The sequence below is a fragment of the Crocodylus siamensis genome, chromosome 5 (assembly GCF_052110815.1).
Source record: "Crocodylus siamensis isolate JL-2025a chromosome 5, ASM5211081v1, whole genome shotgun sequence".
NCBI classification, from domain to species: domain Eukaryota; kingdom Metazoa; phylum Chordata; order Crocodylia; family Crocodylidae; genus Crocodylus; species Crocodylus siamensis.
This window is the reverse complement of record NC_143399.1, coordinates 29092374-29340574: the sequence shown is the minus strand read 5'-3', so window position 1 is coordinate 29340574 and position 248201 is coordinate 29092374. Positions and strand designations below refer to the sequence as shown.

The window sequence follows — 248201 nt, the reverse complement described above, 5'->3', positions numbered from 1 at the left end:
GCTTCCCTACCTCAATATTACATTTCTGTGCCTTTTATACTTTTTTGGCAACAACTTTCCAGAAATTTCTTCAATTGAATAAGTTATAATAAAAAATAAAAATTGTTAAAAGCTACAAGATTTCATGTCATATTATAAAATTCTTATTTAGCTCAAAGATCAGACAGAAAGAAAATTTGTTCTTGTTATTCTTTCTCTTCCATGTTAGTCCTTTGTAGCCAAATAAAACTTGATGTCATTCATTAAAAAGTACTCAAGAAGGAACAAAAAACAAACCCGAACTCTAGAGGGGATAAAGCCAGGAAAGAGGGTGGATGAATGCTAAACACTAGCTTTGGAGAATCACAATTACAAGCAAGTAATTTACCACTTTTCCAATGGTAAGTGCATTAGCATATATCCCTTCAGCATGAGATTAAACAGTGAGATCAATCAGATGCTCAAGACATTCATAGTTTCCATAAAGGGGAAAAAACCTGAAAACATAGAACTACAGGATGTTATTGTAAAAGAAGGGCAATGAGAGAAGCACTAAGAAGGGGACATGACAGCTGTACACTAGTTATGAATAATACAGATGTAATACACTGTGCACAGGAAGGTCACTCCAGCCTCATATAAAATAAAAAGCTTCCTTTGAAAAAACACCAAGCTGAGATGCATCAAGACCCCTGGGTTCAAACAAAGTTTTATGAGGAGAGTTAGAGTGCACCCAGCCTGTAAAAGAGGCTGACAACGATGGCAGACTATCCCATGATACAGTGTCTAAGCAATAGTATCTCATAATAGTACATAATAAGGATACACTAGATTTTATGAGCTGGTTACCATTGACAACAGGTGACTAAATAGCTTTTCATACGACCATTAGATGATGGACGTTGCTGGAGGATGGCAAGGGAGAGCCAGTGAGAGCATCATTTGACGTGTTTCATCTACAGAGATTCACCTAATTGCATGCATCAAAGGAAAAGCAATGCATAACTTTTTTCCTTTTTAGATAAAATCAGGTGGGCCTTTTCCTGTTTCACAGAGCAGGTTCTTTGCATAGGCATGCAGAGAAGGGATTGCAAATTAGATGTGACATAATCGAAATAGAATTCCAGGTCCATCATCAGGAAGGAGTTGGACATCTAGCAAATCCTGTTCTTTTAAAAAATGGTGCAGGGTTGATCTATCAGATTTTTATTTTCACTTAAGATGCTTGTGAGACTTGCATGCCACAATAAGAAAATGGAAGGCCACAGCATATGAATTGGGCTGTAGGTGAAGCATGCTTTCTTCCTAGACTTCTAGCAATTGGGTGGAAGCAATTTTCCAAACCTAACCACCCATTCAGGACTGGAAGCAGCAAGCAAAATGGCCATATTCAAGAGAAAATGTAGAAAGTCATTATACAGGTTTGCATATAGAAAGGTTTCTGAGAGACGCTTGCTCAGACCTGCCCAAGGAAATCTGAATCTCCTCTGGTGTCACAAGCATAAACCTTGCCCATTGTTTATGAGCACAAGGCACACTGAGGAAAAACATCTCTGAAAGTTCCTCCTGCCGTCCCATTTCTAAATCATGATAGAAGAATAATTCATCCATTGGCAGCAGCATGCCATTCATGAAGTACTAAGTAGCCACATGAACTGCAAACCCTGCCTTTTTGTGCAAACATGCTGCTATGGAGTCTTCAATTTACATGGTCACACAACAGAGTATCATATGTTTGAGGGAAATGTACGTCTCATTTTGCCAATAGCTGAGATGTATCCAGAACACAGGTATACTATTGCTTCATTGTGCTGTTAAAAAGCAGGCATAAAAGCAGGGGCAAGAGGAATATTAGTTTAGCACCATTATAGTTTCCATTTTTTAAGGTCTTGCCTTTACTTCTTGACTTGCTATATTTTATGCAACTAGATTAAGTCTGGTAATATGGCTGGTAGACTTATTTCTGATTAATGTGCTTGTTTCCTGTTCCATTTTTCCCCCACTTGATGCCTATTTCACCACATAACTCTCTGAAGTAGTTACTATAGATGGTTGACAATCTCTGCCTTCAGTGGCCACAGTTGTGGTGGAGGTCATACTGCCTTCTGCTGCCTGTTTTTCCCCAGAGTTTTTATGTAGTTATGGTAAACAAATCAAGATGTAATCATGACAATTCTTTTTTCTACCCTACAAAAAAACTACAGAAGCAAGAATCAGATTTAGAAAATTTAGGGCAGTAAACTATACATGCGAATCCCTTAGTGCTAGTTGATCACACATCTGTTCTATTCTGACCTTTTCTAAGGGGAGGGTCCAATTTGCTGTTTCTAGCTTTCAGAAACTTGCTGCTTGCTGCATTTTTATTCCCAGCCTAATTAGAGGTTCTGTGATTTAACCTCAAGCTCTAGCGAGAGATATACTGTACCCAGAGATGACTGCAGCACACCATAGAAAATCTGTGGGATTAACCTTTTCATCATCAAACAACTTGGAGTCCTGTGTCCTTTCCACATCACCTTGTGGTATCCCACTGAAATTCTCACGAGTCTGTCTACTATCATGCTTCAGAGTTGAGCACACTAGTTGAAGATCATGGAAAGGCAGGGGACATTATATATTTTTTTTAGTTCAGAAAGTTAGAAGCCATATTTTGAATGAGTGCAAAAATGATACCCGATAATGCCATCTCAGAGGAAGGATGGTTGTGTTCAGACTGATAACCTGGATTGCAGGAGATTCAGGTTGAGTTTCCTACCCCACTGCAGATTCAAGCAAGCTGCATAGACCCAGGTCATCAAAGCACACACCAATATTGCTTAGAAAGACATTTTTACTTGAAGGGTTAATTTAAACAGCACCTTGTGAGCAAAATAATCTTTTGAGCCTTATGCATTGTGTTGAATGAGTATACTGGTACCCAGTGAAAGAGGACCTCTTAAATCAGAACCAAAACAGATCCACACATCCAGAGATGTTCACTGGCAAACACCTAAAAGTAAGAAAGAACCTAGCTCATCCTATAAGGAAAATGATTTACCTCTTGGAAAAGGATACCTCATTAGCAGGTAAAGAGAAAGGAGTCCTCTAGAAATGAAGGGAGAGATGAGAAAAAGCAGTACAGGAATTAAGTATCTTAATGTACAAACATGATTCCTTATTCACATTAACCAAGTGAAATCCCCATCTCTCATGAAAGAATAATAGAGGGGACCAACCTAACTGTTCTATCCTCTAATCATGCTGAATGCAAACCTAGACAGGAGGAGAGTTAGAAAAATTCCTATCAGCAGTCCAAACTGCTGCGGAGGAGGTTGGCCCCATTACATTACTACTGAAGTCATTTTAAGAAAAGACTCAACAGCCACATTACAAGTCTGGACAACGATCTGTTCTCAGAAACCTGGTGCATCCTTCATAGACAATAAAATGAGGGTAAAAGCTAAGTAGCCTACAGGAGACTCCAAAACTTTTTCATAGGTAGTGCAAGAGTGATGTTATAGCTGTGACTGTTCAGAAATTATAGGTCTCCATTCATCCGAGACTCTTGGGTCTTGTGTTGCTCATGTAATGAGACAGGGATATTTACTTTTACTTTGTATGGCTAAAGCAGTGTAAGAGCTTCTGACTTTCTCTTTAGTTTAAGAGAACAATGCTTCTTGAGCTCTTTGAGATCGTTTGCTTGCTTGCTTGTTTTTATGGCAGTGACATCATAGGGAAAGTAGTTATTGCTCCTTGAGGGTTATTTCTTCCCCAGATTTGGACAAAACAACACTAGGGCTTCTTGATTTATGTAGAAAGAAGACACCACCCTAGGCAAAAAGCCTGGAGTCAGCAGAAGCAGTATTTTGTCTTCAAAGAGTTACATAGAAGGTTCTGAAATGATTAATGCTCTTAACTCACATTTTTCTCGCAGATGTGATTTGAGGCAAGAAGATCCAGAAAAATGAAAAAAGGAGAGGGTACAAAGTGAGAAATGATGTTCATTCCAAAGAGAGAGTCCATAAAAGAAGAAAATGTTTTGGGGAATAAGACCCACATTTTCAAATCTGGGGGTGCCTATACATGTGCTCCAACTTGTTCTGATTAGAATGTGTCGGAGCAGACACAATTAATTGATTGGATGAAACCTGCTGGGCAGGTCTAATTAAAATGTTCCGGTGTGCTGCAGCATCTCCCATATTCAGTGTCCCGCATTTCAAAATGGTGGCAGGGACACTTTAATTAAAGCTCGAATGAGCTTTAGTTAAACTACCTCCACCACCATTTTGAAACACAGGACACTGAATACACGAGACGCTGCAGCTTTTTTTGACAGCTGCTCTAATTAAAATGCCTCCCCACCATGGCACCTGGATGCCTAATTAAAGACACACAAAATAGATATCTAGGCACCAAACTTTAAGTCCATGGAAACTGTGGACTCCTAAAGAGCTCTAAAGAAAAATATCAGCTAATAGAACAGGTATCTAACATTAAAGGTTAAATTTAAAGATATTTAGCCTAAATTTTAAATAGTATTTAAAAAATAAACGGAACATGTAGCACTGTCAGCACAAACTTCTCACATCTTTCATAGAACTCCCAATGACTGAAGTTGGGGGTGTCAAATCCATTGGGCCCTCTGGGCCAGATAAGTGGCACAGGCCAGATGATTGGTGTGGGACTGGCCACAAAGGCTGCATCAGGCCCACAGACCTGCCCCCTCCACCCTGCCATGTTGGCTCCAGCACCTGCAGCACCCACTCTGGCTGGTCCTGGACTGTCATGTGTGGTGCCCACTCTGGGGTGGGCACTGTGTGCTCCACAGGTCCTAGACTGGCTGAAGTACCGCAGCGCAGCCACAGACCAGCCAGAGCAGGTGCTGGATGCGGCATGCAGGGGACCCACAGATCCCCCACTCCTGCATGTCAGATCCAGTGCCTACAACACCTGCTCCAATTAGTCTGGGACTGGGCCATTTCCAGTGTGGTCCAGCACCCATGCTACACATGGTGACTGTCCTGGACCGCCCACTGGATCTGGCATTCAGCAGGGGGCAGGCAGGAGCTCACGCTGGCCATGTGTGGGTGCCACACATGGGGCCAGTCCGTCGTGGCATGTGGGTCAACTTGAGACCCAGGGCCACCACTAGCAGCTGTATGATGTGGCTCCACAGGCCATATCTTTGACCTCTGACTTAAATAGTTATGGGCACAGAGAAAATGTAATGGACTGTACATTGATGAGATTTTTCTTACATTGCTGTTTTCCCTGCTTTTCTATTTCCTAGGCTTCTGCCATACCCTTGGAACTAGTCAGTAAGAATCCCAGCTGTATAAACACTCAAGGTATGGACAAGTGATCATATTACATAGATTTAATATGAAGTGGGAATTACTGGAGAAGAGTTGATACAAGGCAAGTTTCCTATCAATAGCCTCAAACTGCTGGAGGGGAAGTTGGCCCCAGTATGCTACTACTCAAGTCATTGTAAGAAAAGACTCAATAGCCACATTATAAGTGTGGACAATGAATTGTTCTCAGAAACCTGGTGCATTCTTTACAGACAATAAAAGTATAAGTAAAATCTAAGAAGTAGCCAACAGGAAACTTAGAGACTTCTGTACAGGACTTGCCGTGCAGTACAGGAAAGCTAAACCAGAACAATTTACCCCTGACCAAAGGAGAGCTGAATTCTTCCAGTTTACCTTTCACCTGCCCCAACAGAAGCGAAGGCAGCAGGCGGCTAACAGGCATTGGGTACTTCACAACAGGTCTCTGCCCCTTTTAACTCTCTGCAAATTTGACCATTCTTTCATGTCCTAAATTTGGATGAATGAAGTTGTTATGGAAGGGGAGATTGCTTGAGATTTTAGGAAGGGACAATGTAGATTAAGTGGAGAAGTATGTAAGTGCCTTCTTCTGGCTATTTGATCAATTATTTCTCACATTTTAAATAAAAAGTGCAACCTGACAGGTATGAGAGTGTGGCTGGGAGGTCTACTAAACTAAGACCAGTTCAGATTCTAATTTTTGGTTACATAGACCCTATTGGAAAATGAAACAATATATGCAAAAACTGGATTTCTTAATACATTAAGTGTCTGTCAGATATTTTAAGGCAGCGGTCAACAACATGCAGCCCACAGGACAGATCTGGCCCATGGAGTTGGAGGGCCTTGCCTATTCATACATTACAGCCAGGCAGCTTCCTGCTTCACCTGCACCACTGCTGTTTCTCCCTGCCCTCCTGGCTCTGGTTCAACAGGGTCTAGGTGGTTTCAGAAGCATGTCAAGCGGCAGGGGGCTTTGCCTGTGCCCATGCACCAGGGCCAGGGATGGGGCTAGGCACCTAGGAGCTGCACCAGTACTGCTGTTGCTTCCCCAGCCTGGCTGTGGTAGGGGTGCAGCTTTCACCCTGCAGAGCTGTGCTGGGCTCAGGCATCTGCAAATTTCATCTGTGTTGCCACTGCTTTCCCCCACTCCTAGCAAGGGTGTAGCTTCCAGCTAGTGGGGAGCTGCACTAGGGCTGGGAAACTTCCAGTTGTGCTTGTGCCACAGCCCAGGGGCAGGGGAAGGGAGCGGGAAAAAAAGATGGCAGCGTGAATGCAGTTTACAGACACCTGGTCCTCATGGTGCCCTGCCCACAACGGAGCTGGGAGAAGTGGCAGCAGCACTGGCACAGGAAAAGGCTCTCCCCACCCAGCATGCTGCCAAAGCCACTCAGTCTGCATTGGACTGATGCTGGGTTGTTCCAGACCACTGCTTGTAAAAGGTTGCTGGCCTGTCTTAGGGCATATTCCTAGATCTCATGGCAAGTCCTACAGAGATAAAACCTGTCCCTGTCCTCAGTTAGAGGACTCAACTATTATATCTAGGACAGGCAACAGATCAGAACAGAAAACGCTAGTTTGCCCCTAAATTGAAGGAAGGTAAGACAAAGAAAAGCCCAAGGCCTAGGAAGCTGGGTCTAAAGTCCATGGAAGAACTCAAGTCACTATTAGTAAAGACCTGCGTATGAACATAATATATGTGGCACTTGTTTGGGCTTCAATCAGTTTTTATTCAACCAACAGTACTTTTTAACATGATGCATGGCAGGTGCAGCAGTTTAGTGTCCTATATCCAAAAGGACAGGGATGGCAGGGCGGTATGCTACGTTTTATTCAGGTATAAGCCTCTTCTTTTCCTAACACTCTTCACCTAACATTCCTCCATCTGAAAAGGAAGCAACATAAACAGCGGAGCCATTTTATTCCCATTCATTCACCAGACTGCCACTTTCTGGATTTAAATTTATTTATACTTTTAATAACACTGAATCTGGGGGTGGCTTTAAGAGGCTTTTTGAACTTTTTAAAAAACAGTGAGGAAAGGTACAGGCATGTGAGGGGGGTACTTTTTAAGCATTTCTAACAGAAGTACATAGGAAGAGTTTTTAAGTAGTAAGAAAGTTTTACTAATATCCTTCCCTTCAATTATTTTTTTTTTCTTTGCCAAATCCATATAGAAACTTTTTTTTAATGACATTTGATACAGATAATAAAAATAGGAGATTGCTCTCTGGGAAAAAGGGTGATTTCATGCTTTGCCTTCCAAATGATTGGTCCTCTTCTCTGTTGGAAGTAAGAGGCTTGGAGAAAGAGTAAACACAGTGAAAATGTTAAAATAATAATTTGTATACAGTCACTTATCTCTTTGCTTGAACTTCATCAGTATTCATTACATACTGTCGTCACACACACAGCTACACATTGTCTTTCACCCTGAATTGAATTACAAAACTGAGCTTTAACCCTTTTGCTCCCCACCCACCACAGCAGTATTCAACTTAAGCCATATGTGTTCTAAAAACAAAGAATACCAAACCCTACTGCTGACCTTCAACCCATGACCACTTTAAATTGTATTAAATACTAAATAAAGGAGGAAGGCCCCAAGTGCTTCATTGTGCCAAGACTCAACAAATATTTATCAAGATACCATTTTTAGGGCTAAAAGGAACCATTATGGCCATCTAGTCGTGCAGAACAGTCCGTAACGTTTCCCATCAGCTTCTGTATCAGTCTCCATTTGAGTGGGTTAGAGCAGTTCTCAACTAGAGATCCACAGCTCCCTGGGAGGCTGCGAGCAGGGGGTGTTTTTTTGGGGTTTTTTTTTTTTTGGGGGGGGGGGGTCTGCCTAGCCCAGCCTGGTGGGGGGAGGAGCCACCTTAGCCCCCCACGGCTAAGGTGAGTCCCTAGAAAGGGGTGGGGGCAGGCCTGCCCCACCTGGCCCCACAAACTCTATCTTGCAGGTGGTGCTGCAAGTGGGCAAGGCTCTGTGCTGCTGCTCAATTGAGTGGGGTCCCAGGTCTCCCCACCAAACCTCACCTGCTGCACCCGGGGCTATGCAGGCAGGACTGGGGAGCTGGGCAGCTGCTGTGGCTCAAGTGGGCTGTGGAGTTTTATAGCATGCTAGAGGGGCCTCAGGAAGTAAAAGGCTGAGAATCTCCGAGTTAAAGCAAAGGAATCCCTATACCAAGTTTAGCAATATGTGGTATTCTGAAGACTTATGGTACATTTCTGTTCTTTGTTCCCCTTAAGAAAAAAGTAATTTTTCTAAATTTTTTAATCTTGATGATATGGGGTAATGTTTGAAAACAAAGCCATGTCCAGGAAACACCATTTTAACCGAGCAGACAAATATCCAGACCAAATTACAAGATCGTGCAATACTTACAAACGGTGTCCAAGTATGTAATTAGAGTCATTTAGGTAGGAGCAGTTCACACATTTAAGAGCAAAGAAATACAACTGCTTGAATTAGAAAAAATCCCAAGCCTAGTAAAGTTATTTTAAGAAATACATATTTTTTGTGCTACTTTCAATTACTACAATGTATAGTTCATTCCTCATGTAATCATTTTTATAAAAGGAATAAATGTAAATAATTAATGCAGCAAACTGAAGAAAATTAATATCCAGGGTAAGTATTATGAACATCTAGAAAATAGACAGAGAATGTTTACCATAGTTTTTCATTTTCATGGGGATACAGTCTTATTATGACAAGGTGGAAGGTCTTGAAGTCTTCATTTTAAGCCACAGGTGTTCTTTATAGAGATTTTTTTAAATAAAGAGTATTATTAGTCCTTTAAATTAGCTCTTATTGCAAGTTACCACATCTGTGCTATGTGGTAATGAAGCCAGGGGGAGGTCATAGCAGGGGACTTACACTTGAAGAAAACATCTGGACATTACTTTGAGATTCACTAGCAGCTTCTTGTATTTTATTAAGCTGTAAGGAAATTATACTAAATTCATATACAAGATTCAGTCAGCTTAATAATAATATTGAAATGAAAATACAAGAACTAGAAAAACCTAACACTGAACATATAGCCACCTTCCCCAATTCCAATTTGATACTATATATTACCCATATAATGGCAACATCAATTTTAAGAGGTTCCTTTGAAAATGAATATTTGGGTATATTATGGTTATTTTTTTTATAAGAGAAGTCAACATTTATTAGAGATATACGCTTGTTTGTTTGCAATAATTATTTCAGTTACTAAATACTTCATTTTAGAAAAACCTGCCTGTCAATTAGAGGAAGTACTCATACCCTTCTACAAGGCATGCAATTTCCTGATCTCAACTTTACATTGGCAGATCTAAGCAAAGATAGATGACTTTGTAAGCAGCAGTTGCACTTGTCCGTTTCAATGATGGATTATATGTATATTTAGGAATTAAGTTAGAGGTATGCTCATTAATTCAAATGGTATATTTAACCTTTAATAGACTTCTCAGCTGAAAGCAGCACTAGTCTTAAAGGACTTTGACACAGCATATGACAGTTGTTTCTCAACAAACAATGCTGACAGGAACTCCCCAATTAAGAAATCAAAAGTTAACAGTCAGCAGGGTCAGATGACCAACTATTCAAATATGCGAGACAGCTGCTTTGTAGAGCAGCTAGGCTGGGAGTATTTATAGGGTTGTGTTTACAGTACTCATTTCAAAGTCTTGAATTGAGGGTACCACTGTCTGGAGTGCCAACTGGGTAGTTGCTCATCTGAAGATACTTTTGCAGATACCAATATTGCATTTCTTTTAGATACAGGTTTTTATACCATAGTCATCACCTTAGTTTCAAAGTATCTTCTAGTAGCACAATGAACAGCCTGACTAACATCTGCCATGTGTTTGACTTTCTCATCATCTTTTCTGGAGGAGATGTAAGTGTATTTCAGTTAATTGCTTAAATGTCAATCTGTTTCATTCTTAAAAGTCTGATTTTTATTACAGTTTTTTTTCCATTGACACTTTCAGTTTAACATACAACCTATAAAAAACGTAATAAGTTTTCAGTAAAAGAACCCAATGAAATAATAGTGGCCTATACATTTTGCCTTGTCGTAGCAGTCAGAATAAGGCAAACCAAAAACCCATTTCAGATCCACCATAATGTAAACCCACTCAGCAACAAAATCTGCAAGTAAAGTTCATTTTATTATAGATTGAGTCTGTTTTAAAAACAAAACAAAAAACCCCATTTAATGTGAATGTTACATAACAAATATTAAGACAGGACACCAGACTTTTTTCCCCCTTCCCACTGGGAGTTTTATTTTATAGCATTTGCATCAGGTAATCAACTGAAGCACTTCAACAACAGAAAGCTGGCAGCATAGTAAAGAAAATGAAGTGATTATCTCTCAAACAGATGTAACAAAATGGTTTAAATTTGGGATAATATTGCACAAATGAATCAATATATGGATAAAAAGAGAGAGAGGATAAAGAGTGGGAGTGAGCATCTTCAACATGGATTGTTAGGAAAAAAGGCACTATTTAGCTGTGTGTGTATCTAAAAATAAAAAGCATGAGGCACAATCCATGTTTCTCAAAGTTACATTCGATACTTCTGTAGAAATGCTCACAAACCTAACTCTCTTAATACAGAAGCTACAGCAAATTGCTGATCTAGGTATCAGACAGGACAAGTGTCTAAACAGATTTATAATTATGCACTATAAAAATCTTCACAAAGAGGACCCATTTTATAAATAGTACTGCAAAATTTCAGCTGCATGGGCTTAAAGTAAAGGATACATCCAGACAACTGATAATCCATTACAGTTTCTCCAAGTCTGATCTCCAGTAGTCATAAAATATGCTCCACTTTTAAAGAGCTAAATTGGCAGTGCACTCAAAATAGGCTTTTCAGCTGGCTGCCTAAGCAGCGTAGTTTAGACAGCATCACACATGCATCTCTTCTCATTGCATGTCTTTCTCTATACCAGGTGAAATAGATGCAAAAGTATAAACAGCAATTGGACCTCTCCTGATGTAAATAGAATTATTTTAAGATTATAAACAGGCAGAAGTATATTACTGGAAAGCAGAGGTAGCTAAACATTTTCAGACATGTTAAATAGCTGGAAAAGGCATTTCAGACTCTACAATGAACTGCTTCCTCTTTGCTACATTCTAAAACCATAAAATTTCACTCCTGTTTCAAATCCCTTAATTTATGTTCAATATATAATTAATAAACAGAGTCTATTAACAGAAATTTAGGTATTATACACAACATACTTTCCAGTTCTTAACATTCTGACTCAAATACTGTCCATAAACACAAAGGGTAAAATCCTGCCACTATTGCAGTCGATGGCAAAATGTCCATTGACTTCAATGGTTCTAGTATTTCAGCATACATTATTTTCATGGCAAATCTCTTCTAATTATAGACACTCTGTGCAGAGATTCAGTGATTTTCCCAAATAATATCTGCAGGCAGAAAGCTACAAAAATGTACTCTACTGACCACACAATCTGCAACAGCAAAATACTGCATGTCACTAAATTTCATTGAATTCATTACAAGAGAGTGGAAGACAAATTTTCACGTATGTTGTAAATTTGTTTAATGCAAACAATTTGGAGAACTTTAGTATCTGAACTGAAGATTAGTAAAGCAGGTTATTAAAAATCTGTAAAGCTATTCATCCTTAATGCTCTACTTATGGGGAAACAGAAATTTGATACCTGGGAATACAAAAGTCCCTAATATGCTCAGAGTTGAATCCATTATTATATCAGGCACAGAAGTAGCCATAATCTGAATTTAGCCTCCATCCCATGCATAATATTTCCAGAGCACCAGCTAAAATAAATACATTTCCACATTAAAATTACAGACATTAAGTGACTATATCCAAAGACTTTCATATTCCTATATCAGCAGTACCAATTTTGTCAGTTCACAGCCAGTAAAGTACAAGAAGTGACATGATCTGGAAAAAAAAAAAAGCATTCTTCCCCATGATATTAATCAATGAATGATAATGTTCTCCTTTGTAACTGAAAGATTTTGTTCTAGGTTTGCAAATCATTTTGAAGGGCCCTGTTTTCAATTATTTTCCAAAACTTTTACATTTTTGCAGAAGAGAAACAGAACTTCAAAAACAACACTGCTAACAGACACTTTGGCTCTAATGAAGTGAATGGCTACAACGTTACATATAATTTTCTTGTCAGCTTAGGTCATTTGAATCCTTATTTTTATAGCACATTGGGTACAGTGTTTTCCTCTGAAGAATATTTTATGCTTTTGTTCAAAGCCATGACTCTGAAAATTTCAGAAAAGGATCAAGTAAGGTGTTTTTGACCAGACTGAAAAGGATACAGTTACTAGGGTCAACATGAACTCTGTCCTGTCATTTAGTAAGAAATCTTATTGGATTATATATACATATGGAAATATACATTTTATTTCCAAATGTTACCACTTTTTAGTGTAAAGCTTCAATAGTTTTTCCTTATGTATGATCCTACTATCCTCAATTCTTCTCATCCAGCCAGACAACTAGCTATAAGAACCACAGATCAAGTAACATTCTGTTCCAAATGAAACCTGTGCATCCTTGAGGGCGCATATACATGAGATACTTCACTGTGCAGCAGACTAATTTGCTGCACAGTAAAGCATCACCATCTACACTTGCATGGCAATTAGGGTGCAGTAGACTAATTTACTGCACTGCCAGATAGCCCAGCGAGATACACGTGGTATCCAGCAGTGCAGTAAATTACTGTTTAAACACACGTGTAGATGGTGACCTTAGGATTAATTTACTCTAGCTCAGTTTGAGCCAAAGTATAGTCAGTCGCATTAACTGCATGTGTAGACACACTCAATAATAGCAGATAAGAAATAGGATTTTTCAGTCTACGTCAGGTTCATGCCACACATGCTAAACAATCAGAAAGCTAAATTCATGATTATCTAATTGAGAAAAATGTAACTATTAGGGAGAACTTCAGTTTTAAAACTGAAAGTGGAAGATTTACAGAAGATTAAAGCATATTAAAAAGGTGGGTTTTTTTAAATGTACTTGATAGCATCTCATTAATTCTTTTAGTAACTGGATCACTGTATCTGTGGCATCAAACATCCATTTTACAGTTTTCATTACTAGAACAAACTGGTCAAAGAAACGCCATCTCAGTAAATTTATGCTATTGCCTTAAGCAATACATTTCTTTAATAATTTAAATCATATCATTGATTTCACCTTGTCCCCTCTCTGTACCCTTTCAAAATCAAATTCATTGAAACTCATTTTAAGAAAAGGCAGGTGGTAAAATGTACAACTACTTTGATTTAAAAAAGTATTTTTCTATATATTTTTTTGTATTTATCCACTGCAGTTTGATAAAACACAGTGACCCTGGTACCCAGAAATCTGTTCCCTAATCTCAATCTACTTAATCTACCATGTTTTTCACATTGCTAATAATGGCAACTCATGTAAATTTACAATTGTGAAATAAGGCAGTTACATAAATATATTTATGTCAAGTTCACTGTATCTCTCTCAACCAGGCTGCACATTTGATTTCCTTTTTCCTCTTTCTACATAAAAGGATGAGGACTAACTTTATACACAGAGAATTCCTGACAATGTGCTGTGTATTAAAGTTATAGAGGTCACTGAAGTGCATTTCAGCAATGTCCAACAGTTAACTCAAACAGGAAGTAGAACAGTAGATGTGATGTTTTACTTCACATGTAACAAAACTGGTGCAAAAACACTTTAAACTAGTTACTTGTAACCTTTTGGTCCAAATACATAAAATATGCAATATTTACAGCATATTACTCCTTTCTGTAAATGCAATGCTTTAAAACACATTATAAAGCACCTTAGTAAAAATATTCTACAGGTAAAAGTATAGAAGAAGTAGGAAAACCCTAACCATACCACAGCTCACCAATGGAGTCATAATATGGATTCACCAATATCTCAGTTTACAGTTATTACAAAGAATCCATGGAGCAATTTGATACCCAATTTACTATTTCTTATACCAATGTGTAAGCATTAACTAAAACTGCAGGCAATGCCAACTTTCTCAACAGTTTTCCCAACCTCAGTTGGCACTGGAGGGGAGGAAGTAAATGAGAAACATTGCTCTGATTCTCTATCTTTTTACAATATTAATATGGAATTGATTTTTTTAAACACTAATGATCAGTTATAACTTTTTTTTAATAAAACCACATATATAAATATGGCAAATCCAGCAGCAGTAGCTTTTCTTAGCAGAACATGATTAACCATTCCAATGAATATCATGTGACATGATTCACAAAAACAAAGCACAGATGTCAACCAGTTATTAACACTATCCATGTTTGTATATAACCAAGATCTCCAGGTTGAAGCTGGGAAACAAATTATTTCTTCTTCATAGAAGTTTAAACAAAAAATAAATTGCTCTGAGAATCGAAACCAGCATAAACAGAAGCATTTTTTGTTTATATTTTCAACTAGGGCTGCTGTGTGGTTAATCGCTATAAATGAAAGTGTAGGGTTCTTAAGACAGCGGGTAATACCTCCCACTGAAAATTAGTTAGATAAAAGTACTGAAGCTTAGGCTTCTGGATTACCAACATACTTAGTCAGCATCCAGCTCCCCTGATGCGATCCACAGCCCAATTTCCTCAAGACTAGTGAAAATGTCTCAGAGGTCTACCAGCAATCTAGTTTCCAGGGCTGAGAACTAAGATGATGTGACCAAAGTTTTAGTCCATTAATTTAGTAGTATACCTCGTTCTTAGTTTGATTTAGGGTAAATCTTTTCATAGAAAAAGTTTTGTGCCAGAATATACAATTCACCATCTTTTTCCCGAACTGCATGTGCTCTGACGTACTGAAATTGCTCCAGTGCAAATTCATAAAATTCGTTTTCCATTTTCCAAATTTCAGACTGCTGCAACTTGGCAATGGTTTCTTTTGTGGGGAGCTTTTTCTCTGTTGTTTTTCTAAGATGAGACTTCTTTCCTACATGTAAAATGAAAGCAATTAGAATTTCACTCCCCCTCCAGTTCAAGTAATTCCAGAAGTGCAGCAATACAGACTCAACTATTTGTTTGCACAATTTTCTTCAGTTAGCATACTGATAACTTGTACCAAAGGTGACAGAACTTAATCCAGAATTTAATAATGTAACCACATAAAATAAAATAAAATACGATTACCTTGATTATTACATTTTAAGAATAACCTTAAGGAAGGAATTAAAACAAAACCTATTTTCTCATTTTGGTTTGATCCTCATTTATCTCTCCCACCTATTTTCTCACCTGAGTCTTGAATGCTGATCCATACAAGCAAGCATCTGCATCTGCAAAGACTGTCACTGACTTAATGAGGGCTGAATTCTTTGTTAAAAAGGTTGACTATGCAGAGCACTGTCAACTAGGGCTGTGCAAAGCTTCTCTTGCTGATTGCATTTGGCAGAGATTCAACCTGATTCAGCAGCCAAATCTCCAAATCCAAATAGAATCAGGAGACCCTTTAATTGCTCTGAATCAATCGGGAGAGATTGGACGATTCGGACACAGACGCAGCTTTAAATGTTTTTTTCTACATACCTCAAGGTACCACGTGGCTTGTGAATGCTGAGATAGTGGGGCAGATGGAGCATTCCACAGGAGCGCAGGACGATCCCTAGCACACTTGGTGGCAGACCCAGAAGTGGACCAGAAGCACACAAGACTGGTGCCTCATGGGACTGAGTGGCACCTGGGTTCCCCCTGTGGCCAATCACTGAGCTGGGGGAGCACGGGGAGGGGTGAGGTGCGGGGGGTGTCCCCTGTGCGCTTGGTGGCAGACCTGGAAGTGGACCAGAAGTACTTCCAGTCCACTTCTGGGCCTGCCACCAAGCATGCAGGGGACTCCCCTGCACTCCTGTGGGATGCTCCATCTGCCCCAGCATCTCAGCCGTTTACGAGCCTGGTACATCGAGGTATGTAGAAAAAACATTTAAAGCTGTGTCTATGGCCGAATCACCGATTCCCTAAATCAGCATTGAATCTTCAGATTTGGATTTGGCTGAATCGAATTGGGACAGTGATCTGAATCAATGGATTGAACCACTGTCCCTGAAATCAGGCCGAATCTGAATTGAATACGGCCCATACTGTCAGCCTCAGTGGGACCAATCTATCAGTACTGACCAGCTTACAAGCTCAGGGTTCTACACTGGGGGTGGGATAATATCTTTTGATTAACCTGATAAAAGCCTATTCCACTTTTCATGTGCGCATAAGCAGCAGTAAGTTTGCCAAGTTATTGTGGTATAGCTGAAAAACAAATGCTCCACTGCTGCCTGTATGCAATTTGTGTTGCGAGTAAAGATTTTTGGCCTGCTTAGTAAAACTGATAGAAAAGATCTTCTCTGAGAAGCATTTCTGCCACAGGCTCAGAAGGGGTCATTGTGGTCTGAAAAGTTCATGTGAAAAAATAAAGGAGACTGGAGTAAATAATACAGTGAAAACAGCAGATTCCAATACCTGTCCGGTACAATTCTGTAGCACCCCTAAAGAACCGGGGCAAAGCTGCCTCCAACAACATAATAAAGTCTTCAAGCTCTTCAGTAACTCCCACTAGGAAGTATTCATTAATCAGGTTGTACTTGGCTTGCTCCAAAGCCCATCTGCTTCCCGGATTCCTAAAATGATACAAAGCAATTACAGCAAGGTTCTGATGTTAGCCAAGAATTCTGGATTGCTAGATGTGGATTTCTTCACATTATCGTTGCAAAGTCAGGGCAGGATTGCACTTTAGACACACCCGTCTCTAATATCTTTTACTTTTTCTCCCAAGCTGTTTTCACCTATACTTGTGTGAACAAGAAAAGCTAGAGGTCAAGCTTCATGACTCTACAAAGCTGCTCGCATTTTTTTTTAAACTAATAATGTGAGGGTTCAATGTTTTTTGCAAGTTGATTCCCAATACCAGATTGGGGTAGACAGGACCAGGTCATATTATATAGAGAGCATATTGGAGCAGAAGCTCCCAGGAGGTTTTCTGCTTTGCCTTTACAGAAAAGTCTGTTAAATTAGGACACCATAGACTTGATAACAGTCCCTTTTTCTTTGCTTAAGAGATGTTTTCACTGATATCATCAAGTAGTATTAAAAGAATTTGAATGAAATTGTTTCACAGAAGTTTTTTTTATTTTCTAACCTAAATTTCTGGGAGAAGACTTCCTTGAAATCTCTCTCTCTCTGTAAAGACACATTTGCTTAATCCATATTTTAAGTTACTGAGTTTGTTTTGCTTTCTAATAAATAGAGTTCATCGTTTGGCACAGGGTTTATCAAAACAACAGCTAAATTTAAGGTAAAATTTCTTTTTCTATCCATAAATTCAATCAGCTTGACAAGAACGCTTTCATTCAGGCAGATACACACTGTTAGCAATACTGGCCTGATTTAACAAGAAATTATCAAGATAGTGAATCAATAAAAGTGGGGTTTATAATTGAGGCAATGCTCATCAATTATAGCATTGCTGGTATACCTCTATTACATCCTTTAAACAAGCTACAGGGTGAAGTAATGCCAGGGTTTTTTTTTTCTTTTAAGTCAAATGCTTTTGGAAGGTAATCCACAAATTGCATATTAGTTAACTGCCAGGTACTAGACTTTGCCTGGACAGTCAGACCTGTTAAATACAGATTATAGTGATAATACACTTGATTAGCAACTGAAGCTAACTTTATCTCCCTACCAGCATTCTGAGCTGTGGCCACAGAAGAATGGAATCTGAAGCCAAAGTTTCTCTGGAGCACAGTCTGAGCCTCCAGCTGCTACACATTCATCAAAAGTCTGGAACAAAGACAAAGTTGAGCAATGAGCTATAAATCTCAGTCTTGTATATCAAACATCTTAACAGGGTTTATTGCTAAATGTATTGGGAAGAAAGAAACAGGGTTAGAGACACATGCATTTTTTTTCCTCAAGCTCTGCATTCACAATACCTTCTCACCAAGAAAGTCTGTTTTAATTGAAAAAGCATTTGGGTAATATTGAATCTGATTGAAAATAACTGACAAGCTTAAAGCTCTAACTTGAACCTTTTACAAGAAATCAAATTCTGTCACAAGTAAACGAGGATACAGGTCACTATTGCAGTTTTTCCTTTATAAAAACACTTTAGACCCAAAAACTGCACTAACACTACTCTAAGACAGACTGGAATTTGGATCTAAGTGTAAAACACTGCATGTAATTAATAAAGGATACAATTACTATTTTGCTACAATACTGCATTTAATCCATTTCATTTCAAATTTTGTGTTTAGCTTAAAATATGATGGCTTCCAATATGGAAGTAAGTTATTTCTAAATTTATTCTGACTAAAAAGCTAATAAACACCATTCTACATGTATGGACATCTACAGTGAAGTCTACAGGGTGATATTATTGATTACAAAAAGTTGTTAACACTGAAAGGAAATTAATGTTACAAGTATGCTACCCATTCAGTACCTAGAAACAAAATATTTTTGACATCCCCAAAATGCAATGTGGTAGGTTTCTTTTTTTAATCCTGTAAAAGTATATACTTATGAAGACAGCCTTTGACAACACTTTGTGCAGTTAAAAGCAGGCTTCTGTAAAAAATTCAAACCAACAAAATGAGAAAAAAGGACAATAAATATGAGAGCTATTTTGAGAAAAAGTAGGGAAGGTAAGTTATTTCAGTGTTACAGTGAGAAATTCACTGAGCTCAGATGGGGATGTTAGGTGGCCCTGAACGAGTTTGTTTTGGAGTATTCATTTTCCCTGAATTTCACTACACAAAAGCTTATGTTATTAGTTATCCCGAAGTAAAAATGAAGCTTTTGCAACGAAAACAAAACATATTCACTAGCATTCAAAATTCAGCACCAATAACAAACTCCAAGCAAGTCATGGATTTTTTTTTAAACACAGAACAGCATTCATTAACTATACCAGGGTCAGAATAGTATGATCAGCATATTAAATTTCTATAAAAAACAAGTATGCTTAGTTAAAGCTTAAAGCTTTCCCTCCTTTCTCAAGAGAGCTACCATCTATTTACGTAGTGCTGATCAGCACAACTAAATTGTAACTTGTTCTGTCATAACCCATGCAGATGTATCAATGTTGCACGAGTGGGAATCTGTCAACTGATATGACTTCTTCTGCTGTAGGTAGAGATCATTTATAAAGGGAGCCAAATAATTTCCTAAATAAAACAAAATGAAGGCATCACCTTCCCCTTCCTTCCTCAACACACATCTCACTTGTTATATCCAGAGAGACTAACATAAGAAACCATTGTATTTCTGTTCCTGTAGCCAAAATATCCACTACTCTGGGAGGTTCAACAAAAGGGTAATAGTTCTTCCTTTTTCATATGGTAAAAAAAGTCACTCCAAGTAAATGTATAGTGTAAATTATCTGAACCTCTCCTATAATTTCCATTAATTCTGATGTAACAACAGTAAAACAATTTTTTATGAAAAATATTTTTCATTTTAGAAAGTGGTAAATGGAGAAGCCAATCCACATATGAGGGCGATGTGTAACCAGTTTTGCTATATTTTTGCTCTAATAATTTAACTTGGAAATAAGATATAATATATTTATCAAATTGCAGTTCTGTTTAGCAGTAAGAGATAAAGCTAATGATTATGGCTTAGTCAACTGTTGAAGTTTCTGATTTGTATGTTCCAAACAAATTAACTGGCACCCCCTTTAGGCAAAGTTTTCTCCGAATGATTTCAAAAGACTGCAGGAACTGCAGTACAGTCTGATTTATTGCAAATAATGATAGAAAAACTTGAACTTGAACCAGTTTCACCAAATGTGAAATACAAAGTTCTCATGAAACAGTTCAAATCTACATGGCAATAATCATAATCTAAAAGCAAATTTCTTTTTGTTAGCTGTAGTGACATGATGAAAATAAGAGCTCAAATGTCAGAACATAGAATTGTTAATGCATTAAGAAGGTTTAAATTGGAATAAATTAGAACTTCCTCCAGCAAGCACAGCATATTCAGAAATGGCATTTTGGGGTTGAGTTTCAACATATAGGTTCTCAATAACTGCATACCAAATAGTCTCAGATTACAAAAAACAGGATTTATTGAATTTCTTTTCTTTTAACACTCTTGATCCTATAAACTCAGCATGGATTTGGAGTCAAGTTAGGCAATATTCATTTTGCATGTATTCGTCAGCAAAAAGTTCCAGAGGCCAAGTTATGCTTTCATGCAAAGAAACAGAGTAGGTTATATATAGGCAACCTACTATATTTTTGCTAACATCTTACTGATACTATACATCCTTGAATCTAAAGCTGATACATCCCCTCACCCTTTGCTTTCAAGTATCATTGTGCTTGAAAATTTTCCTATTGGCATGCAGTACAGCCAGGCGAGCCGTGTAGGAATGCAATGCCAGTAGATGGTGCCAAAACCCTAACAACAGAGGCGGAGCAATTTCTAACTAAGCAAGGAAGGAGCAGCAACCTCTTCCAGATTAGCATTCTTGTTTTTCATTGCAACTTTGAAAGTTGGTCAGATTTGCTTCGTAATAAAAACATCCTCATTTTTCTTCTTTTTTGAATAATGCCAATGGTCTATTTTAGTGGTCGCCAAACTTTTTGGCAGGTGTGCCACACAATAACTCTGGACTGTCTGCAAGTACTACTATGTTCCCCTGCCCAATCTGCTGCTCTGCTTCCTTCCTCGTGTTCCCTGTCTGATCTGCTGCTTTGCTTTTTGCTCCCTGCCCTATCTGTTACTGTGCTCCCAGTTCCCTTCCAGATCTGCTGTGTGGCACACGGAGGCTGCCCATGCTATCTCTGATACTGCCACAGATTGACCAACCCTCGTCTGGAACCAGCTTCCAAGGGAAGTGGTGCTGGCTCCTAGCCTAGGGGTCTTTAAGAAGAGGCTTGATGCCTACCTGGCTGGAGTCATTTGAGCCCAGTTTTTCTCCTGCCCAGGCAGGGGGTCAGACTTGAAGATCTACAAGGTCTCTTCTATGATTCTATGACTCTATGTGATATACCTTTTCTTTATTATGCTTAATTTTCAGTTTCTCGCAGTATTAGCAAGAAGCTATGCTTACTGGGTTCCAAACATGGCAGAAAATCTTTGTCCCTTTAAAAAGTTTGTCCATTTGGCATGTTAAAATGAAAAACACATCAACCGAGCTTTGGTTCTGCAAACAAGCTTTTTATAAAACTTGTATTTTAGGTCAAAGTTTACCTCTCTAAAAACTGTGGACTCTGCAAACATAATGTATTAACTTCCCTTATAAATTTAAGTAGGGTCCAAAGCTACATATTCCAACAATGTATCTATTATAGATGCATAACTGCACCCTTGAATAAACAAGTTATGGAAGGTCAAGGAAGAGGAGTTTTGATTACTTGATTACATAGGAGCAACTCCACAAATACTTTGGAATATTTTTGTTTTAAATAGAAATATTAAGTTGATCAAAACATATTTAAAATTGTTTTTAGATCATATTCAGCATGAAAAAAATATGGAAGTAGAGCATAAGGATTTTTTTTTATTATTATTATTTTTTACCTTTTTATCCCCCTGTTTTCGCCTTCGTAGCCCTGGTCTGTAATCATCTCCAAAGCGCAGAAAGTAGTAATAAGAAACTAGTCGTTCTATAGGATCTCTTATGACATTGATGTAAATTGGTTTCTTTTTAACACCAAATCTGAAATAGGGGGGAAAAAGTTAATGGCACACCTAAGTTTATCCTTCAGTGCCTCAAAAATTACTTCTAAATGAACAAATGAATTCAATTTTTTTACTAGTACAAGTGAAACTGTATACATGCATTGGATGTTGGAGACAGGAAATTTGATCTTTTACTGCCTGGGAGTTAATGCTTCACATGATTACTACATTCTATTGTTTGAAAGAACCAAGTACTGTTTAAAAAAAAACAACTGAAGGCTGCAAAGGGTTTTGATAAAAAACCCTCTCTTCCTTGCTGCAGTTACAGTGGATTCCAGAAATGTTAACACTTCCCTCTCTTTTGCCCCCCAAAATGACACACTAGTTGAGTCAAAAACTGCTTTGAGCTTTCTGTTGTTTAAACAACTCATCCCTAGCTGTTGAGCTAGCAATATTAAAGTGTCCTTAATACATTCAGCCACTGCATATATGGTGCTAAACTAAAGGTACAGAAAATGTCTCTACAAACATCTTGGCTTAAAAAAACTCAGATCAGTAACCACATTTCAGTACTACAGAAGTCCACAGCAAATTCAATGTTGCAGTCCTGTCTCCTCCTGCTGCCGCCTTTTCTAACTGAGCTATGCAGTGAAGCAGGTGGCATTTCTGGCACAACCCCAACGAACTGTAAGAAAGATGGGACTAAGAGTCTGTCTGTAGTCCTGGTTGATTTAATATGGCTTTGAATATTGAGCATGGGTGGCTGAGAGATTTTTTTTTATAGTGGGTGCCTTTTTTCAGTGTGTACACAATTTCAGGAAATTAATTCAACTGTGTGCAAATTAAAAAAAAACGATCAGAAGTAATGAACTGTTAAGTCCAAGTGACTGACAAGAAAGGCTCCACTGACCAGAACCAGCTGTATATAATTGCCATCCTAAAATGGAAGATCTGGGACTGCCTGCAGGGTAAATTTCCTCATTTTTCTCTTCCTTTTGCAGACTTAGCAGCTGTATTTTAGTTGGGGGGGGGGCGGGGAGAGGAAATAAAGGAAGAAACAAGCAAAAAATAGAATAAAAAAAATTCTAATGTTTTGGGAAGCAGAAGGTACATCAAATATCATGAGCAACTGTAGCACCCTCAAGTGAAACTGAAGACTGGAAAATGTTTGCTTATATTTACATGCAATGGTAACTGCTAGAGCATTTAATATCAATGATGGATTATTTTCTCTAGCTAAACCAGAGAAACCTTAGCAGAGCCCAATTTAAGATGCTCCTCAGTTAGGATGAAAAAAAATATTTTGTAAAGTTTTAATTGAAACTTGGTGTTTATAGAGGACTAACCATAAGCTCTTGGGTTGAAAGGATGAGACAGAAATGAAGAAAAGAAGGTGGGAAACAGGAAATAAGAATAATAAATCAAGCAAAAAGTATTATTCTGAAGCCAGACTAGTTACACAGATATGGACAACATGCGATTTGAGAGGGGAAAGCAGCTATGTGGTCACACTTGGATTGCAACTCCCTATCACTTAACAGAATGGTCCTCCATCACAATTGTATCAATCCAGGGGCAGCACCAGCTTCTTTCGGGTTGGGAGACTGACGTGGGCTAATCAGAAAATTGGGGGGGGGGGGGCGGGGGGTGCACAGACAAAGGCAGGACATGGGCCTCGTGTGTTTTGTGTGTTGTGCCTCTATGGCTTTAGCCCCTCCAAGCCCCACCCCCCAGCAGTGCCCCTGTACCAATTATACCAAGAGGCACCAAAATATTTAATATTAAATGATAAGGAGATGTTTCCCCATCCAACTGGCAAAAAGAGAATAGCATTATGATGGAAAATAGTTATTAAGGAATGAGGGATGGTGGCACCAGAATGGAAAAAAAAATCCAAGCATTTTTATTCTTATTATTACTGGTAGTAGTATTACAGGGTCAGTGGCATTCTGATTTCTACTCTCGATCATCATAAAAAAACTTGGATTGACCCCTTTTCCTGTGGTTCAGTTTCAGCATCGCACAAGAGGCATTTAAAAAATATTTTGGTGAATCAAAGTTTGAGGTCAGTGTTTAATAAGCAGCTGTAATCTTTTCTGAAATATTGTATGCTTCACAACGACCAAAATGCCAAAGCATAATACCTCACAGCTTCTTTAAAAGTACAGGTCTTCTGCCAAGAGCAACCACAGCACTCAATATATTATTTTAATAATGAAAATCACAAGTATGAGAAAGCAAGCTGTTGTGGGGGGAAAAAAAATCATTTAGGTGAAAGGGTAACAAACAGTAAACACAAGGATAATGCAGCCCTGGAGGGAAATACGCATATGAATGAAATTTGTGAAATTGCTTAGATGCCTTTTTAGAGGTAAAATAATTATTTTAGTTTTATAAGTTCTAGTACCTACAAAATATTTGCAGTTTTACGCCATGAATAATGTATAATATAATATCTACTTACTTGTTCATGAGACTGTTATTCCATTAGGGGGGTTCAATTCAGACAGTTTAATATAGTACTTTAACTTTTACAAAAAAGATTGAAAGGATAAAGATGCAATTCAATGCACTGTTCTTCCATGTGTTTTAATTAAAAAACACAATTAAAATTGTTCTTTCTTGTATCTTTTTGCAATCTTGAATTGTGTATTTCTTGAAATGTCCAATGGTAATTTCCAGCTGCTGGAATAGCTGTCAGCACTTCCTATTAGATAAGCTATATCAGGATTTTATTGTGCATCCATTTTATCTTATTTTTAAAATAAAAGATATATGTACAAGTAGTAATGTATGCGAGGGTAGGCATTACTGAAAGCCATAACCAATTAGAAAACAGGCGGCAGAAATGCAGATAATAAAGTAAGGCATTTTATTTTAATCCATGGACCTAAGGTCCATGCTGAACAATAAGAAAAGCCCACAGTAGTTACCGCATTACCCGAATCCAAGAAGACTGAATTTAAGATGAACCCCCCACAATTAGATTCCATACATGGAACATTGTAAGTCTGTTATAATTTGTCATGTTTAGAATTAATTACTGGAGAGCCATCTTAAATTAGTCTTCCCTCGTACCCCTGCAGTGAGGAAAACAGCAGCAGGGGCAGCAAGCAGCAGGGAAAGCAGCAGTAATGAGGGGGGAGGAGGTAAACAGCCTTAACCCTGCCCCTTATGTCCCTCCCCTCCACTTGCTCTGGTGTCTGCCCCCCAGCCACTTCGCCCCTATGCCCTCTTGCCACTTAGCCCTTCCTCTGCATCTTTACCCCTCCCACTTGTTCCCTCCCTAGTGCCTGCCACCCCCTTCACCCTCCTCCTCCACCACTGCTTACCATGCAGTAGCCCCAGCTCTGGCCCTGGCCAGAAGCAATGGCAGTGGCAGTGGCAGCTCCAGCTCTGGTCCCAGACTCATAGCAGCTCTCCTGTACTATCCCCTGCCACCATGCCATCTCCCCTGTACTGCCTCCCTCCTTCACTGCAGTCTTTCCTTTGTGCCACACCACACAGTCTGTTTATGCGCCCTCCCTGCCACATCATGTGGTTGTCCCCTGTGTTTTCTATCCCACAATGCATGAGCCACCTCAAGTCACCTTGGCCCCAGCCGGGCAGTAGTGACAACTCAGGCCCTGGCCTTGGCACTCAAATCCAATACAAGGTTTGATTTCCCTATTTAATAAGGGGGGAGGGGAAAGCTTCATCTTGCATTTGAGTAAATATGGTGCTGCTGTTCATGCAACACAGCACACAATGATGTTGTAGATCAGGGCTCTGTTTTAAGTTTGAGCCTTAGGTTAGTCTTATGAAAAGCAGACTTGCCAGATCATGGAAATGTATTGAAAGTCTAAGGACCAGGAGAGTGCATTTTGCAAGGTCTTAGATAACTGTCTGAGGGGAGGACTAGAGGAACAAAAGGGTCAGGGAACATGGGCATATGCCTGCACTACTGAAGTCGCTGGCAATTTTGTTCCTCATTTCAGTCAGGGCAGAATTCAGTTCTAGAAGAGAAACTCTCTAAAACATACTGTTTTCATGTATGGGAGGGTTTTTTTTAAGTGGCCTCAACACTTATCACAAGAGTGAAGGCTTTAAAACTACAAATCATGGCGTATTAAGAAACAAATTGAAAAAAAAGATATGGTGAAAGTATGAGAGTAAAGGATACATCACTGCAAAGTAATGGAGCTAGACACTAGTTGTGTGTTGCTATTTATTAGATGCCATGTTTTTGGAACCAGACCACTTTGAAACCTCTCCGCTGCTAAAGTGCATCATCACAAGTTTTCAGAAGAAAAAGCTGGAATTCCCAGAAAGATGCTCTCCTGTCACCCAAACATGGACTAATATTTCAGACTTGTGAAGACTGTCACAAAACAAGAGTCAATTCTTTGTAGAAATGTAACAAAATTGTATTAAAAACCAAAGACAATACTGCTCAACATTTGGAGGCAATTCAGTGTCTGAAATTTTAAAAATGTACAAATGTCAGATTTTGATCACTAGAGGGCAGTAAGATCCAAGATGGATCAAAAGAATTTACTTAGGGTATGGCAGGCTACACAACTATTCTGTCTGAAGAAGTGGAGCACTTATCAGGTTCAAGATGCTTTCCTAAAAATGTTGTACATGTGCTCTCTATCCTGAGTAAGGAAGCTAAACCATGGCCATTTAGCAGCTGTTTCATTCCAGTGTGAGCTGTATCAGTTTAGCTTTGTTTACTTTAGGATAGGACTACACAACACAGTTACAATGCATGAGCTGACAGGCACCACAAAGAGTAATCACTCTTCATTTAAAAGAGATATAATTGTTGAGTTTGCCCACAGTTAAAGTCACTACACAACCAAAAAACCAAAAAACAATACAAATAATTGATTTTTGAAGGAAGTACGTTAGCCATTTTATATTTTTAAGAATACAAAAATTACAGACCATTGTAAACTAGCAAATCCTTGGGTAACTTACTTTGCAAAATCCAAATAAGATATATGTCCATGATAAAACCCTGGTTTCATTTCCTTCCAGGAAGTTACATTCTTCACAAATCGCACCTTGAAAAGTAGACAGCAGTAAATATTCCAATACTACTTTGTATGGCTGAAGTTTAGCCTAAATTTGCTCTCTTTTCAATACATATCCACATAAAGCATTGTGATACAAATCTCTCAGTATGAATGCCAACAAACATGCGACTAACTGAAAAGTACAATTTACAATGGCTAAGTCATTTTAGACGTTAATGCATTTAAGAATCAAAAACTAATCAAAAAGAGAACAAAAGTAATCAGAAGGACAATTCCAAGACGGAAACATCTAAAATATGAGTAATAAAAATAACGTTTTTGGATGGCTTCACGGATGTACTGTTTGGAGAAAATAAAGAGTTCCTTCAACAAGAAATGATGCTTGATGGATCTGATGAATCTACATTCAGTTCCTTAAATAGTCTTAAAGAGTATATCAAATTTACCATAACTAAAAGATATATATGTATTCTTTTTCCAACAGTATGGAATAAAACACTGATTTTGTATGTTCTTCTTTATTGGAACATAACCATCCAAACTGATGGTCCACTTATGCAAAAGGAGCTTTTTAATATTTTGGGAGAACAGCAAACCAGTATTGCAACACTACATTCAATATAAGCTGTGGCTATGTACTTTTCTGGAGCTTACTTATGGGTAAAATTCTTTCAAGCCTAAAGGTTTAACATAATCTAAATCTAAATCATGGTAAGGCATGGAAGTACCCCTTAGACAACAGCTAGTCAAGTCCCAAGCAGATCTTGACAAAACTTTACAAGGGCTACAAAGAGACCTTACATTCCAAAGATTCAGTAAAAAAATAAGAATAAGAACTCACACATTTCACAATATGATCAAATCAACAAAAGCAGTTAAGCAAATCAAGTTGAGGGAACTGTCAGATGTAACAAGCTATTTGTGCATCTTGGGTAGCAGTAGCCACTGCCAATCTTGTACCTTCTCTAAGCCGGCACCTGGGGCTAGTGCTGTACTTGCTCTAGTTATGCACTACAAGGAACTGCATGATACTGTACTACTGAAGGTGCTCAATGAACCGCACTGGTATTGAATTTGTTGTCGGTACAACTCAAAATGTGGATTCACACAGACACGATTTGGAATCTGGTAACTCAGGGACATCTCCATGCATTGTCCAGATGAAACCATACCTTGAAAATGTACTCCTGGGCTAGGGACAGACATTCAAAAAGACCAAGCCTGAATTGATTCAATCTTTGCAGGTTAGTCTAACCTGCAGAGACTGAACCGATTTGCAAGTGGATGGACATTCACTTTTCACTTCAGAAATGCAGGCACATGACTGAACTGGCTCAGGCCAGAAGCCTGGGGGTGCTAGAGCAGCCCTCCCTTCCTTTCCACTGGGAAGCTGAGCTGGTGGTGGGAAGGGGAGGGGGCACGGCCAGGCCCCAGCAGGCCTGGGTATAACTGAGGAGGGGTTTAAACCTCCACCTTGGCCTGCAGGGTTTGGAGGGAGAAGGCAGAGGGAGCGTGGCCAGACAGGGGCATGGCTAGACTCCCATGGCAAGGGAGGAGGAGGAGGAGGATTGCCATTTCCATTGTCGCAGCTCCCTGACAGCCGGGAGCAATCTGAACATACAGCTCCACTACCCTGCCGCAGAGGAAGGACTCTTCTCCCTCCTCCTCCTCCCTCTCCCCTGCTGGGGGGTGGGGATGGGGACTCTGTGCAGTGCTGCCCAGCCTCAGGTGGGGAATCTTCCCCCTCCCCCGCTGTCGCCATGGGGTGGGGAGGGGGCTGTGTGGTGCTTCCCAACCTGGGTGCAGGGAGTGGTTGTCACTGAGCCACAGCTGTTAGAAAGGGCCTCGCCCCTGCAGCCTGGGCTCAGCCCTGGCCATGGCAGCTACATGATGAGGCCAGCTCAGTGACAGGGAAGCTAATCCCTGTCAGTGAGAGCTGCCTGGCCTGGTGTGCATGGGTGGCAGCTGGCCAGTCAGCGGGCTAACCCAGGCTGGCTCAGAGGTGCCTCAGGGACTCGTGTCCATAGCAAGCCCCCATGGCAGGCAGCTGCCGGTGCCTCTGGGCCAGTCTGGGTAGCCTGCAGCCTGGCCAGATGCTACCCATGTGCGCCAGGCCAGCATCGCAGAGCTGCAGCCAGCCCCACTGTGCGGCTGCTTTGGCTGCGGCTGATCAGGGTCAACCTGGGCTGTGGGGGCAGGGCCCTTTCCAGTGAACATGGATCAGTGACAGCCAAAATCTAAATCTTGGCCTCAGATTAATACCATCAGGAAAATATGCCTCAAGGTGCTGTAACACTACCAGTAATGTTATATTCAATTTATACAGGTTCACCGGGAAAAAAAATCCAAAGAACTGCAAATTCGGGATCTGATTTTTGAAGTCAGGAATGTGCATTTGAGAGATCAATTGAGACAAACAATTTAGATAACCACATCTTTATGAAAATCAGATAACTGTACATGTGACAAGTCCTTATGTATTTTTCAGGCACTTGCTCATGTACTTATTACTTCGAATGTGAGTGCAATCTGCAATCACATACAATTGATTTGTAAACCAATGCCTTGGCTTCTACAAAATATATCCTGGATTTTTAAAAAAGGGATTTAAAACAGGGACAAACTTTGCTTTTTGAATTTTGCAATACCCAGGAAGACAAGAAATAGAAATGAACCAAAAACCTGATGAATAGCAAATCATACCAAATACTCTGGTAGTGTAAGGATGATGCTGTAGCCATGATGGTCTCATAAAATACTTTGTAATATACCTGTCTTTGGAATTTACATTGTACGCTGATATTTCCTAAACAAAGTTTATGTTACTTTCCATTTTAAAAATTGCTTCATTTTGAGTTATATAAATGTGGTGAGCTGAAAACCAAAACAAACATAGGCAGATGATATATTATATAAGCATTTACCACTGCTATGCCAATGATGGTCAGTTTTAATTTGCCATGTCCCTCCTATTCTAGTCTAGCCAGAAGCAAATTTATCACAAGGCCTAGGGACAGAAGTTATACATAAACCAGTTTCAGTGATCAGAAACTGGTTTAAACCTGTAACAGAACAGAAGTTCAGTGCACATAAACTACTTTCAAAATGGCCCAAACTGGTTTAAGCTAAACCTGGTTGAATGTAGTATCAGACTTAACTGGTTTAGGTCAAACTGGTTTATGAAACTTCTGTCTCAGACCCCTTCCTGGTTCAAGTTAAATCAGAGTCCCCCAGCATGCTTTGCAGCCCTGGGCTGGGCTGTGCTATCTGCCTCTGGTCCCAAGCCGGAACAGCAAAGTCTGACTTATTGGCCCTCTCAAGCAAACACTGGTTGGGGTTTGGGGCCAGAGAGGTGGGGGGCTTAACTTTCCCTTCCCCTGAGTACTGAGCTGCCCTACCCTGATAAACTTACTGCTGGCTTTGACTGTGGACTACAAATCCCAGAGGCACCTGGAAGCAGACACAGGAAGTGATGAGCAACCATGCAGAGTCCTGTTTCTGTGACCGTGGACTGCACATCCCAGAGACCTCGGGGGCAGCAAGAAAAGGAAGCAAGCACACAACCCATGCTGGCTATGTGCCAGAGAGCCATGCTCTAGTGCTCCCCAGCTTCTGGCTTGAGCCACTGCAGGCCTGTGGCTGCATTTCCTGAATCAAAAGTGGATGTCTGTTCATTTGCTTATTGGTTCAATCTTTGCAGCTTAGACAAACCTGCAAAGACTGAATCAATTCAGCCTTGGGCTTTTTGACTGTCTGTACTTAGCCAAGTAGTCTAGTAACAATTAAACCTGTTAAAGAATAAAGTGCTAACTCTCTTCCAAAGCATATTTAATTCTAATTATAAAATGTATTTAATATGGCTTCTATATCATGACACCTAATTCCATCAAGTCCTCAGTTTGTTTTCAACAGCATCTATGTCTTCTTCATGTTTGTTTCCCCCTCTTTAAACACTCAAAATGCCACTCTCTCTTGAATACTGCTGACCAAAAAATAAGGTATAAAATGTAATCAAAAGCAGTGAGGAGGCCAACAAAAAAAATACCATTTCAAATGCAGCTTACCTGATCTTGTAATGACATAACAGGATTATTTTTGGTTGTATTGATATGCAGAACATGGTACTTGTTCCTTGCACAGAGGTCATATGCTATATTTGTGAAGGACGTGCTTGCAGTTTTAGGTACTCTGTTGTAAATGATCACCACATCATCTTCTTCATCGAGAGTTGCATCTGGCCGAGGGCCATCTATTGTATGACGTTGCTCAATTTCTCTAACTTCATGTCTCGCAATAGCCCTTTCTGTGAAAAATACAACACATTAAGCTCTGAATAATGTAGCAGATTGAATTTTACAGTAACGCTGTCCTTAGAATTGAAGTGGCAACACAGTAACAACATTTGTTTATGATAAAGAACCCACCATATACTAATTAGTTTTAGCATTTTGGGTTAAAACTTTTACCATTTAGTTTAAGATACCTAATCATGCTCAGATAGAATATATTGACTGAGAGCTGATCCACACTTCAAGGATAAAGATTATAACATTAGAAGAAACTACCCTCTTCTCTTTAAAGAAGTACCTAATATGTTTTATCCAGATGGTAATACACAAATTCTGCAGGGCTGTCGGATAACACACATGATATTAGGTAAAAGGAATAGCTAGCTCAGATATTAGAGTCTAGAATATGAATTTTCCAAAACAGCAAAATCATCAACCATATATGGTTGAGTCAATTAACTGTGAAGAGGCACTGAAATTTAGATAAAACTGATGTTGTGCTTATTCCAATTAAAAAACTCCCAAGTGAAAAAATATTACAATGAGCAGCTTTGCAAAAATCCAATTAGATTTATTAATTTCAACTATGATAAGAACAGAGACAGGAGAAGGTTATGCACAATTAAAAATTAAGGTGAAAAGTGATCCTGAATACAAAATATATATCAAACACAAGACAGAAAAAGAATTTAAAAAAACCCAAATCCTGTTAAAGGCATGCATTAGAGAAGGGGGTAAACTATTAATAAAGGGCAATATTCTAGGAGATGGTTCCCTATTAAAAACATAAAAACCCTTTTGGGAAAAAAAAATGCAGATTTTTCTGGCACGAATGTATCTTCTCCTACTGCATAACAAACATTTCATGACAATGTAGGCAAGCCAGACAACTTTTTCCCAGCCACTATGTAAAACCAGAATCAGAATCTGATTCTGATAAGAACTTTAACTGTACATTTTATAATCCAATGTGGTAACAATAATGCTTGACCCTTCAGGTAGTTGAAGGCTGCTATTAAATCCCCGCTCAATCTTCTCTTCTCCAGATTAAATATGATCAGCTCCCTCAGCCTCTCCTCATAAGTCATGTGACTTAGCTCCTGCCCCACTTTTGATGCCCTCTGCTGGACTCTCTCGAATTTATCCACATCCTTTCTGTAGTGGGGGCCCAATACTGGACACAGTACTCCAGATGCAGCCTCACCAGTGCTAAATAGAATAAATAATCACTTCCCTTGATCTGCTGATAACACTTCTACCAATGCAGCCCAGTATGCCATTAGCCTTCCTGGCAACAAGGGCACACTGTGGGCTCATATTCAGCTTATTGTCCACTGTAACCCCTAGGTCCTTTTCTGCAGAGCTGCTGCTGAGATAATCAGTCCCCAGCCTGTACTGGTGCATGGGATTGTTCCGTCCTAAATTCAGGACTTTGCACTGTCCTTATTGAACCTCATAATATTTCTTTTGATCTAATCCTTCAATTTGTCTAGGTCTCTCTCAATCCTAACCCTACCCTCCAGCATATCCCCTAGCTTGGTGTCACCTACAAACATGCTGAGGGTGTACTCTATACCATCTTCCAGGTCATGGATGAAAATATTGAACAAAGCTAGCCCTAGGACTGACCCCTGGGGCACTCCACTTGATACTGGCTGCCACCCAGACATCGAGACATTGACTATTACCCTTTGAGCTTGATGATCCAGCCAGTTGTCTAGCCACCTTACAGTCCATTCATGTAACCTGTACTTCTTCATCTTGCCTGAGAGAATGTTGTGGGAAACCATATCAAAAGCCTTGTTAAAATCAAGGTAAATCTCATCCACTGCTATTTCCTCATCCACAGAGCCAGTCGTCTTCTCATAGAAGGCAATCAGGTTGGTCAGGCATGACTTGCCTTCAGTGAATCCATGCCAACTGTCCCTAATCACCTTCTTTCCTCAGCTCATGCCCATTTTTTCCATTTCCAGGCACTTATGGAAACAGCACTTGGGGAGTAGGGAGCTCCCAGCTCTCCAGCTACCACTTCCATGTTCACGGGGGATGCAGCTGGGATGCTCCCTACTCCTCAGCTTCAGGGCTACCCCTCACCCACACTGGCAGCTGGGGTTTAAGGAATTTTATGCCCCATTCCCAGAATTGTGAGATCTGCCAAGCATGTGTAGTATGGCAGAACATGTGATTTGGGGAATGGGGCATAAAATTCTTCAGATCCCAATTGTGCAACTGCCTTAACCTCTCCCGGCAGCCTCAATGTGACCAAATGAATGAGTCTGTTTCTAATTTGGCGAAGCAGTTTTAATCTCATTTGTGACTGAAGTCACCTTGTTTTGACTTTAAAATTACCTTATTTGCAAAACGGATGAAGGAAACCTTGTCTTTCTCCTAGTTTACAAATATGAGGAACAGGTCAGCTGCTGGAGATTTAAAACAGCGATATGAGAACATATCACTAGTATGAACCTCATAGGCCACCGAGTCCAATCCTTGTGCCTTCTCCTTATGCCAATGAGAATTCATGGAAAGTTTCTCTGTTCCTTTTTCCTAGCTCATATATGCATGCAATTTTCCAAAAGATATAGGCAGGTGTTGCTGGACCATCAAATATGTGATTGTTATGAAGGATATATGACAGCTGGGATATTTACATTAACCCTTCTCTTATCCCATTATTTCCCTACCCACCTCTTCTTCCCTGAGTCTGTCTTCAATATGTCTTTCTCTTCTGCTCCTACTAGCTCAATCTCTTCTTTATTCTGTTACTTAATCTCTACACTGTAGTCCAAACATAAATAATTTTAAAACATTCAGAACTATCTCGCTGTGCACACTACTTGCCTATAAAATCATATATTACAGTTCTCAGGCATTACCATAAAATTTCCATCCTACTCTGTTACAATTTGCCAAGTCTTGTTTTAGATTACAAACTCTTTAAGATAGCAACCGTTCTTTTCATGTGCTCATAAAACACGATTCATTCATATCCTCAATCCTCACTGCAGTCAATAAGCATCCCCACACTATCATTAAGCAAAAAAATGAAGTAAAAACATATATATCCTCTTCCATAATAAGCTGAGTCCTGAACAAAGTACTTCTGACAGTACTACAGCCAGTGAGTTATGGACATGTAGCACCTGACTGGATGAACTAACTTGGGTGCTGGAAAAAATGTAATGACATTAGCACAGTATTCTGTCTATACTGATACAGCCTTCTTCTTAGTAGGATAATTAGTCCATGCAGAGTAGCATATTAATACACCTATACTATTTCTGGCATTTAATTGAGTTCCTTTACAGGTAGCTCATTTTTTGCTGCATTCCCCCTCCCCCCGCTTTCTTTCCTCGTTGTCCCTCTTCTCCCTCATCACCCCACTGACAAACTTCTTAATCATTGTTGAAAGTGAGTAGCAACAACTTTGCATGTCATTACTCTGAAGATGCCCACAAAAGTAGGACAGCTGATAGTTCCTTCCTATGTCTGCCAGTATCAGAAAAGATGTGGCACTACTAAACATGGTACAACAGCCATACACAGACACAATGATCCACCCTACTTCACACGTCCAGAACATTATGGAAGTAGAACACCATCTCAGAAGACATTGATGAAACAGAAGTCATCAACAAACTCTACACAACTGCACATGAATATGAGCAGGGTTTGCATTGCCAATGCAAAGAACTTCAATAAGTTTTGAGTGTCCTGAAAGGAGATAGGATATAGGTAGTAATCTCCACAGGAGATAAAATCTTTAAAGCAGAGGTTCCCAAACTTTTTCTTACTGTGTACCCCCTCTAGATTTACTAGCTGTCCGTGTACCCCTACCAGCATGTTTTATATTTTAACCCCTTAAATGCCAACTACTATTATAATGAAAATTAAATATGCCATTACACAACTTCTCCTGAATACCCCCCAGAGATGCCTTGCATACCTCCAGGGAGTATGCATACCACAGTTTGAGAACCCCTGCTTTAAGGACTTGGAAAGAAAAAAAAACCAAACAAACCCAAACACTTTTGAAGAAACAGGAAGAGGGTTAAAAGGAGGTAAACTCAAGCTGTCAGGCTTGCACAATGCTGCAAGTAATTCTAGTCTACAAGTTTGAAAAACCAACCAGGATATTCAACCTTGAGCGAGCCAAAGACGAAGATAACTAGATCAGTGAAGTCATTTTTGAAACAGAAACATAATGATAAGCATGAGGTACAAAGCCAGCATTCATGATTAGACATGGCTGGGAGAAACATCTGAAGAATAGTGTGGAGGTACAGTCCTAAAGGTGCTACGTAGCCACTAAGAATGCGAGAACAAAAGAAGAAATTAGAATAAGGGGTCTTCCCAGAGAAGGACTAAATACTTCTGCCAGTGTTATTTTAGAAAGAAATGAGAAGTTTAGAGTAAACAGCCAGAGGGCAGGGATGTATGCATAGTTTTTATACTATTTTGTTTCCTCTAACCCACACATTTCTACTTCATAAGTGCCTCTTATTGCTATATAAGCAGTGTAGGGCTGTGCAAAATGGTTGTGTTTCAATTCAGTTTCAGATTTGGCCATTTTGGGGGACAGTAATTCATTTAGGTGTTTCGGATCACTGTCCTGTTTTGTTTCGGCCAAATCTGTTTTGAATGGGCTGCAAGGGAAGCTTCACACAGCCCTACTCAGCCAGGCGGGGCTTGGGACCAGGAGCTGCAGAGCCCCAGTGAGGAGCAGGATGGGGCCATGGGTGACTCATCTGGGGGAGGGCTGCTGCCCTCCCTGCAGGAGAAGAGACCCCTATGCAGATCTTTGATTCCTGTCACGCCGGGTCGCAGGGCAGGGAAGCGGTGCAGAGCAGCCAGCAAGCCTGGTGGTCCCTGCTGCGCGATCTGGCTCCACAGGTAGCAGTGATTCAGCGCTGCATTGGGTGGAGAGGAGACCCCAGCGTGGATCTCTGCTTCCTGCGGAGCCAAGTCAGAAAATGCCAGCTTTTAGTTCTCATTCTTTTTAACTACAGAAAACTACAGTTTTTACTTGAATCTAAGACAAGGTTTCTGCCCACCAATCAGGAAGACCCTCAATCTTAGATTTGTGTATGAAGTGTATTTTGGGGGGCGGGGAGGGGGGGGAGGAAGGGGTTAGGTGGTTGCTGCAGGTTGGACTCTGGCCCTGAGCCTGGGTTTGGGCCAAAGTCAGACCCACAGTGGCCTCCTGCCCTTCCCCCCTCTCCCCACTATTTGCCCTCTGTAGCTTCTGTTCTCCCCTTGGCCCTATCTCCCCATTCCCTGTCAGATGAAGCTTGGCTCCGGCTTGGGCAGATTCCCTCCCAGGCGTGGAGTACAGGGAACCTCCATCCCCTGCTTGGCCAATCAGCAGCAGTGCCTTCATCTCCACCCTCCAGCTCATAAGAAAGTCTCTCAAATGACAGTCCTAAAACTCAATTGTGGTTAAAAGGACTTGTTTACACAGAAACTGGACTGGTTTAACTCATCAACGCAATTTATTTCTTTTTCAGCTGTGATAAATTCTGCAGACCAAAATAATTCCCCTTGGAACATGTCCACTGTCCCATTGCCTTCATTTAAAAAACTTGGCTCTGTAATTAATACTGTTAACTAAAGAGATGCAAGCCAGATATTAAACCAGAACAAAGACTGTCTTCATACAATTTTGAACTAGTTAATCTAAAATGTTACAATCATATCTATGGTAAAACAAATACAACTTTGACTACAGGTCTTGCTCATGATTACTTAATACATAGCTATGTTGATACACAAGAAATATATTTCCAGCTCCCGTTCTTTGATGTGCCAGCTCTTAACATTAAATAGAATAAAAAGCAGTGAAACCTTTGTGTCATTAAAACAAATAGGTATGATTCAGTTCATAAAAGAAACAGATCAATTCAGTCCCTTTTAAGAGAAGAACTGCACTTTAAACCTATTATGGAAGCCTGCAGCCTCAACCTTACATTCATTTTCCTTTTCCGAACTATAATGGAAAAATTATTCCCTATCTTTAGTGAAAAGATCTGTGTGTCTTATGTGCAACACCTCATTTGATTCAATAGGAATCTGAGCACAAAATAGGTCAGATATGTAGCATAGAATGAACAAAAGATTTTTTTGTCCTTCCCCAGCAGAATGGACTAACTGCTGGAATCTGGAACTTAAAACACACCATTGATGAAAGACATCAGAACTACATGAAGCTAAGAAGATAAGTCTCCTTGGTCTAAAAAACCATTTAAAAGAATTTAATAAAAAAATTAACTATTGAATCTAAATTGCAATTTTCTTTAGAAATGCATAACATTCCTCCCATGTTGAAAAAAAACCTTTTCAGTCATGGAAGACTAAGTTTACAATAACTGTTTATTTCTAACTGCTAAATACATACAAAGTATTATGACATCACACTAACTTTAAGCCGTTAACACACACACCATTGACAGCACTAGAACTAAATATTACAAAAAAATCTTACATTTCTCCTTTTACAGCATTTTTCACATTAAAAGCTCAAAAGGGACAACTTACATTTATTTTTGTTGTGCACCTCTTCCTGCCTTAATAGTTTCACAATGTTTCAGAGTAAAATTAAGACTTAAGGAGACTCCCTTTCTCTTTGAACCTATTAAAATTAACTGATGAAGTGAACTGAATAAAAGCAAAAGTACTTAAATGCCTCATCCTTTTTTCCACCTTGTCCCTCTCCCCCCAGGTCTAATTGTTTGTCTGAGAATATTGCTTAAGTTCCCTTTTTGTATGTTTTGTTCATTCTCTTCAGTCTTTCCCCTTCTTGCTCTTCTCATGTACAACACCTAGGACTTCCTCTCAACTTGTGCTCCTGCAGTTAAGGAAAGAACCAAACTGCTGAAAAGAATCCAATTCAAGAGCTCCCTGGGCTGTGGAAGGAGGAAGATACGTCTAGCTGAATTTAGTATCAGACTTAACTGATTTGGATCAAACCTGTTTATGGAACTTCTGTCCCATACCCCTTTCTGGTTCAAGTTAAATCAGAGTACCGCAGCATCCCAGCATGCTTTGCAGCCCTGGGCTGGGCTTTGCTGTCTGCTCCAAAGAGCAGGGCTGGCCCTGCCCCTCTGCTCCCTAGCTGGGGCAGTGAGGTTGGCTCACTGGCCCCTTCAGGCAAACCTGGCTGGGGTCTGGAGCCAGGGAGGGGGTGGGCATTAAACTTCCCTTCCCTTCCCTCCAGTACACAGCTGTCCTGTCCTGCTAAACTTACTGCTGGCTGCAACTGTGGACTACAAATCCCAGAGACACCTGGAAGCAGGAAGTGATGAGCAACTTTGAAAGTCCTGCTGCTGTAATTATGAACTGCAGATCCCAAAGACCCCTGGGGCAGCAGGAAAAGGAAGCAAACACACAGCCCATGCTGGCTATGTGCCAGAGAGCCATGCTGTAGTGTCCCTCAGCTTCTGACCTGAGCCACTGCAGGCATGTGGCTGCATTTCCTGAATCAAAAGTGGATGTCTGTTCATTTGCTTATTGGTTCAATCTTTGCAGCTTAGACTACCCTGCAAAGACTGAATCAATTCAGCCTTGTTCTTTTTGACTGCCTGTACTTAGTTTAAAGATCTACAGAAAGCAAAATTAGAGTGGTTAGATAAGGAATCTGACCAGCTGAGGCTGGGCCTCAGCTTTGTTTCCACTCTGCTATTTAGCAAATTAAGCAAGCAGCTGGTAGCCTGAAGCAGGAAGCAACTCTCAAGCTGTTTCCCTGCCCGAGAGCTACATTAAGCCTGACTGGCTCAAATAACTCATCAGAAGCAGATCTGAGGCTCAGATTCCATTCACCCTCTGGAGAAGGATAGGAAATGAGCAACAGCTTATAAACCAAGTATTTTCCATATTCACATGACAAAGGTAATGTCCTGATGTGCTTTTCAAGTTACATATACTATAACAGTTTTCATCTACCACTGAAATGCAGACTCTTCTGGGGTGAAATGTTGCAGCTGTTTAAGAGCATGTAGCAACACAGATCGATGGCTCATGGTAGAATAATAATAATAGGTTAACTCAATGGAGCTATGATAAATGCATACCAATGGACAGTCTGCTCCTCTACATCCAAATGAAACCATAGGGAAAATGCAGACACGCATAATGCTGAACAGGGGTTTGTCTGGAATAACACTGTTAAAAACCTTACTTTTACAAGCTATAGGGCTTTTAATGCATACAACTGATTGTAACTTTAAATTTTATGACTTATCCAAATGATAGCAAATCATTAGTTCAATGCCTATTATAAAAACATACTGAGGAACTTACAACAATGTAGAAGGATGAAATCATCATTAGTAACTTCTCTGTTCAGCAGAGGTCTGCTGGTCTAGTCTCAATTTTAGCTTGTGCATCTGACATGAGTAACTTGCTATGTGCATGCTGAATAACTTTAGAAACTCAAGGATCTAAGCTAGAGACTACTGTACATTTTGGGGAAGCCTAAATACATTTCTTCCTCTTTTCTTCAGTGCTATCACACAAGACATGCTGATCTATATGGTTTACAGGCACTGGTGTATGTTCACACCACTGTATGGCTTACAGGCACTTCAAAAGGCAAATTTAGATGAAGCAGCAAGAGTCGTATTAAAATGATGAAAAGTACTATCTCCCCATGGAGACAGATGTCTCCTGTGCACTTCTATAGTACTCAACACAGGACAGATACATTTATTAGATTTATATGCTACCCCTCCCCCCAAAAAGAATAAGGGTTTATTATAAAAGACAAAAAAAAACTTATAAAAGCACAATAAAATACTCAAAACAGACAGTAATTACACCCACCCTAAAACACTTTTGGATTCAAAAATAGTTCATCCCTTGCCACCCCACCCACCATTGATTGCACTGCTGCCTCTGACAAACCCTGATTTTTCATGAGTTGGAGATGGGCTGTCCAACTGGCAACCCAGGGAACATGTTTAGTCTGCAAGGGGTTAAACTGTGGTCCCCAGGCTCCCACTTGGCTACTGCTCCCTCTATCACCCTGCTCCAGCAGCAGTCTAGGACCCTGGGCTTCCCCCACTGGTTTCTGCTGCTTGTGCCTGCTCAAAGGGGTGGTATGGTGCGGCACAGCCAATGGTGCACTGTAGTGGGGGAGCTAACAGCAGGTGAGATGAAAAGGAGGCCATTCGCATGCACTCAGTGCAGTGGCATGTGTTGGGGGGAGGGAGGGGCACCTGCATGCATGGTGGATCATGCAGTAGTGGCCCAGTGGCCCGTGATCTGACTCACACAGCATGTGGCTCCTGGCCACTTAGAAGTTGAACAGTCATGAGTTAGAGATGCTTCAAAACTGCATTTTAACAGATCAGTCTTAAAAGCAATGTTTATACTGTCTGTTTCTTCTTGGATGAACATTGGTACATATAAACATAGACATTACTCTTAAAACAAGATTAAAGATGCTGAAGTGGAAATGGTGGTCTCTTTCTTCAGATCTTACTGCTCTTAAGAATCAACTAGTTATATGAAATACTCTACTGCCTTATGCTGTTAATTCACACCACATTCAGGTGCTTTTAACCCCAGAGGTCATTTCCCCCCACTTCCCTTGGCTTATGATTATGAAGATATAGAAGCTTCCTATAAGGCTCAGTTCTGGAGGCACTATGCGGAGTTAACAAAAAAAAGTCAGAGACAGATAGATGTACATAAAAAAGTGAACCCCCAACTTGTTGTTTTGGAAGGAAAGACTTAACTTGGATATAGTTCAAATCTAACCTTTCATCCAGAATTTCTGTCTCAAATTACTATTTGAAGTTTAGCTCCAAGTACTAACATATAAAAGGGAAGTTACAAGCATTTATCCCTCTCTGGGCATGACTGAGTCAATGTGTGATTAGTATATTTCCATTATTTCAGTTCTAACTTTTTATTACCATGTGCTTCTGAGACTGCTTTTGTTTTGGGACTTTTTAGAATGATTTACATAATGCCTGAGAACCAACTCAGGTGTCTCAAAGTATCTACTGGACTTGCTAACTGACTGGGTCTGTTTTTGGATCTGTGGCCTTCCTAAACCAAAAGCTGCCTGGAGCTGTATGTTTAATCCTGAAAAACATTATTACCTATAAGCAATCAGGGCTTATGGTAGAGGTGATATCTTTTATTAGACCAACAAGATTTTTCCAAAAAAATGTCTTTAATTGCAAGCTTTCAGGCGCGAACACCCTTCATCAGGCATCAGAGAAAAGACTGTAGAAGTTCTCCTGGGGATAAATGAAAGTTCGTATTTCATAGGATTTCAGAGAGGAGTTGGAGATGGAAAACTCCTCTGGGGAGGCAGTTCTTAGCTGGTAAGGAGTCTCTCACAGCTTTCTCTCTAAGCTGTGTGACATGCACAGTCACGCAGGCATGCCTGGCAGTGCGGTATGAGCGCACCTGCGCAGCTGCTCATGCCACACAGCTTAGAGGCAACGCTGGTTTCTCAGCAATCCTGTGAGGCTCTGTGATGATAAACATTACCTTAGACAAAGTTGGTCTAATAAAAAGTGTTACCTCTACCACGAGCCCCGATTGCTTTTTCCTCTAAATCAATATGGCTACAACCTGGATACCTGACTCACTATTACCTATATATATTCACAGTGTATGAAAATAGAAAATGATTAGAACAGAATCTCTGTTTTTCTGGAAATGCAGCCTTTTTTTCAGTGATCCTGAATATCTGAACAGACAGTGATGAGGTAAGTCTTGGAAGCTTTTGTAATTATCTAATGCAGAGGATGCTGCAGGCACTCCCTCATCGAGGAATAAGATACGAGTTGGCAGGCTCTGCTCTGTGACAGGATGCTTGTCCTCCTGTATCTCTCCTGGGTGTTACACCATGCTCATATACTACCCGAGACAATCTTCAGGAGAAAACACAGGAAAGATGGTCCTAAGTCTAAGAGGAAGCATACAGAAGCACAGTTTAATGTGCATGTATGTCCCAAGTCAGCCTAGTTGGGCTGTGAATGACTCTTCTATGGGAAAAGGACTGGAGATAATGGAGAAGCATACTATAAGTGCCTATTCCTAGAAAACCTAGATCTACTAAATAGTTGTCAATTTCCCACGTGACCCATACGGATAATATGAATGAATCTTCTAAGAACAGACAGGTGATGCCTCCTCCCTACAGTCTTGGTCAGATGAAAAGCAGTCTTGATCCAGTTGAGAAGTTACTGTATTAGGAGACTTGATGGATCTAGAACATGTTGAAATTAGTGTCAAAGCAGTACTCCAGCTCCTCACAGATCTTCAGCCAGGGGGAGCTAGAGCCTGGGGCCAGCACCTGTGCGGGCTCCAGCAGTATAAAAGCCTGCCCTGGTGAGCAGCTTAGGACTACTTACCCTCGCCCTGACAGTTGGTATCTGGGGACACTACCCCTTGTGACAGCTGGACTGCTGCAGTAGCCCTGACCTAGAGTGGTCTTTATACCCTCTACCCACTGCAGCAGTCTGGCAGTGGGGGCTGCTGCCTGGTTGTGACCTGCTGCCACCTGCAACAGCATCTGCCCCCTTGAACCTACAGCCCCATGGCTGCACACACGCCAGACCTGGACGGGGACCACAGAGCAGCCTGAGCTGTGGTATGGACACTGTAGCAGAGCTGCCTATACCTCTGGACCAGCTGCCAATGGGCCGTGGCTGTACAGTCGGCCTTTGTGTGGCACTGCTGTCACGTCTTCTGGTGCCATTGCTCTGCCATCTGCACAAGTACTGCCTGAAAGATGTGCTTGTTGTGGTGGCCCATTTTGCACTGTTGAAGCATGTCCTCCTGGCCCCAAATGGTCAGCCACTTTGTCTGCCCTTCAGCTGGGTCCCCAGTGCCGGTCCTAGGCAGGCTCCTCTGCCTGGGTCCTGCCACTTGCCTCACTAGCTGGGATCCTGGTGTTCCCCGATAAAAAATTGCAAATTCTCTGATAACCACCCCGCAATTCTCCCATTAAAATACCCAAAATCCATGTTCTTCCATGATTAAAATGAAACACCACACATACATATATATACACATACGGGGGGAGAGAGAGAGAGAGAGAGCAGATGGGCAATGTTTTATTGATATATTTACAATTTTAAAGCAACTTGGAAGCTTCCCAGTGCCTCTATCATCACAATAAAACACATTCTAAATATCTATACACTGTGGTGTTTGCTTTTGTTTTTTTTATCATAGAAAAATCAGAGCTGTCTCTGCTCCCTTTGTTCACCAAGATGTGGGGACAGCTGCAGTTGGACTGGTGCTGAGCAGCACTGACATGCCAGTGCCCTGCCCATGCCCTTGCCCCTCACTCCCAACCCACAGTCCACCCAATGCCCCTCACTCCTGACCTGCAGCCCCTGCTTACCCCACATGCTCCCGCCTGGCAGCAGCTCTGCCCCAGCACCAGGACATCAGTCCAGCTGCCTCTGTCCTACCCACTTTGTGGCTCTGGGCAGTGCAAGCCCTTGCTGTTCTGCTCTCTGCGCCCATGCCCAGGCTGTAGCAATCCCCATGCTGTTCCTGGGAAGCCCTCAACTGAGGTTTACGGACTGGGCTGGGCAAGCCACATTCCCTTCTATGCTGTCCTCCCCCTGCACAGCCTGCTGTAGGGGGGCAGAGGGACTCCAAGCTGTACCTGGAGCACTCCCCGAACTCTCTCTCACGCATACACCACTGCTGTCATCCCTGGCCCATCACATATACCCATAGGCCCCCCTGGCACCACCCCTCCTCCCCGCAGCCCATCATACCCCACAAGTGGTTCCTGGGACCAGGAGCCTCCTCCCTCTCCCCACCCTCCCAGCCAGAACTACATGTCCCAGCACCAGCATGGGCACAGGGCAGGGCTGTAGTGCAGCAGTTGGCCCTGCAGCTGTGGCTCCCACTAGCAGGTCCTGTCCCTTTTGGTGACTTTTAAGGCGCTGGTTGACCAACCCCATGGCGCTGGTTGACCAACCCCATGGCAGGCAGTTTTAAAAGGTTTTAAAGTTTTAGCTTTTTAACAACCGCAAAGACCACCAAGCACTGGACAACAAATTGAACTTCCAGAACCTCCTTCTTCTGTTGATGTTGGAACATGCGGCCGCTGGCACTGACAGCGGCCCTCCAAGACTGCAGCGTGAGCCGTGACAATGGACATCAAATAGTCTCTTCTGATGGCTAGGCATGCAGGGTGTGAGATCTGTGGGGCGGGATGCGGGTTTGTGAAGGGATGGGTGTGATGGGGTGTAGCGGTGGGTGTGAGGCTTGTGTGGGGTTCGCACCTGGATTGTGGGGGGCTTCCAGCTTACTGGAAATAGAGCCTGGGGCCCAGCTAACTGAGCCACTGTTGCCAGCTATGCCCCAATTCTGTTTCCTCCAGCACACTGAGGCAGCATACTGGAGCAGCAGGGTCATGTGGCAGGCACAGAGACACTCTGGCCAGGTACTAGAGCATCTCTTTGGAGTACCCAGCTTCCAGCTGCTTCAGAAGTGCACCCTGTGTCGCTTTATTTTGATGTTTTCTTTTGATAGCAGGATTCCCCAGTATCAAACTTGGAGTCTTTGCTGCATATTTGCAGCATGGGGGACATTTTTTCATTCGTGGCACACCTCCTGCAGCATCTCAAACTGCTTTGAGACACCACAACAGACACATGCTCACACATGTGGATGCAGCCAAGGTGATCTTAGCTCCTTCCTATCCTTAAAAAAAAGTTTTCTCTAAATTTTCCAAAAGGTTTTTTCTAATTTCTCTTAATAGAGAAAAGAACATGATAGCTACATGGTGTCTGAAGCCAAAGTCATTTTGGAGGACAGAGCTGGAAGCTGAGCCAGAACTCACTAAAGCACTTTTGGATCAAAACTATGTATGTCTGGGATTGATGGTGGGTCGAGGGGAGAGACTTGAATCTGAAAATAATTCAGAATGCACATAATATATTTCCTGATTGTAAGTTACGTGGGAACACGCTAGAGAAATTAAGCACCTCTCAAGGAGTCTTATGAGAAAAGAAAGCCCACAGTCATAAGCACTCTAGTTTCATAGACATTAGGGCTGGAAGGGACCTCGGGAGATCATTGAGTCCAGCCCCCTGCCCAAAGGGCAGGAAGTCAGCTGGGGTCATAGGATCCCAGCAAGATAAGCATCCAATTTACTCTTGAAGGTGTTCAATGTAGGTGCTTGAACCACCTCCGCTGGCAGACTGTTCCAGACCTTGGGGGCTCGGACAGTAAAGAAATTCTTCCTTATGTCCAGCCTGAAACGGTCTTGCAGGAGTTTGTGACCATTCGACCTAGTCATCCCTTGGGGTGCTCTGGTGAACAAACGTTCCCCCAGATCCTGGTGGTCACCCCTGATAAACTTATAGGTGGCCATCAGATCACCCCTGAGCCTACGCTTTTCCAGGCTAAAGAGTCCCATGGCTCTCAGCCTGTCATTGTAAGATCTGTTTTCCTGACCTCTGATAATGCGCGTGGCTCTCCTCTGGACTCTCTCAAGCTTCTCCACATCCTTTTTGAATTGTGGAGCCCAAAACTGGACGCAGTACTCCAGCTGCGGCCTCACCAAGGCCGAGTACAAGGGGAGAATGACGTCCCAAGATTTGCTCGAGAAACATCTATGGATGCAAGCCAGCATTTTGGTCGCTTTACTAGCCACAGCATCGCATTGCAGCCTCATGTTCATCTTGTGGTCAATGATGACCCCCAAGTCTCTTTCTTCTGTAGTGCTATCCAATGTAGCACTGCCGAGCCTATAAGGAAGCTGCAGGTTTTTCCTCCCAAGGTGGAGAACCTTGCATTTTTCGGTGTTAAATACCATCAGGTTCTCCTCTGCCCATTTGCTGAGCTTGTCCAGGTCAGCCTGGATCACCCGCCTATCTTCTGGCGTGGATGCTTTGCCCCAAAGTTTGGTGTCATCAGCGAACTTGGCCAGTCCACTCCTAACTCCAATGTCCACATCATTAATGAAGATGTTGAACAGTATGGGTCCAAGGACAGAGCCTTGAGGGACCCCACTGGTCACAGGGCACCACGATGAGTGACTGCCATCAATTACAACCCTCTGGGTCCAACCACGGAGTCAGTTTCCCAGCCAGCGGATCGTGGTGGAGCCAAGGCCACAACTGGCCAGTCTGGCCAAGAGGTGATCATGGGATACCAGATCAAAGGCTTTTTTGAAGTCAAGATATATGACATCAATCTCTTCTCCCTTGTCCAGGTGATAGGTCACCTGGTCATAGAAGGAAATGAGATTGGTCAAACAAGACCTACCCGCAACAAACCCGTGCTGGCTGTCCCTTAGAATGTTAGCCTGGGCCAGCCCATCAAGGATGGCCTCCTTAATAAACTTTTCTAAGAACTTCCCCAGGATAGAAGTCAGGCTAATGGGCCTGTAGTTAGCCGGATCCACTCTCCTCCCTTCCTTGAAGATCGGCACCATTGGCCTTCTTCCAGTCTTCGGGCACTACACCACAGCACCAGGAGTTTTCAAAGATCCGTGCCAGGGGCTGGGCTATGACAGTCACCAGCTCCTTGAGTACCCTGGGGTGCAGGTTGTCAGGGCCGGCTGACTTGAAGGTATCCAGCTTCTCAAGGTGTTCCTTCACGAGGTCAGCATGGAGGGTAGGGGATCCCCATCTCCCGGATCTCCCTGTGCCATAGCAGGCATGGGCATCCCGTGTGACTGATGAAAGACGGATGCAAAGTACCTATTTAATAGGTTGGCTTTTTCCTGGCCGTCAGTTGCCCCATCTGGTTTAGCAGGGGTCCAACATTGCCCTTGCTTTTCCTCCGGCTCCCCACATATCTGAAAAAGGACTTTTTGTTGTCCTTGATGCTTGAAGCTAGTTGGCGTTCGATTGCCTTTTAGTTGCCTTTTAGCTTTGTCACTTTATTTACTGGTGAAATTTCACAAAAACAACATAGTTACTGCGTGTATCTACACACAATTAGGGCAATGTGATAAACTCCAGCCCTCCTGGGCACAACATTTCCATGTCTGCAGCCTGCTGAGGTTGGGCAAAAGTGGGGCATTGAGTTGGTACTGCAGCATGTTGAGCTGACCATCCTGGGCTGGCAGAGGACCCAGGTGGCAGCGTTGGGCAGTGGAGGCTGGCTGGGGCATGAGGGTGTTATAGTGTGGGGCTAGGCAGCAGGCAGGCCCTATCATAGGCGATGCGTAGGGGGAGCACATGCCCACCCTGAGATTGGACCTCATCGGCCAGGGAGTGGGGTGCGCCAGCCAGTGTTCCCCCGAGAAGCGCCAGTGCTTCCGGGATCAGTGATCAGCCGCTGGAAGACACCCCGCCATGGTTGGTGATAGGCTGCTGGTGCCCCTCCAGAGTCAGGAGGCATCATTGTCCCTGTACTGTAGCAGCTTCATGCCCCAGCCAGCCCCTCCCACAGCCTATGCATGTGTTTCAGCACATATAATTATTCTGCCATAGGTCAGTACTATCCCCAACAGTACTAACCTACAGTGGAGTTAATTAATTTACTGTGCCCTAATATGGGTACACGTGCAGACTGTGACGCTTTACTGCGAAGTTAATTAGTCAGCTCTGCAGTAAAGTACAAATGTAGATGCATCCACTGAAACTTAAACAGCCTTCTGAAATGGGAACTAAATTACATTACTCAATTAATAATCATTCATATGACTGGAAAGCAACTGAGGTTAGTGATATAAATATCCACATGTTTTTACTTCCCTAATATGTCACTTAGAAAGGTTGCACATGAATTTAATGTTACTAAGAAACATGGAGTTTCTTTAATATAACCTCATCTCAAAACAAAGCAAGTGATTTGCTTTCTCCCACTTTTAAATAATTATATACACAAGCTGGAATAACTTGACTCAGCTGTGCATCGGTATACCTGATAGAAAGTTTAGGTAATATAACTTTTAAATAGAAAGGCTTACATTTACAGATGAAACCAGTCATCTCACATGTCTACTTAAAAAGTTTAATTCATCTTCCCCAAATAGTAAGTTGGCAAACTACTTAAGATGCAATTGCATTCTTAGATAAAAATGACCATATTCTCGGTTCACATGGAGAATTCCATAGTCATAGTTCATACATTTAGAAGTATACGCTAGGAAAAAAATACAACAAAAGAAATCCCCATGCATGCTTGCATCTGAAAACTACAACACACTAGTAATCCACTTAGGCTGCTTGCAGATGTTAAAACAACCCTCCAAAAATGGCGCTTTACTTTAAACTTGGTGCACTCCTGTACCAAGCCCAGCACATGCCCGTAAGAGGCATCACTCTAGTTGGACGTGGTTTGCCCAAAGTTGGTATAGAGCAAGCGCTTCAGTGGGGCTTTTTTGGTGCTTTTATCTATAGCTGATTTCCTCAGCTATTAAATAAAAAAAGCCAAAAATCCCTGCTGAAATGCCCAATCTATACTAACACTGTGGAGCTGGATCAAAATAACACATACTTCTTCTGGTAAAGCACGGGTTTTTCCCCTTTTCTTTTTTTTAACATCTGCAAGCAGCCTTAATGCCAGGTTAAGTTTTTCCATTGTAGGAATTCAAGGGTAAAAAAAAAATGACAAAGCACTTTTATTATTATTTTCTCCTATAAATAGTAGCAGCCTAGCTAACAACATCCAAGATATTTACTTTCTTTAATACTGGATAAAGCATCTTTAAAAGAGGGGGGAAGAGAAACACTGATGACAGTCTATACAAAACAAAATTATTTTCACACTCCAATAGTTGCACCTGGTACTGCGTGTTACTGGTAGGCGGAAAAAGCCACGCACACAGGGAACAGCTAGGAATCAACTCCAGCTGGCATTGAGATCATTAACTAAAATCTAATGCAGCAGCTGCCTGAAAATTAGAACTAGTGATGCTGAAAACCTGCTACTGTTTTATTAGTGTTTGATACTATCATTTAATTTCAAGATGGCATTTGTGTTGAAGCGTTATTTAGAACAAAGATGTAAAGCTAAACCAAACACTGTATAAATATGCACATATAAACATGTTATTAAAACAGCTAAAGGTCTGGCTTAAACTGGAAAATACTGACCTAAGCCTCAATTCTCTTGCTATTCTGCATATGCATTAAACTCATAAACTCATGTGAGCATCAGTTTCTACACTGCCCATTTTTCTACAGGCACTTGATTTGTGAGTTGCAATTTTAATAAAAAATGTAATTCAAGATTTGGTCAACTTGCATTTCCTGAGAAAGCATGAATGTTATACTAGAACACATGCTGGATTTCTATGTGGTTGTCCTATGATCTCCTATGAAACAAAGTTTGAAAGACAAAAATCAAGTTTTATGCCAAATTTTTCATTACTGTTAATTTCTATTATAACACATATTTTGTTGTTTTCCCCATACAATATCAGCCAACATGATAGTCATAAGAATCAAGCACATCATTATGTTAGCATGCTTTTAGGAACAAGATCACCAAAGTGCAAAACACTAAATCAGTAGGTCCTACGTAGTAGCTATTTCATACAAGTTTTTAGAGTATGATTTTTAAAAAATTATTAGCAATACTTAAGAATCCAAGAGTTTAAATTACCTGTGCAAAATCCTTAAAATAATTAGGAACTGTAAAAAGATTACATACAGTACTTACCATGGAAACACACTTATTTGTACTAAGCCTTTCAACAAAACCCTGTGGAAAGAAATGTAAGGAATACAGCCTATGGATAGGTTTTCTTTGGGTTGTTTTTTTTTGGGGGGGGGGGGGAAGGGGGTTGTTCCCTGAAAGAGTTAAATACTCAGAAATAAAGGTTTATATTAAAAATACACTCTCAATTTTAAATACAGTGCCATATCTGTGATGATATTATATTGTAGTTATCACTCATTACAAATTTAGAAAAGGAAATCATCACAGAAATGTTTTAGGAAACATAAGAATAGAAAAATTTACAATTTCAGCATAAATGAGCTACCAAAGGGCTCTGAGATTTCTCCTACTCTTAGCATTGACGTCACAGTATCACTGCTTTCAGAATACGTAAAAATACAAGGTTAGGAACGAACACTGAAGCAAACCAAACAGGCAACTGAGTACCCTCCATCTATTATTGGGGGGAAGGTTGTTTTTATATAAAAAGAAACTAAATCTTGCACAGTGATAGCTAAAAAGAGACGAAGCTAATTATGGACAGAGAAAGACTGAGGCTCCTGGTATGCCTCATACTTTTCATGTTTGATTGTTATGATGTTCTTAGAATACAAGAGCTACAAGGAGAAATTGTTTCAAGACAGGGATTTATTCTCTATACACTAAAATGGGGTTTATTATTTAACAACAGGGCCTGCTCCTACTTGTTATTGTGCCTTCATCTTGTAAAACAGATTTTAGGCATTAGCAAGAAAAGTTAATGGAACTGTTTTATATACGGATAAAGTTGTCACAAGTGTTCCAGTATACAAATGTGCCTGTCAGTCCCTCAAGCAAAATCCAATTTCAAAGAATGAAAGAAAGCAAGATCAATACAGATCGCCTGACTCCATTTAGTAAGAAAGGCTGGAGACAGTTAGATTTTATATGAGCTTTCACCAGACATGCAATCATTTACTTTTTCCAGGAGAGTACCAAACAAACATAAAAGGGAAAGGGCTCATTAAAATTTGTTTTTAAAGTCACTTAAGAAACTATATGCAAAGACAATACTATAAATCACCAATCACATCTTACTAAACTACTTGCAAAGATATATACTATTATCTTGACATGTTATGCTTCCACCATTGATAGTCTTCTAGAGAATGATAAAATGAGAGACTGTCATCCTTGGTTAAATTAATTTAGTATGGAAAAAAATATTGCCAATTTGTCCCAATATGAATGGCAAACAATGATAGAAACAGCACCTCCTGCTGATTCAGCACAGCAGCTGACATGATAGGATAAAAGATCAAAAGACTTTATTATTAGAAATCTTAGGAACTTATGCTTACAATGGTAAGCTGATGACAGTAGTTCCATCTCTGGTACCAGTATACAGGATATGCCACTGGCATAATTAAAAACACTGACTATAGAGCAGCTAAGTATTAGTTATGATAGATGCTATTACAAATAGATGTTATTTCTGGCCACAATGTAATTATAGTAACTTGCGTAACAGTGCTACGAAAAACATAAAAGTGACAGTCCATAAGCTGGAGCAGCATCACTTGTTGGAAGCATCGTAATGGAATTTAAAATAATTCCACTTGCAAAATGGATATCCTATGTGCCCTAGTGTAATTTTCTCTCCAGAAACTGGTTACATTTTCATGGCTCTTCATGATTTAGTTTTCAGAACCTGAGTTTTAATGATAGCCTGTCTCCACCTCACCCTCTACCCCCCATTTACTTTATGCCCAAATCGTGAATAATCTAGCACTGCTTATTTTCACACAATGCCTGATAATGTTGCTTTATAACCAAAGATCCACCAATTTCTGTAGCTTAAATAGCACTTGTTCTTTTTCTCATTCTGCTTAGTCCAGGTTCTTTTATTAATATTCTGAGTCTTTTCTATATAAAAAAAATAAATGTTTTCTACCTTCATTCACTTTGCCACAACTTCCATTAAGCATCCTGAACTGTCATTCAGGAGATGTTAGTGTGCACAAGTTATAAAACTGAGCATAACAAGTTAGCTGCACTGGTGCAACTGGTGATCCTTAAAAACTTACCTAGTACTTGCCTGGAGAGTCAGAAAAGAATTTCACAGAAAAAAAGTGTGGATTTTTTTTCTTCTCCCTCATTACTTCAGGTTGCAGTTCTCATCTAGAATCACCAGAGTGTATTTTAACAGTCTGCAGTAGCAAAGCATTTGCAATGCCTTTGTTTTGTCTCCTCTTTATCTATGGCAAACTGTATGTACAGAGGGTTCTTCATGGTCATGATGTCCACGAGGGACCAAAATTAATGCTCTTGTACAGCCAGGGTTGCCAACTCTGACTTAAGCTATTCTTGGAGATTTTCTTTTTTCTTAAAATATCCTATTAAAATCTTCCAGATTGCTTTCAGTAGTCATCGGGAGTTTGATGCTGATTCCAGTAGACTCTTGACCAATCTGGAAGGGTTGGCAATTCTATGTACACCCTTTGGACAAATGTTGCCTATGAACGCAGGGGGCTGCACTCAAAAAACAGCTAGCTGACAGAAGCAGGCTGAGTCTAAACACTGATAAAAATCAAACTTAAACAGAAGAAAGCCTATACTGAGTATCTTAACTATTTGGTAGGGTGTAACATGCTTTCAAACAGGTATAAAATGAGGCAGGGAATTAGGTGTGCGGGTAAGACGGAGCTGTACAGAGAAGTATTCCTACTGGTAACAGTGAGCCAGATGCTTATCTAGAGCTCCTGGGAGTTCATTCAGCTTTGTGCTGGATTAAAGTTTAATTAAACAGTCTTCACCTACATTAAATAATTCTTATGATCCAAAATCAGTCTTTTCCAACATTAAAAAATATTTTTAAAAGTCACAATTATTATTATTACTATTTTTAACAGAAACCCTAGCAGGGCCAGCAGTCTGATAATAGATTGGGGCTGTTGCTGCATGAGGTATGGCAGTTCGTCTGAGGCCCAGTTCTCATTGCTTCTTACACGAACAAGAATAACAAGAGGGGCAGTGTCTGTGTCCACCAATCTATTCTGATCAGTTCATGCAGTAAAACTGAGTGGCTGAGGGAGCTGCGGTCTCAGGCTGGTTTACAAGGTAACTCAGGACCAGAGACCTGAAAGTTAAAAAGTGGAAATAACTGGCAGACAAAAATGAACTGAAAATATCAAATGTAAATTAATAGAAAAATCTCAATTTTTCTAAATTGTGGAACAGCCAAAAAGCTCATCTAATTTCACAATCCTTCTTTTTAGCACATAGCAAACTGCACAACAGATATAAATACAACTGAATGGCAATGGTCAAAAAAAAAAAAAAATCATACTCGCTCACATTACCTTTTTCAAACATTAAGATTTTAATTGGTCAGATTGTATATTATAGAAGTAAAATCATCCATCTCCAACAATTGTATGAAATCTAATATGAACTCATTTCCAATATATCTTGGATCCTCAACCTTCTGTAAGGGAATAATCCTCTTCCTGCCATTTATACAAAAAGCTATTTGTATTGATAACACTGAGCCACTTAGGAACATATTTTATATTTTGATTGCAATTCACATGCAGGACACTGAATAAGGATGTAAGTAATGTATTGCCAAGGCTATTTGTCAGGAAATAGAGGTGTTCAGGGAAGGTATGTAACAATACATTTTTTTTTAAAGTAATGCCCAGTGACATGTGAGTCCCAAAGCTACAGAAAAATTCGTAGCCTTTTTGGTTATGCAAGCCCTGGGGAACTGCAGATGCTGGTTTTATAATAAGCCCCATGCATCAGCATCATCCTAAAAAGGCACATACACAATACTTCCATCTTCATGCCAAAGTGTCAGAGATGCTTACAAACAGAATTCATCTACCATGAGCTCCTTGTCTTCCGTTTTCATATGTTAACTAACTAACTACCTAACTCCCAAGTTCTTTATGGTCAAAGTCTCTAGGAACTGCTGACTTTATTGCATGTATGATTTAAATTTTGTTTTTTGTGAAATTATGACTTCTAATGTTCAGATAGTCTTATCCCCAAAACTGCCTTTATTAAACAAACATTAAACATGTGCCACGTTTTGTATATTGGCAACACAGCTGAACTGCTCATTTTCATAGAATCACAGAATCAGTGAGTGGGAAGGGACCTAGACAGATCATCGAGTCCGACCCCCCGCCATGGGCAGGAAGGAGCACTGGGGGTGGGAGGGGTCATAAGACCCCAGCCAGGTGCCTACCCAGTCTCCTCTTGAAGATTTCCAGGGAAGGTGAGAGCACCACCTCTCTGGGGAGCCTGTTCCAGGCTCTGGCCACCCTTACAGTGAAGTAGCTCTTCCTAGTATCTAACCTAAACCTATCCTCCCTCACCTTGTTCCTGGGGACTCCAAGGGGGGCCCTGGTGAACACACTTTCCCCGAGTCCCTGCTGGTGGCCCCTGATAAGGTTGTAGGCAGCCACAAGATCCCCCCTCAGTCTCCTCTTGCGGAGACTGAAGAGATTCAGGTCCCTCAGCCTCTCCTCACAGGGCTGGCCACGGAGGCCCTCGACCATACGAGTGGCCTCCTCTGGACCCTCTCCAGAGTCTCCATGTCCTTCTTGAAGTGCGGCGTCCAGAACTGGACACAGTACTCCAGCTGCGGCCTGACCAGCGCCACATAGAGGGGGAGCAAGACCTCTCTGGACCTGTTAGTGATGCCCCTGTGGATGTACGATAGGGTGCGGCTGGCTCTGCCTATTGCTTCGTCGCATTGGCGACTCATATTCATCCTGCAGTCAATCCTGACTCCATGATCCCTCTCTGCCTCTGTGCTGCTGAGAGGGTCAGCCCCTAACCTACAACCATAATACTGGTCCCCTCTCCCCAGGTGCAGCACCCTGCACTTGTCCTTGTTGAACTGCATCCTGTTCAGATCTGCCCACTTCTCCAACCTATCCAGGTCTGCCTGGATGCGGTCCCTGCCTGCCGGTGTATTCACTTTACCCCACAGCTTGGTGTCATCAGTGAACTTGAACAGGGTGCTCTCCACACCCTCGTCCAGGTCGCTAATGAAGATGTTGAACAGCACTGGCCCAAGGACCGAGCCCTGGGGGACTCCGCTGCCCGCACCCTCCCAGGTCAACATCGACCCATCCACCACCACCTTCTGGGTGCACCCCTGGAGCCAGTTTGCCACCCATGTGACTGTGCATTCATCAATGCCGCAGTCCCTCAGCTTGCCCACCAGAATTGGGTGGGACACTGTGTCGAAGGCCTTCCGGAAGTCCAAGAAGATGACATCGACTTCTTCCTTCACATCTAAGCTCTTTGTTACCTGGTCATAGAAAAAGACCAGGTTAGTCAGGCAGGATCGGCCTTGCACAAACCCATGCTGGTTACTCCTCAACATCACTTTCCCTGCAGGGCTCTCACAAATGTGGCCCTTGATAATTTTTTCAAAGACCTTCCCCAGGATAGCAGGGAGGCTGACTGGCCTGTAGTTGCCCGGCTCTTCCTTCCTCCCCTTCTTGAAAATAGGGACCACATTGGCCCTTTTCCAGTCCTCAGGGACTTGGCCCCAGCACCAGGAGTCCTTGAACAGCCGTGCCAATGGCTCCACAATGACACCAGCCAATTCCCTCAGCGCCCGCGGATGAAGGTCAAGCGGGTCCGCCGACTTGCATACATCTAAGCCCTCCAGGTGGTCCTTAACTATGTCTGAACTAACAGTCGGGGGACTCGCATCCTTCCTGGGGCTCTCTATGCTATCACCCGAGAGCACCCCATTGTCAGCAGACAGGAACACAGAGACAAAGAACTTGTTGGAGAGATCTGCCTTCTCTCGTGCATCCGCCACCAACTGCCCTGCCCTGCCTCGTAGGGGTCCAATGTTACCCCGAGACTTCTTCTTGCTACCTATATACTTGAAAAAGGACTTTTTGTTACCTTAATCCCAGAAGCTAATCTAAGATCCAGTGCTGCTTTAGCCTCCCTCACCACATCCGTACAAGCTTGGGTCAGGGAGGTGTACTCCTCCTTTGTCCCTGCCCCCTGCTTCTACCGCCAGTATGCTTTTTTCCTTTGCACTCAGGTCAGCCTGTATATCCACGCTCAGCCCCAAAGGTTTCTTGGACCCATTACCTGCCTTTCTGCACAGTGGAATTGCATCCTGCTACACCCCAAGGACAGCCTCCTTGAGGAAGGACCACCTTTCCTGGACCCCCATACTAGCTACCCCCTGGGCTCCGAGTGCCTCCCTGACTACTGACCTGAGCACATCGAAGTTGGCTTTCCTAAAGTCAAGAATTTGCGCTGTGCTAGTTACCCTCCCCACCTTCCTCTGAATAGCAAACTGGATCATTTCATGATCACTGTCCCCTAGCCTCCCTTGTACTAGCACATCCCCCACCAGGTTGTCCCCAGAGGCTAACACCAGATCCAGTATGGAGTTTTCCCTAGTGGGGACAAGTACCTCCTACATGTGCCCCTTGCTGCTGCCTGCAGGGGAAGTGTGGCCAGAGCAGCGGGAAGCTCAGAGCGGCAGGCAGCTTTCTGCACCCCCCACTGTGCCCTGCTGTACCAGGTTCCATATGCTGCTCTGCAGAAGCGGCGGTGAGGGCAGGGGCAGAAGGGCTGGGGGGCAGGGGCACAAGCAGGGCATCCTGCCATGGACCCCCTGCCTTCGTTTTGTTTTTCTAGCATGCCGGCACTCCAGCACCTTCCAAGGTAGGCATTGTGGGTTTTTTGGCATTCCAGCCAAAAAATGTTGCCTACCCCTGTGCTCTACATAAACTGCCTCTACCACCAATCTTTGCTACATCTTCCTAAAATAACAATTGATATCATATTATTTTTCAACTTCAGGAAGCCAATAGGAAAGTGACTTATTTCATCCAGAGCACCACTTACACATTTTCATAGATCTTCTCCCATCTAATTTGTGTCATAGTTTCAATTTAGAATGAAGGGAATATGGTGGAGTGAGACAGAGTGGGCTCTTCAGCTCACACCAACTCTGGATGAGAATTCTGGTACCACTTTCAAGTACCACCATCTTAATGTGAAATTAGATCAACATTCCATCAACGGAGATCCACCTTGAAGTGTTTCCTATGCACTTCCAATTCAGGGCCAGCTAGGCGGATAAGGGGTCTCATAAACAGGGTGCTGATGTTATACTTAGGTGTACACGCATCTGTTAAGTTCTTTAAGATATCCTTTCTCTTGCATTCACTGAACATTGTAGTCAGAAGTGTAAACTAAAGCACAGCAGTTCCAAGTAGCACAATGAGAAATCAGTTCTTCTCCCAACTGCAGAACTGTCACACTCTTACCATCTGAATTTTACTAGGATTCCAGTCACCATATATGCCATTTAATACAGCAACTTTGGGAACCCAAGTGTAGAGAGATGCAGTCAGCTGTATTAGTCTGAAGTCAAGTATAAGTCAGGTAGGCAAGTGTAGACAGAGACAACTGGAAAAGACTTAAAATGTCTTTAAATGGTTCAAGTGCTTAAAATGGTGGCGGCAACTCATGGTCCAGTATACTCTTTAAATAAGTATAATTTAAGTAGGGCCTTTCATTCCTGCCACAAAAAGCTGTCAACACCTTGTTGGAGTTGAGCCACTAAAAGCAAAAAATTATCCAACAATTTTTCTAGTCAAGACAATCTGTCAAAATTGAAAAGACTTCTGGTGGTTATTCTGAAGAAGCACATTACTTTAAACCTTTTGCCTAGGTTTTGCACTCCTTTTTCACTGGATAATAAAAATAGACAATTCACTTTTTGGTTCTAGTGCAGTAACACAATGACAATAATGGAGTTGACAACTACAGGGACAAAAATATTTTCACTGAGCATAAAAGAAACAGTAAAATATTTCTATTTAAATTAAGATTTAGGTAACATATCTCAACAAAGCCTTAATCTAGTCCAGTGGTTTTCAACCTTTTTTCATTTGCAGACCCCTACAAAAAGTCAAATGAAGGTGCAGACAGAACCCTTTGAAAATTTCACATGAAGAGGCAGAACCTGCTGATTTGTAAGTGTGGGTATTCACATACTTTTGACTGATCACAGCCATCTTTCATGGACCACTTAGACATAGTCTGTGGACCCTCTGGGGTCCAAGGACCATAGGTTGAAAGCCACTGATCCAGGCCTAGAACAATGTCCATTGTTAATGTGTACTTTATCTGAGGATCTCAAAACATTTTAAAACATTTTATGAATTGAGCTTCCCAAGTTACACATTATGTTATCATCAGTTTATAGAAGAGGCACAAAGGTAAAACAACTTGCCTGATGTCACAAAGAAAATCTCTAGTCTAGCCAGGAAGAGAATCTAAACTCCTCCTTTGATGGCATCTGCACTTGACAGTTTTTCCTACATCATTCATATATTGCCTAGGGAGTTAAAACTATTTGTCTGGAGGTTGACTGAACTGTGAACATTTCATTTGGCTCTGTATCTGATGCTACTTAAAAGATAACAAAACATGAGCACTTCAGTAGTTCTCCTACAATCGAAAATAATTTTCCTTATTTGAGAGGTAATGTTCCTAAAGCAAGCTAACATTTTAATATTATTTTTATATAGAGGAATTTATATGTGAAGTGAAGTCTGTATTTCAAAATACTGACCCTGAATCCAGGACTCTTCTATTAAATAAATAAACAAATAAATAAAATAAAACTAAAAAGTTGCCATGGTTTTGTAACACTTATGATTCTTCCATCTGCTTCAGAGAAAATAAGTTTTATTATAAGTTTTATTTTAACATTGCTTCTGCAATTTGGGAAAGGCAGGAAGCGTTATTTCGCTGCTGTTGTGGAGGAAAAAATGATTCAGTATCAAAACACAACAAAAGTATCTTCTTACATCAGAGAAAGGATGTAATGAGACTGTGCTTGGACTAGGAATGGTGTAATTGACAGAAGTTTAATGGGCTTGTCTAGTCCTAACACAGCAATGGGAGTCAGACTAGCTGTCTCTGCACATCTGTCGTGCATATAAGTATTTGAGAACAATCATTACTTTCAGCACAGATACCAACTCATTCAGATGCATATTCATCAAACATGCGGTTGTAATCCAATGTCTTTTATTTTACAAAAGGACATGCTCCCACATGGGCTGCACATATGAACAAGCTTTGTCTTCTGAATTCAAATGGTTACTGCTTCCCTCTTTTCCTTGACCTCTTCCCTATCAAGTTTATGACTGCATAAAATGAAACTACAGCATATTATGTAGCAAAAGAGCAAAATTTTAGATTATATTAAACATAAAATTGAATTCAAGCTCTGGTGTTCAATTCTTGGCTGCTGCATGGATTATCTCAATAAAAGGGAATCTGGCACTGGTATAAAAGGATGTTTATTGTATATAGTGGCAACAAGTATTTAGGTGTGGTACTGTAGTGTGATCACCACTAGAGGGAGCATACGGTCATCCTCTGAGATTTTGGGTCCATTGTGGGAAAAAAACAGTATTCTGGTGCATTTAAAATATAATACAACTGTATTTTTTAAATCCTTTACAAATTGAGAATATAACTAAAAAGCATTTTCAAATGAGTTTCAGTATTCTGATCATCACCGAGTTCAATGGTAACAGAAACTACACCCAATGGTAGTTCTCTGGACATCTGCCCTAACTAAAAGGTATGAACTTGTGGCACTTAAACAGAAATTAAATTTGCAATAAACTTTTTTTTTTTAAATAAAAAATCATTAACTAATTCTCCTTTGTTTTACCTCCTCGTGTTTAGTTTTCTGGGCTTTTTCCTCCTCCAATTCATTCAGTTAAGCTGTTTAATGTTTGGCTAGCACTATTACTAGGTAAATTCTTCATCCACTTGATATGCTTTCCCCACCATTTCTTCACTGCAGTTCAGAACACAACAAATCAGTTATAGAAGACCTGATATTAAATGAATACTAAATTCATTTAGCATGTAGTGGCATCTGCATGCTTTGTCTAAGCTTCACTCAGTATTACAACCATCATAAATCCTCAGTGAAGCCTGGGCAAAGCAAATCCTTTTCTATCATGCTGCATACATATAGAAAGAGCCATCTTAAAGTACCAAAGCTGTATAGAAAAACACCTTGCAGATACTACAAGAACTTTTGTTTAGCCATCGTGTGTTAATCTTAACAATTATAAATCTGTCTTTTGTCAGATTTACTATCGAGAATATGTTCAGTGTTGGGCTCTGAACAAACAGTATGCAAAGAGAAGTAACTTAAGATTAAATAAACAAAGATACGTTATCAAAAAGGCACTTTATTTAATCTCTTTAAATTAATGCAAAAATATAGGTAGACCGTGCCCATTAAAATTTGCATATGCAAATAAAATATGGAAGTGTTCAGGCTAACTGAACACTTTTGTAGGACAGTGGGACAAAGCTTATATTAGTGGTAAAACCCTGGCAATGTCAAAAGCCCCCCAAAAGGATCAGGGGCTAGCTGTGGTAGGTACTGCATAAATACACAGGAGGATCCTGTCTCTGTCTCAGAGATATTATACAGTAATCTAATTAAAGATGCAACAATGACATTTAACAGAAGCACATGGCAAGGAGGAAAGACAAGATATGGCCAGGTGATCGTGTGGCTGTATAAATCAATAGGTACTATATACTCTAACACCAGCATTTCCTTTTTGGACACCATGATCAATATCCAGAATGGTAAAATACAAACCACCATATACAAGAAACCCACGGACCAACATACATATCTACACAGAACCAGAAATCACCTTAAACACATCAAAAAAGCTGTAATTTACAGCCAAGCACTCCGATACCACCTAAATAGCACCAAGAATACATCACCTCACAAATCTCAAAAGGGCTTTCACCCAACAAGCACACTCCTCCACAGAGATAGACTGTATTTTGAAAGAGCCACCTAGGTACCATGCAAAGATTTACTGCAATACAAAAAGAAAATCCCTATGAATCGCACGCCATTAGTTATGACATACCACCCTCCCCCAGAACCTACATGGACAATCCGCAAACAATTGCAGCCCATACTAGAAGATGACCCAATTCTTAAAGAGATCTTTCCAGAACCACCCATCCTAGCCTTTAAACAAACAGTGAACCAGAAGCAAACTCCCAATGACCCAAACCACACCGAATGGATCCAGACCATGCCAAGACAAGAAATGCAAACACATCTCCACCATTCCCACAATAACCACACCCACCATCTGAGGGAAGAAGGGGGGACAAACAGGGCACCAGAGATGGCTCCCAGGCAGTCTGCACCATGGGGATGCTGCTACCTGAGCTGATACTGTAGCAGCAGGAGCAACCATAGTCGCAGCCACAGTAGCTACCAAATCTGCTGTGCAGATACTTGGGGCAGGTAAGACTTCCCTTCCCCTCACAGCACACCTCTTCAAATGGTGGTTGGTACACCTCCTTCCTAGCCCTGCCTCTGGCCAGCCCAACTAAATGCTCACTAAGCCTCTGCTCCCATTGTTTAGCTTCCGTGCATGGACCCTGAAATTTACATACACACCAAAAAAAAAATCACGTGGCCCCAAAAGCTTTCACTTAAAATATCACCAGCGAATATTGTGAGACTTACAATATAGTCATGAGTTGGCAACACCTAACTAAAAATCTTCCCCTGGGTAGTCTTTAACCTAGTCATCATTACTTGGGTAATCTCTTATGATGCCTACAAGGTAAGTGGATCTTGAGAAGAGATATCAGTGGTTGTATGTTTCTATTTCCACTTGCTTCTGAACTAACAACAACAATATTAGTTTTAGCTTTAATTTTTTTATAACTAGGAGGCTGCACTGTATCTTTAATGCTGAAACAAGAGAAATAAAGCACTATTTTAGTTAATTAGTAGAGACTGGATTTTTTGCCGTTTGAAAGTTGTCCCTGAAATGGATTAGTCACTCACTCTGCTTAGAAATTAAATGAAGTCCTCATTAAAAAAATAATTAGTATGTACAATGATCACTTAAAAGTCTCTCTCTCATAATTGGGCATTTCTATCAGTCTGCAATCTGGACCGCACTGTAAAACATTATTATACATGAACAGATGGAAATCATAAAATGATATTTAGCTACAGATTTCCTGTCACATACTTTTGCACACATACTTTTGCACACAAAGAGGGGACATTCTCAACATTTTAAATTAACCAAAATCAAAATACTCAAATAATGCTAGCAGAAAGCAATACATTAGAGATGCCTGAGTACATGTTACTGAGCTAAAAACAAGCTGCTACCTGACACAAGTATGGTTTTAAATGAAAAAACAAATTGCTTGCAATTAAGGGTTAAGAGTCTTCTTGTGTTCCAGTCCTTCAATCAAATCCAAGCTGCAAAACCATCACAGTTAGTAAGTACACAGACATAGTCTATAGGGTTCATATACAGGTTCAGAATTCCCTCCTGCTGGATCACATTACTGAATCATGACTTAGAAGAAGGGTACTAGATAACTAATGTCCTATCTTCTTTAAATTATTAAGTTCACTTGACTTTGTTCCTTCTAAAAACTCCCAATGGAAACAACAGGAAGTCAACAGTTTCTTATTGCACTATAGTACAGAAGCTATTAACAAACAATTGACACTTCAACTTAGACTGTCTACAATTTAAGAGCAAGTGTAAAACTCTTACAGTCAACATAGCTATTTTTGAAGCAGACTTCTAGGCTAAATTCATTGGGAATTATGACTATTTCTGGGCTTTTTTAATCATCTCTTAAACATTTTCAAGTATGATAAAAGATATCAAGACAAGAAAGCTACATTAAAATCACTGAGTTTAAAACAATAGGAACTAACCACCTCTCAAAAACTTATCATATAATATTCAGTTAATTGTTTTGAATTGAGTTATTTGTTATGAAGTCACCCATGGCTCTGAGTAATTACAATTCACTGAAATAAAAATAAATAAAAGCTGCCTTAACCATTAACAGGCTTTTAAAAATATTTGGAAATACTTCAGTATTTTTTAAACATGAAAATTCTATTCAAAATGTAGGCATTAAGGGCCACACACATTGGTAAAATATGCTGTAGAGGATGATTTTTAATTTGAAATTCTTGCATTTTATTGAAAATTATAAAATTAACTATGAGGCCAGAATAACCCCCTGCCAATGTTATTTCTTCCCACACTGCTCTTGCAGATCTACTCTGACCTGATGCAGGGGCAGGCAAATATTTTGGCTGGAGCACCACTTAACGAGTTTTGGTGAGCTGTCGAGGGCCGCAAGGGTAGCCCTGCCCCTTGACAGGTGCCCTGCTACCAGTTGCCATCTTGGGACCAAATTCCCATGTCTAACCCCAGATCTTTGCCACCAGAAGTCCCTCCCTTTGCCCCGGAAGTACTCCTTTTGTGATGGAGGGTGCTGCCATCTTGAAACTAGAAAAAAACACCAAATCATATACTAAAAGAACCAAAAAACCTACTATAATTTATAGGGTGCGAGTGTGTGTGGGTGCTTGAGGGAATGGTGGTGGGTGGGGGCTATAGAAGGGGTTGGGTGTGTTTCGGTGTATGGTGGGGGGTGGGAGAGGGTGGGTGCATGTGTATGTGTATGGGGGGGGTCCTCAGAGTCCCTGGAGTGTGCCGGTCCCTGGAGCTGCACGTGGTGGCAGCAAGCGAGGGCAGCCCCACCCGACCCCATAGCCAGCAACTCCCCATGCTCCAATCCTAGACCTCGGCCACATGTGGTGGCAGTGTGCACGGCAAGTACCACTGTGCAATGAAGCCGTTGGTGCAGGTCATGAGGAAAGCAGGCCATTGGTCCAGCTCCACAGCACGGAGCTCCCTGCTGTTCCCCATGGCCTGCGCATAGTAGTGAGCAGGACAGGTTGCCAGCTTCATCACACATGGTTCTCCCCAGAGGCACGTGGCTTGGGCGGACTACATGCAAACTTCATGCGATGGAGCCAGACAGGCCCCTTGCCCAGGCTCCATGTTCCTGCTGCCCCACCCTGGGTCCCCACCGGCCTTGCAGCACCAGCACAAGTTCCATAATCTCACCTGCCACCTTCCCCACTGCCACTGGTGCCCCTCCCCTGCTGCTTCCCTACTTGCCCTCCTGTATGCCTGCTCACCCATTGTTGCCACTGTCTTCCACCCAGTGCCACTGCTCTCCTTGCCTGCCTGCTGCTCTGGCTCCACCTCACCCCACCCCAGCCAACACCACATGGTTCCCGGCTGCATGGTGGGGACCATAAAGTATGGCATGGTACCAACCCAGCCCAGTCCTGGCTCCACGGTGTGGGCCCATTGTGGCAGGTCCCCCCCACCCCATCCAATTTTATATGAGTTTCTATATGAGGGAGGACTGGGGAACAGCTAAAGCGTGGCCAGGCCAGAAACCATAGTTTTCCAGTTGGGGGCTGGGGGTACAGGGGGCTGGGGTGAGGCTGGGCAGGTCTTGCTGCTCCACCACTGAGTCCTGCTGCTGTTCCCCATGGACTGCACGCACGTAGCAGCGAGTGGAACTGGGATGCCGGCTCCATCGTGCACGACTCTCCCCAGAGACATGTAGCTTGGGTGGACCACATATGAACTTCACACGATGGAGCCAGACAGACCTCATGCCCAGGCTCAGCACTCCTGACCTCATGTCTGCTGCATGGCACCTTTAGGTAGTCAAACCTATTTTTTACCTCTTCATTCATAATAAGAAACAACTCATTACTATGTCTTTCTAGTGAACTGCAAAAAGTTTATCATCACAGTGCTTTAATTATTCTAAATTAAAAACAACAATACTTTTCATTTAAACTATTTGCTACAGAATGATCTTAAAGTACTTCAGATCTTCATTACCTCAGCTTGCCAACCCTGTGAATTCAGGGAGCTAAAATATGCCATACACTTCTAAATTTAAATAACCATGGGCAAACCCCTCCCAAAATATTAATCCATGTAACACCTTTCATAAACAGAATTGTTGAACCTCACAGAGACCAAGAAGTGCTACCTACATAAAGGTTTATTTGTTCATAACCTAAGCTATATACATTCAGCATTTAATAAAGTAAAATAAAAGTGCTAGATGATATTGATGAAGACCAAGAATAGTTTATATGCTTAAAAAATCTGACCTCACAGTGCTGTTGACTATCAGGTTTTCCCTAGTAATCTTGTCACCAAGGAACCTCTAGAACTTTGCATGCAAAAACTCATTCTACTATGTACCTCTGCATCCAGTTAATGAGACAAATCATCTAAAATTAGAACATTGATTTCAGTTTATTTGTGCAAAATAATTTCGTTACCACTCCCAGAGAGAATATGAATTCTGGACTTCATAGGAACTTACTACTAGACCAAACTTTAGGATTGGAATATGAAAGAAAAGTAAAACAAACCAAACAAAAAAAGCCTGAAATAGAAGTTGCCTGTCTATCCTTTGAATTAGAAAATACACAGTGAATGAAAAAATAAAAATGGGAAACAACCCTAGAGGCCACTGTAATACTCTAACGAATAACCAGCTGCATTGCTACCACATGAAAGCAGGGAAGTCCTTCAAGGTCTGAATGGGTGCACTGGAGTTACTGAGACATTACTAAATCCATCAAAAACAGTAGCTCTGGAAGTTTTCAAAGCTTTTAGGAAGCTTTAATACATGTGAATTAACTCAGAGGCCTGAAAATCCCATCTCTTGACCATCAGCATTATGCAATCACTTGCCCCAGTCTTTTTTCTGTAGCTATTTTGTCAAAGAATAAGGACAAATGCTCACTTGAAAAGCGTAGGGAATTTGGGGAGAACAGAAAGATTGCTATATAGCTTTCTGTATACACAAGGACTATCCTTTTCAATTTGGGGACCTCACATAACATTAGGTCTTATGGGATTTTGTTTTAGCATTTTGCAGCTCATACATAATACCAAATAGACTCAGAAGGCTAGTATGCTGTCTGAAATTGTTAACCACAACTCCCCCCCATCGCTGCTACCAGTTTTCTTCATTATAAATGCACCTGTTGCTGTAAAAAGCAATCAGATAACCTTTTGCTTAAACACTAGTAAAGACTAGGAAAAAAAAAGAGCATAAGCATATACAAGTACTGTTCTCTCCGAAGAATAAGCACAAGGGCTAGGGCAATATACAAAAAAGGAAATAGAACTGATGTGTCCTCTACTTGCACTATCCTGGTATTTGTGCTGGCAAGACAAGCAGCTGCTGGGAATTCCATCCAAGCTTGCAAATCCCTAAATTAAAAAGGAAGCAATTCATCTTCCACTTCCCCCCATCTAGAAGCTAAATTCATGGGAGCTTCGCATTTGCCCCCGCTGCAGCATCTGAGAATCTTGCCATTTGTGTTTACTTGCCTTGGGTTCAATAATCCTGCCATCAAATGAAATAGAGCAGAACGTCCCAAATTTTGGTATGTGTACCCTTGGGGGTATGGAAGGTCTCTCTGGGGGATACATGGGAGAAATTGTGTAATGGTGGATTTAATTTTAATTATAAAAATAATAGGCATTTTAATGAGTTAAAATATGCTGGTAGGAGTACACAGTCAGCTAGTAAATCTGAAATGGGGTATGCAAAAAGTATGGGACTCTCTGAAATAGAAAGATTGTTTTTCCAACTATGTGAGTTGGTCTAATAAAAGATACCGGTTTTACCCAAAGAACCTTGTCTGCCTATATCCTTAGACCAACATGACTCCAACCTATACCCCTGGAAAGATACAGTATCTTATGAGTTAGATCTTTCCTCCTTTTCTCAGTGCTTTATTCTGAACACACGAATTCCAATTAACATACCAACCTGCAATTCTCCAAACCAGTTTTGTAACTTCACAACAACAGACCCCCTCTAGTGGCACCAGAATTTCTGTGAAAAGGAAGGGCTGCAGCACTGCAACTCCCAGGGCCCTACTTACCTCCACTTTCACATGGACCCCTGCTAAACCAGATGGGACAACTGACGCCCAGGAAAAAGCCAACCTTTTAAATGGGTACTTTGCATCAGTCTTTCATCAGTCCCATGGGACACCCATGCCCACTACGGGACAGGGAGGTCCGGGTGAGGGAGATCCCCTGCCTTCCATCAATTCTGACCTTGTGAAGGAACACCTTGAGAGGCTGGATACCTTCTAGATACAATCTACACCCCAGGGTACTCAAGGAGCTGGCAAGCATCATAGCCCAGCCTGTGCCATGGATCTTTGAGAACTCCTGGCGCTCTGGTGAAGTGCCTGAAGACTGGAAGAAGGCCAGCGTGGTGCCCATCTTCAAGAAAGGGAGGAAAGTGGAGCTGGCAAACTATAGGCCCATCAACCTGACTTCTATCCCGGGGAAGGTCTTAGAAAAGTTTATTAAAGAGGCCATTCTTAATGGACTGGCCGACGCCAACATCCTGAGGGATAGCCAGCACAGGTTTGTTGCGGGTCGGTCTTGCTTGACCAACCTCATTTCCTTTTATGACCAGGTGACCTATCACCTGGATAAGGGAGAAGAGATTGATGTCTTATACCCTGATTTCAAAAAAGCCTTCAATCTGGTATTCCATGATCACCTCTTGGCGAAATTGGCCAACTATGGCCTTGGGTCCACCACAATCAGCTGGCTGGGGAATTGGCTCTGTGGTCAGACCGAGAGAGTGGTAACTGACGGAAGTCAATCGTCATGGTGTCCTGTGACTAGCGAGGTCCCCCAAGGCTCTGTCCTTGGATCCATATTGTTCAACAGCTTTATTAATGATGTGGACATTGGAGTCAGAAGCGGACTGGCCAAGTTCGCTGATAACACCAAGCTTTGGGGCAAAGCATGCATACCTGAAGACAGGAGAGCGATTCAGACTGATCTGGACAGGCTCAGCAAATGGGCAGATGAGAACCTGATGGTGTTTAACACTGAAAAATGCAAGGTTCTCCACCTTGGGAGGAAAAACCTGCAGCACACTTATAGGCTCGGCAGCGCTATGCTGGCTAGCACTACTGATGAAAGAGACTTGGGGGTCATCATTGACCACAAGATGAACATGAACTTTCAATGCAATGCTGCGGCTAGTAAAGCGAGCAAAATGCTGGCTTGCATCCATAGATGCTTCTGAAGCAAATCTCAGGACGTCATTTTCCCCTTGTACTCAGCCTTGGTGGGGCCACAGCTGGAGCTGCACAGCTGCATCCAGTTTTGGGACCCACAATTCAAAAAGGATGTGGAGAAGCTTGAGAGAGTGCAGAGAAAAGCCACGTGCATGATCAGAGGTCAGAAAAACAGACCTTATGATGAGAGGCTGAGAGCCATGGGATTCCTCAGCCTGGAAAAGCACAGGCTCAGGGGTGATCTGGTGGCCACCTATAAGTTTATCAGGGGTGACCACCAGTATCTGGGGAAATGTTTGTTCATCAGAGTGCCCCAAGGGATGATGAGGTCGAATGGTTATAAACTACTGCAAGACCGTTTCAGGCTGGACATAAGGAAGAATTTCTTTATTATCCGAGCCCCCAAGGGCTGGAATAGTCTGCCAGCGGAGGTGGTTCAAGCATGTACACTGAACACCTTCAAGAGGAATTTGGATGCTTATCTTGCTGGGATCCTATAACCCCAGCTGACTTCCTGCCCCTAGGGCTAGGGGCTGGACTCAATCTTCTGAGGTCCCTTCCAGCCCTAATGTCTATGTGGGCATCTCAACGCAATCCTGCACCTCCCTCCCCTCACGATCTACTTCAGCCTCCACAAACTTTTCTCCTCCATCTCTTCCCTGTCGTTGAACTTTTTTCAAATTCTCCCTTCAAGCTCCTGAATGCTGCTTCCCCCAAATCCTCACCCTGCTTGCTTTCAAGCTGTTATTACATGAACAGTTTCCTCTTCACATTTAAACAAAACAAACAAACAGCCCAAACTTGCGAAAGCATTAACATCATCATGCAGAGAGAGTTTTTGCATCCTCCTATCTGAGAAATCTGCCAAACTTGTCTGTAGTTTAAGATAAGGATACCCGCAGTAAAGCTATGTGGAGCCAAAACAGGCCAGAAAAATATACCCAGGTACCAGCATTTTTACTGATTAGCAGAGCAGCTGTACTTAACTAAGGCCCTAGATAACATGAAAATTCTTCTCTGCATCCAATTCATGCTTCCACCACAAGTTTTAATTCTAGGAAGTTTCAACTGTTATTTACTTTTTGCTTGAAAAAATTAAAATGAGGGCTTCCTGTAGCACCTGAAGCTCACAGGCTGCATGTGGGTGGTCAACAGACATCAAATAGGACATCTTTTTTAAAGCTCTCTCATGGACACTTCATGAACAGAGATAAGCACTATATTGTGAAACAAAACTTTACACTTCTACTTGTTTGTTTTCAGCTGTGCAGTTGGTTATACTATACTGTTGTAGACTTGTCTCCCAATGCAAATTAGCCATATGCAGCTTGCTATCTGTGCATTTCACAAAAAATTCAATTAAAAAGAATGCCAACCCCCCTGCATTTTTATGCAGCACAACATAGTGATACACTAAGCATGTTCAGAGCTAACATGCAAACTAAATATACCTAAGGCCCCTTATTATTTCCCCACTCAGTCATTTTGAGGAGAATAAAACAGAGTGAACTTTTGACACTGAAAAATAAAAACCACAAAAAATTAAAATGAAAGGAATTTTTCAGGTTGTAGGCATGTAATGCTCAGTTGGCATTGCTGGTGTGTAATTATGCAGTACAGATATAGCACATTTATGCAAATAAACTTGTTATGCTAAGTGATCAATGTGTTCATCCTTGAACTGCACAGACCCAATGGAATAACTAATGATACCAAAAAATCAGAATGTCTCTTACACAGAGGAATCTTTTCCAGTTATGAAACCAAACTGAAGAGCTATTGATACGTATCTGAATGAATGAATCAAACACAACCAGCCTTCTAATGCATCCCCCTCTCCAAAACAGAGTTCGTAGTCATTATATTGGAAATAGAGCTATTATTCATTATTTGAGAAGTACCAATGACGTGCTCACTTCAGCATTGTATTTGAAATTAAAATAAGACTCCTCTGCTAATGAATTTAAAAGATGTACATTAGTGACCCCTGACATTCTCTTTCACTTAAAGGAATAAAGGACTTTTGTACATGCCTATTCCTAATACCTCCAAAACGGTCTCCCTTTTATACATAATCATGGTACTGACGAGATGATACTCTAACATATCATACATAACATAGCTGTAAGACTGTCAAGCTTTCCATTAAATATTCAGCAACCTTGTTTACAGCGCTGATAACATTTTAAATAAAAATGCTTTTATACTTGTAATTAAAGGCATCAACCATCCTGGATGTTCTGGGCCAGCCCTAAATCTCAGAGTTGTACACTGCTCTCACCAAGGGCTCCCTGAATGGGACACAACCCCAAAATGTGAAAACCTGGGCCCACAATGATATTGAGAAACATCCTGATCCAGACTGTAATTAGAATAATATATAATTGCAGACCCTGAAAATTCAGGGCTGCTAACAACGATTTGTGGAGCATCCAGAAAGATTTTGCTCCTTTGAAGTGGGTTGCTTTACTTTTAGCAAGTCTTCTACGTGAGTACAGTTGTATATATTAATGTGGTTTTTCTGACATTCTATGAGAAGCCAACAGAGGTCAATACAAAGTTAATCAGTTCACTCAGACCCAAGCATTAGAAAATAATCTAACAATAAATTAAAAGCACTAAAGTCCTTTCTGTGTTCTCCCTTCCTTCCATTCTCCTTTCCCCTGTCCCTTTCACTTCAAATATCTAACTGTTAGCACTGGCAGGATGCCTCTACGCCAGTCTATGCTCATACACTCCTTTTATGCTTTTGACATTCACCTGAGCGAAACGTTTCCTTAATGACTAAACTGCTGCCGCTACGCGGCCCCTATCACCCGATATCTCTACCTATACCTCCATCATCATTGCCTTTTACTAGATAATGGTTCTGAGGAGTAAAAAAAAATGTTAACATATTTTGCTAATGGTATCTAGCTCTGGGGGACATCCCAGTGGGTTGTGCCGAGAAGCATTTGTGATCTTCCTGTGTATTTGTGTGTACATATGTCCCAAGGCACTATGCCTTCGCTCAAAGAAGGTCCAAACCTACCATACCTCACTGATTAGCTAAGTATGGATAGTCAAAAAGCCTGAATTGATTTGGTCTTTGCAGGTTAGTCTAAACTGCAGAGATTAAATTGAAACAGAAATGAACGAATATTTACTTCTGTTTCAGAAAATGCAGGTACCTGCAGTGGCTCAGGCCAGAAGCTGTGGGGGGATGGGTGCTAGAGCATGGCTCTCTGGCATGTAGCCAGCTTGGGCTATGTGGTTGCTTCCTCATCCTGCTGCCCTCAAGATCTTTGGGATTTGCAGTCCAAAATTACAGTAGCAGGACTCTCAAGGTTGCTCATCACTTCCTCTTCCTGCTTCTAGGTGCCTCTGAGATTTGTAGTCCACAGTTGCAGCCAGCAGTAAGTTTAGCAGCTTAGGACAGCTCTGTATTCTGGGGAAGGGGAGTTTAACCCCCCTTCCCTAGTCCCAGACACCAGCTGGGGTTTGCCGGGGGGGGGGGGGGGCAGTGTGCCAGCAGAAGGGAGGGCCAGCCTTGCTCTCTGGAGCAGACAGCATAGCCCAGCCCAGGGCTGCAAAGCATGCTGGGGGACTCTGATTTAACTTGAACCAGGACGGGATTTGGGGCAGAAGTTTCATAAACTGTTTTGACCCAAATCAGTTAAGTCTGATACTATATTCAACCAGGATTATCTTAAACCAGTTTCAGCCATTTTGAAACTGGCTTCTGTTCTGTTACACATTTAAAGCAGTTTCTGATCACTTCAACTGGTTTATGTGCAACTTCTGTCCCTGGCCACTATGGGTAGTCATATGATTCACTAGCCATATACAGAACTTTGAGGGATGTTTGCTACTTCTGCAGTTTTTACTTAACCAAGTGTTCTGTGTCAAAGGTCTTCTATGAGGGTTTCCCAAAGAGAAGAAAAATCAAAACCATTTATTAAGAAATTAAGAGAAGCCTGTGTGAACATTTGAGAAAGTTATGCCTGCTAATGCAGCATGTGCAAGTTAGCCAAATGCACTGTCTCCTTATCATTTTCATAAAAAGTATGACCAGGGAAAGGTGGACTGGTGTACTAAGTGCCTATTATACCTGTGTTAAGATCTATACAGTATTCAAAGGAGACATAGAAAAGGAGACATTTGAGTTCTGGCTTTGAAGTCGTTATCCGTTTTACAATAGGTAACTGTGACCGGTGGAGATTAATGTTTCCTAGCCAAAGTTAACAAGGAACATCAGTAGCATTAAGTAGGAACTGAAGCCAGGTTTCAAGTCCTTGTCCAATATCCTATTTCATTATACAAACTACCTTCTAGTCCCCATTTTTTTTCTTCTTTCCTTCCAGTGTTATGTTACATACACTAATTTCTCAGTTTTAATAGGCTCCCTAGACCAGCGTTTCTCAATCTGTGGGTCGCAACCCAAAAGATGATCGAATATATGAAAGTATTGTGAACAAACTTTAAAAATGGATCAATACACTTTAAAAATGGAATCTTCTCTAAAGGAGAAAACTGTGGGAAACCATGGTTTTCCCTTGCAGCCTGTGAGGGGCTGCTTGGGGCTCCCCATCCTCCACACAGTCCCTCTGCCCCACACACTGCAGGGCTAGGGCCTGGAACCACGGGGCAGTGGGTCAGGAGTGAAGGGCACTGGGTTGGGACTGATTATTAAATGTTTACAAATGGGTCTTGGTACAAAAAAGGTTGAGAACTACTGCCAAAGACCTTCCTTCTCTCTTCATTTACCTGCCCCTACATTATTTTAATTGATCACCAACTTGCCCCTGCCCCCCACTCCAGTCCACCATATCTTCTCTTTTCCCTGTATTTCACTTCTCAGATCTGTTTTACAAGTTTTGATTTCTAATTTCAGGGCAAGAGACCTCCATTCAATTGCATTAAAACAACAGATACTTCTCAGCCTCACCTGGAAATTCTCCTGCTCCCCCCAAAATTCTGGGAAGGCCAGCTTCCTTGGGGCTGTGATAACAGGGTGCACTCACTTGCTATCACTCTCTTTGATTAAACCAGGAAGCAGGCATCACACACCTAAATTGTTGTGGAGTGTCTTGCACCATTTCCCAAGTTTGTTTTACTGATATGGCACATGTAGTCTCCATGTAAAGGTGTTATCAAGCAGAACTCAGCCTTATTATTCTTGGAAATTTATACACACCTTTTCATGCTGTGACACGCCAGAGATCCAGTGCACTGGAGCAGACTCGATTAATCGAGCCTTCTCTGCTCATAAGCTGACATACCCGGTGCCACTTTGCATACATTTGTATAAATGGTGAAATGCAAGTTAGTGCTGGGAAAATGGTGGCAGCGCGCTTTTGAACTAAAACACCTTTGATGCATTTTAGTTCAAAAGTGCGCTCCCGCCATTTTCTCATCCCTGGCACACATTTTGCTGTTTATACTAATGTATGCAGTGCAGCATCAGGAGCTTTCAAAAGCACATCCCATCCAGTCAGCCAAGTGCACCCTGCCCATGAGTCTCCTGGCCAGTCTCCAGTAAGAATCCAGTAAGGTGACATATGTGAACAGGCAGATAGGAAACTGTACTTAAAGTCTGCTTCTGTTTTTCCTGGATATCAAGGAACGCTGGGGTCCTCCAGATGGTAAACTAGGTAAAGACTGGATTCTTGGATTTAAGATGCAGGGTATGAACAAGTTATTGTCTCATATATCCTTTTGTTTATTCTCATATTTCTGCTCTATCTGAACATATGGTTACCAGTTTCATATGCTTATTATAAATCCTTTTTGCTCTTGTATTTTCAATATTACTATATTTACGTGAATTATAAGACTAGATGCACCCTCCTTTCCCCCCATAAGCATGGGGATAGGAGGAGGGTTCCTCATCTTATATCCGCACATGAAGTGGATGGGGGGAGCAGGAGGCTGCTGTGGCTCTGACTCTGGCCTTGAACCTGAGTCAGGGCCAGAGTCAAACCCACAGCAGCCTCCTGCTCCCCTCCCATCCTCTTCCTGCCCCCTTACTGTCAGGCATAGTGGGCTTGGGTCTCTCCTGGGCTCAGAAAACATGGAAATTCCTTCCCCTGCCTAGCCAATAAGCAATGCCAACACTGTTGCATCAGCATCATTGACAACGCTGTGTAGCCAGACAAGGGCTGAGCTTCCACGTGGTGTTCCCAGGGACAGAGCAGTGTGGGCAGCGTCTGACCACAGGGGGTGGAGGGAATAGATGTAGAAACCGGGGAGAGGTTGGGGAAAAGGCAGAGACTGGAGAGTTGTGGGGGCGAATGGGGGGCAGAGGCTGTGGGGAGTTGAGGCTGAGGAGGTGCAGGTGGCTGGGAATGAGGGAGGGGGGAAAGAAGATTGCAAGGGGAAGGAATGGGTTGGGCAGAGGGAAAGGGGGCCACTTGACTCCTCTCACCACTGGTTTTCCTGGATGTAGCAGCAGGGGAGGAGGCTGGGATTCAAGACAACCCTCCAATACATCATCTTATGTTCAAGTAAATATTGTAACTGTGACTCCACAGCATGTGACCGTACAGGCTGGCCCCTTCTAGGGAAAGGGGGATCCATTTTTTTCCTAAGTGCACAATCAGACATGGGGGTGATCCTCCTAGCTGGCCAAATCCCCTCCGCTATGGGCTGGCCAAGCCCGAGTGAGACAAGCCAAGGAGCTGGCCTCCGACACATCTCAGCTTGTTCTCAGTGGTCAAGCAGCAGACAGCAGAGAGGGAGTTTGGGGCAGAAGAACACCCCCCAAAGTCATGAAAACAACCCAGAAGCATGCGTCACAAAGGCACCCAGGCTGTGTCTGGGATCAGGGCATGTCACAGATGGCATAACTGTCTGAGTTAGGAAGAGGCAATAAAGAACAATTACGTTCAGAATAATTTGAGTCTTATTCAAGACAGGGATTATGCCTCCAACTGCTGTTCTGCCTGGACCAAAACAGAGCCAACAAAGCTTCTATCTGTGCTTCTCTTTCAAACTATACTGTGTGAGCAACACCTGCAAAGGCAACTGCTGCTTACACCTCCCCTGGAAAGCAGGGCTTAGATCGGGGTGGGCAATTATTTCAGGTGAAGGGCCACTTACTGAGTTTTGGCAAACCATCGAGGGCCACATGACAGGCAGCCAGGGGCAGATAAATATTAATTCTCTAAATTTTTTAGGGGCCCTGTAGGCTGGATAGAATGGCCTGTTGGGCCACATTTTGCCCACGCCTGGCTTAGATACTTGGGTCTATCACTAATGTCAGTACACCGTTCAATTTTGATTTCAGTTTGAAATAGTCTCTGCCAAGTTAAAAGTACCTTCCTCTGGCAACATACTGAAAAGCTAAAAGTTTTGACTTCTTAAACTGTTAATTTATTCGCACATCTTTAAGAGCTGCATCATGGCACACCTTGTTCAGTGGAACGAACATAGAACACGATGACAGAAGGCACCAGATAAAAGAACATCTTCATTATATGTTGCTGCACTTCAGGTTTGTTTTGTTTTTTTTAAAAACAAAATACAATTTAAACTTTTTCTAAAAACAAGAACTTAGTCAACTGTATATAAATAGTGTAAATATTGTTCTGTTTGCTACACTCCCTGCCTTGGACATTTTTTGTTGTTGAACTTAACAGGATTCTTTAAAATTTGAATGCTTTCATTTCCTATTTCCAATGGGCATAGGAAAGAGACACAAAATTGAAGTTTTCTGAATTCTACCTCATAGATCAATAATGTACTGTGTTATTAATGTGGAAAAAGTGGATAATCTTTAAAGACACAAAAACATTGTTCCACGTGGAGAAAATATAACAGTCACCTGAATAAAGCCATGAAAAGAATCCTTACATCTTGCAAGTCTCAAGATTAGCAGTGCACCTATATTCCTCTTCCAGGTAAAGAACTGTAAGACTTGTCACACAAGTGCATACTTTCTTGTGCTCTCCTGTTACCATTTTGGAAACAAACAGTTTGTACAGCAATCTATAGTTTAAGCTAGCTGTTACATTTGTATATTAGATACATGTACACACTAAAAATTAAATTTAAGGCCTGCCCTTTTCCAAATGAGCTTGATTAACATTATGTAAATACATTCCCATTTTGATCATGACCAAGCAGAAAATGTTCATTAAGATGCACACATAACATTCTTAAAAAAATGTCAGTCCACATTTTTGCAAATTATTCATTAGGAGTCAGACATTATATTAATGTAATTAAATTTCAACAGTAATAAATACATAGAAATCTGAAACTTAATGCTGGATGGAACAATGAGATCATCAACATTTTAAGACCACCTTTAATATACTGAAACATAAAGCTTCATGGCTGGTGATGGTTTGATTTAGATTTTCTGAAATGGTGTGGTTATAATTTTTGGCCGTCTCCCAGTAATGTTGTTAATTTAATCAAAGTTTGTAAAAGAGAGAGATCTTCTGATAAGAAGTGCTGCATAAGTAGAAAAGAAAAAGGAGTATTATGATTGTATATCACTATTCACGGTAAAACAGACTACATTTAGGTTTTGTGTTTCCTCTGAAGTCTAAACATCAACAGTAAAAGGAAAGCCTGAAGCTTTTGTGAAAAGCCTGAAGAATTTTAAAAATCTGTGGTTTTCTGCAATTTTAAATAACTAAGGGGATTTTTTAGTTTGAAGATATCTTGTCAAAGGGCAGAGGTTTCAGGACTACATGAAAATCAACACAGCAAAGTTAAGATAGACCTGTCAAGCCTGATGTTTTTTTCTGTTGACAACACCATAGGTAAGTTTAGGAAATACATTTATAATGTGAACTTAATCTACACTTAAATTTTTAAAAGGGCTCAGTGGTGATGGCGTTTCTTGCAATTTCATTGTGCTCAGTGCATAGACTCCACTCTCCTGGCCTCCCCAACTGGTAGGTCTAAAAACTAAACTGAATATTGAAGTCAACTTGAATTCAAGAAAAACCACAACTTAAAAATAAACCATGCTAATAAACTGAAAAACCACCAAACAACATTTTCATACACCCAATGTGTGTAGATACCCCACATTTAAAAAAATAGCGCTAATTTCTTTAGAAAGCAAGCCTTTATTACAGCACAATGCATGAGTCTTGATTAAAGACTGACTTTTCTGATCAAAATTGAACTTCAAAACTATAGATGCAAAGCTTATTCTCTGGTGGTGTCTGGCCACCTGTAAGACATTTTCTCTTGACGGGAAGCTTCAGAAAGAAGACAATTCCTTTTAATATTAGATATATACATGTTTAGAACGTGTTTCAATTACGTTTAAAAGTTTTAGTTCTTGCAAAGTATTAACAAAAACAAATCTAAACCAATGCATAGATCAATACTTCATTTTGTCATTATTCTAAATATGTTACAATTGTGGATATTCTCTGACCAATTTGAAAGAAAAATGTTTGTTTCTGAAAACAACAGCTCTAAAAATTAAATCTCTGAAAGGCATGAATATGAAATGATTTCCCAACAACCTCCTCCTGCCAATAACCCCCGGGAAAGGAGAAAACTAAAATAAGGGAGGAAAGGAAGAAGAGTTGGGACATTCTCCTAGCACATGCTTCCCTCAAACAGATGAAGTGACAGATAAGGGAACAAGAGAACTCCATGGCCACTTGGGTAATTTCCGGTATAACATGGACTACAGGACTTCCATGAATTAATCCCTATTTAAATGACAGCACTTAGAAGAGAGAGAGAGATATCGAAACTTGATTCAAATATTTCCAGTGAGGCAGAATGTTCCACAGTATGTTGTTCCAATGGTCAAGTAATCTCACTCTCAATTAATTACTCTCTTTCTCTCAAAAAACAAAAGCATCTTATTTCATTTCTGAGTTTATCCAGCTTCCAGCCTTGGAATCTTGTCATGCCTTTCTCTTCAAGGCTAAAGAGCTCTCTAATATCACATTTCTGTTCTCCATGTAAGCACTTACAAACTCTGAATCAACTTAGCCCTTAAACTTCTTACGAGGCTAGACTGAGTTATTTTCACCCTTGCTTGCTACATGTTTTCCATTCATTTAAATCATTCTATGACCCCTCTCCAATTTTTAAACTTCTTTCTTGAGTTACAGACATCCAACCCAGACATAATATTCCAGTAGAGGAATGGGTAGAAGGTATGACTTATAAATACCATGAAACTCAAGACAGAAAACAACCTCTTAGATCACGGACACAACCTCAGCAACAACCTTCATGGTGCAACTTGCCCTGCCCTGCCCTGCCTTCTGTCCTACAACTTTGAGGGCATTTACAGACATGCTGTGGGAGTGTGCGCGATGGGGGCACTTTAAAGAGTGTGGATCCGAGAACTGCTGTCTTCAAAGCGCTTGGAGGGTCACGTCTATCAGCATCCCCGCACTGAAAAATGGCACTGGGGGTGCATTAACTAAAGCTTGTTAAACAAGCTTTAGTTAAGGTGCCTTCACCATCATTTTCCAGCACAGTGATATTGATATATATGATGCTGGAGTCTGCTAGAGCGCGGTAATTACCACACTCCAGCAAACTCGATTAATTGAGTCTACTGCAACATGCTGTAATTACAGCATGTAGGAACAGCTTCACCGCGTGTGTACATGTGCCCTTAGTTACTTGATGCTGAACTGCTCTTTTCCTACTCCTCTCTACACCTTTCTCTTTAAATTTTAAGGTAGAGTAAAAAGCTGCTCAGGAGAACTAATTCTGCCTCCTATAAAAGTAGTCATGACATCACCTTGGCTGCCCCTCTCCAAACCTAAAGAGGATCTTTCTTGGGCTCCAGGTGTGCCAACCCCAGCTCCAGAAACTGGCACATGAAATGGGGGAGTACCCACATTTATACAGAAAATCACAGGGGTTTGGGTCACATGTCAGTGGGCCAAAGAGAGGGAACAGAAAAAAGATAAAGATGCATCAACACTCTGGTAACATATAATCAACACCTGACTCTTCCTTCTATACTTCTTGAGATGTCCCAAAATAAAACTTTACTCCCTAGAGTCCTCAAACAGCAGCCTGTAGCTGCCCCCCAAGTCCGAGTCCAGCTCTACAATACTGGCTGACCAAGCCAGTGAGATCTCTGGCTTCAACTGTCCACTCTTCTGTGTAGGGCTACCCAGGTTCCACGTGCATGCTGCTCTCCTTCCCTTACTTAGGCATGGCAGGACTCTATCTTTGTTGATAAACATCCATTTCACCTGACAGACTGATGGGAAAATATCTCTGTCAATAAACCATCAAAACTTATAGAAAGGGGATAAAAAACCCAACCTGGAATGGAGGTAAGGAAATCCGGGGCAGGGGGTGCCCCATGCATGTGCACGCATGCACGCACACACATAAGGAGATTTGGGGCAGGAGGCACCATGCATGCACACTCCCCACCCGACCTCAGCTGCTGCACTCATGATGGAGGGAGCCCTGGCTGCGCCACCCAGGCACTGCTTCTCTGGTAATGGCTCGGGAAGCTGCCGCCATGCTGGTAGGGCTCTGCTGAAAGGGAGGCTGTTGGCAGCTAGGAGCCTGGGAACCCAGTGCTGCCAGCCACTTGCTCTGTACAGGCCTTAGTTGGGGATTGGGTGCAAAACTCCTGGTGAGCCCAGCTCAGCCCCTGCATGATCAGGGCAGAGGCCAAACTCCCAGTAAGTCCAGCCTGGCTTCTGCATGATTAAAGCAAGGGCCAAACTCCCACTAAGCCCAGCTCAGCCCCTGTGTGATCAGATGTACTTTATTCATTTATGGATATTATTTCTACATTTTAACATGCAACTGCTACCCCACACCCCTAATTTCACACAATCCTGAACATTTAAATTGACAAAAACAATTGATAAACATTGCTAAAAATTGCTAAAAATTGAAAGAAATGCTTAGAAGTTAGGGCATAATAAAGACTTTTTGGGCCGATACCGATGGCTGATTATTAACGAGCCATGTCGGCCAATACTGATTGGACTGCCAATATGCAGCCCGGCAGCTTGCAGAGCAGCATCTGGTTGGTGAGTCTGCTGGTGGGAGGGGAAGGGGCAGGAGGGAGGGAAGAGTGGGGTGGGGAGGCAGATCAAGGCCCCTGCAATGAGTGAGGGAGTGGGGCTGGGTGTGGAATGGAATCCAGGGGACATGGGGGAAGGGGGGCACTCCCACTGCTGCATGCAAGCCCAAGGGAGCCATCGGGGGCATGTGCCCCCCAGATCTATGCACAGGGTGAGGGTAGGCTTCCACTGCAGGCAGATATCCAAGTGCACAGATCTGGGGGTAGGAGGTACACCGCCCCATAGCTCCCCCAGGGGTGCGTGCAGTGGCAGGAGCTGTACCCCCTGGATGAGTTATACATGGCTTGATACCACGCCCAGCCCCACTCCCTGCCTCACTGCATGGGCCTAAATCTGCCCCTTTCCTCCCCCCAGCCTCTTTGCCCACCAAGACTTATCAGCCAGCCACTGTTCTCCAGATGGACAAGCTGGCCATTTGCATCCTGCAGCTGTGCATGCACACGGCATTTATCAGCGACATTAATTGGCCACATCAGCCAAAAAGCCGGATGTCAACGATGTCAAATTTCCTTTTATTGGTGCTGATATGATGTGGACTGATGTATTGGTGCACCTCTAATTAAAAATAAGCACAAATTTTAGCAGGCAAAATTGTTTCTAAAAAAACCCAAATTCTGCCAAACCTACCCTTACTCCAGCCTCAAGCTTATTCTTCATTTTCCCTTGCTCTGAAGCCCCTGAGGATTTCTGGGAGCTGTAGTTCAAATAAACAGTCATCACAGCTCTGTAGATTGCCCCCTCGTTCCATCTGCTCTTACACACATTACATTCACATTATACAGGAAAGAGCTGTTGCTGCTTTGCTGAAATCTAGCTTGTTTTTTTCCACAACACTGAGGGGAAAGCACCCACCATAGTGTAATTATCAAATTTAGATATAAATAAAACTCTCCACAATGTGAATATTGCCTTTATAACTTATACTTCTGGCACAAATAGAGGATTTTTAGTGTGCAATGGGGGCTGCATTCCAAGATGTAATGTGAGAGAATAATCCTGTTGAAAGCCAAGGAACAGCAAGTTCACTATGATTCAGCATATCCTATAATTATTGAGGTCAAAAGCTGGGAAGCTTACAAAAGTGAAATACTTTCTTTATAAAAATATGGTTTTAAAAAAGTGGAAGATATTGACAACAAACAAACAACTGGTCCACTGAAAGCTAACTATGATACAGTAGTCTTTCCCTGGGGCAATACCAGATTCTGAAGCTATATAATAAGACAATGCTTTTCTGGACCTCAGACAATAATTGTTCAGATAAATTATTAAATGAATGCAGTCCTCTCTTTCTCTCTCTCCTCTTCCTCCCCACGCCAGACATTTGGGAAAATGAAAAGCTGACATTCTAAAAGTAAAGAATATTATCATCATATCTATAGGTTTCACTATTTCCTAGAATACACAACCCCTTTCACTACACCCACTCAAATTCCTTTCCCAGGAGATTTCAGGTCTTCCTTCAAATGACCAGAGCTGCCTTCTATTTTTTACCTTTAACCCAGCTTGTTCTGTTCAACTTAATGGCTCATGACTTTGTCTCCACTGCAGCATCAGCTCATAATAGAATTCAAGTGTTGTATCTAACCCAACTCCCCTCCTCAAAGTGGCTAGGAACAGAGAACTTATGGCTAGGGAAAGGAATTACACATAAATCAATATAAGTGATCAGAAACCGGTTTAAATCTGTAACACAACACACGTTCAGTGCACACAAACCACTTTCAAAATGGCTGAAACCAGTTTAAGATAAAGGCATCCAGATGCATGTAGTATCAGACTTAACTGATTTATATTAAACCAGACTACTGAACTTCTGTCCCAGATCCCCTCCAGATTCAAGCTGCCTGCTGCAGCCAAGCAGAAAGCCATACTCTAACATTCTCCTAGCTTTTGGCCTAAGCCACCGCAGGCCTGTGGCTGCATTTCCGGAATCAAAAGCGAATGTCTGTTCACTTCCCTATCAGTTCAATCTATATGGAGCTTAGGCTAACCTGCAAAGGTTTAACTGATTCAGCCTCAGGCTTTGTGGATGTCTATACTTAGCCTAATAGCTTGAGCAAAAAGCTTTAAACTTGTACTAACTGGTCCATGGGTGGCAGGGCTCTGAAGCTTGTGTGTTGCTGGTTCTTAAGCTAGACACCGTTAGTCTTCTGTGCTGTTCCTGTGATCAGGCTATACTACTTACATTAATTTAGCAGTGCAACTACTTACACAAGCTAAAATAACTAGGGAGGGAAGGAGGGTTAATGGCAGATAACTTAAACTAATACTTCAGTACTGGCAAGCACTAAATTGGACAGACAAGTATAAGAATAAAGACCACCTAGAGGGAGCAAGCTGGGACCTAAAACCCAATGCCTTGATGAAAAAAAAAAAAAAACAACAACAACACAGGTTGATCACTGCCATTCTGGGTTGTCACACATGAATACCAACTGCCTCAAAATAAGGCAGACCCTGCAGATCTGCTACAAGGCCTAGAACAGCCAGACCCGAATGATCATGAAGAAATGTTGGTGATAAGAAAGGCACTAAGGTCCCACCTGCAGGATCATGTTCAACATTCTACCTTTCTTCTTTAATAATCAATGACACGTATAATTTTGACAAACTCACAGAAACCAATCAGCCGCAATTCTGCAGATGACCACAAATCCTTCTTTTTTTTGGATAATGTTTATATTTTATTTAGGTATAACCATCTGTTTGAAATTGCTCCAGTCCATTTTATGAAACATTTCTTAGTATTTCCTCCAATATTAGGCTTGTGGGATCAAATTAATTCCATATACTGATATTTAGTGATGACCAAATACTAATTGCTAGATTTTGTTAAAAAAAACCAACACAACAAAAAGTGTGAATTTTTCCCCCAGTTTTTTCCCTTCCAACTAACTCTAATAAATGCTCATTTATCATATGGATTTAGCAGATCTCACATTCACTAACTGATTGAGAAAACATCAGTAAATTCAACTTTGTGAAGACTAGAAAATAAGATAAATTAGTCAGATTTTATAAAATTATATCATATGAAGTTTCTGTATTTTGGCAATACAATCCATCTCCTTGCCCTTCATACTTTACAGCTATCTAAAGATATCTGATTCCCTCTTTCTTTATCACTAATGAATAACTATTTCCCTTCAGATTTGTAGGAATTTTGACATTTTGTAAGTTGTATATTAGAAGGCCAAAGAGGCAATAAACAAGAATCTTGATAGTTTAATTACTGCTTTTGAAATTCTGTGCTTAGACAGATTTTTTTCTTATTTTTCCCCAGCTTTCATCAGTTTCAACTAATTTCCCAAAATACTTCAGAGTAGTGTAGAAGTGACATTTTTTGTAAAAGCAAGTGGCCTCCCCCCCCCCCCAAAAAATTAACCTCATACGTGTTAAAAACAGAACATGTAATGTAATGTCCTTGTTTTCTTCCCCTGAAAACCCCTAGGTTTTTTTCCTCCTATAACTTGACAGTACAAATCTACAGGTAGCAATCAATAGTCCCAAAGCAGATTCAAATCAATAAGATCAAGAACTAAAATTCATCTAATTGAGAATTACCATCCATACTTGACAGTCTGAACCAGCTAAAACCTATTAATCATTTGCCCATGCACACAATTACTGATTTGTTGTCTAAAACAAATACAACCTTGCTCTAATGGATATCATCAATCTGCAGTCAACCCATCTCTGTCTATGCAAATCAGCCCCAGTTGACTACTAAATGCTGTATGTGCATTATTTACTTTAATGCCCTTTTATTAAGGATTCCCTGTGCGTTTGCGCTGCACTATAATAACAAACTACCACAGCAACTAATATGGTTCAAAATATTGCTACAACTCTTACTGCATTTTTTTGGCAGCAAGAATAAGCTGAGCTGGTAATGTCAATGTAAAAACCATGCCTTAATTCACCACTGTTCCCAAGAGAAAAGGTTGTTATGACTAGTTTGCTGCACATTTTAAGGTAATGGAAGATATTCCACAGAAAGCAGCAAGCATTTTACCACAGCCTCATCAATACATTAAAGAACCTGTCATAATATTTTCAGTTTCATTAAAATTCATAGTAAAACAAAAGGTCTCCCTTCTTAAAATGGGTTTGAAGAAGGATTGCCCAATAATTTATTTCTATAATCAAAATGTGCTGTTAAGAATTTTTAAGTGGTATTACACACCACATAAATGATGTGAATACTCCATGTTCGCCTGTTTTCCTCATGTGGATGGTAACTGTGAGGCCCAGAGGTAAATATATTAATTTGGGCTTTACAATGAACATCTTTAATAGAACTGTTAAAAAACCCTTCCCTTTACTGTTTTCCTTGTCAGACCAACTGTAAATAAACTGGTAAGGAAAGATGGCATTCCATCTGTTTGAATAGAGAAGTATCCTGGAGTTTAAACAGACCTTTAAATAATTAAAAGAAAGCTGCTGCTAGAGATGAAGACAAAAAAAGACCACTCAACCTATTATATATAATTAAATGTCTGATGCCTTCACCCAGCTCAAAATCTTTCAAAGACAAGCACAGCTACAACTCACCAAGCATGATGTTCTCTGCCAGACATATCACAAGCATCAGCACACAGAGGACACTAAAGAGATTACAAGATTATTAATAAAGTAGTCATTTTTAATATGTTTTTGGCACTTAGCTTGCTTCTCTCATAATCTACTTGTTATGTCTTTCTTTTATTTACCTTCTGGGCTAGGAACAGAAGTTACACATAAATAGGTGGTCAAAAACTGGTTTAAACCTGTAACAGAACAGAAACCAATTTCAAAATGGCTGAAACCAGTTTAAGATTAACCTGGTTGAAGTGGGACTCCAGCAACCACTTCATGGCCAGTGGGAGCTTCACGCATTTTGTGGACTGGTGCTTCCTCCACTGTGCCCGCCTCAACTGCCTGCCCCTGAACAGGGCCGTCTGCTTCGGCCACCGGGACAAGAGGTGCCAATGGTGCGGCTATGCGGCATAGACCCTCCCCCACGTGCTGTGCAGCCGCAAGCCGCATGCCAGAGCCTGGCAGCTCCACCACAACGCTGTCCAGGGCCGCCTCGTGAGGGCCATCCAGGCCGCAGCAGGGGAGATCTCTGTGAACTGCACTGTCATGGGCTGCAAGAGCCAGATGCAACCCGACATCGTCATCACTAACGAAGAGGCCAAAAAGGTCGTGACTGTGGACATAACCATACCCTTCAAGAACCGGCGCCAAGCCTTCACCGACGCCTGGGCTCACAAGCAGGAAGAGTACGCCCTGCTGGCCAACATCCTGAGGGGCCATGGTTACAATGCGACGGTCGACGTGCTCATCATGGGAATGATCGGAGTCTGGGACACCAGCAATGAAAGCATCCTGCATGCCTGCTGCATCTCCTGCCGTTATGCAAAGCTGATGCGCTGCCTCATGGCGTCTGACACCATCCGTTCCCGCGACATCTACGTGGAACACATCACAGGCCACTGCCAGTACTCCGACTCCACCAGACGAACTGCCACTGGACCGGACCCAGAGGGGACTGCCTGAACCCCCCTCTCCCCCCCCCCCGCACCAGATGGACCTTCACTTTCGAGAGGATTCTTCAGCAACGGACAACCCCGCTCCACCCAAAGAGGACCCCCGCAATGAGACACTATACGGACTAAGATGCTTCCTTGGAACCACTTCCTCCACCATTGCGGACCATTGTAACGGGTTTGTGTGCATCTATCTCCTTTCTCTCTCAGCGTCGTGAACCCCCTCTCTCCCCTTCCCCCCTCCCCTGGGCTTAGTTGGCTAACATTTTATCTCCTGTAACCTAGTTGCATTTCCCTCCTCACCCCCATCCTTCTATTGTTAGTCCCTCACTCGGATGACCTGTATTTCCCTACCGGCTTTGTCATCTTGTTTGGATTCACAATCTTAAACATCTACTAATAAAAGTCAATCTGATTTAACGGATTTAGGTCAAACCAGTTTATGAAACTTCTGTCCTACACTCCTTTCTGGTTCAAGTTAAATCAGAGTTCCCCAGCATCCCAGAATGCTTCGCAGCCCTTTGCAGCATGCCTTGTGGCCCTGCCAGACTTTTCCCTACTAGAGTGGAGGGGGCGGGGACAGGGAACAAGGTGTGGGAGGGCAGTGGTGATGTGTAGGGGGCACATGGGGGTACACGTGCATGCCTTGAGAGCACTGGTGCACCCCCTGATAGCCAGCATTCCCCACTTAGGCGACGGGCACAGGGGACAGCCAGGAGCACCGATAGGATGTAGAGGTGCCAGGAGAAGCGCTGCTGGCACTTCCGGTCACACCAATGGCACTTCTGGTGCCCTCCCCCCCACAGTCAGTGTGATCAGCCATGGGGGGACCCCCCCCCCCGGTTGCTGACTGGCTGTTGGCGGGGCAAGTGCTCCCCCCCCCGTCTTGGAAGGCAGCAATTGCCCATGTGGGAGGGGAAGGGTGCTACAGCCTAAGAGGGACTGTTCCCCCTCACTCCCTAAAGCAAGCCCCAGCTGGGGTCTGGGAGGTATTGGCAAAGACCTGACACAATCATCACATATAAGTGCTGCAGATGGAGCTAGGGGAAAAGAGGGACTGCTTGGGCTGGTGTGACCAAAGCAAGCAGAGAACTACATTTACATTATAAAGCAGAACCTGTAAAAGGTGGGAGACTGGAATACCTAAGAAGAGACAAAAGAAACTGAATGTATGAGAGTCCTGCCAAAGGTGCTATAGTTGACAAGCAAACTAATGTCAAGGCACTCAAGCAGGGAGAAGGGGTGTAAGTGTGCCTGTAAAAACCCAAGTAGGGATGAGGCCTGTTGGATCTCCACTCCAGCACTTAAGACTACCTGCTGATTTCCCAAGAAGGACTTTCTGAATACCTGGGTGTAAAGGGACAATGCCCCCAGGATTATGTAAGACTTATGCAAGGCTGTCTCTTGTCTTTTTGATTTATTCCATTCCATTTTAAGTTAGAATAAGTTGTGTGTGCTCTCACTCTGTTTTACTGAGCTGTATCTTAGCTTAGGTGAAGATTTTTGGTTGTTCTTTGTTGTGTGCTAGAGGTTGCAAATTTCTGTGTTCAATCCATGCTCGCTTGAGGACTGTTCTTGTTCAAGCTTTTATGAATTCAATGCCACTAACTTTTTCCCTGCCCACCCCCTCCTCAGCTTGAAAGGAGCTGCCCCTCAACCTTTATACCTTTAAGCAAAACACTATTTAGTGGTACAACTACCAAATACTGAACTTTTTAAAATAAAATGTTGACAATACTCCTAAACATATCAGAATTACAGGGCTTCAGGAATCTGTGCAAAAGATAATTTTGTTGTGCTGCCTTGTTCTCAAGGTGGATAAAAATCAATGATTAAAAAAAAAAAAAAAGATTTTTGTTATTTAATATTATTACACTTTTTGGTCAAGATTCTTTTATTAAAAAATAAACCCATATAAAGATAGTTTTAATTTAAGATATGTTAAAGCTCAAAGATCTCATCATGGTACAGTGATTAGTACTGCTAATTATACACTATTTCAGATAATATACTCATGTAACCTTTTTAGAAAAGTTTTATAAATAGGTCACTATATTAGGGGCCCAATCTTATGGAGTTCTCAAAGGCTTCTTTATAGATTAATAAGGATTAAAAAAACCACTCTACCCAATGGGACTCAGTGCTCAGTCTAGAACAGGGGTGGCCAAAATGTGGCCCATGAGCCGGATGCGGCCCGCCAGGCCATTCTATCCCACCTAGGGAGCCCCTAAAAAATTTACAAAATAAATATTTATCTGCCTCTAGCTGCCTGTCATGCGGCCCTCAATGGCTTGCCAAAACTCAGTAAGTGGCCCTCACCCCAAAATAACTGTCCGATCCAGTACAGAAGACCTCATTAGGCATCTCTGTAATGCTTAGTTTTAGTTTTCAAACTGTGGATTTGTGATTCCAGAGATAACACCCTTGTTAAGAGCAGTATATGGAGATGAGAGACAACAGACCCGATTACCTACCCATCAGCCCTACTGTCTTTCTACAAAATTGTGTAAACAGAGTCAAGCCCTTACCTCTCTCTAAAAGTGCAGTTTCAAGGAATTAAATGAATTGAGGACTGTTGGGGGTAGAGTAGATCTGGGCAAGGAGTCGTCATCTAAAGATAAATGCAAGGAGGGAAGGGCAGTAGAAACAAAAGAGAAACATTTTGAGCAGAACAGTCCAGAAGTCTTGAGGGATAAGTTTCTGAATATAGCTTTTCAATTGATTTGAGATCTGCACTAAGTATAGACAGTCAAAAAGCCCAACTTCGCAGAGATTGAACCGATAAGCAAATGAACAATCACTTTTGACTCCAGAAAAGCAGCCATAGGCCTTCAGCGACTCAAGCCAGAAGATAGGGGGCATGCCTGCCAGCCATTGCCAAAGGCAAGGGAAGAGAGAAACCCTCCAAAACTTACCACCTCCATCCCTGCTCGAGCAGGGGCCAGAGAACCAGCTCTCACTGCTCTGGCTAAGGAGCAGAGGGGCAAGACCAGCCATGCTATTTGAAGCAAACAGCAGAGCCCAGCCCTGGGCTACAAGGCATGCTGGGGGACTGTGATTTAACTTGAACCAGGATGGGGTCTGGGACAGAAGTTTTATAAACTGGTTTGACCTCAATCAGTTAAGTCAGATACTACATTCAACCAGGTATATCTTAAACCAGTTTCAGCCATTTTAAATTGGCTTCTGTTTTGTTACAGGTTTAAACCAGTTTCTGATCACTTAAACCTGTTTATGTGCAACTTCTTTCCTTAGCCTTAGTGAGGGAATGATATTGTAGAAGGGAAGCGTTATCATGGCAATGGGCTTTCCAGGCCATAAGAGACTCTGTTTGCAAATATTTTAAGGAAGTTCTTCTACCTGTAGATAAGACAGGTATACATGCAAAATGCAAGCAGTGCAACAAAGAAATGCAAGGCCCGGTTGTGCTATTGAAAACATCATGAGAAGAGCTGCTTCTCAGAAGGAAGCTGCTTTGAAGATGATGAATGGAACATGTCTGAACATGCAGGCTCTCCAAGTTAGTAAACTTCCTTATGCCATACTTCTTTCTTAAGGACTGCCTGTCTTCCTTGTCCATATCTTTTGGGAGGACATCAGGACTGCCTGAAATGTCATAAAAATATTTGAGCAAAAATATAGTTACTATTTTATGGAGCTATCATATTTTAATGCAGTTATGATATAAAATAATGGCTGAAATAGGCAAATCTTCCATTTACAGTTTCACTTCTTAAGTAGTACTGAGTGCAATGAGTAATACTAAATGAGCAGTACTGTAGTGACTGCATTGACTTCTCTTGTTCAGGAGGGTCAGACAATTCCCCCACCTTGAACACAGACAGATGTCCAAAAGGCACCAGACCACCAAAGGTTAGTGCTGACTTAGTTAAAGAGTACTTGGAAGGGCTGGATGGGTAAAAGTCAGCAGGCCTGGATGACCTCCATCCACAGGTGCTGAAGAAATTGGCCAGCGTCATAGTTGAGTCACTGGCACGGCTGTTTGAGTAGTCATGGTGTTCCGGTCAGGTCCCTGAGAACTGGAAAAGGGCCAATGTGGTGCCCATTTTTAAGAAGGGGAGAAGGGATGAGCCAGGTAACTTTAGGCCAGTCACTCTTACTTCTATCCTTGGGAAAATACTGCAAAAAATCAGAGTGCATTTGTGAAGGCCCAGCAGGGGAAATGATGCTGAAAGGAAACCAGCACGGGCTCATCACAGGTAGATCCTACCTGACAAACCTTATAGCCTTTTATAACCAGGTCACACACTGCCTTGACATAGGAGTTGAGGCTGATGTCAACTACCTGGATTTTAAGAAGGCCTTTGACAGAGTTTCGCATCCTATTCTCATAGGAAAGCTAGTAGGCTATGGAGTAGACGCTACCACAGTCGGGTGGCTGGTCAAATGGCTTAGGGACCGCACCCAGAGAGTGGTGGTGGATGGGTCATTCTTGGCCTGGAAGGAGGGGGGTAGTGGGGTCCCGCAGGGTTCAGTCTTTGGACCAGTGTTATTTAATATCTTCATCAGCAATTTGAACAAGAGTGTGGAGAGCACCCTCTCCAAGTTCATAGATGATACCAAGTTATAGGGCAAAGTTAACACCAGAGGGCAGGGAGCAGATACAGACTGATCTGAACAGGTTGGATGAATGGGCAGAACGAAATAGGATGCAATTCAGTGAAGATAAATGTAAGGTACTCCACCTAGGGAGGAGGAATCCCCAGCATACCTGTAGGTTGGGGGAAGACCTCCTCAGCAGCTGAGAGGGATCTTGGAGTCATAGCTGACTCCAAGACTAACAAGAACTGGCAGTGTAACGAGGCCATCAACAAGGCCAAGCACACCTCTGCATTAGCAGATGCATGACCAACAGATCAAGGGAGGTGATGCTCCCCCTCTATATGGCATTGGTTAAGCCACAGTTGGAGTACTGTGTCCAGTTTTGGGCACTTCAAGAGGGACATGGAGAATCTGGAGAGGGTTCAGAGGAGGGCCACTTGCATAATTAGTAACCTCTGTGAAAGACCCTACGAGGGGAGGTTGAGGGATCTGGATCTCTTCAACCTTCACAAGAGATGGCTGAGGAGAGACCTTGTAGCCTCCTATAAGTTTATCAAGGGGGGACAACAGGGAAGTGGAAAAGTGCTATTTACCAGAGCACGCTTAGGAGTAACTAGGAATAATGGGTATAAACTAGTGGAGAATAGATTCAGGTTAGACATTAGGAAGAATTTTTTTACAGTAAGGGTGGCCAGAATCTGGAATGGGCTGCCAAGAGAGGTGGTACTATCACCTAACTTGGAGGTCTTCAACAGGAGGCATGATAGTCACCTGGCTGGGGTCACCTGACCTCGGTTCTCTTTCCTGCCAGGGGTAGGGAGTCAGACACGATGATCTTTTGTGGTTCCTTCCAACGCTAAAATCTATGAATCCATCCTCAACATACAGGATTCTGATTATCCATCTTTAACATTATCACGGTCTACAGTTTCAGAGTTATCTGCTAAGGATGCCAGTGTTCCAGTCAAACGTATGTCACGTAGTATATCACTGGTAGCAAAAAGAAAAAAAAATCTCCATCATCCAGAAACAACCACAGATAAATCTGTGATAAGAACCAGCAGATTACAGCAAGAGGTAATTCATGAAAAAAATTGCTGGTTTTTTTAATGAAACAAAAAACTCTCTGTCCCGGGGCGCGGCGAAGGCACGAACCCTGAAGGGTCCAAGGGGGACCCTGGGAAAAGGAAAGGGGAAGAAAGAATAAACAAAAACAACTTACCGGTGGCAGGAATTGCGGCGGGGCTGGAAGCAGCGGCAGGAATTGCGGCGGAGCAGAAAGCGGTGGCGGGTCCTGCGCGGCTCATTAGCCGCGGTTTGTTTAAAGGGGAAACAGCTGGGGAAGCGGGGGAGGAGAACCAGCGCAGGAGGATAAGAAGGGAGAGTGAGTGGGCAGAGGGGGAGGAGAGGCGGCAAGAGAGCGTGGGGAGAAGAACTCCAGAGTGCACCAGGAAGGTGGAGGAGCCGGAGAACGTTGCTGCTGTCTCACAGGAGAAATCTGAATTCTGCCCAGGGGAAGATGCTGCCGTTGGTCCTGACAAGACCCAGGTGTCTTGACTGTATGTAACCCCGGGGGCGCGAGGAGAGCCGAAGCTAAAGGTGTCATCAACGCAGGTGGAGGACGACAGACATAGGAATTAAGAGGGGATCCTCAAAGGAAGAGGGACTGAGACCCTACGTCTGGAATACAGGACCCTGACCAAAATTCATTGGCAGAATATTCCCTCGATAGGGAGCTTAGCTTATTTTTGTGGGAGGTGATCCCTCCAGCCTTGTGGTTAATTTAGCATTTTCTTTTCACTACTAGTGTGGCTTGTTTTGTTGGCATTGTTCTCTGTATTATTACTGTTCAGGGCTATTGAGTTAGAGGGAGCCAAGGCCTCTAAAGGTTAGACTGGCCGAGAAGGAACCAGGGCTTCCTGGGCCCTGGCGTGAGCCTAGCTGGAACCCAGAGGGACCCCACATCAAGCGGAGGGCCAGCCAGCGGCAACCCCTATAGCACACTGCTGAGGTGGGGTCTAGGGCGAGGTGCAGGGGAGGTGGAGCCTCACGAAGAACATCACGCTTCGGCCTTGGGGAGGTAGCCAGCATCAGGCAACCAGACCCCTCCACCACTGAAATACCATCAACGTCGTGGCAGGCGGGATAAGGAGGGGAAGACCGCCTGAAGTGGAATATCGAGGCCTACTCCCTTAAGAGACGGAGCAGAAGGTTACCACCGGGCCCCTGGGCAAGGTGGCAAGGGACCGAGTAATCGAGGCCCGGCAGGTGCGCTCTCCTTTCCATATGGTTGAGAACACATGCGTCATTGACATGGTTCAGTCATTACAACCAGGATACAGTCCACCCACTAGAGCAGAGATAGCAGGCAAATTGCTGGATAAAGCATACGGAGAAAGAAATTGAACAGTGTGTAAAAAGTCTAGAGAGGAAAATTGTTAACCTGAGTCTTGATGGGTGAAGCAATGTCCACAATGATCCAATAATATGTGCTTCTGTGACAACAGAAGAAGGGATTGTCTACCTTAAAGAAAGAATTAATACATCAGGAAGTGCACACACACAAGAAGTAACAGTAAAAGCTATAACAAACTGAAAATAATTCAAATATCTAGTATGCATCTTTGTCACAGACAATGCCTCAAATGTATCAAAGATGAGAAGAAATCTAGAACTAAGCAAACAAAGCCCCAAGCTAATAACATATGGCTGCCACGCTCATTTGATGCACCTCTTAGCCAAATACTTCAGTGCTCCAGAAATAAAGGCTAATGTTGGTGAAATTGCAAAATGCTTCCATAACAACCACTTTGCAGCAGATGCTCTGAAGAAAGCAGGAGGAACTAAATTAACTCTCCAACAAGACACAGATTTCAGTAGTGGACTGGTTTGAACAATATACTGAAAACTGGCCTAATCTGATGACAATTTGTGAACAAAATCGTGACGAAACAGATCAAATTATTGCAGCCAAAATCTCAACATTGGGACAAAGAGAAATGTAGAACATACACTGACTGTCCTGAAGCCTATTTCTGTAGCCTTGAACAAAGTGCAGGTAAATCACTGTTTTATTTCTGATGCTGTTGAAATCTGGAAGGAAGAACTTGAAAAGAGAAATACGCAATGACAGAGTTAAATTGCAGACACTAAAAGACAAATGGATCTAGCACTATCTCCAGCTCATTTTCTTGCCAATATTCTCAATACTTGGTACCAGGGTCAATCCTTAACTGCTGAAGAGGAAGAGTTTGCTGTGACATAGGCATCCAGCAATCATCCCCCCATAATACCAACTATAATAAATTTTTGGGATAAGGGTAACCCATTCAAGAAATATATGTTTGCTGATGAGGTTTTAAAGATAGTCAGACCGGTGAACTGGTCGAAGTCACTTAAGCACCTACACCTATCAGAGACTATTGAAGTGATAGTCCAGCTTTTAACAGCTGCAGCTTCTTCTGCAGGTTTAGACTTTTTTTTTTCCTTTGCACTAATTCATTCTAAATTGAGAAATCGTTTGGGAACTGAAAAAGCAGGAAAGCTTGTCTTTCTTTTACAGTCTATGCTCATGTTGACCTGGCTGAAATAATGTATTTGATTTGTGTTAAAAACAAGATTTCACATTCATAAGTAAAATAGTTAAAAATTCAAAAATGCATTTGCTTTTGTTAAAATAATTATACGTTTGTTGTTGAAGAAAAATATCCAAAATACACAAGCTTGTTGTTTTAGTTGAATAAAACAATTTAAATGTCTGTGATTTTTGGTGACTGTTACTCTTGTTCTCTTAATATAGCTTGGCAAAAATATCCCCCAAATATCCATGATTAATCTAGTGAATTAGAGATTGTTCACCTCCCAATAGCAAGTATCTGCTTCAATTAGCTTTGGTAAATAAAATAACCAAATCACAATTCAGTTCTCTGATGGAGCTGCAAAATTAAATCTCAAAACATATCAAAATAAATCACTGCTTTAAAATGTAGAGTGTGTGCCTTCTAAAAATGAAACCTACATCTATCTCTGACTTTTGAATAAGAAGTATTAAAGTTATATCAAACATAGGGGTGTCAAATTATTAAAAAAATATGATCACAATTAGCTGTGTGATTAAAAAAATTAGTTGAAATTAATCACCATTTTAAATTGCACAGCTAAAAACTCAAAATTATGTGCAGAAAAACTCAAAATTATGCAGGTACTTTGTATGGTTGGGAGGTGGGGGTGTATACAGGGGGAGGAAATGTGTAAAGGTGTGGAGGGCTATGTGTGTGTGTGGGGGGGGGAGTTTGGAGCCTGGGGGGAGGCCTTGCACAAGGATCTGGAGCCCGGGAAGGGGGGACCGTACACACACACTGGCAGAATGCAGGGTACTTCGTGTAGAGTGGCCATCACAGAGGACAGTCTAATTTCCTGCTACTCTGTCCTCTATTGATACCAAACTGGAGGCCTTTATGTCTTCTATTTTACTTTTGAAGGCCACCCTAATTGTGGGTCAGGAGTGAGGGGTAGCAGCAGGGCTGTGGGGCTGTGGCTTGGAAGTGAGGGGCAGGGGCAGGACCTAGCACTGCCCCCTCCACAAGCATATTCCCACCCCCACCCCCCACAGGTATCCTCTTTCTTTGAAACTAGAAATATGGTTACCCTACAGGAATGCAGCCCGGCGGCATATAGAGCAGTGCCCAGCAGGTAAGTCTGTGGAGAGGGAGGGGGAGGGGAGGGGGAGGCAGATTGAGGCCCTCACAGTAAGGGAGGGAGTGGGGCAGGAGTGAATGGGATCCTGGGGCTATGGTGGGTCATGGAACAGATCCATGGGCAACTCATCCAGTGGTGTGGGTGGAGGCGGCTCCCTGCCACTGCATGCACCTCTGGAGGATGCATGTGCTCCTCATATTTGTGCATGGGGCAGAGGTGGGCTGCCCACTAGGGCTCTGCGCCCTGCTGCCTTTGACCTGGCAGCAGCACAACACCGTGTTGTGCCTCTTGCCACTGGGTGAGCAGGGGGCCTAGTGCTGCCAGGACACAGCTCCCAAGGCAAAGGCACCAGGTTAGAGCCCCAGCTCACAGCAGGCAGTCTTCCTCCACCCTGCGCACAAATCTGGGGAGCACATGCCCCCCAGGGGGCATGCAGTAGTATGGAGTCGTCCCCCTTATGCCCCTGGATGAGCTCCCCGTGTCTCAGTCTCACGACCTGCCCCAGCCCCAGGGTTGCATTCACCCTAGCCCATACCCCACTCCCTCCCTTCACTGTGGGGGCCTTTACCTGCTTCCCCCTCCTACCGCCCCCCCTCCCCCAGACTTACCTGCTGGGTGTTATTCTACATGCAGCCGGGCTGCATTCCTGGCCATGTGCATACGGTGACTGTACACCTGCATGCAAAGCCTGGAAGTGGGATCCAAAATTACATGTGCAATTAAGGTGTTAAAAAATTAATACGTTAACTGGGTGTGTTAATCACGCACATGAATGATGATTCCTGGGAACAGCACAACAGCCCTAATCAAACAACAAGAATGCACTTTTTGTAGAAAACAATGATTAAATCGAGGCTTCCTAACCAGTGATTTAAATCCATTTGATTTAAACCACATCCACCCTGGTTGTTCCTCAACTTCCCATTCTAAATAACCTTTAAAAAGGAACAGTTCAACCACATGTAATATCAGTGGCAAGATGCAAGAGAATATCATCAAAAAGGATGTATGGGTATATGTATGGGTATCATAAACGATGATGGGATATATGTATGGGTATCATAAACGATGCATGAAATCTGGCAGGCCTTAACTAAAGTTACACACAGCAAAAGCTTTGTTATCTGGCACCCATGGAGAGTGCCAGATAACCAAATATGCCGGTTAACTGAGAGGTCAGAACAGGCATCTTTGCCTGTTTGGGCTGCCACCTCTCTCACCATGTCCGGAGTGGCGCCACCTCTCCTGCCACATCGCTGCCCCTTCTGCTGCGTCAGTGTGCTGGGGGACAGGGAGAGGGGCCCCCCACAGGCTGCTTTCCCCAGGCTGTGGGGGCTCGGTGAAACTGGAAGCGCCACAGTTATGAACTGGCATGCCAGTTTGTAAGGTACCAGATAATGCAGCTTTTACCGTATTTAGAACTGAATATTTTGACTAGACATATTGGCTTGCACCTCTAGTGTGAAAAATCTTTGCATTGGGCTTTGCATCAGACCTAGAAAATGATGATCAGATATTTGCATATAGTTAATTTTAAATAGATTTGATTTTTTTCTCTAGGGACATTACATAGTTCTGGGTGGAATGGCCAAACGGCAGTTGATTTTTTTATGTTATATAGCACTAACGAAGTCTCTTAATAAACCTGGCTCCACTATCTGCAAGGGGTAGAGCTCAGCTCACATTAGACAATCAACACCTGCAAACCAGGAAGGAAGTTTACCATACTTTTGATCCGGGTGAGCAACCATTCTCCAACTGCTTACTTCCACAAACTTTCACGTTTTGTCCTCCTCTCTTAAGAGGAATCAAAATGTGCTACATTGCAGCAGCTTATTTAAAGCTAGGTTGGGTACCTTGGCACGATGCTGCAGTCTGCAGTGTTACTGATGCTGCTACTGGTAAACACTCACTGCAGGATCAAAGCAGCAATGCAAGCTGCCTTAAAATAGCTCAGGGAGAACTTTTCAAATTAGTGCATGGGGCTCACAAGAGAAGGCTGAGGGGGGACCTGGTGACTGTCTATAAACTCACAAGGGAGGGACCAGAAGGTTTTAGGGAGAGACACTGTTTCCCCTAGTGCCCCCTGGCATGACAAGGAACAATGGACACATTGTTATTAGAGAGTAGATTTAGATTAGACATCCGCAAGAACTACTTCACAGTCAGGGCGGCTTGGAGCTGGAACCAACTTCCTAGGGAAGTGGTGCTGGCTCCTACCCTGGGGATCTTTAAGAAGAGGCTTGATGACTACCTGGCTGGACTCATTTGAGTCCAGTCTTTTCTCCCACCCAGGCGGGGGGGGTCGGGCTTGAAGATCTACAAGGTCCCTTCTGACCCTATTTCTACGATTCTATGAAATAATACAACAACTCATTAAAAAAATAAGTTGTGACTATATTAAAAGGAATTTCAAATGCACAAAGCGAATTTAAAAAATACTCACCTTATATTTCTAAGTTATAATTCACATAACCAACTGAAATAAATTGATAGCTATAAAAACTTTGCCACCATAATGTGAATTTCAAATTGACATTGTGCCTTTCAGAATGGAGACATATTAAGGAACCTCTGCAACCCACTTAAGCATTTTGCTTTTCTTACAAAAATTTGAAGAATTAAGGAAGCCACTAAATCAAAAAGCCAGACCAAAAGTCAATCTACTCTTCTCAGCAAGACAACACCTCATTTAAGTACTCCTCATGTCTTATTTTGTCAGACTTAGATCAAAACTAGTGGTAACTCTGGGAGAAAGGAGAGTAGAAAAGGTATCTGTCAAAAACAAAATAAAACAAAAAAAACCATATCAGAGCCCCTGCTTGTCCATCTACCTACCTGTGAGAAAAGAAAAGTTTTAACTAGCCCATCTATCTAAACTAAATAGACAATAACAAGTGAAGGCAGTGACAGCTATCTTATTCTTCAAAATGAAATTTAGGTTCGTTTATTTATAAGATCCAACAAGCCACATATATATATATTTTTAGAAAAGATCAATGTTCCATTAAATCACAAAAAGACCCACACTGTTATCACTTCTCCAGAATGTTGCATCTGATGCAAGCTTGATGAGTTTCTATACAGCAGACATGCTGCATCATTTTAGTACAAACAACAGTTATTCAAAGCATGAATATTCAATGTAAATTAGTTCATGTAACTCTCAGACTTCAGTGTAGCTATTTAGACAAACTAAATGCAGGATCTGATCCATAGAGAATATTTTCATTTATTGGCAAATAGCCTGTCATGAATGACAGGGTGAGGGGGCAGGCAAAGGCAGAGTGCTGCCACCCAGCATCCTACGGTGCTGCCAGTCCACCTCTGGCCCTGTGAGCCCCCCCTCACATCCCGCATCCCCCACTCCTGTCTGCCCACAGGGGGTGGGGGCCATCCCTTGCCTAGGATGCAGCAGTGAGGCCGGATTGGGGGAGGCAAGGCCAGTGCTGCGCCACCAGCACTCCATGCCACTGCCACCTCCAAGGACCCAGAGGGGCAGGGGGCGGAGTAAGGCCAGCGCCACTGGCTTCACCCCTTGCTCCAGCCCCTCAGTACCGCTCCATCCGCAACATCTGTGTTAGAGACAGACAGACAGACAGAAGCTTTTATTACATTAGAATTCTGCCTGGCCACTGAAGATGGTGAAGTATTGAGACGTTAAGAACATTTTAATTGTTAAATGTAATAAAAAAAATCTGCCCGAAGACAATCTTCTGTAAATACAAACATTACTTACATCTGGGTTCTTCAGAACCCAGGTCCTTGATTACTTTTATAAACTAACCTTGAGGTTCATTCTTTGGTACTTAGTTTGTTTTTATCTGATTTCATATAACAATTGATGAAGTACTGAGGAAAACTAGATTCCTTTTTAAGCGAGGCATGCATTAAAACATCTTCAAGATCACTAGCACCATTAATGAATACCCAAATACATTCACCATCCAGATGAACATACAGCACTCAGCAGCACTTTTACAGGTCAATGGGTTTCCCATAGAAGTCATTCTCAGCAATAGCTCTAAAGTACCTTCTCAAATACGCTTGTCTAAGTCAATATGTCCAGTGCACAAGTAATTCATTTCTCAGACGCTATTTGTGGCTCTGTATGAAGCATGTTAAAAGGAAGCACTATTCAAAAGTACCAGCAGCTAGTTTACTTGTTTTCTTCTTTTAATGGAAGTCACAAAAAAAACGAACAAAAAACTTCACAGATACTATGAAGCTTTCATTTGTTCAGCCCTAAAAAATGTACTCTTTCTTTAATGTATCAGCAAATGTATTTTGACAGAGCCACAAGTCAGCACTGTTGACCAGAAGTTCCAATAACATGCTAAGCACTATTAAACGTTTACTATTTTGTCCTAACTGAAACTTTATTAAAAGGCAAGCACATTAAAACTTACAATAGTTTCAGATAAGAGTAAAAAAAAAGTAACATTATGGTCAGAAGTAGATAAAAAAAAAAAAAAGCTAACAAAAATCAAAGACAGGGATGTCCACATCTGTAGTCATCTTCAAGTAGCAACCTTAAAAATACTCCAACTCAGCTGGAACACTGCTTTAAAAAAATAAAAATAAATAAAAAATTAAATATATCAGCATTACATGACTCATACTGTTACATATTTTGCTGGGACACTGGAATGGACTTTCTTGCAGCATTCCCATTTAATCATGACACATACAAACTACCAGCTGAAACCAATTACTTTAATGGTTTGGACTACATTATGTCTGGTTTTCACCAAAAGCTAATTGTTTCAGAACTCAAACCAGTTTAAAATATGCTTCTCCCTATGAAGAGCATCAGTTTATAAACCCACTTCGAGTTGCTTATTTAAATATCAGTACCCAAGTGGTCACAAAAGCCAGATTACTATTAAATATTAAAAACTATTGTTGGCGATCACAGGACTAGATACCAGATTAAATGTATTTATCCTATTCAGACATCTTGGTTCTGTCAATCCATTCAAGAACTGAAAAATGAGAATTCAAACTGCCTCAGGAGAGATCTACTCCTGAACAAAAAGGCCTTTTCTTATCCTAATGCAATTAAGTCAACTGAACACAGTTGATCTTTTATACCAAGATCTTTTATATTGCTTCTTGAAGACCATATAGAAATAGAAGATTAAAAAGGAGTGGCATCGATGAACTCACCCCTTGTTTTGTCAAAAGCAGCTATGCAAAATACAAATAGGACAAAAGATCTTGTTTTTCATTTTAATTTCAGAGGCAGGTATTTATCATTTGGTTTTGTTTTTAAATGTAGCATCTCACAGGGCACCTTACTCAAATACATAAAAGCATGCAACCATCTGAATATCTAGCTTCCTTAGATTATCAATTATTTGGGGCAGGGAAGTGTCTGTTTGTCCATAACAGCATCTACCATATCTATGGACCACACTCTTGGTCCATAACTAGGTGCTATGGGTAGTATTGCTGTGCCCTTCAAAAACATCTACACTGTAAAAAGAGGCCCTGAATATAAACCAGAAAACTACAAACTAAGCAGGGTCTCAAAGAATAAAGTGGATGGAGTAGATCATTAATCCATAGATTACATCCAGATCAAAAGTGACTTATGTTACATGGAAGCCCTGGAAAGACAGAATTTGGGTTTTGGTGGAAGATTTGCCAGAGGGAACCCAAGCAGCATTTTGCTTTCGAGAAGACCCGTCTTGTTTCCTCCCAAGAGTTCTAAAGATTGAATCAGTCAAAAATTACTCACAACTATCCTGACAGGACATACTGGATATGTCTACAAGTTCATTAATGTGCTTTTGCCACTGTGCATTAAGTTTAGTACCTCTAACATGAGGTACTAGATAAAGGCACAGTAGTTGCACTAATGTGCAGTAGAAAAGGCCAGCTTTTTTTTGGGATGCTTAATGCTCAGTAGACTAATTCTACTGAGCATTAGGATTTGTTGGTTGTAGCTGTATTGGCCTAAGGTCATAGGCAGACAAGGTTCTTTGGGTAAATGTGATATCTTTTATTAGACTAACTAAATAGTTTGAAAAATTGTTCTTTGCAAGCTTTCAGGTACAGGCACCCTTCTTCAGGCCCAGGGAGAATTTGTTGTTGCTGTGTGTGCTTTCCTGGGTAGAGACCATTAAAGCATTAGCATGGCATGGTTTTTGCCATGATTTGCTAATGTGCAAAAGAATAGTTCACTGTGTATTAAGGTGTCCCACGTAGATGCAACCATCAAGTATGTGTCAGCATAACTCAGGTCTTGAGCATGTGAAATGTCAGATAATCAAGATTAAGAATCACGAGAAGAGCAAACTGGTAACTAAAACCAAACATGGGGTACTTGTTCATCTAATAAACTGAATCTCAACCAAGGTGTCAGAACACACTGGAGTGCTTCCAGATCCTTTGCAGGGTGATGTGAGAAGATGAACCATGTGTAAGGAAATAAGTAGATAACCACAGGCTCAAGCTTGTTCCTGCCTGGCTGATTCTGCACTCTCATTGCCCAGCCCCTCTACAAGGAAGAAAGCACTGTAACATAAAAGTTTTTGAAATTGGGTGTTACTCAATTCACAAAAGTTACGGAAGGATGCCTCAACTCTGATAAGGGGTGCCTCAAGTCCAAAGAGGTTAAGAGCTACTGGTCTAGTATTTCTAATTATGCACTAGCTGGTGCCTCTTAGTAGTAATCAAAGTATATGCAGGAAATGGGTATTAAAGATGATTAATTGTTAAAGACGATGAGTATTCATTGACCCTGAGGACTACAGAAAGAGCGCTACCTGGAATTGTGTCCAAATACCAAAAGAAAAGATGTAAATCAGTTAAGTTGCTGGAAACATATATTCATTGCTGGCCACTCGGGCCATCCAAAAGTAGCAATCAATTCTACATGATTTAGACTGTAACCACCTAACAAACCTCATAAGTGAAGGCTCTATGCCTTCAACCAAAATTATAATCACAACATGACTAACTTCTTAAAATGCTGTACTGTCTGCCAGAAAATATCATATCAGTTCCATCTCGATTGAGAGTAAGATATATGCCAGCTAGCATCTTGGTTCTGTACCTTAGCTGGATATCAAGGAAACAAGAAATGTTGATTTTGAAAGAGATGAAAAGCAGAGACTCCTGCTGACCACATGAGGGCCATTAGAAAAGATGAGCAGCCATCCATGTTAACTTTGAGAAGAACAGAAAGTCCTTAAGAGTAGTTGAATAGGCAGGTTAACAGTACCCCACAATGAACAGCAAAAGCTACCAGAACTTCCTGTATTAGAATGATCACCTAGCTCCTTGACAGTCTTGTATTTCACAAGGCTTTCATTAATATGCTAAACTCCTCTTAGCTTCTTCTTGCCATCATCATTTTGTAACCTTTCTGTCTGATTACTGTTTTCTCTCATAACAACACATTGCATTCCCAACAAAAGAAAATACTCCCTCAATCACTGAAACGGTTTTGGCTACTAAGACATCTATTAATGAGAGAATGGAGACGGACTATTTAATCTTATGAAGCATATATAACTAAATCAAGTTACATTTTTTTCCTTACATGTTAACCTATCAGTCTTCTGTCACCACCTGCTATATTAATTTCTTTGCTTCTTGCCTAATTTTAAATTGCAAGATCTGTGGGGCAGTGTTTTTAATATATACATAAAGTGCGTGAATAGGGCTGAATAATTCATAAACAGCAGATTCCAAATGGTTTCTCAGGCAAGGCTGGTTGAAGTTTGACCTTAACACTCCACTATGTAACACCTGAAACAGAAGACAATAAGGCTATAAAGACGTCATAAAGCAGAGAGTCAGCTATGATTCCTCAACAAAACCCTGTAGGTTCAGCAATAAAATAAAAACCCTATGAACAGGCACTGTAGTATAAAAAATACAGTGGAGAGTCCCATAAGTAAAGGTATGTTTTCAATACTTATGTCTGTATTTTTTTCACTATTTATTGAAGGGGTTAATCCACAAGAAAGTTGAATAATTCAAAGTTACGCCGAGTCAAAGTGTACTCTGAAGCAATCAAGAGACTATTTGTTAAAAGAATGTTGGGGGTGCAGCTTCCTGGAGGCTAAAATGACAAAACGGTAACATACAGCTCTTCAAAGGAGGGTAACTGTGGGTTCCACCTACTCATGCAATGGAAAATCTCTACTCATTGTTTCAGAAATGGCAGGTGGAGGGATACAGTTAGCCAGCATGAGGTGCCAGAGCATGCCCAAGGATTAAATTCCTCACTGGTGCCACATAAGCAAGAACCACAGTAAATACCTCATCCTGTTATTGAACAGACTGTTAGTGGCTCAGGTCCCAATTCAACAAGATGATGTGGTCCAGGAGCAGGAGTAATCAGAAGTTTTAAGCAATTTGCTGAATTGCTTCATTTTGTTTTTTTTAATTTCAGTGTATAGGAATGACCTTCATTCTCGTACATTGTACCAAACAATGTTCACAGGCTATACTGAAAAGAATAGCTATATTAAAACAAAGCATAAGAACAAAAAATAGGCAAAATTAATTACACTGTAATAAAATTGCAGCAGAAAGCTGGCCTAAATAAGATGAGTATTTTTCATGTCATGAACCAACAAGGCAGAAAATCACATTTGATGTATTTGTTTAAATAATAAAAAATCTCCACATAACGGTCCCTACCAACTACTTAATATTGAGGCTTAACAAACATTATTTTATATAAAAAGACCCAAGAATAAAACTCAAACTTAGATAACAGAAGTTTGGCACCTTAAGCCTACTCTGCGATATCTGATTTTTTAGAGTGTGATACCTGTAGACCTCAAACAGCAGTCACTGATAAAGACATTGAACAAAACTGGCCCCACGACTGACCCCTGGGGCACTCCACTAGATACCGGTTGCCAACTAGACATTGAGCCATTGATTACTCCAGCCAGTTTTCCATCTACCTTACAGTCCATTCATCCAGCCCATACTTCCTTACCTTGTCTGCAAGAATGCTGTGGGAGACTGTATCAAAAGCCTTGCTAAAATCAAGGTACAGTAAGAGCTCCGTTATCCGGCATCCCCTGGGAATGGGGGATGCCAGTTAATCAAATATTCCAGTTAATCAAATGTGCACCATCTGGCACATTCCCCAGCATCAGTGTGCCAGAGGACAGGGAGAGGGGCCCTACGCAGGCTGCTTTGCCCCATGCAGGCTGCTTTGCTTTGGGCCATGGGCCAAAGAAGTGGCAAAGAAAAACTCTGCTCGCAGCAGTGAAACCCAAAAGCGGTACTTCCAGTTTCACTTTTGCCACGTCTCTCGGATACCAGTTAATAGAGTCTTCCAGCTAATAAAGTGCCAGTTAACACAGCTTTTGCTGTATATCGCATCCACTGGTCTCCCCGCAACCACAGAGCCAGTCATCTCATCATAGAAGGCAATCAGGTTGGTCAGGCATGATTTTCCCTTGGTGAATCCATGCTGACTTCCTGTGTCAAATTCATCCAGCCCACCTACCCCTTGTGTAGCACCTGAAGCAAAGGATCTAGCCTGTGTCAGATGCAAGATGCACCAGTCGTGGCACTTGTTGTGCATGCAGCACATGAGGCTGGCATGGGGTGTGTGTTGCCTATAGCACATGGGCTGCATCTGGTGCTGCAAGCAGCATAGAGAATGGATCTGAAGCACTGGATGCAGCCCATAACCTGGCCTGTGCATTAGGGATCTGGCATGAGGGACTGGTACAGCAACCCATGGGCTAGATCTGGCTCAGGAGCCTTACGTTTAACGTAAGTTTTTCTTATGTAGTTTAAATGTTTGTCTCCCTCTCCCCCCGCCAGCTTTTTGTTCTCTTGCTCACAAGTTATTTTGCTCTGTAAGCTGCCATGACCATTTGTCAGGAAGAGGGGCATGTATATTTAATAAATAGATAAATGGTAATTAACAATGACAATGATGAAAAAAGAAAATGATGGCATACTTCTGTCTAACCTTACAAAATCTAAACAAACTTCATTAACAAACGCATTCCCTTTACAGTAAAGATTCTGGTATAAGCGTTTCTTTATTTGCTAAAAGACATTACCAATATTAAAATAAATGGGATTTTTAAAGTCAACTGAATATGATAAAGACAAACACTTTATTCACTTGCATTAAATTTAGAAACAAATTAAATAAAAAAACTTCCCTTTCACAAAATAGACTAACTAAAATTGACTGCCAGATTGCACAAAACAACACTCATTTTCCCCACTGTTCCTCCTTCCATCAAAGGCCTACTCTAATATCCCCTTCTACAGTAAGTTAAAATTGCTGAATAATAGAACTGAGGCAATGGAAAACTTTACATTAAGGAAATCAATCCCATATTATTTCCGTTTTCAGCCTAGTTCCTGTATGTCCTATATTTAAGCTGTGACAAATTGTGAGTTATTCTCTAAGAAAGCCACCTGATGCTATCTGAAAGGGACATCAGGCAAATGCATTCTGAATCTGAAAATGATATATTAAGTTAGAAGAAGATATGTCTGGCTCCCATTTTGAAGGAAAATATCACTAAAAACTATTGGCATAAATTACATTAAGTGAGCAACATTGCCTCACATTTACACAAACTCCCGTTTACTAAATTGCATCAAGAGAGAAAAATATAATCACAGTGAATTGATTATACAATTATGATATGATTATGTTGAGCTTTCCCTCTTGGTGCAATTTTGTAAATGTGTGTTTATGTAAATGCGAAGTGATATTCCACAGTAATGTAATTTACACTTAATTTTTTATGTCTTTAGTGGAAGTCTCAGAAAGAACCTGGAGTGGAAGGTACATATTTAATGCCTTAGTGCAAGAACAGCATATTAACAAGCATAAATATTAAAATGGGAATCTCTTCTAGACTATTGCTACTCTTGGCTATATTTAAACAAACTTACTTTTGATGTAACAAGAGTATATGATGCATACTTTAAAAAAAGAAGTAGTGCTTAGTTGACAGTTTGCTAGAATTCAAAAACCAATAATGTCACAGTGAAAGGTTAGGACTGATCTTAAACCATTCTTTTCTCTCCTGCTGTTTTTTCCACAGCCCCTTATTAAGCTAACCCAAGTTAGCTTAATAACCAAGTTTTATTCCTAAATTATTACAGAGCAAACACAAAACCTCAGTAATAGAGTAGCAGTGAAGCATGCAACCTTATGGTGTACTGTCCAACATGGCTGGCAAACAGCCTTTTTGATGGGACAGTTTCATAGATGTCTGCATTGCTTTAAGAATAGCAATGATTCAGTCTCATTTTCTGGGGTTTTTGTTTTGCTTGGTGCCAACTTTATTCTATGCAGTTTGCAAGACAGACACCAAGGACTTTACAATCCACATTCTGAAAGAAATAAAAGACACATGGAAGGCCTTGTCACACAGAACACTTAGCACGTGTTAAATCTGTGCAATATTAAAGTTAAAATTTGTTCTGAGCAGTCACACAATAATGTTTATACTGTGCTCTCTAATATGCACATGTTGCTGGCTGCACATAGTCCCAGCCCTCGCACCACACTGGAATCTTGAACTAGCTCAGGTGCAGTCCTGGGACTGGGACTAACAACAGTATGCCAGTTTTGAACTCATATAATCTCTGTGGAGTAGTCTGATGATAACTGAATACATTACTTAATACAATCTGGAGATACTGCTGGGAAGTCATCACTTTACTATCTGTCACACTTAGCATGTTTTAAGGCTTGAACACATGAATGCTCATGTTTTAAGTGCAGTTAACACAAGTAAAGTGTAACGTGGCCCTGAGAGACAGAAGGAAGGTTTCTTCTCTAGCCGTGTCTTTTTCCTATTTACAGTGGGTTTGTAGCTGTTTTTGTTAACTCAGGGGAGCAGGCTGGAGCTCCCAATAGCTTACTTGCCCTAGCTTTGCCATGCTAAATTTCAGGCATCGAAAGTATGAGTGAAAGCAAACCTGTATCAAGAACCAAAACAGCAGCACAAAGTTAAAAGTAAGAATAACCTATACCAGAGCTGTCCAACTTCAAAGCGACTAGAAGCCACATTTCCCACAGGCCACATACTACAGAGGGCCACACATGAAAAGGGCAGCAATACCAGGGACCATGGGCTCTACAGTGTACCACACACACAGCAGGGCACCCCCATCCTGCTTTACCATACCATGCGCATGGGTAGGCTCTCCCCCATCCCTGTGGCACCCTGTGGTAGGGCACAGTGTGTGCCTGCCACTTTAAGGGCCTGGAGCTGGCAGCCGACAGATGCCTGATTAGGGCAGCCATTTTGGAACTGGGGCTGCCCATATAAATACGGCAGTTTGGCTGCTAGAGGTGAGGCAACAACATTGCCTGGCCAGAAGGCTGCTGATATCATCTGGAGGTAAGGAAGGAGCTGTAGGGGATGGATAGGAGGCTCCTGGTCCTGGGCATGACCTAAAACTGCACCCTGCTGGGAGTGGGTGGCCTGGTGGGGCTCTCAGTGGTACGGGAGCCCCCAGGAAATGCCAGGCCAGTTACCACCCCAGTGAAAGGCAGGTCGGGATGCCTTAACTCCTAACCCTGACAACCAGGTGAGTTACCCCTTTGTTGGAGGGTTGGGAAGGTGGACCCCATGGTGAAAGAGTATGGGCCATAGACTCAGGCCTGTCTGAGCTTCCCCTGACTGGCCTATGCTGGGGCCAGGACCGGAAGAGTCAAAGGGTCGGGGGCCCACCGTGAGGAACACCCAAAAGCTGAGGGCCTGGGGTTCCGACTGGCCTGGAGATGGGCCAGGGCTAGTGAGCTGAAGGTCCTGGTGGGGGGGGGGGAAATCACACCCAAAGGGGATCAGTTCAGGGAGCTATGTTGCCTGGTATGGTGGCAGAAGAAACTGCTTGATGAAAGGAACCCAGGTGGGGGTTCAACAGTAGGATTCTGGGGCCCCGTGACAATAAGAACTATAGATGCCATCCGCAAGGCTTGGGCTGTGGTGTAGGGGAGAAAAGGAGCTGCAGATAGTGCCCCCTGGCATTGGGGCAGAAAATGGGCAGCCTCCCACTTATTAACATCTACTAATTAAATATTAACAACAAGGCGTGGTGGACGAGAATGCGGGTGGTTAGCCCAGGAACAGGTTGACAGGCTGCAAGGAAAGCGGCCCAGAGCAGGCCCCCTGTTACATACCCTGCCTGACCTTGATCTCCCTGTGGGTTCCCCTGGGGTACCACACTGCATGGGCACTGTGGGCTGTGCCATGCTGAACTGCCTCACGCCCTGGGGAAGGCAGCAGAAGCCAAGGAAGGGAAGGGGAGCCCTTAGACCCTGGCTGCCATTGCAGCTAGAGCAATAGGGGCAAAGATGGTCAGATGGGAGCTTAAGGGGCTACACATGGCCCATGGGCTGCCATTTGGACAACCCTGACTTACAAGTGTATGGTATCTATAATTTAGGATTATATTTTTCCTTAAATTATGGTTAAAGATGGAACACTAATAATGTGACAAGTTGAACAGGCTACCATACTAGGTTCTTACCACATCTGAAAAAGCACTTAGGTCTATGAAAGCCAGCTTAAGCAGAATTGATATGCCTTTGAATACAAAACACTTCTTAAAATGAAACAATTCTAAAAATGGCCTGTTGCTTAAATTCAAGGAAAAAAAAGACAGCTCTCTGATGTACCATATTAGTTGTATCCATGTAAATAAGTTATCTTATTTTATTCTTAAACAGACAGAAAATTAGAATGCAGTTTAAATTCAACAGAGCCTCTGATTTTAAACAAGTCTAGTAACTAGAAGAACACATTCCACAACCTGCACTTGAGCAATTATCCTTCTGAGAGTCCACAGCTAAACAAGATCAATACTATATTCCCTCCCATTGAGGTCTGACTCATTTAGGAGGCATACATAAGTTCAAATGATCTGGGAGAATTCTCCTGGGTTTGTTCTCCTGGTAGAAAAAACTTACCCAGACACGCTTGAATAGACCTTCAAATACCGAGACCCTGAAAAACACAGAACTGGTAGTGCTGACACTGTGTGGCAAGGGGGCACCAGTGCATGCATCTCAGTCTGCTCTGCAGGCTCCCTCAGTCTGTCAGGAGACTGAATGACTGCAGTGCACAGGACAGCCCTGATAGCCTGACCCTGAGCAGTCTGAGTCAGCCAGCATCTCCCTGCAGCACAAAGTAGGGACTGTGAAGGGGTCGTGCTCCATTTAGCTAAAGCAGTGAAGTCCAACGAGTGACACACTGTCTCCTGGGGAGAAGCCAAAGCACCCTGGAATGCTGGAAGACTATGCTGTGGCTTCTCCCAGAAACTCCTGGGAGTGATTTTACTCGGGTTATTTCCAGATTATGTTTTCTCCTGGAGCAGACATTTTTATTCTCAGAAAAAAATCCTTACCATCTGTACACTGGTCATTACTCTTGGGAAAGCAGCAGCTCTCCGAAGAGTAAGGTCATGTACAGACATTCAGTTTGTTACACTGCGGCACAACTTGCCTGTGGCTTGCCTCAAGTAAGTTTTTACAATGAGATAATTAATATGCATTAGCTATCTCTCCCTAAAAAACACACTTTTGACAAAGGACATCTGGTATGGGGGGAAAAATGCTATAAAACATGTTAACTATAATCCTTCTTTAATCAATCTGATCAGTTTATAAAAGGAATTGTATTCCATGAATGCCTACGATAGCAGGGAACTAGACTCGTGTTCAACTCCTAGGTCCCTTTCAACTTTGTGTTTCTAAATATTTAAAAATATTAGCATTAGTAAAGACCATACTTAGGACATTTAAAAACAATTAGTCAACCACTGACCACAACCCAGAACTTCCCATCTAATGAACCTAATTAAACACTTTGGCGTATAGCGGCCATCACTTAATTTCTTGACAGTAGCGAAACATATTCCTCCTGCCAATACTACCAAGAGTAAACAGCAGTCATTACTGCTCAAAAACATTAGTTTGAATCAGTAGTCTTTAAGAAGTGCTTGTCCTTTTGCAGAATCCCAAATTCCAAACACTACAGAAATTGTCAGGTTTGTATCAAGAAAACTACACAATAGTAAAGCAAATGACTTCTTTCTGCAAAGAGAATTTGTTGGCAAAAAGATAAAAGTTCTGTCCTATTATTTTGTCATTACCCTGCATGAATACATAGCATTTACTCTTTTAGTCTAAGTTTTGGTAATTATTTTTTTAAAGAGAGTATATGAACTTGTCAGACTTTAATGAACTATATCATCACTACATTTCTATTCTCAATAGCAAAACCTGATGATTTTGAGTGAGCTCTTCCCAAATAGGTCATAAAATACTATACTGTAAAACAATTAGTGTTACAACAATGTCAAAATATATAACGTTTACAATTCTAATCTAAATGTTTAATTGTCAGAAAACTGACCTTGTGTCAACTTATCACAGCAGATATCTTTTCCCTATAAGAAAACATATAGGAGTCAGAAATGCTAAGCTAATTTATATAAGATTTTACGACTGTTTTGTTTTTACTGCCCTGTGGAAAAAGAATGCTACAATATTTCTCCTGTGGATTCTACATCAAAATTTAGCTTAAATTTTAGTTTAAGATTTTTTTTATGACTTTAAATTCTGAACAAACTACAATAACATGGCTTGTTCTTAGAGGTGCACTGATATATCAGTGTCATATTTGATCAGCACTGATAATAGCAAAATTAACGTAATCGGTTATCAGCTACCTGGTGTAGCTGATAATGTCACTAATAAATATAATATGCCTTCTAGCTGTGGCCCCCAGACGCTGCGTGCATGTGTGCAGCTGCAGCAGGTACATGGCCAGGAGTGCAGCTGGACCGTGTGAAGAGTCAAGCTATTAGTTTGAGCAGAGGCCAATTTGAGCAATTGCCCTGTAGACTAACTTTTAGAAGGCAAATAAGATTTTTGTGAAAACATAGTTGTGGCAGCTCTACCTGGTACCCCTGACATTTGTCTGGATAATCTATGTCCTATAATAGTTATGCCAATTGACAACCTTTTCATGACAACAGACAAAAAAGATGAGGTATCTATGCCAACATCTCTTTTAAAAAGACACTGTCAAGTTTTTCTGATATGCTAACTACAAAATGTTATCAACTACATATGTAGCTGGAGTGGAGGATGACTTATTTGTATATTCTCCTTCTCAGAGAGAAGATGCAATAGTTCTGGAGAACTATCTTATTCTGGGGGGGCCCTCTCACCCATAAGTGCAATTTCATTACCTTTTAAGTTTAATATGCCTGAGACTATTGGATTGGTGAAAGGCTGACTGCATGCTGTATCACCAATATACTGATGTCCGGTCACTGACTGTGTTGTTTGAAAAGGAGGCTATGAATAGGCACTCATTTTCCACCCCTAGAAATGTTTCTGGGAGAGAAAAAAGTATAGGCATTCAGCCTATAACTGCTCCTTCCCCGCTGCTCCACACAACTTCCTCAGACCAGGGAAATCTTGGTCTGCTGAAAGTGCTGGGAGCAGGGGCAACTCCAGTCTTTCCATTCCTAAGAGGACTGGAAGAGCAAGGCAAAGCTCCCTACCCAGTCCTCACACTGGGGACCTGGTGTGAAGAGTGGGCAGAGAGCAAGTGGGAGTCAGTGCTCTCTGCCTTGCCACTCAAATTTTCCTAGCTCCTGGGAGGAGTCAAGTGGCAGGGATATGTACAGGTATTCATTCTCCTGGCAGAAATCCTCCAAGAAACAACTTTTATTTTTCTCCCAGAACCACTAGGAGATACTGTGTGAATGCCTGTACACTTGTGGTTTGTACCAGGACAGCAGCAATTCTCCTGGTTGCAACATAACACCTATATGTGGCTAGAGTATAGTTACTTAGCTTTCTCAGGCCTGTGCTAGAAACTTTTACCAGGATAGTATTACCAGTTAGATTGGTTTTTTTCAAACAAGATTTCATACCAGAAGAGTCCCTGGAGAGTGATGGGTAAGTGATCCCAAAGTAATTTTATTACTATAGTTTCTCTCTCATTTAAATACTATATGCTGCATTTTGTCTTTAGAAGATGTGGAGAGTTTGCAAATGTTTAATGCAGGGGTCGTCAACCAGGGGTATGCGTACCCCTGGGGGTACTTGGACCAGTCCTAGCGGGTATGTGCAGGTAGGAATGGAGCACTGCTGCCTCCCAGGAGCAGGGCCAGGGAGGGCCGAGGGCAGCGGTGCCCCTCTGCGGGCTGGGGAAGCTCGCACGTGGTGGCCGCCGCCACCAGACACCAGCCCAGCAAGCTTCCCTGCCCTGCCCTGGCCCTGCTCCTGGGAGGCAGCGGCACACTGTCCCCACCTCCCTGCTCTGCAACCAGCCACACGTGACCTGCCCCCCCAGCATCCAGCTGCCAGGGATACGTAGACTAAAAAAGGTTGAAAGCCCCTGGTCTAATGTAAACTATACCTCAGCATCTAACAAGCTGGGACATTAATGGGAAACAACTGGAGCTGTTGACTGGAATAAACTGGAGAAAGCAGCAGAAGAAATTTATCATATTTAAAAGAATACAGTCTTCTTAGTACTCAGCTTTTAAAACCTTCAACTCCTACTGGCTCCTATGGTTTTTCTCATTTTTCAGACTCAACCAAAATTTGGTAACCATACTTGTATAAGAGGATTTCTGTGTTGGACAGCCCTCACTACAGCTATTCAAGGTGGTGTTACCTCCAGATCCTATTGCCATAATGTATCCAAAAGGTTGCATTATAGTTTGCAAACCACAGAATACAATTCTTACTTTGTGCTGTGTCACACATTAATCTTGGGCTCCAGAAATTACACTGCCTTCAAATTAGTTACTATTCAAAATGCTAATCCTTGCCTTTTACCTTTACAGTTTGACCTTGACCTGTCCCTAGATTTTAAAGCAGTGCATTATTAGTACAGGATTCTGTTATAAATTCCACCTTTTCTTCAGCCTGACAGAATGAACAATACATATCTTCCAGACAGGCAAGATGCATTTTTTTTTCTCAAATGTATTCAGAGAAGCTGGAACTGTTTTAAATTAAAAGCTCTCTTGGGTATTATGCAGGGGATAAAAGTTGTCTTCTTTCAAACCTTACAATCTACACTAGGTTTAGATTACTGTGATGTTAAGTAATTGGAATTCTAGGAATTATATTGGGTGCATAACAAACTGAAAAACAGGGACACAAAGAATCACATAGCTCCAAACCATTACACATTACTAAGAATGCTTCAATTTTATGCCACTTCAAATGGGTAAATTTTAAAGCTCAATTATATCCAGATACCTGTTCTTTTTTTGTATCTCATTGCTAAGAATTTTATGATAGTTCTTATATGTGATACGAAACTTAAGTCTGCGCCCAAGCTAGAAACAAGACTGTGATGACAAAAGTTACAGGAGCATTTTAAACAACCTACTGCACATTATCAAAAATATGCTATATATATAGACAAATATGTTTCTTGAAAAATGTAGCTGAATAATATCTAAATACGTATCCCAACATTTCAAACATTACCTGAAGTGTTGGGCTCTAAAGTCTTATGTTTTATGCTTCATCCACAAAATCCTTCAGACCTCAGATATCAAGTCAGCTTGCTAGTCTATGCATGCTCTCTTGCAAGGGATGATTCCTAAGCAAATAAAAGTTACTATTTGATTCTAGAGGAAGTGACACATTTACTTCTATCCTGTACAACTAAGCTGGAACCTCATATTCCTGTGAGAGACATTTCTTTTCTAATCTTAATTATTTCAAATTATCTATTTCATAACTCAAATATTTGTACTTTAAAGGTACATCCCACTTGTGTTTTACTAGTCTCATCTGACTTCTGGAAAACTTATTTCAAATTCAAGAAAAAGTTACCTTACCTGAATCAATATGTTCAGCAAACACTTATTCATTTTCTAACCTGTGTAAAAAAAGACTTTCAAAAGGGATGGTTTGGGCCACCTATTTGCAACTGCTATTCACCCAAATAATCAGGTGGTAAAAAGACAGAACAGAGGTTCAGAGCTCACTACTACGCCTCAACACCCACCTCTGAGTCATAGATTTGATACCTTTGGAGGCTGCTAAAGACAGAGGAAGGGTTAAAAGAGTATGCTAGGAACCTGTCCCTGTTGCATGATTACAAGAGCTCTTCCAGCTGAAAGGTCTGAAGAACAGCTAGTGTTACCTTTTTTTTTTTTTTGTCCCCTCTGGGGAAAAGCCCACCCCAAATATCTATCGCTTGTACTTTGCAGCTCGCCCAGGAGGGGAAGGCACCAGCTGGTGGCAAGGCACGAAGGGCAGCAGCCAAGATGGCAGCAACCCCCTCATGCCTCTCTGCACCAAGAGGCAGGGCCACATAAAGGGCAGGCAGCAGTGAAGATGGTAGCCACCCTGTTGTCCCTGCTCCCTGTGAGGTCTCTCCGGCAATCAGCATTGATGATTGGGGCCTCTCTGCCAATCAGTGCCAAGGGGCAGGGCTGCCAGGAAAATGGACTCTGCGTACCATAAGTGGGCCAAGAAAATTGCTTCCTTTTCCCATGAGCTAGGTAGATCTCTACTGATAAGGGTTATAGTCACAGGAAACTATCTTGATTTTGAAAAGCTCACAATCATTATCGGTTAAGGGAAACTTAAGCCAGATTTATTTCTTTCAGATTTCATTTCTTTACAAGATAGGAGAGTACCGTAAGCACAGAAATAAAGCCACAAGAGTCATGAAGGACTGTTAGGGCATAGTCAATTTATATCCACTGTGCTGCATTTATTGATGATCATCCCCAGCCCAGGCCCCCCTTCAGTGCATAAGATGAAATTCGGAAGGGAGAAAAACCCAAAAAAGCCATCAAGCCATCAATTAACATTAGAACGGAATGACAGCTCTATTACAGCCATTCTGGCTTCTTAAGAGGAACAAGCCAAAGCAGAAAAAGTAACATTTTTATTATTACATGGGTTGTCTTGGAAAAGAAGGTTTCAACCCTTTGAATCAAAGTAACATTAACCAGTTACCATAATGGGGTTACTGAAAGTTCAGTTACGTTTAAGAGTTGCATGCACTAGAAGACTGCTTCTTCCTAATTGGAAAAAACAGACACTATCTTTTCTATTAACTTCATCTTTCAAATAAAAGCCCTCTGTTCACAAAAATTAAAATGTCTGCATTACTCAGTTTTTATTTTTAAACTAAATATGTCTGGTGGACTTGGATCCTGACCAAAAAAAAACCAGTTCCCCAAGATATTTGTTTTAGCCAGCTTGAATGTAAAGAAATAACTTACACATTAATTTAGTTAATCCATGTTTGGTTTATCCACATACTTGGGTATTCAGAAGATCAGTTACTAGTTAAGATTTTATTTCAATATCATAACAAAACAAATTAAAACATGACTGAGTGCAAGAAATTAAACTTAACTGTGGTTATACAGAACTTACCATATATAGGTTATTGAACCATCTAGTCTAGCATCTTGATTGACACTGGCTAAAACTAACTTATCTACCTATGTGACCAGAAATACCAGAGATCATTTCTTAGACAAAAATTATAATTTAGACAAGTTATATTAGTCAAAATGGCATTGACATTTCTTGGGGGAGAAGAGAGAAGCAGCAACTCAGAGATGAAAAATCATGGAATTGTTTCCTAACATGGCTGAAATTGTATAGCAGTGGAATCACTATGTTGAAAACTACAGTTCCCCTTCTAACCAAAATCAATATTCCCTAGAATTTAGACAAGTTATGTCTAAACATTACACTGACAAAACAGACTAAGCACATGCCCCCTTACGTCCCTCCCAAGATAAAACCCGAAATCAAAAACTCTTGACTATTTGATATTGAAAATTTCTCTGTATGACTGCAGGTTCTACCATCTAGTTTGGTGTACCCTTGCTTTGTTAGATATAACTACTCTTTGGGTGGGACAAAAAGTACTCCCATTCCTAAGCAACCCATGCTTTTCAGGCAAGCAGCTCTCCTCTCTCCTATCAGATAGAGAGCAAGTAAGACAGACCATGTGTGACATACCTGGAGACCTACATCTCTAAAACATCCTTGGGAACATGCTACCAGACTCAAACCTTTAGTTGCACATGGATGCTGTCATGGAGAAACAAGCTCTTTGGCTCAGTTACAGTTACCATGGTAACAGTAACTGATTTTTAGGTCCTTGGTATATGTGATATTTTGGCCATATGTTGCATTAATAAAGGTTTTCTACATTTAGGTTCCTTTGCTATTAAAAATGTAAATGGAAAAATGAAATGCTCTCAACCTCCACATGTTATGAAATATGCACCATGTCTGTTTCAATTTCAAGATAACTGCAAGTTTTGTAACTTTAAAATGTTTGAGGGATGTTTTCTGCATAAATAGTATGATTTTTTTTTTTATGTGGGGGTAAGTTTTTCTTGTAATATCTTCTTCCTGGCAAATTCAGCAAAACACTTTTTTCTGGGCTGAAGATTACCGATACATACACTTCAACTTTGAGCTTTTAAGAGCCCCTTAACATACTCTGATAGCTGTAAAAAAAATATTTAATTCACAATTTCAGGAAAGTGAAATTTGGGCAATTTGGGATAAGCTCAATTTAATGTCCTGTGTGATCAGAGACAAGTCCCTCTGTACCTACATTCTTCCCTTATAAAATAAGGTAACACAGGACCTGGAGCATGCTCAAAGACGTGGAAAATTCATTAATGCATGTAAAGCATTCTGATACCACAGCATACACAACAGAAATGCAAATACGACACATATACATCTCTCTACACACACTCACACATACACCCCTCCAACATACAGTGACACTGAAGACTAATTCTGAAAAACATAATTATGTTATTAGCATAAAATCAAGGGTGGCTACTCACATTCTTCAAATTCAAGTATAAGCTGAAGAAACAGGCCTGTTTCAAATTAATATTTTCAATTTAAAACAATCCAAAGAATCTGAGACACTGATACTCTATCTTCATTACTACAGATTTCAGATCCATTCTCTGCTTCAATCTCCTCCAGCAGCTAGCTTCTGAAAATCTATATAAGCTGCCAGAGATGCAAGTTATTCAAATCCTTCCTCTCCCTCAATGGCCCTTGGCCCTCAAATTCTCTGGGTGGAAAAACTCATTTTCATCCTCCTCTCCTGTCTTTTCAATTTAAAAAATAGGAAAGTACTTAGCAGCTCTGGCTTGAGATAGGAAACTTATGTCAAAACATCAAAAACATTTTTTTTATAAAAGGAAAAGAATATAAATCTTTTACTCTTGATTCTGACAGTGCTCATCTGGATAAACAATATGCTAATTTTCCTAGTTTAACCACTAGCAGTGGAACATCTCCAATATGCTAACCTGAAGTCAAAACAAAGGGCAATGAAGAGTTAACATATTTTGCTATATTTAACATGAAAATAGTATGGTATTGTATCTAACACACAGTTTACATGATTAACCATACCTCTGTCATAAGGCATGTATATTTGAACTATATTTAACAGCATGCCCTTGCTTACACATTTTCATTAATGAGTCTCAATTCTAATTAAACCTACATAAATAAATCAGTCCCAGAAGACCTGGGTTTTTAAACCTGTATTAGAAAGCATTTGGTGTCCTCTTAAATGAAGGTTTCCAGTATTGTGAATGTTCATCCTTTCTACTCGTGGGGATAAGCAAGCAAATAGATCACTTTAATGTTAGAGATACAACACAAGACAACAAGTTTCTTCACGATGGTAATAACTTTTATAATTCCAAACAGATCACTTTCTCGTATTTAAATATAAATGCAGTGTAGGGCAGTTGCTACAATGACTGACATATTCTCAATCTAAAACCATTACCACAAGGGCTTCCAACCTGGAATGGGTGACAGTATCAGTTAGTGAACAGAAATATGAGCTTCAAAGACATTACTTGAAAATGTTTCAGCTAGAGACACAAAAGTCAAAATACTTGTGTAGGAAAGGAACTGTTCTTTCTAGGCTGTTAAAGGGAAATCACAACCCCCTTCAATATTTTGAAGAAAGAAGCAAAGTGATATGAATTTAAGTAGGTCTCTCTCTCCTCTCCGTTTATGAACGGGGATGATTTACCTTCAAAAACAAAAGGTAGAAAAAAAATTCTAATTTCACAAAAATACTTTTCCTATTCCTTGTTATTCATTCTGCTAAAATACCTAGAAGTTGCATTCAATCCCATTTTTAATATGATGTTGAAAATTTATAGTTCTTGGTTCAACATACCAAACAAATTCCATGTTTAATAAAATTAAAATAACATTTTATAAGTAAGACAGGTTTTGCAAATAAACAGTAAATTACCCTTAAGTGGCAGCACATAAAACAGGGGCAGGCAATTATTTCATGCGGAGTGCCGCTTACCAAGTTTTAGCAAGCTGCGAAGGGCCGCATGGGTAGCCCCACCTCTTGACAAGTACGCCCCCCCACCCCACTAACAGTCACCATCTTGTGACCAGAAGTTCTACCCCTTAACCCCTGATCTTTGCCACCAGAAGGACCTCCCCTTTCCCAACAAGTACTCCTTTCAGAAAGCCGTTTTGCCAGCTTGGAACCAGAAAAATATCAAATTATATTCTAAAAAGTGAACATCTACAACATTCTTTAATTTGATTTCAAAACAATATTTTTGTCCTGGCTTACACACGTTTATGTAGTGAACATAGAGGTGATTGTATATACTAGCTTAAAATGAAGTCTTACTCTTGTATATTGTCGAGGACTGGACATAGGTTTGTGAAGGGCTGTGTGTATGTGGGTGTGGGTGTGCCTGTGGATAGGTGTGGGGATGGGGTGAGGGAGCATGTGGGGGTTTGTGTGGATATGTCACCCACAGCCCATATTTTGCACACCCCTGACTTAAAAGGATATAGCAAAGGCAAAAACACCATGAGCTCCTTAGTCAATGAAGATTCTTGAACTCATTAAAGTAGTAAAGAACAGAATACAAAAGAAGATGATGGAATCTTAAAAACGCCCACAAACAGCCACTCTGGAGGAGTCTCTTCTCTCAGGTTCTCAAGGAATCTCTCAATACCAAAATCTTTAGTTACAATTAAAACTTGACAGTTGCAATTAAATCTCTGGATAAAAACAATCATTCAGGACAGAACAAAAACCAAGGGGCACTTATCACAAGTTCCATATCTACTCAGGTCTTACAGTCAAAGCAAGTATCACCTGACCTCACATTTGTAGTGCCATAAATATTTTTATGGCAGCACGGACGGCAAGCAAACAAACACCCTACCCTTTGTCACGCCAAAGGGTACGACATAAAATAGTGCTACTTCACTGTTGCAGATCTCTATTTACTCTGCATTGGGAGAACGTGGGCAGCCCAGATCTGCCTGCATTTTCCAACCATCTTGGGTAGGTGCTCCAGTGCCTAGAGAGGCTGAATCCCATGCACCCCAAGAATTCCCATGCAGGACTGGGACCCACACACCCCAGCACCACCTGCTCAGTTTCTTCACTTGCAGAGATGTGTCCCAGAGAATCTCAGGGCACTTCTTTGTAAACAGGGCAGGTCAGAATTTCCTGCTTATGGAGACTCACCCCAGGATCTCCAGTGGCATATTGCCATAAGAAGGGACGGCTAGAGGAGGTCCTGGTATGGAGGCAAGGGACCTAAAGAATCCCCACTACCCTGTGCTTTCATGCTGAGACCTGTATAGCCCTGTGCCTCGATGCTGAGACCCATGTTTCATGTGGAGGCACAGGTTGGCATGGGTCCCAGTGTGGAGGCAAAGGGCACTGAGGATTCCCAGGGTCCCATACCACTGCACACTTCCTTGCCAGGATCCACGCTGATCTGCAATTCACATAGAGGTTTGGGTTGACATAGATCCAAACGTGGAGGCCTGGGGTACTGGTGATTCCTTGGGTCCTGCATCAGGACTCACACTAACCTGTGCCTCCACATGAGGCGTGGGTTGTCATGGGACCCAGGGCAGGTCCTGACAAGGTGTGGGGCAGCAAGGGATGCAGGGAAAGACAATGGGTGACGTGTTTTGCCTAATAAAGCAGATCAGCGGTGGCAGAATGAACATCACCACAGCTGATTTACTTCATTTGGTAACATCTGTTTTACCCTTAAAAAATCCACTGTCTGGCAAATGTGTATGTGGATGTGTCAGAAGAATGGATCTAACATATTACATTTCTGCTAAACTGATGCTTTTGGTTGCACAAAATGAGTTTCTAATCTTTGCATAGCTGGAAAAGGGCTTTCCAAACAGGAAGCAATTTCTGCAGTCTTCCAAATTAGCAGACAAAGCTCCAATACTAATGGGGTTGCTCCAAGTTTTGCCATGAAGAAGAAAAAAATTTACAAGGTACTAGTAGGTTTCACTTGGAGACCTGGGGGCAATAGCAAAGATGACTAGAAATACTTCAGTTTTACTCTTATGCTGCAGTTTGGGAAAAAGCTGTGACCGATCACAAGCAAAAGCGATAAGGAAGAAACAGCCCACTCTCCCCAGTAAGAGGCTGGGGGGAAATTATTAAGTTCTAAAGAATAATCACTGGGGGCACCATAAAAGACAAGTCTACCACTAAAGCTTCAAATGCTATTAATTCTCTTCTTTATTCTTTAGCCGTTTTTAGGGGTGCACCAATAGAGATTTTTGGGGCCAATACCAACGGCTGATTTTTAAGGAGGCATATTGGCGAATTCCAATCCAATTTCCGATACGCAGCCCAGCAGCTTGAAGAGCTGTATCTAGCTGCTAAGTCTATTGTAGTGAAAGGGGAGTAGGGCAGGAAGGGGTATGGGGAGCAGATCGAGGCCCCTACAGTGAAGGAGGAAGTAGGGCAGGGGCCGGAGCTGCCCAGCTGGGGCGGGGCATGGTGCAGGATGGAGCTGCAGTTCGTCTGCAGGGCACAGGGAGGGTGAGGGTGGCTCCTGCCACTGTGTGTACCCTGGGAGGGTATGGGGGGGGCATGTGCCTCTGGATCTGCATGGAGCAGGGCAGTTGCCGCTGTGGGCTCGGGCCAGAGCTGTGCTAGGCTCTTCTCTGGGAGGCTGGGCTGGGCTGGGCTGAGCTTGGGGTGGGTGGCGGCAGTACTGGGAGGGGACTACGGGGGGGCTGCAGCCACCCCAAAATTTGCCATAGCCCTCCTACCCCCCTCCCAAAACCATTGCCACTCACCCCGAGCACACCAGGAAGAGCACAGTGCTGCCCTGGCCCCAGCTCACAGCTCCAGCCCACCTCACCACATGCTGTTCCGGGGGCATACACCCCTCCTCCCCCCCCATGCCCTCCCAGGGTGCACGCAGCGGCAGGAGCCTCCCCCTCCTGCTCCCTCCACCCCAAAAGAGCTACAGCTCCGTTCTGCACCCACCCCGCCCCAGCCGGACACTGCATGTCCCAACCCCACTCCCTCCCTCACCGCAGGGACCTTGATCTGCCCACCTCCACTCCCCTTCCCTGCCGCCTCCCATTCCACCACAACAGACTTATCAGCTGCACAAAGCTCTCCAAGCTGCAGGGCTTTTCTTCTCACTGCCTACGTACTGCACTGTGGCTGCACCTATGTACGGACCATTTATCGGCCACATAAGGCCGATTTCTGATATAGTCAATTTTCTTTATATCTGTGCCAATCTGATATCAGATCGATGCATCAGAGCACCACTGGTTGTTTTATTTTCACAAAAGATTTTGCAAAGTTCATCTGCCATCACTAGAGGAAACCTAACAACTGGAAGGTGAAGCCAAACAAATTCAAATGAAAATAGGGCATACGGCGAAGGCAATTAACTGCTAGGACAAGCCACCAAAGATAACAGGCATCTCTGGATGCCTTTCCAGATGATATGCTTCAGGCAACCATGAGTTACTGGGCTCAATATAGGGATAACTGGTTGAAATTTAAAGGGCTGATATGAAGGAGGTCCAACCACATATTCTTATCATCTGTTCTGATCTTCAACTTCATTTATTTTCATAGAATCATTAAGTGTCAGAGTCTTAGACTTGATGGATTTTTGCTTTGCAAAATTCTCATAAATATAGGGCACAAGAGGATGACACAATTTAACTGGGAAAGTGGACTGAAAGAATGTTAGGCATATGCAGGGAGTTCAACCTACTTAAGAAAGAGTGCAAGCTCGCCCCAATGTAAAAAACTTTTCCAACTAGATAATCTCATCACAAACAAGAACACAAATCACCACTAATATGCCCACTGTGCGAGTAAATAAGGATATGACAATACACCAGAAGGGCTTTTAAAGCCTAGTAAAGAAGACTGGTCAACATGACCTCAGTTTCTATAGATGTTCAGGTCTCTCAATGTCTTTATTAGTTATTATGTAACTAATAAACAAACAGAAAAGAATGAAGATTATCATTTCTACTGACTAAACCAAATCAGTAAACAAAAAGCACCTTCTGGACAGGAAAAAAATAAGATGGAAAGGAGAAAGCAGCCAAAGTATTTCACTACTTTGAAACTGAAGCTACTTTTGCATCCACCTTGTAAAGTCTACTGTATCCCAACATCCTCCTTTAAATCAGTTCAGCTTATTGATGTCGGCAACCTGACGCACTGGTTTCCCAATTTTCAACGGAAGCTAAACAGATTACAAGTTGAAATGTAATCTTTTAAAAAAGGGTAAATATATGTTTAAATAACATGCAAAAGACTCCAAATGCACTATTATATTCAGTAGGAATACATTAGATTCGGGTTTCTTAAGCCCCTGCTATATGTTATATATTAGGACTGTGCGAAACAGCTATGTTTTGATTCGGTTTTGGATTCAACCATTTCGGAGGACAGTGAATCATTTAGATGTTTTGGATCACTGTCTTTTTGTTTTAGACGAATCTGTTTCAGATATTTGGCTCCACCAAATCTCCTCTGAATCTGTTTCAAACGAGCTGCAAGCTTCACACAGCCCTATTGCCTAGCCAGGTGGGGCTTGGGGCCCCAGCAGGGAGCAGGATGGGGCCGTGGGTGGCTTGTCAGGGGGAGGACCGCTGCCCTCCATGCAGGCAAGGAGACCCCCATGCAGATCTCTGATCCCTGTCATGCTGGACTGTGGGGCAGGGAAGCAGTGTGGAGCAACAAGCAAGCCTGCTGGTCCCTGCTGCATGACTCAGCTCTGCAGGGAGCAAAGATCTGTGCCGGGGGTCTCCTCACCACCTCTGCCCACCCAGTGCTGCCCCGGTGATGTTGGACTCCATGGGGTGGGCAGAGGCAGTGAGGAGACCCCAGCACAGATCTCTGCTCCCTGCAGAGCCAGGTCATGTGGCAGGAACCAGCACTGCCCTGCTGCACAAACTGACTCTGCAGGGAGCAAAGGTCTGTGCCACGGGTCTCCTCACCACCACTGTCCACCCTGAGCTGTGCCAGGGCAGCATGGGGTGGTCAGCATTGGCAAGGAGACCCCTGGCATGGATCTCTGCTCCCTGTAGAACCAAGTCACGTGGCAGGGCAGCAGTGTACAGATGTTTCCCTGCAAGCCCAACTCTGACCTCCAAAATTTTCCAAAACATTTTGGATGCCTCCTTTTGTTTCAGGGCCTTCCATTTCAATTCGGATTCTTTGTTTCAGGCACTGAAACAGCCTGAAATACCTCCAAAATGAAACGGCTGCCAAAATTTCACACAGCCCTATTATATATAATTATATAATTAACTAGTTACGGGTGCAGTAAATTTAGACTAGCCACATGTGCAAGGTAATTATTACATGATAAAAAATGATAATCCAACTATAGAAAGAGCCAACCAGCTCTAAAGTTAGTGCTTGAAAAAAGTGCAACAATGCTATAGCTGGTTTCTGTCCAGCTTTAATTTGAACATGTAACAAGGCCCTTACATTTGTTTTTAAAGTTTTCTAATTCCAGTAGTAGTTCAGGTTAATGAGAAAACTGATTAACAACTTTACTTATACTTCCTCACAATTCACTACAATGTATATTCAAAACACTAACAGGTGGGCTGATGTCACAGTAAGGGCTAACTAGTAGGATGAGATTTTTATCATCAAAAGGCTAACCTCCAATGTGACTCAAGTCACTAATAGTTAGGATGTGAGGTAACGTCATTTGACAGGCTGTGCATTCTGCTTTCTGTAAAATGACTGAAGATCATTCAATGTTGGAATTTTACCATGGAGTCATTACACACCCTTATAACTATTCTCTGATAAGAAGTCTGCTTTTGCTTTCTTTTTTTTAAATCATCACTGGTTGTGATCTCCTGATAATTCCATCATTTAAAAGAGTCCATGTTACAGCTGAGTGATTTTTTAATTTATTCCAACTCCAACCACTTGCGATAACATTAACTTGTTACTACTTGCCTGTAGAGAGTGGGGTGGAGGGAGGGCAGACATTTCCAAAGCATCATATATCTTCTCAACTCTTACAATACAATACACTCCTGGTTTAAAATCTTTAATTCTATGTTTTCTGTCATTTTACAAAAAGCTGAACTTGTTTTCATTTAAGATTTAGAAATCTGAATGATCATTTGACTGTGAGCTATGTAAACCTCAAAACTTGACAATTCTACAAAACAGAGTGGCTGAATCTATTGAGATTAGGATTCTTATACTGTAGAGCTCACGCTGATAGAAAAACTGTTTAACATGCCTCCTTTTCTCACATTTTATAGGGCACAATATACAAAAGAAATCTTAGGAAAATGTTGTATTAATATTTACTTATTAAACTTTAAAGTGGTGGTTTATATTTGTTTCATATTTACTTCCTTCCCAATTCTTGTCCACAGTCCAATTCAAGGAAATGAACCATAATCAGGGGGACTAGTCTGCCTTCTGCAGACTGTCAGCAAGTGTTTCATTTTTTATATTACTTAGTTGCTACTAGAATTATAAATCAAGAATGTGTGTTAAATTACATCCAAAAATTCTAGGAAAAGTTTCTGCCTGTTTTTTTTCTTGAGAAATCAAGGAAATGAGTTTTTATACAATCCCACATAAGTAGAATACCAGGGGGAAATGGTTTTTAAACGAAAATAAAAAACCTATTAAAATTAAATAAATTAAAACCTATGATTTAAATGCATCAAAGCCTTGTGTTCCTTAACTCTTTAGTTCAACTTTTCAAAGCTAGAACCTTCAAAATAAAGAGGAAGGCTGACTGTGAGACACAGGCTCTATGACAGCAAGTTGCTAAGTGTCCGTAAATAGTAAGCATTAGTTTTTACAGTAGTTTCTCTACATCTTTAGAACGGTAAACTACACACAATTTGTTCATTTTGCTGCGGCTGGAAATTCTTGTTAGAATAAGGTACAGTAAAGAAAATGATTGTAAACCTTGATTTTTTTTCTTCTTTATAATATTCACTTTGTTAATAAAACCTACTCTTACAGAAATACTGGTCTTCAATAAAACACCTCAGTATTCCTGAGACGGTCTCTCTCTGGTTCCCAACAGAAAATTTCAAAGGTGAAGGTCTTCAAGACAGTTTCAGGTTCTCTATAGAGTGCTAGAGAATATATTGAACTACAGATCATACACGTCACACATTCAGTCAAAGTTGTTGTTTTTTCTGAGAGGAAAAAAGCCACATGAGCCACTTTAGATGAAAAAGTAAAGTGAGAGAGGTTTTTTCTCTAACTTTTCTTGGCTTATGATTCCAAAAGTGGCCTGGAAACCCCAGATTTATTGTGTTTCATTCTGTTGGTCTCAACAAGATCCTCAGATACATATGCTATCTTAGGGGGGAAAAGGGAAAAGTAATTACATGTTACAATGATTTTTCAGAGACATAACTCTTTCTTTCAAGTCCTATCCAAGAATTACAATGCTCTTAATCGAGGGTGGGTAAAATATGGCCCATGGGACAGATCCACCCTGCCAAATGATTGGATCAGATCTGGCCCACAAGTGGGCACCTGCCAATAGATCGCATCTGGCCCACGGCACTCTGCATGGGACTGAGCTTTGCTAAAACAGCCACCAGGGTACTGCTTGGCTCCCTTCGCCTCCGGTGGTTCCTTTACTCCTGTTGTGCCACTCAGGGCAGCAGACAGTGCAGGGAAGACGTGGGGATGCATACCAGGCAGCATATGCCTAGCCAGGTGAGAGGGAAGCTGCATCTGGGCAGCTCTTGCCCTAGCGCACAGGGTTTCAGCTTCCAGACACCTTCCAACCACTCTGCCCAATGAGCAGCCACCTAAACAGGACAAAAATTACCTTCTGAAATAAAATTAAAATGTGTTATAGTAGATGTTTGATTTTTACTTCATATTTTTTTTAATCTGTAATTTGTTAAAATAGTATCTTCTGAAAGATCTGTGCGCACAGTCGTCCACAGCTCACCAACATTCCTTAGTGGCCCTCCAGACAAAATAATTGCCCTACGGGTAGAGAGTGGGGTGGAGCAGGGCAATTACCAAATAACTGCCTTGCTCTAAATGGTAGTGTTGGAATAATGTTGGTTACCTGATGAAGAATGCCTTGCATTCAAAAGTTTATCTAACTTTATCTCAACTATGCAGTTGGTTGAATCTTTGCCTCTTGCAATCCTCTAAATGATAATTTAAAAAGCACAAGCTTTTCAAAGTCCAGACTCATCAACTTTCCTGTGTAATCATACCTGTAAGTGTATAGTCACCAGACCATGAAGATGACACCTTGAGTAATTTACAAATTTCTGTGAAAGTGGGGATAAAAATCATTTGTGACAATGAAGTTGCAGTGCAACTCCTGAAAGCATTCTTGAACCTAATGAAAGCTGGTGCAGTTGCCCCCAACTTAAGCTTGCTGCCAGAGCTAGGCGTCTTCCTGTACACTGAATGAAGTCACTGGAAGAAATAGCTGAAAACACTCCCTTTTCTCCCTAGCAGCCTTTGCTGAGATTGAGGCCTAGAACTTGGGGGCTTTAAAGAGACCATTTTAAAAAAGTACTACAAGGCATTCAAATAATACATTTGAACATTCATTTTAATTCAATTCAGATATTCCTATTTTTCAGTCATAGTACTGAAATTGTTTGTTTGTGTTTTATACACTTGCTTCTAAACTTCAGAGTCTTGAATACTTTTGGCAAGAAGTTGGGTAAAGATTTTTCAATTTCCTTCCATCTTCTTACAAATTCACTTGGGTTTTTTTTAAAATAAGTGATATCCATAAAAAATAGTCAAAAAGCAAAAAATAAACTATGTTCTGACGTTGGAAAGCTCATGGAAATTACTTTCTATATTTGGCAAGTGTTTCTCTCTGGGATTTAAGAGAACTGTATAATTTCTAGCTGGACCATTATTCAAAAGATTAAAAGGACTTCTTAACTGAAAAATGCATGCTGCTGAAAAGTTTTTTCTCACCTTAGAAATTCATAATCCCAAAGAGAAGAATGTCATTATGGACTGCAGTACCAGATTCATGACATCAGATTTTGTTAAGCCTAATATTTAAATGATTTGGTAGTTACTGTGGAAGGGAAGATTATGCTGGGCTAAATAATTAGATTATGCGTCTTTCAGTGAATTTTTTAATTCTATTTTATTCTAGGTAATGATTATCCTGTCCTCCACTTCTGGAACATGTCTGAGATAGTTTTAAGATTTTTCTACATAGACAGGCTTCTTGCACGTGTTCTTTTCCCTTATATTGCCATGAGTTTTTCCTGTGAATTTTTTTTTTTTTAAACAAAGCTTGAACAAGGTCGAGGCAAAAAAAAAAAGACTAAGTCAGTGATAACTTGAAAATGCTTTATGGAAATGCCTTAAGAAACTCGTTTAGAGTTAGAAAAGAAGAAAGAGACAAGAGAAAAAACACTCACAAAGTAATCATTAAAAAAAGATAGGTAGCTACTAGTGAAGATTATACTTGAAGGAAAGAGCAAAAATAAAACTGAATGGATGGAGATGTCAGTTAAGGCCACTCAAAAGACATTTATATTAGTTTTATAGCTCCTACCATTCTGCACATCTTCCACAAACTAGTTACTAGGTTTAACTTGAAAATAAAGAGTTGTGATCAATTACCTTTCTTGAGTTTACCTATGAAGTTTAAGGTAAAAAAAAAAATTTAAGGAAGGTAGGTACAAGTCCATGGTTAAAGTCAAAGCAGAGCAACACTTTGACCTTTAAACCTCACAGCCTTTGACAGTTCGACTAAATCATCACTCCTACAGATTTTATGACATTTCCATTTTATATTTATAGAATTTTAGCATATGGAAGTACAAGCTGGCTCATGTGGCTGCAGTCCTCTAAAAGCTTGCACAGCATGGTTAAAATACCACAGCAAGATTCACATATCACACACAGATGATAAATAAGATTGATGATGTATGCAGAGATGTTCAGGGTCACTAAACATGTAAAATGAAATCCTTATTTTTATATTTTTTTTGTGTTGGTAATTTAAATATTACATGGAGTGGCTTCATTGAGCCTCACTGTTCACACAGAATGAAATCTTTTAACCATTGGAGGCTGACGAAGTGTCTACAATTGGCTTGTGCTCTTGCTGGATGGAAGATCACAGACCATCCAGAAAGAGCACAGACCAACTGCAGACACTTCCTCAGCCTGGCATAGAGTACTTGTACCTGAAAGCTTGTAAGGAAGAATTTTTTCAATTATTTGAATTGGTCTGATAAAAGATATTGGATTAACCCCAAGAACCCTGTCTACCTATGTCCTTAGACCAACCCTGTCTACCTATATCCTTATACCAACTTGGATCCCATGACCCCAGCTGACTTCCTGCCCTTTGGGCGGGGAGCTGGACTCAATGATCTTCTGAGGTCCCTTACAGCGCTAATGTCTATGAAATCTATGAAACACAGCTACAACCTATACCAGCATTTCCCAATCTTTTTCACCCCATGGCACACTTATGTGGCCTCCTCCACCCCAGGGGACATGTGCCAAGCAGGGGGGATAGTGAGAGGCCTAATGCTGCAGGCTGGGCGGGGAGGGGAGGGCAACAAGCTGCGTAACACCGTGGAGCTGAGGGAAGTGGGTAGCATGGCATTTGAATCACTGGCTGGAGCCACACCCCCCACCTGTCTCACTGTCCGCAGCAGCAGCCGGTAGGAGGCATGGCTCCAGCCCAAAATGCCGCAGCACACCTGGACGTGCCTGACAGCACAGCAGTGTGCATGGCACACCGGTTGGGAAATGCTGACCTATACCTCTTAATCACTGGAAGCAGGGGATAGCAACCAATAGCCTGTAGGCTGGATCCAGCCTGTGAAGCTATTAAGATCCTGCCCATGGCTATCCCATGATAAGAAGTAGCAATGATGGCAGGTGCTTTCCCTATGCTACAATGGGGAAAAGTGGTGACCGGGTCCTAATTCCCTTCTATCCTCCCACCTCTGATCCAAACTGAGTTATTCCAGGCTGCAGCCTGAAAAGGTTGTCGATGATTGGTTTGAAGTATTACTTCTATCACAGCCAAGGTATACAAATTAGTGATATAACGATAAGAATATTAGAAATATTTACTTTCTTTGTAAGTTTTGTTAAAAGTTTTCTAGTTAGAGTACATAAGCTGAAGTATTTAACCCACATCACAGACAAACTAGAATAACAAAGGAATTCTGTGTGCTTTATTGGGGACTGTAGATCACAACTCTTATTATAACCATTTGTGTCAGTGACAGGATTTTCAACTGTTCACACAGTTGCCCTACCATTTACAACTTAAAAAACTTCATACCATGGCTATGGGTATGTCTACACTACAGTCAAAAACATGAGTGCAGCTCATGTAGATACATCAAGGATAACTTCAGACCAGTTAGTTTCTGAACAAACAGAAATGTAGCTGTGGAAGTGTGGCACTCATTATGTCCTTGCTGCCCAAATATTTACCCAAATTCCTGAATGGGTTTTTCAGCCCATGCTAAGTTCTGCATTGCTGTGGCCACACTGCTTTCACTACTCAAAGTAGTGAATTTAAAGCTGATTCAAGTAGCCTAGCTGACCTGCACTCAGAATCTGAATGAAATGTAGCCATATGCTATGCATCTTATAAAACTTAGCGTATACCACTGGAAACAACATCTGGATAGCCAGCCTACCAAACTTTTGTGGAAAAAAATTGCAAACAATGTTGTAGCTAATGTTTTGAAAAACACAGGAAAATGTGAGGGAAAAGAACAATTGGAGCACAAGCAAATTTAAATGCAAATTCCATTCATTTCACATGCCTATTGCAATGTCAGCATATCACAAACATTTGCATCCAGATGCTTTCACAAAACATGTATGCACCGTATTCACTCAATTCCAAAAAACAAGGTCTCCCAACAGCCTCAGGCTTCCACATCCCACCTCCCCACTGCAGTCCCTGTCCTGCACCCCACTTATCTTTATTCTGCACTAGCAGGCTGCATCCCTGCTGTGTCCTGGGGCACAGACCACAGCCCCAGCCCAGCCCTGTAGTAGTGGTACCAGCTTTGTGCTGCTGGTACAGGGCTGGACTGGGGCTGTACTCCATGCCCCAGGCTGCAGCAGGGACAGAGACTGCTGGCACTGGAGCAAAGGTGAGCTGCAAGGTGGGGGAGGGGGACAGGTGAGAAGAGGAGGGAGGGCGGGCAAATGGCCCAAGGCTGTAAGGGGGAGCAAGAGAGTAAAAGGAGGGGCAGGATGTCTAAAGCTGGGGGGGGGTGGGCAGGCAGGTAGCAGAGGTTGCAAGGGAGGTCAGGAGGGGCAAGTGTGTGGGGAGGAACATGTCATAGGGGGCAAGCTGCCTGCCTCTCAACCACCTGCCCTACTGCTGGCCCCCCACCTCCACACAGTCTGCTCCCTACCCCACTACTGCCTATCCCCCACCACGTGACCAGCCACTGGCTTCCCCCTTCCTGTTCCCACCACATCACCAAGGTGGTGGAGGGGGTTAATTTAAGACAATCCTATAATTAATTTCTATACATGTAAAATAACCAATTTATAAATTTTCCATGCATAGAATCTAATTATGGGGGGGTCATTTAAATTCAGGATCATCTCTGATTCATGTAAATACACTACACATTTAGGTCAACAAAAGAAAAGGGGGAAAAGGGAAAAATCAGAAGCCAGTGATCACCGCAAATGAAGTACTTGTGGACTTCATGCATCTGATCAATTTTTAGTGAAAACCCTTACTAACCAGCCCATAATTCTAAGGAAGAATGATACTGCAGAGTTGCCAACTTAAGACAGAGGACACTTGTACTGCCATCAGAGGAGCAACACTTAAAATATGACCGATTTGCTTTGTGGTTTCAGATCAATATAACAACTCTTCATGGATGGGATAAGACTACTTGAAAGACAACACTTCATCTCTTCACAGAGAAAACTGGATCAATAAATGAGGTTGCTTTTCCAGAATGTTATGAAATGTTACCATCTTACAAGCAATTTTACATGCCTTTTCTTCTATCAGCATCATTTATGGTCTGCTGTTCTCCTTCACTCAGACTGTATTTTGTTTTTGCTTCACTACTGATAAATAAGTGGTATTCAAACTGCTCACAGGAAGAAACCACAAAAGTTTCCACAGGCTGAGGTCTTGAAATAGTCAGAACTAGACCATCTCAGGATGACTTACAAAGACCTGCTGCTTATTTAAGAAACAGAAAAGTGAACACAATGCATTGTAAATACATGCCTTAATGAAGAATATCCATTACCATGATTTTAACAGGTAATTTGTGGGATAGGATGCAGAGCACAGTAACCATCTTTGATGGTGTATAATCTTGAAACTTCTTAAATAAATTATTTGATCACACGAAAAATATAGTTTTCATAAGCTACATTCATTTCAAATGCATGTCTGTTGAGTTACCATATAAGTTATATTTTAATGTCTGTTCTATATTATTTAAAATCCATGTACATTGTATTACAGGCTGGCTATTAAAAGCTCCTTCCTTACAGATCTTCCTACGGTACTTAAAAGCCTGAAGATGAGACTGCAGGGTGAACTCTAAAAGAACTACCATTGTGAGATGCAGGTGGTCAAACACGAAAGAGACAGGTAAGGAAAGGTCAGTGGTTGTTAACTCATTTATAACTCAAGGCCCCGTCATTAGATTCAGAAAATGCCAGCTCTTAGGGCATTTATACACATGCTCTGGGAGTGGGGGGCTGCTTTAATTAAAGCAGCTCTAAGGAAAGCACCCAGAGCATCATGTGCTTTAGTGTCTCTTCGCTGAACAATGGTGGTGTGAGCACTTTAACTAAAGCTCATTCGAGGGCAGATTAAGGCCCCCACAGTGAGGGAGAGAGTAGGGCAGGGCTGGGGATACTGCCCAGCAGGGCCAAGCATGGGGCCTGGGACTGGGTCAAGAAGGCATTCTCTACAGCCCCTTCCCCACCCTACAATGGGCTTCACTCTCACCATGCTGCAGCTGCCTCCACCCCATGCTGGCCACAGCAGCCGTTGCCTCCTGCAGGCTCAGGGGCTGCTGTGAGGGAGGGCTGTGCACCCCTACCCTGGTTCTGTAGCCCTAGCAGCTGAGGCACCCCTCCAGCAGGGCTAGTGGGGAGGGGGTAAGGGGCTGTGGGTTGTGAGAGGCACCAGCAGGGCCAGGACACTGGCATACCAGGGCTGCTCAGAGCCACAAAGCAGTGGGGGGCAAATCTACAGCTGGACCCACATCCTAGTGAGCAGAGGCGGCAGGAGGAGCACTCTATGATAAACCCCCCCCAAAATTAAATGCCAAAATATACAGATATGTCGAATGTATGTTATTATAATGACTAAGGCACTGGCTTGCTTCCAAATTGCTTGAAAATTGTAAATAAAACATTGTGTTCAACTGATACCTTTACATATAGTGGCACTTCATTTTAATTGCAGAAAAAAAATGCAGATTTAGGTGGTTTGGGGGGTTTTAGTCAGAAAATTTGCAATTTCCAGAGGCGCTGCCCCGGTGCGGGGGGGCGGGTAAAGCCATGGCTCGTGGGGGGGGGGGAAGAGAGGAGGCTCCTGCTGCTTCTTGCACCCCAGGAGGGCATAGGGGGAGAGGGGGCATATGCCCCCCAGATCTGCACGGGGCGGAGTGGACTGCAGGTGAGGCTGCACAGGGCTGGGCTTGGAGTGGGTGCTGGGAGGAGGTTGCATCCACCCCAAATTTTACCACCGCTCTGCTCTGAGCACTGCTGCTCTCAGCCACCTGGTGCAGCCCCAGTGAGTAGGTGGAGGCAGGTCATTGAGCTGGGGCTGCGCCAGGCAGCTGGCGGCACTAGGACAGGAGCAGTGGTGAGAGTTGGGGTGGATGCAGCAACTTTCCAGACCCCACTCTGAGCCCAGCCCCTGCCAAGAAGAGCACTGCGCAGCCCCAGCTGCAGCCCACCCCATGCAGATCTGGGACCCCCCGCCATGCTCTCCCAGGAAGCAAACACCGGTGGGAGCTGCTTCTCCCCTCGTCCACAAGCTGCAGCTCCGGCTCCCCCCCGCCCCGCCCAGAAAGTGCCTGCCCCGACCCCTCCCTCACCGCAGGGGGTGGTGATATTCCCCCCACACGCCCCTTCCCACCCCTTCCACCACATTGGATTAACCACCTGAAGGCAGCTCTCCATGCTGCCGGCTGTGGTCCTTGCTGCCCAAGTGCTGCGCTGTGGCTGCATGCAGCATGGGCATTTATCAGCCAAATTACCTGCCCCATCGGGCCGATATCCGATACAGCCAATTTGCTATATATCAGTACTGAGCGGATATCAGACCAATATACTAATGCACCTCTAACTAGGACTTATCATGGCCAACTGCTTACTATGAAGCCAAGTATGGATTGTACCACTCTCCCCACCAGATCTTCAACAGTTTGTGTTTGATAGCTATTTGATATGGAATACATTATCTGCCAAAGATTTTCTCATGTCAGCAGTTCACAACTTAATCTGCAAAATGGCAAAAAACTCAGTAAGTTTTCTTTATTCTTACATGGTATCCACAGATCTATATAGTGTGTATATGTGTGGGGAGGGGGATGGGGGGGAGACGAGGAACAACCTCTGTTGGACTTCTGTCTACAGGAGCCAATGTATGGATACTTGCTTCTTGTTTTGAAAATTCATTCCAACAGATGACACTGAAAATATGACCAGCAATTACCATGTTTGACAAAGTAAATTCATCAAGTAAATGTTTCATTTAAAATCAACTCTTTAGAAAACAATGTCCTATTCTAATTATTATAAGAGGTCACGCTCAAAATTTACTGACATGTAAGTATACTACATAACACAAACTAATTCAGTTTAAAAGCAACTGATTGGTTGATCTTAAATTTGTTCAACTGAACATCATTAATCCCCTCCCAAGAATGCTGCATTTAAAGAGAGAGACAAATTTAGGATACCAAAGTAATTTCCCCCATACAATGCCTGATACTGGCTTTGAGGTTTAACTACTTCAGCATTTTCCAACTGGTGTACCACAGCACACTGGTGTGCCATGAGGCACCAGGTGTGCCACGGCATTTTGGGCTGGAGCCATGCCCCCTTCCTGGCTGGAGCCACACCCCTCACCTGCTGCTGCTGCAGACAGACAGGGAACATGGCTTCATCCAGGCAGGGGCCATGGCTCCAGCCCAAAATGCCACCAAGCTGGCCGCGTATCACCCCTCCCCATTGGCATCTGGCTGACCACATGCCACTCCCCACCCAGTCAGTGCTCCCCACTCCCCCCCCCGTGTCCTGTGTGCTGCGGTGCTTTTTTATTTAGGTAAGGAAGTGTGGGGCAAAAAAAAGGTTGGGAAACGCTGAACTACTTCACATTATTGAATACTCCATGATGCCTACAGAGGATCCAGAATGGCTTATAGAAGTACAAAAAAAAAAAGAAAAATAGCTAGCTTGCTTTAGATCTGAAAGTATATGATTCAAAACAAAATGAAACAAAGCATAGTTTTTACATTTATAATATTAGCACTTCTGTCAAGTTAACAGTACAATAAAACAATAGCACTAAAATGGATAATTATCTGGGTACGCCTTATTCATCACAGTTTGGAAAAACACCAATTATCATTTGTTTGTTACATAAAATTGTTAGAGAAATAAATAGCTTCAATTATGCAAGAATACTTCTGAAAACTAATTTATCTATTCCTTGGCACGTATAAAAACATTTCCTGAATAGGAGATCTTCAAAACTATTATGGAATAAACATTGCAATGCATCCTTTATAAGGAATTTTGGAATATTTTTAGATAACAACTAATTTTTATCTTCCATGTGATAAAACATGACAATTGACAACTTAAAAATATTTTACTCAACTTATTTATTTCAATCTCTGCAAAACACTCAAAGCGAAATTTTGTAAATAAATAAAAGAATCACTTGGTCAAACCAAACAAAAACAATGTCTTAATACCAAAGGAAACCTTTATTCAGTTCTCTTACAGACAAGAAAAAAGTACTCAACAACTAATTGGCACAAAGCATGTTATATAGTGAGTCCTGTAGAGCAGAGTTTCCTAAACTTTTTCTTATTGCGTACCCCCTTCCACATTTACCAGCTACCCATGTACCCCTATCAGCATACTTTTTATATTTTAACCTCTGAATGCCAATTATTATTATAATGAAAATTAAATCTGCCATTGCACTATTTCTCCCATGTACCCCACAGAGATGTCTTGCATATCCTGAGGGGTATGCATACCAGTTTGGGAACCCCTGCTGTAGAACATGCAGTCCCTACATCTTTTGGTTTTGGTAACCAAACAAGTATACTTTGTTAACTACCACAGCAAATTATGAGAAAGGCTAAGCTTCTCTGTGGTATTAGAAGTCAACACATTTATGATCTATCAACTTTATGCAAACAATTTGATTTATGTTTTAGTAACAGAAAGAAGGTTGTATTGATTTCTTTGCAGTTAATGTCATATACCAGTCATTAGACTACTACGTGGTCCTGGAAATCACATGGCTAGGCCCCAGGGCATAGAAAAGCACTTTTCCTAGAAAATATGCTGAATATTTTTGATAAAAAAGTGGTAATATTTATAAAATGTGAAAAAGTGAAAGATAAAAGATGAACAGGTTTGTGAAAGTCTACAAAAGGGTTGAGCCCATTAGGGGCGGGAAAATCATCAAAAACAAAACACAACACTTTTCATAATTCTGTAACAGAATGTCAATAAAAAGCTCCTCCAAGTCATCTCTACTACATGTTTTACATATGCATACATAAAGCCTACATTCTAATTCTTAACTCTGATATACCAAACATAAGTAGTAATAATCACTGCACCTCCCTTTCTTTTATGGCATCTCTTCCTCCCCTCCCCCCACCATGCAATTTTATTTATAGAAATTGAAACTTGTGCACTAACAAATGATAATTCCATACAAAGTTATATAGTGAGAACATTGCCTTTAAAAAGGTGAGGAAGGTTTGTTTCAACCATGCCTAGACAGGGGGTGGAATCATCTTATTTTATCTTTTGTGTTCTTTGAGATGTCAAAGACACATTACTCAAAAATGCACCTTTGACAGTACAAAGTATTTCTGTAAAAAAAAAAAATTAAACTTAACCTTTCCATTCATGAATTAACTGAAAATGTATTTAAAGATGACTTCATTTTTTATGTTTTAAAGTTAGTTATATGTGTAATTAACTGTAGATTGCTTATGCTTAATTTCTTGCATGTAGATGAACTACTGAAAATGGATCACATATTCACATGGTACTGTTTTTGCTCATAGACTGAATGAGCAGTTTTTTCAATAAGGTTTTCAGTACAGACACTTGTAATGACACATTCAAACTCTTTAATTATTGGAAATATTCACTGGTATTTGTTTTGGCAAATGTTCCTGCTAATAAAGTTGCTTGCTAACAATCAAAAGAAAACAAACATAAGAGTAGCACAAACACAGCTGAAGTTAATTTGTTTAAAGTTTTAATAAAAAGAGACTTTTTGCAACATGCACCAACCTCTTATCACTGAGGTTCTACAAGAAATGTGATATAACTGCCTGGAAGTTTGTAACTTGATATCTCGAATGCTTTAAAAGCATATCACACATGTAATAGGTTTTTCTATCCAAGCTAAACAAATGAAAGAAGTGTAAACCCTTCTTTTGCTTCATTATAGCAAGATTACATAAAGTAAGGGATGAAAGTTAAAACCAAATATGCAATTTCAGACAACCAGTTTTCACCAGGCTTAATATTTTAGATTATTCTAAACTTCTCCCGATATCTGTGGCCATCTCTGAAGACCAACTACTTTTCACTCAGTCTTGTGAGCACCACATTACATATTAACTACTTCCCAAGAGATTCTGTTCAATATCATTTTAACTACAAACCTTGTGAAAGTTTCCATTTAACAGTCTTAAATACTATACGTTTTTAATTTACATTTGCTACCATATAATTTTTGCTTTTCCTATAAAACAGAAAGAGTTGGCAGGTAGATCCTTAAAAACATTCCATCTTTTAGAAAATAATTTAAAGTATTTTGTTCTGCCTTCCTTGTGCATGAGTGTTTTTGCACATAAAATCATGTTTACATTTAAGTAATCTCTCTCATGCATCTCCTTTTCTTAATTCACATACTAAAGTTTTCCCACATTTTATAACTTGTTCAAACACCAACAGGCACATAAAAATCACTGGAAACAATGTTCTGCTTTGCTCTAGTAACCACAAATGTTTAAACAAATGCTTCAAAAGCAGGACTTTGTTAGCATCCTATTCCCACTCCCAGCTTCTATACTCCAACACTTAGCCACCTTCCACTATGCTGCCCTTTATGCCTGGAATCTTTGCAAGATAACTGCATAAAGACCTACAAACAATATTAACATGCCTCAGTCCTAGCTAATCTCCACAACAAAATTTGCCTCTTCAAACGGTTCTATATATCATCTTCTCACAGAAACCACAAATGGAAAATGACAATTTAACTGGGTTAATATAGGAGACCTGTTGGGATTGCTGATACCTCATGAGAGACAGGCAAGGTACGAGGACTGGAAAAGGGCTAATGCTGCAGAGCTGGAAGCCAGATGTAGCAGGATCTCCCCCTGGGGACCTCTCATTCTCCACCTCTGGGTCATAGGTCCCTCAGTTTTCACTCGTCTGCTACATATTTGATAATACTTTAGAAAAAAAAAGAGTTGGGGGCCAGCCCACATCCCAGGGTCTCACTGGTCTGACCTACGCGTCCCCACAACATCTCTGCTCATGTTGTGTCCTATTGGTTATCTATGGCCTCCAGCTGCCCAGCTCTACCCATAACCACACATAGAATTATACACAATGAGGGCTGCAAGGGACCTCAGGAGGTCATCTAGTTCAACACCCCTACTCAAAGTAGGACTATCCCAGCTAGATCATTCCAGACAGGGTTTTGTCAAGCTGGGCCTTAAAAAATTCCAAGGATGGAGATTCTACCATCTCTCCAGATAACCCCCTTTTTTTTTTTTTGAGGCTGGGGAAGCACTAGAACAGGTTTTCTTTCTCTACCATAAACCTCCCTCGGTGCAACTTGAGATCACAGCTCCTTGTTCTGTCATCTGAAAGGTATCACTTCAATTAACTATTGAAGTTTTTTCCTCCTACTGGCTAGTGTCAGAGAACTGGCACACAAATTCTTCCTTTAGTTAACTTCAAAACAGACTTTTATACTCTAGTAGAGTACCATTCTGACTACTGAAAAAGCATCCCAGCTTTTCTGCCCTGGGCTGGGCTGTGCTGTCTGCTCCAGAGAGCAAGGCTGGTCCTGCCCCTCTGCTCTCTAGCCAGAGCAGCGGTGGGAGCATAGCCAGACACCAGCCAGAATGGCACCCTTAGCTGGCATGGAACAGGTTTATTCCTCCTCCCTCCCCTCTTCCACAGAGGGAATATAGCCAGAGTCCATCTGGCCAGGGCAGTGCAGCCCCTGTCAGGGTCCCTTCCCTCCCCTTGCTGCTCCAGTAGCAGGGTGGGAGGCATGGCCAGAGCCAGCTGGCATGGCCCTGTCATCCGCCTACCTGGACCAGGGCTGGGGCTGAGCCAGGTTGGCCTGTGGGTGTTGTTTAGTGTGGGCGCAGAGGGGCCGGCCCAGACCAGGCCATGGGGGAAGGGTCCTTCCCAGACATCTGTGGCTCAGGCTGGGGCTGGAGGAGCTGTGAGCCTGAATTGCCCCCAGCTCCACATGCCCAGGCCAGGCCAGGCTGTCACAGAGCTGCAGCCAGCTGGGAAGGGCCCTGGCCCTGTAGCCCAGTCCAGCTCAGCCCCTCCGTGCTCACAATCAGCAGCACCCACAGCCAGCCCCACCCCAGCCCAAGGCAAGCAGACAGCAGGGCCTGCCTGCCTGGGCCATGGAAACGGGGCCCTTCCCAGCTGGCTGCAGCTTCGTGACAGCTCTGGACAGCTTGCGCAGGTGGTGGCTGGCCAGGCAGCAGCATGGAGGCAATGCTGGTGCAGGCACCTTGGCAGCCAAGCTGGCCCCACAGGACAAGTCCATCATGCCCATGGTGCCCAGGCTGCCTCAGAGGTGCCAGCAGGCCCAAAGCACAGCAGCTGTCCTCCACAGGGGCTCACATGCCTGCAGCCACCATCATGCCCCTTGTACAGTGTCTGCTCGTCTGTCACAGACAGGGGGGTGCAGATTCTGCAGCGGGGTGCAGTGGTGGTAGCTGTGGGCACATGAGCCCCTTCCAGGCTTTGGACGAGCCAGAATCCCTAAGCCAGCCCAAGCAACCAATGGACTCATCCTGCATGGCCAATTTAGCTGCCAAAGCACCCTCCCAAAACTGCAGTGGCATCACCTGTGCCATTGTCTAGCCAGGCACTGCTCATGCGGGCCAGGTCAAGCTGTCACAGAGCCACAGTTAAGTGGAAAGAGCATCGCCCCCACAGCCCAGCGCTATTATCTACCTGCCTCACCCAGGGATGAGCCAGGCAGGCTGTGAGTGCCGCTGAGGGCAGGCAGAGGGGCCAGCCCAGGCTGGGCCATGTGGGCAGGGCCCTTTGCATCCAGCTGTGCCTCCATAACAGCCTGGCCTGGCCGGGGCATGGGGAGCTGGTCCACAGCTCCTGCGGCCCCAGCCAGGTAGGAAAGGCCCTGTCCCTGTGGCCCAGCTCAGGTGAGACGCGTAGGGGGTGCACATGGGTGCACATGCATCCTCTAAGCATGGTGACACCCCTGCAAAAAGGCACCGCTTGCCAGCCTGCCACTGCCAGCGTTCACAGGTGGTCCCTGTTCCCCACTGGCCACTGCCAACACTGCTGGAGGCGGCTGCAGATGGTTGCCGACCCTTGGTTGGCACTTGCCACCCCTCCCCCCACAGCACTGGCAGCGCTTACTGCCACTGCGCTGCAGCCACCGCCATGCCCCCCACAGCTGCCGGGGGCATGTGCTGTTCATGGCCCAGCCTGGGCCAGCCCCTCCACACCCGCCCTCAGCAGCACCTGCCGGCAAGGTAGGCAGATAGCAAGGTCATGGCAGCCAACATTTGGCCACGCCCCATATCACACAAGTGGCCAGCAGGGCCGAAAGCTGAGCAGACCCTGGCTGGGGTCCCTGCACCTGTGCAAGAGAGGGGAGACAGTGGAGTTTAATCCTCTCCCTGTTCCCCCTTTGTCTGAGGTGCTGCCCTGGCAGGTGTCTGGCATGCTTCCCCTCCCTCCCCCGCAAGAAGCCTGGCAAGAGCTGCTTCCCCCTCCAAGCACACCCCGGCTGGGGTCCCTGCAGGCCACGGTGGTGGTTTAAACCTTTTCCCAATCATACACAGCAGCCTGCCAGGGCCTAGACAGCCCTCCCGCTCCCCCCCCACCACTCAGGTCAGCTTCCCTCCAGTCTTGTGGCTGCTGCAGATTGGAAGGCAAGGCTGCTCTGGCACCCCCTGGCTTCTAGCCTGAGCCACTGCAGGCATGTGGCTGCATTTCCAGAATCAAAAGTGAATGTCTATTCACTTGCAAATCAGTTCAATCTATGCATGTTAGACTAAGGTCTTTTTGAATATCTGTACTGAACCTTAGTGTTTAACACGCCTTGGGACTGTAAGACACTGGAATCTTGGAATTTTACTGTTTTGAAATCTCTTATCTAAGTCCTGTAAACCATGACCTGACAGGCTCTAGACAAGCAAGCGTTCTTTTGCTCTGAATTTTTATCAAGTGATAAAAGTCAGGAAAGCAGAGAAGTTTCTGATGCGACTGAGTTGTATTTAAAGCAAAAAGATTTTTTAAGAACTTGAAATTTTGTAATAATTCTCAGAGGCAAACAACTTAAAGCCAGGTCTTACCAAGTACACTTAAGAAAACTTATTTTCAAGCTATTCAATGAATGGTTTATATATAAATTTAACTTTGACTCAAACTGTTCTTGTATTTACTAAAAGATACATTCTTGTTTATATTCAAGTTTAAGCTTAGGCAGTACATCATTGTCTAACGTATGATAAGGCTCATTTTGATTTTTATGCCTTTCCACTCTCCTTTGTAAACATTTTCTTGTAAGCAGCACATTAGTTTTGCCAGAACCAAATCATCTGAATCAATAATAGAGAACTCCAAGATATAGTAATGAATGACAAGCATTTCAGTTATGCTTGGTAAGATTTATTTGGACTTGAATTTATTTAGTTATTATATCACTCAAACTGGTAAATATTTAGGCAAATACAGGATCAGTTCCTCTTAAAATTACAGACAATGAATACATCTGAGTAATACAAAATGCATCGCTCCCTCAAAATGTTTGGTTCAACCACTCTAACAGCTTATGTCCACGTCCATAAGCAAAATAGATTCTGGTTCAATCAGCAGATTCCTGAAAATAAATGGTACTGTATTTTCAGACATATTAGTATATCTCAAGAGGATAGAATATATTTTCCCTCTGTGTTCCTTCACAACAGGTACACAAGCTTTAACAATCCTTCCCTCCCTCCCCCACCAGAAATATTTTGCAATTACATTTTACATACTGAATTCCCCGATTATGAGAAAAATACATTCAGTTTGGCCAAATTACTAAACCTGAGCATTAAAAGGAAAATGTGCTTTTCCCATGACTGTATTCCCTCTGAATATTAGGAAAAAGCATGTTAAATTAGCAGGTAATCTAAAGACTGAAGTTTTTTTTAAACCCTACAATATAATGAACATTGTTTTTCTCTTCACTAACAGGGAATATGTATCCCAAGTCAATTACTTAGCTTCATTTATTCTGCAACTTCTGTTATCTGCTTCCTTCCACCTCTTTTATAGTCAACAGCAGTTAAAGGGTAAGAGACTGAGATATAGCACTATAAATTGTTTCCTCACACAAATCAGTTCTGCATGGCAATACATCGGATAGAAGATACATTCCAAAGAACAAGAAATTCACAGGTTAAAAAACAGAAATAAAGCAAGAACCTTTTGGAAGAAAATTAATTAATGAGTTTTTAAAATCAATAGGAAAGGATCAGCAATTTAAAGGAACACAAGAAACCCTCAACACGCACTTTACAATTTTAAGGCAATTAAGCACAAGGTTTGCATAAACACTTCAAAATCATCAAAAGCTGTTTTTAGCAAAACAGCACTTAACGTTTTACATGTTTCAACACAAATTAGGATTCAGAATTAAACAGCCAGTTGACATTAAAAAGTAAGTCTATCAGCTATCTGTCATCTCTACCCCAAAGTGCAGAGGATCAAAGAGATTTGGCCCAAAGTGACCGTACGTTTCTCCTTTTCCATAGACCTTCTTTTTCTTTTGCTCATTTATTCTCCAACTTTCCTGAAGTGTCTGATGAAAAATTTTTTTTCTGAGTGTTTATGAAAGGCAAGTTTGATACTACTGCTTTGAATATCCATTGCAACTTCCAAGAATCAAAGAGTACTTGGCACAAACATACTGTCATAAGCCTGATAATACCTCTAAAATAGAATGTATAATAAGAATGGATCACAGTTTTACAGACAAGGAAGCTGAACCACAGAGTACAAGTGATTTCTTCAGCTCAAGGCCACACATTTTCTAGGGCAAAACCCAGAACAGAACTCCCTACCCCACAAAAAGAGTGGCACAAAACTTATAACCCTTTCACTCCCTAGGCTATGAAAGTTAAAACCCACCTTTTTCTCCTAATCCTGAGTTGCTTCATGGAAGCCTGTCTGCAACTCCTACCTGTGATCTACTGTGAACTGCAGACTCACCTGGCCTTCACTCTTGTTACTATTGTTCTTGGGTTATTTTTGTTATCATTACTTTTTCAAAGCAATCGAGATTACTACTGTAAAAATCTTTAAGAGTGGGGAAAGGAGCAGTTGCTCATCATAAGCTATTACCTGAGTGGATGCATAGAGACATGGGACTCTTTAGCCTGGAAAAGCGCAGGCTCAGGGGTGATCTGATGGCCACCTATAAGTTTAGCAGGGGTGACCACCAGGATCTGGGGGAACGTTTGCTCACCAGAGCGCCCCAAGGGATGACTAGGTCGAACGGTCATAAACTCCTGCAAGACCATTTCAGGCTGGACATAAGGAAGAATTTCTTTACTGTCCGAGCCCCCAACGTCTGGAACAGTCTGCCAGCGGAGGTGGTTCAAGCACCTACATTGAACATCTTCAAGAGTAAATTGGATGCTTATCTTGCTGGGATCCTATGACCCCAGCTGACTTCCTGCCCTTTTGGCAAGGGGCTGGACTCGATGATCTCCCGAGGTCCCTTCCAGCCCTGATGTCTATGAAATCTACCTGGAATTACCAGGAACACTCCCCACGAGTAGGAAGACAGTTTACTCTCCATGCCCGCATGGGTAAAAATTATTAACAAGTGTAGTTCTGAGGCATGGACATTTACACACCAGAACCTGAACCAACGCTGCCCATTTATTTCATATAAACATACCAAACAGCTGTGACATGTCTCACTTCAGTCACTACTAAATTGGGCTGTGCAGGCAAATCTTACAGAACTCAACAACCACGCTTTCATAAACACATGCAATGCAATGATATAACTACTTAAGTACTCCATTAAGAAATAAGACATGTAATCAACCCCTTCACTTCACTTTCATACTACCCTGAGCTGAAAAGAGTATTTGAACCTATCCACGGTTCGTAATTCCACACTCTTGTCCTTTCTTTTTAGTGGTTGTCCTAGAACACACTTAACAATATCTTTTCCCAAACTCTTTTCTTTACTGCTTACGTCTCAATCTTTGAAGACATTTATTCTCTATTCCCTTCAAGTCCAACCATCTTATTCACACATAATTCTAAGCCAAGATGCGCAGACACCCAAATCTCTTAAAGGTGCACCAATACATCGGTCCATATCACATCAGCACTGATAAAAGGAAAACTGACATTATTGGCAATCAACTCTTTTTGGCTGACGTGGCCAATAATGTCTCTGATAAATGTCATGTTTAGGCATGCAGCTGCAACATGCACATGACCAGGAATGCAGTCTGGCAGCTTGGACAGCAGCACCTGGCTGGTAAGTCTGTGGAGGGCAAAGTAGCATGAGGGAGGGAAGGGGCACGGGGGGCAGACAGAAGCCCCTGCAGTGAGGGAGGGAGTAGGGGTGGGGCTGTGGCAGGTGCTGCCCAGTCGGGGCAGGGTGCGGTGTAGGGAAGAGCCACAGGCAGCTTGTTCGGGGAGCACAGGGGGGCAGAGGTGGAGGTTCTCCAACACCTGCTTGCAGCCCCAGGGGAGGCATGGGGGGCATATGCCCTCACAGTCTGTGCATGGGGAGAGGTGAATTTTGGGGTGGCTGTAGCCCACACCATAGCCCCTTTTCCCATAGCCCCAGCCCAGCCCCCCTCCGGGAAGAGGCCAAAGCAGCCCCCATCCCCAACTCACCCTATTCACAAATCTAGGGGGCACATGCTCCCCATGCCTCCCCCAAGTGCACAAAGTGGTGGGAGCCACTGCCCCCTCCCCCCGAGCTCCCTGGACAAGCTACCCATGGCTCCATCCCAATCACCTCCCCAGCTGGGCAGCACCTGCCCTTGCCCCACTCCCTCCCAGACTGCAAGGTGAGGGGGCCCTCAATTTGCCCCCCCTCCATTTCCACCACAGAATTACCAGCTGGACGCTGCTCTCCAAGCTGCTGGGCTGCATATCAGCAATCAGATCTGTATCTGCCAATACGGCTGGTTAATAAATTGGTTATCGTATTGGCCCAAAAAATCTTTATTGGTGCACCCCTAAAATCCGTGTTTCTGCTTGCATTTTTTCCTTCAAGTAATCTTCATGCAAATAATGTTATTAACAACTTCGAAGAATGAATTAAAAACAGAAGAGTATAGTGGTTTGAGTATGAACCTGGGACTTAGATTCTTTTCCCGTTCTCCCAAATTCATCAATGATCAGGGGCAAATTACTTACTCTCTCCCTTCTTTCAATTCCTATCTGCAAAATATGCATAAACATGGGCATTAAAAAGACAAATTGCACCAAAGACTGAAACACATTTACCACAACATTGGTGGCTATGTAACTGTTTTAGACTAGGGGTGCTCAACCTTCAGCTGGCAGGCCAGATCAGGCCCTCAGGGTTTGGAAATTTGATGGAGAGGGAGAAGACCCATGAGAAGCCCCAGCCTCCATGCACTGAATTCAGCACATAGGGCTGACCAGGGGCATCACTGTGCTGGGAGAGAACACTGCTTGCCCCCTGAGACCAATCCCAGCACACAGGGGAGAAAGGCAGCCTCCCAGGACCCAATCCAGGCACCTAAGGAGTGCTGCCCCCGCAAGGACATAGGCACTGGGAAGGGAGGGTGCCAGGCCCACAGGGCCTAATTCAAGTGTGCAGAGCGGGAAGGAGCAGTGCAGAAACCCCAGGGCCCAATTCTGATGCTCAGGGTGAAGAGGGCAGTGCTGGGCCCCCATGGCCCACTCCAGCCTGCAAGCAAGCTCTGTGCCACTTATCGGGTCCACAGGGCCAAAAGGCTTTATACTACTGCTTTAGCCATCTACAGAATGTCCACTTACTTCTATAAAAGTAGAGGTGCACCAATGCATCGGTCTGATATCGGATTGGCACTGATATAAAGAAAATTGTCTATATCAGAAATCGGCCTGATGTGGCCTATAATTTGGCCAATAAATGGCCTGTGCACGCACACAGCCACAGAGTAACAAGCAAGCAGTAAAGAGCACACCCCACAGCATGGAAAACTGCATGCAGCTGGTAAGTCTGTTGTGGTAGAAGGGGAAGGGTTTGGGGGGCAGATCAAAGTCTCCACAGTGAGGGGGGTGTGGGGCTGGGGCTGGGGCTGGGGCTGGGGTAGGCACTGCCCAGCCAAGGCAGGGGGTGGGGGAAAGGTGCAGGACGGAGCCATGGCTCATCAGGGGGTGCGGCTCTTGCCAGGCATGCAGCTCATTCAGTTGCTTGTCTGCTCATCCAGCAGCTCCCACCACCTGTCCAGAAGGGCAAAGGTGGGGGGGCCTGGATCTGCCACCCACCCTTCCCTGCGCCCCCTGGATGAGCCACAGCTCTGTCCAACACTCTGCCCCAGCCCCAGCTGGGCAACGCCTGCTCCAGCCCCACTCCCTCCCTCACTCCCGGGGGTGTTGATCTGCCCCCCCCCCACAGTCCTTCCCTCCCCCTCCAAACATCTATAACAGAGCCCTGCCTTGTTGCTAGGCATTTGGGGAAGTCTGAACAAGCTAACACCCCAGAAGCACTTCTGCACACCCACCCCAGACCTGGAAGAACTCACCGGAGGCTAGAGAACCAGGTCCTGGGACACAGCGAGACCCTCAGCAAGGGAACTGACACAGGTGTAGGGAGCGAGAGAGTGCTAGCCATGTGAGCCCAGGGTTGGAAGGATAAAGACACTGAAAGCAGCCTCGAGGGTCTGCACCTGGACAGGGAGCAGGATGCCTGGAGTCTGGAGTTCCGAGGGGTTAAGCAGCCACCAGGAAAGCCGCAGGGCTCCTCTCTTATTTGTTTGTTTTCTTATTTGCTTTATTGCCCAAGCCTGCAGGCTCTGCAAAGCCTCTGAAAGATAAGAGGCAACCAGAAAGTAAAGCCTGGAAGATAGCAAAGTGGCTTATTTGTTTACCTTCTTTTGTTTGTTTTCAATTGCTAACAAGCCTGGGGTGGCCTCCCAGTATTATCTACTAGCCTGGCTGCAGCAGAGGCAAGCACTCTGAACAGTGGGTCCTTGGCCAAATCCAGCAGCAAAAGTAAAACTGGTCAGCTCAACTAACTTGGCCAAACATACCCTTCTGTGATCTACCCAGACCCTGGCCATAGCAGCCTACACTGACTAACCAGCTGCACACAGCTGTATCAGAAATCAGATCAGTATCAGCCAATATGCCTTCTTAAAAATCGGTTATCGGTATCAGCCCCAAAAATCACCACTATATAAAACTATACCCTAAAATCCAAATTTATCTATTATAGTTTCATAGATCTAATGTCTCAATAGCATTAGATGTTTCTGTGCTTCCAGTAGCAGGAATGGATACTTCAAGAAAATAAGAGGTCAAAAAATTTATATTAAATTGTATTCTAAACAATATTAATCCATAAAACGTAATTACTTTGACATTGAAAGGTACATGAGCGTGTTAGAGTGCCATTAACTGATTTTAACTGGGAAGGGCATTTTTATGGAATAAATTATTTAAGATAACAGTCAATGAAACACAAAGTAGAAATATGTAGCAGTATAAATAAAGCCATTTAATTAGGGATCTCTGTATAGATATACATAGATAAGAAGCACAGGAATGTACTTAAGCAACTGTTTTCTGTCTATACTAGAACAGTCTGTTGCTTATTTGATGGAAATTAAGGCATCTGAAGAATGGTCCCCATATTCATGTTATTAACTAATATTTGAAATAGTCCCAATAAAACTAGAAATAAATTATATACATAAGCTGTAAAATATATAAGAACAAATTTTAGAACCCATCACTGGACAAACATGTTGGACTTGAGACACTGTAACCAGCCTATACCTGTGAAACTCACACCAGTGCCACAAGCTAGTGGTAGGCAAGTTAACCAAAGCAGCTCTTCTTCAAATGTGCTCACTAATAAACAATCCAGGAACTTCTAACACAGATAAGGACAGCAAAAGGACAGAGGGTGGCATCAGTAAAAGGATCTAGTAAGCAGAATCCTGTTCCTGTTCTAGCCAAAACTCTCTCTACTCTGCAATTAAAAAAATCATAGCAGTGTCCAACATTTTCTTCCAGGTATTTTCCTCCTCCCCTCTTCTGGCCAGTAAACAGCCATGTGACAGACACTCATATATCCTCTAATTTTAGTCTTCTAGTTTCTTTTCCTGGACTGACCTCTCAGCATTAACACTTCCAGGCGGTTGAGAAATGCCCTGGGGAGAACCTGGGGGAGTTGCCAGTTAAGTTTATAATTAGCAACATCATTAGTATTAAATTCTTTAAATAGATGTATATACAGTCTACTGGGGCAGTGACAGGGTATGGGAGGCCAGAGGCCATAGTGTTTTACCCAACACAAAAGACAAGGAGGCTGAGCAAGCATTAAGCATCTTCTCTAGGATTTAAAGCATCAACTAATTTCCACTAGGGAAGGGCATTACATTCACTCTACTAAAAGATTCAATGCTAGAAGATACCTGCTTAGGATTCTAGGCTTTGAGTAAAACAAGTTCTAATAGGGCCATGATTTTAAGTGAATTGGTGTAACCAATAGAACTGCACAATATGTAGGGTTTGAGCCCTAGGGAAGCTAATAACAACATGAAATAGGTAATCTGCTGTCCCTGATGCTATTTCTGCAAGAACCATTTGCCTCCGTAAGTACCCTACTGAAGCTGCGTGTTTATTTAAAATTGCATCCACTTCACCAAATAGTAAGTGTTTATCTGTCCTTACCGGACCTTGCTACTTACAATGACTTGTCTTTCATTTTTTACTGAAAAATAAGGGTAAGTGCTCCACTTCCCAAAAATATTAAACTATACAAATACTGTAGGCTTGAAAAACAGCTGTTTTGCTAAGTTACAGATTAAAATTCATACAAGTAGACGGCTCCACATTACAGCTAAACTGACCACTACCACTTTCACAACATTCTGACAAAGTTTTTATACAATTGAGACAAATGACAACATTAGCTATATGCATTTTTGCAGACAGCTTGGTTCTTGAACTAAGTGACAGGATTTGGAAGTTGAGATTTAAAAGTCTCTACCTCCTGAAGAGATGCCAGAATCATCAGAGGCAAGTCATTCAATACCAGAATGCAGGATAAGCCCGGCCAAAGTAATTTTAAGAGTGACTCATGGTTGCCAGTAAGTAGATATGGAAATGACTAGCTCATGAACTGTTCAGATGTCCTTAGCTTTAACAGCCAGGGGCAATACAAAACTGTACAAAAATGAACCCATCTGCAAAGATGTCAGTTTTCTGAGATGAAGAGGGGGGAAAAAAACTCTCAAATGTATTTCATTTTAGATCTGTAGGATAAACTGCATGGCTATGGAATTAACAGACCAGGTTAAACAAGATTAAAGGTTAGAAGCTGCAATTTTATTTTAAACTAGTTCTTCTAAAGCCTACAGGGGCCAGTCTATTTTAATTCAGCAGGCTTTTTAATTTGTATGAGGGGTGGGAGTGAGAGAGAAGAGTGCACATTCAGCTTTAAAGCATGCACAGTTATTCCCATAGTTCAAATCTCAAGAAAATATTCTAGACCTGTACATTTTAGTTTTTTGTTCAGTAGTCTGAGGCTCTGAAGTAGAAACTGCATTCAGATAAAGCAGGGTAGGAGTTAGATAATGTATATTTGTAATACTTTTTTTTTTATTTGACTGGCTACAGGCTGAAACAGTACAAAAGTGTAACTGCACTAAATTAATTCACCTGATTGTTTCAGTTGTGGCAACTACCTAATCATCATGCCATCAAGCATATTAGGAAGAAAATAACATTTCCTGTATTTTACTTTTTTAAAGAATTTTCATAGATTTCATAGACATTAGGGCTGGAAAGGACCTCGGGAGATCATCGAGCCCAGCCCCCTGCCCAAAGGGCAGGAAGTCAGCTGGGGTCATAGGATCCCAGCAAGATAAACATCCAATTTACTCTTGAAGGTGTTCAATGTAGGTGCTTGAACCACCTCCGCTGGCAGACTGTTCCAGACGTTGGGGGCTCGGACAGTAAAGAAATTCTTCCTTATGTCCAGCCTGAAACGGTCTTGCAGGAGTTTGTGACCGTTCGACCTCGTCATCCCTTGGGGCACTCTGGTGAACAGACGTTCCCCCAGATCCTGGTGGTCACCCCTGATAAACTTATAGGTGGCCATCAGATCACCCCTGAGCCTGCGCTTTTCCAGGCTAAAGAGTCCCATGGCTCTCAGCCTGTTATCATAAGATCTGTTTTCCTGACCCCCGATCATGCGCGTGGCTCTCCTCTGGACTCTCTCAAGCTTCTCCACATCCTTTTTGAATTGTGGAGCCCAAAACTGGACGCAGTACTCCAGCTGCGGCCTCACCAAGGCCGAGTACAAGGGGAGAATGACGTCCCGGGATTTGCTCGAGAAGCATCTATGGATGCATGCCAGCATTTTGGTCGCTTTACTAGCCGCAGCATCGCACTGGAGGCTCATGTTCATCTTGTGGTCAATGATGACCCCCAAGTCTTTTTCTTCTGTAGTGCTAACCAACGTAGCACTGCTGAGCCTATAAGGGTGCTGCAGGTTTTTCCTCCCAAGGTGGAGAACCTTGCATTTTTTGGTGTTAAACACCATGAGGTTCTCATCTGCCCATTTGCTGAGCTCGTCCAGGTCAGCCTGGATCACCCACCTATCTTCTGGCGTGGATGCTTTGCCCCAAAGTTTGGTGTCATCAGCGAACTTGGCCAGTCCACTCCTGACTCCAATGTCCACATCCTTAATGAAGATGTTGAACAGTATGGGTCCCAGGACAGAGCCTTGAGGGACCCCACTGGTTACAGGGCACCATGATGAGTGACTGCCATCAATCACAACCCTCTGGGTCCGACCACGAAGCCAATTTCCCAGCCAGCAGATCGTGGTGGAGCCAAGGCCACAACTGGCCAGTTTGGCCAAGAGGTGATCATGGGATACCAGATCAAAAGCTTTTTTGAAGTCAAGATATATGACATCAATCTCTTCTCCTTTGTCCAGGTGATAGGTCACCTGGTCATAGAAGGAAATGAGATTGGTCAAACAAGACCTAACCACAACAAACCCGTGCTGGCTATCCCTTAGAATGTTAGCCTGGGCCAGTCCCTCAAGGATGGCCTCCTTAATAAACTTTTCTAAGATCTTCCCCAGGATAGAAGTCAGGCTAATGGGCCTGTAGTTAGCCGGATCCACTCTCCTCCCTTTCTTGAAGATCGGCACCACATTGGCCTTCTTCCAGTCTTCGGGCACTACACCAGAGCACCAGGAGTTTTCAAAGATCCGTGCCAGGGGCTGAGCTATGACGCTCGCCAGCTCCTTGAGTACCCTGGGGTGCAGGTTGTCAGGGCCAGCTGACTTGAAGGTATCCAGCTTCTCAAGGTGTTCCTTCACGAGGTCAGCATTGATGGAGGGTAGGGGATTCCCCTCACCCAGATTTCCCTGTCCCATAGCAGGCATGGGCATCCCGTGTGACTGATGAAACACTGACGCAAAGTACCTATTTAATAGGTTGGCTTTTTCCTGGGCGTCAGTTGTCAGTTGCCCCATCTGGTTTAGCAGGGGTCCAACATTGCCCCTGCTTTTCCTACAGCTCCCCACATATCTGAAAAAGAACTTTTTGTTGTCCTTGATGCCTGAAGCTAGTTGGAGTTCAGTTGCAGCCTTGGCTTTCCTGGTTTGCTCCCTGCAGGACCGGACCAGCGCGGAGTAATCCTCCTTGGAGGTGAATCCCGTCCTCCATCCTTTGTAGGCTTTCCTTTTTAGCCACAGGAGGTCCGCTAGGTCTCTGGAGAGCCAGGGGGGCTGCTGTGCCTTCTTGCTGCCTTTCCTCCGTGTTGGAATAGATTTAGCTTGTGCACTGAGGATCACTTCCTTGAGAAGCAACCACTCTTCTTGAACTCCCATCTCCCTGGGGTCATGGTCCCTGAGGGCCTGACCGACTAGCCTCTTGAGCTTGTCAAAGTCGGCTTTTCTGAAGTCAAGGACTTCTGTGTTGCTGACTGACTTGCCAGCTTTACGGCAGATGGTGAAGGTGATCAGCTCGTGGTCGCTGTCACCCAACTTCCCATCGATCACTAGGTCACCAATTAGGTCGTCCCCCGTAGTCAGTACCAGGTCAAGCAGCGCTTTGCCTCTCGTTGACCCATAGACTTCTTGGGTCAGGTAGAGGTCATCCACGCACGAGAGAAAGCTTTGCGCCCGCTCAGATTTAGCTGAGTGATCTTCCCACGAGATGTCCGGGTAATTGAAGTCACCCATGACAACCAAGGTCCTGGAGCAAGCGGCCTCAGTCAGTTCCCGGGCGAACTCCTGGTCAAGCTCGGGACTTTGAGTGATTCAAAACCCCCAAGTCCCTCCCTCCTTTAGGGACAAAAGTGAACTCATGGAATAGACTAGAAAAAAACCCCAAGACAACTTTTCGGCTGCTTGCAGACATTAAAAAGAAAACCAAAAAAACAACCATTAGCATGTCTCCAGAAATTTTTCCCAAAAATACAGTTGTCCCAATAAAAAATTATCACCAGAAAAATAAAAACTTGTATCTCTAGCACAGAGGCAAGCAAATCTTCATCCAAGTTTGAGCCAATTTTTCCAAACACCAGGATGAACAAACTAGAAACAATTGCAGCAGAGGTTCCCCATCTGGAGCCTGAGTCATCACTAATGATTCCTTTTCATTTTAGATTTGTACCATTTTGCCTCACCTACAAGGCAAAGGAGAAAAGACCCAGAGAAAAAGCATTCTACAGGTGATCCTAATCTGATCAAGTAACAGGCTCATTAAAAATTATGTCCCAGAGCAGTACAGAAGAGAAAAAAAAAGCATCTGGTTTGCTGTTGCCTTAAAAAACCCTTTTAAAATCTGAGAATGTCACAGAGAGAATGGAATAGGGCTGGAAAAAAGTGAGCACAAGCCGTGCAGCCTGTAAACAAGTCTGAACTGATTCTGATATTTGCCTGAAGACACGTGCATGCATCCCCATACTAGCCTGGACTGCAGTCTAAGTCAGGATCCAGCCATTGCCAAGAGTCCCATATTTTAGAAAAAAATATCCAAAATACCTTAATCCATGAATACACAAATGGATTAGTTGCCTCAGGTAAAAAAAGTCCTGAAGCACCATATTTACTCAAAATACAAAACCAGACAAGGTCTATCATCATCCACCCTCCCTGCAAGTAGCATGGGGAAAAAAACCTTCATCTGATAATTGCATACAGGAAAATTTCACTAAATACATTGTCTATCATTAAACTAGTGCTAAAAGCAGTATGTGCTGAGCAATGGAAACCAAATATGAAGTTGATTAAGTTGATTAAATGCAGCCAACACTGAGCATAACTATAAAATACATGATGCACTTTAGGCAAACATGCTGATAGGAGCCTACCACAAAAATAGATTAAGTGCAGCCCATCAGAGTTAGACATATGTTAATGCTCCTTAAGCATGGTCCCCCTCACCACCAACTCTTCTAAAAGTCATAGTGAGCCACAGCATTGCATACAGTTCACCCAGAATCCCTTTGTCGTCCACTCTCTCAGCCTGTCACATATGTAGCCCTGCGCTCCATGAAGTGAAACCGGACCAGGCTGTGCCTCATCTGCATATCATTCTGGAGCATCTCAGGACTCGTGACATGAATACCTGGTGTCAGGCATGAGTGGAGGCTAATTAGCATGTGGGGGTGGGGGTATCTAGAATATAAACACACATGCGCGCACACACACACAGAGCAGTGCTGTGTGGTCATCATGGCTTGAAATGCTGTAGACTCTGGTGGGGCCCAGCCCAATGAGCTATGTGGTAAATCATGAACATTTTGGCTTTGGATTAATACCATGCATAGTTTATACTACATCTAAGTATGTGCCAAAGTGCTGCTCAAAAGTGCGTTTATTATATACCTGTGCTAAAACCTGTAGCAGTTTTAAAAGAATGCACCAATTCTGGATGAACTAAGTCTATGGGTATTATATGCACACGGCTATAGCCATGGTTAATTTCAAGGTTATTGTTTTCAAATTTGTTCCTCCTTCCATGTGCTCAGGGAGAGCAGGGTCTGATGGTAAGAAGAAGCAGAAGGGTCAACAAGGGGAAAAAGCTGGGGGAAAGCAGACAGCAGATTTATTTTACCCCAGATTTATTGTAGCAGTGGGAATAGGGCAAATTCAAGGCAAGCCTCCAATAATTCTATACCTAGAAAATTATAACAAATGTATAAATGTTCTATATATGGAATCTAAAAATGGGGGGGGCAGGGGGAGTCTTATAATCAGAGTCATCTTCTATTTGAGTAACTACAGTAATACAAGTCTTTTTCTCATAACTATATTGGCACTAAGTTCACAATGAGTAGATTATTTCAGCATGAAACCTCAAGGTAGTCATCTACATCAGTAGTCAGCAAGGTTCTGGAGCAAGAGAAATAGTTAGCTGAGTTAGTCTGAAGTCAAGTAGAAGGCAGGGTAGATTTGCACCTTACAGCTGAACCAAAGTGCACGTGTGCATATTAGTGCAGTGGTTTTTCAATCTTTTTTCATTTGTGGACTCCTAAAAATTTTCAAATGGAAGTGCAAGACCCCTTTGAATGGTAAGTGTGGGTATTTATATATTTTTAATTGATTTTTCACTCCTTATAATCAGGGAGTAGACAATTATTTTGGCTGGAGGGCCACTTTCAGAATTTCAGTGAGCCACTGCAGTCCAGGGGCGGCGGGGAGGCAGTTGATCCTATCCAGCTGAGGCCCATCCACCCTACACCTATCGCCAAGGGCACCAGATGGAGTGGGTGGGAGAAGCCTCCATGGAGACTAGCCAGGACACCCCATGGACAGGGCGTGATTGGCCAGGCAAATCAGCTACAATGTTTTTTAAAGGTTTGCTTCAAACCTGCACTGAGAGAGGATTTCTAACACTATCTGAAAGTGTGTATTCAGTTTTATTTTGTCCACCGTTGTACTATCTGACCATACATTGCAGAAGTTAAAATAAAGGTTTGTCAATAACCGATACAAACCAAATTTACTCCTCCCCCAACTGTGAACCAAACTATATATTATACCATTTCTACAGTAATTAATGAAAATAATCTCTTGTGACTTTAACTCTATCTTATGAATATTTGAGATGCATTAGCAATTGTATACTTCATGAAAAATAAACATTTCGTAATACAGTATATTTCACTGTCCAAGTATTATTATGCAGTCTTAACACACACAGATGTTTTGCAGAAGACCTTTCCACCCTATCGGTTTTTGCTAATCATCTTCATTTTTTCTACACATACACTCCCCTAAATTGTTAATAACTGCCTACCAGCCTTGTTTCCACCTTTCGTCCAACAAAGTTATCATCAGGCCAAACCTCCGACCTCCTATTTCCCAGTCGTAGTACATTCCAAAATGTGTTAGTATGAAACAACTGAGTCCTCTGCCTCTGGCATCAGCAGGTAAAACAGCATTAACAGCTACCCCTATTTTTCCTAAGCTAAATTCATGCAAAGTTATGCAGTATACTTAGTGTGAAAAAGTGGATACAACTGATATAAAATGGTTAGAGGTGCACCGATACATAGGTCCATATTGTATCAACATTGATGATGGGAAAATTGACGTTACTGGTTATTGGCTTTTTTTGGCTGATGTGTCTGATAATGTCACCAATAAATGCCCCATGCAAATGTGCAGCCACAGTGTGGACAGCAGTGTCTGGCTGGTAAGTCTGTGGGGGGGGGCAGGGAAGGGGCATGGGGGGGCCCAATGCCTGGGTGGGGGCACAATGAGGCCCCCCACCCAGGCATTGGGCCTGTGTGGGGGCACTGCCCAGCTTGGGGCCAGGGGCTGCACCGACCTCCTTCCAGTGGGGGCTGCGCCGGGCCAGGCCAGAGAAGGTGAGGGTGGGAAAGGCAGTGGCAATGCTGGGAAGGGGGGGGCCTATGGCCACCACAAAATTAGCCATAGCCACCCGTCCCAGCGTCACCACCACCCGCCTTGCTCCTACCTGCCCACTCGAGTGCAGCCTCCCCCAGCCCACCCTCACCCTGCACACAAATCCAGGGGGCATGTGCCCCACATGCCTCCTCCAGGGATGCATCCAGCAACAGGCGCCGCCCTCCCTCTGCCCCCTGGACAAGCTGCCCATGGTTTCTTCCCATGCCCCACCCCAGCTGAGCAGTGCCTGCCGCTGCCCCAGCCCCACTCCCTCCCTCATTGTGGGGTCCTCAATCTCCCCCACTTCCCTTATCTACACTCCTTCTCCCCCATAGACTTACCGGCCGGTGCTAAACTAACAGTGTAGACTGACCTACGATATTATAAATTGCTGTGAATTACAGTGATTTCCCCAAGTGCATGATATATGCATTTCTGTATAGAGAGTCAATCACGACTCTCAGAATAAAATTCTATATTGTTGCATTATTATAAGCAGGGATCCAGGTTTTCTGTTTGCTGAGGATAAACGTGGATTTTTTCCTCTAATGGAGAAAAGGGTGGATTTTCCCTTTCAAAGAAGAAAAAAAATTGAAAATGTTGGCTTTCCCATTGCAGGCTAGCCAAGTTCCAGCCTGCAAGGAAGGGGCTGCGGACAGTTCAATCAGACAGCTTCTTGCACATGCACACACACACGCATGTGGCAGCCAGGAAGCAGTGGAAAGCAGCTCCCACTGCTCCCTCTAGGTAATTCTTAGGGTGAGAAATGACAGCCACAGCTGGACCCACATCCTGGTGAACCAAGGGACAGAGGGAGCTCTGCTTTTCTATGATAAAAAAACCCAAATCAAATGCCAAAATGTACAGATATTTAGAATTTATGTTATTATAGTGATTGAGTAACTAGTAGGCTTACAAACTACTTCAAAATTGTAAATATATCAATAAACTATTGTGTTCAACTGATACCTACATATATAGTGGTATTTCATTTTAAAATCAAGGAAAAATGTAGGATTTTTGGTGTTAGAGAATCTGTGATTTTATATCAGAGAATTTGCAAATTTTTAACAGAAAACCAGGATCACTGATATAAGCAAGATTTCATAAGACAGACAGTGAACTGATTTACTGTGGAGTGTTTGAGAGTCTCATGAAATATAGTACACAAAAATCAGCTTCTATAAGAATCTATAATGCCCTAGCAAAAATAGACACAAATTAAGTCAGAAATAAAGTTTTCAATCCTTCAACCTACTCCACCAGTTTAATTCAGACTTTAGTTACTTTAATTCAGATTCTTAATTGCTAATACTCATCTATGAGATGGCCACTTAATCCATGGTTGCAGCTCAGGAGTTAGAGGATGGAAGAGGCCTCTTGCATCATATTTACAAATGCAGAATTTAATTAAAAAGCAGGATGCATATGATATTAAAATTACTACTTTTGAACTTACATTAAAAACACCAAAAAACAACAGGTACTGGGTAATAAAAAAGGAATCTGAAGATTTTGGTAAATAATTCTCTTTAAAACTGAATATAATTCAAATAAGAAAACTGTGGACAAGTTACTGTACAAGCAATTGATCTGTATGAATGAAGTTCAAGTATAAACAATATAATATAGAGTACTTGTTATGTTGTTAGGGACACTTAAAATTTGGACTTTGCGCATTTTACCAACCACACACAACCAACAATCCTACCAAACATCTGGTTATAACTGACCAAAAGAAATAATGGATAATGAGCACAGAATGAGCAATTTCTCTAAGAGTCAAGTTTATTTGACCAAATCTCTGAATACTTTAAAGGGGCAGTTTTAAGTATTGGTACATCATTTAGTACACACAGTAGGGCTCCAATTATTATCAGGCTGTAGCACTCAAGGTAAGATCCAAAATATTCCACTGGCCTCAGAAAAAGGGAAAGACATTTCTTCATTATTTTTTCAAGTGCTACATACCTTTTTACAAGGAGGTTAAAATGTTGCAAGTCCTCTTTGAAGTATATTAAACTGTGCTTATTTTGGATCAACAGCCCTTGAGATTGAAGTCTGTATGCTGCACAAGCAACAGAAAGTACAAAACTCCTCATGCTAGCCAACCAACATGTTTCAACCTTGACCTAGAGGGATCACATCCAAGGGCAAGAAGGCAATCAATACATGCCCACAGTGCTAAACCTGCCCCTGACCCTCTTCATGGCACATCTGCAATATGAACCTTGGACTAACACCAACTAGTCAGATACTAGTTTTTGGCTGTTACTGTGCTAGAAAAGATTAAATCCTCTTCTCTGATCTACTCCTGTTCCCTTCCCCCTACATCATAAAGTGCTTTTATCACATGACAGTCTCACACACACGTGCACACCTGGTCCTGGCCCTGGGGTACAGGCACAGCTCCATGCTCCCACGGTCTGGCAATGCAGCCACGTGATGCTAGAGCAGCCCAAAAGCTGCGGCAGGCCAGGGGGGAGGGGGGAAGCTTGTACACAGCTGCTGTCACCTCTATTAAGCACCCCACACCGCCGCTCTGCGTATGGCTGGTGCTCCAGAACCAGCCGCAGTGCCAGTTTAAAAAAAAAAGGCATTTTCAAATTTCCAGCACAGGTTCAGTCCCAAGCACACCAGATTTGTGAGGTTCTACTGGATTTTTTTTCATATTTAGAGACCCTTTGTGATGTGAGGCCCTAAGCTGTAGCTTACTTCGCTTGTGCCTACATCCAGCACTGCATGCAGCGTATGGGGACAGTCTGGGGTGCGTGGTGAATGCAGTGCCTGCACCAACCCAGCCCTGTGCACTGGATCAGGGCTTAAAACCAGTCTGTTGGCCCCATCCAGGCAGGCCCTGGATCCAGCACACAGGGCTGGTCCAGTGTGGGCACCACATGCAGCACACACCCTAGATCAGCCCTGTGCGCTACATGCAGCACATACCAGTCTGGCCCACCACACCACATGCAGTGGGGCTGAGGCTGGCACACACTGCATGCAGCATGCAAAGCTGATATGAGATACACATGATAGGCCTCTGTGGGCTGGATCCAACTAGCAGGCTACATCTTTGACATTCCTGGCCTACCTAACACATTCCGTAAAAAAGAACCAAAGAGCCTTGGAAACAAATTCTCAGATTTTTTTTCCATGCCAAGCAGCAAAGACATTCAAATGTGAGCAATGAGGTGGCCGGGGTTTTTGTTGTTGATGTTTTATATAGTCAACAAGACAAGAAAAAGTTTGGCAAATCTTCTTGCATCTATACTAATATCTCCATTTCTGAAATGTTGTCTGGAGCATAACCTAACATGATTTATTTCTCAAAAGGATTGTGCATAGCCTCTAGACTAGGTGTCTCAAACACATGGCCTGCAAACTGGATCTCACCTGCGAAGCTGCTCTATCCAGCCTACTAGAAGTTGGGTGTGATTGGGGGTGGTGGTGAGTGGCCTGCTACAGATTTCAGGACTCTTAAGCTCCAGCAGGCATGGCAATATGTGGCAGAAGCATAAACAAGGGCAGATACAGCCCCAGTTGATCGCTGGCCAGTTTGCGCATGTGCACTGTGGCCCTACCTCCTCCTTCGCTGGCCCTGTTGCTGCACCTTGAAGAAGCTGCTGCCAGCACAGCCACGCATCCCGGACCAGAGATGGAGCTGCCACCACTGCTGCATGCCCTGTGCTGCAGCTGAAGCTATTGCTGCAGCATGAGGAATGTGGTGGCGGAAGCCCTCCAACACAGGGCACAAGGCAGAAGCAAGAGCCACTGTATGTGCTACTCCCTGTACTACAGCCAGAGGTGCTGAAGAACCCATTGTATGCCCCAGACTGCCCTGAGGCATGAGAAAAGCTTGCCACCCTTGCTCTAGATCAGGGGTGGGCAAAATACATCCCGCAGGCCGGATCTGGACCGCGAGGCCATTCTATCTGGCCCACGGGCCCCCTAAAAAATCTCAAAAATTAGTATTGATCTGTCCTTGGTTCCTGTCAGAAATGACAGGACCCAGGGGCAGTAGGACCCGGCAGGTTCCCTCAACAGTAGGGCCTGCCCAGCCCCGCCCCCCCCCCCCAGCAGGGGCTTCTGGCCTGGGACCACATGACTGCACCACAATAGAAACTCAAGTAAGGGGGGGGAGGGGGGAAGGGCGGGTGATGACCCCAACCCGGGAAGAAGCGGCCCCTCGCCCACCTCATGGCCAGCTCTTCCTACTGCAGCTGCTCGCAGGCAGCGTGGGGCTGTCCTGAGCAGGCACAGACAGCCCCACGTGGGCTGCAAGTGACTGCAGAGCGGGACACTGGCCAAGGGATGGGGAAGGGGCCGCTTTTCCCCACGCTCAGCACCAGCTTGTAACGCACCCCTGCTGCCAGCCTAGGCCCCGCGCCAGCTCTGGGCTCACCCATTGGGGCTGCACATGACAGCACCAGCTGCAGCCCCCGCCCACTTGCTGTGCCTGGCAGTATTTGCTGCTGCCGCCCGCCTCGAGCTTGCACGCTGGGCAGCCCAGAGGTGGCAGTGGTAAACACTGCCCAGCATGGCAAGTGCAGGGCCCAGCTGCTCCTGCCGCAGCGTAGCCCCAACAGGCTAGCCCAGAGCCAGTGTGGGGCCTGGGCTGGCAGCGATGGCGGTTACAAGCTGGTGCTGAGCACAGGGAAAAGTAGCTCTTCCCCTGTCCCACGCCTGGCACCCCATGCTGGCCCTGGGACATTAGTTCCAAAACATTGGGACATTAGTCCCAAGATGGTGACCAGGGGGTGGGGCACCTATCAAGGGGCAGGGCTACCCATGCAGCCCTCAACAGCTTGCCAAAACTCGGTAAGCGGCCCTCCACCCAAAATAATTGCCTGCCCCTGCTCTAGATCAAGGGTTGGCGACATTTTTGGGCCGAGTGCCAAAAACACCTGCACCCTCAGCTTGTAAGATGTTGGCATGCCTGGAGCAGACAGCAATGGAGTTGTGAGGGGCCCTATCCTTGTTGTGGTGGGTGGCCTGTGTCAGTGCTGGTGGCTTGCTATTCTAGTTAAGTGCATGCTAATTGTATCTATTTTGTAACTGAATTTAACTGTACAAAAAACAGCGAAAGAGAGACAGCTATCAATGGATTGTTTATTACGGAGGACATTAATTACATCCCCTTATTTTCATGGTTTGTAATAGCAGCCCTTTCAGAGTCGTCTCACTTCTTGTTCAATTAAACCCAGGACAATTAGTTATAAAGTAGATAGTTACAGTTCACATGCACCAAAAGACAATTAATGTACAAAGTAAACAGAGGAACTAGGAGATGTTATGCAGTTCAGCTGTTTATAATGAACCAATATGTACATAAACATTTTTTCAATGTAAGCAATAGGCAAGAAATTGGGGCTAACATTATGTTAATACTGATCAATGAATTATACTTTTATCCAGTGTGCATATACATGGACAAGTAGAATCAAAGTTTCTTAACTAAGGGACAGCACAGTAATGTAACTCTTGGTGCTTGCTTTTCATACTCATTATGTAATGTCAAGGCTAACCATCTTATACAAAAGATAGTATACAAACATATAGTCTCTAGTGGTGCACTGATAGAGATTTTTTTGGCTAATACCGATGGCTGATTTTTAACAAGCCATTTCGGCCAATATAGATTCAATTGCAAATATGCAGCCTGGTACTGTGGAGAGCAGCGTCCAGCTGGTAAGTCTGTTGTGGGGGATAGGAAGAGAGGGGAGGGAAGGGCATGGGGCGGGCAGACTGAGGCAGCCACAGTGAGGGAGAGAGTGGGCCTGGGGCAGGGACAGGAGCTGCACAGCCAGGGCCAGGCAGGGCACAGGACAGAGCCACAGCTGGTCTATTATTTCATATTTAATACTCAGAAGCCTTCATTTCTTATTTCTGCTAGGCTGGTCATCAGACTTCCAGTATGATGCACCAGGGTGCCACAGAACTTATGCCTAGTGTACCACAAGGTACAAGGGGCTTTTATCACGGACTCTAAATTGGCTGTAGGCTCTCCGGGCTCAGAGTCTTAACTGACTGAAACTTAAATGACTGCTCTGGAAGCAATGCCCTTTTTTTCAGCCTCAGCAATGAGAATGGTACATTTCATTAACTTTTTCACAAGGAAAGGACATGGAACACTGAGGTACACCTACTCCCTACACAATAAGAAAATGTTTTTCGACTTGTGCCATAAGGGTTTTGCCCCAGGATCAGTGTTTGGAAATGCTGTGAGGATGCCTAACAAGTATCCACTAATACCAGAAGCAGCAGCAGCCACCACAAAATAAATTTCCTTTACAAATAAGTGGCTCTTGTATTTCTAAAACTCCTAAAAGACATTCATCATCTCAGAGAAGATGCTCATCAGTGGACCAAGTACCCACAATCTATATGTTCTCACAAGTGTATGGCTTGATATGCAAATAGTCAACCTGTTGCCAGGTCAATCACTGTATCATAGCAGAATTATACAGATGGGCTTCATGACCCAATTCCTGTTGGGATGCAAGAAGCACTAGAAATTGTTCTTTTTAGGAGTAAGCAGAGATAATTAGCCATGTTAGAAGTCAGGAAGAAGGCAAGGCAAAGTGGCACCTTAGAGACTAACTGGTTCAGAGAAGCATGAGCTTTCATAGGCTACAGACTACTTTGTTAGATGATATGTCATATCTGAACCAGTTAGTCTCTAAAGATGACACCTAGGAGAGGAGTAAGCAAGTCAAAGAGGTGCTATTAATCAGTCTACTTAAAAAAGAAATCAACTATAGCTAATCTGAATGTTTTTGTGACTATGTTAAATTCACTGGGTATCAATGTCATTAGCATACAATAGCTGTCACATGTGAGGATGGAGTGGGAAACCTGTTTCTATCCTACAGACAGGCCTAGGGAATAAACCCATTTAAAATTCTCAAAGCTGAGAAAATACGAAGCAGGCCATATTCGATTCAGATTCAGCCTGAATGGGGACAGTGATTCAATTAATTGATTCAGATCACTGGCCCCGATTCAATTCAGCTGAATCCGAATCTGAAGATTTGATGCTGATTCAAAGAATCAGCTATTTGGCCATAGACAAGGCTTTAAATGTTTTTTCTACGTGCCTTGAGGTACCAGGTATGAATCCTGTGATGCTGGGGCAGATGCAGCATCCCACAGGAATGTAGGGCGCCCCCCCCGCCATTTGCTTGCCAGCAAACCTGGAAGTGGACCAGAAGTACTTCCAGTCCACTTCTGGGTCCACAAGGGAACACAATGGGGGGAGGGGGGCATGCTCCCTCAGCTCAGCAATCAGCTGTGGGGGGACCCCAGGTGCCCCCCCAGACCCAGGAGGTACGAGTCACCAAGCCAAAGGAGCGCAGGAGGGCCGCCCAGCACGCTTTCTGGTGGACCCAGAAGTGGACTAGAAGTGCTTCTGGTCCACTTCCAGGTCCATTGCCAAGCACACCCCCCATGCTGCTATGGGACGCTCCATCCACCCTAGCATTTCAGCATTCACAAGCCACCTGGTACCTAGAGGTAGGCAGAAAAAGCATTTAAAGCTGTGCCTATGTCCGAATTACCGAATCGATTCAGAGAGATTAAAGGGTCTCCTGATTCTATTTGAATTCAGAGATTCAATGCCAAATTGGGCCGAATCAAACCAGGGACTGAAGGGTGGTGCAGCCCTACAAAGCAACATTTAACTTCAAAGGCATATTTAATCTTTTAGGAGTGAAGGCCAGAACAAATATTCTATCTATATACCAAATAAACAAGATTTCAAAACACTTGGTTACAAGAATGGAAGTGAAAAATCTCTCTCTCATTTTAGACAACTCTGTCATTTTAAGTGTTTATGAAAAATCCACAGGTTATAAAAGCAGGATTGTTGGTCATATGATAAAGCCCAACCAAAAACTAAGTTAAAAAGCCTGGGTTTCAACCTTTGTAAAATCCTTGCTAGGACAATAGATTTTTAGAAGTGGCCAGTATGTAGTTCTTAAAAGAAATTAACTAACATGAATGAATGTAAAGAAAAGAAAAGAACCATAAACAGCAAAGTTAGAAAAACACACACCAAAATCTACCTTTTAATTAAAACTTTTTTTGTTCATTTCTTGAATTTACATAAACAATTAGTAAAAACAAACACTGTTTTCTCAGTAATGATTAACCAGGGTATCCTGGGGAAACAGACTGACAATAAATCCTTTTATATTTACCACAGAGCAAAGTTTTAAACATTTTAAATATTTTCTTCATAAATACAGCTTTCTAGACAGATTTTGTCAATATATCCCTATGAAAATTAAGCAGCACTTGAAATAAAAATGAATCCTGAGATTAAGGAAAAAAAACTCTGATAGCAGAAAAGTTAATTTCAGTTATAACTGAAGGGGAAACATCTTATTTAAGGAGGGGAAAATTGCCCTCAAGTGATGTCAAAACTCACTCATTAGTAGTAAAACTAGGTTCATCCTATTGCTATTTAAATATTTTCAAAAAGCAATTAGAAGCACAGCAATCTTACTGGAGGGGAAAAGACACAATGTGAGAAAAGCACAGATATCATTGCAAATTAGCTTCTGTAGATTATAGTGTATAAGGCAAAAATGACAAGTGACAGTGATTTTGAATTTTAGCTGCATGAGTGAATGTTTGGAAAAAAAAAAAAAATCAGAAAGAGATTCTTATTTTTCACTGGAAGTTATTTTATACCGATCTAAAATCAAGTATGTATGTCGTGTATTGGAGAATCAGCATCATGTTCCATCCGAAAGTATGAGGAAATACCATTCCAACAAGAGTTTTACTCAAAAGCCTTCAAGAATGATTTTCTGCTAGAGGTCCCATTACACAGTTTTCTGAGTCGCTGTCCAAATCACAGAATTATTAAATCTTACAACTTATCATGGCATGCTCTCTCATGTGATAGATCAATTGGGGAAAAAAAAAAAAAAAAGGAGTCACCACCCAATTTGATTTACCAGCTCCAGACCCAACATATTTTCATAGGCCTCCAGTCCAAACGCAGTCATTCTCATCAGTTCATGGGCTCACTAATCTTCGTTATTTTTTTCTTAGGTTTTTTGTTTTGTTTGTTTCTGTTTTACCCTTCTAGGTCCATTGCGTTGGATCAAAACTGATTATTTCAATATAAGGCAACTGAACTCTGTACTGCAGGGAGGTGAAAATGGCACTAAAACATCCAGACTATTTCCACAGCAAAAAACTTACAAGTTCCATCAGGTTTTATTACTATTATAATATTTAGATTACATACATGCACATGGGGTGGCATATTTCTGCGTGCATCATTGTAGTAACAGGCCTCTCATACAAAGGTACTTCTTAATCCAGAGTATAAAGTCTAATAAGTTGTTAAACAGCTCTAGTTTCTCCTCCCATGCAGCTCTGAGAACCATTGACATGTCCCTTACTAGGCACCATTTTCTGTTATATTTTATCATCAAATTCAAAACAGAGATTACCCCCTTTTCCAAGAGATAAAAACTCCATCAGTAGAATGAAGTGATTGGATTCTTGTCCAGAAGCAGACTGAGTGATGTGTATTTTAATCCTCTAAATATGTAACCTAATTGTGTCCAATGTATATCTATTAAGGTGAAGTAAAAGGAAGTCTTACCAGCAAAACCCTTTATTCCCACATTGCATTATGTTAATCCTTTTGATCTAGGAGTTGGATTTTCTTGGCGTGACATCCATTGCCAACAATGGACGTAGTGCAGCTAGTGGTGCCAAGCAGTTAAAAATACACTTCTATGGAATTTTATTAATCCTTGACTGCTTTATCAACAATATCTATTCAAATTATCCAAGTGTGTTGTTCTTTCTTAACACTTTTTTAAATAAGCCACCAAAAAGACAAGCCATCCAAGCAAAATCAAATGATTCTACCCTTTGCATATTAGTAACATATTGTTAAACTGAGAGGTAAAAAACTCATAGATAACTCATGTAGTCAAACACTTTTTAAAGGCTTCTGATTTCCAGTAGCTAGGTCAGTAGGTTTTAACCAAGGTGCCATGGCATCCTGGGGTACTTTGACATCCTTTTCAAACTGTGGGGTTGTGGATGCCACAAAATGTTTGTAGTATTAGGTATGCAGACATGATTCACAAGATAAACCCAGAGTTTTCATACAGGAATCCATAGTGTTAAAAATATTCTGACCTGCTGTGGTCTTTGAGTTTTTGCAACAGAACTGCTGCATTATTTTTCTGTAGTCAAAAAAAGGATGAAAATCAAGAGCTGGCATTTTCTTATGGGTGCTGAGTCTACAGAGAAGCCTCATGAGCTTACAAAGGTTGACAACCACTGAACTAGTCTATGAATGCCACTCACCTTTACTGAGTTCAGAAGTTGGCCACAGTTAAACTTTCAAAAAGCAACAGAGTGTGCATGTATGAATGAGATCTCTTACTGAAGCAACTGTTTAGTGGGGAACTATGTAAAACAAATTTTCAGCCATGAAGCGCCCTTCTTCACTTTATATCTAAAGCTTACCTAACATCTCCCAACAATAGTTGGTTCAATAAAATGCATCTCAGAATAACCCCTTGCTTCTTATACATTTCCTAGACAGGCTACAACACCACTCCAACACCATTACAGTAAAACCTGTCATTTCACTGAAAGTCCACCTCCAATTCTAACCAAAAAACCTAGAAACTGTCCTTTCTTTCCTCTGTATATGTGCAAGCCACAAACATTCATCTGTTAAAAAATATACTACAATGAACTAATATGGATAAGGTTACCTACCTAAAGCACTAAGTAACAAAATCATGTATAGCCTAACCCTCTGCTCTTTGGTATTTTGGAAGTCCTACTGCACCCCAATTCCTGGTTACAATAACATGAACCGAGTTAAAAACACCACCTCCTCGTTCTGCTGAAGTTATGCAACCCTTTAGTGCTTCTGAAGTCTGACATTTACTATACCCCTGGAAAAGTACTGTTAGAAATTAAAAGTAAAAATTAAAAATGCAAGAGAAAAGGGTTAAATTTACACAGTTTAACAACTTTAACTCTGAACAGGAGTCTCGCAGTAGTTCCATTTACTGAGCAGAGGTAAATAAAACCTGCATTCAATGAGGGTGAAACAAATCATGCTTCTTGCCTGTTACATGCAACCCACTGATTTCACTTGATTTGGTTTAACCCACACAATTTGAGTACTCCTCTTCCACCTCCATGTGCCTGGATTAGATCCAAGTCTTATTAAAAAGTCTGAACTGGAAATAAGGGCATTTCAGATAAATACGTGCAGAAGCAGGGGAAAGTGGAGCTGGATTTGCTTCTGGCACCACAACTGTGCCTCAACCTCCAGCTGAGCTGCACACCACACATATAGGCCGGCGGCTCCGACAAATCACCAGCAACAACCGTCTTCGGCTTTTTTTCCTTCTCTTCTTGCTCTTTTGGAAAAAGTGCATTGAGATTCCCTAGAAATACACATCTTCTCCCAGCCCCAACCCCCAGCCCTCACTCTCCCTATGCAGAATTTCCATCGGAGTGAAGCGTGAGGCCCTGACCGCCGTCTCCCCTACTTCCAGCCTCTTCTGCACAGTCCCCCTGGAGTCATATCGAGCCCATTAGACAGGATTTGCAGACACGTAAACACAAGGGCCATGTAGGAGAAGCTGCGTCGTGGTCCTGCCGGTCCCAGTGGGCTCTGCACTGGGAAGCGGGTGGGGAGCAGCTTCCCCTTCCCCAGCTCCTGGCACTGCCATCGCCTCCCTCCCCTGCCAGCTCCACCTTTGTACCCCTCGCCATTCCCACAGCCCCCCACACGCTGGTCCGGCCCGGCCCGGCGCGGTGCGGCTCACCGAGCTTGCCGCGGGACTCGTCCAGCTTCTGGATCTGGTTCTCGAGGAAAAACACGACCAGGCCGAAGGCCAACACGGCCAGCAGCTGCAACTTGGGCGGCAGCATAATCCTGAGCAGCCCCATCAGCAGAAGCAGCAGCAGCAGCGCCGCCCGCCCGGGATCACGACATAACGCGGGGCCCGGCCGGGAACAGCCGCCGCCGCCGCGGGGACACAGCGAGCGAGCGAGGCCGGCAGAGAGCGGGACCTCGGCGCGCGCGGAGGGACGCGGCTCTCACATCCCCGCCGATCAGCACCCGCCCCCCGCGCGGCCCGGCCCCGAGCGCGCTCCGCGGTCACCCGCACCCCTCCCCCCGCCTGCGTGCGCTGCTCAGCAACCGAACGCCCAGCCGCGCGCACGCCCCCGCGCCCTCCCATTGACCAGCCACGCGCAGGGCCCGCCCCCGTGCCCGTCGCCATTGGACGGCCTCGCCGCCGCCCCGCCCTCGCCCGACCCCATTGGGCAGCCCACACAGTGACCCCGTCCACAGAAACTCCCCCCACGAACAGCCGTAAGGCCCGACACCCCGCCTACATGCGCTCCTTCTGGATTGGATGGGCTACGCCGTGGTCCCGCCTCATCGCTCAGCTAGTCATAGGGGCGCAGACAGCCGCATTCGGCTATGCCTTGTTGCTATTGGACGAAGTGTGCGTCAGTCGTGTGAGGGCTGAAGTTAGTCTGTTATGAGCGGAAGGACCTTCCAAGGACTGTCTTATGTGATGCCTAATGGAAATCAGGATCCGTCACCTGCATTACAAGCTTCTACCCTCAGTGGAGCTTCTTGGTTGTACTCAGGCGTTTCCCAAAGGCAACTCTGGGACAATAGTGTCCCTCAACGACGCGAGAGGTTCAGGGACACATTTTGGTTCTCCCACAGCAGGCGGCGAGCGGCCATCATGAGCGGGCGAGGTCCTGACGCGGCTTCGCCGGCCGTGGCGGTTCTGCACTAAGATGGCGGCGGTTGCCGGAGCGACGTGGCCGGGGCGCCTCTGGTTTTGTCTCCTGGCGGCGCTGCAGGCGGTGAGGGCAGGCTCAAGTCTCCTCGCGTTTGAGGGGCCGGGCAGCGCGCCGCTCGGGCCGGAGGAGGCTGTAGCCCGTGCACGAGGCGGGGCGCGGCGCGGGCGGGCGTGCGGATGGGTGAGACGTGGCCGCTCGGAGAGGCGGAGGTGCCGCCCCAGGCCTGCCCGCTCGGGGCCAGCCGGGCGGCGAGGAGCGCCGGGGCCCTTGCGCGGCCTCCTACTGGCTCCGCTGTGCTGTGGGCGGCTGGAGTCGGAGCAGCACCCGTGGATGCTGCCTCGTGCACCCCGAGGTCGCCTTGGCTGCGTCAGGCGGGCACCGTGAGGCCCTTACAGAAGTTCCCTGTAGCCCACTAATGGCCGCCTTGGCCGGACGAAGGGCTTTCAGGCTTTTCTTCCCTTGCTAAGAGTGCCTGATGTGCCCCAAAATTGGCAGATCTGGGACAACCGGGGTTGTTTAAAACAACCGGGGGGTGGGGCTGTATCCTATATTGGAGGCCTGGTTTTGCCAGCTGGGATCCTACAAAGGTCCAGCAGCCACAGGCTGAGATATGTATGGGCAGCATGGGACACCAGGGCCAGCTGCAGACTTCAAGAGCTCACAAGCTGCCTGAGAGTGGGAATGTTAAAAAGCTTCTGGGCTGCCACTGTGCCTTTTAAACTTCCAAATGGACCAATAGCCAGGCCAGTGTTGGTGGGTCATGGATGGCAGCCTTCCCTGCAACCCCTCAGTCCCCTGCTCTCCTTCAAGAGGGAAAGTGACTGGCTCAGGATGCTTGCTGCCCACATGTTGCCACCAGGGTGGCAGCAACGGATGGGGGAAGCCCACCAGTGAGTCCTCTGAAGGAGTGAACCCCAAGGAGCCAGAAAACTTGCCTTCTCATAACTTTGTACAAAAAAGTTGTACAAAACCCTGGCAGGAGTTTTGTAACTCCTGCCAGAGGGTTTTGAACATGAAGCTGCCGATGGCTCTTCATTTTCCATTTTTGTAGTGCTACAAAAAGAAGCATGCTGGGGCCCTTGTCCTGTCACTGTCCCATCTAAGATCGGAGACCCTGTTCTCTAAAATTTAAGTCATAACTCTAAAGCAGTGGGGGAAGAAAACTTAGACGTTCCCAAGCATCCGAGCACAGGAATTGTAGACCCTTACACATCCCTGCACTGAAAATAAGAGTTGAAAAGGAGTCAATAAAATGTTAAATCTGCTTAGCCACTCTTTTTTTTTTTCCCCCCCTGAAGTGAGGCTTCACATTTAGACCCGTGCTGAAATTAATAGTTTGTTCAAACAGACCAGCCTTTGGTGGCCCCAGCTGATGCAACATTGGCTTTCACTAGTATCTGATTTACGTTTGGTGCTAATTCTGAGTTGTGGCTGCTGTAACAAGTTGAGCCCTTGAACAGAACCTTATTTAGTGTCACTCTCCACCATATCTTATATTTTATGTAGAATTTGAACCCACACAATGAAATTAGCAAAAAAAAATATGAAGATTTCTTACTTGTTGAGAGCTTTTGGGTGTCATTGGACACCCAGATATAGTTAGGTACTTTATGGATTGGTGATCAGTTTATTTCTAATAAAACCATTGTGTCCATGTCCTATTTGCATGTTCTTACTCACCTTTGCCAGCTGGAATCTAGCCAGGATTGGTGCTGAAATCCAGTAAACACCTCAGCTTTGGATATTTGAGTATGAGAAATGAAATAGCTGAGCACCTACCTGACTCCAGCACACTGCAAGTGTTAATGCTGAAATGTGGAGAGTAGAAGAGAGCCGAATGTGCTCTGGGGCAAGGAGGAGTGGGGGGGGTCTCATCTTCTGTTGTAGTCTGGAGAGAGAACTGGTACAGACTTAGTTCAGTTGTCACCCAGCAAATGTGTTCCATAATGGAGCAGAGGCTTATTTGTAGCATTTTTTTTGACAATGGCTATTGAGCAGGAGTGGCAAATCACTTGAGAGCCTCGCTTTCTCATGACATTCTTCCCCCAGTTCTACTGGCCTAATTCAAGCTGGAGAGGGAATGGGCAAGGCAAAGTAGAAGGAGGATCACAAGTAGTTGGTTTGGGTGAAGTGAAAAGAAAAGACAAATTATATCATTTAAGTGTGAGGAAAATAGATGAGTTTCTTGATTATTGAGCATTATAACCAGAATTGATACTATGTCTAGAGATTCTTAAACTAGAGTAATCATCATAATTGATTATCAGGGATCCGAGTTTTATGTTGGCTGCAGGAAAATGAGGATTTTCTCCTTTTAACGCTGTGGCGTCAGCAGTAATGGTGAGGCCAGGGGAGGACTGGGCCCAGGCCCAACACAAGGGCAAGCCCGAACCGGGAGATAAGACAGCTTGCCGCAGCAGGTGGGGGGGGGGGGGAGGGGGAGGCGGGGTGAGGGAGAGGGAGAGATTCCTCCCTGCCCAGCCCAACACAGCAGCTGCAGGGAGAGGGGAGGAGCAGGCCACCTTCCCCAGTCTTCCCTCACCCCTGCTCCCCCATGTCAGCCCCGAGGCCGCTCCTCCCATCCCCCCACACCACCGGGTTGGCCCGGGCCCGCAGCTCCCCCTGGCTCCCCCACTATGGCAGTCCAGCAATTGGCTAGTTACCACATACTTCTCCAAGCCCAGCTGCTATGCCATTTATGTTCCAAGGAAATTGAAATTAACCTCTAAGCAGCATGGTGTGTGCAGACACGCAGGCGCATTCATACCACACTGCCAGGCACCTGTGCACCCGCGGCGCATCTTAGAGGGAAAGCTGATCAGGAATGTACGCAAAAGTAGAGTTCAGAGAGGATATGTATTACGTATATATCTTTAGTGGTTTCCTGATTTTTATCTTCTTGAAAGTAGGAGACATCCTTCTTATGGGTAGCACATTTTTAAGGATGTCACTAGGTTTACAAACACTAATTGAACATCTCATACAAAAGGGATATTAAATCTAAATAATTTGTCCTAGTTCAAATAAGATTAGTTGCATCATAAAGAAAAGAACTCAAGGGTCAAGACTTGTTTCCTGCCAAATACATTCCTTTTCCACAAGTATAAATAACTATTTTAAATGTAGAAAAAGTGTGATGATTGTTCAAATATATTCACTTGCAGCTATCTGTTTATGGGACAAAATTGTCATCAGAAGCATGCAGAGAACTTGGATTTTCCAGCAACTTGCTATGTAGTTCTTGCAGCCTTCTTGGACAGTTTAGTCTGAATCAACTGGATCCATTCTGCAGACAGTGTTGCCAAGAGGAAGCTCAGTTTGAAACTAGAAAGGTATGTTTTGGACCAAATCCTATGATAACATTTAAATAAGTAATCATAATATATATGTGCATTAGAACCTCAGTTTCTTGGCAGTCCAATATAGAAAGAATCTGAATTTGCAGGTGGCATACTTTCGTTTTTAAAGTAACATTCTGGTGTGGAGCACCTTTTGTTGTTTGATTATAGACCTCCTGGTCACTGGGCTAACACTGGTTGTCTTATAGTTGACACCATAGTCAGCTTTGTCTTGACTTGGAAGAACAAGTAGGTTTTGATAGAAAAGGGTAAAACTGGAAAACAGCAAGAACTGATTTTATTTGTACTCTTTTTGGTGCTGTATGACTCAAATATTATTGGCCAGCAAAGATTTTCTATAATGTTTTTTAATCTCCATGGTTTGCAAATCCACAGGGTAGTTTAAAAATAATTTCTTATATTTAAAAAAATATTGCTATGTCCGAAGTTTATAGAGGTGCAGTATACATCACAAAAGTAAGCCTAACAGCTTAAGTTTACTAAATTCCCTTTACCTTTTTTATATTTCTAATAGAGCAAGAAGTTTAACTGGATATAATATACCCGCATATTCAAAAATGTCAGCATAGTTCTAGGAATTATTCCTGATGAGCCAAGGAAGTCAGCATAAGTAAAATTACAAGTAATTTTCATTTCTGGCTGTTCAAAAGTATGAATTAAGATTGAATACGTTAATCTTATGTGCAACAGTATGTTAAGATTGAAATGAGTTGATTTTGAATTTTCTTATCGTACGCTGACCAGCTATTGGTAACTCATTGAATTCCGCCTGTGATGGGGATGGGGGATTACAGTTGTTCCCTATGAACAAGAAATTCATAGTGAGCACAGTTTACACTAAGTGTCTGTCCTTTACATGGCACCCATTGCTACTACTGATTGGATTTTTTAGTGAGGCCTTTGTGACAAATCCCAGCATGGTTGATTGATCCAACCTTGGCAAAGCACCAACCATTTAACTTAACTAAAAAAGATTAAGTAAGCTTAATTTTCTGTCATGTTATTTACAAAGCACTTTTTAAGATTTTATGTGATGTTTATTTTGGCAAAGTGGAACAACTGGAAACAAGGTCTTTATCATGGAAAGTGTCATGCAACCTTCATTTGCGGTTTTACCGGGCTTGTTTTTGTTGCTTTTAGTTTTAAGCACCATTTTACCTCTTAAATCTCATTTTTCTTTTCAATTGATAACATATAGGGCTTCTTTCTTACATTTTTCTGATTAGAATATACACTCTTCATTATATGGAACTTTACGTCAGAAACTTTCTTGGTTTGAAAAGTAATGATTCCATAGTGGATCTGTTTCTTGATTCAGTAGATTTACATGATGATTGCTAAGATGAAGGTATCTAAAAGTAATTTAAGGTGAAAAAAAACCGCACATTGGTTTTATGGTTTTCCAAAAAAATGAGTATTGTAGACTCTTGATGTTTGGCATAAAATTAGAACTTCAAACATCTCAGCATGTCATTATGTCATTAATTCATGCAGGCAGTCTTTGACAGACTTTGAGTAGTAATGCTATTCATTAAGATTGATAAATCAGTGATTGTGATCCCAGATTACACAGGTTTTTGGGGTTTTTTTAGAGTAAACTTTTTCACACATTAACACTACAGATTGTAAAACCTGCTTTAAAAGCAAAAATCAGTCCTAAAATGGAGTTTTTAAAGCCCATACAATGTTTTTAACTTGAATTTGTAAAAATCCTGAAAAGGTGCTGCTGTCTTAGATTTTGCAGTTTGAGGAAGAGGGAATCCAGTGGGTCTTGTGAAAACTTACGTAGCAGACATTATACTCGCCACTTTGCAAGTTGAGTATTTTTGTCAGTTTTTAAAAGAGCTTGACATTAATGATATGACAAGTTAATGAGATATTAATAACTTGAGTTTTCAGGCTCTTAAATGTTTCTTTTCTCCCCCCTAACATTGCAGCAGGCAGCGTGATATGGGAAGGCTCCCAGCTGTGAAGACCCTAGCTTCACTAGTCATATATTGCCAATTCCTGAATTACAGGACCTCTTAAGGTCCCTTCCAGCTCCATGTTTTGTGACTGAATTAAGTTTTCCTCTCCCTTTAATTATCTTTGTCCAGAGCACATAAAACATTAAGGTAAAAGTGTTATTCACGTAGTCTTCTAATCAGTATAGTGTTAGTGTTAGCCTGACAACCTGTTGTAGCAGTAGTCCCTCCTCTGACATATGTTGAATGAAAACCCAATGTCATGCTGAAGGATCAAGATAATAGTCATAAATAAGCAATGTGAAAAGACTTTCATAAAAATGAAATGTGTGAGTATAAATTGGTACAATCTATGGAGTAGGTAAAATGTGGCAGTATGTCAAAAATATGCCACGAGATACTGATTAACAAGTGTGTTAAAAGTAATGAAATATAACAGGTGAGAAGCCACTCACTACCTGCCAGTGGGATTACAGGTGGATTAATAGAAAAATTTCTGGACTGAAACTCGGGGTTCTTAAATCCTGTTTCTGGACACTATGCCTGTTCAGACATAATATGATATTGGTTTTGGGGATTGTTTGCCTTATCTTCAGGTCCATTAGTCTTAAAGCTGAAGTTTGGTTTATGCAAAATGCTTCTTAAGATGGTAAATTTTGATGTTGGTACACTTAATGCTTTAACTAGAAAATCTGATTTCCATTTAATAGTTTGGTACTCCCAAATAGATCATTCTATGCATAAGCCTTTATGAAGTCCCTTCCCATACCAGAAAGTGTCAAGGTCCCTGTATTATTTGATGGTAACTTATATGATCTGAACTCATGGCTAGCAATTTTGCAGCTTAGCCTTTTATCTATACTCTTGTCAATGTCTGTCTTCGGTTATTCTTTTCTTTTATACTAATAAAGACAAAGTGCCAGATATATTTTAATTAAAAGGAGTTTTAAGATACACAGAAGACTAGTTTATTACCCAGAGAGTAGAGATCCTAATACAGAAAGAATACTATTAGAGTAACTCCTTATGTGCATGGAACAGCTAAGTGAGGGAAAACATGTAAATAGTGGGAAGACTTAGTAGTCATCAACAGCTAATCATAGGCAATATAATACAGGAAAAGGTTTCAAAGAATAAAGGAGTACAAACATACTAGCTTCCAGAGAGTCAGCATTTGGCAACTGGAGAAATCTAATAATTTATTGTACAAATAAAAGAAAATAGTAAGGGCTACAAAATGTAGAGGTCCTTAAGGTGAGAGACTGGCTCCCATGTTGGTCACGGAGTATGTTACTAAAACCATCTCAAACAGTTTATAAAGGAATGCTCAATGAAAGATTAAAATAATACGTATAATGTTTACTTCCTAAAACAAATTATTTTTTGTGCTACTTGAAACCTTGATGCTTAGGTTTCTCAATTACAGTAATTATTCCACCTCAGTATTGAAATGTGGAGAAACAGATTCTGAAGAAACATTTGCATTCATCATAGTGGGAAAGGTTCTGATTAGTATTCACAGAAATCCACAATATTAAAATTTTTAAGGTTCTTCAGTAAAACAGTATACTATTTGTTCCCCAGTGTACACTAAGTGTTCCCCACTTTTTTTTTTGCTGATTTTGATAGGAGTAGTTAGGCTAATGATTCTAAGACCGGGTGCTGTCAAATTATTTTAAGGATGCTGTGGCATACAAACACCTACACATGATTCACAAGACAAGCTCAGAAGTTTCCAACAGGAATTCAAAGTGTCAGAAACATTCTGACTGGGTGGTCTGTCTTAGTGTTTTGCAGCAAGTGAGTAGCTTTATTATAGGGCTGTCAAATGATAAAAAAATCTGATTGTGATTAGTTGCATGATTTAAAAAAATTAGTTGCAATGAATTGCTATTTTAATCACATAGCTAAAAACTCAAGATTGTGCACAAAAAAATTCAAAATTATGCAAGTATTTTTAATGGTGTGGGGGTGGGGTGTGTGTGTGTTGGGGGAATTTGTGAAGGTGGGTGGGGTGTGGGGTTTGGACGCCAGGAACGGGTGGGGTGGGGTCCATGCACACCCTGGCAGGATGCAGGGTACTGTAGGAGAGAGGGGCAGCAGCTGGGATGGGAGGCTGTGGTTTGGGAGTGAGGGGCAGATGCAGATACAGTGACCAGCAGGTAAGTCTGTGGAGGGGGAGGGACAGAGGGAAGGGGCAAGGAGTGGATCGAGGCTCCCACAGTGAGGGAGGGAGTGGGGCACAGGCTGAGTGAATGGTGCCAGGGGCCAGTTGTGGAATACAGCTGTGGGCTTTCATCCAGGAGCATGGAGGGGGAGGGCTCCCTACCTCTGCATGCATCCCCAGGGGAGGCATGGGGGGCACGTGCCCCCTGAATTTGTGTGTAGGGTGGAAGTAAGCTGCCTGCTGCGGGCTGGGGCTCTTTGCCCTGAGAACCACATGCTGGCCATGACACGGGTCCCCCACCAGGTGGCAGGAGGCACAACGTGCCATGTCTCAGCTCCCAGAGCAAAGGCAGCAGAGTGAAGAGCCCCAGCCCACAGCAGGCAGCTCACCTCCACTTCTTGCACAAATCTGGTGGGGCAGGGGGCACATATTCCCTATGCTTCCTCTGAGGGTACACGCAGTGGCGGGGAGCCATGCCCCTGGATGAGCCACCGCAGCTTTGTCCCACAACCCACCCTGGCCCTGAGGCCCCATTCAACACAGCACCTCCCTCACAATGCGGGCCTCTATCTGCCCTCCCCCGTCCCTTCCGTCACCCCTGCCCCTCCACAGACTTACCAGCAGGACGCTGCTCTACACATTGTCGTGCTGCGTTCCTGGCTGCATGCATGCTCCGGCTGCTCGTGTGCGTCTCCCTATGTGCCACCCCTCCCCCCTATTCCTGCTGCAGCTGCTTGGAGCATGTGTCCAGAGACCCCAAAGCAGTGGTGATGATGGCGGAGCAGCAGAGCCCAGGCATGGGCTCCAAAACCACATGATGATTAATGCATTAAAAAAATGAATGCAAAACCAATTAACACTTTAATCGCACATGTTAACAGCAATTAATTGATAGTCCTACTTTATTTTTTTTCTATAGTCAAAAAGCAAGTAAAAGCTAAAAGCTTGCACTTTCCAAGGAGGGTTTTGAGTCTAAAAAGTGCCACTGAGTTAGGTTAACGTTAAAAATTTTTGAAAATCTCAGCTGCTTAATAAATTAATTTGTTTCTTAAAATGTGCAGTCATTTCTACAGTTACTCTTTTCCTTCATGTAGCAGGACACTAGGGTGCCTGCTACTGAGTAGTAGTAGTAAAAAGGGCTCAGCTGCCAATTACCAGGGCAGCTCAGGTGCCGGTTGCTGGGGCAACCAGGCAGGTCACATGGCCAAAAAGGGGCAGGGCAGGGCCGGGCCTTTATAAACAGGCCGGAGCCTATGGAACAGTTCCCTTCTGGCAGCCGCAGGAGCAGGAGCTCTGTGGGAGAGCTGAGCAGGCCGAGTGGATGGTTGCTGCCTGACCACGCTGACCGGCTGCAATGATGCAGGGGTAGAGAGAGAACCTAAGAGGAACATAGTGAAGAGCCTAGTGAGTGCAAGCTTTGTGTTATAAGCCGGTAGGCTTCTTGTTTGTGTTGCAGCCACTTGGCTCATGGTTTTGTTACTGTTTAAGACTGGAGGACCGGGTGAGGCTGGAGGGGTGTGAGGAGGCCTCACGGGAGCTCCCCAATAATCTGGGGTTTCCTGGTGCCCAGTGGGCACAGCGAGTGGTGCCGGGCGGGCACAGTTGTTTGCGCCAGTGGGGCGTGTGTTGGGGGTGCTGACCCCAACCGGAGGACCGGGTGAGGCTGTAGGGGCGTGAGGAGGCCTCACAGGGGCTCCCCAGTAGCTTGGGGTTCCCAGTGCCCAGCGAGGGCACAGTGTGCAGTGCCACAGGGGGCACAGCATTTGAGTGCCGGAGAAGCGTCCGGAGAGTGTGGGGGTTGGGACCCCAGCCCACGAGGGCGGTTGCCCAGTAGGGCGCAGGACCCGGAGGAAGGGCCAGGGGGCCAGGCACAGCTACAGGCTACCTGAGCCCTGGGCGCGAGAGGTGCGATATAGGCCCAGAGGGGCGAGGAAGCGCGAGAGGTGCGGCTCGAGTACGAGAGGCACGGCATAGGCCCCGAGTGGGCGAGGAAGCATGGGAAGTGCGCCATAGGCCCTGAGAGGTTGAGAAGCCCGGGGGGGGGGCGAAAGGGCTCAGAGAGGGCGAGAAGCGTGGCATAGGCCCCGAGAGGGTGAGGAAGCGCAGGAAGCGTGGCATAGGCCCTGAGAGGTCGAGAAGCCCGGGGGGGGGCGAAAGGGCTCAGAGAGGGCGAGAAGCGTGGCATAGGCCCCGAGAGGGTGAGGAAGCGTGGCATAGGCCCTGAGAGGGCAGGAAGCCCGGGGGGGGGGCACATGTAGTTTATAGACACCCACCAGGGTGTGGGCAGGAAAGGATCCTGGAGGGGCTCCACTGTGGTGGGGACCACAGAGGGTCAGAGGGGCGCAGGGTGCGTGACCAGCCCAAGAGCGCCAGAGAAAGGGGCGCAGGTTGTGTGACAGGCCCAGGAGCGCTGGTAAAGGGGCACAGGTTACGAGACAAGCCCAAAGGTGCCGGTAGAGGGGCGCAGGTTGCACGACCAGCCCAGGGGCACCAGTGAAGGGGTGCCAGATGCACAATAAGCCCAGGAGTACTAGAGAGTGGATGCCAGGTGTGTGACAGGCCCGGGGTGCCAGAGAGGGGCACCAGGGCGTGACGAGCACAGGGGCGCCAGGTAGGGCGCTAAAGGGTAAGGACTTGATAACGTCCGGGAATAGCTGTGAGGCTTGGGGCGTGCTGAAGGGGACATAGGAGGCATGCATTGCCCATAAGACTGGGGTTGCACCGAGTCACCCCATATGGGCCGGGGTAGTTTACCATAATGCCATGTGGTAGGAGATTGGAGGCAGCCTCCCATAGAACCATATACATACCAGCAAGACGTGGCGGGTGAGAATAGGGGGCACTAGATTGCCTAAGTGGCACGGCAGGAGGGGCACTAGTGGGTGCACGGCCGCCCCTAGGCCCCGCCCCGTGACACTTCACTACAATAGTTCCTTTAAATACCGTCTACGTCTAAAAATGATATCAGTTGTGATATTAGCAACCCATTAGTTAATATTTTAAGTATCAGGTTAGATAAGGAAATGACAATGGGAATAGCCAGTGATCAATCTGCCTGCATACAAGGACGTTTTTCTAGTTGTTCAGTGACCTCTTCATATTCGATATGCTGTGTATGCAGTATCTGTGAGTCTTGATGCAGAAGGGTTTTGGTCAAAGGTCTTTGAATTGCATGTTCAGTGTGTTGAAAATTCAGTTTCAGGGAAGAAATCTTGTTATGGTAGACTGCTTTACTGAGCCCTCTGTGTTATGTTAATTACAAACGGAAACTTGTCTAAATAAGGCAGAGTTATCCATTATCTTTGGTAGTATTTATCCCTGTTGACCCACTAACAGCTGTTGTCAGATATCTGAGGTTAAGAAAATAGAACATTCTTTACAGATGATGATGCTTTCATCCTAATGTCATATTTTTAGATTTTTAAATGAATTTACTATGTTTAGGTCTCAGAATTCAACATGAATATGATTAATTCAAATGTCTTCCTACTTGCAGGCTTTCCAAAAATGAAATGAACTGAAGACTATTCAACTAATTAGTATTCTATATAAAATACTTCAACATCTCTAATATAATCTATGATTTAATCTCATAAAGTGGTACTGCTCCTCTGTAAGCATTAATTACTTGCTTGAGATTCTACATATTTTGCTTTCACGTGGCACTGTATAAAATAGGCACTTTATGACAGAGCAAAACAAATCAACAGTTTTGTGAATGCAGATACAAAAATAGGTAGATGTTACTGACCCAGAACTCTAATGTATATAAATATGTTCTTATTTGTAAGATGAGATGTTGTCAGGAAGGGAATAGAAAGTAGATGGGAGAATGAAAGCTTCATAGACCAAACTGCCCTCGTACTATAAATGAACTGTAATTTCTGGAAAAGAGAGCAGCAAGATTTCTCTGACAGGCAAGGAAACTCCAGTTACAGATGGTCAATCATTTGATGAGGAATAAGACTAAACCAAGCTAATCTGAAATATGGGGCTAGGTTCAAAATTAACTTCTGAAACCAATAACTATGGAGATATGAGTACCTATTTGAAATAAAAAATGACCTGTTACACAATTCTGTGGTACATAAATTCTATTCACTAAATTTGATCAAAGGCTTTGCAAGGCTTTTTTTCTGGTCTGTTAACATGACTCCCCGGCATACCTGCTCTCATTTCTTTACAGATTACTTCAGATACTGGAACTCTTCAACTCTGCATCTTTATATTACCATGAACTAGATAGTTCTAGGCACATACATCCAGCTGTCATTGTCTCAGAATCCAACATTTTTATCTGTTTGTGTGTGACGAAAGACCACCTAATTAAACTTAAAAAGAAAACCTTAAAATTATTTGATATTTGATTGTAAAAGGTATTTTGTATCAAATACTCTGTGTGTAAGAAAACTTCATTCTAACATTTCATGTAGCATTTTATCGGAAAACATAAAATCGGGTATAAAATGCTTTATCGACCTTATTTTAATATTTTTAGAAATATGGCATGCAAGACAGGCCAGTATTTACAGTTAAATAGGTTTGCATGGTTAGAACCAATCCATTTAATGAATGTGTGTGTTCTGGGACTATATTTCTGAGGCTGGTCATATCTGTGATATTTTATTTCTTAGGTCTATTTTCAACTCCAAATTTGCAGAAACTTGATTATGCATCCTGGGTCAAGTTATAGCCCCATTGAAAGTATTGGAGGCAGGATTATTTTATATAAGCAGTCACACAGACTTTGGAGACCCTTTCCAATGTGTGAAGTTTAGTGTGAGTAAGACATTAAGCAGTCAAAACTTTATAATATTATTCATAATATTTATGTAAATGTCCATTTCAGAAAAGTTGCTAAAATTGAATGTTGTTGAGAGATTTAAATTCAGAACTTAAAGGGATCTCAGGAGATGTAGTCCAGTGATGCTTAACCTAGAATCTTCAGACTAGATCTGTGCCATAGAGCCATATCAACTGGCCCATAGGAATCCCCCCAGGTCTGGAAATCGGGCAGTGGAGGAACAGCATTAGTGTTAATTGCTGTGACTCCGAAAGCCATGGCAGTGAACACTGCTACTGCTCCTCTGCCATCAAATTTCTTGATCCATGGGGAGCCCCATAGGCATGAATGACTGGTGCCTCCAGAGACTGGAGGAATACCATGGCAGTGAGCAGAGACCACCTGCAGCCATTGGTATCAGGAGTGATGAGCAGGGACTGCCTGCAGCCGCTGGTATCAGTGTCAGAGGAGGGGGGTGGCGAGTGGGCACTGGCCGCATTGGTGATGGGGGGATTGCGAGTGGCGACCTCCCACAGAAGCCAACAGTGGCTTCAGCACCAGCCAATCTCAGGGGGGAACACACATCTCTTTGTTCCCCCCTTGCACGTCATCTATGCCCATAGGACAGATGACACTGCCCTGGCCCACCCCACACCAATCACCTGGCCTGCAGAGCCAAAATAATTAGGCATCACTGAGACTGTATATTCTGTATATAGTAAAAGACAAATAGAGGTCATGTGAGGTGCAATTTGATTTTGTAGTGAAAGCTAATCTATTTATATTGGTGAACCTGGCTACATTTCTGTTGTTCGGGTTTAGTGTTCATCTTGGTTATCTCTTTCTCTTTCTTTTAATTCATGCTGCTGCCTCATTGAAGAAATCTGAAACAAGCCAAGTTTGTGTTTTGGAGGAGACTTATAAAATACCAGTTTGATAAAGCCAATAGGCCTATGTCAAAATGGTCAAATAAAGTAATCTTTGATTAATTGAAGAAGTGATTATGCTAGGGTGGATGTATTTATAAATTGGATAAGAAAGTACATAGTAGGATTAACATTTCAGGCATTTTTTTCAGCAAATAGCTTTACCATAATCAGTATGGATCAATACTAGATACAGATTTTAAATAATATTTCAGAAGTTTTATCCTATTGAACTTGTGTTTAGGTTCGTTGTTTGGATATGTGCAATCTAAATTCACTGCATTTTTAAAAGCTCAGGCTCTATCTTTCTCTGCAGATCAACCAGTGGAAGTCAGTGGTGGGAAGTGGGTATCTTGAATAGATGGGTATTAGTATAAAAAAAAATAGTCGTTGTGGTATTTTTCTAAATTAATTCCATAATTATTATTATTCCACAGGATAGTGCCTAGCCTCAGATTAAATCTAACTATGATAAATCCTTTAATGGGTTGGTATTACAGATTTTCAACCCCATATGTTTAATCCATAATCTGGTTTTAAAAAAATTCTAATAATTTTATATTGGGAAAACACCAAGAAGTGTGTTGGGTTTTTTGTTTGTTTTTTTTTTTTGTTTTTTTTAGGAAATTGTAATGACAGCTTGCTTTCACTCTAGCAAAATTTGGTGGGGGGAGGGGAGAAGACTTTCAAATGCTTTCTTTACCATAGACTGATATCCTACATATTTTCAAATTAAATAATAAATCAGCTTACCTGGGATATTTTTGCCAGGCAGGTGGAAGGCCATTAGTTTGATTTATCATTGTGGTGAGGACACCACCATGGAAAAATACTTGCCTAGAGGAAGAGAGGCACAGAGCCAGCGGGATACTGCCGGGAACCAGAAGTACAGCCAGAATGGGGCTGCTGAAAGAAAAAACACCACACGAGGGAAAGGAAAAAAAAAAAAAAAAACCTGCCCTGGACCAAGGGAGAGCTGGGAATGGTGCCAGCACCGGCATGGACCTGCTTTATGGCAGCATGCTGAAGCTGATTAGTCGGCCAGCCCCCTGGGGGAAGTATAAAAACTATGCCAGACAGAGATCAGAGAGGACTGGATGTGAGTCCTCCAGAGGACCCAGAGCAGCTCAGAGCTGTTTGCAGCCCCTCAGAGGGCATCTGGTGGCAGCCCCAGGAGGGGCCAGAGAGGAATAAATTAAGCCCAGGAGAGCATAATTACTTACCAGAAATAGAACACTGGATCCTGGATGCAGCCAGCCAGGAGTGAGACAACGTCCAACCTAAAGAAGAGAGAGAAAAGGATTCACACCAGGAGGAGACAAGAACACACTAGGGAACAAGGTAATCTGGCCCAATAAAAGTACAGGCCAGTTGCTTTATGGCCTAAAGCTGGAAGATACACCATCCAAACCAGACTTGACTGACTTAAAGGAGATAACAGATAAACCTGTGCTGTGATGAGCACTAGTCAAGGCCTGGAATTAACATCTGGTAGGCATAAGGCAGGGTGTAGAAGAGGCAGAGCCCCGAGGCAGAAAGCCAGACGGAAAGATTGAAGAGGGGACCCAGGAAAGGCAGGACACAAGATCTTCCTCCCAATAACGAATTTATTCCAACAAAGACCTGGCAAGCGAGAACCCCTGGGGACCACCAAAGATATCTGACTGGACGGCAAGCTGTCAACCGTTAAAGGGACGGTGGCACCTGAAAAGCCAGTTCCAGCAAAATGTGCTAGTGAGCAGCATGGGAGGTTGCAATCGTATAATAACAGTAACAGAGTATAGGTAGATTTTGTTCTTAATAAATTCTTGATAATTATGCAAGACTTTTAAATCTGTATTTCATCTTTTTTTTAAACTGAAAACATATTTTACTTGTAGCATATTTACACACAGCTACTTTTCTTTCTGTGCCATTGTAAAACTTCTGCTTATCCAGAAAGCTTACAGTCTTACAGCAAATCCTTTGGAAATTTATTCAGATGCTTAACTTTAAGCATGTAAAATATTCCCATTGATTTCAAAGAAGCATATTGTTTGCATTGTATTGATTGCTACATACTGAATGACTACTCTCAGTGGCCATAAAAACAGCTTCCATAAGCATTTTAAGTAATTTATAGATGTTTATATTATGATCTACTTAAATGTTTTTTTGGTTTTAGCTTCAACCCTTATGGAAAGTCCACACACAATTTCAGACTAATTCACGTGCTGCCTTACACAGCAAGAAAAAAAGCCAAACTTATTTGTAAAGCTCCTTTGTAAAGCTTCCTAAAATGTTCTTTGCAGTATAATAGAGTAACAAATTACCTTAGTCTTTTTGTGATTCCCCCTGAAATGTTTCTTTTTCTTAATCTTGGCAATACCAAAATACATTACTTTTACGTTCAAAATAAAATGACATTACTTTCTTACAGCATTCAGAATTCTGTGAACAGAAAAGTAAAAACTGGTGCATTTGTCTGTGTCTTTGTTTTGTTTTTTAGTTTTTGCTTTATAATAGCAAAATAAGGAAATGCCATTAAATGAAGATAATATGCCATTTCATAGTAAACATTAGGAATTTACTGCCAAGGATATTTCAGAACTGTGGCTGGATAATTCTATGATCTATACTTACATATAAACAAAAAAAAAGGATAATTTAGCTCAAGCTCGGACAGAATTTAGACATGCGCTGAACAGTTTGTCAGTGGAATATGAATTGTCTTTTTGTTTTGGGAACATGGTGGTTACCTTCTTCAATTATCAGGGTCTTGATCCGGGAAAGCATTTAATTGCTGAATCAAATTTTAGATGGACTCTTATCCAGTCCAGCTAATTCTTTATTTCTATTAACTTGCCTAATATTTCAATACTTCCAACCATTATTGTTTTATGCTATATAAAAACATTTTTAGTTAAACTATATTTGTGCTAGGGTCATGCATCCTTTTACATAATGGCTGCTGACAGACATAGGGAACAAAAAACATGCTTAACCGGAAAAAATAGTGCATTAGTTAGACCCAGCTCTTCAGCATCTGTATAGAGCAGGCACTTCAGTGGGGCTTTTTGGCGCTTTTATCTAAAGCTGATTCAATGAGCTATTAGGTAAAAGTGCCCAAAAAGCCCCACTAAAGCACCCAATTATACAGATGTTGGGTAAGCCAAGTCCAACTAATGTGGAGCCTCTTCTGGGCATGTACTGGGCTCAGCATGGGAGCACACAGAGTTTAAAGTAAAGCACCATTTTTTCAGGCTGGGGGGTGCAATTACTTCTGTAAGCAGCCAATGTGTCTGACAGAATAACAAAACTTAATTTTTCCTCCTTTGGGTTTCTCTTGCCTTGTCTCCTTAAAAGTCCATGTACCTCCTCCTGCTTTAGAAACTTTGATATTACCAGAACACAGTATAGAAAATGACTTCTAAGGATGAAAGTTGTTTTACTTCAGTTTCATTTGAAAAATATTTTAAATCTGATTGCAAGGAACAGGTTAGACTTTAAGCTTCAGCTGGCGTGAAAAGAGGGAAGCTGCTAGATGGTAGTGAAGGAGACTGAAATTTTTGTAAACCTTAAGTGTGTTACATACTTCTCTGTTTCTGAGTACATATGCTATACCTTTTTAGACTTAAAAAACCCTTAAATTCATCCCTTCCTGCCAGCAAAGGTCACTTTTTCACATTGATAAAATAGCAAGTTTAATGGTACTGCTGTGTATGATTCACTGAAATATGTAAGGGAATAAATGAATGCTACAACAAAATTAAAAAGAGGCCTTAATTCTGTAGACTACTGTTTATATAAACAAGGATCTGCAAAATCAGGCTTTGGATTGTCCAGTAAAATCTTCCAAATATATGCTGAGAGGTTGAGATGAAAATTAAAAATACATAAAGGAAAGAACCCCTTTACCAAATGAGTTGCTGCTAAATAAGAATCAAGCTTAAATATGGAAAAGTACAATTAGTGTGAGCCCTTCACAAATGAATTAATGACAGATTTGGTGCATCACTACAAGCTTTCACAAATTATCGGTCAAATCTGAGCCCCATCCTAAAAACACTTACTCTTGTGAGTCGTGCAAATGAAACATCTCACAATAAGAAGTGTTTACAAAATCTGTCACATCCCTGAGAGGTGTTCATTAATCTTGGTCTGATAATTGGGGTCAAAATAGCATCTTGCGTATTTAATTTGCTGAGAATAGCATAAGATGCTGCGGCTAGTAAAGCGACCAAAATGCTGGCGTGCATCCATAGATGCTTCTCAAGCAAATCCCGGGACGTCATTCTCCCCTTGTACTCGGCATTGGTGAGGCCGCAGCTGGAGTACTGCGTCCAGTTTTGGGCTCCACAATTCAAAAAGGATGTGGAGAAGCTTGAGAGAGTCCAGAGGAGAGCCACGCGCATGATCAGAGGTCAGGAAAACAGATCTTACGATGACAGGCTGAGAGCCATGGGACTCTTTAGCCTGGAAAAGCGCAGGCTCAGGGGTGATCTGATGGCCACCTATAAGTTTATCAGGGGTGACCACCAGGATCTGGGGGAACGTCTGTTCACCAGAGCGCCCCCAAGGGATGATGAGGTCGAACGGTCACAAACTCCTGCAAGACCGTTTCAGGCTGGACGTAAGGAAGAATTTCTTTACTGTCTGAGCCCCCAAGGTCTGGAACAGTCTGCCAGCGGAGGTGGTTCAAGCACCTACATTGAACACCTTCAAGAGCAAATTGGATGCTTATCTTGCTGGGATCCTATGACCCCAGCTGACTTCCTGCCCTTTGGGCAGGGGGATGGACTTGATGATCTCCCGAGGTCCCTTCCAGCCCTAATGTCTATGAAATCAATCGAAGATGTTCTTGTATCAAACAGTGCTTTTATTACTCTAAAATTCTTTAATCTCAGTCAAATTAATTGCTTTAAATATTTAATATTTTTTAAAAATACCAACAAACTAAAAAATATATACCTTTAGCTATTTTCCCATTCTTAATGAATTTCTGTATCCCATCTCAGGTTAATTCAGAAGCTAACTTAAATAGTATTGCTTTAGACAGCTGCAAGTTTTAAGCCTGAGTCTGTCAGATAAAGAGCATTGCTGGTGTGTAAAACATGGAAGGATGAAATGGAGGTGAAGCTAACTGTGCATGAAATTGTAGTAGCAGAAGAAATTGTCCATATTTTGCTAGAGTTGAAAATAGCTGCGTTCTGAGTATCTCCAGATTCACTTATACCAGATGATCATTTCAGAGACAAACAAATAAGCATATGCAATTAATTATAAGCAAATCTGAAATTACAGTATAAAATAATTGTTTTGCATGTAGATTCAATTTTATTCCTCTTTGAATTAAATGTGATGCAGGCCATGGTGCTTCATTTTTTAAATGATCAGTATTTTTTTCAATTGAATTTGAACTATTTAATGTGCATGGTTAGTCGACTATTTTTCAGTATGGTTAGATTATGCCATTTGGAACCTTGGCCAAATTCTGCATAAACTTGAAAGGAGAAGTTCTTTGTCACACTTTGAGACATTGTAGCATGTATTACAAATCAGCAGGTTTACTCTGAGAACATTCATGGAACATATCATCTCTTCATGTTGTGTAGGGCGCTGGTTCTCAACCTGTTTAGACTAAAGGCACTCTTCAGAAAATGCAACTCTTAGCTTTCACTTTTTACTTGACTCAAGAAAAATAATAGAGAAAAATCTTGTGTTGCAAAGAGTTCAGAAAGACCACAGTGGGCCAGAATATTTCTGACACCATGAATTTCTGTTTGAAGTCTCTGGGTTTGTCTTGTGAATCCTGTAAGTATTTACATCTGGTTGAAAAACACTGGTGTAGGGTCTTGTTGCATAACAAAGTAAGTAACTGTTTGGATAGAAATCAAGTTCTCAAAATATAGGAAATGATATCTTCTTCATTAAGGGCCGGGACAGAAAGGTACATATAAACCGATATAAGTATCGGAAACCAATTCAGATCTGTAACACAACAGAAGTTCAGTGTACATAAACCACTTTTAAAATGGGCAAAACTAGTTTAAAATAAACCCAGATGAATGTGTATTTAGGTGAAACCAGTTTATTGAACTTCTGTCCCAGATCCCCTCCAGATTCAAGTTAACTCTCAGTCCCCAGCATCCTAAGATGCTTTGCAGCACCTCCACAAACCCACCTTGCAGGGTGGGCAAGCTAGCAGTGGCCCAAACTATCTGCTCCAGCTGAGCAGAGGGGTAGTCTAGTGCCCCCCAGCTTCTGCCCTGGGCCACTGCAGGCATGTGGCTGCATTTCTGGAATCAAAAGTGAACTTCTGTTCACTTGTTTATCAGTTCCATCTATGCAGCTGCAGCTTAGACTAACCTGAGAAAATTTAATTGATTCAGCCTTGGGCTTTTTGAGTGTCTGTACTTACCCAGGGAGTCCAGCAGCTTAAATTTGAGGTGTCCCTGGGATTTTTTGTTTCCATGTACTGCACTATGCCAGTACACAGAGCTGCCAACAACAGGATTAAGGAGCTGTGAAAAAAATATGACTTAATTTTATTAGCATATTTGGCCATTACATGGGGAATATAAAGAGAAATTCAGCATTGTTTTTCCCAGTCTATGCTTAATGTAATGAAGCACAAAGTTAAACATTTTTATTTTTGGCACTTGGCCATTTTATTGTGTAATACTAGCTAAGAAATGTTAAATATATTAATATACTGCTTGTACTTAAGTTTCTTTTTTGCATTTAAATTTGTCTGTTTGGGGAAGGAGTTAGTATTATTGGTACAGCATATTAGGAGTAAAGCAGTGTCTCCTTGGCTTGCTGATAGACAGTGAAGGAGAAAACAAATTTTAAGTCCTATTTCAGTTTGTCTTACATTTGCACCCCATCCTAGGTTTTGCTTGTTGCTAAAATAGTTGTATTTGTAACTAATGTTTTGAAGTTAATATTGTTTATAAACAAAATCCTCTAATTGCAGACAAGAAATAGGAAACAGGACAGGATTGAAAAGCTATTCCTTTGTTTCCAACATTTTTTCACATTTTGGAGATTTCTTCTTCGAAGTGAGAGAACTTTGGCAAATGGAAATGGGACATGTAGTGTGAAAAAGTTCTTCGTTAGGGCTTTCTGCCTTCTAATCACAAATAATTTTCCTTAGGCCTTCGGCAGATGTTAAAATAATGACATGACAGGATCTGATCCCCTGTCCCAACAGTCTCATGTTCTGCCATACCATATGTGCATGACAGGACACAAGATTGTTGGGACTGATCCCAACTGCATCGTTATTTTAAAGGGAACCTTGCAGTCCAGTTGGGATCACCAAGGTTCCCATCCAAGGGCTCCCCCACCATGGAGTTTAACCTTTTCCTACACCTGGGAGCCCAGCTAGGCAGACAAACCTGGTGGTTTGGTTGCCTAGCCCCACAGCTCCCAAGAGAGCTACAAGGTGTAAGGTACATTCAGGCGTCAAATCACAGTGAGCCCCATGGCTCACTGCATCCCAATTCAGTGTTTGCCTTGTTCTGCAGCTCCCACGGGAGCATGACCTGACACCTCACCTCTCAGCATGCTAAAAACTTCAGTGAAGCCCCATGCAGTGCTCTCCCTCACAGCTGTCAGCTTGCCAACATGGAGGAGCCCATCAGGTGATGGGCTTGTTGGGCTCTCTGGGCCACCTTGTCATATGTTCAATATAAGGTGCAATGCAAACCAGCCGCAAAAAAATTCCATATATTTTGTGGAGTATTTTGTGGTTGGCTTCTCAGTGTTTTCCACCATTACTTCCCTGAATGTTTGACCGGGTGTTACTGTCTGCAGCACAGTTAATCATACCATAAGTGTAACATCTGCCAGGGCCCCAAGTCAAGAGTCTCTTGGGGTATATTTTTACAGCACCATCATTCAGGTTGGAGGGCTCAGATCAGCCTTGCCCAGGAGTAAAAATTCTTTCCTGTTGAATTATTTGAAAATTCCTTTGCTCCTGGGCACATGAAGAATTGTGGAAAAGCACTAAAAGACACTTAGGCTGCTTGAAGACATGGGAAAAAACAAATAGCATTTTAAACTCAACATGCTCCTGCATCAAGCCCAGCACATGCCCAGAGGAGGCAGTGTGTTAGTTGCACTCAGGTTTCCCAATGTCTGTATAAATCAGGTACTTCAATGGGGTTTTTTGATGCTGTTATCTAATAGCTGATTGAATCATCTTTAATTAAAAGCACCAAAAAGCCCCACAGAAGTGCCCGATTTTATGCAGATGCTGCAGAGCCAGGTTGAAGTAATGCACTACTGCCACTGGTAGAATGCATTGTTTGGTTGTTTTTTCCCATGTCTGTGAGTGCTCTTAATGCTCGAGTGATTCAGCCTGTGTTATCACTGCAAAATGGATGGCTTGCCAGCCAAAGCAGAAGTGGAGCATGAGTTCTAGCCCCCACACACAGTCATACCAGGTAGCCCTAGTTGAAAGCAACACTTGAGTGGAGTTTTTGTGGGTGGATTGGTAGAAGTTCTCAGAAAAGAGGCCTGGGTTGTAAGCAAGATCAGAAATGGGCTCAGTAGTGAAGACTAACCTGTACAGAATAATTGTGTGATGTAATTGACAAGTTGCCACCAGCATTCAGGTTGACTTGTTTTGAAAAAAGTAGAGGTGCACTGATATATCAGTCCATATCAGATAGGCACTGATAAAAGGAAAAATTGACATCATCAGCAATCAGCTTTCTTTTGGCTGGTATACCTGATAATGTCACCAGTAAATGCCACATGCATATGCATGGCCACAGCATGTATGTGGCCAGGAGTGTAGCCCAGCAGCATGGGGACCAGCATTCAGCCAGTAAGTCTGCGGAGGGGAGGGGCATGGGTGGTGCAGATTGAGGCTCCCACAGTGAGGGAGGGAGTATGGCAGGGTGCAGGACAGAACCGCAGGCAGCTTATCTGGGGGGCACATGGGACAGGAGGGGGTTGGTTTCCTGCCTCTGTGTACAGCCCCAGGTAAGATATGGAGGGTATGTGCCCCTTGGATTTGTGCGCAGGGTGATGGCAGGTTCAGGGCCAGGGCTTTCATTAGCCTCTTCCCAGCTGGGGGGTTGGGCCAGGGCTGCACTTGGAGTGGGGCTGGGAGCGGGGGCTACAAGGAATTTTAGGGTGGTTGTAGCCCACCCTGTAGCTCCCCATCCCAACACCGTCACCACACCCCAAGCGCAGCCCCAGCCCAACCCTGCTGCCAGGAAGAGGCTGGCACAGCCTCTGGCCCTGAGCCTGCAGTGGGCAACCGGCCCTCACCCCATATACAAATCCAGGGACACATGCCCTCCATTCCTCCCCCAGGGTGTGTGCAGTGGTGGGCAGCCGCCCCCTGTGCCCCCTGAACGAGCTGTGCCCACAGGTTCATCCCATGCCCCGCTCCACCCAGCTTGGGCAATGCATGCCCCTTTCCCAGGCACATGCCCTCTCCTCGCCCCTTCCCCCCCCCCCGGACTCACCAGCTGGACATTGCTGTCCAAGCTGTGGGGCTACTTGCTGGCTATCGGATTGGTATTAGCTAATATGACTGGTTAATAATAGGCCATCAGTATTGGCCAAAAGAATTCTTATCATTGCACTCCTAGAAAAAAGATGTCCCCTTTTATGGATAAGAAAAAATGTAACCCTGCATGTGTTCAAGGGCTGCTTGTGGTCCACTACAAGATCTTTCTTGCATGTAGCTTTATGTTCTTCCCAGAAAATGGTACTTGGTCTTTCAGGCATTTTGGTTCAGGAGAAAGGTAGCTAATTGAATACTTCATGCTTCTTAGAAGCATTGTATATGTTCTCTTTCATAAGGAAGTTTGGCCACAACTGCAAATGTCTAACTGGAATGATAAAGTATCAGAACTTCTTGGAAGTAAAATAAATACTTAATGTAAACTATGCTAATAAAGATGTCAAAAAGTGTTACTGTTAATAAAAGAAAATCAATTTTTACCTAGCCTTTAAAATCCCAGCTTCCTACAGCTATTCATTTTCTAAATATGCTATTATGGATGGCAGGGAAGTGCAAGGGGAAAGAATTTGAACAGCAGGTCTTAGTGTTTTGACTATTTTATCTGCATTGACTACAGAATCTAAAATAGAATAATTGAGTGGAATGATTGGGAAATATATTCAGTTTTTTAGGCTAATTCTGTTTCTTTTTGAGTGACCTGAATTCATTTTTAAGGAGGTTTTTTTTCTTATTTCACTAATTAAATTACTATAATAAAATAAGGATTATTGTCGTCTATATAGCTCTCCAGTTCTCTGCTTGTCCTCATGCTAGAGGCAGTAGCAAATGGTTACAGTGGGACAGAATCATCTTGATTCTCTGGTGCCATATTTAAAAACGTGCCATATTCTCAAGATCACAACTCATGGACCCAGAGGGACAGTTTTCCACCTTCTGCTTCCTCTATGCAAAAATTACATTTATTTCCTACATGTTTTTTCCTACTTTTTACCATCTTGAACTTTTCCTGAGCCTGAAAAAAGGTGCATGAGCCCAATACCTTGCAGAAAAAGATTTTTTTTCCCCCAATTTCTCACTTGGTCTAATAAAAAGGTATCATTTTGGAACCAAGTATTCTAGATTTTTGCATATAATTTTCTGGTGCTTTTAGTGGTGTTTAATTATACAGCAACAGGGTCTTAATTTAAGGATGCTGCAACATGGAGAAAGATGGATGCTTGTTCTTCTTTACTTGGCTTAGTACCCTGGCCAGTTATTTTAAGCAAATTTTGGCACCATTTTTTACTACCCCTCCTGTTGAAGACCATCACTCCCGTAGATGTTTTGACTAATATATCCCATAGATGTATTGAAAAATGGATAACTACCTTCTTGTTTACTTGTGGATTTTTAGGCTTTTAAAACTTTTTTTTAAATAAGTGTTAATAATAAACGGTCAAAGTGTAAAAGTATATGGCCCAACCAAGGACTGGGCATGAAACATTCATCAGTATCAAGCTACCGTTATCACCAGAGACTGAGACCCTGTCCCCAGCCCTTTGTGGGGTCACACATTTAGGACTAACAGTCTTGCTTCCACCTTGCAGTGTGCCCATTGATTGGCTAGTGCAGTGCAAGTTGGTCCAAATTCTATTGTAAGGTGAAGTATCCAAACTCAAAGGAGACAGATGCCCAGACCAGGAACCAGAGGAGGTGGAGGATGTTGTTAGAGCTGGCCCTTGCAAGCCAGTTCCTGCAGCTCTTCAGAATTGCTGCCCTGGCCTGACCCAGCAGGAAACTGGATAGGCAAATCATACTCCCCTCAGCTGCTCAGTATGGGACAGAGATAATGTACAGTTTCAGAGAATTCTTAAGTCTAGAATGCAAAGAGGGTGCTGAGGTAGCAAAGAGTGTCTGTCCTCAGCTTAAAAGTTAAATGTCTGTATCTCAGTCCATTTTAGCATAGGTTTTAAAAATACCCTGTTATAAGTGTTTCTGCCTGCTTATAAATTCAAGCTATCTCACAGTACTGTTCCATAATCTAAGTAGGATCATTCCCTGTTGATAGTTGGAAAGAACAGCTTTCAGGAAACAACAGGTGCTGTAAAAAATGAGTTTGATGATTCTCCAGCTGGCAATATAGACCGCGGAGTCAGCATTAATTTAAAGCTCTGTGATCAAGGGAGTGATCTCTGCTAGTGGATGTGCCATCCTTCAAGTGAGACAAAGCTGAAATGTTTGGCTGTATTTACTAAAGATTCTGTAGGAGTTTCGTACCTGAGGTGTAAATTGTTCTAGTTAGTTTTCAGCTTGGGTAATTGTATCTTATCGATTGGAACTATTTATATGTGACCTAGTGTTGGCAATTTAAATTGAAGGGATAACACTTTAGTTCCCCCTCAGAAAATTTGCTGAAGTGTTTTGACTTTCTTTGATTTCAGACAGGATGGCATGTAGACTATATTTATTCAAATCCAAGATGTGGTTCTGTCCTGAAGCAGGCAGTGACTACAGCTCTGGAACTGGAGAGGCTGCCTGCCCTGGGCCAGAGTTAGGGTGGCTTATGCAGGGGAGACTGCGGGAAGGGGGTGGGGAGTGTGGGAGAGCCTGTGTGTTTGGGGAGCCCTAGGGGAGCACAGGGTCTCAGGATATTCAGAGGAGGAGGCACAGGGTAGACTTTATGGTGTGAGGGGGAAGAACAGGGGAGACCACGCAGTGGCACAGGACCTGCTATGGCTATGGTCCCAACCAGAGCCTAAGAACACAGCCGTAGCCACTGCCTGCCCTAGACTGGGGCTGGGGCCAGAGCTGCTGTCACCACTGGTGCCAGGCCAGACCAGGGCCAGAACCACTATGGGTACCTATACATGTGATGGAGCTCTGCTCCGACACATGCTAATTAGCATGCATTGGAGCACACTCGATCAGTTGAGTCTGTTGTGAGTCTGCTGGAGCGTGCTAGTTAGCATGCTCCAGCAGCCTCCATGTCACTATTCAGGGTTCCTGTGTTTCAGAATGGCAACAGGGGTGCTTTAACTAAAGGGCATCAAACAAGTTTTAGTAAAGCACCTGCACCACCATTTTGAAGCATGGGGTGCTGAAGACACATGACACTGTGGGCGCTTTAAGTAGAGCAGCTCAGAGAGCCGCTCTAATTAAAGCGCTTTCCCTCCTCCCCTTCCCCCCCCCCCACCTTGGAGCATGTGTATAGATGCCCTATGTACTCTGTGCCCCCTGTCAGTGCTGGTTAGAAGCTAAGCAGTGGTGGGGTGGAGGGATAGACAGCAGGGAGACAGGCACTGAGTGGGGGCAGGTGGCTGTGGGGGCTGGCAGGGTAGGAATCTGTTTCCCCTCCACAGTGTAGGTGGGAGGGGGGGGGATAAATTTAAGATGGCCCTCTTACAGTTAGATTCTATACGTGGAAGACTGTACGTTTGTTACGGATTTTCTATATATAGAAGAGAGTCGTCTTACATTTAAAGTAATTTTGGATTCGGGTGAATATGGTAACATTTGCTGCTGTTACCTGTTTTGCAGCCCTGCCTGCCTCCATTAATGGAACTGTTTGTTCCCCCCCTGTATATTTAAAGGATGGTGTAAAGGACCTTCTACACCAAATCTCAGACTATGAATTATTTTACCCTAGTGTTAAAATTTCCCTCCTAAGTCTTTTTTTAAGCTTGAATTGAAGCTCTGTAAAGTCAGAGGAAGATCGTCAGATTTTAGTGTTGTAGTAATCCTGAGAAACTGCAGGAGGAGGGAATTTTATATGAATGTTTAAATAGTTTTTAATTTTTTTGTGGAGTATATATGAATCAGATTAGAAACTATAATAACAATTTATTTCATCTCTCCAAATCACTAATGGTTTTAGAAAGTCCTTAATGCACTATCATAGAAACGTGACTTTCATGAAGACTAAACAAGCAAAGCATTATTTTAAATGAGCCAACTTACAAATTAAGTATTGTGTAATGAACTGAGTCAAATTAGATTTGTATGCATCTGCTACAATACAGAATGGTGTGTATCATTCTCTTCTGCTACTTTTAAATAATGCTTAAACTTAGTACATTTTTTTCATCAGCAAGTTTCAAAAATTTAATTATTCCATTTTGATTTGACATGCTGGCAGTGGCAGTGAATGTTAACAAGTGTAGCATTATATTTTTTTTTTTAATGATGCAAAGGAACTTATGTATCTTGCAAAAGACACTGCTGTCTAGGTTTATAAATGTAGTTGATTTTATTTTTGTCTAGCTTTCTAGTGAGAAATGACACAGAGCAGCTGTTTGTCTCGGTATGAATCTGAACTTTTTGTAACAACACAGATGGACTTTAAGTATGGGAGAATTATAACTTCAGAATATAAACACATCAATAACATAGCTATTTCCTTCATATATAACCTAGGTGCAATCAGTTATTGGCTATATACATTGGGATAATGAGTAAAATACTTAATTATTTTGTGAATTCCTGCAGAGATACTATTGCAAAGAATTCCCCTTTGTTCACACAGAAGTACATTATACTGTGTTGTTTATAATGACCAGGTTTTTAAAATGTTCACAATGTACTTTTATTTGTACGTTACGGCTGCTTGCAGACATTGGGGGGGGAAAACCCAGCACTTTAAACTATGTGCATTCCCAAACCAAGCCTCGCGTATGTCCAGAAGAGGTAGCACCGTAGTCAGACCTGGCTCACCCAACATCTGTATAGATCCAGCACTTTAGTGGGGCTTTTTTTGGTACTTTTATCAAATAGCTGATTGAATCAGCTTTAGCTTAAAAAGCACCAAGAAAAACCCCACTGAAGTGCCTAATCTATGCAGATGCTGTAGAGCTGGATGGAAATAATGTGCTGCTTTTCCAGTAAAGTGCATTTTTGTTTGTTTGTTTTTTAACATCTGCAAGCAGCCTTTGTTACTTTTTAACTATATTCCAGTTGTGATTTGCAATTTGAAATGAAATTAGAGAAAATGCCTTGTTACTGCACATCTTCTTAAGAATCCCAAACTTATTTGTTAGATGGAAAACAAGTTATTACTGTCAGTAATATTGAACCAGTCTAACTAGAGCAAAGCCCTCTATACTCTATTTTGCCTCCGGAATCAAAGAATATGCCTACTAGTATCTGAATCCAGAGCTGTTATTGATATACCAGGCAGAACAAAATAATTTGCTTCAAGTAGGCACTGTGTTTCCTGGCCAGTATTTGCATTGACATGTAAAGGAAACAGTAATTAATATAGTTATTGAGAACACTGAACGTTAAGGTCAGAGTTTGTAACTTAACTTTTCTGAATAACATTGTCTTCACTCTTTTTATACAGTAATTAATTGCTGCACTTATTTAACTTAAATCACCCTAGCTATATGATTTAAAAACTGAAGCTAAGCAGACAGATAACATTATTCCTCTCAAATGCTGCTCTTTAAAAAATAGCGGGCTTCAGCAGTGAGCCAAATATTAATTTTAATCATAAAATACTTTCCTACATTCAACTGAAAATTTAAGTATGGTCAGAAGTGTTTTTATCAAAGCAAGTTTCCAAAAGCTGCACTGAATAGATAATACAGCCTTATTCTAACAATTTTAATTCAGTTTCCTGTGGAAAATGATTACTGCTGATTAATGCAGGCCAGACAAGATGTCACAGTGTCCCTGTAAATACTAGTGTGTACATCAGAGGGCCATTCATCTACAAAATTATTAGTAAATGTTAAGTTTGACCTAAATTTTAGAAGTTCAGCATACAAGATAAAATGTATCCCTAAGCCATCATTGTAGTATTTATGAAGCATAAATAATTGCCTTATTTTGCAACCACTGTAATGCTTCTATGACTAATTATTGCTAACTTGGAAAAGTTAATAAATACTAAAATGTGATAAGAATGTAAATAGGTAGAATTTTGTCTTTTTTATTGTATCTATTTACTTTTTCACTGACATCCTGCCACACTTTGTAGCTTCTTTCATTTCATGGAGTCTCAGGACAGCAGAGACTCCCTATGCTTGAAGAAGGGTGACTGTGCCCGAAAGCTTGCCAAGAACCTTTTTTTTCCAACTACTCAGTTGGTCTAATAAAAGATATCACATCTACTCACAGAACCTTGCTCACAAAATATTTCACTGAAGTCTTGAAACTTTTGTTTAGTATTATAGGCTTCTGTGTGCTTGTTAACTTGAAATACAATGCACAACAAAATATTTCTGGCTTCTGAATAACTAATTTCAGACTTTTGTTTGATTTAATTATGGTTTTTCCTAATTTGAGCTACGACTGCCACCTTTTGGACACACTGGAGCTCATTATTGGTTACATGTAGTGGCTCAGACCGGTCATGTATTTTTATATTAAACAATATTTTAATAACATCTGAAAAGTAGGAGTCATTGTGTTCCCATTCTAAAACAAATAGGAACTTTGCCATACTGAAGAGTTAATCAAGCAGATCATTCCACTTTTCCATTTGTATTTCTAGACTATAACCATGGCTGAAAGCACAGGACTGACAGCAGAAAACAGAACAGCAGATTGGGCAGGGGAAAAGGTACTTTGAGGATGGGGGGATAAAAGGATCCAAAAAAGTTGGTCCGCAAGGCAACAGTGCAGCTAGAATTCTCCTATCCGATTTTTAAATGTGTGATTAAGGTAACGGGTTAAAAGGAGTAGTCTTCTGCAAACAATTTTTTCAGCCAATAAGGTCAGGCACAGATAATGGATTTAGCTGACTGATTTAAACAGTATAATTCAATATCTGTTTCCAGTTTACAAGTTTGTTTTGAAAGGAAGATTATTTTTTATTTAAATTTAAATATTATTTCCAATTCTAACTGTCCAAATTTAACTAGACAGGCTGAACAGCCCACTGACAACTAGTTCTACTGTCACATAGAAAACATAGGCCAAGATGATCAGAAAGTAGCTTGCTAAAATTAGGTCTGTAAGCCCAATGTATAGGAACCATAATATGTTGCATGATTTTCAAGCAAGACTGGACAGGCAGCAGCTCTCACTGACTTTAGACTTTGAAAATATTGCTAGCTGTTTTGAACTTAATTCTTGTCACGTTTCGGGGGGGGGGGGGGAGAAGAGGGGAGGCATATGTGAAGTGCCACAAGGGAATGTTGCTATCTTTGAGGAGAGTCAGCTGTTCTGAATGAGAATAAGACAAGGCATGGATTCTGTGGCTCCTGTGTAAGTACCTTTAATTATTCATTTCTAATCGCCATCAATGTAACATTGAATGCTTTTCACAAAGACAATGAATTCAGTAGATAATTGAAACTAATTTTAAGCTACTTTAAGATATTTAGGATATAAACAAATGACAATTTTTTACATTGCAGCTATATGCAGGGGCTGTTCTTGAAGTGTGTGGATGAAAATTGGGAAGGTTCCCTCAAGTCCAGGGTAAGTAAAGCTACCATTAACAATTCTGCCCCCAAATAGGAAATAATTGCTGCAGCTGAATGAATGGTATTTTTAAGCAGCTGTACATTCTGTAGAGAACTGTTAAATTGAGACTGTTTTGTAGATTTTTTTTATTACTGGAACTAATATACCATATTGCTTTATAACATTTACTGGCAAATTTATGCAGTATTGTTAGGATGAATCCTGAAGCATCTAACTGTTGTGTAAGTGGATGATGGCATCTGACTACAGTGACTGGAATACAGCAGTGAGAGGGAAATCAATAATGTCAGTATGTGATAGGAAGAAATATCAAAGAGAAGTCTACAGAGAATTCCAATATGGAAGTGTTTTCATGAAAGGGAGGAAGGTTTTAAATAATTGTAGCTCTTCTATCTGTTCAATTAATAGATGTTTAGTGTGTCACTTGCTAGACATGCATTTCTCATTTAGGTAGATATTTCTAAAATATATATAAACTCCACACCTGTACCATACTAAGCAACAAAATCCATAGTAGAAAGGTTAATCAGTCTTCTCCTGCCTATTAAAGTGGCCAGACAATTCCCATTTTAAGGCTCTAGCACAGTTGCTTGCAATACCAAGCATTAACCATTTGGGTTGTTTTTGATGTTAAATATCTGCCTCAGGTAGATTCCTTTAATTTCAGTTAATACTTCATTTTTGATAAGGCTAGGGGAAATGTATTAATATGATTTGTCTCCGTTTAAAAAAAAAAAATTTAAGTGCTTTATTGTTCATACACCTTGGAGTAGGGACCTTGCATTTGGCAAAGAGTGTCCTTTGCCATCTCCAAATTTGGTCATATTATAAGCTTAAAACCATCTTCAACATAGGCTTAAGGCCGCCTATTTTAAAAACAGCCAAGGAAAGATAAAGGAATAGACTAGACAAGGAATGTGGAGAAACTGGAAGGGTCGGGAAGAGAAACTGACTGAGATTGGGAAAGACAGTATAGAATTGGGAGCTGATTGGCAGTGGGAGAAACATTGAGATCGGAGAAAGAAGTCTTGAGCTAGGAAATGGCTGAGGAAACAGTTGAGGGTGGGGGGCAGAACAGAGAAGATAGATCAGACAGAGAGCTGTGGCACAGGAAACTGAGGCTTCTTGTGCAAAGACTGAGGACCAAAACTGTACAGGGGAGAGACTGAGTGAATGAACAATATAGGGAGGAACAAGATGGAAACTGAGGTGTGGGGAGAGGTGGGATAAGTCAAACAAAAGCCATGAGGGGAAATGGGACTTACTAGATGAGAAGAATTGTAGTGAAATAGGCATGAAAAATAAAGTCTGGGACTTAAGTGCAAAATAATAGAATTGGGACAAGGAGAAGGGGGGAAGAGCTTTTGCCTGCTGAAGTAACCCCCTCCATACTTATTGGTGGAAAAGTCACCACTCTTCTGCTGTCAAAAAATATTTCTGAGACCCACTGGCAAGGTATGCATTTCATTTGCTCTTAGTACTGATGCAGAGGATAACCCTGTATTATTAGTTTCTCCATCAGTGCAATCAGGAAGGGTTTCTAAGTAGGGATGTAAATATAGTTTTAAAAATATTTGTTTAGCCTTCTCTAATTGTATCGTTAAATGATTAACCCACAACACAGCAGCATGGACACAGCTGCTGCTAGAAGCTGCTCTGGTTCCTTGAGCTCTTTTACTGGGGGGAGGAGGCAAGCCCAGCCAGCCAACACGTTCCACCTGAAGACCTGTGCTGGGAGGGAGGGAGCACCTGTGAAAGCAGCTAATTGCTTAATTGAGAAGTCATGAGGCTGCTGCTGTTTTCTCCTTAGGCTATGGGTACTAGGTCCTCCTCCCTCTCCCCCTTCCTCCTCCTTTCCTGTCTGCCCTCTGCCTTCTGATTCCGGCTGGGGCACCCCTGGGCTTCCCACAGTTTTCCTGTGACTGCCTGGAGCTAATGGATAACCTGTAAACTAACTGACCTAACTGGTTATCACTGCACTTATCATTTAAACGATTAATCATTTAACCTTTCACATCCCTACTTTTAAAATAAATCTAATGGTTACATTGCTGACTGAAACCAGGTGTCCAAAGAGAGTGGTTGCTCCTTAAGGACGTGATCCTCCAAGCCCAAAGGGAGGTAATCCCAACATGGATCAAAGGGAGCAGGAGGGCACGCAAGCCCCCATGGCTCACCAAAAGCATCCGGGAATGTCTCGTAGCTAAAAGGGAGGCGTACACCCAATGGAAAGGAGGGGCCATCACCAGGGATGACTATACTGCAGTTGCTCAGGGATGTAGGGGGGCAGTCAGGAAGGCCAAGGCAGAGATGGAACTGGGACTAGCTTTCCAGATTAAGGACAATAAGAAGTCCTTCCTTAAATACATAGGGGGTAAAAAGAAGGTTCCAGGTAATGTGGGGCCCCTGCAGGGACACGTTAGGAAATTTGGTCATCATACTAGACGACAAAGCCAACATTTAATGATTTCTTTGCCTCCATTTTCCTAAGCAGGGACCGGAATAGTCACCCCCTGCTGGGCCCACCTCAGGCCCCAGGGGAGGCACACCTAGGCCAAGGGTTAGTGAGGAACTAGTTAGGGAACTTCTGGAGGGACTGGATGTATTCAAGTCAGCCGGTCCAAATGATCTCCACCCTAGAGTACTAAAGGAATTGGCTGAGGTCATTGCAGGACCCCTGGCATGGCTTTATGAGCACTCATAGTGCTCTGGTGTGGTGCCAGAGGACTGGAAGAGGGCCAATGTGGTTTCCATCTTCAAAAAGGGAAAGGAGGAGGACCTGGGAAACTATAGGCCAGTTAGTCTTACCTTTATCCTGGGCAAGCTTTTTGAGAAAATTATTCTGGCACATATCCATCCACGAGGGGCCAGCAGGGGAGGTCATACTTAGGGGCAACCAACACAGGTTCATTAGTGGCAGGTCCTGTCAGACCAACCTGGTGGCCTTCTATGACCAGATCACCAAATCATTAGATGAAGGGGTAGCAGTGGACATAGTCTTCCTAGACTTTTGGAAGGCCTTCGACACTGTCTCTCACCCTGTTCTCATTAAGAAACTGGGGAACTGTGGTGTCGACACCCACACGGTCAATTGGGTCACCAATTGGCTGGAGGGCCACACCCAGAGAGGTGGTGGATGGGTCATCTTCAATCTGGAGGGCTGTGGGCAGTGGGGTTCTGCAGGGCTTGGTCCTCAGGCCCGCACTGTTCGACATCTTCATCAGTGACTTGGACAAGGGGGTGAAAAGCACCCTGTTCAATTTTGCTGATGACGCTAAGATGTGGGGGGACGTGGGCACGCTAGAAGGGAGAAATAGGCTGCAATCAGACCTAGACAGGTTACAGGGGTGGGCGAATGAGAATAGGATGAGATCCAATAACAAGTACAAAGTGATGCACCTGGGGAGGAACAACCGGCACCATACCTACAGGCTGGGGAACTCCCTTCTTGTCAGTACAGAGGTGGAAAAGGATCTTGGAGTCATCATTGATGCCAAGATGAACATGGGCCGGCAGTGGGGGGATGCAGTCAGGAAGGCCAACCGTACCTTGTCATGCATCCACAGATGCATCTCAAGCAGGTCCAAGGAGGTGATCCTCCCCCTCTATGCGGCACTGGTCAGGCCACAGCTGGAGTACTGCGTCCAGTTCTGGGCGCCGCACTTCAAGAGGGATGTGGACAACATGGAGAGGGTCCAGAGGAGGGCCACTCGCATGATCAGGGGGCAGTGGGAAGGCCTTATGAGGAGAGGCTACAGGACCTGAACCTGTTCAGCCTCCACAAGAGAAGGCTGAGGGGGGATCTAGTGGCCTGCTACAAACTAGTCAGGAGGGATCAGCAGGAACTGGGGAAGTCCCTGTTCCCCCGTGCACTGCCAGGAGTGACCAGGAATAACGGTCACAAGCTGGCAGAGGGTAGATTTGGGCTAGATATCAGGAAGCGCTACTTCACGGTCAGGGTGGCTAGGATCTGGAACCAACTTCCAAGAGAAGTAGTGCTGGCTTCTACCCTGGGGGTCTTTAAGAGGAGGTTAGATGTACACCTTGCTGGGGTCGTTTGCCCCCAGTACTCCTTCCTGCCATGGTAGGGGGTTGGACTAGATGATCTACTCGGGTCCCTTCCAACCCTAGAAACTATGAAACAAATGGTATTAGTATTTTGTAACAAATGGTGTTAATGTCACATGACACAATTTTGTTTTTTCCAGATTGCCTATTTATAAACCTAGGAAATACATCCAGGCTACAGTAATGTTATAAACCAAGTGCTCAAAAGTTAGGAAGTGGCAGTACTATTGTTAATTTGGTGATATTAGTGGATAAAATAGTTTGTTTTCATTTAAATTGGATATTTTTAACTAAACACATTTTTCTTTAACAAATACAATCCTTATTAAAGTCCAGCTAATCTTAAGATCAATTAAACAACAATATAGTGATTAAAGAATAAAAATATTAAACAGCACTTGTTTGCTACCAAAGTAGCAAAGAAAGTCCAGCTACTGAAATGATGGTTAAGTTTCCAAAACCTGTTTGCTGAGGTACTATCTCAATATTCTGATGATAGTTGCCTCTTCTGCAGGTGCAAACAACTTTTCTTTTCAGTTTGTACAGTTACTATAGTTCTATAACTAAAGTATATTCAGTTTATACTTTAGTTTATTTTCTATTTCCAGGTGATGGAGACGAACAAGTTGTGAGAGGATAAAATTTTAGTTGCACTGAAGTCTCAAAGGAGCAAAAATAATCCATTCAATTCAGTAACTGTAGATACAGTCTTTGTATAAATTAATTTGTTTTTACAAGGCAAACATTTTGATATATTTAGAATATGTTTTACATTTAACAAATTTATTTAATTAGAATTTTTCAAATTTTGTTTTTACATTTAATAGAATTCCAGTTCATGAGTCAAAGAGCAGTAAATATATTTAAATATTCTAATGCAAAAATAGAACCGATTCATCAGGATTGAGAGACCCATCTGGGAGTGTCATATGTTCATAGATTATAGAATCAGAAAGGACCCAATGGATCATTGTGTCTGACCCCTGCCCGGAAAGAGGACCAAGGTCAGATGACCGCAGGCAGGTGTTTGTCAAGCCTCCTCTTGAAGACCTTCAAGTTAGGTGACAGCACCACCTCTCTTGGAAGCCCATTCCAGACTCTGGCCACCCTTATTGTAAAAAATGTCTTCCTAAGGTGTAACCTAAATCTACTCTCCATTAGTTTGCACCCATTATTCCTAGTTACTCCCTGGGGCGCTTTGGTAAACAGCACTTCCCCAATTCCCTGCTGTCCTGCTTGTAGCCACTGATAAATTTATCAGCAGCTACAAGGTCACCCCTTAGCCATCCAGATCTCTCAACCTCTCCTTGCAGGGTCTTTCACAGAGACCACTAATCATGTAAGTGGCCCTCCTCCTGAACACTCTCCAGATCCTCCATGTCTCTCTTGAAGTGCAGCACCCAAAATGGGACACAGTACTCTAACTGCGGCCTGACTAATGCTGCATAGAGTGGGAAGCATCACCTCCCTTGATCTGTTGGTCATGCATCTGCTAATAAATGACAAGGTGCAGTTGGCTTTGTTGATGGCCTCATCACACTTCCTGGCTCGTGTTCATCTTGGAGTCAACTGTGACTCCAAGATCTCTCTCAGCCTCTGAGCTGCTGAGGCGGACTTCCCCCAACCTGTAGGTGTGCTGGGGATTCCTCCTTCCTAAGTGGAGTACCTCATATATATCTTTGTTGAATTGCATCCTATTACATTCAGCCCATTAATCTAACCTGTCCAAGTCAGCCTGTAACTGCTCCCTGCCCTCTGGTGTATTAACTTTGCCCCATAATTTGGTATCATCCGTGAACTTGGAGAGGGTGCTCTCCACACCCTCTTCCAAATAGCTGATGAAGATCCTGTGGGATCCTACTCCCACCTCCTTCCAAGCCAAGAATGACCCGTCCACCACACCACTCTCTGGGTATGGTCCCTAAGCCAGTTAGACACCTACCTGACTGTAGGTGTCCACTCCACAGCCCGTTAGCCTGTCAAGTCATTATAGCACTCTCCTAGGAGGTGGGAAACATCTGGTCAACTTCCTTCAGACAGAGGCTGATTTGAGGCTGGATCTCCTACAATCTGAGTGAACCAATTGGATAAAAGGGCACAATTATTCTAGCTTTGTTTTATACAGGGTATGATCCAGTTGGCATGCTCTGGTATTATTTACAGACAAAGTAAGTGGGAGAATGTCCAATTTGTGCAGGCAGGAGTTGTGCAGCTTAGTCAAGGTTTAAGAGATTCTGGGCATGAGAACAGATTGGTACATCCAGGGCTAGGTAGCAGCTGAGCAAGGATCTGAAATTTCTAATTTCTGAAATTTGATGCCTAAATCCATTTGTGGATCTAATCTCTCCTTAAATACCTGCATCAATTCCTCATTTATAAAATCAGGTTTTTTATGATGCCCAGGTGCAACTGAGACTACTGCATAGCTTGGAACTTTTGGTAACAGTTTGTTCCAATCACATAGCCTGACTACTCCTAGATAGCATCCCTGAGCTGCTTCTTTTCTTAATGTGACAGGCCTTGCAATTTGGTGCCAGACAGCACACTGCTGGAAGCCTTTGTCCAATGGCTAATTCAAGAGACTTAAACAGCTTCTTCAAAACAAAGTATAATTAATTTATCCCAAGTTAAATAGCAAGAACAACAACAAGCAAAAAGGTTATACATCTTAAGACACCCCCATGTAGTTTCTTGCAAGTTTTGAGTAAGTTCCATTCAGTCCAAACAAACCCTTTCCTTCAGGTCGGAGGGGCTCTGGCAGCCCCTAAAACTGTCTGTTCAGGTGCTCCTCTATAGGCCAGGGTCTATAGTATTTCACTTCCCCTTAATTCCAGGTTTGGGACTGAGAAAAGCTTTCTAGTTTGGTGCTAGCCAGGCAAGTGGGCAGTTCCCAGCTAACATCTTTCTAATAATTTCCTTCAGGATTCTTTCTAGCAATGACCTAATCGTTGTCATTGTTTCATTTTCTGTCCCTCCCCATCCCCCATTAGTTTCCTTTGATAGAATTGTATGCAGTTAAGTATATCAAGCAGGTAAAGGTGCAGTGCATATTATATAAAATCATTGTGATAACTCCCCCATTCTCTGTATTTTCTCATAGCAAATAATTATAAAAAATTCTGATAGTCTACAGCTGAATGATACAGAAAACCATATAAAGAGATGAACAATTCTGTCATCAGAGTAGTAGTTGAATAATGAGAAGACTCTAATGAGGAGAAAACAAACTATTGTATAATTTTAGCCTGTGTGCTTTGAGACAGGTCTTGAGAAAAAAAATAGCATGTGGTAATCTAATTCAAAACTAGTATAATGCTTATGCATCAGGGATGGATTTAAGTCACAGATAAACTATACAGAATCATAGAAAACTGGGGTTGGAAGGGACTTGAGGTTGTCTAGTCCAAATCCCTGCTCAAAGCAGGACCATCCCCAACTATATAAGACATGTATCAACCTAATTTAGAATAGCAGCATTCTTACACTAGTCAGGTTCTTTGTCATTCATTGTAAGATGTTCTGAGCCTTTCTGGATATCTGAGATATACTGTATTTCATGGTGTATAAGTCAAGTTTTGAAGACAAGTTTTTAACACTTAAAATTCAACCTCAACTTGTACACCCCATCCCTCACCTTGGTGTGTGAGGCTCTGGAAGTCCAGGCAGGCTTGTGGGAGAGGTGGCATGCTGGTGGGCTCCTGGGAAGTTGGATCAGGTGCCTGGGAACTTGAGCAGCACGTGGCCTACCAGCTGCCTGCCCAGGGGGTGGGGGTACTGCTGCCATGGAGGGAAGGACCGGGCCCCTCCACCCACAGCTCAGGGGCTGCCTGGGCTAGTGGCAGCTCGCCCCCTAGCCCCCAGACAGGCAGGGAGGCTCTGCTAAAAGTTGGATCAGGCTCCTCACCACTTCTGTCTTCAGCAGGCTCCTGCAGCTGTCAGGACACCTGGTGCCTCCTAGGAAGAGGCTGGCTTGGCCCAGGAGCAGTGCGGAGTGTCAGGCAGAAGTGGTGAGGAAGGTTGGCTCAGTCCAACACCCTTAGCCTCCTCCCACCCCTATCTAACACCCCATGCTGTCCCTGGGGCAAGTCACCCCCTTCCCAGAAGGCGCTAGGCATCCTGCCAGCCACAGATGCCAGCTAAAGACAGAAGTGGTAGGGGCCTGATCCTTCTTTTGACAGAGCCTCCCCACCTGCCCTGGGGCTGGGGAGCAAGCTGCTGCTGGGCTGGGCAACCCCTGAGCTGTGGTGGGGGGGCCCGGTCCTTCCCTCCACAGCAGCAGCACCCCCCTCCCCCCCCGAGGCCACCCAGGTGGGTTGTTAGTGGGCCAGGTGCTGCCCAAGCTCCTGGGTGTCTGATCCAACTTCCTGGGAGCCTACTAGCATGCCACCTCTCCCATGAGCCTGCCCAGGCTTCCAGTGCCTTGGACACCAAGGCAGGGTCAACTGATACACCGGACATACAAAAATCCTAACTTTTTAATAGAAATATGGAGTCGACCTATGCACCATAAAATATGGTAAATCTAAATAATAAATACCACCACCACCAATGATGATTAATAATGGAATTGTACTGTAATTATGTAAAATTTTCTTTGCTTTGCCCTCTCTTGCAAAGGATATGCTTCTTCTGAGATTCTTTCATGTTTAGTTAAAACCAGTTTCCTAAGTGTCCTGTTAAGATACTTAGTCCCCCACATCTCGTATCCATGTGTGTTGAGAAATAATGTTAAACCTGAAAAAAGAGTTTCATGGAGGACCTTGGCATAAATTAACCCTGACATGGAACTAATTTGTTACACCTCTGGTGTATAATCTCCATGTCAGTATTCTTGAAAGAGTCCTTCCTCTACTCCTGTGTAATCCTGTACTCTCAATCCTTGCTTTTCTAAACAAGTTCATTGATCTCCTTCATCCTATTAAACTTCAAACCTGTTTTTTAAAACAACTGAATGAAGCCTAGTGGACTGCCAGCCTGTGCCTTCCTTTGATTGTCAACCTTTGCTGAGAATAGAGGGAAGGATTGACCAGAACATTAACATGTACATAATTTTCCTTTAGTTATCAGGTCCTATACACACATGCATACACGTGCACGCACACATACATTTCCCAATAAAAGATGTCTTCAGACAAGGGGTGCACTGATAGATTGGGGGGGGCTGATACCAATAGCCAATTTTTAAGGAGGCATATCAGCCAGTACTGATCCATTTTCCAGTACACAGGCCAGCAGCTTAAAGAGCTGCATCCAGTTGATAGGGCTGTTGTGGTGGAAGGGGTGGGGGGAAAGAAAGGGGTGTTGGGGGACATATCAAGGCCCCTGTGGTGGGGGGGCTGGGGCAGGCATTTGCCCAACCAGGGCAGAGTAGGGTGCTGGACAGAGCCACGGCTCACTTGGGGGAGGCAGCTCCTGCCGCTGCGCACACTCCAGGAGCCAGGGGTATGCCAGGAGGGAGGCGTGTGCCCCTGCGTGTGTGTGGGGTGGGGTGGGCTGCAGATGCGGGCTGGAGCCGGGGCTGTGCCCAGCACTTCCCAGTGCATGGGTGAGGAGGGTGGTTGGGCCCAGCTGCACTTGGGATGGGCAGCGGCAGCACTGGGAGGGGGCTATGAAAAGGCTGCAGCCACCCCAAAATTCACCGTAGCTCCCCAAACCCCCTCCCAGTGCCACTGCCACCCACCCTGAGCGTAGCCTGACCCAACCCCCCTCCCCGCCTCCACATGCTGGGAAGAGGCCAGCACTGCCCTAGCCCACAGCTGCAGCCCACACTACACCGCCCTGCCCCACGCAGATCCAGGGGCATACGGCTCCCCCCATGCCCTCCCAGAGTGCACACAGCAGCGGAAGGTGCCCCCACTCCCTGTTCCTCCCGATGAACTGTGGCTCCGTCCCATGCCCTGCCTCGCCCCAGCTGCATAGCGTCTGCCCAGCCCCATTCCCTCCCTCACTGCAGGGACCTCAAAATACCCTCCCACACCCCTTCCCTCTCCCCTCCCCTTCCATCCCAACAGACTTACCAGCTGGACACAACTCTCCAAGCTGCTGGGCTGTGCTCCTTGCTACTTACGTGCTGTGCTGTAGCTGCTCGCATGCACAGGCATTTATCAGCCAAATTATTGGCCGCACCAGGCCAGTTTCCAATACAGTCAATTTATATCGGTGCCGATCAGATATCAGACCAATCTTTTGGTGCACCTCTACTTCAGACTAGTTCTGAGATACCAGGTGATAAATGTGAAAGTTATTTTGGAATCGCAAATTGTGACACTGGGTTTGTTTGAATTCATCTCTAGGTTAGCTCAAATCAGTATTGATATCTTAAAGTTTATAGCTTATGCTAGTTTTGCTCAAACACTTCTGTAATTTTACTTTCTATTAAAAATAAATAAATAAATAAAAAAATCTTGAGTTATTCCACCATAAATGCCCTCGATTTATCTAGAGCAGTGGCTTTCAAACTGTGTTCCACAGAACCATAATATTCCACAATAAGTCATCCAGGGTTCTGCAAAGATTTTGGGGGTAATGTTGCAGCTGGCCAGGAGCTGGTGCATCACCTTTGCTGGATCAGGTTGCCTGGCTCTGCATCAGTCTTTAGGATAGGGGTAGGGGCTCCATGACGGATATGAGCAGCACATGCCCCTGGCAGTGGCGGGAGCCTGGCAGCAGTGGGTGGGGAGCTCCTGCAGATGCCGCCAGCGCTGGTGGCAGCAGGGGGGGAGGTGGCAGGCACCAACCAGGGATCGGTGACCATTTAGAAGTACCGCACGGCAGCTGCTGATGACAGAAGTTATATGAAAGGGTTCCAGGACTTCAGGAAGTTTGAAGACCACTGATTTGGGTTTGTTTCCACTTGTCACTTGAATGTTTGTTATAGAAGTTAAGTTGACTGAAGGTCATGTTGCTGCTTTTGAAGCTTCTGAAGCACTGGTATTTTTAGGTTATATTGAACTGTGTAGCCTCTCATTGCCAATGCTCTCACTACAAATGTTCTCTTCAATTTGATTCCTGTCTAATGGCTCCCACTAGGATTTTTTCTTTCGGAGTTAGACAAAATGGCAGCACTAATTGCTAGGTTGTGTATGTATTAGTCTTACATGGATTAGCGTGTGTTAATTCTGTATCTGACCTTGAGTTCTTCATTTATTAAATACTCAAATATTGATTCATTTTTTGTTGTCATGTGGCTCACCCTCCATCAGATTTAAACGTACTACATAAAAAGATAAGCCAGAGGTGCTGTTTACCCAAAAATGGTTTCAGCGGAGTTAAAGAGTTACTTGTGAAATTGAAAAGTGAAAATCTTAAGCTGCTTTTATGCAAGTTATACAATAAGAGTTAGAAGTTGGAGAAACCAGAATTATATAGTTAATATGATTCTGTGGTATTAATTTATCAATGTAAAGTTTAAACTGTAACTTTTAAAAGCTACCTATATTCAAGAAGTGTGAATTTTACATCTATAGCAGGGGGTTTCAACCTTTTTTTAACAAGTGTACTCCTTCTGCCTCAAAGTTTCAGCTCATGTACCCCTTTATATTTTTTTCTCGGTTGGGGGGGCAGATTGAGGTTCTCAGAGGGAGGGAGTGGGGCAGGGGCAGAAGCAGGCACTGCGCACCTGGGTTAGAGTGCAGGGCAGAGCCACGAGAGTGGTTCATCTGGGAGGTGTGGGGAGTGGGTGGCAGTTCCTGCCATTGTGCAGACCCCGATGGAGGTGCAGGGGGACATCTGCCCCCCAGATCTGTGTGCAGGGCAGAAGCAGCTGCTGCAGCAGGCTGGACTCTGCACCCCAGTGCCCCAGGAGCTGTGCGATGCCACATGCCTGCTGCTGCCAGGCAGGCAGGGGGACATGCACACACACATATGCAGGCATAGGCACAAACAGACACATGCAGGTACACACATGCAGACAGACAGACAGAGACATGCACACCCCAGCAGGTAAGAGTGTGTTGGGGGAAGGGATGAGGCAGGGAAGAGGGAAGGGGCTGTGGGGGGGTGTCTCTGTGTCCAGTCCCAAGGCTGGGGGGGGCAAGGGGAGCAGTGCCCCATCTGCAGGCTGCACATGCACCACCTGGCTGGCCTGAGTGGGCAGGGGCGGGGCTCGCATGCGGTGGCCACCCCCCCCCTTGCTGCTGCTGCAGCACCCTGTGCAGCTTTCCTGAAGCTGGTGTCACATGTGGCTCTGCGGGCTGCTGATGGGCGGTGCAGAAGGGGTAAGGCGCGTCAACAGTCCACAAAGCCGCACGTGCAACTGGCTGCAGGAAAGCAGTGCAAGGCGTGGCAGTGGCAGCAGTTCCCATGTGCGTGCCCTGTGTTGCCCTCCCCAGCCAGCTGGGTGGCATGTGTCCAGCCCACAAAGGGGCACCACTGCCCTCACCCCCACTTCCCTGACCCTGCTCCTGGGAGCAGGCACAAGAGCAAGCTGAGGTGGGGGGCAGGAAGGCTCTGCAGTGTGCTGTGTGGGGGCTGGCAGCACCCAGTATGTTCCTCCCCAGGTAAGAAGTGAAGTTTGGGAAGGTGCCTGGGGAGATGCCATTGCCACATCACTCCCTCGCCTGCCTACCTGTGCATACTCCCTACACAGGTACCTTTAAGGGGTACCTGTAGCCCTGGTTGACACTCCCTGATCTATAGAATATGTTCAGATTGAGTCAGTGGATGTCAGATAACCAACTAAAATATTAGGAACATCGAAAAACTTGAGGAATCAGCAAAATATTTACTTTGGAAAAATGGGTTTTTTCATTAAAAGATGCACCATAAAAATTTCTACAATTTTTTTAAGTCTTTGTATTAATGAGGCCACCCATTTGTCCTGGCTATTTGCACTTGCATTGGAGGAAGTGAAAGGTAACCCACAGTAGACTATAAACTATCCATATATAATTGATTTAAACAATTTCATTTTACTGTTCATTGCAAAACATACCACTTTCTTTGAATATTACCATTTGTTTTCAAAGGCTTAAATGTTTCTGATAATTCTGTGATTACAATTGAATAACATACGTGTGTGTGTGTGTGTGTGTGTGTGTGTACGTGTGTGTATATGTGTACATACACACACACACACACACACACACACACGTGTGTGTGTGTGTGTGTGTATATATATATATATGTGTGTGTTTTTTACAGTTTAGATAGAACAAAACTAGATGTAGGATTAACTTTCTGCCTTGATTGTGATAGATTTGTGACCATGAAAGCTAAGGGGTTTTTTGTAAGGGGTTCCTTTAGACATTTTGTTTGGGTCAATTCATTTGTTGTGTTGCTTTCTGATACTAATTTTGGGCCCAATATAAATTTTAATTTTTTTTTTTTTTTTTTTTTTTTTTTTTTAGTTTCAGTCCAGGGACCACTCTTAGGTCTACTTAAATGTATCCCCTTGAGTATGGTAGGACACTTGATTAATGTAACAGTTTTTCCCTTTTGCCCAGTTGTTTACATTAATCAGCCTGCTCCCCCACTTAGTCTAAGTTTTCAAAAAATATTATAAAAGTTCAGTGTTTCACAAATAACCGTACTGCTAGTTAATAAAGATTAGTCTGTCTTTGGAAAGGAAAGCAGCGGCAATTTGTGTAATACCTCCTTTAATAACTGTGTTTTTAGAAATGTCACCCCATAGCTGAGTAGTGTTGTCTCAATAAAAGTTGTTGCTTCACAGATACTTCTCAGCAGAAAATCCAGTCTCGTGACCATTTGAGGTATAGGATGTGCATTAAAATCCACTTCAATGCATTAGAAAAAGTAGGCAGGCAAGGTTCTTTGAGTAAATGTGATATCTTTTATTAGACCAACTAAATAGTTGTAAAAAAGTTATTTTTCCAGTTGTTTAGTTTATCTAATAAAAGATATCACAGTCTACCCATAGAACCTTACCAGCCTACTTTTTTCCTAAAGCATTGCCTGCCTGTGTCCTTAGACTAACACAGTTGCAACCAACACCCCTTAAAAAAGTAAAGATTTTAAGACTTGAAATATTCTTCTAAAAATAGAATTTGCTTTACACCAGCTTTGAAAACTACTCTTCTTTTTCATACACCTATCTGAAGATTTGTTATTTATGACATTGTTCTTAGAACATTACTAAAGTAGTCATTTGCCTGGCTACACAATCATGACACCTTTTTGAACTGTACTGGCCAGATAGGAGGGTATATGAATCTCTCTGAAGTCTCTTGTCACTTAATTCCTTACTTTCCACCAGCTCAGACAGGCCTTGTACAGAGTGAGATTCGCTGCTGTCTCAGGAGAGACCATGAGTACTGTATACAGATGTTTAGGTCTTTTACAAATGGCCGCTACAAAAAAAATAACCTAGGAACAACCAGGGTTAAATCACCCCCAGGAGAGTTTCTCCTGGGACAGTGAATGTCTGTACATGCCATGGCTTCTCTCAGAAGAGAACACAGTCCTCTGGCTTCTCCCTTTCCACCCCAGGGGGATGGTGTGTCGCTCACTGGACTCTGCTGCTCCAGACCATGCCTCCTTCACAATGTCTGCCTTATGTTGCTGGGAAATGCAGGCTGACCACAGGCAGTCTAGGTTAGCCAGTTAGGGCTGCCCTGTGTGCAGCTGCAATTGAATGTCAGGACATGCAGCTCTAGGTAAGTTTCTGTATCCAGAGACAAAACATGGGAGAATTCTCCCAGGTTTGTTGTGTACACAGCCACAGTCAGGGAACTTAATTTGTTCCTTTTGCGTAGAATAGTTAGTCTTCATTGCATAGCAATTTAACCATATAAATAGGGGAATATCTAGGAGTAGGCAAGTGGCAGTACCTTTATATTACGGCTGTCCATCAGTGGCAGTTAAGGCAGGAACCAATTAACGCATTAATCACATATGTGGCTTTGGAGCCTGTGCCCGGGTTGCCCCAGCCCACTGCTGTCATTGTCATCTCTGGGCTGCCCAGTGGGGCAACGGTGGCAGTGCAGAGGAGCTGCAGGGCAGCCCAGGCACAGACTCCAGGTAGCTGCAGCAGGAAGGGGGGCGTTGCACCCAGACGCGCACAACCCCTATCCAGAGCCCTGAGCAGCTGGGCTGGCAGAGCTGCCTGGCACCCTAGCTCGGACTTGGGGTGGGTTGGGACCTGTGGCACGAGCCACCTCCAGGCCTGTGGGTCCCTGCACATCCCAAGAGAACAGTGGCTACTATGGCAGCCCTGTGCCCCTGGGAGACAGCCACTGCTGGCAGGCGGGGGGGGGCGGGATTCCTGCAAAGTCGCCTCGCGCAGCCCCGTCTCCGTATGCTTGGCTCCAGCCCAGTGGTGACAGAGGCTGAGCCGCACCCAGTGCTGCCACAGCACTGGGCAGGGAGCCCAGGCGGCATGGGGTGGAGAGCAGCAACTCTGCCTAGCTCAGTGGCAGCACTGGGCTGGGGCCGGGTTTGCAGTACAGGTGCTATGGGAGGTGGCTCCACAGGAATCCCACCCACTGACAGTAGCTGCCTCTGTGAGGGCACAAGGTATGAGGCCGCCGTTGCTGCCACTCCCTGGGGGGAGGCCCATACTGTGGACCCACGGACCCAGAGGCAGCTCATGCCAAAGCTGCCAGGTGGTCCTGATCCACCCTAAGTCATGGGCCTAAGGGTGCTAGGCAGACCTGCCATGGCAGCTCCGTGTAGGTTCCAGCGGGACGCAGGTTCCAGGCAGCTGCAGCAGGGGGCACGCTTGCCCATAACCTGCAGCCAGTCTAGCAGTGCTAGGGCTTCAGGGAAGGTGGTGCTGAGCCACAGTGGGGCTGCTGTGCATCATTAGGTCCATGGCATGTTGGGACCTTTTGGGACCTGCTGAGAAAATGAGCAAGGAAGTTTGGCCAGGGCCAGAGCAGGTACCCCAGCCCTGGCTGCCCGCGGCTGCCGCTACTGAGGGAAGGGCATGGTGAGCCCACCGCCACTGGGGCTATGCTCAGGCTGGGGGCATGTCCTGGGCAGCTCTGCAGAGACCCCACTCAGATTGGTCATCCTACCAGGACATGCAGGGTTCCCCCTCCCTGCATAATTTTATGTAATTTTGAGTTTTTAGCTCTGCGATTTAAAAATTAGATTAATTGCAACTAATTTTTTAATTATGCAACTAATCACAGTCAGTTTTTTTAAATTGTTTGACAGCCCTACTTTATATACAACAGCAGTTCCCAAACTTTGACAGATTGCACATCATCATTTTAAGACGATACAACCTTAAGTACCACCAACACATTTTTGTCATGTAAAGTAATTATAATAAATCTGTTAACGCGTACCACTGGTGGTACCCATACCACAGATTGGGAACTGCTGATATACAACATCAGTAAGACTATTTGCCACCTATGTCAGGTATGGAAACTTTAAATGAAGTAAAAATTGAAATGTTCAAAAGAGAAAAGACTGATTCAAAGTCTGGAATGATTACCTTATGATAAGGGAACTAAGAAGCTCAAGTCTTATAACTTATCAAAGAGATAGGAACCTGGATAGAAGTATTCTGATAACAAAGTTCCATTTAATGAAAGAGAAGGTCAGACCAAGATGCAGTAGCTGGAAGCTGAAACAGGATAAATTCCAACTAACAATTAGTGCAAAAGTATAAACAGTGAGAGCCACTAACCATTTGGGCAAGTTACCAAGGTAGGGTGGTAGTTTATTCATTACAGGGATACTTTAAATCCAGCGTGGATCTTTTTAAGGGAGAATTTTTGGGATAGTTTAAATGAAGCTAGAGGAATACGAGGGGAAAGTATTCTTAGCTGTAGTACAGGCATACCTCGGAGATATTGCGGGTTTGGTTCCAGACCACCGCAGTAAAGCGAATATTGCAATAAAGTGAATCACACGAATTTTTTGGTTTCCCAGTGCATATAAAAGTTATGTTTACACTATACTGTAGTCTATTAAGTGTGCAATAGCATTATGTCTAAAAAAAAAAAAAATGTACATACCTTAATTAAAAAATATTTTATTGCTAAAAAATAAAGTGAGCAAATGCTGTTGGAAAAATGGCGCCGATAGACTTGCTTGACGCAGGGTTGCCACAAACCTTCAATTTGTAAAAAACGTAATATCTGCGAAGCGCAATAAAATGAGGTATGCCTGTAGTTCCTTAATTTCTGATTTAAATGTCCTCTTGCCCCTTTCCCTAGACAAACAACCTAGAGGATTGGTCTGGAGTTCTTAACCTGAAATGTCGTTTTCTGTGGCCAATAGCTCCAGTGTGTTACCCTTGGTATCCAAGCCTGCCAGTGAATGAGCACATGTACAGCTGGTTCACATAAGCCTAGTGTTAGAAAGTGCCTCAAACCCTCAGAGCTGACTTGATTTAAATTTATCATTCACTGGTACCCATTGAAGTTGTTGCTTCGAAGCCAAGTATAGCCTTATACTTAATTTACACTACTTTTTCTAATTAAAGCATATGCTGTCTTGGTACACATTTAAAGCTTCACATCGAGTAAAATGTAAAAATTAAAAATTGTAGTTTTTAAATGTAATAGAAAAGTGAGAAACTTAAAAAAATAGAAGTAGTATGTTTATGTCAAGCTGCATTTGAATGGAAATTGGAAATCAGAGATGAAAATCAAAAAGGGAAATGTGCACTTTAAAATTATTTGTATTAAGAACATTTAAAATAAGCTGGGTACATAAGTTTACCAAAACATGTTGTAGTTTATCAGTTCATTTACATAGAAAGGAAGTAGCTATAATACATTAATTGAGATAATTTAAACCTGAATGAAACAGGATTACGGTTACAGCTCTTCTTATACCAATCTAAGAGCAAGCATGATATAGTAAAGAGGTATAGTTTAAAGTGGGTTTTGCCTGTCTGTACCCCAGATCTGACTCCTATTCCACAGACAATATAGCCTCTTAATGTCAAGATGCCTGCTTGTTCCATGTTTATGGAAACAATTCTGGTCTCCCCCAGTGTATATGGATGGACATTGATGGTCCAAACTCCTTTCTACTGTGGAATAAATCTTCTCAAGGCTGAGGAAAACTTAAGGCATATTTAAATAATGGTATATTACCTCTGTAGGCACCCTTAATTGTCAGTTCTACTCAAAAAGGTTCAATTGCATTTGACCCCTACAATGTAGGTCTATGGAGGAAATAAAAAGGATGTTCTTTTTGTCAAAATTTTTTATGAATCTCCAGCTAGCATTTGTTTATGTAACTCTCAGCAAGTCATCTAAATAAGTTAGACACTTGCATGTTGCATTTGTGAAGTGTTTACAGCATTCATCTCGAAGCACCGGTTTGTTTAGAATTAATTTCTACCAAACCACAAAAAGCCTTATACATTCAGCATTACAATGAAATGTTATGTTAAGAGTAAACAGTTGGTACCAGCTATCTAAAGTATTTAAAAAAGTGTGTTCCATAAAACATCTTAATCTTCACTGGTTTAGATCCTTGACATTGCTATGAAAATGTAATGGTTACTTTTAAGATAATGGTGTAACAAAGCTGTAGCAGATCCAGCTTTTCTTTCCTTCCACTTAATCTGTTCACATTATATGCAGGTCTGTTCCTTCTCTCCCCTACAGCAGCCAGAGCATGGCCAGCTCAATTCCAGCTGAGCCTGCTTTCAGGTATCAATTAACAACTTTTCACACCTGTTAAAGCCAAAAGAGCTCTAAGCCAAGTTAACCCTTAAAAACGTTTTTGGTATTTTGTAGCTATTCTTTAATGCAGTCAAGCTACCTAGTCAAATTTGCTTCTAAAACCATATCCATTTTGTTAACCTATTCATGATCTTCTGTTGAGTAAGTTTTGCATTTTTTTTTCCAGCATGCTGATTACTGAATATGGCCTCTCTTTTTTTTTTTACCTCAGTGGTCCTGGAAAGCTATTGGAGTTTTAGATTTCAGTGAAGAAGAGCTGTAGAAAAACTCAGTGAAGTATTCCAACCTGCTCGAGAATGTTTTACAGATAGAAATCATGGCAAAAAAAACATATCTTGTAATTTATTTTTGTATTTCACTATCGATTAATGAAAGGCAAGCTTACATAACTAAAGGCACAAGGAACAAATGAATACTGAAATGAAGAGACTTTGGAAAATCAATTCTGATCTTTTGAGCTGAACAGGGTGCAGCAGCCAGTACCAATTACTCTCAGCAGCTGCTTTTAAAATTGTTAGCTATTAGATGTTTGCAGTATTATTTTACAAAATGAATTAAGGTAAACTTAACTCTTACCCCTCCCCCCAATATCACGTTGAGGAACCTGCTACCTCTGAGAGCTTGTTACCTTGTGGAAATTCTGCACACTGTAGTGCACACTACAGCCATAGCACCTGAATTTGATTTGTACCATGAACTGTCTCATCGAGAAAGTGTGGGAATTATGGTTCCCAAAGGAACTGTAATTTTGCCACTGCACACTCAGTACTGAGGAGATATTAAAGGCAACACAATCCATAGCAATACAAACAGGATGGTTATAAAGATGTCATCTTATGATTGCTATGGGAACCAAACATTTGACATTCTGGTCTCTAGACATCTCCATGCAGAAGTAGGGCAACTGCATCTCAGGAAAAATTCAACACTACTTATCCTGAGAAAGGGGGTACAATTTTACCCAATACACACCATCAGAGCCCCGCTAACAGAGCACCTTGACTGTCGTCACTTGACATTGTTCTGGCATGCATACTTATTACATGGATTTATAGGGAAAACTATGGAATTTATAGGGAAAAAAGGTTAGGGAGCCTAACCTTAAACACTTTCAATGCCAGAAAAAATCATCCCTGTGTTTTCAGTATCCTTCTTTGTAAAATTTATGTTATGTATCCAATTTGTGTTAATCACTAGAAGCATGAGAGTTATACACAACTTTATTTTTTAAATAATCTTGTCCTTCCTTCACAAAATATTTTGTATCCATGCTACCTCACACTGCCTCTTAAATATATCCTGTGTGTTACCTGGAGGAATCCTTGCTTTCTCCACTAACTTCCCTCACAAAAAAAGGAATGCATTGGCTCAGCCAAGTGTCAGTCATGTTCCTGCACATTAGCATCTTGTACTAACACTAGGTGGCCATCAACCATACAACAAATCTCCTGAATACTGTCATTTGTACAAGCAAACATTGAAAGCACAATGATCCAAGGCCAGTCAAGCATTTGCAAAAATTCAGGCAGATGTATGAAGCACATTCAAAGTACTATGGGCAGACGCATGTCTTTTCTCAAGTAAAATGTATTCTTCTGTGTGATTGTTTAAGGGAAAGAATTTGAACACTTGTACAGATAGGTGGCTCCTGAAACATTCATCATTCTAAAGAAGTAAGACTAGAAAAATTAAATTTACCTTTCAAATGGGATGCCATATACAGTAAGGCAGGAGGAGGAGACCTGTGCTTTTCATAGAACTGCTATTTCAGTTGATTTTTCTGTTCTTTCCCCCTTACTTTAGCTTTTGTCAGGAGTGACAAGCCCAAACTGTTCAGGGGACTGCAAATCAAAGTGAGTAATGATTTTTCTCCCTTCATTTTAAATTCTAGCTGTTAAGAGGAATTCAGTGTACATAAAACCATTCCTTCCACAAACTATTCAATATGTGTTTATGCCTAACCCCTTGATAAAGGATATGGGTGCATCTGAAAGAGTGCTGATTTTAAACTCAGTAGCAGGAGCTCTGACCCACCTCCAAAAAGACAGACTGAATATATATATGTCTCATTTATTGCTCTGATGTGCTGCTACTTGATGCTCCCAATAGATGTTGATTTCTAAAATTTACCCAAAAAACCTGTGGGATTAGTTAGCTTAATACGGAACAAAAGCAAATAAACCTAGGAAAACTTTACAGGAGGAAAAAAAGTATAACATCCCTAACGGAATCACTCTAGAAACTTTCAATTTTGAAAAACTCTATGCCAATTAAAAGCCTTCCTTTCCAGTGTCACACTTTAGAAGGCCCAATAGGGCATATAGTAAAAAGGAGTATTTAACTAGCAAGTCATATTAGTCATTAGCAGCAGATAGAGCATTGCCTGCGTGGATGCAATTTACAGTACAGCTTTGACCTGGTGTTCAAGGTGAGATGACCGGGAGTAACTAAAAATTATCTATATTAAATTGTATATATAATTAAGCAGTGGGAAAAAAGCACTTAGCTGTATGGGAAAGGAGAAAGTCAGTTAATGGCCTGGTAAGATACCAGGATGCAGTAATTTAAACTATAATTATTTTAACAACTGAAGTAAAATACCAGCTTCCTGTCCTCTCCCATCCCCTGCTGAATTGTCTAACGGAAGTGCCTGCCATCTATTCCATTTCACTTGTAGCCATCACACTTGTGAAAATGAGGACTAGGTAAAAGCCCAAGGCTGAAATGCAGGCTGAGCACCTGAAGAAAGTGGTGCTTACTCAGTGTTGCTGAGATCAGTGTTTCTCTATCTTCTAAGCAGCAAGTACCCCTAAATTCTGAAAATGTTAATCAGTACCCCAACATTCAATTTTCCAGGGGACTTTATATTTATAGACTAATATGTGCCATATGTTGGAAGAAGCACTGTGTATATAGGGCTGCAACATGACAGATGTCTGATCTGGTGTGGGTAGAGCTGCCACCTTTTACACCAGGGGTGCACAACTCAAGTACGTACCTAGGCTAGAGGTGGTGTTGGCCAAAGCTAGGTGTGCTGAACCCAGCGCTGTGCAAAGCATGGCACACCAAATTATTACTGGAGAATTTAAAGTGCCATGCAGTGTGTGGCACACCAAATTTTTACCATAGTTTTGAGAGGAGGAAGGGCAAGAGAGAGAGGAAAAGAGGGCAAGAGAGAGGGTGTGTTGGGATACCCGCATACCCTCTGCCTATCTTGTGTACCCCCAGGGGTACACCTACCACAGGTTGAGAAACTATGGCTTAGATAACTTTCTACTCTGAAATTTATTGTTAAGGTAATGAGGATGCTTAGCTGCTTTAGCTTCATTGATGGAGTAAACTCCATATGCATAAAAAGGTGTTTGCTGTTAGCTTCTTTGTTTAACTGAATTGCTTCCAGCCTTAACTAATCATCTGCAGCAGTGAATAAAGCAGCAAGTAAAGAAGGATCTGGGTTGTTGTTTGTTTTAATTCTAAGCATAAATACCCCCCAGTGCAGCTTTAATGACCTGAATCTAACAAATATCAACTTTAATGCTCTCATTAAGTATCAGGTGTATAGGTTGTAGCCATGTTGGTCTAAGGACATAGGCAGACAAGGTTCTTTGGGTAAAATACTCATTAAGTATCAGAATTTTAAAATGTAATATTAGTGAAGGGGGCGGTGTTTACACCTTAGTATAAAAACAAGTAAACAAAAAACCCAGAACTGATATAAACCAGAAAGAGGTAGTTAGCAATGATGGTCTGAAGTCAAGCAGAAGGCAGGGTAAAGATGCACCTATCAGGTGCCATGAATGCCTAATTTAATTAGTCGGGGGGGGGGGGGTCAAACATACGGCCTGCAGGCCAGACCTGCCACAGGATGCCAAGCTGTCCAGCCCTGGTGGATATGGCAAGAGAGTGAGCCAGAGCTAACACAGCTCCAGTCTCCCTCTGACTGCTTTAGCTGTTATCATGGCTGCCAACCCCTGCCACATGCTGGAGCTGCCACCACAGCACACAGCATGCTGCAGCGGAGGTTTCAGGTCAAGCCAGGGGTACTGCTCTGTGCCCCATGTCCTGGATTGGAGCCAGGACTTCTGCCATCACCACCACATGGTACAAGATGGAGCTGGAGCTGCTTCTGCTGCTTCCTTGTGCCTTAGGCTGGATCTAGCCTAGGGCACAAAGTGAGTTTGATACCCCTGAGTGAGTTTATAAGGTGCATCTTTGTCTTCTAGCTGATATAAACCACAGTGGTTTTAAATAAACTGAATTGTGGGGAAGTATCTGAGGTGGAGAATGGGGGAAGAATGTGATTGCCAGTTGAAAAAGTATTTCCTTTTTTCTCCTTGCAGTATGTGCGTGGTTCTGACCCTGTACTAAAGCTGTTGGATGACACTGGGAACATTGCTGAAGAACTGAGCATCCTCAAGTGGAACACGGATAGTGTAGAAGAATTCCTGAGTGAAAAACTAGAACGTATATAAATCTTACTGCTTTCAGCATACCTCTCTCATTTAAATTTTTCATCATGGTAATCTTCTCAGATAAAGTGTGCTGTGCCTGGAAAATCATTCCAGCCTTTGCATTAATTCTAAAAGATCTCATATTCATGTGGTACTAAATATCTTTTAATTAGGAGTGGAAACTTCAGCACAGCACGTATTTGACATGTTAGCAAACTGAATAAATAGCTTGTCCTAGTACATTTCAGCTTTTAGCATGCATATCACTAATTAAATGCTTTGTTACAAACTTTGTTAATTATACAAATACCAGAGTTGTGTTATAATTGGACTAGTTTTTACAAACAAACCCTTAAACCTAGACAGCATCTTCATATAATTGAGATGATTACCATGCTTTTTTTTGTATGCTGCTCTTTGTACAGGAAGTCTTAACCAAATGAGATGTTCTCTCTCTCCCAAAGAGACTTGTCTGCTTGTGCCCTCTTGCATTTTGTATTTCCAAGCCTTTTTGGGGAGTTTTGTTGTTGTTTTTTTTTAAATAAGGGTCTTTATAATGCCTGGTTTCAAAGGGTTTGGGAGTAATGATGAAGGAACCTGTGCTCTGGAGTGATGTGAAACATTATGTAGGTACACTTTAGTGAAGACTTCATAGAAAACCTGAAAAGGTATGTGCAAGTCTGATACCAGTGTGCTTTGCACTGAGTGTTTTACTTTGCTACAAGAGGCATGAGGTAAAGGAGAAAAACTAATTTTGAGCTGGAAATAAATCACTTTCACAAAATTACTGCAAATGTTTGGTTATTGCACGAGTTTGTAACCAGTTTATTTCTGTTTAGAAATGTATTTTCCCCTTTTTAATTAAAACCACGGAAACCCATGGTGAGTTTAACTGGTTAAAAAAGTAAGTGAACAATAGCAAGGATAATGCATGAAAATTGAATTTTTGAAGCTGCAAATTAATTAGCAGACATGTTCTTCCACTTCATGTGCTTTAAGGTTTTTGGATTAATTTGCATCTGGAGGCAACCTGCACAGTCAGCACTTTGTTGGCCAGTTTCCAGGAAAGAGGAGACAGAGTTCAAATACACATACTGTGTGCTACCCTGTTGATTGATTAGAACCATGAAACCTCAGCCTAGAGGGCAAAGAAGGAATCCTTCCCCATGCTCCTCATGTCCCCCCAACATTTTTTAGTAAGTATGCAAAAGGTTACCACACTTGGACTTTGCATGGAAGCCTGTCAGCTTGAAGCACAATACAACCAAAACAGCTTTGGATTCCAAGACAGCCAGATATAGACAAACAGGCCAACATAAAGAAGTCATCATAAAGATCTGAGTAATCAGCAGTCGAATTTGTAGATGAGATTATACAGAGATACGGTACATAGAGAGAAAATAACCGTGATCAGAACCCTGTGAACCACCTTCAGAAAGTGGAGGATCCTCCAAAAGAGCATTAAGTTAAGACATGGAAGCCAAAAGGAGACTATAGGATTTCAAATGGATATGTTTGACTGGAAGGTGGCTAGCAAGTCAAAAAAGGTGAGGTGGTTCTAACCTAGGAAGAGGTGTGAGCAGTTTCAGTTGAGTGCACAATTTGGCAGCTGGACTGGAAGGGATTTAAGATGTAATTGGAGGAATGAGAACACCAGAGAGCATGTTAGAGATAAGAAGGGGATACAACAGTAGTTGGGAAAGCAAGATCAGGGATGGTCATTGTTTTTAAGATGGGAAAGTTACTCTGAGGGGAAGAACGTATGCGAGTAAAATCAGAAAATGAACTGGAGTCACTGTGGACAAGTGATCATGTCATAATACTTCTAATTTTTTTCTCTTCAAAGAGAGGGTTTGTGGAGGAAATGTGGTAAAGTTATTTTCAGACCTACCTTGTTCCTAGCTGAATAAGCATGGAGGAAAGGATGGGGGTGGAAATGAACGAACTGAAGGAAGTCATCCTGGCATTAGGGGTTAGGAAAACAGAGATCAGAAGGAGATATACTTCAAGACCAGTTAATATTAATGAATGAAGATGGCAGGTCAAATAAAGCTGAAGGTCGGAATCTTAGAAGTAATGAAACCAAATCAGAAGAAAGGTAAGTGGGGAGGTGAGTAGATGGTAGCTGACAGCATTTTGTTGGGTGCTGCCAAAATACATGTCAGTAGTTTATCATACATTTTATTTGCCTACCAGTGGATGTTATACCTCCTGATGGTCATGAGTCTGACAACTCTACATTTGAAAGCTTGGCTCTTTAGCACAAAGTACAAAGGGTCAGTATTTGACTCTGGATATTGTCTTGCCCCTGACCTAGACAGTTGCAGGCCTGAGAGCTACCACGGTCTCTCATTGACCTGCTTGAAGGTTAAGACATGTTTTATAGTAACAGACTGGCCTCAAAGGAAGAACAAGTGCCTCCAGTCTGCTAGTGGCAGGCAGACAGTCGCTGTACTGCTACAGGTAACACTTCACATTTTCTTAAATCTGAATGTTATTGTTGGCTGGGAGACAAAGAATGAGTCTGCAGCAAAGGAGAGCTTAGCAGATAGATGTCTGGCAATGAGGAAGGTTAGGGACAGAAGTTACACATAAACTAGTTTAAGTGATCAGAATATGGTTTAAACTTGTAACAGAACAGAAATTCAGTGCACATAAACCAGTTTCAAAATAGCTGAAAGTGGTTTAAGATAAACCTGGTTTAATGCAGCATCAGGCTTAACTGATTTAGATCAAATTGGTTTATGAAGCTTCGGTCCTAAACCAAAAGGAATTAAAAAAAAAAGAGGTAGCTTTGCTGCCGCTGTACATTCTTGATACTTGGGACATTCTGCTTCCAGCCAAGCTGGTTAATTTATGCTTGAATCTGAAGAGCTGGCTAAGCTGCTGCCTCTGCAACTGAAATCCATGAAGGGGTCCTCAAATAGGCCTTCAGCCAGCAGCTCAGAGGGCTGTCTTGCATTACTGGAATAGTGCAAAGCAGCCCCCAGGAGAAAGTGGATCTGGCTCAAGGTTTCTAGTCCATGCTTGGAGAGAGCCTTGACAATGCAAGTTACTTGTTCCTGTAGCTTGGCATGTAACAGGATGAAACTAGCAAAAAAAGGGAGTGGATAACCCTCAGTGCAAGCCAAGTAGAACGGAAGCAAAGGCAGTAATAATTTTGCATCATTCCAAGGGTTAACAAGGAACTTCAACTCCAGTGGCAGTATTTGCCATTTCAAGGTAGTTTAAAGAAAGTAACCTTCCCTTCCTGAGAAGTGTAGGTATTTTTTCTCTCTTACAGAAAGGAAGACAGATTTTTAATACCATCTTGGCATGTTTTTGTAGATGGATTCAAGGGCCAAAATCAGAACATTGCTAATAGCCTCTCTGTCGCACTAAAAATACAGCACTTAACTCATGGAAGCTGCATTTCATTGAGCTGATCTGCTGGTTGGTGATCCCCAAGCCAAAACAAGCCTGGTTATTCTGAGCAAAACATGCAATTGCTTCTAAGCAAAGCCAAAATGTCTGAGACAAGCAGTGACTAAGATGATAAGAGATGGATAGTGCAGCTTATTGATTCCTTGCAGTATTGACCCACTATTGTTCAGTAGGTTGTCTTTCCTAACAAAGGCACTTTTATATTAATTACAGTTCAGTAGTTTAGGCATAACGCAACTAGGTCATTCATTAAATATTGGCAAGTGATGTGCAACAAAAAGCCCCATGCCAGAAGAGGAACATTTTAAATGATTATTTTTCTGAACGGATTCAGCTAACTATTAAATGAGCAAGTTAAAAAAACCAAACATCCTGGGGACTTAGTAAAAACTGTACTTGTGTTTGAAATCATTGTGCAAATAGAATATTAGATACTGGTTCAAACAGTATCTGAGCATATCAGGTTATGCCTTTCAAACCAGTTCCTGGAACTGAACAAGGCCCATTGGCCAATCTTTGTAAATGACCTACTGTGGGATAACAGGGATCTAGAAATTGTTCCATTTGCTGCTTGGTGCATTGTAACTGCCCCTGGTGGTGCTTAGATCTCTCCACAACCTGCTGAGGTTCCTGGATCACAACCAAGGAGGGAGTGAAATGCTTCTCTTCTAATCTCACCTACAACAAAGTTGAATTTATTTTCCCAACCTCATTGAGACTCCAGATTAGTGTACAACTCCCGAGTCAGAAAGCATGTTTTGTCTGCTGTGCGGCTGAGTACCTGTATTTGTCTGGAGTGGAAGTTTTAAAATATCTCTACCCAGGTGTAGAGAAAACCCACTTCACAGATCTTGAGAAATGCTGCATGGGCAGGAGGTGGTGTTCCCAGCTCTGTTTTTCTAATCTATGCACATATACTCTCAGGAAAACAATTACTTAGCAGTAGGAACACATACCAGACACACTCATACTAATAGACCCTGATACAAAGCAGCATTTATGGCATTGTAAGATCAATCATCCATCACTGTGGCAGTTTCTCTACATTTGTATTTCAGTGCGCTAGGCTACATAGGCTTGAAAAGAAGCAGAAACTGTTGGGTCATTTTCCTGGGGCTGCCGTAATACTTAGGTGTGTATATGGCAAGGACAACAGACAGAAGGCAGGGTAGATTTGCACTTTATAGACTAACTAGATCAGAAAACTAGTGGCTGGGAATACAGGTACTCTGCCCCAAGAAACACCTCTAATGAACCCCACACTGAACAAATTTGGCAGCACAGAGCCATGCAAAGTACTATCAGTGTTAAAGCTGTGATGTCTAATAACAGAAATCAAGACAGAGTGATGCAGGTTTGATCATAGACTCTGCAAGTCTACCAGAAATCTAGGGACAGTCAGGTTGCTTGCCCATACAACCCTTCAGTTATGCCCACAAGTGCCAAAAACTTACTGCAGACATCCCTGTACCCCAAGGGCAGGCAATAATTTGTTGGGCCACTTAAGTTTTGGTGAGCCATTGAGGGCCGTAAGGGTAGCTCTGCCCCCTGGTCACCACCTTGGAACTGGACGTCCTTCCCTTTCCCCTAGAAGTATTCCTTTTGGAAAGGGGGTTTGCCATCTTGGAACCAGAAAAAAAACCAAATTATATAGTAAAATCAAACATCTATAATAACATTTTAATTTTATTTCAAAAAATATTATTGCCCTGATTTGTATGTGTTTGCATAGTGTACCCAGAAATGATTGCATAATAGGTCAAAATTAAGTCTCTCATGTATATGGTAGGGGGGTATGGGGTTTCATAATTTCTTAGTTTCTAGGGTCAGAAGGGACCTGAGCAGATCATCTAGTCCAACCCCCTTCTATGGCAGGAAAGAGTACTGGAGACAAACGACCCCAGCAAGGTATACATCCAGCCTCCTCTTAAAGACCCCCAGGGTAGGAGCCAGCACCACTTCCCTTGGTCCATTGTGTAGTTTTTTGTTTGTTTTGTTTTGTTTTAAAGGAAAAGGACAAAGTACTTTGAGTTCAGCAACTAGAAGAGGAGAGAGGTTTCCCTTTCATAGCATAATAAAAATGTAACGATCAAACTGTCAGCAACTCACCTTCTGGCCCCCAAAGGCTGGGGTTACTTCTGCCTTCATCTCAGTTTAACTGACTTTTAATAGCTTTGATCAACTCATAACAGCAAGTAAGGAGTTGTATCCATGAGCCAGCAGCTTAAAGCACAGCATTGAGGGTTCATCATCTAAACTTTCATCTGAAGATTTACATTTGTGTAATTCCATTATAAATCACAGCTGGAAGCATAGAGCAAATCAATCTTATTGCAAATTCATCTAAGAAAATATTTGCTGGTTTCTACAAAAGGAACGCAGCAAGGGAAGGATATTGGAATAAGTGGATAACACGTTTGCAGTGCAATGCTCAACATATCCAGAACTGCTGTGGGCTACCATGACGGCGGCTTTTCAGGATCCTTTTTGTCACAGTCCTTTTGTAATACGGTGGTATGTATTGGTACTCTTGCACACATACTTGTACCCATCTGGAATTAAGTTCATCATGCACAATAATGTTTACCAGCAAAGGCACTTCATACCCAAGCATGGTCTAGAGAAAAAGTTATGAACCAGGTGATCAGTGTCCACCCACAGAGCAGATGGAACAAGTAATTCCCCAGTCAGAAAGGGCAAAGAAGGCCCTTACTTCTGTAGCATCCTACCCCTTTCACGCCTTCCATTTCCCTACAAGCAGGGCAAGGGATCTTGTGCATGGGCTTGTCATGCACGTGGTACAAGCCCATAGCTGTAAGAGGAGGAGGTAATACTTGCAGAGGCAGCATTCATTTTTGTCTGGTCTTCATTCTGGAATCCCCCAGAGCAAAATGAGAACAAAAGAGCAGGCAGAAGGGAACCACTGAAGCCACATAGCCTGGTGCCAAAGGCAGTGACAAGGTTCTTGGGCATTCACCAAGGCTGCTTACCCAGAAATGGAGAAACGGGCGGGAGAAAGAGAACCGCTTCCACCTGATCAGCAGGAATGAGTGAAAATCACTATTGTAAAAAACAGTGCAAAGTCAGAAAAGGAGAACTTTTGCTTCCCCCAGACCTTGACTTTAAATTCCTGTCTTGGAAGAAGTGGAGTCCCACCTCCTCTTGGGAGTATTTCTAAATGGACATCTCAGCTTATCCTTTGTGACCACACTACACAAATCATCTCCAGGCTGCCTAGTCTTGCAGAAACTGTGGGAGAAGCTCTTTATCAGCAAGAGTCCCTCTTTGAGTGTGAGGTTTTAATTTAATCAATTTCCTCACCTTTAGAAGTCACATGCTGAAACTAAAAACTAGCCCCTTTCAAGTGGCCCACAGCTAAACTTGGAAGAGAAGTCAATACGTGATAATGTAATTAAAGACCAAATCATAAAAAATTTAAATAAGCAGCTAAATTAGGTACATAAGCCAACTTCTCTGTTTTCCGATTCTTAACGCTTAAATGTGCAACCTTCATATTCTCCTAATATACTTCTTCCTGTTGAAGAAGGGCCTAATCTAATTCCCACTGAATAGGCATTCAGCCCAAAATCGGGCCTAGAAAAAATAAGTCTTTTCACACAGTTATGTCAGCACTTGTAGGCTAGGTACAGAAGTTACACATAAATCAGTTTAAGTGATCAGAAACTGAATTAAACCCGTAACAGAACAAAAGTTCAGCACACATAAACCAGGTCAAAATGGGTGAAACTGGTTTAATATAAATCTGGTTGAATGTAGTATCAAACAGTTTATGAAACTTCTGTCCCAGATCCCTTCCTGGTTCAAGTTAAATCAGAGTCCCCCAACATCGTAGCATTCTTTGCAGCCCTGGACTGGGCTGTGCTGTCTGCTCCAAAGAGCTGGGCTGGCCTCCCTGACTCTGGTCCCTAGCCAGAGCAGTGAGGGCTGGCTCACTGGTCCCCCAGACAAATCCTGGCTGGGGTCCAGGGCCAGGGAGTGGGGGTTAAACTCGCCTTCCCCAGTACAGACCTGCCCTGCCCTGCTTTCTTAGCACTGGCTGCAACTGTGGACTACAAATCCCAGAGGCACCTGGAAGCAGGAAGAGGAATTGATGAGTAACTCTGCAGAGTCCTGCTGCTGTGAATGTGAACTGCACATCCCAGAGACCCTCTGGGGCAGCAGGAAGAGGAAGCAAATACAGCCCATGTTGGCTATGTGCCAGAGAGCCATGCTGTAGTGTCCCTCAGCTTTTGGCTTGGGCCACTGCAGGCATGTGGCTGCATTTCCTGAATCAAAAGTGAATGTGTGTTTGTTTGCTTATTGGTTCAATCTTTGCATCTTAAACTAACCTGTAAAGACTGAATCAATTTAGTCTTGGGCTTTTTGGCCATCTGTACTTAGCTATAGCGCTTAAAGTAATAAAACACCCACCCCTCATGTCTCTAACAGTGTGTTCACTTCCTCACAAGGCAGCCATTCCCAGTCTCTGCTGACTGCAAGTTTTCCTCAGGTTCCAAAGGGACCTGCAGCCAGCTCTCACAGGTTGACAATAGGGGAGCATCAGTAAAGATTTTCTTGGCCAATACTAATAGCCAATGATTAACCTACCATATCAGCCAATGCCAATCCAATAATCAATATTTAGAAATAGTTAAAGGCATTTTAAACTCCTGACATAAATCCTTTTTGTTTGTTTGTTTTGCATTTATAATACACACTCATATATGCCTCCTGCCTGCTCGGGCCCTCAAGGAGGATGGTGGTGACTGCCTTATTCCCACACACATTGTCCCCTCTCCCACAGCTCCTACCTACTCCCTGCACAGCCCGTGCCACCGTCCCAGGTGGGTGGGACAGACTGTCACGTGGACAGTGGTGCCGGGTGCGTTTGGAGCCCCAGAGCATGCCACTCCCTCAGCACCAGCAGGCCCCATGCAGCCAAGCTCCCACAGCCACTGGGGAAAAGCCACTTTTGCAAAGGTGCTCGGTGCCCAGCAGAGGGGAACGTCCCTCGCACGGCACCCAACTCTGCCTGCACGCGTCCCAACATTTCCACAGCAGCCCCAGCGCTCGGGCCCCTGCTGCGCATGCTGTGTTGCCATAGTAGTGGCAGCAGCAGCAGAAGCTGCTAACAGTCCCTTTTAGCCGAGCGCTGTCCTGCGACTGCTGTCTGGTGCCCCCTGCCCCTCCCTGCTGGGAGCTGTAGTCCGCCAGGGTGCCTCAGGTACATGGCTGTAATTATAGGCTACAATGACCAAAAAAAGCCAAGAGCTGATAGTTTCATTTCTCCTTTTATTGGTGCTCATCCAAGAGCCAACTGATATGTCAGTGTGCCCCTAGTTGTCAAGTGGGCTCTAAAAAAGTAGAGCCCACCCCTTTCCTCACACAAATCACTTGGTTTAATCATTTCTTTTCTTGCTTCCCCCAAAATAGGGTGTGCCAAGATAAGACATGGGAAATACTGACCCACCCCTAGACAAGTAGTTTGAGGAATACCACAGTAAAATGCTCAGTAACCTCTGTGTTTACTCAGTGCCAATCTGATCCAGCAGTTAAATCTTTCGCTAAAAGTCCTGTTTCAGCTGCTCTGCCAGCCTGTTACTTCAGATGGGGAATCATGACTTTTTTCCCCCCCTCTACACAGCAAAGTTGTAATAAAGTGACAAACCACATTGTTTCCCTGCTGTTGTTGTAGCATGGAAACGTACACATTCACACATTCTGCCATTAATCAGCCATGCACGCTGCAAACTAAGCAGAGCTTTCTGCATCGGAGTCTCACTAATGCTTTTATTAGATTACCTACAGCAGTCACAGAGTATCTGGTTTTACAGCTTTTCACTCCTAAGCCCCACTGCTTTTGCATACATGCATAGGTTGGTCCCTATTCCAGTCTTCACATAATTAGCCTTCTGTTTCCACACGTAGTCACTTACACAGTGGCCAGGATTCCTGGCTGCGCATCCCTCGTAGCAGAATATGTAGGGATGTCATTGGGCCACCTTTGTTCCTGAAGTGGAACTTTTAATGAACTGTAATAGTTAAGACAATATCCTCAATGGTGGTTTTCAATAGTGTGTAGAGAAGACAGGAGGTTTGTATCACCAGAGGTAACAGCAAAGGCCTCTTAATGAGGCTTCTCAAGATAGCAAGATCTGCAGCAAAATTAAGGAAATATTCTGAGAAAAAAAAATTATTTAACCATGTCTGCATATTTAGGTTCTATCTGAGGCCATAGTCAGTTAAAATAGAGAGATTATAAATCAAAGCAGGGCTTTTGCTCTTTAATCCTTTGGTGCAAAGACTTGGGATTTCCCATAGTGAAGCACAGCAGCTGCTGCTGGCAATTAGAATAGATTTTCCTGTGCCAAGAAGCACACCTGCTTTTCTATTGGTATGTCTTTCTTGCCCCACTAAAACAAAGAACTGATCGTGCCTTCAGATGCCTAGTGTACATTGACATTCAGCTTGGATGAATTTGTATCCCAGAGTTAGGGGTCTGACACATTTTCAGCAATTAAACATTGCACAGCACATGGAGTACATAAGCATATATATTTCATACACATAAAAAGAAGATAATGCTTCTGATCTACTGCCTAGGGACTTACTGCACATCTCTTTTTAAAAGAGCTACACTCCCACTGCAGAGCCCTCACGACTGATTGTCAATCATGCATATGTTGTTGGTGCACAAGAAGCTTGCCTGTGATGTAGTATGCCAAGAAAGATGATTGGTCTCCAGGGCCACCAAGAAGAAAGGCCAGTTGTCAAATGCCAAGATGGCTAGGATTTGACTTCTAGTCAGAAATGACTATCACTTGCCGGGAGTGATTTACAAGGGACAGAAGTATGCCAAGAAGCCACTAAGGTAATGATTTTCTTTGGGGTAGCAGAACAAGCTTAAAGCTACATTCAGTCTCTTTGTCCTGTCCTTTACTGCTTTATTCAGCCTACTGGCTCCCCTTCCAAACTTTCCTCCTACTACCCCACATTTCCAACCTCCATTTCCTAGGTTTTTCGAATTATAGTTAATACATTAGCCAGTGGGGATTTTACTGTGTGCTCACCAAATCCTCATCTCTTACGATGAGGAAACACCATGGCACAGCCCTTGCTGCTGTACAAAACTACATTTAAGTGTGCATAAATCATACAGATCAGAAGGATTTAGTAATATGCTACCCCTGTATCCTGGGATTAACATGTTCCTCTTAACTGTCCAGACACTGGAGCACACTTGCACAGGACTGTTTTGATTCCCACCCCACCTTGGAGAAATGTTTGGTGCCATCTGCTGGTCATATTATATTACAACAAAAGGATTATTTCATTTGAAAAATGCATCGGGGCAGGTAAAGATGCTACTAACGAATCTATTGTTTTGGGTTTGTTTCATTTACCCACAGGGACAATTTAAAGCAAATCTCTGCTTCAATTTATACCCTGTGAATACCTACTCATGTTGATTAGTTTCATCAGAAAAGTCCATCAGAATTTGGTCCCAAGATCTTCAGTAAATGAAGTTACAGAGAAACATCACTTCCTTGCATTTAATTTCTTCGATAGCAGCTAAGGGGAGCAATTGTCTAATACTAAAAAGGAGAAAATATCATGTATATATAGGGCATAAAAACTGAATGTAAGCTTAACTGCATGTGCACTCTTCTTCCATCCATGGGTCATTGTTTAGTTGTCAATGCTACTATGCAATGGAAACGTAGCAAAACCCCCAATTTTTTCTTCTTCTTTTTTTTTTTTTATTGAATTCGCTCCCCTTCCCCAACCATTTCTGACTTTTTTCTCTCCCTCTCTATTCCCTATAGATAAGTATAAGTGAGCTCAAACTTAGGATAAGCTTTAAACATTTTTATTTTGGTAGCAAGTTTTTGGTTTTGGATATCCACTGTTTTATTAACATTTTTGTATTGATTTTTACTGTTGTATGTTGTATTATCATCGTTTTTGTATTGATTTTTATTGTTTCATATGGATATTGTATGATTTAGGCCTGTGTTTGTAAGTGAACCAAAATCATGTCACGTTTCCATTTTATATGTCAAGCCTCCATCTTCTGTCCTCTGCCTGGGCATCCCATGTTGCAACATTGTACCCCTCCCACATAAATTGGTTCCCCGACGAATGAGAATGATTGGGTATGATTGAGATACAATGGTAGCAGGCCTCTACTGAATGGCCTGTAATGACTGGGCCATCACCTCCCATTCATTCATCCAGGAACCACAGACCTCACCCAGGAACAGAGATTTGAAAAACCAGCATTTGAGAAACAAAAGACCCTGCAGAACCAGCAACTCTCACCATTACAGACACCTGAAACTGCACATCCCTGCACACAGCACACATGCTCAGTACGCCAGGGGCTGACCCTGGCCTGGGCATGCCTCCTGTCACTAGGGTCACACATGGTCTGCCCCTATAAAGAGGGGCAGTGAAGACAGACCCAGTGGGAACACCATTTTCATATGGACCAGACCAGCTTCACGTCACCTATCTGCCCCAGAGGCCCTGCCAGTGACCCCCTCCAGACAACATCTACTGGACAAGGACCCCCTTCCAGCCTAGATAGGTAGACATTACCTGCATACCTCTTCCTACAATTTGGACATTCTCTCTCTCTCCTCCTGGACTTCAGCCCCTGCACCAAGCCTCTCTAACCCCTGCTGCCATTGTGTGTGTGGGTGCAAGGGAACCAATTTGGCATTGTGTCACCATCTCCCCTGTTCAATAAAACCACTGTCATTTGCAACCCCCAGTTGGGTCATATTTTACTGAATCACAGTCCCTTCCCTGTCTTAAATTCCAGCCTCATCCTCTCTCTCTCAGCTCCAGTTCCCACCTTCTCTACTAGTTTCCCCATCTCCTCCCAATTCCATCTCCCCTTTTCTGCTACCTCTCAGCCTCTCCTTCCTTTCCTGCTGTCCCTGCTGCTTTTCCTGTGATTTTCTGCTGCCCCTCTCTCTGTTTTCAGGCTCCCCACTCCCCCTGCAGCTTCCCAGCTCCTATTAGCTGTCCTGCAGTTCTCTCCAGCTTCCAGCAGCTACTGCTGCTCTCTGCAACTTCTCTAGCTGCCCAGAACCATCCTCTGGCTCCCCACACCCAGAGCCCCTCTTTAACACCCACACTTTCCCTTAGTCTCATTTTCCCTCCTCTCCCCATCTACCTTTTCAGCACCCCGGTAGCTCTGTCTCTAGTCCCAGACTCTGCCAGCATGCATCCCTGTTCTCCAGGCTTTGGGCATTGTCTTTTAATCAATTAAGATCAATTAACCTAAAGTTACCCTCCAGCCTCAGTTCTTCAGCCCAAGCCCCTGTAGTCTACCAGTTCTATCTAATCCCGGTCCTGGTAACTTTAACCCCTACACTTCTACTTTCTTACCTTAACCTTTCCCCAGGTATCCCAAGTACACCAGGCACATATATACATACATATCATAATACCCAACTTAGGAACTCACCTGTGTATATATGTAGGTGGGTGGTATGTGTGTAAATTAGTGAATACATATATGTATGTGTATATACATATATGTATGGGTGTGTGGTATATGAATTAGTAGTCCACATATGTGTATTGAATGTGGGGGTGTTGGTAACTGGTAACTGATTCTGTCTAAATATGGTGTGTGTAGTGTGTTAACCCAGACTTATTTTGAATGTGTGTATATCTGAGTTGCTAGTGTGAGACTGTATATATGTGGCATTGTGTGCATTATATATGAATTAGTGAGCTGTGTCTAATTTTTGGGGTGTATAGTGTGTGTGCCTGAGCTGGTAGTGTGAGTGCGTATGCACCTAGTGAGTGTGTGCTTAATTGATTTTTATGTGTGCATGTGCAGCTGTACACCACATCCTCCTGTCTAACAGCACAATATTGAGATCCTGAGCATTGGCCTGACCCCTCCGGGCAACAGAAACAAGCACTAAGCAAAACAAATGTAATGCCATTCCACTGCAGTTGGCAGAGAGATTAAGAACAAGTAAGCAAAATGCAATGAAAACAAGAGCTAAATTCCTGCCTTAGCTATTGTTCTTTAAAATGGAGTATACCTAAGCTTTTCAGCATGATAAACATGGTCTGAACATACTTTTAAAGTTTTTCTGCACTCTAGAATTAAAAAGCAGCTTCACTACATTCAAACATACCAGCTCACATTCACCCCTGGACAATGTCTCTACCGTTATTATTACAGCGGCGTCTAGAGTTCATGGTTCTACTGTGCTAGATACCATACACACATGCTGCCTTTTAGACTAGAAGCTCTTCAAGGAAAGATCCACAACCGCTAGGTGGGAGAAAGGAAATGGAGATTTCCCCAGGGTGACCCAGCAAGTCAGCATCAGAGCTGGTCCCCTGACTGCTATTCCAGGGTCCTTCTCACCACCCTTTCCCAAATTGTACAGCAACGAATATACACTTCAAACACCAATGTTTCCTCAGTTAAAAGCCCTATTAAATGGCAACTGACATGTTTAGGTATGTACTAAGTGATTTGAAAAACAGAAAAGTGCAAGCGTCTCCAAACATCCTGCTGCTGAGGTGGACCTGGAAAGGACTTTTGTGAGGAAAAACACCAACCTCTGGCTACAGACTTTCAGCCAAGAAAATGTCTAGCTCAGTGGTGAATCTGCAATGCAGTTTCTATATTGCAGACCCAAGAACGTGTACATATGAATGACTCCAGAGTAATTGGAGACTCCTACCTCTTGCACTCCATAGCACACTACATCTCATTCCGCCATGCGGTTTCTTGAGCTCCTGCTTCTCTTGTAACAGGGAAGAGGTTTTTAAGGAACAAAGAGAAGCATCCTGTTTTTAAGATTTGTGAAAGGTATATGTGAAAACCATCCATCAGGTTGCTTGGATAAAATCCTCTGTCAGTGCAGGATGCTGTGTATAGGCAGCCTGGCATTTCAACAGATTCTTTGTGGTGCTTCTATATCAGGTATATTAGCTTTTGCCTTTGCAATGTGAAAGGGAAAGGGAGACTTTCACAGCTCCTTTAAATGACTTTGCTTTAAACTAAATAATCTGCTCTGTTTGCCTCTCAAGTGCTGGCATTAAACACAGCCCACATCAAAGTCATCATGTGACCTCTGGAGTTCTGATTTGTCAAACTCTCAAGATGCAATAAAATCGCTAGTGCAGTCACTCACCATCAGCCCCGACTCCTGTTTTCCCTTTGCTTTGAGGGTGTTTGACTCAATGGGGAGCACACAGGGAACGCTCATTCAGAGCTGGACTTCCATCACAGATGTTCTGGGAGCCGTTGATTTTACCATCTTGATGTTTCTAAAATAACACCCAGTGCTTTTTACATGAAGATTTACTGCACAGAGCAACTGGACCAATAGGACAGCAAACAGCCGAATACATTTGACACAGACCCCTGATACAGCAGTCATCATTAAAAAGGAAACATTTGCTATGATCGCCATATAGTGGTCTCTAAGATACCACAGAGATTTCCATCTAAAATACAAGGAAACCCTGTCTCCTGCAGACAGCACTGTGCAGCTATGGTTCCCAAATGGTGACTTTGAAATGATAACCACAGCAGCTGTGAGGCAGGTAAGCAGAGAGAGGAAGCACTCTCCAGAGAAGCTGCAGTTATCCAAGAGGTTGTTCCTACTCCCACCTTCAAATAAGAGAGGCTAAAGCATTCCCATAATTCAGAGAACCAAGTAGTGTTTACAAGGTATGAACTCATATTTTCAGTGTTAAGGAGCTCAATTCTCTAAGGCACCGAGCCTCTGGGCCCAATTCATCAAAACCCTTAAAACATGCTTAATGCATGCAAAAATCTATTAATTTAACTGCATGTACTTGTGTTGGATTAGAGTGATGAACAGCCCACTCCTGATGGATCAGACCCAAAGAACATGGGTCCTATTATCTACCCTGGTTAGAAAAAAAAATATAGATTACATGATGACAGCAAATGATTTAATGATCATCTTCCCTACCTTTCTGTATACTTTGCCCCTCTTTGCCTTAACTCCTGTATGAAATTTCCTAATCAACATAAGCTTATTAAACAGCAAGTAATATAAACTATGGACTGACCCCCACACTCAGCACTCAGGCATGGCTGGTGAACTCAGACTGGTGGGGTGGGTAAAGTGTCACATAGGAGCAGGGGTGACGGGTGGTTTGCAGCTGGGAGCAGAGAGGCTGCAAAACCCTCTTCTCCCAGCCGACTGCAAACCTCCCCCCACCCCCAGCTCCCATGTGCCACTCCACCTGCCCCACCAGTCTGAGTTCACCAGCCGCGCCTACACCACATGCCAAGTGCTCAGATCCCATGATCTAGAAGAGCTGTCAGCACACACTGGGCATGTCTACACATGGGCATTTAATGAACATTAGGTTGATTTAAGGCTCATTAAGGATGCATATCTACACAGATGCACCCTTAATGGGCCTTTAAAATGGTGATTTTAAGCTAATCACACCTAAAATTGATACCTGGCACAATTAGTTAAAGTGCATTAACACATCTGTAGATACAGATTAGTTAACAATCTGTAGTTACAATTAGTTAACGCGCATTAACACAGGGACCTCAGTGCTGGGTCTGCCCAGCCACTAGGGGGCTGACCAGAACCCAGCTCCACGGCTCCTGGTTGGCCACCTCTCCTCCTCCAGAGTTGGGCTGTTCTCTGGCAGCCCCTAGCTGCAGGCTATAAAAGCCTCCAGCCATTTTGGGCTTTGGGGTAGACAGCCTAGAGAAGTCCGTGCTCTCTGCTCTGCAGGAGGCCACCAGCCCCTGTGTGCCCCCTGGACATGACCCAGGCAGCCCCTGCCTGTCCTATTCCCTAGCCAGAGCTGCTTCTTGGCCATACGTGAATGTTGCCCTGCTGTGCCCCTTGCCCAGCCTTGAGATTCCCCACAGGGCCTTGTTCTCTGTGGCAGCAGGGCCAGCAACTGTTCCCTGCTCAGCCCCAGCTCTGTCTCTTTTCAGGCACTGTAGTGAAGCGCCTCTGCCACACAGCTCCCTGTCCCTGACTGTGCCCCTGTCCTGGGTGCTGCTGGCAGCCCTCCAGGGCCAGCATTACAGGGCCAGCCTCACAGAGATCCAGACAGCCGGTACAGCGAACATGTCCAGCACATTGTCCCCATTGAGTTCCAGCTCCACACATGTGCCCACATCCATCCTAAGCACCTGGGACCCAACTGGACCCAGGAGGAGGTGCGCAACTTTGTGGTGCTCTAGAGCAGGGCCAATATCCAGAGGTAGTTCACGTGGGGCAGACACTTAAATGTCCACATTTATGAGGCCTCTTCTACTGGGATGCATGTGTGAGGCCATGGCAGTGCCATGAGCAGGCCAAGATCTTGCAGGCACAGTGGGTGGCCATGACCAACTTTAATCATTGGTCTGGATGTGTCCTGAAGACCATGCCCTTTATGTAGGAACTGACCCATATTTTGGCACCCCAGGAGAAAGGTTACAACCCACCAGCAGGACTGGCCTGCTCCCCACACTGATGCCGCTGGTGGTGCATCACTGGAGGAGGGGACCTTAGGCCTTCAGTGCCCTACCCAACCTACTTCCCCAGCTGCTACATTTATTGGCAGCTTGGGGAACGCTGCCCAGTGGCTGCCTCATCTTGAGCCCAGCCCCACACCCCACCATGAGGAGCAGCTGGCCACACCTCTGCCAGCAGTGCCAGCTCCTCCCCAGGGGATCCCCTGGCAGTTAGTCCCAAGTTCCACCATGTGTAGACACCTGCCAATGCACACTCAATGTGCATTAAATTTAAGCCCACTTAAATTCCCATGTAAACATGCCCAGTGTAATTTAGAAGCAATGCCACACCCCAGTGAGACAAATGTTTTGTTGCAAAGTAAATGGCAAGCTATTTAAATTTTATCTGATAATTTATTTTGTAAATTGGCAGTGACAACTCTTCAATGAGTGGCTAGAATTTTCCAGTTTGAACTGCTCTAGCTTTAGGTAATAAATATTAATTTTTTTTTTGAAAACACAAATTCTTGATTATACTTAGGCCAAACTGTCTCAGGACAACACTCCTCCTTCTGTAATAGGTAAAGAGGGAAGATCCTTCCTCACAAAGGTTGATCTATAAGCTGCCTGGCTGACTGTCATTGGTTATGTGTTCAGATTCTCCCAAGCCACTCTTTCCTACTCCAAGTCTCATTATGTTTAGTCAGCTGTTCTCTCTGATGGTGCCGAGTTACCAAGACTGTAGATGGTTGGATCTTCCTACAACACCGTGGTGAATAAAAAAAGGCAGCAGTACAAAGATTGTGGCCTTACAGACCACAGCAGGAATGCTGTTGAATAAACAGTGCATGGAAGTATAGGATCCAGTCACTGAAGAATGCAAACCCTTAAAGCACATTTTAGTAAATGCAAACACTAAGACATACACCCCCTATTTGTATCAAAGATTGCAAGAACCTATTTGAAACAAAACCTTAAATCATTAGTCTTGTGAATAGCCTTTAGTTTCTAAAGTTTCTCTTATGTAAAGCTGCGACAATTTGATAGAGAAACTTTAAGATGTACCATTTTGGTGTAACGCCCCTTAACTTAGGAAGGTAATTCCTACCATCAAAGAAAATCAGAGAGCCCTGATGGCATTTCCAGCTGCTTTGCCCTGCTCCAGTCCAGGTTTAAACACCATCAGACCAAGGGCTGGGCATGGGGACTCCACCGAAATCCAGCTACCTGCTGTTTATTATTCACAGTAATTTCTTATGTGCTTCAAACTGTTTGGACAACTGAAACAATGTAAGAGCTGATCCTCATCATGTTACCATCATTTGAGGACTAAAAAAAGATAAGAAATTCTCCTTTTGGCTCCCAGAGGTATTCTGCTCTCTGCTCGAGTGGAGAGTGGGGCATTGCAGGGGAGGGGGGGCAGCGGGCAAGGGGCAGCAGCCTGAGAGAGACTGGCCTGCTAGGCAAACCCTGGCTGGAGTCTAGGGCCAGGGGGAGTCCATCCCCATTTTCAACTTGGGTCCACTGTGCTCCTTCCTGGGCTTAAGCCCCACCACCCCCGCAAGAAGTTAGAGCAGGCATGCAGCCAGGCAGGGAAGCACGGATGGACCAACCAATGCCAGAAGGCTTAAGTCTCCAAAAACCCCCGCAACCCACCTGCCTTCTCCACCTGCCAGCTCAATGTGCTAGTCCTGGGCTGGGGCCTGGCCACTCCGTCAGCAGGGACGGGGGAAACGCCTTGGAGCTCCAGTCTCCTCCCTTTGGCAGTGGCTGGCAGGCATGCTCTAGCACCCCGGGGTTCTGGCCAGGGGCACTGCAGGCATGTAGCTGCATTTCCTGAAGCAAAAGTGTATTTGTGTTCACTTGCTTCTCAATTATACTAACCTGCAAAAACTGAACTGATTTAGCCTTAGGCTTTTTGACTGTCTGTACTTAGCCCAGAGAAACCACTGATCAAGCTGCAGGAGCTGCAGTGCCTGGCCAGCTGTTCACAGGAACCAAAGCAGAGCCAGAGCTTCCAGAGACAGGCTACACCAGAAAGCTCAAATAATTCCCAGCTCAGATTCCTATGTTTGAAGGCTGGATGCTCGCATAGCACCCCTAAATCCAAACACAAAATGATAGGTTCTGCATTTAAAGTCCCAGCTCAGTCAACTTCCTTATTTAGTAGCTCAGGCATTTCCAGCCCAACTTAACTATACAGCTAAGACTTTCCACACAGAAATGTAGCAGTCAACATTTGTTCCCCTTCTATTTTTTTTCTTTTGAGGACATAGAACAATTATTAGAAAGAAGAACATGCCTCCACCCATCCTGAACTTCCCTCCCTGAGCCTTTCAGTGCATTAGCAAACTCACGACAGACTGCAGACCCAGACCGGAAGAGGAATGAGAGCCAAACTGGAGCCTGGGAACTAAACACAGGAAGGCACAGCTCCTTCTTTTTGTTTCCTGGCTGCTTCCTATGAAGTTTCCCCTTTGTTCTCCTCCTGGCTGCTCTCCTTTCTCTGCCCTCCAAACTCTTACCTTGTCTCATGCTGCTGAAGGCTGGGCCTTGTGTCTAAAGGAAGCTAGAAACAGAAGAGCCTCCCATGATGCAGTTTCCTATTAAATTGCAGTACAACTAAGACCAGAGAAATCGCTCTATGGGAAGGAGATGCAGGAAAGCAGTACATCTTTAGAGAAAGAAAGAACCCACCCACTGGTTTTCTTTCTTTTACAGCATCAAATTCAAGTGCGGCCAGCTGGGTGAGTGGAGCCCCACACCATCTAGACTAGCCCTCTCAGCTTTCAAAACAGCCACGCTATCTTCATCGCATGCACTGAAGTCTTTATCTACGTGGTCTCAGAAGTTAGCACCGCCCCTGCAGTGAGGAACTCAGTGGATTCCAGAAGTGCCTCTGTTAAAGTCTGCAGATGTAAAGAACTGTATTGGCAAGATGTTAATTATATTTGCAGCTGAATTAATAAGAAACTCTTCTACATTTATAACAAACAGTCCTTGTGTCACCATGCTCCCACACAGCCTCAGGCAGTTACAGTTCAGCCTGCACAGGGCTTAAAACTAGGCTTAGGCACAGGTGAAACTTGGTTGGAATAAAATCTGTGCTTTAGCCTAGCTCCCCACCTAGTCTAAGGTAAAGCACGGTCATCCTAATACCATTTGGGTATCATTGTTTCTACATCAGGAATAGCAGGCAAGACTATATCAGAGCTTTGAAAAGCTTGGAAAATTAGAAGCATTGTTCAAAATGTGTTTGTGTAGCCACTATAGACAGCTCTATAATAGGCCCCCCAGGACATACCACCAGAGACAGCAATGAGAAGATGGAAGGGGAGGATGGGAAATGTCAACTCTTCCCTTTCTTAAGCACCAAATGAGTGAGTGCTTGGCCTGATCATCAGAGGGGAATAAGGTCCCTGAAAACACTGAAATAGCTCTTTTAACCCCAGCCTCTAAAACAACACTTATATGAACAAATAATGAGGCCCAAGAGTCAGACCCCGTCTCTTCTTCCAATTGCTTCATCAAATCACTATGACTAAGTGCAGACAGTCAGAAAGCCTGAGGTTGAATTGATTCAATCTTTGCAGGTAGTCTAAGCTGCAAAGATTGAACCAATAAGCAAATAAACAGACATTCACTTTTGTGCCCTTGTTGCCAAAGGGCTAATGGTATACTGGGCTAGAAGTTAGACAGCCCGGCCTGGCCCAGGGCTGCAAAATGCTGGGGAACTGGTTTATGTGCACTTAACTTCTATCGTTATAGGTTTAAATCAGTTTCTGATCACTTAAACTGGTTTGTGTGTAATTTCTGTCCCTAGCCTATGTAACTTCCAATGAATTGCTTTACTATTCTGCACCTCGGTTTCCCCACCAGCAAATAAGGGTATTTCCTGCCTTTATAAAGTGCTGCAATGTTTATAAGTGAGTCTGTTCCACAACACTTATTATTTTGACTGGAGGCTGGAAATCACCTACAGGTAGTTTGTGAGAACGCAGGAAGGAAATAGGAGCCTGTATTGGCCTGATAAAATTCCCAATAAATTCCCCTCCTACTACAATGCTTTCTTGGCATTCTGGATTATATCATATAATCCAAATGATCAGTGACAATTAAGATGACCTTGTGGTCTCTTTGCAACAGCTGTGTTGCCATAAAGGTGCCTCAGCAGAGCATGGAAGGAGGGCCAATGTGAGAAGGAAAAGATTTAGGATATTCTTACTTGCCATTTCCTTGCTTTTAAGCCCTTGGGTTTTAGAAATTATGTGCATTCAACCTTGTCATTTAGCTGCCTCAGCCGACCTTTGAAGCAAAGGTTTTTGTTAGTGGAATGTTTTGGTTTTTGCTCACAGCCAGGTTTTGTTTCTCAGATAAACAAAAGAGAAACAAGAGGGATGGACTGGACACTAGATCATTAAATCAAAGGAATGAGCAACAAGGGGAGAGCTAAAGACTGCTTCCGTGGAGCCCAGCTTCAGTACAGACTTGACAAGCTGTACTTGTTCTCTCTGTAGCAAAGTTAGCCCTGCCTGTATGCACACACCAGCCTGCCTTCGGCTTGAGGCTGGTTCTCACAGCTCTTGGTTCCATCGTCAATATCTAAACCACTAGGCCACGGCCCCCTGATTATAGCTCCGATTCATCACATACTGTATTGTTCTGATGATAAATTTTCCTTTTATTACCCCTCCAGAACACCCATAAACGTTGCACTCTGCTTATGTGCAGGGCCAACCTGTAATCAGGCCCCAACTGTCTGAATGTTTGTTCAAGCAGTGTTTTTGTGGGTGCAAGAAAAATACTAAGGCAGAATTCTTTTCCATGCGGTTATTTTAGCATTTTTAGTGCATTTAAGTCTTTGAATCCTTTCCTTGTTTATGTGATTCTGCTGTAGGATTTTGTAAGGACAATGGCAATGCATAGCCTTTGGCTGTTATTATCAACTTAGATTCGGCGGGGAGAGGGGGAGAGACTTTTCTACAATTGAACCTAAAAATATGGGGTTGACTTGCATGCAGGAGTAACTTATAAGCAAAACAATATGGTGCTTAGGGTTTATGCACACAAATAGCTAACCATCTGGTAAGCTAGGGAGGAAGACTTGCAGCATGTGAGCAGCTACCCACGTTTGTAATCTTCTCCTGGTGTAAAAGTGAGGCAGCTTGTCAAGGAATGAATGTAGGGTAAGTTACTGCACCTCTCCTGCCAATGTGCTGCAAGCTTACATACCACCTTATCGTACAGGAACATGCGTATATGTCCATATCCTCAGATTACGCTTGAATTTCACTCTGAAGTTTTGCTGAATGGGACTGAGTTGAATATGTGTCCAAGTAATTTCCTGTCCTGAGGACCGAGGCCAAGATCCCAAAGAAGAACATAGGTATCACCCATGAGACTGAAGTGAGACTATGGGTACATTGGAACTGAGTACCCTTCACCAGCATGCCTTGTCCACCCACTACCACTCTGTGCGCACCAAACTGGGAAGGAGCGGGTATAGCTGCTCTCGGGAACCCTCTCTCTGGGGAGCACGAGAGCAGCAGCCTGAAGTCCACAGACCCCAACGTCTTTGACGCTGGAGTTCACCATATGCCAATGTTCTGGTTCTGAGTTTGATTGTTGTGGACATGGGCACAATTTACTGAACCTGTGTGTCAAAATTATCCCATCTTTGTATTCATCCAATGCCTTTGTAAGTGCAGACCAAGAAGTATGTTAGTAAGTGTTAACAGTCCAGTTTCACAGTGGTCTGAACTGAGAAATTTGAAAACTGTATGAAAGGAATTGGGTCTGGTGGCTTCCCTTTCAGAAACCAGGGTTTGGTCCCAGATCCACCACAAGCTTAGCAATGCCTGTGAAAATGCTGGCAGGTCCTAGAGCTCTCTCTTCTCCCATTGCCACCTGAGAAGTTTGCCTGAGAATGTAAAGGTCCTTCTCCAGAGTGGGTGACTGAGGATTTTCATCCGTTTCAGTAGTTAATTATTTTCCTAGGCCCAGGGGTTGCTTTCATTAGGAAAGCCCCTATTAGGGGATTTCTATGTCCAGCGTAGTTCAATGGTTGAATAAAATGTTTTCTTTTGCCAGATTTCCGTTCCCCTGGCTTCACTGCTAAAGAACTGTGCTTATATTTTAAAACAACATATTTTTTAGACTGTTGCCTTTTCCAGCTGTCTCCTCTGTGGCCTTACTGAGACAAAGATACATAATTGCATTTGACAGAGACATACAAGAATTGAGGACACCACAAATATTTCAAAAGGCAGCCTTCACATTGGGACTACAGTTGTATTCATAACTTTGTTGCCTTTCCAGAACTGCAAGGGCTGAAACCAAAATACTGGCTTTGCAGGTCCAAAAAACACAAAGCTAATGGGCTAATGGAACAGCTCTGCTAACTCTTGGGCTAGTGGAACAGCTCTACCAGTACTCAGCTGACGGAAAACCCTTCAGCTCACATCCTACTTCTGATCCCACTAAAGTCAAGGGCAAAAGTCTGTGCTTCCGCCCGAGAAGAAATGTCCACAATATATATTGTAAATAACTGTGCTTAATTGCAGACTTTTTTCCTTCAAATATAGCCTGTGCATAAGTTTCCAGTAATACTAAGTTTACCAAAAGTTTGAGGGAAAAAAATTGCACGGCATTTTTTAACTGGATGGAGCTAAAGAAACAACATTTCAAAATAGGGTAATATTTTTAGTAAGCTATAATTCCAGATACATTTTGATTGATTTTTTTCTTAATTTGCAGAAACATTTTTTCCTCTACTGTCAGAATAAATCTGACACTTTTCTAGGAAAATTGATTTCCCGAGCAAAGTTACACAGAAGCTAAAGTAGAGCATTTTAAGTGGTAGCTGTTCACAACCTTAATTATGCAGAAGCTCCTACCACCGTTCCATAATAACATTTGGAGATCAGAGTACTCTTTAAGGTTAAACAATCTTATTTACTTAGACTTCAAGAAGACTCCTACTTTACTGAATCTCAGCCTTGTTGTTTTCAGTGAATAGCATGGATACTGTTTACAACCTGAGCTCTTGAAAACAGTAATCAATTTGCCAAAAAGTGCTATTAAAAACCAAATGGGGACTAAGACTAAATTTTCTGTCTGTACATACACACATGGCTCTTAAACCTCAGTGGGGGGAATCGTCATTTGTAACAAAAATACATATAATTTCTAATATACAAAACATCAGTTTGTGTATTTGCCAGACTCCTGTTCCATGTCCACCTTCCTGTCGAGTGTCAAGAATTAAAATCAATTGCATTCATAGAACTAGAACTAGAAGGGGATTATTTCTGGAAAGGTAGTTTTCAGATGATTCTCCTTCTGAAGAAGCAATTTCCTAGCTCATTATTCCAATTTCAGTACTTTTGCTTCTGCCCATAACTGTGTAAAGACATTTTAAAGCTTTAATTCATTTTGCAATTCTAAATAGCTCTCCTTAATCGTTCATGTCAGACACCTATTTCACATTTTTTTAAAATTTATAAAACAATTCTGAGCTGTCAGGAAGAAAAACTCTTTAACATTCAGATTATTAACTTGATGCATGTTCCCCATGCTAATGTGTTTTCCATCACTCACTGGTGTCAGGAAACTATTTGTAAAAGATTTAATATTCATAAAGTAATTCTGCATTTTCACTCACTGGAAATGTTCTCACCATGTCCACAGCTCAGACACACTATCCATCAAACTGTCTTGTTTGTATGAGGTGAGGGAGAATGTCTTCTTGCCAGTTGCCTTTCCTACTGCTCCACTTCGTTGAACAGAAGTAAGACTAATAATACAGAAGGGGACACAAATTGAAGCATGTCACCATGATTGACATCCTTGTGGTTTCACCTGACACAAATATTCATGGGTAAGTGGGATACTGTGCCATGTGCCTGAATTAATCAACTAGGTTACAGCTCCTATGTTAAATTGGATTAAATATGGATTCAGCATAAAATAGGAGGTGGATCCATCTTGGACTCTTAAATCCAGTTTAGGAAGAGACTTCAGCTCTGCACAGATTCCTGGGTAAATAAAATGGACCACAAACTCGAAATCAATTAAGTGCAAAGGGCACTGCAGTGCAAGGCTTAGCAAGTAGGGTCTATTCTAGTCGCACTGGACACAAAAGATATTCTAGCTCTGAGTTCCTAAATATACTTCAAAATCCATTAAGAACCAAGGATACTAATCCTTCAGCCTTTATCTGGCAAACTCCTAGGATAAAACTTCTAGCCCCACTGAAATCAGTGGTGATTTTTTTTCCTAATGCTTCACTGAGGTAAGATTTCACCGCTGTTGTCTCTAGGGGAAGTCCAAAGCTATAGGATTGGTCCTTGTTTTATTTGTGACTGCAGGGATTTCAGCTTCAACGTCCCTGCTCTTTCAAAGGCTTTTTTAGGCCTCCTCCCTTTAAAAGACTCCAGCTAACTGAGATGAAGCCAGGATCCAAGTGATCAGCGCCAACTTTCTTTTTTTATTTGAATATTCCTGTTAAAGTAACTCCGCTGCTCAAAATGTAATGTTATTTTAACTGACTAGTTAGATGGAGCCATTGAAATATGGATAAAGGCACTGCAGAATTTCAAATGACATCTTGCACTTTTCACTTGGGTACTGTCTCAAGCTTTATTCAAACGTGTGTTGAAATACTGAGCTTTGAATAGGGAGGGGATACATGTAGGCTCAAGGTCCAGCATCTGTTTAAATGCATCAGTTACCCCTCCATAAATGCAATAGGAACCCTTATTGTCACTCAGGAGCATGATTTTGAAGTCCTTTGATGCCCATTTAGGGCTTCCAGGTCTAGTCTTTAAGGATCAGTACCATTGCCCCAAAACTTTGATTTCAAATCCCACCCTGACCTAAACAGAGGGAAATAGAAATTTCCCCTCCAAGCAGATTCCCATTTTGAACATCAGGTGGGAAAGTAGATTTCATCTATCTCCAAAAATAGTTTTCAACTATTCCTCCTCTGATATGATCCTGCTGGCAAAAATGGGAAACTGGAAAAAGCAGTTCCCTATCTGATTAAGTACAGTCAGCTAGGTTACTTTCAGGAATGTACTCTCTATACATAGACAGGAGTCACCAAATCAGAGCTGGAAGATCCAAAGGTTACTGGGCCATGTAGTCAATCACCCCATCTCAAGCCTTCTCACTGCATGATCCCTATTGCTGGTCAAAGGCCATGGGGATAGTTGCACTTGGATCATACATACTCCCCCATTTTTAAAAAAACCTCTGGACAGGCTACTTTTTACAGTTTGTAAAGCCTTGACTTTCTTTTAGGTGAAAGATGGACTGACCTGATGCACCCTCCTTTTGCATAAGGATACTAGAGGTGAGACAAAGACACACTTCCCAAACAGCGCAGAAACTGTTAGAGCTCAGCCCGAGGTGATGCTCTGGGATACTACAGTGGACTAAACCAAACCC

The 248201-nt window shown here is 42.7% G+C and overlaps 2 protein-coding genes across 2 annotated transcripts; one reads left to right on the top strand and one right to left on the bottom strand.

The window, feature by feature from the left end:
• Positions 1-10441: 10441 nt before the first annotated feature.
• Positions 10442-167990, bottom strand: HS2ST1 (heparan sulfate 2-O-sulfotransferase 1). Its single transcript, XM_090048534.1, has 7 exons — positions 167628-167990; positions 31079-31317; positions 26956-27041; positions 21892-22030; positions 18041-18138; positions 16819-16976; positions 10442-15304 (listed from the first exon to the last, which is right to left on the bottom strand). Exons 1-7 carry the CDS (start codon positions 167749-167751, stop codon positions 15078-15080), a joined length of 1071 nt encoding a protein of 356 aa, XP_089904660.1. The 5' UTR covers positions 167752-167990; the 3' UTR covers positions 10442-15077.
• A 373-nt stretch (positions 167991-168363) lies between these two features.
• Positions 168364-222623, top strand: SELENOF (selenoprotein F). The gene is made up of 5 exons (XM_090048575.1): positions 168364-168687; positions 171789-171956; positions 198633-198696; positions 219189-219238; positions 221726-222623. The coding sequence occupies exons 1-5, from the start codon at positions 168619-168621 to the stop codon at positions 221855-221857; spliced, it is 483 nt and encodes a 160-aa protein (XP_089904701.1). The 5' UTR covers positions 168364-168618; the 3' UTR covers positions 221858-222623.
• Positions 222624-248201: the final 25578 nt, after the last annotated feature.

What these genes read in the sequence shown, in the direction of transcription:
- HS2ST1 (XM_090048534.1), bottom strand. Translation starts at nt 167,751, where the DNA reads ATGGGGCTGCTCAGGATTATGCTGCCGCCCAAGTTGCAGCTGCTGGCC. An exon ending in TCTTATTTGGATTTTGCAAA is followed by an intron (nt 22,031 to 26,955) that starts GTAAGTTACCCA and finishes CCCCTATTTCAG; the next exon opens with ATTTGGTGTTAAAAAGAAAC. An exon ending in GGCCACAGCTCAGAATGCTG is followed by an intron (nt 16,977 to 18,040) that starts GTAGGGAGATAA and finishes GTATCATTTTAG; the next exon opens with GAATCCGGGAAGCAGATGGG.